The sequence below is a fragment of the Bombyx mori genome, chromosome 13 (genome assembly GCF_030269925.1).
Source record: "Bombyx mori chromosome 13, ASM3026992v2".
Classification (NCBI taxonomy): domain Eukaryota; kingdom Metazoa; phylum Arthropoda; class Insecta; order Lepidoptera; family Bombycidae; genus Bombyx; species Bombyx mori.
In genome coordinates, this window is record NC_085119.1 from 11,205,746 (window position 1) to 11,440,707 (window position 234,962).

The window sequence follows — 234,962 nt, forward strand, 5'->3', positions numbered from 1 at the left end:
AATATTTTTCCCGGGATTTTACTAACTGCCCCTCCGTCAAGACAATTAACCAAACGAGTGTTGGCTGATTTATTGGTGAGGTTGACTAAGCCGAATCGATACTGATACGGAATATTTTTATATAGGTTCCTGTTGCACTAACGCTCCAATAAATACTCCAATAAGAACTTGCAAGGAAATCTATCACAACCCTTCACGTTTCTGCATTGAATCATTTAAAACTTACCCCTAGACACTACTAACTATACCTTATACCTTCTATACCTTAGAACTTATATTTCAAGGTGTGTGGCGCATTTACGTTGTAGATGTCTATGGGCTCCAGTAACCACTTAACACCAGGTGGGCTGTGAGGTCGTCCACACAGCTAAGCTATAAAAAAAAAAAAATAAAAAAAAAAATTGAGTGTTCATTTTTTTATTTATTTCTTTGGACGAGCTTACGGCCACACGGTTTTAAGTGGTTACCGGAGCCCATAGACACTTACGACGTAAAAGCCGCCACCATGCGTTTCGGTTTCAAGGGTAGGGCAGGGTAGGGCAGCCGTTGTAACTATACTGAGATCTTAGAACTTATATCTCAAGATGGGTGACGCATTTACGTTGTAGATGTCTATGAGCTCCAGTAACCACTTAACACTAGGTCGCCTGTGAGATCGTCCAACCATTTAAGCAATAAAAAAATTAAAATAGAAAACCTACCTCGAGACATAAGTTCTATATCTCAGTTTTAACATTACAACGGCTGCCCTACCCTTCAAACCGAAACGCATTACTGCTTCACGGTAGAAATAGGCAGGGTGGTAGTACCTACCCGTGCGGACACAATGCGTCCTACCACCAGTAAGAGAGAGAGAGAGAGAGAGAGAATACACTTTATTGCACACCAACACAATTCACATTAAAAAAAAAACAGTCAAAAAGCACATATGTACAATAGGCGGTCTTATCGCTAAAAGCGATCTCTTCCAGACAACCGTTTAATTTACAGAAATTCTGTAAAATATAAAAAATATAGCAGGTATGTTGCGGTGTACCATATACAATACATTATTATAGAAAATATATACATATAATAAACAGATATATACCGTTTACATAATATAATATATACCAATATACATACTTACATACAATACATACTAATATACTTACACACACATAATAAATCAACAGTATGGAAATTATAAATGATAATGATGCAACAAACAGCACTAAGCAGATAAGTAGTGTTCCTTCACCATTCTTTTAAATTGGATATAATATATAATAAAATAAATAATAAAAAATAAAGTTGGAAGTAAGATATAATTTATACGTAATATTTCACAGATAGCTTCAAGATGAGAAACGTGTGTATCGAGCCGTGTTCTGCATTAGCGCTGCCGACGCGCGATAAACAAATTCAAACGTACAATCCTCTGTAATCCATCTGTTGTCCCCGGAATTTAATTAATGAACTTGTACCAATGACGTCATTATCCCGTTGACGCGAATTGTAATTGAGCACCGAATGATATCCGCGTACTAAAATCATCTTTATTTTAATTGAATGAGAATCGAATTTCCAAAGGCTTGTTTTGATGATTGTTAAAATAATTTATACTAGATAATTAACTACATATCTATTCTTAGAATAAATAATTTTATGATGTATTTTTTTCCCTACTTAATCTCTGGTAGCTTCGGGGGCCTGACTATTCCCACTTCGCTGGTTTGGTAGGCGACCTCATGCGGCTCGGCCTGAGAGAATTTACTGACACAATCATTAAGTCACTCTCATATTATTCGCTAGCTGGGATTATTTCTGTGCTAAAGATCAAGTTTTCAATTTCGAAACTTTATAAGTTCGCTAAAAATCAAAAATCATATGTGACAAAAATTTTTGAACCTTGTCACAAAATTCTTAAATTAAAAATAAATAAGCTGCTGTTTTACATACAATCCTTCGTGTTGAGCAAGTGAGTGCATTAAGGCGCCCTCTACAATGAAAGTTCATAGTGAAAGAGGAACTCCCAAAAAAATTTAATCTGCATCATTACGAATAGTCGGGCGCACCTAACAACATAATATTGGTACCTACCCGTGCGAACTCACAAGAGGTCCTACCCTCTTGTGAGTTCGCACGGGTAGGTACCACCACCCCGCCTATTTCTGCCGTGAAACAGTAATGCGTTTCGGTTTGAAGGGTGGGGCAGCCGTTGTAACTATACTGAGACCTTAGAACTCATATCTCGAAGTGGGTGACGCATTTACGTTGTAGATGTCGAGATGAGCTCGTCTACCCAACTAGGAAATAAAATAAAAATGAAAAAAAAAGCAGACTTCGAACTCATTCCAGATGACTGGCGGCATACACTCTAAACGTATCTATTCTCGGTGTTTCTCAATATATAGCCTCCAGTGAGTAATTAAATCCAGAATGTCCGTAAGCTCGCCTAACTAATGCTTCAAAAATCCTATGTACACTTCCGATCATATGAGCTTTAAACAATTGGACACAGATTCGAAATTAAATTACAACCGAATCGGACATTCAGATCAATCGCCCGTCGCAATCGCATTAAGTTGATTGTAGTGGCTCTCGAACTCCGGCATCTGTTATCAGTGATCACTGGCTAATTGTTCGTTAATCAGTCGTTAATTACCGCAAGCAGACCGCGCGTGACGTCATTATGCACTACTCTCTGCGTAAATCAATAACGCGTTCAGTATGTCCTGTAGCGAACAGTTAATATCATCAGGCGTGAATCAATCAAAACAAATATGTATAATCGAGGTCTTCTAAATTTGCTATATCTAGTGAAAATGAAATTCAGACTCAACATCTCCACAATAGTTAACTATAACTATACTTACTTATATCTCAAGGTGGGTGGCGCATTTACATTGTAGATGTCTATGGGCTCCAGTAACCACTTAACACCAGGTGGGCTGTGAGCTCGTCCATACATATAAGCAATAAAAATAAAATAAAAAACAATACAGCTTAGAGGACTAGACTAGGGAATTACCATGTAATTTTTCCATCTTAATATTCATTTGCTTTGATATGCTTTGATGTTCTTTATTTGGCTACATTCAATCTGCCGTTTCGTAACAAGATAGCTCAGTAGAATTTAAGGAACCGTAAGGAATACCGTATTCATGGTTGAAGCTACATACCATAAGAATATATACAATAATATACCTGAAAAAGTTTCCTAGACTCTGGGTTGGGAAAAACTGATAGGACGTAGGCAAAGGCTTAACGATTACTTTCCTCCATTTCCTAAGATAAAGTAAGGATTCAAAACAATCAGGGAGTTCCTCCATGATAGTTGCCAGATTGATCATAAATGAACTTAATCCACATTTAGGGTTTTTGAGCTCTTCATACCAAACATTCAACATTTTTATTAAACAACTAGCTGACCCGGCAGTCTTCGTAGTGCCTCAATCGATAAATAAAAGACCTAAACTTTTGTATAAAATGAACTTAAAACAAACAAAAGGAATCCGTCCGACGGGGGACACATCAAAGGGAAAACAAAATTGTTATTTTTATTTAATTCCGAGAATTTTCATATTTATCTACCTTTTAAACCTTCTCTGTTCTTCCACAAATAATTCAAGACCAAAATTAGCCAAATCCGTCCAGCCGTTCTCGAGTTTTAGCGAGATTAACGAACAGCAATTCATTTTTATATATTATTATATAGAAGATAACATATAGACAATTCAATATGGTGTCCCCAACAAAAGTAGAAAAATAATAAGTATTTATTATTATATAAAATAAAAAAGTAATTTCTTTTATTTATAATAAAAGAACTTAAAAGTAACAAATTAATAATTACAAAATAAAAATACTAACTAGGAAGCAAAAAACAAGCTATGTTCGTAAAAATATTGCGGACGGTCTAAGCAAAGAAATAAAACAATTTCTTAGTAATTTAAACATTTTCACATAGCACCATTTGAACCCCGTAATTAGCTTGCAGCCGTAACCTTCTCTAATATTACTTGTTTTTTGGTTACAATTAGTATTTTAATGATCTTCATTATTATTTTTTTCAATTACTAATTTTTTTTTTATAAGCTATCAGAATATATACGTACAAATGAGGTTTAAAAAATATGTTTCAAGCTTTGCATGACTCCAGTAGCGTAAATAGAGTTTACTGTAAAGCTCTATAAGTTTCTTCGCCGAATATAGGTTTCTCAAAAACACGCTTTCATTTTACGTAGATTATTCGGTGTTGCACATTAACAATCATATGTTCAAACATTGGATTGATGCGATCAATGCACAATCAGTGCTCGCTAATCACTCCGGAGTAATGGCCGACGCAAATGACCCGACACAATGTGACGCATGTCGCTCGACGGTAATGTATTAGTGCGGACGTTGCATCATTGTTTAGGGATGTGAATTGAAATCAACACCGCAGTTTCACGTGCGTCTTCTGCACAATCTTTACTAATGATATGGTATATTAGAGCTCACCGCCGCTTAGTGATGTGCTTAAGAAGAATGACAGCTGTTACAATACAACAGACACATGATCTCATATCGCAAGATCGATAAAACATAAGTTTTACCGTCGTTGGCATCGGCGTGCCACAAACTCCCGTTTTGGGATACCCTAATCTAACAGCACTTGGGAAGCTGCTTCGCGAATGCAGTTACTACCAGAGTTCGACAAGAGCACAGTTACCAGGATCCCTATGCCTGCCCTTAGTGTTAGAGTTAGTAGATCAAATGAATGTCCGAATGCTTTTCTTTCGACCTGTATATATATTATGTATGTAAACTTATCTCGAAAATACCGTTAGCGCGATCAATCAATCGATGTGTTAAATATCTGTCTTATGATAGTTACCGCTACAAATGCTTAGAAAAAACCTATTGTTCCTAGCTCGAATACCGGGAAATTTGATCAAAACTCTTCATGTTCTCCCCTAAAACATGCTAAAAGTTTGATGTAGAAGCTCACAGTAGATATGCTTTGTGATTAAATGGTCTGTTAATCTTTCAATACCATCAAAGCGTGAAATAGTGTCTACATAAAAAACTCGTAAAGTCGAAACAACAGTTTGTGCATAAACTGCACCTACCTATAAAACCGAACGACTGTGTTCAATGCTGTGAACTTATGTCATCATAAATAAGGCGCAAATTCGCAAACAAAGAATTACATATTTTGCGTTTTTATTCATTGACTTATGTATGTACTTTTTTATTGCATAGATGTCTGAACTGAGTTGGAGAAGGCCTTTGCCGAAAGGCACACCGAGACAAGAGACATTTTGTAGTATAAATGTAGATTTTATTGTTTATATTTTGTTTTAATTTGTTATATTGTTTTTAGTTATTTTTTAGTCTATTTAAAATTGTTAGTATAAAATGTAAAATTTTCGGGAAATAAAGGCTTTATTATTATTATTATATAGATGTCTAAACGAGGTCACTGCCTACCTGGTGTCACGTGGTTTCTAAAGCCCATAGACATCAGTACATGAATTCCGGCACTCACCTTTTAACCTGAGCTCTAAAACTAAATCGTAACTGTACTATCACGTCGCTTCTCAGCAGAAGTACACAGCTAGGTGGTTATACCTACCCGTCCAAACTCACCAGTCGCCCTTCCTTATACCCTAGTACTAATTATACAAATTATAGTTTGTACTGATTTTCGATTTTGATTATTATACGAAACTAGCTGACCCGGCAGACTCCGTAGTGCCTCAATCGATAAATAAAAGACCTAAACTTTTGTATGAAATAAACTTAAAAAAATCCATCCGACGAAAACAAACAATTTTGTTTTTACATAATTCCGAGTATTTTCATATTTTTTCACCTTTTAAACCTTCTCTGGACTTCCACGAATAATTCAAGACCATGATTAGCCAAATCGGCCCAGCCTTTCTCGAGTTTTAGCGTTATTATATAGATTAATCCTTTATCGTGAAAATCGTGAATGAACTTTTGTCAAGTATGTATTTCAATAGGAAAATTAGTAACTGTCAGTGTGATCTGAGCACCAGCATAATCGCATCGCTCGATACAAATACACCAAGTGTACTGTGTACACTATCTTAAAGCCACAATAATTTTTATATTTTTTTTTTCTTAGTTGGGTGGACGAACTCACAGCCTACCTGGTGTTAAGTGGTTACTGGAGCCCATAGACATCTACAACTTGAGATTAAGTTCAAAGGTCTCATTAATATTATAAATAAATAATTCATTTGTTTACTTTTCTATGAAAATGCTTATTATTATTTTTATTTATTTATTATTTTGTTTATTTTTGTATTACAGTTGTGCAAATAACCAAAAAGATGGGTTATTTTATATTAACAATTAGACAATATTATCTTTGTAATGTTCACTTCTTAACAGATTCTTTTCACAAACACCCCTTCGTCTTCCATTACTTTGTTCAAAATAAATTTCACAGTAAACTTTGAAACGCTTTTTTACACAACGAGTGCTTTCTAGCCCGCCTAAGCATGCCAGAGGATAGCAGGTGCGGACGAAAATCACGTAAGCATTAATAATGATAAATTTTCGTCATTAATTCGTCGGGATTAGTCGGGAGGCCGAGTGCGCGCCTCCGATAACCAAATATTAACTCAATTAGTGAGGAAACGCGTCGGCTTCGCATTCAAATATCTGCTAATCCTACCCACCCGGAAAGCTGGCCACACTCTAGGAATTAAGTGCGATCGTTGGACGGTTGCATCAAAGGGTTTTTGTTCAGATATACTTTGAAGTTGTGTTTGAAGATGATTTGCACATATTTATAGTTTGTTACGATGAAAATACGATTATTAAGCAATTGGTCTAATTTTTTTTATTGAGGCTTTATGTATTGTTTTTTGTTTATATGTTCATAATTATATTTATTTCTGCTTAATGTTTTACGCAGCCAGTAACGTATTTAGTACAAGTAACTGAAAAACTGACTTGGCAAATTCTGAGTATGCAGTCATTAATCAAAACGTCATATTAAATCCATTATTAATGTCATGTGACATGATGCTATGTCAGCGGCTAGCTTGTGTGTCGGGCGGAACTAAGACTAGGTAGTAAAAATTTTGGGGACTCCTAAATCAATAATACTCGTATAATCATCTAAATATTCGTTAACTAATCTTTGCAAAATTCATATTTGAACACTAATTTAATTAATCACTAAATAAGTTTGGGTTAAACTGAAGTAATAAATAAAAAAGAAAAACTAAAGCTTTAAAACGTGTAATCACATTCAAATCATATTTCATTCCAAATTCGACCAACGTAACATTTAAATGGCTTAATGTTGAAAAACAATAGCTAAATAATTTGCTATAGAACGAATACCCTTACAAAATTGTTTCCGACTGAACTGCTTTTCTTTGCAAAACAAACGTACCCGACCAAGAGTAAACTTAATCCAATCCGCGTCTAACCGAGTGAGTCGTCGTCTCAAACAAATTATTTGACATAATATCGTTAATTAGAAGCCCTCCTTTATACCTCGGGGTAGAGTAATTAGTTTCGGATGTTCTGAATGGAGCCTTTTTCTGCTCGTTACAACAGAAACAAAGCAGCAATGAAGTAAACAGTTCTTATTCAGTAAATTTGCATTTGTAGCGAATTGAAAAACTTTGATACGCTGCCTTTTGTTCAATGGTTTTGTTTCAGTAATCATTGACTGTAAAGGAAATTCAAATTATAATTTATTATATAATATCTGATTGTCACTGTTAACATTTTGTAACTAACGTATTATGATTGTCGAATTTTCTTAGTAAGAATTTTTGTGAAACTTGCTTTCAAGCAATTTCTATTTAAAATAGATTTCACCAATTTTAATATCAGTTCTTATTGAAAGTATTTCAAAGTCTTTTTCCCTATCTTTTCGCTGGCAGCCTAAGGGGTTATTCCAGGTTCTGGCGCAGGGGTAGGTGAGCTCACGGGCTCAACTTAAAAGAATTTGCTAACACTATCCCTAGCAAGATCAGCGCTTCGCAGAATCTATCACCGAATCGAAATCGTGACCCGCTGAAAAGAATCTATAAGAAACTCAGTGGGCGAGATTTTGTACGCAACGAAACTTGGATCATTTAAAATGTTACTTAAAATCAATATTAACACATTAGATAACAAAAGTATCTGTGTATTTTTTATCTTAGGGCAATTTAAAATAAATTTTATCGTGCTGTTTTATTTCGAAATCCGCGAAGAGGTTGCGTGTCGTTCACAAGACGTTTCTCCCCTCGCGGGTTTAATTGCACGACCATTGTTCCGGTTGATTTGATTTTGTATCTCTCTATAGAGCAGTCATAATAACAAGCTTAGCGACCAACTCGGTCCATGCACATAAACACCAAATCCTTTCTAAATATATTATTTCTGTAAATGTGTTTAAAATTTAAAACATAATGTTACAGCGTTATGGTAAAGAAATTACAATAAAATTTGAGGTTATGCCACCATGGCATTTGTAAGTAATGTTAATAAAAATAAGATATTCTTAACTCTTGTACACGCTACTACTGTGTTTGTACTCTACTTGCAATATTGGAAATTAATGTAAAACATTGAAACGTACATACATAATACTAAATTAACAATATACATTTTTTCTAAATACAATTTAATTGCTATCAAACTTTGCATAGAAATACAGTAGTACCGCCGTCGACTTTTGATTTATTTCCTCAAAAGTTTACATTTTACAGTTGCGTGTCAATGTGGAAAGGCCGACGTGTCATGCACACTCTTTCCCTGACAATTTCAACGAACAACAACTTGCTCCTAATTGTGTTTGCGATTCCTTTAGAAGGCTCTTTTGACTCGACTCCAATTGTGAAAACTCGTTTTGAAACGACATTAAATACGACCGAATTTCAGATAATTAACTCAGATTACGGCCTTTCAACGTAAAATTCGCTTTTGTTACAGATAATTTGAAGAAACGATTACTTTGATACAATATTATTGTTCTGACTGTTTGTAGCTGTGATTATCTTTGCTTATACTACTCGTGTAAAGTAAGACGAATATTGTTTCTAAAGTTTAGTACTTCTTGCTTTAAATTACCAGTAAATCGAATTACGTGATGCAACAAAAACATTTCTATAGAACGGTATTTTTTTAAATAACTGTAGCAAGCATCGGTTTCCATTCCAAACAACCGTGAAACGTCCCGTAAACAAAAGTCTGACCACCGTGCAAATGAAATATCCAGCAACTTAAAACGCATGCATATTCTGCCAAAAAACCCTATTATAATCTGCATCGCACACCAGCGGACGCTCTTTTCATTCGATGCCTTTTGTTGGCAGATTCAATTAAGTTTACATCGGCACCGAGGTCAGTTAATAAAAACCGAAGCCTACAAAAATTGGCGCGTAAATCAAATTCAATAAAGTGCAGTACAATAGAACGGTGTGGATCAACGGTAAATGACGCCGGTAAACAATCACGACTCACATGGCACACCAATCATATTGTTTGCATCGAAGTTTTTTATTACACTTTTAATATGAACTGGATTAATAAGATGTAACAATTATTGTACCTATTGTACCATTATGAATACATTTCAATACCAAGTTTTTTATTTCTTTATCTTGTGGTTGAATAGATGGATCGACAAAACCTCAGATAGTTCTGCCGTTTATGATATTTAGTGATAAGCCTAGGATCTTCAACACACTTCCTCAACGAATTTTATTGAAGATCAGACTAAAGTAGTTATTGTTGTTATTCAGATATACGCCAGTAAGTATCTGTCCCTAATATTATTATAGGAATGTATATTCGAAAGCCTCAATGATGTATGTGAATTAGCTGGTTTTTATGACACCATACTAACCATATTTAGAGACCATACTTTTCATTCATTCAAGACCATCGTTGATACCCGATCGTGTGTGTTGAGTTCCGGCATACTAACATTTAATAGATAAGTTAATTGTAGCTTATGGATAAGCTTGCTAACCTATGTTTGTATTATCTTATGCAGCGTTGTTGGTTTCAATACGTTTCCCATTGCGATCGGCGAAGTTGTCATAGAGGTTTCCATTACAATCACAAGAATCCGGCTCTGTCCAGTGTTCATGTATGTCTCTAGATGGTGACCTGGGATGTGGGACACCTGATGTAAAGTGGTTACTGAAGCCCGTAGACATCTACAACGTAAATGCGCCACCCACCTTGAGATATAAGTTCTAAAGGTCTCAGTATAGTTACAACGGCTACCCCCCTTCAAACCGAAACGCATTACTGCTTCACGGCAGAAATAGGCAGGGCGGTGGTACCTACCCGTGTGGACTCACAATAGGTCCTACCACCAGTGGTTACGCAAATTATAATTTTGCGGGTTTGATTTTTATTACACGATGTTATTCCTTCACCGTGGAAGTCAATCGTGAATATTTGTTAAGTACGTATTTCATTCGAAAAATTGGTACCCGCCTGCGGGATTCAAACACGGGTGCATCGCAACAACGAATGCACCAGACGTCTTATCCTTAAGGCCACGACGACTTATAACGAAGAATCCGGCTCTGTCCAGTGTTCATGTATGTCTCTAGATGGTGACCTGGGATGTGGGACACCTGATGTAAAGTGGGTACTGAAGCCCATAGACATCTACGACGTAAATGCGCCACCCACCTTGAGATATAAGTTTTAAGGTCTCAGTATAGTTACAACGGCTGCCCCACCCTTCAAACCGAAACGCATTACTGCTTCACGGCAGAAACAGACAGGGTGGTAGTACCTATTCGTGCCGACTCACAAGAGGTCCTACCACCAGTCATTACGCAAATTATAATTTTGCGGGTTTTTTGTTGCGGGGTTGATTTTTATTACACAATGTTATTCCTTCAACGTGAAAGTCAATCGTGAACATTTGCCAAGTACGTATTTCATTAGAAGAATTGGTACCCGCCAGAGGGATTCGAACACCGTTGCATCGCTAGATACGAATGCACCGGACGTCTTATCCTTTAGGCCACGACGACTTAAACCTATACCTACCTATACCTGTACCTATATATAAAACAGGGAATAATAATTTGGCGCCGGATGACGGTGAGTGGTTTATTCACAGTTTATTAATTATTATTATTGATCTTTATCCGAAACTTTTGTGACAGAGTAGTACAGACAGACTGATGCATTGCAATACGTCAATAAAGACAACGAATATCACAATGTAACAAATACCTTGCTTCGATAGGCACCTCACTGTCACCCTTTCACATTAAGAATTCTCGTCCGCCCTGCCACGTTTCCGAATTAATCGCCCAAGATCCTACTCTATTAAAGTTTCTTTTGTAAGTTGTTTAAGAAGCTCAACTCCCTTACAACTCCGTAGATAATGTTAAACATTCATTTAAGTGCCCGCCCAACTTCCGAATTGTCGTATAAATCTTATAATTCTTCAACCGTTTATTATTCATATCATCGTTCTGAACGTCACACTTCGTGAACTGCGCGTAAACTTTTGCTTTGGAATATATATCTAATAAGACTTTGCAACCCCTCATAAAATAATACGGTGGTGTGAAAAACCTCAGGTTCGATACTGAAATGCTAATGTTATATTGGTATTATATTTAAATATTGCTATATTATTTATTTACACTACTAATGGTGTAAGCGACGATCAGGAAAAACAAGCCAGTCTAAATGTTGATGTTGATATTTTTTTAGAATCTAACGCGCTAATGTTTGGTTTCTTATTTAACGGTTGGTTTAACGGCCGTCTGGTGTAGTGGTAAGTGACATGGTCACTACACAAGAGGGTCGCGGGTTCGAATCCCGCCAAGGGAAGATATTTGTTTGATAAATATAAATGTATTTTCCAGGGTTGTGGATGTATATTAAATATATAGGTATGTATGTGTATAATCAAAATCTTACATTTATTTCCGTTATCTGGTACCTTTAACACAAGTTCTTCACGAACTTAGCACGGGACCAGTTAACGTGGCGTGATTGTTAGTAAATATTTATTTATTATTTATTTAATATACATAATGTAATACAGATAATTTATTAGATAAAAATAAATCCAAAACATTTTTCAACTCGAACTGCGCAATGAACGACAAATTCTTGTTTCATTATAGCCATTAAATGTTCAGAAGAGTCAGTTTTCGTGCAGCGTAATATAAAATAAAATTTGAACAGCGGTGCAACTCCATTACCGTTCACGTTCGATGGATCCCCTGGGACGTTTTCCTGTAATGTCGATCGCTGCCGATCTGATAGCTCACTTAACAATGTTAGAAAATTATCTTAGCATGTGACTCTCGGAACGTTTGAATTTAAAGACCGAATAAAGAGTCAGAGTCTCACAATGTATGCTAGAACGGCCACAGTCGATCAAGATCTGAGTTATTTTACAACGTCTTCTTTGATACTATTAAACATGTCACGGATCAGTCGAACGTAAACTGAATTTAAAATTTCAAAAACCCATTGTATAGTCGAGTCGAATATAAGTCAATAGCAATTAATGCAGGCACGTTACGGGTAAAGTTCAGTTAACCAAATCCGGTATCATTTTATATTCGACGGAAAAAACAATAAAACCGGTGGCCGTAACGGATGGCCTTTAAATATTCGTTCGATTGTCCGTCGATAAAAACAATAAAACGAAGACAATAAAAACCATAACAAAATTAATGCTGCACAATTTTATACTGTGTTTTCAAACTTACTTAACGGGTACTCAGAGAAGCGTGCTAAGCAATAGCGGGAAGCCGCCAAAACACGTAGCTCGTTCATTCACGTCGTTATAACATCGCCAATCTGAGAAGATATCCGATTTCCGTAAGGCAACCCGGTGTCTACGAAACGTAAAGAGGGATCTTTTCAAACTGGAAATGTGTTAGTCGTCTGAGCGTATACCTACTACTGATGTCGCGACATCAGCGGTTTCCAAACGACTACTACACTCATTTGCGGGTTCTATCACAATCTTACTGTTTTTATGCTGCTCCCATAAATAGTGAACCAAATTCTAAATGGGCAAACAAAGTTTAATATTTTTTAAATAAGCAATATAATATTTAAGCTATAAAATATAACTACGTATTGAAACACTTACCAATTTGTAGCTTTTCAATTATTCAGCTATTGATTTTAAACTAAATACCTAAGACAAATGAAGCTTCAATCGGCTTGTTTCCACTCTAATCGTCTAAGAAGGCAGAGGTATTTTTTACTTATTCCGCATATTTTTCAAAGGCCGATAGCTTGGAGCTCTTTAATACGCGTACTTAAACACCCCTAACATGAATAATTAGGTGTTCCCCAGATTTATCATCCCGGGTTATCTGTAAAACACGGGCTTAAATCCGCTAAATCATTATTTCCACTTTATTGAGGATAATACGTCTTCCAGTGGATGTGAATCTGATTAATGCCTTCGGCATGAGACCGAGCAACTTTGTCAAAGATAGCGGAGAAAAATAAAGGGACGTGACTCGACTAATTCACATTTTACGACAAGAGTTAAGAATAATTGTGAAAATATTTACAAAAAGAGGTTTGAAATTTAAATAGTAACCTGTATGACACTTTTATTTTTAATCATCCTATTCTTCTTTTGAACTCCAAGTGTCAAATTAATTGGCTTGACATTTTCAGAATAGAACGTCAGAGATTTAATAAAGTGGTTTTTGGTGTTTATTCAAGGAGCAATTATATTAACATGATATATTTTGGTTTTGTATTCACTTTTGCGTTCGGTACCTAATCTACTTCTATTTAACTAAGATTTTCATAAAGTTTAAAGCACATTCATTAATTGCCATTTCTCTTACTTTCAGTCGTAATATTATCTCCACAAGCAATTGCTCAAGGAGAAAATGACATCAAACGAGGAACTTATCCTTATATGGTATGCTTTTGAAATTCATATGATGACAATTGTTTTAATAATAATCTATTCCGCTAAAAACGATTGTTTCTATACCTTACAGGCATTTGTTTACTATTTAGACAATACAATAGTGGATGAGTCTGGTGCCCGCTTCCTGCAAAGCGCGTTCCTCATTCGTCTTGATTGGTTGGTCACATCGTCGATTGACGTCAGCAGTCCAGATAACAATGTCGTGGGATTTCCAACTAAAACATTACTAGCCAGAGTTGGTGCTGTCACTATTGATACTAATTTCACCCTTAACGAAGATGAAGATGAACAGGAACAAGAGGTATATTGTTGCCTTCCCTGATACGTAATCTAATTCTAAAATAACAATTCGGAATCCCATTAAAATTATAAAAGTAACGTTTGATAAATTAATATTAAAAATTGGTCGCATGTAGGTATATTGTTTTATCAAAGCAAACATTAATGAATACGATGATTTATTCGTATATTTCCACAATTAGCTTTAATCGTTAATTATTACATCTTTTTTTTTTCATGGAAGATTATTCAAGTGGTTCGACCGTCCAATCACAATGCATCTGAATGGTGGCGCACTGATATTTCCCTGCTAAAGACGATATTTCCATTCAAGATCACTACTGCTGTTAATAGTGCGTATTTTCATTTGAAGATGGAAACCTTTGACAAGCCTTGTTTCATTCTAATTTTCATCGTAAGTAGTATATTTGTTTTTTTTTAATATATTTTTTTTTATTACCATTATGGGTGGACGAGCTCACATCCCACCTTGTGTAAAATGGTTACTGGAGCCCATAGACATCTACAACGTAAATGCGCCACTCACCTTGAGATATAAGCTCTAAAATCTAAGTATAGTTAGAACGACTGCCCCACCCTTCAAACCGAAACGTATTACTGTTTCACGGCAGAAATAGGCAGGGTGGTGGTACATACCCGTGCGGACTCACAAGAGGTCCTACCGTACCAGTAAAAATACTTCACTTGCTCTTTTTTAAACATTTTTACAACACAGAAGGAGTCTGGTAATTTTTCCGACGACAAAGTACTCAAACGGACTTCAGTCGAGCTTCAAATACCATCGACAAAAGAAATTTGCGGAGCACGATTTACTGAAAATTCTATGGTTTGCGCTGTTGAAAACGATGAATACAAAAACAACACTGTGCAAGATTTTTGCCTTGTAAGTAGAATAGTACTAGCGTTTTTCCAACAGTTTCAACAGCGAATGTTTACAATTGGAGAGCTATAATTTGTGCATGTAAACTATTTTAAACTCAACAAGTGCAACTTCTATTGGACCAGTTTCCTTTTAGCCTAGCTCTTTTTTAGCAAAATTGAGCCCTAACTGATCTTATTAGATACCGGAGGCCGTAAATGTTATTATTGCTCACCTAGAAACATAAGATTGAATAAATTAATTTTCAAATCCATCAAACCATAGTACGTTATATGCCATATGCCCTCTCATCATTATTAGAAAATGTAAAAAAGTATTATTTCCATCAGGGTAATAGTGGCGGACCGCTAATATGTCACAACGAAGTAGTAGGAGTGCAAACCTATGCTGAACTGAACTGTAACCCACCATACCTCTATCAATTATTAAACCAATGGGAAAACTTTATATCTTGTGGAACAGACGACAAATGTCATGAAAAAGAATGCAGTAAGCATTGTGTTTCATTTCATAAAGATGTGAAGACTGAACAAAATAAACCTACTTTAACGGCAAGAATCGATTATCCTAAGTCTACAGAAAAAACATTTGAGAATATAACAGCTACATCAGCTCTGCCGGAAACAGTCACCGAAGAAGGTGAAATTGAAATGACACCGACATTAACCACAGAAGCGACAACAACAGAAGTAAATACAACCACGAGGATTACTTTACCAACATCAGAAGCTAGAGCAACTACAAAAACAAGTAATCAGAAAGATGAAATTCGAGCAGACTCAACTGAAAATCTCAGAAATAGTCGAAAAAGGTTAGAGCATGTCGAGGAAGAGGCTAAAAGAAAAGTAAACGTGGAAGCTCAAAAAGAAGATAAAGATCACAAAGAGACAAAGATTGTTAAACTGAGTAGTGCAGCAGACAGGAACAGTGCTATTCATTGTTATCTGTTTGGATTAATGTTTTGGCATTTTATTTAGGAACCATTAGCATGTGTCATATATAGCTCTCTAAATTAACAATAAATTTTTGTTCAATTATGAATGTAATTAATTTAATCCAAGACTATATAAACCCAACAAATCTTTAACCAAATTTAATGAGTTCTTGGTAAGATTTATAAAATGAAGAAATTTAGTTAGAAGATGCACTTGCGAGGTGTCTGAGCCAAAGTTTGGAGAATAAGAAGAATTAAGTAGCGTTGAAGGCTTAACGCCTCCACAGCTTGCTCTAATAGCATTAACAAGTTTCCAGACAATATTGAAGGAATATTTGTACATTTACTTAAAAGTTATTTATACAAACCATAGGCACTGAACATTACTCTCAAAAGTTTTGTTGTTCATTGGAATTAACAACTAAGTGTATCAAGTTTTATTTTTAAGATTTATTAGACAAAGAATTGAACGTTATAATTTTTATATTACATTTTCTTATTCGATTAACCTATTCTTATAATACAATAAAAAAATTAACTTTCGAATTACTTAAACCTGAACAGTGTTCAAGAAAGGTAAATCTAATATTTCGCTGTATAGGTAAAGTGTAGTGGGCAAAACAATGACTAATTTGTGATGAGCCAGTATCTCTAATTAGCATATCGGGTGGCGGCAAATCCCTGGTCTCGACTTCGCGAAGGACCCAATTTACATTTTCACAAGTCGCGGTTAAGTACACTTAACTTCCAAGTCTACAAGCCTCCTGTAATTTGTTTCGAAAGCGTTAAAGCCTTGTTTAAATATACTTTGTGGCTTAGCAAGGAACTATCTTCGGCGGCTCGTTTCTTGTTCTGAACTTGCGTTTTGTCTGAGTTAAGCTTTTTTTAAGCTATATGCAAATTTATTTGTTTTTGATTGTTATGAAAATTAAGAATTAACTGAGAGAAATGGTGGGAAGACTATTGATGGACAAACCATTCTACTGAACTATTGGATTGTAGGATTACAGGACTAGCGTTTATTAGTGTCGAAATTGCAGTGTGTAGATTTTTTTTTAATTTGATGGGTGGACGAGCTCACAGCCCACCTGATGTTAAGTAGTTACTGGAACCCATAGACATCTACAACGCCACCCACCCTGAGGTATATAAGTTCTAAGGTATAGTTACAAAGGCTGCCCCACCCTTCAAACCGAAACGCATTACTACTTCACGGCAGAAATAGGCAGAGTGGTGGTACCTACTCGTGCGGACACACAAGATGCCTACCACTAGTAATTATGCAAATTATAATTTTGCGGGTTTGATTTTTATTGCACAATGGTATTCCTTCACCGTGGAAGTCAATCAAGAGCATTTGTCAAGTACGTATTTCATTAAAAAAGTTGGTACCCGCCTGCGGGATTCGAACACCGTTGCGTCGTTATATACGAATGCACCGGGACGTCTTAATCTAGGCCACGATGGCTTCTTATTTATTATATGTATATAGACCAGCTAAGAAAGAGAGCGAGAAAGGGAGTAGTTGGTATCTAGCCATGAATCTCATGGACAATTCTTTTTGCTAGTACAAAATGTACAGCCTCGGACATAGTCTTAAACTTTCACAAGTTCTATGTTAGGACAGCGGGCGCGTTACGGCTGATACGATAATAGTGATAAAATGTTAATATCGATACACCGATACAAGGATACGTGAAAAGATGAGAACAGAAAACAAAACATGTTAAAAAGCGCGATAAATAGGAAATTATTTGAAGCTAGAAAATGGAAGAGGTGAAAATTTTAAATTCTCAAAACGTTTGAATCGAAATGTATCTTAATACTCCTCAATGTGTTTAAATTCCGAATGGGGTTCGCATCGGAAAACTGTTATGCATATTTTAAAGTTAAATTTACTTACAACGGAGCTTCTGTACCGAATGAAGTTTCAATGTGAATATCTCTCCGTGAATTTAAAACTGTTTTATGATATTCCTGAGACGTGCCTTCGCTAACTGTAAATTTGAAAATAAATCGACTTGATCATTCGATTGAAATTTATTTTTCATTCACAAGATTCTCACATTGATCATATAAACGTAAGTTACGATATTTCTTAGTGTAGAGTTGTAGACTAAATACAAAAATAGACTTCTGAAAACAAAACAAAAAACTTAAACAAAAAAATCATTTTAACTTTAGGCAATTAACATTAACGCGAAATACAATGAGTTAACAAACAAAATAAATTAATTCAACAATCTCGTAAAAAGAAATAAGCAGTTCATAAACTTTTAATAATTAAAACTCAGATAAAATAAGTACAACGAGGGCCATGAACCAGTTTTATTAGAGCTCTCCTACCCCAAGTATTTGTATATAAAAACTCGAACCAGACTCGGTTTTCCAGAGATACAGGAGAATAGGTCCCGTGTAAAATATTTTTCCGAATGACTTCCCAGTAGGAATGCAAAACTGAAAACTGCCGTTAGCACAATCACGACCCGGAATTAAGCTGCTCGTCCACCAAAGCGAAGAATAAAATAATATGCTGTGCCAACAAGAGGCACTGTTACGTATCCTGTAACATTGCTGATTATTGTATATATAAGAAACCTAAGTATAAAACATAAATTATAATATATAAATTGTTTTCTAAAATGTAATTAATTAAGCCAAATACGACACGAATTTTTGTTGCATTATATGTTAAGAAATTTAACATAACCATAGTGCAGATTCACAAAACTAAAAATACAATATTTCAAGTACTACTAGTACACACGCTTATAAAGTGAAATAACTTTGTATTAAATGAAGATATATCTGAGTGTCTATATTTTTAATTTAGAAAATTAATGGAAATCTATGTAGTAGTTTTACGTGATGCGCGCACAAAGGCAGACCTCTATCGGTTTATTTATACAGACAAAAAGGATACGCACGAATGCCGAGCATAATATGATATTACAAATCGAAATAAATCATTGTAAGTAAACAAAAAAATGTTATTGAAAGTATAACTGTATCCGCTTCTACCGTCGACTGTAGGCAATTTTCAATCTCTTTCCTATTTGTGACAGTAATAAAGCGCCCGGGAAAAGTCAACAATCAATTTTGTATTTCAATTTATTCCCAACCATCTTAGTTCGTGCGGTGATAAGAAAAAGAAAAACGCGTTCATTGAAAACGGAAATTATTGCAAGAAGCCATCAGTGGTGTGCGCCGGCTTCCTACGCTGTTTTATTTCCATTTTTTGTTTGTCTAATGGTTTCGATTTGTGCCATTGCGATATTTACGCGTCTCATTATCGTGTTTGTCACGGGAAAGCCCAGTTCAGAATTCAAATTTTAGTTCTCAGATTTTTTAATGTAGCTGATATTTAAAACGATTCCGAAAATAAAGTCAGAGCTTGGGAAATACGAATATACCAAAATTAATTATTCGTGCATAATACAATTAATGAAGACAGTTTTACGTCAAGACATATATTAAGTGTATAATCTATGGTCAAGACTAAGGCAAGGATTCAATATAATTTCGACTTTGAGAACTATCATATTACAGCCTGTACGTTTACACGGCAATTCTGATAAAAACAACAATTATTTTTATAGTTTTAAATTATTATATAATATAGTAGCAGCATATTTGTGGACCGAATTTCGCGATTTTTTTTCTTTCAGATATAAGTTCTAAGGTCTCAAGTATAGTTACAACGGCTGCCCCACCCTTCAAACCGAAAATGCATTACTGCTTCACGGCAGAAACAGACAGGGTGGTGATACCTACCCGCGCGGACTCACAAGAGGTCCTACCATCAGCCATTCATTGTATGTTTAAATACATTTTACCGAGTAGTACATTAAGCTGGCATCAGTAGGTTATGGCTACCATTGGCGCGAAGCAAAGTAAGAGTCGGTCAGTCGTTATACAATATAATCAACCTCATGTTTCAAGGTATTCACGTATGATTATGTGACTTAGACGTCTATAGATTCTTGTGCTATTCCTTTAAATTAATCCAAACAGTTTAGGGTGAATATGGTTATGTTTGTGGAGCTGAAATTAAAGATGGCATCGATAACAATTCTATCAGGGCGTACTGGGCCGACAATGAGGGCGGCGAAGTGCCGGGAAATTGGGGTGATTTTTCTTGTATACACGTCCGCTCTGTACTGTTAGCATAAAACTCAAACTAATATATAAATATTAATTATTTTTTATTGCTAAGAACCTATCTTATTATATTGTTTGGGCAACCTGTTTACCATTTATTTATGGGCACGCAATAGAGTATCTTGAACTGCGTTAAGAACCAACAAAGATCAGGGTTTTTATTGCAATAGATGGGTGCACGAGCTCACGGCTTACCCGGTGTTAAGTGTTCACCGGAGCCCATAGACATCGACCATGCCATAATGCCGCCGCCCATCTTGACAAATGAATTCTAATTTTCAGTTTTTACAGTACAACGGCTGCCCCACCCTTAAAACAGAAATGGAAACCGTAATGCTTCACGGCAGAAATAAGCAAGCTGTTAGTATCTACCCGTGTGTGCTAAGGAGCCCACAAGTAATTACGCAAATTATTATTTTTTACAGGTTTGATTTTATTACACGATGCTATTCCTTCATCGCGGAGGTTATTGGTGAAGATTTTTACTTTTATATTTACTAAATGCTTAAAATATAATATTCATAAGTGTAAATTTTTTTAATTTCGTGTTTTTGAGGCTACGAGTACTGTGCGGTATTCAAAACATCAGAAATTGTAAAATTAAATTAAATTAAAAGTTAAACCCGAGAAGAAAAAAAGTCGAGGTCATCTCGTTTGTTTAAAACAACACTGAAACAACCTATTTTAATATTTCTAATATTTTCTTGTGTTGGTCTAGAATAGCCATCTCTTCTCGGAGATGTAAAAGCTACTGAGGAATTCCCAGGATATTGCGCATCAGCGATCTCTGACTTTATTGTACCACCATACCATAAAACAGATTACCGTCATTTATCGGACAGATTTTGATTTAATTTATCTTAAATAGCGCAGATAAAATTAAATTCACCCATTATTCACTTAGTTCAAGTTATTCAAAGTTTTTATTCAAAATACGTAGAGCTTCAGGAAACGTCTAGTTGTGAATAAAACTAAAAATTAACGGATTTATTTTGAATTTACTGTGCAATCTGTACTCTGTAGACGATTTCGTACTCCTTTAGTGGTTGATATCAGAGAGCGTGGCGGCGTAGCTACTAGCGGTCGCGTAATGCTCCGATATGAGATCGCTTCATTGTCGATTTTCACCCACTAAAATAGTATCTTTTCAAATTTCCGCTCACCTCTGCCCCCTGTTGCGAAATAACATTCATTGTCTGTTTACATTTTATGTGTGTTACAGTTGGGAAACCTATCAAGGAATTTTTGTGAGATTTTTTTGTCTAAAAAAAGCTACAGTTTATGATTTTTAATGTTATTCTGTATCTTTGTCGATTTAACAGCGACAAAATGACAATACAAATTATGTATATGTATTTTTTAATTCGTTTTAATATATATATGTATCTATATAAATAAATAAATATAAATTCGTTTTAATAATTAGATAAATGTTATTGGGAGAACTTTTTTGATAATTATTACTAAACGTTTTTTTAATCGTAATCTTAATATGTTTGATGATACTTTGGTCTACTGTTGTAGTAAACGGTATCGTACATGCTATTGACAATGTTAGTTTCCGACTAGCGAGAAAACTATTAGAAACCACTGAATTTACCCTAAATACTAGATAGTAAAATTTTAGAAACGGTATTATTCATTTTGTACACCTGCTTATGTGAGATTTTCAGGAATTGAAATATCGGAAATGAAATCACAAATTATTTTAAACAAGGTTTTAATGAGCTACATCTTTGGTCGTATCATTGGTTAAAGACCTGTCACATTCATATTTATACAAACGTGTGAAGGATTGTCTGCATTTACGAGTGCAGGAGGATGTATAGCCGCCAACGTATTATTATTTAGGATTCTAAGATTATTAGCATCATTGAAATTGAAATTATCGAATAGTTTGCTGGCAGCTGCATCTAGATGAAATGCAAAATAAACGTAATATAATTACAATATTATATCTAAAAAAAACTAATTTGAACTATTTAATATTGAATATTATTTTATACATTTAAAACATCAGCTATACAGTTCGAACATTTCTTATTTACCGAAATACAATAATAGGCTATGGAAATTTATTTACATAAATAATACAAACGTTTCAACAATATTGTTAATAAAACTTAACAGTTTTTACAATTTACATAAAAAGAAACAACAAATTATTATCAAAGAAAATCGTTTTAAATCAATTTACTATTTTACCGAAATTATTTGATAATAACATGCAAAAGTTTGTCTTCGACCGCATTCTTGGACAGTAAAATCATAATGTTGAAAACTAAAATATAAAATTAAAATGGCTTAGCCCAAATTACACGTTATTCGATCCAGAAATTGAGACAAAAAAATCTTGTACTATTTCATATTTTACATTAAACTACAATAAACGATACTATTTACATCAACGCCAATTATTTCATAAATTTTATATTTTTCACTAAAACCTGCCAGTCTTTAAGCCCGCACTTCTTAGAGCTTGTCACACGTACAATCATCTTCGATACTAACTAGCTAATGCGAACTTTTCTTTTTGTTAGCAAACTCCAAATAGTTTACAAGATCGTTCAGGCTTCCACGATAAACATTATGCTATTTTAATTAATTGAAATCGTTCATTGAGATCAAACAATTATATTACTAAAAAAAATTGTTTTTATTCGATCTAAATTACGTCATCAAATAATTACGAACTAGTAACAATGACAACTAACTACGGTTTGGCATTTACTTTGCTTTTATTACATAATAAATATAACACTGACACAAATTACCCACTTTTGTTTTAACACACTGACGCTCTAGTCTTTGGGTCGCTTACTTAGTTTAGTACGACTGTTCAGTTTTGATACTTGGCATACGGGTGGGCCGCGTCTCATACGCGGTAATCTCAGCTAGTCGCCGAGAGGCCCAGGGGCTTGAGGTGCGGGGGGGCAGCAAACGGAGCCGGAGACGAACCGGACATGTTGTTGTTCATGTCGCCGGAACGACCTGACCCGTTCATGAGGCCGCCCATCGCACCGCTCGTCTATTCAAAATGTTCAGCATTAAGTAAATGTTCAGCATTAAGTAAATATTTAGCATTAAGTAAATGTTCAGCATAAAATCAATTGTAATTTTAATAAGCTTTTATTAGCTTCAGACGTATGTATGTTAATATGTAACGGAATCTTTGAACATGATTTTCACCCTCTTCAAAACGTCGGATTAATTCGAAATTTGGCATACTTATGACCGATGACAATTCAATAATTAAAAAAAATGATTGAAAAATTGAAATTCACCTAAAAAATGAAAAATAAATAATAGTTAAAAAAAACAAAAAAATACGCTTTTATAGAAAATCCAACTAAAAGATAGAATATAAATTTTAATAAACTTGAATTAAAAATAATGTAAGAAAAAAATATTTTATTGTAAGAAAGCGTGGGGTGCTTTTCAGGATATTATCAAAATAACCCTTCTACTCATATCTGTTCATAAAATATTTATAACTGCTGATACCATGCACCCAATTTATTAAAATTTATTTTTAAACGTAAATAAGCTTGAGTTAAGCGTTTGCCGCATCCCTTTGATTAGAACATGATTGTCGCCTCCAGACTTGAAAAAATATAAATTCATTCTTAACTGGAATGCGTGATTTCCTTGCAGCAGACTAAATAGGATAGTACCCATTCAATATAGTAAGTTACATCTAGTACATTTATTTATTTACAATGAACTAAATGTTTTTAAATATTTACACACTGATAAATAAGGAAAATTTAAAATAAACCTTGGAGGATTCAAATTTCTTCTAATTTTATAATTGGCTTATTTGACGAGAACTTAGATTTTGAAATTCTTTTATAGTAAAAACCTTTAATCTATGATACCATTTTATACCGATATTTGTATAAAAAATAACATTGAATACAAAAGTGATATTTACCGGAGGTGGAGGCAAATGCGTAGTCTGTCGCTTGAGATGTGCCAGCGGTGGTGGATTGTACGCCATGTTTGCGAAAACCAGCCTCTCTTCGTAATCGTACTCGCAGAGAATCTTATTTTCGCATAAATAGAATCGATCGCCCACACAAAATCTGCCAACAAAAATATTGTTAAAAACACTAACCAGGATTTAACCTAAAAGATATACATGAGAAAATGTGAGCGTTATAAGAAACTATGATTACATTAAATCCACTAGCATTTCTAAGGCTACTTAAGAATATCGTTTAAAATTCATTTTATTTCACGTTTAATCTGTTACAAACGGCTTTAGACGTTAGATTTTATCAGGACTATCATTACTTTGATGAGGAGTACGGAAGGAAACCACCATAAAACGTCCAAAAAAGAAAATTTACTGTCATGAGTGGAAAGGTCAACGTGAAGCAAGTAGGCGCGATAACGTCACGCAAGCGAGCATCCCTCAATGTGGCTAAACAAAAGGTATCGCCTTCGACTCGCCAGTGGTCGCCGCCGTCCGGAGCCGTAGCTGATAACACTGTCCTTATCTCCCCTCCTTCCCTCCCCTTCCCTTCCGCGCCCCGCTTCTCAAGCCACCCTGCCAACTCTTTTGTTTCGCTTGTCTCAAAAATTAAGCGCAATAGCTCCGCTACAAATGTCTCTTTTTTAAGGGGCCAATTTCCACCGCAACTCAGTCGATTTCACCGCTCTTAATTAACTTTATTTCCTGTTCTCTTCGTTCCAGACTTTTGTTTCGAGCTTGTCGCTTTTTATTTTATGTTTTTTTTTTATCTGCGTCCGCGTAATGGAAAAGATGGAAAACGAAATTTTAATGACTGGGTGCAAGTTAAGCTTTGTACGGTACGTGATTGTTTCGCGTCGCGTTGGCACGGACGCCAAGTTTGACATTTTAAACGGATGCGTCTGTTCGCTGCTTCCCCTTCCTCGTAAGACAATGGATTTCAGATAGCTGTTGAATCGCGAACACGTAACGAATATGAAGAGGATCGAGTAGCTGTCACATAGTCTTTATCAGTAGTTCGTCATAACACAGCAAGACAATGATAGTAGGTTACATGTTAAGTTAATTTTGGTATTGCTTAATTTCGTTTTATATGGCCGCTCCAACAAATTCTAGCAAATATATTTCAATGTAGAACGTTCCAACACTAAACGTCACAGAGCAGCGAAAGCAAATTTTGATTTGATATCAAAATAGTGGCGGGAAGATGCGACAGTTTCACCGCTGGCGGCGGACGGAGTGCGATCCGTACGCACGGTTTCCGCCGCGGGCGAGTCTGCCGTGCACCAGCAGATTGCTACTAAATTATTTAGCCGTTTAGCGATATTTGTCCGTGATATCTGCTGTCCAGTCCGATCGGACAGTCCGCAAATTGGATTCAGATTTCCACCGTCGTGGAAATTGATTTCTACGTGATATTTAGTGTGTTGCACGTATTGTTCGGCAAACACGATGTACCGTAATAACGTTATGTTAATAATTGTATTGATTTTTTGTAAAGCTAGTTAATATTTCTTTTTGCTTTCTACAGTGTAGCTTTAATTTAATATGTTTACTGATAAACATATTTTAAATTTAATTAATTGAAAAAAGCTATAATCGCCATTAAACCAATGCAATTGTGATATAAGGCTCATGAATCATAGTGAATGAAGGTTATGGTGAATAAACTCGTTAATTTTTTTTACTTTACACAATTTTTTTACATTACACTTGGCTCATATCAGTATATGTGCGACTAGACGTTTTCATTCTCTAAAAACATTCCGAAAACGGTTGAATACAGATTCAAAAAGCGCTCGAATAAATATATAATTCGTTGAGACGTCGCCAGAGATCTTCTAACACGGAAAAGGTCCACAAGTAACGTATAAAGCAGTATAAACCATTCATAGTGGGACCAATCTTCGCGACCTTTGTATTATTTAAAAGGACGCAGTCCAAGGAAGATTGCCGATCCCGCGTCTCCAACTACTACGCTATTTACGTGCAAAACAAAATGGGAATTGAAAATTAAATTATAACCTTCAAATAGTTTATTTAAATCGTGTGAGTAATGAAACAAAAAGCATTGCAATTAAATTTTAGTTTTGTTTGCTTGGTTTATGTTAATGGAGTCAATTGATTTAATTTAAATTTAAATATTGATATGCCGTAATAAGGTGTATTTAATAGATAGTTTATCGTATTTTGGAACGAAGTTTCTTATGGGACGATGTGGAGGGGTACCCTAACCGGGAAAAAACGTCCGTAACGTAAGATTTTTATTAGTAATGCACACAGTGTACGACTTAACTTTGTAATAACGTACAAATTAGTAATGCACACAGTATACGACTTAACTTTGTAATAACGTACAAAAAATTACATATTTTTTATCATTCATTGACCACGATCTCAGAGCGTTCGTTTGCGCAATACACTAACTCTTATGCCAACAACCGTGAATGAAGTGTACCACAATAAGTTCGCACGTTACCGAATGACCGTGGGTCGTTGTGAAACCTCCAGTTTTATTTTCTTTATACCTCGAATAGAACTTAAAATTAATATTTTTATAATAAGGAGCTTCGTTCCTATCCGGTGTCCCACGACACCACACATCTTTTTTTTAGTTTAGTCCAAACACATAAATGGATTAAAATTTATGGCGCTACATTAAAAAGTTATATTGAACTATTTGTGAATCTTTAATCTCAAATTAATCTGCTTCTTGTTTAAATTGAAAATCCATATTACTTTCTTGTTCCTTGTATTTGTTTTCACTTATAAATGTTCATCGTTCAATTTTATTTGCAAGCTGAAGTGCTTGATAAACATCACTGGATAGTATTATAGGTTAGCGCCGAGGGTATTCAAGGGCTCAACGTATTTGCGAACTGTACCTGCTAAATTAACCTATGAAGATACGAAAGTGCACGATTTGAAAATGCAAAACTTCTGCTTTTTTTTGGTTAATCACTTGTGTACGAAAACTATGAGGTATTCGATTCGACACGTCGGAAATACTAAACTCGATAATAAGAATTAAAGGCTGTTTATAATCACATATATCTAATTTATTTTATTTTATTGCTTAGATGGGTGGACAAGCTCACAGCCCACCTGATGTTAAGTGGTTACTGGAGCCCATAGACATATCTACAACGTAAATGCGCCACCCACCTTGAGATATAAGTTGTAAGTACTCAGTATAGTTACAACGGCTGCCCCACCCTTCAAACCGAAACGCATTACTGCTTCACGGAAGAAATAGGCAGGGTGGTGGTACCTACCCGCACGGACTCACAAGAGGTCCTATCACCAATAAAAAATACTTGTGAAGACCGAAGAAAATTTTATAAGATGTAATTTTGCTATTCAAAATGTTCTAAGAGTTCTCTTGGTCAAATTATCAGTTAGGTGTTTGGTAGTCTTTGACACCACAAAAGTACCAATAAAAACTTTATATTCAATTGTATTTGCACGTTGTAAGTAGAAAGAAGACATAATGTTACAATTGTTGTCGTGAGGAATTATGAATTCCTGTTCACGGCTTAAGTAACATTGCAAACAAAAAAAAGCAATCGTAGTAACAAAATTCTTAACTTTGTATGCGATACAATGTAATTCGCATAAACCTAAATACTTTTCGTTGTACTATTAGACATTTCTTATCGAGTGAGGGTTGTATTATGTAGCGGAAAATTTAATCTCACTCGTTTTTCGATCGTGAGACGAATGAACAATTACGCTGCTCCCTACACGAATCAGTTTTGTACCGTCGTGATTGAGTGAAAAAAAAGAAACTACTTAAAATTTAAATTTATTCATTTTTAAATAAGTAATTCGATTACATGTCTCTTCATTTCTAAAATTAAGAGTATTAAAAATGCGTTCAAAAATGATAAATTGTGATACCCCTAAAATCCGATAATGATAGTACACAGATAAAAATAAGTAGGAATAAAATAGCATACAACGTTATCGTCATGATGATGGGCTGTAAAAGAGATAGGGTCATCACTTAGCTACGCTTAAATTCTCCATTACACATATAGGTACTTTTCACAATTAATTTCGTTTATTTTTTTTTACACACAAAAAAATGTTTTTTATTGATTTTACACACGAAATTATGAAATAAAAACGGAAATATTTTTTTAATCATCAAAGAAATACTTTGACTTAATTGTTGGTGGATGAAAACAATAGATTATAACTTTCAGGCTGTATCTTAATTGCTTGTTATCGTGAAAGTAATTAGTAAAGTACAAACAAGTAAAGAGCAGTTGCAGTTTCTACAACAATCTTCTAAACTTATCTATGTATAACATTAAAAGTTGTTCGTTGATTAGCCATCCTATTATTTTAGAACAATTTGATTGATGATAATTCGATAGTTAGAATTTTACTTTTACGTAATGAAAACTTATAAGTCCTCCGGAATATTCATTAAGCGATAAAAAACGAAGTTAAATTTTCGAACAGAATAACTTTATCGTTTCTAGCTTGCCTTGAATGAAGTTGATACATATATGTATACACTTATATACCTTTTATTGCTTATATAGATGGACGAGCTCACGGCCCACCTGGTGTTAAGTGTTTATCGGAGCCCATAGACATCTACAACGTAAATGCCGCCTTGAGACATGAGTTCTAAGGTCTCAATTTGACAGTACAACGGCTGCCCCGCCCTTCAAACTGAAACCCATTACTGCTTCAGGGCAGAAACAGGCAGGCTGGTGGTACCTACTCGTGCGGACTCACAAGATGTCCTACCACTGGTAATTACGCAAATTATAATTTTGCGAGTTTGATTTTTATTACACGATGTTATTCCTTCAGCGTGGAAGTTAATCGTGAATATTTGTTAAGTACGTATTTTATTGGAAAAATTGGTACCCGCCGACGGGATTCGAACACCGTTGCATCGCTACATACGAACGAATGCAGCGGACGTCTTATCCTTTAGGCCACGACGACTTCAAAAGACTTCAGACAGTTATAATGATTACAAACCTGTGGTTGCACTGTTGGCAAGCGAAACATTCCAGATGATAGACGTTACTGCGAGCCCTCATCACCATTTCGAACGCGGGGATCACTTTATTACAAGCAGCACAGTATCCAGTATTGCCGAATAACCTGATTGATATATAGAGATTATTAATAAAAACATACATTTTATTGTCTAAGCCGGCAGTCGAGTTCACGGCTGATTTGATGCCAAGTTATCAGTAGTAGTCACCTGAATCCATAGATATCGTTAGACGGTTCTATTGGAGTAGTAGATAGTTATAACAAAAAACAATCATCTTTTATAACATTTAAATAAACATTCCGATATTCGAAAACTGCCACTTCACATGTGACAAGTGTTGCCTGCCATTACTTACACATTCAAACTCCAACAGATATGTATCAAAACCACTACTATTCCAGATATCAAGACACCGCTATAGCTTAAATGTATTAAACATCTTACGGCCAACTTGATTAGTGGTGTTCAGAAGCAATAGACATATTGTCTTGACATATTATGCTTCAAACTGAAACGCGTGATTGTCCCGCGGCTTAAATTGGCATGTCGATGTCGATACCAGAACTTATAGTAACTTATAGTAACGCAATACGTAATAGTAGTGGATTTTTTACGTTTTGGTTTATATGTATTACACGATTTTATTATTCTCTAATCCTGGAGGTAGCTCGACAACATGCGTTAAGTATACCTGAGGAATTTGAACACCGACATAGTCACAGCGCTTGATGCGAATACATTGGACGTCGTATACAAGAATTGCTCGTTTAAAGGTATAAGATAATCTGAATCTCGGAAACGGCTCAAACGATTTTCATAAAATTTAGTATACAGGGGTTTTCGGGGGCGATAAATCGATCTAGCTACGATTTATTTTTAGAAAATGTTGTTTTATTCGTGTTTTCAATAATCAGCTTTATCAATAATCAACTTTATGACTCTTCCCGACATCTATTGGCGAATAATAATACTATTTTTATTAATTGAGAGCAACTAACTGCTTTTAAGACACAACAAGATGGCGTTATAAAAAAAAACGGTCATCATCTAGTAAAGCTTGAAGAAGTCCGAATAAAAAATATACCTCAAATAATCTCTCTTGCAGAGAATTAGGTTGGCGCGCGTGTACAGAGTGTGGCCAACCTCCCCGAGTCGGCAGTCGCAGCAGCCGCACTTCAAACAGTCCTCGTGCCACAGTTGATCCAAAGCCTTCAAGAGATACCGCTCGGTGATCACTTTGCTGCACCCAGCGCATATCTGCCGAGATTATATGACATCAGTAAAAAGCCGCTACTGAGTGAGCGCTAATTATTATCGGACGGAGGAGTATGAAATTTCCCACACTAGGACCTCTTTTTACTGGTGGTAGGACCTCTTGTGAGTCCGCACGGGTACGTACCTTCATCCTGCCTATTTCTGCCGTAAAGCAGTAATGCGTTTCAGTTTGTAGGGTGGGGCAGCGGTTGTAATTATACTTGAGACCTTAGAACTTATATCTCAAGGTGGGTGGCGCATTTACGTTGTAGATGTCTATGGGCTCCATTTATTTGACATACACACGTTGATATACCTATATACTCTATATACTCTTTTGCTTATTGTTAAAGTGTGTGGTCAAATTGAGAATAGATTAATGTCTATAGCGTAGCTTTGGCGAAATCTGTGATTATAGAAATATAATATAATAGTATCTTTGGCAATAGAACCATAATAATGTTCAAACTTATAAATTTCGACAACTGGGGGACCACTACTATAGGATAGATATCTCTTGTGTTTTACCTGTGGTTGAGGAGGATTCTGTGCAGATGTTACAGTCGTTGCCTGCGATGTAGCTGGTAGGGGAGACGAACGTGCTTCCTTCGTAACGTCCATGGCCAGCATTTGCGAGCTTAACACTGGACTGCCGCTCGGCTGATGCGGCACTCGCCTCTCGCACTGCAAACAAAATAAGATCTCATTTAGAATCACAATTGCTACATTGTTTTTGGAACGAAGTTCCTTATGGGACGATGCGGAGGGGTACCCTATCCCTAACGGAAAAAACGTCCGTAACGTAAGATTTTATTAGTAATACGCACAGTGTACGACTTAACTTTGTAATAACGTACAAAAAATAACATATTTTTTGATGATATATTTTTTATAAATAATTGTGAATAAAATAAAGTTGATAACTTTGTAAAATAGTTTTTATTTTATTTTTATCAATAAAAAAATCACAATAAAAAATGTGTACCCGAATAATTATTTTCTTTATACGATATACGAATAGAACTTAAAATTAATATTTTTATAATAAGGAACTACATTCCTATCCGGTGTCCCACGACACCACACATCTTTTTATTTTATTGCTCTTGTAAGCAGACGAGCATACGGCCCATCTGATGGTGTGTGGTTACCATCGCTCGTGGACGTCAGCAATGCCAGGAGCAGAACCAAGCCGCTGCCAATATGGTAATATTAAGAGAGAGATTTATCAAGACTACGATAAATAAATAAAATTCAGAATATTCAGCAAACAGAAATTGCAATTCAATATTAACGATCTAGGTTCTTTATAATGAGCATCAATTACTAGAGGAATTGAGTACCATAAGAATTTTATTTTTCAATAAAAATTGCACAAGTCATAAAATAATAATAAAATTAAATAAAAACTATTTTGTGTTACAGCATTACACGCTGAGCTGTTAATGTTATCGCCGGTAATAACGACTACACTAAAAAAAAATTAGCACAACTACTCAAGCGATTAATGAGAACGTGAAACACGATTCGTCGTTTCTGAACAAATTATGGGCTTTAAAATACTTATAAACAACAACAAAAACTTATGCCGCTATTGAGATTGTGAACGAAAAAAAAAAGTAGGTAAGTAATCGCGTCAAGCACGGCTCGCGGCTGCGTTACGGTTAATTAACATTTTTAAATAAGATTCAATTAAATTTGGCAACCGCTGTAACCTCGCACTATTTATACGCCGCCAATTTTAACTCTTGTATCTGCGACCTCTGGATTAGTAAAAAAAAAAAAAAAACAAAAAAAAAAACTCTGAAATCGTTTTCTAGTCCAACGGAAACGTGTATAAGAGGCAGCGTGGCTGAAACAATACCGACCATTGTAAGGCCCGTGACGAATGGCTCGCCTCTCTTATTTTTGTGTTTTGGAGAGTGCGTCCGATCGCCGCCGGCACGTAAATAATGGGATACTGATATTGGCCGGAAACATGCACACTGAACCAAAAATTCGTGTCAGCGACTGTTTGTTTAAGTAAGCTAATTAACTATTCTTATTAAAATCACGGACGATCGAGTGTAATTCTTCAATTTCAAAGGCAAAACCGTAACAATGTTTCATGCTGTGTAATGCTTTACACTCAATAATTGATCGCGTCAGAGCTCATGTTTCAGTGCAACACATGCATTAAACAACTAATTAGCGGTACACGCTACTTTAAATGAAACATAATAAATCATTCCGAACGTACCTCACATTATTATTATCTTTTATAAAATCAAAATGTTCAATAGTTTCATTGCAACATAATTTGTTTATACATATCATTTTGTTTTTTGTTATCGTTGTGCTGATCAATGTTGATTTTTAATGTCATATCGCAATATAAAGAAAGTACGTAATAGAATTTCAAATTAAGAATTTTTTTACGAAATATTTCTAATGTAAAATCTGGTACAGACATTATTTTTTTAAACAGTAAACAACAGTCGCTAACGCAGAGTAAACCTGCTTAGTTTATATCCGGTTAAATCCGAGCGACCGGTAATGTACTTACGTCGGTGCTTTCAATGCGACATTTTTTACAGAACCGGGCCGTCAACGGAAGCTTCGTGAATAATTACCGATCGACGACAGCAACACGCCACGCCACTCGGAAAACAACCCGTGCCGAATGCATCCAACCGAGATTAGACGCAGTCCAAGCAAAAAAGCTCACGCCTTCCATTAGCTCTGACTTTCAAAACGTCAATACGCACGAATTAGGATTTAACGAACGCCAGCCGTGAAGCGGGAAACGAAACTATGCAAAAGTAATTTCGCGTGACTGTCAGTGGCTAATTGGTTGGTTATTAAGCGAGATAAAACAGCGGCGTGCTGGGAGCGGTGTTGCAGGCATCGCTAAATTGAAGGATGCGCTTAAACAGCGGCGTGCTGGGACCGGTGTTGCAGGCATCGCTAAATTGAAGGATGCGCTTTGGATTCGCGAGGGAGCCCGCGTCCGCATATCCAACGTGTCCCGCACCGCGTTAATGATTAACACCGACGCGGTCCGAGACCAATTATACGCTGCCACCATACTCAAATTAGAAACTATTTTCGCCCATTAGCAACCAACTTCATAATCAATTACACGTTAAAATTTCATAGCGCTGATTCGGGAGCTCTATGTTTGGATAATCGGAGTTTGTGGTCCCTCGGCGAGCTATTACGCGGCTCTGAACGGACTATAGAGGTTTTTGTTGGGCTTACGTTGAATTTCATGCATATTTCGTGTGCAATTGCACTTAATGCATGTGTAATTTTGTAAATTAAATACTTTATACGTTTACGTACGCTCGTCACAAGTTATAAGCAAAGTTCGTTTGGTTTTTCCCTCAAAATCCTTCATAAAAATGTTTCGTTTTAATTATATCGGCATTGAAATATAAACTAGGCTATTATACGGCGTTGAGAGGATTGAGTGCACTTCGCTAATCATAATTCATCAGCGAGATTAAAGAATAAACGTCGCGATGAGGGAGATTTGTTGAACACGCGCCCCTGTCTCGCACTGATACATAAGTAAATTACTACAGACACCGCACTATTTCACAGGTCTATATTTATAAATAAATCATTATAATATACACCTTCAGACAAACGAAAACAATCTGGTAGACCTTTTAGATCTAGAAACTCGAGCTCCCATAGGAATAAAAATTATTATAGTTAGTTCATGAGCACGTTTAAAAAATGTTAATAGAAAACATTACGTATAAAATATTTTCAAGTTAGGATTTTATATGCCGATAAGCTATACACGTTGGTGGAGACTAGAACAGTTATGTTATTCTTCTCATTCGTTTGCACTCTAGGCAGAGTAGTCGCGGTCGTCAGTTGAGGTGGTGGTGCGCTTCACAAGACGTCACCATTCCTCGCGGACCGTGGCCTTTCTTGTGCACTTGTTGACAGGATTGTTTAGCTGCCTTTATTTGGTCGATCCATCGTAACGGTAATCTACCGCGTGGTCTTGTACCCTGTATATAGTTATATACCTATATGCAAATTCCAAATGTAATTGAAACCTAATACCATCCAACTTAAGTGTCAAAAAGAAATATACTGACTCTGACTAGGAGTCGAACGCGGATATTATACAACTATAATTAATATCACTAACAAATAGACCGATGAGATAAACGCTGACTAAACTATAATAGCAGTTCAATGAAGAACCGAAAATAATTTAAAAAAAAGCCGAAACAAACGAAAAGAGAACAGTAAATTTAACTTACAAACCTTTTAAATAGGTTTTAAAATATTTTATTATACAAGTCGATGTCAATAAACAATTACTTTTGTGTTGTACATAAGATAGTAGCCATTGCAATAAAAATATGCACATTTTACATTTACAGATATGAGCGAGGTGTGAGTGAGGCTTCTGCGTAGATTATGGATTGTGACAGTGTGGGAGAGACTGAGACACAATATGATCGCCACACCTGCGGAAACGACGGCAAAGTAACGAGACGAGAAGCTAAATAATTCAACCAACTTGCAACGCTTGCAACGGTGCTCTATTTAAGATTTCTTCAGACAAATAACCAACTTTATACTTTCACTTATGTTATTACGGATATATAGTGAATTTAAAAATCGAATAAATTATGACGGAATTACTAACTATTACTTAACTTACTTCATTATTACTTAACTTAACTCTTGCTCGAAAACTCTTTGCTTCTTGTTTATATCCAATAGCAATTGTAACAAATCTCAATAAGGCTATTTGAAATAGCAAAGTTAAGTTAAGATTAAAAAAATATGTATCCTGTAGATTCTGGTTAGCATATTAAGACAACGTGATAAAAATTTTATATTTATTTCGGACTTTGAAGCGTGTGTTAATTTACAAGTTAATCGGACGTCTTGAAGTTGTAGAGCAACAGGTAAAATGAATAAAAGCAGGTTAGAAAAACGCATATCATAATGCGTTATTTACCATTACCAAATACATGCTTCAATTATGAACTTATTACATTACGATCTCTGACTTGCCTTATCTCTGCATTCGTTACTCGTTAATTCATAATTTAATTAAGCAATATACCTAATGCTATAAATAAATTAAATTGATTAATTTAGTAAATTGAATTGAATAGAAATAGAGTGGTTTTGTGCCAAATTGTATTTTATTATTATTATATTTACTATTTTCAATCATTCTGGTGTTAAGTGGTCATCGAAAACCATAGATATCACAATGAAAATATACTCACCCAACTTGAGACATGACACTCAAATATATTAATCGCATGAAAGCTTCGCGGCATCTGCCCATCTGCCTATCTGCCTATATATATAAAGTATCTGCCTATGCGGGCTTAAAATAAAACCTCTAAGTTCCACCACCATCACCACTAAGCTTAACCAATACATACCAAATATCTTTTGAATAGCTAGTTTGTATGAATCTATCGCTTCATATAATGTATTTTTATTGAGCATAACAAAACTGTACTGCTATAAAATACATTTAAATGACGTAGAGCATACTCCTAAGCGTAACAACTCCAACGGCACTTATTTAGCAGATTGCTTTCCTTTAAGTTGTTCTTTAATATAGGTATAGATGGCACGATTCGCCTACACTTCACACCCTTTGCCATCAGCAAACATATTTTCGGCGTTTGCCATTACACCGTTTCTGTTCAAACACGGTTCGCTAATTAAAATAACTTTAATTCGTGCATGCGTTTTAAATTGACACGCATACAACGTCTTTACGACATGTGTATTAAAGTCGAAATCGGAAAGCCAGTACTGTGGACGAGGCTAATTAGAACGCAAATGTCACTAGCATTATCACTCGGCCGCCGCAGAACGGAAACCGCGAACTCGACGTGAAATTTCGTTAATACCAACCAGCCCATATTAGATTACCGGCGCTCGCCCGCCGCAATAATATAACGAAATTCAAACATTAATAGGCTCAAACACAATCACGGATGGCCGCATAATCGAGTTAGGTGCTATTCGGTTAAACCCCTATCGCGTAATCTGCTCCATTGTCTGACAGTCGTTGCTCTGATCATGAGGGCCGATTATTGTGGCAATTTCGTGTTTATTGTTTTCAGGTGTCTCCTGTCGTCCGTCGTTCTAAAGAAACAAAGCTATCTGAGTACGGAGCCGATCTCGTAAAACACGGAACCACGGCAATTTTAAATGAACACGCATCTTTGAGTTTGAGCTAAGATTTAGATTCAGACGTTCAAAACAAAAGAGGTAAATAAGAGAATTCTAGAAAAACGAACTGCTCGCGGATAGTAAACAAGCTCCGTCGTGGTCGAAGTAAGTGATACTCACGTGGAATATACGTCAGTAAAGTTAAAAAGTTTCACGGCAGTTAGATGCACTAGAAGGAACAAATAAGTAGATAGAATGGAGGCAACGTCAAAACTGCCAAAAACAAAACTATAAAGTTTCGTCTATAACGGATAGATACCGCTCGACGCTTTATCTATTTCAAATGTCTGACTCAATTTAGATCAGGAGAGACTTTTCTCTCTCTCTCTGTAGAATTAACAATTCTAGTTTAACGTTTCACAATCTTACCGCAATTCAATTTAATTGCATTTTTTTTTTATTTCATTAAGGATATAGATTTTAATTGAAACCGGTCAGTTAATGGAACCGCAATTACTTAAACATTTATTGACGTGTTCATTATAGTTGTCACATTAATAGCTCCGGCCAGCCAACATTTTCAAGTTAATGTTTCATTCTATTAGCGAGTAAGTAGATTAAAACGAACCAGTCGTGACTACACAGAGCATGAATGTAATAAAATCGAAAGCGTTTTACGATTACTAAAAAAACATAGGGCGTATTGATACCGTGACGCGTACAGTAACGACGGCTATGTAATGTTACACCGATATTATAGCTGATTCTGCTGACGTTTTATAACATTATAAAACAAACGTCTCGTATTAATTATGAGAGACGATGCATTCACATCCCTATTGATCGTAAAGAATCTTTGATGACAGTTGTAAAATGTTCAGAATCGTTGTCGTGATAATTTATGAACCATGTTTATGGATAAATTTATGGACAATTTGTTTCATCGCTATCGAAAATTCGCTTAATGCGTAAGTTTTTTAATTAATCGCGTTATCAACGACTACATCTACGATCTTATAAGGTAGCGTACAAAAAGTTTTTAGTAAATGACTCGCACTAGAGAAGGCCGTAACGAATTAAACCCGGAGCCTATTACGTGAAGTGAGTTATAAAATAAAGCTGCGGCGAACAACTTCATACATTACAAGCCGATAACCAGACGAGACTTCTGAGACACAAACCAGTCCCTTTTAGTGAAATTGAAAACTTTTTCTGTTACTCATACCGCGACCACGACACCGCACCTTTTAAATCAATTGCCTTTTATAATTAACTTATTCCGTTATTGGAGTGCACTTGCTCGTTCGCTCAATTAAAACTCAATCGAGATGTAAATCTATTGATTACAGAACGAGTTTTTCTGACACATAATATAAAGCAAATGAAATTGTTTTCTGGATAAGTGCTACTTACATCGGTTTCCGATATTGCTTTTGAAATTAATTTATAATTGCATCCTCGTGGCTATAGGAGTCGCTCGCACTGGGTCCTAATTATGAAAACATATTTTACTTCGAAAAAACGTGAGGACATTTGTGTGTACAAGTCTTAATTGTATTTCAGTTGTTTGAAAATGTTGTAGTCTCACTTAAAACTCAGCCCCTAAACTGTTTTTTGTACCTACCTATGCTGATAGCCTTGAGAGGCTATTTCAGCTTCTCCTTGACGTGTAGGTGAGCTCACGGGGCTCAAACCGGAAGTGTTGCTAACACTGGCCCTAGCAAGAGCAGTAGGTACTTCGCAAAATCTACCACCGGATCGGAAACGCGACCCACTGAGAAGATCCGTCGAGAAACTCAGTGGGCGACTGCTTCGTTAAGCTGCTTAATAATGCAACCATTACAGTTAATGGAATATAGACATAGACTGCAATATTTTACTCATGACTAATAGTCAATTCTGAAAAAATGCAGCCCTCGCTAATGCAATTACGATCCCCACTCAGGTAGCGACTTCTAATTCCTATTGAACATTAAATCAATTAGATAAAAGCTATCGGTAGTTATCGATCAAATGTTTTATTTATAAATATTTGAAATTACTACTTTCGTTAAAACACTTTAGGTAAATTTTTAATGATTGATATTGTTTCATTAAAACGAGTCATAGCATAATTGTCATTTTCAATGTAAAAATGATTAGCATAATGTGTCCCTATAATCTTATTTGTTAATTCGGTGTGCTTATAAACACAATCCAAATGTTAATGAGTTATTTATTTATTTATTTACACTTTATGCACAAACAAAACGTGTACACAGGCGGACTTAATGCAATGGGCATTCTCTTCCAGTCGACCATAGGGTGGTGCAGAGACAATGCATGGTAGGTGCATTAACAAAAGAATAAAAAACAACAATAACAAAACAAAAAAAGAACATCGTTTTACAACATATATACTAATCATATGGTTTCTTATTTATGTTTGAATACCTTTAGCTTATGTTGTATTAACGTTTGTTCTGCTAAAGCAATTCACAATTACTTTATAAACATTTCGACGGTTTTGTCGAAAACGAAGCTAGCACAACTAAGTATTCTTGAAACATGTTTGAAATAGAATACAATTTCAGGCAAGTGCCACCGCGGGACGCTAAGCTGTTTATAGAAATGCCGGCTTGAAATAAATATATGATCTGTCATGGGTCTTATCTGGTGAAACATTAGCTAATAAAAATATATATGAAATGTATTTGAATTATGAATGTGTATTTAATTCAAGTCCTTTATAGCCACCACCTACATCGGAATGCCATCCGAATTTCTATCACTTAAACATAGAAAGTAGAAAAACAATCTGTGGTCCATTGAACAATATTTTTAACTAAATAAGTTCCCTATATGACTTTATGAATGATTTCGCTAATCAATCTATATACAGGTATCAAAATGAATTGCTGTTCGTTAGTCTCGCTAAAACTCGAGAACGGCTGAACCGATTTGGCTAATTTTGGTCTTGAATTATTTGCGGAAGTCCAGAGAAGGTTTAAAAGGTAGATAAATATGAAAATGCTCGGATTTAAATAAAAATAACAATTTTGTTTTTCCTTTGATGTGTCCCCCGTCGGAAGTATTGCTTTTGTTTGTTTTAAGTTTATTTGATACAAAAGTTTAGGTCTTTTATTTATCGATTGAGGCATTACGAAGTCTGCCGGGTCAACTAGTTTACAAATAAAAGTTTACGAACAAAATTTACAAATAATTGTCGGCAATGACAAAATAATTATAACAATCATATATTATAATTCTGCGTTCGTATTCGAAGGCACAGCTGTTATACGATATAATTGAATCTTCAACTTCTTGTTTCGAAGTGGGCGGCATTCACGTTGTGTGAGGTCCAGGCAGTCCGATAACCACTCAGGAAACCGTGAACTTATCTACAGCGATTAAAAAAGAACTAAACAATCAACAATTCATTATGGTATCGCTGAAAATACAATGACTCGATATTATTACGCACGCTTGCATTTATTTGAATTTCATACTGTGTTTCAATGTCAACAATTCGAAGATGAAATTTAATCAATGTTGGTCTTTAGGCTTTAAACAATTTGCGGTAGACAGCGGCTTGGCTCTGACCCTGGCATTGCTGAAGTCCATGGACGACGGTAACCTGTCACCATCAGGTGAGCCGGTGGGCGGGTATGCTCGTCTGCCTACAAGGGCAATAAAAAAAAATCTAAAGAAGGAATATTTTTTTTTACCTATTCTAGTAACGTCGAGGGCTTATTCTAGATTCGCCGAACTAGTAGGTGAGCTCACGGGACTCAAAACGGAGAAGAAAGGGGATTCGCCTTGAGTACTTAATCGATCTAATATTTTTAAAGGCGATTTGATTCAAATACATAAAGATGTTTCAGGGTATTTATGTACTCGTCTATTGTCTTGTTACATACATATGTGGGTTTCCGATACTAATAACACAGGAGAAAATCTTAGCTTCAGATCGAATGTAGAGCGCTATATCTTTTCAATATCTCCTTCGCGTTCACGATTTTCGTCAAGGCTTTATTTTCTTTTAGTGAGATTTCAAATCATCAAATTTACCATCAAAACGTTAAGCAAACAGATCGAATGTAAAGATGCCGAATCGAGTTTAACACAGGCCTATTGTTCAGACTGAGTTATGCGATCAATTAATTAAATTACGCTCTGCTGTGGACGGGGCCATAAGAAAATTGCTTTTATTTGTAGGCAGTCATTCAATTAAACATTCATTCATTTGCAGGAATCGAGTGGCGTCCATTACCCATAATTATAACATACGTCTATGTTACTGTTTTTTACGGTCAATTTAATCTCTATATCGAAACAAATCGGTTTATGAAACGCGTTATTATTATTTCTTACTGCCTTTCTAGGCAGACAGGCTTACAGCGCACCTGATGGTAAGTGATTACCGTCGCATATGGACGACAATGACAGGGGCATAAATTTGCAACTACTTTTCTGTTTAACTTAAGTGAGCTTGTTAAAGTTTTTTTATTAAAATGATGGTAGATGGTTGGTAATGGGCTCACTGCCTTTCTAATATTGAGCTTCAGTGTATCTGAGAAATGAAGTCAATATTTATCTTCGTTTAAATTTTATGGTTATTGGTCAAAATTCGAGAGATGTTATGTGATTATTTATTTATTATACAAATGGATGCTTCCGGAACCAATAAGTATCACATTGTAAGTGCCTCGACGCGCTTTATGACAGGTTGAAGTTTCAATTGAATTGGATAACGGTTGTACATCCTTCGAACCAAGACCTTTGATTGCTTCGCGGCCCAAGCTTGAAGAACCTTCCCATGCGGACACAATATGGGAACATGACAACACGTACTACCCGTTACAAATTCTACAGTATTCTAGTTTTCTTACATTTTTATTCTCTGGTAAAAATCATAGTTCAGATATTTCTCATTATGGTTTATTTGCCGCCTCATTGTTTGATGCCTTAAAACAGAAACAGCAACTAAATATGTATTAAACATATTTGTTTTTTTTTTTAAAGTTAATTTTAAACTGAGTTTTTTTTAATTTCAATTCATCTTGTCTAAAATAAGTATGTTAGTTTAGTTAAATAATTTAAATTACTAAAATAAAAATTTACATTTAAAAAAATCTCGTTCTGCCTCAAATTGAATTCATCATGGCGGCTTTTTAAAGAAAAAACTAATTGTGCTTATGAAATTTAATAATGTTACGTATGATTATTAATGAATACGTTTTAAGACAACTAGTTTATTGTACAGACGTGTGCGACGTTTGGAACAGCTAATTATTACAACAACAAAAAAAACTTTAAAACATTATTCGCCGCCTAATTACAATGTGTGAATGGAATTGTAATTAAAGTTGGCGATTAGTAAGCACACACATAAGTATTGCACAATGGCTCATTGTCTTAATACATTGAAGGAGCTAATGATTGTTATAACGTCATTAATTAAGTGAAAGTATAAATTAATAGTTATTGGTAAATTCAACTAAAAAACACTACGATTCATAAAAGTGATCAAGATTAGATTGACCATAAACTACAACAACAAACAACTTACAACAAAGTTAATATTAATAAACAAAAAAGTCATGTCCGATATGTACGATCTAGGTGTGTCTCATATTTTTTAGTGTACATAATTTTAAACGCAACTAATACCATCAAAAGAAAGCCTTTATGAAAATACCATCATGCTACATCTCTCTCGCATTATGAACAGTAGCATTTTTCGATATTTGCAAATTTTCTCCGGCATACGAGTTAAATGGTTTCTAAGTTGGCTATTTACTATTAAAAATATATTCTGTTTATAGCAAATAATACTTCTTCTTGAGTAATATATTTTGCATAAGTTAATAATCTGCTTAAATAATAACGAAGTTTAAATCCCCATTGGGATCCATCAGTTTATTACCATTACAATATAACTTTAAAAATCGTATTTACATTACATTTTATTTAAGCGAATGACAACGGAATAATACTCTACATAATAATAAGATGAAAACTAAACGGAAACTTTTTTTTTGAGTTTTGTTGAATATTACGTTCCTCGAACTGTGTTCGTTTAGTTTTCAAATAACAATTAGATCTATTATTATTTAATGGCAGTCACGCTACGTTGTGACTGACTATCACTTAATGTATGAAATTGATACACTTTTGAAACGCCCCCGCGCGTCACCAATCATCATTCGTAGATGATGGTAACACGACATAAACATTTAGTTTATTCTTCTATTCAGATACCTTTACCCCGATCACTTAGGATTTATTAATTTTCGAATTATTATTGTTTATTTCGATAATTAGTCTTCTCCATCTACATTTTTCTATTTTGGCCTAAAAAAATGTGTGACATAAAATCTAGATTTTTTTCCCCCACCAAATTGCTGGTAGCTTAAGAGTTTATTCTAACTGCGCGCGGACGGGTAGATGAAGGGGCTCAGCCTGAGGGAATTTGATGATACCAACAAGAACAGTGCTTCGCTGAATCGACCACTACATCGAAATCGCGAACTACTGAAAAGATCCGGCAAGAAACTCAGTGGATTTTATCTTTGGGCCTCGCAATAAAATTTGATGAGTTCAACAAGACGCTTCTATGTGAATATTGGTAAAATGGATGATCAAGCTCATAGTCCACCTGGTGTTCAGTGGATAACGGAACCCGTGGACATCAACAATGTAAATGCCTGCCTTAAGACGTGAGTTTTAAGTCTCAGTTTTTTATGGCATTACTACTTGACGACAGAAATAGTCTGGATGGTGGAGCCTTTCCGTGCGGGCTCACAAAAAGAAAACAGAAAATTGAGTAAATGGATTTCATCACCACGCCCTAACTGTATTCAATGCGCGCTACTACCAGTAATACCTCTCATGGCATTAATTATATAATATAATAATAGAATATATCACTATAGATCACAAAAAAATGGATTTAATTAATAAAATACATGAGATACAGAGTACCATTAAAATTAACTCACTTTAATTAATTACAAGCGGTTGCCTTACAAAAGTCAAAAAGTAATCTAGTGATCTTAATTGAATTAGTATTTTTTTAACATACGTAATGATCAATTACACAAATTAATTCGTAGAAAGAAAATAATTGTTGTTTAATTATACGGTTTTTAAGAAACATTTTTTTTTCTGGTATTACATAATCTGCAAAAGTTTTATAGGAAAAGTGTCAAAGAAAAATATAAAATAACAACACTAAGTACACATGTAAATATTTCCAGTACTAAATAATTTCAGTAAAAATAGATTAATATTGTACTAAAATTTAGTTTGCTAAGAAATATATTTTTCAAACAGTTTCATACTTTCGAATAATCACTAATTAATTGGCGAAAAATGGTCCCTTAAATAAATAAATAATCCTTAAATAAATAATTTAAAAAATTTGGTTTTTGAATAAAAAACATTGACGTTAATAAAATAAAACTAGCACCTGATCAACCAGAAATAATTCGTTTGTATAATTTGTAATTTGAATGTCTGGTATTTTTTTTGTGTTTATACAGTGAAAAAATGCAAACAATTGATAAAATAATATAAAAAAACCACTTGATAAAATAAGTATGCGGTTTCCATTTTAAGTAGGTACATAATTATTGTTATCGCACTCCTTTCATTGGACACCCTTTTTTGTTTTGAACCTCAGTACTTATTCCGAACCATATAAATCTAAGTAATTATTATTTTTGTAACTGAATAAGCTTTTACTACTACGAGTACATACTGAAAATGTTGAGGATCCTACGATCATTAAGTATTGTCTGCTTAACTTGTCGAAGTAATTCAATTACTATTAAAATGTAATGTTTCGATAAATATATTTAAATAGAAGCTTTCAACCCAGAAAGTCTTATAATATTGAACTGTCATATTAATGACACTTTTGACAAAAAAAACCATAAAATTAAAACGAACTTACCAAATATTGACCCTGTAAATCTAAAATTCACAACTGAAAATACAGATCATATTAATTAATTCAGTTAGTAAAGTAATTGAATCCTTATTGTGTGAAAGTTTCGATTTAATTTTGCTCGTTATAAATCCAAGCGCACGTAATGCGTGAACACAAAACGCAGTACTTTTAAAAACTGAACGAATGTCGGTGGTATCGCTTCCTGTTGGATTTGATAAGACCCTCTCCGCTAGTTAATGAGATGTCTGCTTTTGTAACTGTTATTGTAGTTCATTATTATTAACGGATTATATTTAATTAGAATTTGGCTCTAAATTATTGTTGGTTAACGTATAGGTAATGACGCAATTTTTATTTTTGCTTTCGTCGAAACGTACTGTTTAAATGTAATATGGTGTCGCATGTATATACATATTTTGGGTTTTATACTTTATGTAATTTTTTTTTTTTTAATTTATTGCTTATATTGGTGGACGAGCTCACAGCCCACCTGGTGTTAAGTGGTTACTGGAGCCCATAGACATCTACGACGTAAATGCGCCACCCATCTTGAGATATAACTTCTAAGGTCTCAAGTATAGTTACAACGGCTGCCCCACCCATCAAACCGAAACGGATTACTGCTTCACGGCAGAAATAGGCAGGGTGGTGGTACCTACCCGCGCGGACTCATTATAGGTTATACCACCAGTAAATTTATAAAGTATATTATATATTTTATGCATATTTTGTGTAAATGTACATGTAAAATAATATTTATTACAATGTTACTGTATTCAATTTCCATGAGCAGTCTATGCTATTGACATTACTATAAATAATTTGAATTCCCTTTTAATTTTTTTTTTTTTCGTTGTGTTGTACGAGTATATTAAGTATTTGAGCTAGTGCTTGATCCTATAGATCAATGCTCGATAAATACGTCGTTGACAGTGAAAATAATATCATCTGTAAACGTTTCACGAATCAAAAACCTACCAAATAGTCCAGTCAGGAAAAACATTTTTATCTTTAACTTCAAAAACATGTTTGTTTGTCAAATACTTTTAAGATTAAGTGTTGACCGAACAAATATTTTATGTCTTCCTCTAAAATGTATTACAACTTTAACTCTGAATTTGTGTACACGTGCACTGCTAGAAAAAAGTAATATTATTTTTCAATTCCGATACAAAGATGGTCGATGCGCACGGCAAATTGGTTGTATTGTCAATTTGGGCAGTGCGTGCCGGGGCGCAGATGAAATGTTTATTTTCAATTTCCGCTATTTCCTCGCCGCGTCCGCCGCAGGATTAGGCATTGATAAAACTACGTATATTGGTTACGTCCATAGTTTTTAAAGTATTCAAAATGTATATTATTATCAGCTTTAGAATCGACAGTTTCAATATATTTACGAGAGGAGTTAATAGGCTCTCATACAGAACAAATAAATCATGTACCCGGTAATAATTCGCTATTGTTTAAATATATTGAATCATTTAGTTACGTAAACACCAATAATTGTTGATTTCTGATTAAGAGTAATTGCTAAATCAAGCTTGTTAAAGATGCATGTAACAATTGAGTCGTTATCACCAACAAAAATGAACAATGTTATTAATTATTGAAATTGTATGTCAGTATATTTAATTGGCTTGTTTGGTTTTTACTTCAATAACTTGCAATTAATAGTTTGTGGTTAGTTTCCGTTGGTTTCAATCAGTTTTATTCGTTGGTTACAAAGCTAGGCTATGTTTTTTTAGCACAAAAGTATTAATTCTAAATTTTAAATTAACTAGTATTTTTATTTGAACGAAGGCCTGTGGGTTGACCTAGATATAGCTTATATGCTTTAAAGGTAAGACGAACATTATAGAAAACAAGTGAGATTTCAATGTCGTTTCTCAAGCGATGGATAGCTACATTCAGATCGTAAACTTTCTGTTCGCCCGTAGCCAGCCGTAGACTAAGTGGAATATGAGATTGTTCATCCTCAACAGAACATAAAGCTTACCTTTTTATGTTACTCGAACTTCAAATCAACGACTAACACTAAACAAGATGTAGGGTAATAATGAAATTTAAGGGACTAAGATCCAGACAAGATGTAGGGTAATAATGAAATATAATTTAAGGGACTAAGATCCAGTTAAGGTCTGTAGTGTCAGAATTGTAACTAAGTAAGTCCCAGCTACTATCTACTACTACTTGATAGATAGCGAAACCACGTTACAGAAGTATCTATTACGTTTTATGAATTAAATTAAAAGTTGAATGAAATTAACGACCCGTCCCTAACTCAAAACGTGTTTTGTGTACTATTTGGAGATTTTAAATACATTATTTCCTCCTTTTTTGTACAAAATATTGATGTATGGTGAAAACCGCATTGTTGCCGTCTATTGTATTTTTTTTGGACGTACATTTTTTTTATTATTTAGATTGGTGGATGAGCTCACAGCCCACCTGATGGTAAGTGGTTACCGGAGCCCATAGACACCTACAACGTAAATACCGCCACCCACCTTGAGATATGAGTTCTAAGGTCTCAGTATAGTTACAACGGCTGCCCCACCCTTCAAACCGAAACGAAATGTGATTCAATATATATAATGTTTTTCATATAATTAGCAAAATTCATAACGGAGCTTGACAGAGCTTCACTGGTGTAAGCTTTAAGATATGGGTATCGATTTTTTATTGTTTATTCCCCTACTCAATCGATAGTAGCTTAAGGGGCTATTCCAGCTACGCACGACATAATAGGTTAGCTCACGGGGCTTAACCTGGGTGGGCTTTCTAACACTAGCCCTAGCTAAATTCCGATCCACTGAGAAGATCGAACGAGAAACTGACAGGATTGTATTCGAAGAGTTCAATAAGAACAATGACAAATCCTTGGACTGCCTAAAAGCACCCAGAGGGGATCGGGAGGGTCCGATAGGCCATGGTTAGGGCAACGGCGGTTTTGCGTTGCCCCGTCGCCTAGATCGGAGAAGTGGTTTGAGGCGGCCACGGTAAGAAGGTTATCGTGACGCGCCCTCACTGTCACCGTTTCTCAAAGTTTTTTTTATTCATTGCTTACATGGGTGGACGAGCTCACAGCCCACCTGGTGTTAAGTGATTACTGAATCCCATAGACATTTACAACGTAAATGCGCCACCTACCTTGAGATATAAGTTCTAAGGTCTCAGTATAGTTACAACGGCTGGCCCGCCCTTCAAACCGAAACGCATTACTGCTTCACGGCAGAAATAGGTAGGTTGGTGATACCTACCCGCGCGAACTCACAAGAGGTCCTACCACCAATAAAACTTGTAACTATATATAACTTGTAACTTCTTGTAACTATACATAAGGTATAAATCTTAACGGATATAGTTTGTTAAGTAAGCAAATCCTTAAACTATCCAATCTTACCGTACGGTAGGCTCATTTCTTAATTACCGTCGTTGGTGGCAAGGAACTTAAATATTAGCACATTTTATTAGACAATGTTTGCGTAGTGCTTCCTTTGAGCCGGTTTGACGGCGCCGGCAGCGATTTAAAGGGTGCCGGTGTCATACGCTACGTTATCTGCTCATTTTGTCCGATACGTAATGAGACAATATTATGAACGATAAATTCAGATTAAGTAAATTTATAAGTTAAACGATTTCTCGGAAGACACGGGAAATTGGTATCGAACTTTTGTCCTTTGCCGTTTATTTAATACTAGCGGCCCGCTCCGGCTCCGCTCGGGTCTTTAACAAAAATTTCAACGATATTTGACGTTGTTTTATTTTTTTAAATAAAGGAACACTTATTGTGGCATAACTGTAATAGTTAGACATATGCTGCCGCGACACTTTTTGTAATTAATAATGTCAAATTCAAATTCAATTCAAATTCAAAATCATTTATTTCAACTTGGATGTCATCAAAAACACACTTGTTGAATGTCAAAATGTAAAAGAAAATGTTAACTCTACCACCTGTGTTCTACAAAGTCCTAGTACATTATTTTATTCTATCATCAATAGTTTTCGCAGGGCACGCGATGTAGAGAATATTTTAAGTAATTTTTTTACACCTTGGGTTACATTATTGGAGTTTCATTAAAGATCCCTAATTTTTTTCAAAAAAGATTATAGCCTATGTCACTCGACAATAGTGTAGCTTCCAAACAGTGAAAGAATTTTTCAAATCGGTTCAGTAGTTTCGGAGCCTATTCAATACAAACAAACAAACAAATCTTTTCTCTTTATAATATTAGCATAGATTTTATCTATCTATATATTTTATAAATCTAATCTATCTAATATATTTTTCTTTTTTCACCGAAAGGATATTCCAAAGCCTATAAAACGATTTATAGTATAGCTTGTATCGTTATAGCTTTATTATGAGGTAGCAACAATGGGTATATTATTATCTTATATGAACTAAACGTAATTTTTTCTATCGCGAAGTATTCTAGCGTTCTGGTTTGTAGGATGTACTGCTTTTTTTGTCAATATACGGATAGACTAGCTTACAGCTCACCCGAAATAAAATGGTCATTAATGCCCATCACAAGGTTGTTGAAACTTCCGCCTCTGGTGTAAAGGTAGAATTGAATTTGTGATGTCTGTGAGCTTATCACCTTATAGCAGATGCATCTTGAGCCTGGTCATGTATTGTGATTAAATCGAAAGAACTCAGCTTATAGATTATCTCTGTTTCATGTTTGTATATTTCAAATTATAGAATATCCAACTATAATATATCAAATAAAATTGCATGACTCTTCTCGAACCTAAATAAGCGCTTTCAAGTCACCAAACAAATTATCTTCGTAAACAAAAGAAATACAACACAAATCGATAAGTAGTATGGATAGTCTCATATCATATTAACAAAGGTTACGTAACAAATGTCAGTAATTTACTTAAAATTGTTTTCTGAAAGGGCTCCTCGACAATTGCAAGTAATTTACAAACGTAAAAGACCCAGTCATAAATAGTGGTCGCATTACGCTAATGGTGTACAATTTACCAGTGGCAGGAAATTTGATGGAACGATCCTCTACGATGCGATATACCTATATAGAAGTGTAGTCATATTTCGTTTTCTTCAAAAATTTAATTTACTTGAACCATTATTGTAGAGCATATATACATAACTTCTAATAATTCCAACAATATTGATAAAAGTGACATATTTTTTGGAATAGATTTCAAGGAACGATGTTCGATTTTTGACAGAACCACATAAAGATCGCCAAAACGTCAAACTCATTTTCATTTAGTATTTTCATCGTTTATTATTTCGTTATTTTATATATCATATTTTTGTGTTTTGTTTCCTTATAAATTTTGTGAAAAAAGCAAATCTATTACACAAACGCATTGAAACAAAAGACAATCGTTTGACAAACAAACCAGCCTATTTATATATAGATTACTATTTATTATTAGCATACTGTTTGAATCGATATTTTTAACGTTAAAATTTCGTTAGTATTCAGTAATCCGTGTAACATAAGCCCATGGCATACGATTGATTATCTACGGCAGGACTAAATAAATTGAATTGTCTCCGTGGCGGTGACATGAGCGAATGCCAACGCGTTACACGAATACCGGCAGGTCGGACGCGAGCTTATTAACTCCGACCATTAATTAAATTATTAGAAATCTCGAGCCGGACTAATTAATGAAGAATTCCAAATTTTCGGCTCACCTATCGAGCTTTAATTAAAATTGACAAAGCCGCGGACCGAATGAGAGCGCTCGCCAAATATCGCCTCTATTAATGAAATGATCACTCGAAACTAATTAAATTATGGAGGTAATGGTGCGTGCAAGTGATACCGAGCTACGACCGGTCAGCTACACGTTCTGAATTACGTCACTATTATATTCTATTACGAATTGTTTTAATTTAGGGGTTCTTTTACTGTTACTTCAGTCTACATATATAGATATCAACTTATCAACGCTACACAATTATACTCAGTATTGCGTTTCGGCTTGAAGGGTGGGGCAGCCGTTGTAACTATACTGAGATCTTAGAACTTATAATTATCTCAAGGTGGGTGGCGCATTTACGTTGTAGATGTCTATGGGCTCCAGTAACCCCTTAACACCAGGTGGACTGTGAGCTCGTCCACCTATTTCAGCAATAAAAAAAAATAAAAAAAAAAAAATAAAAAAAAAACTGTACTCAAAACAGAATCTTACATAACATTAGTTAAAAAATAAAAACGTAAGGTATTAGTTACTAGATTACTGGCGGTAGGATCTCTTGTGAGTCCGTACGGGTAGGTACCACCACCCTGCCTATTTCTGCCGTGAAGCAGTGATGCGTTTCGGTTTGAAGGGTGGGGCAGCCGTTGTAACTATACTGAGACCTTAGAACTTATATCTCAAGGTGTGTGGCGCATTTACGTTGTAGATGTCTATGGCATCCAGTAATCACTTAAAACCAGGTGAGCTGTGAACTCGTCCACCCATCTAAGCAATTAAATATGTTGTAAGGTTTAGAGTTCGTTCCTACCGCAACGTGATATTTTAATTATTTTAATTAACGTGGCATTATAAGCAAATGAGCATACGATCAATGTGATGTTAATTAGTTACTATCGATCATAGAAATCCCAAGGAGACAGTCAAGCCGCTGTCTGTTGGTAATGCCACCGGTACACCTTGCAACTTAAAATTGAAAATACCAAATATAATTACTGACTAGACGATGACCGAGCTTTGTTCGGTTTTTTTTGATAACGCCATCTTGTTGTGTCTTTAAAGCGGTTAGTTGCCCTCAATTAAGAAAAATAGTATTATTATTCGCCAATAGATGTCGGGAAGAGCTGATTATTGGAAACACGAATAAAACAACATTTTCTGAAAATAAATCCTAGCAAGATCGATTTATCACCCGCGAAATCCCCTGTATACTAAATTTTATGAAAATCGTTGGAGCCGTCTCCGAGATTCAGATTATATATATATTAATATACAAGAATTGCTCGTTTAAAGGTATAAGATAGGGATGTAGAGGTTTCGATTAAGCTAATAAATATCTTTGAATCTTTGTGCAACATTCATTAGGACTTATTAAGGCACGGCATCAGTAGGCGCAGCGACATTAAAATGAGTAATTATAATAAACCTGATATGTTCTCATAATTAACTAAGCCTGATGAAGAGTGCTTTGACGAGACGCGACGCTTTTAAGCCGCTGACGCGCTTTTTAATAACATTCAAAAACATAATAACCTTATCAAATTAGTGCTCTCAAAATATATTGCTAGTTTTTTTTTTTTAATCAAAGAAACTGATGATTAATTATCTTGTTATTTACCTACTGCTTGAGTAAGATAAAAAATCAAAGATTGTGACCTCATTAAACTTCGAAACTTTATACTGTATAATTGAGAAATAAATTTCGAGATAATAATGTTTTTGCTCGTTTAAATTTAACTACTTATTTGTGCAGCGAAAGAATTGTTGCCAAAACAATATTTAATTGCATTTTATTAATATGTAGAATTGGAGGTGTTGGGTCAGCAGATTATATTTCACTTCGTATTTCATAACAAACAATCTTATTGCATAATATGACGAATCAAAAAACAAACGGACTTTTTTAATCAAATAAACGACCTAATAGTAACTTTTGAATTAAAAGAAGTCTTATTTCGTGGGAACAAATCAAATCAAATCAAATTAAAAAAAATATATTCAACAGAAATGAAAGTACATACTTGTTGAACGTCAAAAAGAACTACCACCAATTCACAAAAACTACCCTCCGTCCTGAGAAGAACTGGCAAGAAACTCAGCGGGCATATTGTCTTTTTTCTTTTTTTAATATTAGATTTTTTTTTGTGGCGGGAATTTTAAAATTTTTGCATCATTTAAAACACAGAATTAAGCGCTAAAAAACTTGATGCTCCGTAACGCAGCACCACTAGCACTAATTAGACGGAGTGACAACCCACTCGTGCCATAAAGCGCTGCAGATTTATCGCCACAGATTATTTATATTATGTTTATTAGGCGCCGCCCAGCGCGCCCTCCCAGCTTTCCTGTTAATTGAATTGCTGGGATTTTTATACGTTACAACACCTGAAGAGCTTATTAAAATTGTATCGTAACAGCCATAAGAGATGGAGAATGTATTTTGTAAAATTGTACACCCTTTACCCGATTTTCAATCTAACCTTTAATTATTATTATTTCTAACTCTTAACTGTGATGTAACTGTTAGAAACTTTTAAAAATCAATTTCTATTTCTTCAGTTTCTCCTCAATGCCGAACGGCTTTGTTGCTATGCCACTTTAAAATATCATTGTTGGATGAGGCGTTTTGGATCAGCACAGATTGGTTTTACAGCGCTGCAGCGACGTTGTCATGTATTCCGGTTCCAAATGTAAAATAACTGCTGGTGAATTGGAGACTTCAACTACATGTCACAAAGTCAAGATAGCGTGGAACCAGTACCCTCTCGCGTGATAGTCAGGTAAGTTTTTTTTTCTTTTAATGATGACAGAAATTTCTAGAACTTTTTAAAAATTCAAATAATCGAACTGCTTCCGTGTGTGATGAAAAGAATGCTGCCGGAACCAAACATAGCGGCTATTAACAGAAAATAATTGACGAAAATACGACACAAGCATGACTGTAATTAGCGTACAACAAAACTATAAATCACTGTTCACAAGGAATACAAGTTATTTTGGCAATCGCCACACGTATGATTAACAGCATATCCTCCCTCTCGGTCCGATGATATATCGGCTTCGAAAATAGCTGGGATTTTATAACAGCTCCAATTTACACTACAGATAAATATTTACTTAGTTTAAAAATGATTTAATTGGTTTTTTTAAACTTTTTCGTTAATATCTCGTAGGACCGTACCATTTAAATGAGAAAATCTTTGATTACTTTGTATCAGAAAAGTATTTATTCGTAATATCGAAATAAGATAACGAATTCATTACACATACAAAGGCAAATGCAAGTGCTTTTACTAGTAGTTATCTACGCTTGAGACGTACCTAAGTCAGTGCATAAGATTTTTTTTCCAGAGATTCGAATTAAAATTTAAAATAAAACATCAATATTTTAGCTGGAATAGCCTCTTAGGATACTAGTGAAAAGGTAGCGAAAATAAAAAGAAAAAGAAATTATAGTCCTTTAAACATACATGTGCGTATCGATGTTTCTAGATCAAAATCGATAACATTAAAATTGAAAATAATCCACTACTGTTTTTATAATATTCATGTATCCCTTCGTTATTTTCACGGAATTATCTGTTGTATAATCTTCGTTGATTTTCTACACGACTGTACCGTGTTTCGAAGCTAATTAATTTTAATTGGTCTAAATAACGTTGTGTTCGTTTTATCAAATTTGACTTGAACTCTACATTGTTCATTATGGTGAACAATACGCACAGAAAACAATTACTTTTCATTTAATGTCCCTCATTAAAATCGTTGAGCTAAGCATGTAGGTACATGACGCAGTTTGAGTATGTATGTACTGCTTAGTATTTATTAACTTGTACGATCAAAAACCAAAATTGCTTTGTTCTGATGAGGTAGTGGTTTTGTGTCGTATGTGTTATATTAAATCCAACAACAGACTTAGTAAATTATGAAATATGTAAAATGCATTTCGTTTGTTGTAAAAATAATTTGTAGCGGCTACTACAGTTTTGAGATTTAAGCAGTTTAATGATTTCGGGTGACCAGGGGGATGTTTTATCTCTTTCCCTCGAACTGAGTAGAGAGAGAGAACGGCTAGGCCGTACTCGAGCTTTGACTTCATTACTCGCCGGTGCACTCCAACCCATTGCGTTTCTCGCCGGAGCCTCTCAATGAATCGTGATTCCGATTCAGTGGTAGATTCTGCGAAGCACTGCTCTTGCTAGGGCTAGTGTAAGCAATTTCTCTCAGGTTGAGCCCGTGAGCTCACTCACTCGTCCGTGAGAAGTTAAATTACCCCCTTAGGCTAACAGCGAATAGGTAAGCGAAAAAAAGCATACTATGTAACATGAAATTAAATCATTTGCTTATTTCTTAACTTAATTTTTTTTAATATGTAAACAGTTAACATCGTTATCGGTAAAATTTTACAAAATTTTTTTTTAATGTCCGATAAAATGGTGTCTATAGATATAACATTGACAGTTTGGGGCATAAACGACAAAGGGAAGATCTTCCACCGAGCGGGTGATATTGCTCGGTAGACCGACGGTCCGGATGTTGTTGTTCGGAACTTGTATATATGCGCTTTATCTTGAAAATGTCGTAAGCGAGATTCAGGCATCTGTCAATTATCTTGCGTTGTATGATGGCTACCCGCCACATCACTCCCCTCCGAGACCGGAGGTCGTGTCATTTCGTTAGCGTTGTCCGTGCTGAGATTAGCTTGCAAGTGCCAGTGCTGCTCGAAGTTTGCGGTGAGTCGAAACTGAGCTTGAATGCTGCGTGATTGTCGCCAGTGCTGCTTGAAGTCTGCGGTGAGTCGAGACTGAGCTTGAATGCTGCGCGATGAGGCAGTGTAGGTGCGTGCCGTAGGGCCAGGAAGCGCGGTGAGTCGGCTGCGATGGTCCTGTTGAGGCTGCGATGCTGGCTTGCTGTGGGACGACTGTCGATGACTTGCTTTTATCTGCGAGAATGCGGGGATTGTGTTAGCCGAAGTTCTTGATGCGCTGATGATGAATCAGAAGGTTGCGTGTTCTCATCTCGTCGCAGGTCACCAGTTTTGAGGATGTATACGACAAAGGGAAGATCTTCCACCGAGCGGGTGATATTGCTCGGTAGACCGACGGTCCGAATGTTGTTGTTCGGAACTTGTATATATGCGCTTTATCTTGAAAATGTCGTAAGCGAGATTCAGGCATCTGTCAATTATCTTGCGTTGTATGATGGCTACCCGCCACAACAGTACACTTTTTTTTTAATCTCGGCCACCCGGTCTTTTTAGTCAAACGTTCCACATTTTACTCCCAATAACATTTTAGTGTATTATCAGTATCGGAAACGTACAATGAAAACAAGTATCTAGAAACTGAATACCAAATAGTCCTAAAATAAGATACCGATTTCGATCGAACCTTGACCGCCTGGTACAGTCCGAGTCACCAACACCAGCATATCTTACTTGATATCTCGAAAGATCATTATTTACAGACGTTTTCGGTAATAAATTCATAATAACAGACTTTTATAATAATTTATTGGTCGTTCGCAGTTGTTTAGCTTAAAGAAAAAACTAGTTTAATCTAGTTCAGCAAGTTCATCGATCGATGGAACACACAATTTATTATTCAAATTTCGAATTCTAATTTCAAACTTCACATAACCTTTACAATAGTTTTAGCCCTCGACTTTTCTTTAAAACATTGACAATGAAACAAAATAATAGAGTGACTTTTTTTTTTAATCTTATCAATGACTGAGTAACTCCGCCTCGCACAGATTACTAACACTTGCAACAATTGGGTTTAATTTTCCGGTCGTGCGCCTTTGCTTTATCGCCATTCTAAGTCAATGAGTTACGAAATGCTGTCCGATATTTACGTATTTTCAGTTAAAGGGGATACAGAGTAACGCGATTTAATTAATTATAAAATGATTAATCAGGATAAAAGTCACATTGTGTATATTTTAGTGAAAAAATTAGATTGATTTTGTCTTAAAGCACTATCTCCCCGTGTTTAATAGTAAAAAGCATGGCTCTCGTTTATATGAAAAGTTTTTATACGTCGTTCGTTATTTATTCCGTAAGTAAGTAGTCCTTGTTGTTACGTTCCCGTTAAATTGAATGATTCGTCGTAAAACGAAATGATTCATAGTTTGCAAGCTCGTGTGTGTGGTATGACTTAATGCGAAAGCGAACATAATAACAACAAACTTTGCATTGTCATCGGTATTGACATTTTGAAAAAAGAAGATTCTCGAGTACAAAAAAAAGTAACAATAATGACGGCAAAAAAGTTAATGTTACATTAAACATCATCATGAATAAAACACACAAAAGATATAAAAAAAAAACAAATAGTACTGCTCAGTATTGATGGGAAATTCATCGAAACGAAGTACTCGTGCACTCATCCATCACGGATCTATTCAGACATATTTGAATAAGGAACACGCTCCGGGGACCTCGAATAAAAATCCAACTACATGCACTCAACTTGTTTAATCTCATGAGCAAGCTAATTGTCCACGGCAGTGATGATGACAGTTTGCACGGGACGCTCGGGAGGGGAGCACGTGACCCGTCACTCGCAGGGAAATTAAAACATTCCGTTATTATTTTCATTTCGCGAAATAGAATAGAACGTTAGGGTTGCCAATTGAGATAATTGTAAATTTTTGTTATGGTTCTCAGAATGCAAAAACTTATTTTTGCTGTTGAGTCTAGACTAAAACTATTTGTGGGTTTTTTATTACATGATTCATGATGAAAGTTTTTTTTTTAAATGGATGAAAAGGTTCTAAAATCATTTTAAATCCAACAAAATGTTGTAATAATCACCATAGATTATTTTGAAGGAGTATCTTCATAGGGAACTGTAATACTATTTTATAATTTACAACTCAAAATATATGGGTGTACCGGTACCGTGATGTGTGCAACTAATAGGCATTAATATCGTGTCAGATCCGACATCAAGGCAATATCGGCAGACGCCGCGGGCATAGCATTTTAATAATTAAAAATCACCCCCATGGCATGCCACAAAACAAGGCAGTACACCGAGCTGTCAAATTAACTTTGACAAAAATACCGATAAATTTTAAAACATTGCTATATTTTTAATAATTATCTTAAAATAGAAAAGAAAAAACATATTATTTGATACATTTGTAAGAATTTAAGAGATTTGTTTTTTTGTTGTCGAATTCAATAATAAATAATTATAAGCCTTAAACATTTGTGAATAGGGCTTACAATACAATTAGAGCTTCGACCTTATTTCTCAAGAAATGTTAAAGTATTTACGAAACATATACTTATAACATTCAAATCCTGTACAGTCTGTTCGCTAACCTTGATTGTATTCTAGAGAGAATAGGGGAATTTTAATTATAGGACACACCCGTTATCTTTTTTAATTAAATTTTTAAAGTTACCACTGTTACCAGCATTAAAATGATAAATATTTGAACTTTCTTATCTATAGATGTTATTGTGTTATTGATTTAATACTCTTCGTTTCTTAATTAATTGGAAACATACCGAAACACTAAAAATTAAAATATAATCTTATCTTCATTTTATCAAGCTACAGGTTACATATTAAATTGATTGTAGTCATCTGATTAACAAATAAAATCAAGAATTCGTGTCTTAGTCGTTTTTGATTTCATCAAAAAAGAAAAATACATGAAAATACTTATAGTTTTGATAGAAATATAAAGTTGTAAAGTAAACAACTATTACAGAATAGACGTTGTTGATAAAACCTGTCAATGAAACGGTAGGCATTTAGGGTAGTTTCCGTTGACTTTTGGGAAGAGCCCGAAAAGACAGAACAAGTAATATAATATGTATTATTTTCCAATGTTTGCACACTTTCACAGACGCAAAACGGTTCAGGTTTAAACGTATAATAATTAATGCTTATTGGTTAATAATTAATACGCATTAATAAATTAATAAATAAAAACTTAAAAAAACAAAACAATTCACACAATTTGACAACTCGCATTCCCGCCAAAACGTCACAGAATATGTATTGTAAACATCGTCCCACCGACAAAACATTCAACAGTAATAAAGTAAAGTAATGTATGTATTTGTTATTTTAGTTATGTGTTATTTGTTCTACACACACTTATCACATTTTATTATTATTCTCATTATCCTCTCGCAGGTCTGCTGGAAGAGATTTCTCAAAGAAATAAGCAGTGCCTTTGTACATAATTTTCCTATTACTCTGTACTGTGTCTTGTTTTCTGTGTGTACAAAAATAAATAAATAAATAAATAAATAAATAAAGTAATATTTTTCGAACTTAACTCAGAACGTACGCTTAAAAATTTCATAACTACAGAACAATTTTTAATTTCCATTCTCAATTAAAGGCGAACATCCGTGTAAGCGATATAGAAAAAATAGCAAACATTCACAACGATTCCAATAGGCTAATCGTGAGTTATTAAACCCCTCGGTCGAGCCACCTGATCGCCTCCCAGCTATAATAGAAATACCAGGACTTATTATTAAAATTGCTGGTAAATTGTTCCCCGCACCCCTCGGATTTCGTGGCTAAGGTGACTTATTCACATTATGTTATTATGCTACCGTTGTTTTGTACGAGAAAAGTCGGAAAAAATACTAATTCTACCAACATCTACTTCGGTTTTCCAACAGAAACAGAGAGTACCATTACTCAATTATCAAAGTAATAACTCAATTATTCATTCGAGATGTGTATTTTTGAAATATGTTAAGCTATATAAATAATAATATATTTCTTTCTTCACATTTATCTACCAATAGACTAATATTCAAAAAGTTAACAAACATTCAAAGTGATCTAACCTAGGATTTTCTCCTGTCCTGTCGAAAATATACATACGAGACAAGACTAATTATGTTCTAATTAATTTTATAATACCGACCGTAGACCGAACCACATTCAAGTGCAATTCAAATCCAAGTTTCAATTAAATTTAACATAGCCGGAATATGTGACGAGGATATCATTACTGCAAACGGAAGATGAGGAAACAATACGACAGTGGTTATGGTCATATACCCGCATCTACGAGTATATAAGAGATATTCTAATGAAATCAACACCAAACGAGATTTAATTTTGCAGTCTTTTTCTTTAATATTATCAAGAATAGCAGACAACACTGATCACAGTATCTAACCTAAACTTAAAGGCCTATATCCCCTATAATATCGCTCATCATCCGAGAAATATCGATCTGGCACTGCTTAGGAACGTAACTCTGCGCTTACTTTCTATTGAAGTAATGTCAGAGCTCAACTACGACCACTGACTTGTCGTCATGCAGCTCGGCCGTCCTTATACCCCAGACCAAGTCACGAGGAACATGGTGGATTGGCAGAAACTGAGTACCAACTTGGCAGAAGCCTTCCCGCCAATCCTCCCTTACAGCCCGGATTCTTCCCCGTCCCCGCAGGACACCGTCGAATCCATAGAAACCCTGACAAGTCACTTGTCTACTACGACCGGCAATCCGTCTCATCAAGTCCACGTCTCACTACAGGAAGAAATCGCGAACTTACAACCACGTAAAGCCCCCGATCCCGACAGAATCTATAACCGTGTTTTAAAAATTTTACCTGCGCAACTAATAATGATATTGGTAATTATTTTAAATGCCGCTACGACGAACTGCATCTTTCCCGCGGTGTGGAAAGAAGCGGACGTTATCGGCATACACAAGCCTGGAAAATCTAAAAATGATCCCGCTAGCTACCGCCCGATCAGCCTCCTCCCAGTGTTAGGCAAATTATACAAGCGACTATTACGCCTCTGAGACTCACCTCGAGATGCATTCTGATGGACAAGCTCGTATTCATCGGATCCCTCGAAACTCTCACTTGCAAACTCGCACTTACACTTGCGAACTCCGCAGAAGTAAATTGTCCCTTCATAATAAAGTGACACTCTACAAAACTTACATACGTTCTGTCATGACCTATGTAAGTGTAGTGTTCGTGTGGCCTGTATACACATTAACTCTCTTCAAATCATCCAATCTCGTTTCTGCAGGATAGCTGTCGGAGCACTGTGGTATGTAAGGAATCTAGATCTTCACGACGACCTAAATCTAGCACCGATATGTAAGTATCTTAAGGAAGTGTCAGAACACTACTTCGACAAAGCGGCGCGACCATGAAAACTTCTCAGATTGCGCCCATGAGCTCACCTATCCGTCCGGGCGTAGCTGAAATTGTCTCTTAGGCTACTAGCGAATAGGTAGGAGAAAAAAGGCCTATATTCTAATACCTCGTTTAGATACTCCCCAAACGCAAATGAACAAGTACAAATACGAGTAAGTAAGTAGTCGAGCCATAAATTCTGTTACAAATAAAAATGCTTTTTAATGAAGTAATGTAATATTATTAAAATTTATACCTACATATTTATTAGTCTTAGCAAAAAATAAAAATATTCTATACGAAATGGCCACCTTTGGCTTTTATACAGGCCTTTAAGCTGTTTGACCACGAATCTATGGATTTTCTTACGCACTGTTTCGTTTCGTTTCGCTTATAAAAGGCCATGACCTCTAAAACTGACCATAATTTGAAGTCTAGAGAGTTGAAGTCTGGGCTAGATGAGGGCCAGTCTTCAGCTCTTATAAAGTCCGAGACGTTGGTTTCAAGCCAGGCTTGATTGGTTCGTGCCTTGTGACCAGGTGCAGAGTCCTGCTGGAAAGTCCACGGTATATATTTAAAAAGTATATTTCTGAGAAGTTTCACAACATGATCGCAGACTGACCCACTTTGGCTTAAGTTGTCACTCCTTTTTCACAAAAATGTAGTTTTGTAACTCCTTGATAAGACCCGCCCCACCAAAACCAAACCATCACTAATGCAGGATGATGACCAGGTTGTACCTTTCCGACCACTTGAGCAGCTTCTTTAGAGCTGGGAGCGTACACTTTATCATTTCGCTTATTGTAGTGTTCTTCAATCGTGAAATTTTTTTCATCAGTAAAGAAAATATTTCTGTGCCTTTCAACCGCGTATCGTGACAGAAGGCGTTTTGATCGATCCACTCTCTTTAATTGTAAAGATTTCTAAATCAATCTGTCATGTCCTGTATATCGACGATAAGCACCGAGGTTCAGGTCTTGTTTTATAATACGCGACAGAATCCTAGCGGGAATCTTCAATTCTCGCGATAAGATTTTTTGCTTCCTAATGGGGTTTCGACGAATTCTGGCGTTAACAGCATTAACAGCCTTTGTAGTTCTAAAAGCACGCGGCCGCCCCGATCTTTTCTGGTCTTCGACAGATGAAGTGTTGTTGTATCTGTTGATAGTACGACGAACATACGGCTGAAACCAAGCTTTTGAAGTGTCTGGAATACCTATGACCGATGGCTTCATACCCATTTTGTGCAAGGCGATCACTGCAATCCTATTTTCTTTAATACCCCATTCCATATTGTAATTTGAAAATGAACAGGAAAAAATATGTGAAATGGCACAAAATCGTTAGAAGTTTTTAAAACAATGTACATATACGTGTTCCAAATTCAAAATAATTAATAAGTTGAAAAAAAGAAAAGTTTTTATGTAACAATATTTATGGCCGGACTAGTTACAACTTAGTCGGGTGCTCCCAGTACTCACGAGGAATACTCGTCAGCTCTCCTCGCGTTTTCAGTTTTTTGACAGGTCCGAAAAAGTACTGGTCTGTATTATTTCGTAGTGTTCACATATCTGTAACCGTTCAGTTCAAATGGAATGTAAATTAATCCATAACTGGGCATCGTGCTCCAGCTATTTGGCTAGTTATTCGGTGAATTGTTCGCCGGTAATCTAAGGGAGGTATTAGGCTCAAAGAAGCAGCTCACGTGAGCTAAATCAATGATATATATTATAGTAATAGCGGATCTTGGTATCCGTTGAAGGGCATTGATTAGGTAAGTTGAGGACGACATTCGCTACGCTAATTAATTGAGTGCATTGTTGGTACATTGCTCGAGCAATGCGGTTGTAATGATTAAATATTGAAAGTTGAATCATGTATGCATACTATAAATGTAATTGAAACATACACGTTCAAGACAAAAGCAATTCACTGCAATGCCAGAAACTTGGAGAATGATACTACATACTAACTACGACCCAGAATTGAAGCCGGTTCCTAGGCATACTCTACAGTTATTAACCAATAGACTAGTCTGTTTGGCCATAAAATATAAACCAGCTTATGCTTATTGTATTACATAAAACTTTGTTCTCAAGTTAAATGGGTGTTTGAATGACAAATGACAACGACAAAAAAATGTTTTTATTGTAAAAAAGCGTGCGGTGCTTTTCAGGATATTATCAAAATAACCCTTCTACTCATATATGTTCATAACATATTTATAACTACTGATGCCACGCTTTTTTACAATAAAATATTTTTTTCTTACACTATTTTTTATTAAAATTTATTAAAATCTATTTTCCATTTTTTTGTTGGATTTTCTATAAAAGCGTATTTTGTTAGTTTTTTTAAACTATTATTTATTTTTCCTTTTTTTAGTTGAATTTCAATTTATTCAATTATTTTTTTAAATATTGATTTGTCATCGGCCCTTAATAAGTATACCAAATTTCGAGTTAATACGACGTTTTGAAGAGGGTCAAAATCATGTTCAAAGATTCCGTTACATACTAACATACATACGTCTGAAGCTAATAAAAACGTATTAAAAATACCGATAGTTCAATGTAAATAAACCATTTCTCTAAATGTATTACCAATTGATTTGATTAAATAAACTATGAATAATGACCTACAGTTTTTTTTTAAAGTACTAACACAGCGGAAATAGAGTCGCATATTTATATGTACATAAATGAGTAAGTGCAAGTCATTCACCGTTTCGAACAAAAGAAGTACTAATTAAAAATGGCATATTGATTAATTAAAATATTGTTGCTTTATTACACGATAAAGATTTAAAGATCGATTCTTGGAAAATGATTTAATGAAAATATAACTATATTTTATATTTTATGATGATAAAAAAATTGAATCTGAATTATTTAAATCTGTTTAACCGGCTGAAATTTCAAAAAAGCGTTACGCAAGATAGTGATGTTACACCATTGTTACACTATGTACAGATCACAACACATAAGACGATTTTTTCACTAGCTTCATCATACTAGGTCTTGTAATCTCTTAACGCTGGGTTTATCACCTTACAGTACACTAGGCATAATTGATAGATGTTTTTTTGTTTTTACTATTTAAGTACGTTATTGAATTGTTAATACTTTATGATTATGATTAATGTTTCGTAGATAACATCATAATCTCTTTAAAATAATCACCTGGGTTGAAACCGGTTATCTCGCATTGCTGACTAATTGAGTGCATAGCGAGAATTGCTACGGACACGGCTAATTAGCCACTAATCTAGACGTTACGTATATGAAGCTTAGATCTAACTACCTCTCAGTACAGCTTCAGATTTCTGCTAATTACGAAATTAAATATAGTAACATTATTCCGTTGAATTTGGAACGCTTGTTTTGTCTCTTTCTTTCATTGTGTGAATAGAATAAGTTTTAATACTTATTAATAAAAATATAGATGGTAAAAGTTTAATGTCCCTGATGTTCGATGGTTTAATATTTTTAAATGAAAAGAGCGAGTTGTTATTTACTGTTTATTTTACGAATCAAAATAAGCTAGAGCAGAAAATTATTTAGGCATTGTATTGCCAACTTTGAGAGGCGATATTCCTTGTTTAACATTAAATTGTCAGTCCTGTGGCCTAAAATGTAAACCTTTCAGAAAACCACCATCTAATTATGACTAAAACCAATTAATTAATATTGAAACCAATTTAGTTCACTAAGCATTTGCTTCGAATTTGAAGCGTGATTCTGCATTAGTGGTTAACTATATTAAACTGTCAAATATTGGTATTTTATATAATTCTAGTTAAAAATAATTGACTTTTCTTTATTTTTAGATTAACCTCATTTTCTGAACAATGTAGTAACTAAGATTAAAGAAAATAAGGATAATGCACAGTTTTAATATCAAACATTTTACTACGACTCTGTTGAACCTAGTCTGAGTTTATTTGTGAATTCATTCCTCCTATTTCTGCCGTGCAGCAGTAATGCGTTTCGGTTTGAAGGATGGGGCAGCCGTTGTAACTATACTGAGACCTTAGAACTTATATCTCAAGGTAGGTGGCGCATTTACGTTGTAGATGTCTATGGGCTCCCGTCAGGTGGGCTGTGAGCTCGTCCACGCATCTAAGCAATAAAAAATAAATAAATAAAATTATTTATCGCGACCCTGTACCGTGCATCGCAACTTAGTGGATTTATCAAAGAACATTTACAAGAAAGTAGGTCGTTATTTCATTTAGGACATTAGTTTTTTTTAACGTAGTTTCCGTTATTTAACCATCATGTTGTAATAAGTGATAGATAAAGAAGACACGTGTATGGATTCAATCAAATCAATCTCATATTAATTAAAAAATATCCTTTTTAAATTAAAACGATCACTAAAGTGTATTTTTTACTGTTGGTAGGACCTCTTGTGGGTCCGCACGGGTAGTTATCACCACCCTGCCTAGTTCAGCCGTGAAGCAGTAATGCGTTTCAGTAACCACTTAACACCGGGTGGACTGTAAGCTCGTCCACCCATCTACGCAATAAATAAATAAAAAAGTAAGCACTACAGTTTTCGATCATGCTACAACCTTTTACTCTTTTTATATACAACGAATAAATAGATTATAATTATCGAATAGAGTTTTAAAAATAAATACGTACAATTAAACAATCTTAAGTTCTCAAAATCCAAAAAGGACCACTTTTTTTTTCTTTCTTACATCATTAAACGCCTTACTCAGTATGTTTTAATTAAATGCTTATTTTGAAGAGGGCATGATTCACACAATGGCTCATTGTGCGACAATTCCGATGTATTATTGACGTTTTACGGCTGCTTGAATGGGTGTTGATCACGTGAAAACTTTCAATGAAAAAGACACTCAAAGCACTCGTTCTTAACGGCTTTATTCGCTTAAAAGAAATCCGACACGCTCAGAGTGTACACAATGATTTTCAAGTACTTCATAATGGGAACGAACGCAGAAAGGAAATTGTCATAATGGGTTCAAGTGCGAGTGAATAGTCAATAAATTCAATCAATAATTTCATATGTATAGGTACTGAGTTGAGTAAATAACAACAACACAAAAAATGGCACAAAATAGAACTAATTTATTGTACGTAAACAGTTTGTGTTATAAAATACCGAACCGCTGTCAATTACATTTACAATCTCATCATATTTAAACTTTTAATATTTGTGCTAATCCGGTGATGTAAATAGTGTCTAGTAAATACTAGATAACGTCCACTAGACTAGTATTACCATACAACCTAATATAAACCCGATAATGGTGAAGAGGGAAGCTAGAGGCATCCGATTTCAAAGCGCCCCACACTGCTCTTCCTAAGTGGATTAATTACGAGGATGATCTTCCAAGTAAATTAGTCTAACAGCCGTATTCTGTTACACAACGGCAGTGTTTTGGATACCAGAATGAGAGATACCTATGTTACAAGTTGACTAAAATTGTATTATTGTGCACTCATTTTAAAACAGTATGTAGGTGTAATATGGTAGCTTATAGATTTGCTAAAGTCGCCTTGTTAATCTAATGGTAAGTGACGATAATTGTTGTATCGTGTACTCAGAATACGTATCGATTATGCTACTATATCAAGATTCAAATCTCATTGACAAACAACTTAAGCAATGACTGAAAATCGTGTGTGCAGCATCATGTAAGTTTTTTTTTATTTATTGCTTAGATGAGTAGACGAGCTCACAGCCCACCTGATGTTAAGTGGTTACTGGAGCCCATAGACATCTACAACGTAAATGCGCCCCCCACCTTGAGATATAAGTTCTAAGGGCTCAAGTATAGTTACAACGGCTGCCCCACCCTTCAAACCGAAACGCATTACTGCTTCACGGCAGAAACAGGCAGGGTGGTGGTACCTACCCGTGCGGACTCACAAGAGGTCCTACCACCAGTAAAAATTCATAGCATTGTCTTTTAATTCTGGTAAGGAAAGCGTAAGTTTTTTTCATTTCTGGTAAGTACAAGGGACAGCCGCTATAATAAGCAATTGAGAGTTCAGTACCAGTAACTATCAAACCGAATGGAGACATTCACGTTACGATATTCCAACTCCAATAATCACTTGACACCAGGTGGGCAGTGAACTCTTCTGCAAATGTAATGCCATTGCACCATTATATAAGTAAATACATATGTTGTCATCACATGTCAACGAACTGTTAAACAAATAACGTCACACTCTGACAAATAACTATCGAAAATCATCATAATGATAACATTAAGAACCGATTTAAATATCCTACACCAAAATATGCTTAGTAATTATTAATCTATCTCACTTTTTTATAGTAGGTATCAGAATGTAGCAAATTGTCCTTGGATTAGCTTAATACTATTTAAAAATGTAGATTCAAAAATGAGAAAACATTGTTATCAATCCGGTTACTAAGCCAGAAATTTTGTCACTCATTTTATCAATACTATGAAATTGATTTTGCAATCTATATATGTATGTATAAATGATTAAGCTACCTTGCCACGATATTTAATCATTTTTTATTATAATTAATTTTGTATGATCATAGACGGTCAAATGACATACCTAATTAGTAGATATCGGTTTAATCTTACAAAACAAAGAAATAAATATAAAACATATAATTTGTTATCTGACTCGTATCTAATATATAATTAATAATACTGAAATAATGAATTATTTTACAAGTTATTAAAATTACTGATAACATCGGATTAAGGTTTATTAAATATTTTTGTCACCTCATTCCCGTTGGCAAGTACTTTATTTTTTATTATGTACATTATAAAAGTTACAAACGACTTTTGATATACAATATACATAATAATATATTTGATTACCTACTTTCAGATTTGACAAACACAAATACAACAAAAAAAAATGGTTCAGTACGCTTTAAAATACACTTTTAAAAACGCTCTTTTTACTCTTTAAAATAAATAAAAACTGGAAAAAACATTATTATACTTACATCGTTACTCAATTTTATAAATAACTTTATTTTCTAATATAATAGTCTAATAAAAAGTGGAATCATTATTCACTGTTCAACTTCTATTATTTTAAGTAATAAAATTGCATTTTTACCAAAAATTAATAATTTAAGCAACTGCAGTCTCTTTATTTGTTGAATCAATTGAAGAGATATGCCTGCTGTTTTTTTTCCAAAGATTCAAGTAACATTTGGTCAATGAACGAACCATCGTAATAAAAAGCATATTTTTAAAAGACCAATAATGTACCTACATTACATTCACAGTAATATAAAAGTAATATTTAATATTCACAATTTATCTATATCAATTTTTCTATCCGTATCCACAAATTATAATGATTAAACTAATCGTTGGTCCATAAAAAAAAATTATTAACAATATATTTCAGACTATGGTTTATCATGCCGATAGCAAACACAAATGATGATGTATCGCTAGAAATATGATGTCTGAAAATGATAACGACATTGAAGACCCACCGACCCAGTGCCGTCATTACAGCCAAGACCATTTTAACCTGAGTCTCGAACTAGGAAGAATGCTTCAGGCTTTTGTACTTGTTAAGCTGGTTCAAAATATGTGATATTAGGTGGATCTGTTGTATTATTTAGTTTAAGTAGATTAATAAACAGATTCAAGAACCGTTTGGTTTTTTTTACCTAAATTGCCACTATGCAACTATCCAACAGTACTCAACAATATTTACCGACCATGAGCACGTGCTCGTGATCTGAATTCGATTTGAATCTGAAGTAATTTTAGACTACCTAATCAACAATTACCTAATAATAAATATAATTTCCTAATTAAAAAAAAAAACTAATCTAAAATTGCTTATCTAATTCAGATCATTAGTAATGAACAAGTTTCGAGTCCAAATCACAATGGATCCGCAAACTAAATTGGCTACTAAATATTCAAAACCAATACGTACGAAACATGGGTGATCCGACAATGGGGCGGCTAATTCAATTTGAATCACACACAATATTCTATTAATCGTGACGGACAGGTGTAATCAATCCGCGCGATGCGACCCGCATTGTGAGCTGCGCGCCGCGGCCGCTCGCCCTGTCAGTGACAGTTTGGGCCCGCAACAAATTCTATGTAATCAAACGATCCGTCATTTATGACTAATTATTAAGCGTGTATCGTCTACGAATGCAGCAATTTTGTTACTATATAATTTTAAATGAAACGTGCACAGATAAGCTATATTTTGTTATCAAATAATGTTATACCGCCATTTATCTATATATTAATACGTGAACCAAAAACTTTGTACCGCTTTTTACGAAAATTGCGCGGACGAAGGAGTATAAAATTTCCCACACTTATAAAGAATATAGAGAAGGGGTACAGAATGCTATTTTTTTTTAATCATTCATTAAAAATACATTAAATCAATAAAAAAAATATTACACACACTACGATGTATTTGACACAAACACATATTGTATACTCTTTGTTTATTGTCAAACTTTTGTTATTGCTTAAGTCAAATTGAGAATAGGTTATTATTGTTTTTATCTTTAATATTATTTATCTATAGTGTAGTCTTGGCGAAATCTGTGATTATAGAAATATAATAAATAGTCTTTGACAATAGAATCATAATAATGATAATGAATAATAAATAAATAAATCATAATAAATAACTTATAAGTTTAATTAACTATAGTCGAATTTTGACTACCAAGGAACCACTAGTTTTAATAAAAACACATCCATCCCTCTACTAAACTTTGCAGTCGTCAAGATTTTGCTGTTGTTCAATTTTAATCTGCAGTCCTCATAAAATAAAGTGTTATTCCCTTAAAATTTCAATGACCTGAATTCTATTTTCAGATAAGATCGGCTATTAAATAACGATACAAGTTTATTAGTACAACTTCTGTGAGGCACAAGTAACACGATCCATCTTAACCGTCCGGCGTAACAGCAGCTGTCACAAACACCACTAATGAATAAATAAACGAAGCAAACAGATAACAAGAGATGCCAATTAAACAATACACTAATTAATTCCAAACATTGGTGTAGTGGCCTTAATTAGAGTGGGCAATATTATCAAACGAACTGTACACACAGGTATACACTAACGATACAAGCAGACCGAAAAGGACAGAATTAATATTTCATTAAACATTAATAATCATTTTATTGCATCCGTTTCGCTGTTTTTTCTATTGTAAATAGTCATTATAGACACTTATACCACTATCATGGAAGTGATATCAATAAAATAAGGTCTATTTTGCAATAGATATTAGTGAAAAAGCACATCGCGCCTGTCCTCTCAAACATAAACTCCTTTACGACAATCTCATAAAAGAAGCCGCACTAAGTCGACTGTAGCTTTTTTTTTTAATATCGGAGGCGAGAGCTGGCCGCACTGTCCCACGAAACATTTTCCATTAATAAAACGCGAAAAAGGAATATTACATATGAAAAAGACATATATCCGTATCGCCGGACCCGCCGCTATCTCCTCGGAAGGTAATAACTTCTTTACAAGTCCAAAGTCCGAGGGATTGAAAAGCAATTTCAGTAGGACACCCCCGTCCTCACGCGGGGCCGGACTCGCCATATTTCTTTTTCGCCGCTACTGTAATTCGCCTTTGATTTAATCTTGAGAAACAAATCTTTGAATGTGAAAGTTTAGTGATAGGCATCAGTAGAACTAGTTTCGCTGATTGGATTCCATCCCCGGCGTGTGCGGGAGCCCGATCGTTCCTACAATTTGAATTGGTCACTGCAGATATACCGCTATTTGTCTGATTCTACTAAAAGATTGCATTTTCTTATTTTCTTGGCCGAATTCTTGTTTCGTTGTATTGTGTAAAAGGAAGCCTGTTTTAAGAAAGTTTTAAATTTCATTGTATGAAATTAATATTCCAAATCGAACTTAACAGACGTTGATTTAAGATTTAGTCAATAAATAGTAATTAAGCGTTAGGTTCAGTCAAAAAATACTTTTAAGGCCCATAAGCGACGCGCAAGAACAAATAAAAACCATTCGCTTGAATAAACTCAATTGCACTAACACCTACACGACTATCATGTGCCAGGGTATCAATAAACAAACGTAACAAGAGCTGACCGCAGGCGACAGGCACTATCAGCTTACCGACTCTAACCACAAAATATATATAATATAAAACTAAAAAACAGCAACCACAAGCATTTTACAGCCCATATCATTCGAAACTAGCGCTATCAATCGAACGAAACCTCTATTAACCAAACAGTCCGGATAAATTAAAATGATAAGTTATATTCAAAGGCGTAAGATTTACGTAGAGGGTTTAGGTACAGTAAAAAAATCTTGTTAAACCCACTCAATTTGAGCGGAGGTGGTTCGTCCGAGACCGGGCCGGCGGCCGATAGCAATCGGCCACACTATTCCGGCCGCCTTATTTATGTAATCTAGCTGTTTGCGAGGGACAAACACTCCTCACAAATTTATTCTTTCATTCGAATTTATTTGCATATTATTGTTGAACGTTTGGTTTTTTTTTATTGTCTTTGTAAGCAGACGAGCATACGGCCCACCTGATGGTAAGTGGTCACTGACGCTCATGGACGTCAGCAATGCCAGGAGCAGAGCCAAGTCGCTGCCTACCATTAAGTACTCTCGGCAAGCCTCGTTTGAAGAACGTTCGTTTTTCGAAAAGTTTATTTATTTAATTTTAAAACAATTTCAACAAAGGTTCTTTTTAAAAGAGTATTGTAACGTGACTATTGTTATTAATCGTTTCTTAGTTATTTAAGCATTTTTCTTCTAATTGCAAATAACTATCTAAATATAAAATACTTTCCTGAAGACAAAATGTTAAATATTGCAGTGAAACTAATTTGTATTGCAAAAAAATACTGCTCAATTCGACTGTTTTTTTCTCTCTCTGTGTGTTCCTCAGAACTTTTTTCTAAGTGAACCGATTTTGATTCTTTTCGACTTCGACTATATTGATGATGCCTCATTTCTTGTGATAAATTAGGTTCTCGTTTTGGTTAAACAAAATACTGTCAATTGTAAGTATCGTCATGTTCACAAAAGTTAAAAATTAATCTCAGCTTTTAAAATTACTCTTTGGTAAACATTACATTGTGGGTGAAAATCGGGGTGTGCGAAGCCGACAGGGTCGCAGCTCACACGGCTCGCAATCATTTTCTGCGCGAACGAAACTCTATATTGAATACAATCCTAATAGAAAATGCCATCTACATTGACCACAAAATATATTAGTCCTTTTTATATTTACAAATTTTGAGTACCAATAATTTAATACTATAAATACAGATAAACACAAATTTATTTCAACCCAAAGGTGGTGTAACTTTTAAATTTTGAATCAAAATTTTAAGATGCATTTAATGTTTTCTAAGTTTATATGAAACTGACAAAAAAAATTGTAACAAGAAATGGGTATTATGAAAAAAGAGGCTTGATTAAAGAAACCCAAATCTCTAGGAGTATGTACGTAAAATAATAGATGAGCTAATAATTTGTTTGAAACTATTCGATTCAAAAATCGAAAATATAAATATTAAACGAAATGCGTCCATTGTAGCGAGCCCGCCCGTCCGCGATCGGGCCATTTGCTACTGTTTTCAATTTGTCGGCAGCGGCCATACATCAGCCACGCAGCGGTAACTGAGCCCCAACTTTAATACACTTACGGTTGACATTTTTCCGCCCATTATGCATTCCGTTAAACCAATACTTTCTGTAAATACTTACCAGGAAAAACGGTACACCAACTGATTTCTTTGAAATTTTACCAATTGAATCTTATTCCAATTTGATTTGTCTATACTAATATTATAAAGAAGAGTTGTTTGGGTGTTTGTATTGAATAGGCTCCGAAACTATTTGTACCAATTTGAAAAATTCTTTCACTGTTTGGAAGCTACACTATTCCCGAGTGACATAGGATATAATCTTTTTTGAAAAAATTAAGGATCTTTACTAAAATTCCAATAACGAAACCCAAGGTGTAACAAAATTATCTAAAATATTCTTTACATCGCGTGCCCGGCGAAAACTATTGACGATAGAATAAAATAATGTATTACGACTTTGTAGAACACATTATTATTTACAAAAAGTGTCGCAACAGCATAATATGTCTAACTATTATAGTTGTGCCACAATAAGCGTTCTTATATTTAAATAAATAAAACAACGTCAAACATCGTTGAAATTTTTGTTAAAGACCCGAGCGGAGCCAGTGCGGGCCACTAGTTTACTATAATTACTTTATTTTCTTTCGAACGCCTCTAGATGGTTCGGATCTTAATAGTCTTAGACAGTTGCTCCTAATTTCCTAACATGCTGTCTTAGCCCTTTAATTCTCATCTTAACTACTGGTGTTACAAGTCCGCGAAAGTGGATACTCCATTCTTGGTTTTACTAAGGTGAAGAAATCGTGTGCCCTGTTTCGAAGGATAGGATAATCGTTGTACTAATGTATTCTAAGCTACAATCTTATGTGTCAAGCTAAGCAGTGGCATTCGTTGTGATCTCTATGATCTAGAAGTCACTTAACAGCAGATAGGCGATGAGTTCCCAAATAAATAAATAAATTACTAAAAACGAACTGTTCTTATTTCTGTCAAATTTGAATGGCTTTTATGTGTACGTATTTAGGAACAAGCAACTGTTTTAAGATCACATATAAAATAAAAATAATATTGTTTTCTTTGTCTGTACATCTTCGTATATAAAAATATAATTATCAAAGTAGCTTTATATTGAACGTTTTCAACTAATACCTTCAAGCATCTATCTCTCTTGTTAGTTCGTAATAAGCCTTTCAAGTGGGCAACAATTAATTTGAATTATATTTATTTTCATAAAATAATATGAAAATGTTATATTTAATAAGTATTACGAGAGCTGATGTTTACTACTAATTGGTTCCGAGAAGTCCTTCATCTACGCTAACAGGATATTTGCCATATTTGATTCAATGAATGAATTCGAAATGCAATATCAGAATATATATACCTAAGATACAAAAATTATATATTTTATTTATTTATTGCTTAGATGGGTGGACGAGTTCACGCCCCACCTGATGTTAGGTGGTCAACGGAGCCCATAGACATCAACCACGTAAAGACACCGCCTTGAGACATGAGTTCTAAATCTCAGCTCTTTACAGTAGTACTGAGGATCAACAAAATAAATAATATAACACAATACGACGTAACTACTCCTAAATTGTTCCAGGTGTATTCATTAGTCAGTACATAATTAACGTTATAGTTAATAAACGTAATGATTATTCGTACATCACTGGATTAATACAAAATAAACTCCAATAAATGTGTTTTAATTAACACCCTGCTAATATTACAGAGACACCTTGCAATACAGTATCTCAAACATAACGTAAAGCGCCGATCTTGTATAAATAATAAATAATTAGAAGTGCTTTTAGTCGACACAAGTCAGTAGTGAGCCACGCTCAGCTTAGCACTCTAATTGGGCACTGAGTCGGTTCGCGGTGTTTGACGAATGGACCAAGAACTGACAAACAACACAGTATATTACCTACTCAGGACGTACTCAGAATTGGCCACCAGGGGTCTGCTATTTTTTATTAGACTAATAACATTATCGACATAATAACTACACGACGCGTACAATCTTATTTGAGACTAGCGACCCGCCCTCGCTTCGCTTCGGAAACATTAAATTTTATTATTGATAGCTGAGTCCCGCGATGTTACCCGCGGTTATTGTCGTACCGCGGGTGAAGCCGCGGGGCGAAGCTGGTCTTAAAAAAGCCTAAGTTACTTATATCATCAGCTACCTATCAGTGAAAGTCTAGTCAAAATGAGTCCAGCCGTTCCAGAGAATAGCCGGAACAAACAGACAGACAGACAGACAGACAAAAATTGTAAAAAATGTCATTTTGGTGTATATACCGTATATATTACAAACAGACACTCCAATTTTATTTATATGTATAGGTTTAGCGACGTCGTTCTTCCGTGTCAGGTCTGCTTTATATTAACAATATGAGATTTGGGACTGAAATAGTTTTACTGCATCCGGTACTGTTATTTTACTATAGAATTGCGCACGGAAATAACCTTTGATAATCAGTGACGTAGTAGTGCAATGCAATTAATTGACATCAATACCTTTCTCGGCAGAATAATTCCGAGAATATATCCATGGAAAAGATGTTATTGGAAGTATTCCCCGTACACTTGTTTGAATAATCGAACTCATATACGTTACAAATATCACATGGCATACGTTTCACATGATAGTTTACATAATATTGTAAGTAGTCCTATGTATTGTAATACGCGGGTAATATTAGTGGTACCTAAGGTAAAACTCAAAACTCGAATCCATTGGGATTTCCTACTTTCTCTCGCGCTTACTCGAGACAAAATAAACGTATTTAGAATTAATATATCGTAATTAATTACTGAAAGACTTCGTAGACAAAGCCGCAATAAACATTGTCGAGAAGACACGTTGACTTCAAATGTACAATATTAATGAAAACAAAATCGCTCAAATCTTCGTGCTGAAAACATTGAGAAACAAGTCGAAATCCTAACTTTTACTTCAAAATGATAATAGGTAAAGAGCCTAAGAAAGTAAATGGCCGCTAAATTCGAAATTATATTACAAGGGAAGCTCTAACATTTAATTAATTACACAAAAGAAATGATCTTCCTCATACGATAAGTGACAGAATTTTTGCGAACACACACAGGTAAATATGATTCCGCTACGATTGATTAAACGCAATTATTTTTCATTATTGCGAACAGAGAATGAACCCAGTGTAGTCATAACAACTAATTAAAAGCATTCGTTCAACCCTTGAATAATAATACACTGTGCTGCAATATTGCAATCTGATCCGGCACGAACGACAACGATAGCTAAATCGGGCACTGTATTTAATATTCAAACTCAATTATGAAAATTTTAAGACCTAAAATGTATAATTACATTACTTGGAAAAACGAGCACATAAATTTTGTTTCTTTGTTAAAAAATGGGGCAATATTTCCTCCATTCCATCCATCCGTATGTCGCAGACATTTTTCTCGGACACATTACTATTATTATTATGTGTATTAAGCACTGCCTTGCCTGAGAAGACGGCAGGACACACTCCGGCGAGGTGGGCAACAATCGGCCGGAGCGTTAGGGACTATTGGGAGAGAAACCGGCGAACTATACCGGCATTGTCCAGCAAGACTGCTTTTTGCATTTGGTCTACCACCGACTTTTTGTCGAGACCAGGCCTCTCGAGATGTTTTGAGAGGCTTTTAGGGACCAAGCCCTTATTATTATTATTATTATTGACTGTTAGTTGTATAGTTTTCTATACCGATATGTCTTCGAATCCGAAGTTGAGATACATACATAAACTTTTCCAAATCGAAAATAAATGTTAACGACGCGGTAATTGAACAAATCGGGCGCAAATATAAGTCGAAGCCCTGTCGGATGCTATCTAGAATACCTGTATTCTATAAACCACTATTTTGCGGAAAATTACGCAAAACAATTGACACAATATCTACATAGTACGTTGTTTGGGTTACCGGTTATTTGAACTACTTTGTAATAACATTTCAGTACACCCTAAAGTCGTTTCAGAATATTACTTCAAAACTTTAACTTGGAGGTTTAATTAATAAAATATGTTTAAATCTAATCCTAAAAAAAAGTTTAGTCGATATTTAAACACGGACTAATTCCGCTGTAACACAAAGCTAACTAACAAATACATCAGAAGTCCACTCGGGTGATTAGTAAGTGCCGCACCAGCTCTGCACCGTACAGTATTTGTGCTGTTATTAATTCGGCGTAATTGAAAGCCGATCCATCCACAGCAGCGGGCTGCGATTGCGGCCCCAACCAAACGATTCACTCCAATTAAACTCTCTAACCTTTGAAATTCTGCCCGAAAACATATTCTTTTGCTTTGTTTAACGTGCAACAGGAAACATTGTGTAATTATAAATACAGTTTTGAACAGTTCCATTCCGTTATGTTTTTTTTTTGTCCTGGCTTCAACCACTCAATACTATGGAATTTTTTGTTATTTATTTTATTTTTCCATTTTTATGTTTAATTAAAATATAAGAACTGTCGTGCATGTCTGTTTTTAAGTGGTCTTTTACTAGAAATATTTCCTAACAATTGTATAATAAGACACGGGCGATATACATAGTTTAATGTATACAGGCCGGATCAGAAGTTGTAAGGCATTATTATGTAGAAAGATGCGGCTTCATACGGCACGCAGAATACAGACTTCTCTTTGTTTTAGTCAGGAATTTGTTGTGATGACAGACCAAGTATCACTATAAGAGAGACGACACCTTTGAGACTGGTGTTGCCATAGTCATCATCATTATCCTGCCCTTCTCCCAGTCACCTGGGGTCGGCGCAACATGTTTTCTCCTTCCATACTCTTCTATCATATACCATTTCTTCGCTCACTTCCCTCCTACCCATATCGTCTTTCACACAATCCATCCATTTCTTCTTAGGTCTACCTCTTCCTCTAAATCCTTCCACATTCATAGTTAACACTCTCTTAACAACCTCATTTTCATTCCGTCTCATCACATGTCCATACCATCCCAAACGTGCACTCCTCAGCTTCTCTGTCATAGGTGCCACTTTCAGACTTCCTCTAACATATTCATTCCGTATTCTATCCATTCTCGTTACTCCACACATCCATCGCAACATTCGCATCTCTGCTGCATTTTCTGGTGTTGCCATAGTGTTGGAATAATTTTATAGCTTTATTTCGTATTGTCTGTGTTTGCTATTAAAATGCTATTTACATAGACGAAGCCATAAATGAAACTTTTTTACAAATAAATTTTCAGTCAGTCTATAATTTATTGAACAAACTTTCGACTAGCTAAATATCTAATCTTTATCTAAGTTATTCTATGAATGCTAAAGGCCGAGACGAAAGAAGTAGAAATTCATGTTATTACTAATTATTATTAATTATTATTATTAATTCATATTTACGTATTGATTTTTATTACGAAGACAAGCTGAAGAAGAATTAGTCAGCTGTGCGAAAAGCTGTAACATTAGATATATTATGTTACAATAATAAGGAAAATATTGACCATTGAACTCTTTGCAACAAACAACGCGTGTACATGAAGACGGTCGCCTACCATTATAGATACGTATTAAATATTGCCATCGATTCTACAATCGAACTAACATTAGACCTATTAACTTTAAGCAGTATTTAGCCAATCACAGAACGCAATGTATCTGTGTCATTGAAATTGACAATTCGTGACGCAGTTCAGAGCCGCGTCGTCTGCACCTCAGCGCACGCCCACACTGTTCCATCCAGTCTTTCATGGAAACAGCTCAATAGGTTTCTTGATTTGCTGGCAAATTGCTAATCAAGACCGTAATCAAAACACGGCAGGTACGCATTGAGTATTGAGTGGTAATTCCGAGGAGTGGTGGTCCGCGCCGGGCCACTGAGCGTTCAAATTGCCGTGGCGATGTACACCGTTCATTACCGCGCACCCGTTGTTTGTTACTCCGTGAACTGAACTACACAAGGAAATTAACGTTTCCACGAAACGGCCAATGAACCTTGATATTGTTGATTTATGATAGATTTTCAATTTTGCGAGATCGAAAATTGAGTCGTATCGCGAATCGATGTACTTAAATATCGATACTAAATTGTTTTACTCGATTAAGATTACGGCACAAAACGGTTTTGCTTCAAAGCGTTTCAAAGCCTTTCAAAGCGTTGTATGGCACAAAATTTATACAGACGATTTTTAAAAAAACTGTTCAAATCAAATGTCTTTTAATCTTCATTTGATTTCTTAAAAAAACATATCATTTCATAAATGTATTTCACATTAAACTATTATATTATATATTATTATAAACATTATTTTTTGTTCAGAAAAATCACACTGTTTTTGCATCACCTTATGGTGGGCTAGGAGAAAATTGCCGTGACATTAATTTTGTACAGCTTTTGTTTTGTGCGCAAAATATATCAATTAAAAAGTCAATTAATTGCAAGAAAGCCTACGAAATGTTGGAAATAGCATAATGACAATAAAAAACACGAGATTAAACTGTAAAAGCACTTTTAATTAATTAAACTATAAAAAATCTTCACATTAAATTTTACTGTAAAATCTTTAAGAATAAAAAAAATTACAACAATCAAACATTCAAATCATACATATCGACGCTTGGAAGGCAAACGTGACTAAGCGACAATGCGTGAACTTTACAGTAGACTAATTTAAAGTTGAAATACCTGAAAAAAATTCAATTTTAACAAATCTAGCTGTAGGATTGAAATTATTTTAATAGACCTAGAAATATAGATTTTTTGCGCATCGAATATGGTTATTGCCTATCATTTATGTATAAAGCAGTTATTGTCGCTTAGTCACGTTTGCCTTTCAAGCGTCGATATATTCATAGTTTACCCAGAAAAGTCTGATTGTTCTTTACCAAGGTCATGTGAGCAAAATTGCCTAATTGTCAACATAAATCTTCACTTAACTATCGGTCACGGGCACTCCGATTTGTTATAAGGATGTATCTGTGCGGATCTAATTTGTGCTTTGTATCAGTACACGCAGACTGGTTTCAGATTGTAGGTGAATTGAATTTGATCAGATAGTATCGATTAGTCCTCTAACCAGTGCAATGATTAATGGATTGTTCTATGCAATCAGCTAATTGTAAGTTGATACGTAGCCGGACGTTAATTAATGCTTTATTCGATTTTGAAATGTTTTTCTGTTATAAAATATTTAGTAAGCAGAGCCTTAAAAATTTTAATTGACCTTTAAACATCATAACTTTTGCATAAAAACTCAAAGTATTTTGCCGAACAAAAAATAACGATGCAAAAGTAGTAAAGTGGACACAGTTTGGTTGAGTGGTTAATGTCATTGAACGATTTGCATAAAAACGTCGCTACGAGCCCTTCGTTCCAAACTTTTAGGCACGTATTAAAAAGTACTAAAATCGAAATGGGACACGAAGGGGCGTTCCATACTTTTATTAAAATATGGCCAAAAAAAGTTTTAATACACGTAAATTATTACTGGCCATAGTGATGTTTATTTAACTATAAAAAAAAAGTACGAGTATCAATCAACCCGAACCTTTTATCAGCTCCGAAATAAACGTTGAACTTTTTTCATTTCAGGGACAAATTCAAAGAGACCGTGCGTGCATTCGAGAAACACTTGAAAGTTGACAGAGATCAATATTGGGTTTGCGGCTTACTGCGCCCTGTCGTTAATGGATTTATAGATCAGATATTCTTAGGGCATATCTAATTTTATTTCCTTGGCAGTGCAACAAAATAAATTTACTACAACCGCAACGACAATTCTTATTTCTTAAATGTGGTAGATTACATCAGTATAAGGCATAGATTACACGTTTTCAGTACTTTTATCGGCACTAATTGACTTGCCAACAACCCAATTGAGACATAAACGACTTATTGCTCACTTGAAAGCTAAGTAAATTGTAACAATTTTTTTTTCGCATGTATATATACATCGAACGCATTGATTCACTGGCACTGGCACTTGCATTAATACTAAACTAATACCACTAATACTTGTGACAAGTAAATAACCAAATTTATCCTATCTAAACTCGCCTTCTAATTTAGACCACTTGACGGAATATGGTTCAATGCGATAACAAACGTCTAAAGCCGTCGCTAGAAACAGATTAAAAGAAATATTGTGATCCGTACTGTGATTCATCAATACACTACATCAACCTTTTTTACCCAATGTCGCACTAACAAATTATTAACAAATTTGCGACCCACTTACGCAAAATTTTTGACACTTGAAATAAAGTACATTCATTAAATGCATACAAATCAATACATCATTAATCTATTAAGCCTAGTTGTTCAGTTAACATATAGTAAACAGTTGTATATTTACCCTATAGATGTAATTCTCGCGGAACATTTGACAAATGTGTCTTTAAGAACCGCTGCACCAGACACAAGACCCTTGTTTTAAAGTGTCTAAAACCCAGCGGCTATAACGCCTAGTCCACTCGTACCAAATGTTGCGGCTATGAAGTTGTTAAAATCTTCCACAAAATACTATTTTTTTCTATTTAAATACATTATTTATAACATTTACGTACGTACATTACCCTTAATTATCTATCTATGAATACTTTGGACAGTAACGGAATTTCGTCACATGTACCTACAGAAATCCGCAAAAATACCAATTTCCGTAACTCGAGACATATTATTGTGTATTTTTCTAAAGCAAAGCGGTCCGCTTTGATTGAAGACTGGAAAATATTATATAATGAAGTATAACTTATAACACTTTCTAAAATATATATAAATCATCTGATATCTTATCATGAACGTCAAATTCGGTAAAAAATTAAGTGGAGTTCATGAGACTGTTTTCATTGAACAATTTGATAAAGAACGAGTGCCTTTACAATGATAACCTTTCAAGCGGGTCGCAACTTCCTATCGCATTTCTTCGATTAGGCCTTCTTTCTCAACGTATCCTTACAAGTTGCTTGTGGTAAATACAATGTTGACCGTTAACATTTGATAGTGGAAATAAAGATAATTTATCTGCAACAAGATATTGTTGTTTTCGTTCAGAAACATTGTAAGCGTCACCGTCATCGGGTTTATTTATTACATTTTTATCTCGACACGACACTAATTAGATGCAAAAACAAAATACAAATTAAGATATCGAGAAATAGTTGCATTAAACAATTTTAATACTTTTTTTTGTCTAAATGAGAGTTCAAGTTCACGTTACCGAAGCCCGTAGACATAGCAATGTGAGTGCCACCACCGGCCTTGAGACATGAGGTCGACGTCTCAATTGCATTATACAACACATTTTAATTATAATGCTCATGCAATTTGATGTGAATCGACCAGATTATCAGTGTTAGTCTAAGGGATCAATTTCCGGTTGGAATCACTATCAGCTTTGTTAAAGATATTTGATATTCGGATTTGGACCACCAAATTCTTATCTCTTATGTTTTTAGTACCCAAAGCGCAGGAGGAAAGCCTTGCTTGCGACTATTGAGTATGCAACTTTTTTATTTTATCATTCAAAGAAGCGTTAAGGTATTTTCCCTTTTTGCCCTTATATGATTGCCTAAATGGAAGTAGACCATATTTTAATTTGGTAAGCTTAATCCGAGAATCCCACTCATTACCATATTAGTGGGGAAGTTAGGTTAGGATCTGTTACTAATAACTGACAGGAAAGAAGTAACAATAGAAGTTTCAGTCTTATCATCTCATAAGCCTGTTTTCGTCTAAGCTACTCTGATATGGGAACATAGATTATATTTTAAATTTAATTGACGTAAATATATCGAAAGCAATTTACAAGTCGAATTAATTAACCTCCCTGCATGACCTTAAATTAAAGATAAAGATGTTTTTATTCATGTTAAGTTAAATAATTAATGTTCATAAGCAACTGTGATTACCGACCGATTGATGGTATGTCTTCTGTCTTTAATATTGTTTTTGAATTTAGAATGCATACAAATATACCTGGTGGTAACTGTTCACCATCGTTTATCAACATCAGTAAAGAAAAGCGGCTGCCTATCACGAAGAATAATCAAAAATAGGACTAAAACCTTAAAACTTGGGTTAAAAGAACAAAATGCAATGATGAGTAATCATTTGAAATCTGTATTTATTTTGACAATTCACGTCATCGTGACCTTAAAGATAAAACACTCGGTGTAATCGTATCAGCCGATGCGACATGCCCCTATTCAAATCCCACTCGTGTTTCTAATGAAATACGGAATTAATACATATACAGACGGGATGTCATTCGCCGATGAAGAAATAACATCGTGTTACAAAAATCAAACTAACAACATTTTTAAATTTGCGTAATTACCGGTAACAATTATATATTGTAAGCCCGCATGGATAGGTACCACCATCCTCTTTGTTTCCGCCGCGAAACAGTAATGCGTTGCGCTTTGAAGGGGGGACGGCCACTAAACAATACAATTGACACATCGAACTCATATCTCAAGATGGATGACAGCATACCTCTTTTGACCATTGGCTTCCAACCGCTTAAGGCAAGGTTTTTTCTTTCTTAGATATATGAACGAGCTAATGCCAGCAGCGTAGATGACGCCACCCACCTTGAAACATCAGTTCTAAGTCTCAGTTTTTACAGCACGACGGCTTCCCTATTATTCACATCGAAACGCATTACTGCTTCACGGCAGAAATAAATTGTCCACCTGGTTAGGTCTCTCCCACCTAAATAATAAAACAAACAAGCTTTAGAGTATGTTATGACCTCGCTTCAACAACCCTCCAATACCTCAGTCCACGATGTCTTCCACGCAGCCGAGGAGAGATGAGGCTGACGCAAGATAGTCCAAGAGAAATTTACTCAAATAGGCCACTATCCTCGGCAATGAGGATTATCAACGCAAGGATGACCTCGCAAATTCTTAAATCACGTGAGAGATTTTAAGCTATAAGTCCGGCTATTAATAAGAAGATATGGTTATGCGCCGGGGCTCTAGTTACTAGTTTGGACTACTTATTTATTATCGATTTATATCCTCCCGCTCGAGTCTTCATCCATCCCCATCCTGAAGCTGGAAAGGCCTCCGAGTTAACAACAATCACTTCCATTCCAAAAAAGCCTTATATGGTACTAAGGTTCAAATATATTTTCTGTCCCAATACATAATCACGTAATTCCTATGTTAAGTCAACACTAGGACTGTTGTAAGACACGGCTGGGCACAATCGACTTGCGTATCTCTGCTACATAGAAACAGTTTCAAAATTATTATTAAAGTCTTAAGCTTAAAGCCTTGAATACATCAATACACAGATGTATTGTAATATCTGATGTGAATAAATCTAATTGAACTAATGAAGGAGGAATTTCTTAATTAGTAGTGTTCGAAACGAGTCGTAGGCATACGTATTGTACCGAAACGGGTTAATTACGACCGATAACTCTTTAATTAACCTACCTAATAACAGAGCATTTGCATTGAAGCCAATTAGGAAGACGGCGGAATTATTACAAAGTATAGGTTATTTCTCGATTCTAGACTTTCCCAAAATTAATTAGATTACTAATATTAATTAAAATGTTACATATGTGTTGCGAAAAATTTAGTTCTAAAACCATTTGTGACAGAGTTCATTCATAGAAATTGTGCGTTGCAATTGCATTTAATTATTTTGTTTTGTAATCGGAAAGTCAATATTGGCTGTATACTAATGACTTCCGACGTCAATTTCCAATGTCTGCAATCAAATCGTGTGTCAACGCGCGTCATTCATCACGCCACCTATGGTTATCGAAGACCATAATGTTGTCGCAGGATGCCCTAATGAGAGATCAGTTATAACTTTCTAATTAGCTACGCATATTAAAATAAGGATGGATGTTGTTGAGTAAAACATGAACCATTTATGTGTTATTTAGAGATATATCTATAGTAGGATATTTTAAAGTTTAATAGGATTTTCCCTTTTTCGTACTACATACACATTTTTAAAAATCTTAACTGAAATAATTATTATACTTTTTGTTCAATCGATACAATAAAAATAGTTGATTTTTTTTAACTGAACCACATGGCGCTGATTAATAAAAACCTTTGCTGTCATATACCTACATATCATGTAGTCGATCAAAGTATAAGACAATAACAAAAGATCAGATTATACACTGGACGCTTTTGCGAGGATAGGGGGGAGGGGGTGTCATTATTATAAATCAGCTATATTTTTTTGGGTTCAGTAAACATTGTTAGTAAGTCAGCGTGGCCTGAAAGCCAAGACGCCCGAGCCATTGGTATCGAGCGATGCAACTGTGCCGGTGTTCGAATCCCGCAGGCCGCAGGCAAAATTATAATTTGTGTAATCACTGGTTGTAGGACCTCTTGGGAGTCCGCACGGGTAGGTGCTACCACCCCGTCTATTTCCGCCGTGAAGCAGTAATGAATTTCGGTTCGAAAGATGGGGTAGCCGTTGTAACTATACTGAGACCTTAGAACTTATATCTCGAGGTGGGTGGCGCATTTACGTTGTAGATGTCTATGGGCTCCAGTAACCACTTAACACCAGGTGGGCTGTGAGCTCGTCCACCCATCTAAGCAATAAAAAAATAAAAAAGGGCGGTACCAATTTTTCTTATAATTTGCGCAATCACTGGTGGTAGGGCGTGTTGTGAGCTTGCACGTGTAGATATAACCACCCTGCCTATTGTTGCCGTGAAACAGTAATGCGTTTCGGTTTGGAGGATGGAGCAGCCGTTGTACTACTATAAAACTGAGACTTAGAACTCATGTCTCAAGTTGGATGGCGCCATTTACGTTTTTTATGTCTATTGGTTACGGGAACGATATAACACCAGGAAGGCCGTGAACTCAATCGTCCATCTGAGAAATAAAAAAAAACAAGCAATCCTGTAATGGAACTATACTTAAACGTTTGTTTTCTATATCTTTGGGTACATTACGCCAAATTTCGGGACCTCGAACTAAATAAAAGATTCAAACCTTGCTAATACTTTAACGTTGTAAAATAATTTTAAATTGTTACTTAAGTCTTATAACTACTTTATGACGTGACTTATACGAGTATAACAATTAATGTGGTTATATCTATAAAGCATTGTAACATGGCAAAATACATTGAAGAGCCTCTAATTGACGATATTGTGAGAAATGAAAATTGAAAAAATACAACTTAATTATAAAAATTAAACAACAGTTACTCAGAAAAATTGGAATATGCCTGCCATAGAATTCGAACTTAGGCATAGAACCCGCATTCGATACGAGTCAACCGAGCGTCTTATCTATATATTAATACGTGAAGCAAAAACTTTATATCCCTTTTTAAGAAAATTGCGCCGACGGAGGAGTATGAAATTTTCCACACTTATAGAGAATATAGAGAAGAAATGCACAATGCTATTTTTTTTTTAAATAATGCATAAAAGATACATTAAATCAATAAAGAAAACATTACACACACTACATACCATGCATTTGACGCACACACGCATGCATACTATTTATTGTCAAACTTTTGTTCTTGACGTCTGTGGTCAAATTAAGAATAGATTAAATATTGTTTGTCTTTATTAATATTTTTTATAGTGTAGCCTTGGCGAAATTTGTGATTATAGTATGTGTACAAACTTACAATTCGAATTAATTATAGTCGAATTTCGACTACTGCGGGAACTCTAGTCTATTAAGTTACGGATGCATCAAAAAGTCCTTAAATATGCTGCTACATTAAGTTCGAAATTTTGGTTTCAAGATAACCAATACAATTACGATAATTAACGTTCACTCTAGCAGCGGGTGTACCACAAAATGCTAATGTAGTTCTACACGAGACAGTGCGGCCCTAATTAAATAAGCAAGGAGAGGAAGCACCGCAGCGCACGGCTGCTGAAAAACATAAGCCTCGCCAACAAGCTAATTACTGATGACCTTCGTAAGGCAGGGCTACCATCCTCTTGTTTAGCAAGCATAGTAATTACGCAACCACAATTCCCTATACGAGACATAAATCAATTTTGATATATATTTTAGAGGGCAATAGAATTGGTATTTTTTTTTGCTCTTGTATGCAGACGAGCATACGGCCCACCTGATGGTGAGTGGTTACCGTCGCCCATGGACTTCAGCGATGCCAGGGGCAGAGCCAAGCCGCTGCCTACCGCTTAATACTCTCCACAAGCCTCGTTTGAAGAAGGACATGTCATAGCGCTCGGGAAACACCGTGGAGGGGAGCTCATTCCATAGCCGGATGGTACATGGCAAAAAAGACCTCTGGAAACGCACTGTGAATGACCGCAGTGGCTCCAGGTATAGTATGGTATTTCATTGACAAGTGAACAAGCTCACGGCCCATCTAGTGTTAAATGGTTATCAAATTCCATAGACATTACAAAATTAATAGTATCTTGAGATTTGAACTCGAAGTAAGCACACACAGAGCAATAAGTTCCGTGAAAACTGCTAGACACGGATAAAGATCATGAAATGGTTTGTTGCAATTTTTAGTTTATTTCCCAATAGGGTTGTCAAGCCGATAGCTAAAATTTTGAATCTTAATCTTTTCCTTGTTATTGAGGATTGTAAATCATTTGGTAGATACTGTTTGCAGTCTTTCCAACACTTATAGTTTTTCTGATACCGCGATTATCACTTGGGATTTCGTCATCTTGGTCTTCGACCCCTTTTATTAAATTTAAATACAATGATAAAAATATCATGTTTCCATTCTATCAAGTCCATCTATCTAGTCAATTTAATTTAAGATTTAGTTAGACTAATATAGCGAAGCATTGATACAACCATCGACCAATGCGAAACAGAATTCAATTAGGTCTTGTCAATTTTATGTAGGTCGCTTTTAAATTTTATTATTGCATATATACTTTTTAATTAAGAAATACAATGTAATACAATGAAAATCTAGAAAAATAACTTATTTTAACAGTGCGATAACCCTGGAATGTTATAGATTAAATTTATTTGCTTGAAGACAATAGTGCTGCATATCAATAATTATTCCTCGGTACTGCGTGCAGTTCCTAACGACAACTTGGCAACCCTCCGCGGTTCACGCACATGTCACTTTTAATTAGTTTTAATCGAAACAAAAAAAAAGTCTTACAAACGCTTACACGTGGAAATGTGAGTCAGAATGCCGATATCAAATTAATTAAAACAGTATGTTAAAAATTTTTACATAACAACTGCGTGCGTCAATTATATTTTTCATTATTTAAAGAAATTAAGTAGTCTTAATTCCAATCAATATCATAACGATATTTCTTTCGTTTACTGAAAAGATCCAATTTATTGACACAAAATTACCCCGTGAATTGTAGGTATCAAAAAATAACTGTACGATAATAAGTGAAAAACTGTAATTGAATCATCATTTTTTTGGAATTCCTATCAGAAGGCTGTTTTAATGATTAGATTTAAAAAAAAACGGTGCAAACGATGTGCTTTTTCAACACAAAACACTACCGATGTTCTTATAGACATTGTTCATGTTAATTAAACCTAATACTTTATAATACTTTGATGTCTCTAATTGAGACAGTTAGCTCAGCATAAGGAAATTAAAAGTTTCGTTTAATATTAAAAATATCAGTCATTAAGCTAATTAGTCATAAAATAATAACATCATAATGAAATCTAATATGATTTTAGGCGCGTCCCGACCAACGGATGGACCAATCACAGCTGATTAATTTCTCGTAACACCCATGTTAAAGCTTGTTTATTAATTAGTCGAAAGTTAATTAATTGAAATGCATTATCCACGAGCCATGTTGAAAATAATGATTGTAATGTGTCTTTATTGAAATTTTAATTATACTATTCCATTGAATTTGATTTTATTAAATTGGGGTAGCTTTATTAGGGGCGCGCATTAAAGTTGAAATATCAATAAAAATCTACATTAACGAAATATGCCATTGATTTTATATGACAAGTGTTCGCTTGGTGTTCGTAATTCAACCACAATTACTAAAACATACCTTAAGATTTAGTTTGATTTTACATAATTTTATGTTTGTTTTTTGTTTTGTTATTGTGATTTTTTCTAGTAAAAGTGTATATAGGTTATTTTTATTTTTTTGCTACCCCTCAAAATCTCGTCACTAACTACACTGGTAGCTAGCTAAACAAAAAGTAATATTTTTGCCATTCCCTATATATTTATGGAAGATAATTCTGACTTTTCAGTTTTAAAATAAATTATTATCAAGAAACACCGGAAGACCCGGTAGGCGGTCGAATAAAATTACATTCATAGACTAATTGTATCATTCGTCTTTGTTTTTTCTATTTCCTACGTTGTAGATTATAATCTTTATTTATTATAAGCCTTGATAAGTCGCAAAACGTCAAGATAACAACGCAGATAATTATTAACAAAAAATAAATAAAGAATAGCGTGAAACAAACTGTTATGAAGCTATTAAAAAAAAATAAGAAAATGTCACAAGAAAAAAAATCATCGCGATTAGTAAAATGATGTCAATTAAACTGTGTACGTTAATTATTCGTACATCGTAGCCAATGTTTATAATTAAAACGAATCGGGTACCACGTTCTAGAGTTGTAGCTCTAATGAGATACTTGCTAATTAGAGAATAAACAAGACGGATATGGGAATCTAATTGGCTTTTGGGACAAGCATGTTTCCTCTGATACTTTTTTCTTTTGTTATATAAAAAGGTGGCTTTATTTCTGTACCGTTGCAGTGAGGTAATTATGCATATACATTAAAATTTATTACGCATATTTATTATATTGCATGATCGGCTATCCGATTTAATTTTGATATTCCACCTCAAGTCAAATCAAGTGTTTCGTTTTTGTTTTTAATTTTGCGATTAATATTATATATACCAATGTGAGTAATATACACTATATATTACTATTTCATGTAAATCTACTAGTTTAAAAGAGTTTAATAAAAATTTAATTTAATTTAATTTAATTAATATTCAAAAACACAAGTCGCTAATCGATAACCTTCCTTTTTTAAATTAGTTTTCTTTTGTTTTTTCGCAATAATTTGAGACAAATCGTTAAATTTCTTTTTGATGTCAAAACCAAATGAGAAAGACATTCTCTAACATGCTGGAATATAATAGTTAGGTAGAGTGGGAGAGTCTGAGAGTCAAACTAATTGAGACTACATTAGGTCCCAATATGGTATTCGCATTGTGATGTCTGGATCTGGTAATCACTCAGAACAAGGAGGAGTGTGTGCCCGTTCGTCTTTCACTCTTATATATAAATAAATCAATGAGAACCATCAAAAACGATTAATGAAAATTCCATTACACTTGTTATCTTTACTTTCTCTATGTTTCAGTTTTACGCGTTCAATTAGCGTTAATGAGGAAAACTGTACAAGTCCGAGAGCAACAAGACTATGACGTCCGTTTGTTACTTCATTAAATTTGTTGATTTTCCACGTGTTTAATAGTAAATATTTAGTTTTATTAAATATGCATCAAGAAAACTTATTAGCTATTTTAAATTGAACATGAACATGAAATACAGACAAACAAACGTATTTTTTTACAAATTTTGGCGCGTAGTATGAATAAATACCGTGACAATTACTTCGAAACAGCAACGGCTATGGCTAAACGTTTTCTGTTATGTTATTTAAAAGAGTACAAAAATCCAATGAGGTGAAGATCATTAAGCGACTCTTCGAACCTGTCGCCGCATTACACTAATTGACGCAATTAGAGGGATTGCCGAACGGAAATAAAAGTGGGCTCACCTTCATGAAACGCCGGCCCAGCCAATTAGCCTAGCGACTCGTAATTAGCCTCTTCAAGTACCCCACGCTGGATCAGTCTTGACACATACGAGCAAAGATCACGGCACCAAAAATATAGTTCATTTTCTTGTTAATATTTTTTTTAATACACGACACAAAAGTTTTTCGCGATCGGACGATGTTTAAATATAGAGCGCGCGGACACGTATGATCGCCTTGGAACACGGCAAGCGAGTGAGCGCGCTAGGCCGCTGACGGATAGACGCGGGAGGAGGTTAGCCGAATGCTTCCCTTCCTTTTCACGTACAAAAGCTCTGCGACTACGATGCTTTTCGCTCAGCACGGGCGGGCACTTGCGACCTTCTACGTATAGAGCGACACTTAACTCTGTAAGTGGGCAGATTTCACGCGGTATTGCATTTAGGCCTAAACAAAATGTGGAAATAATAAATTGACTTTTTATCAATTATTGCTTTTAAATCTAGAGACTTAGAATAAGAGTGAGTCTAGTAAAGCAAGTTCGCCGCAATCTTGTAACGTTTAAACATTTAGCTTGGCGTTATTTTTATTTATTTTTGTCCGCTAACAACGACAGATATTACCGAGATAGCCCAATAGCAACTTGAATCATTCAATGATCACTCAATAAATGTTTTTTATGAATACCTAACAGGTTATTTTGCAACGTATTCGAACTTGTATGATGTATGAAAAGGGACCCGTACATTGTATGACTGCTTTAATGAAAATAGCGATCCCCTATTCATCATTGATAAAGCAACGACACCTCGTTCATTGTGTCGCGTTTCGAAGCCGGCCGTCGGCGAATCAACTGAACTCATTCTTCATTCATTTTGCCTTTTTAAACACGGCAGCACGCTATCCGTAAGCTGTTCGTGAAATTATAAAGCTATACTTCGCGGATTGTAAGGCTGAATAATTTAAAATCAATACATTTAAAAATAATGGATAAATGGATAAACTTAAAAATAACCACATTTAAATTGATTTTTATGCTTCTTTTAAATTTTTACGTACCTTCAATTGACGTATTACATTACGTACCATTTTAATTAAAACCACTTTTACGGTTTAATCTCGCATTTCCTGACGTCATTATATAAGAATCGTCCGTGACAACGAAAACTGTAAGACGATCGGAAAGGTCGGGAATAATGTTTGTTTAATGACAATTAAAAAACACGCAAAACTAAACCGTAAAAATCGTTTTAATTATGTCTAAAAGTCGCGAAGACCTAACTGAAGAAAATACTATTTAACTTTTTTATTATGCAGGCTACTTGTACGATCGAGATTCTAAACATTAACACAAACAGCCAGTTGCACAAGCAAGACGTCCTCTAGTTTATTTAAGTAACGTGGAATATCAGGTTTTGTATAAAAAGAATGATCCGAGTTCTTCACCACTTAGCCTGTTTGCCTTGTTATCTTTTTTATGGTGGCATTTCTCCATTGAATCAATTAAAGCAACGTAAAGGGGTGTAATAAAAGATGATTTATTACCGAGGACTATAATAGTTTTTAATTATATTTCAAGAGGGTACCCTAGTCGATTATATTAGATGGATAATGTAAACGTGCAATGGAAAACTGGATGTCGGATTCGAAATTACTACTTCGACACCGCGATAGTTGCTAAACTTTTAGTATTTTTTAGGATTTTAAGAATCGTAGACCTAATTAAAGCTACTTTTACAAATTAATTTCGCCTACATTATTTCCGATGAACTGTAAATTAGTTATAGTAATATAACCCAGATAAAAAACCTATTACTTATTACATCTTAAATTGAATACATTCAACAAAAAACGAACTCAAATGTGGCTGTTAAAAAATAAACAACCTATAAATTGATTTGTATGTCAAATATGTGTACATATATAGTTGTTATATTATTGTATATTGCAAAACAACCGAGCAGTTATATGAATACGTTTAAATTACGAGCTAAACAAATCTAAAAGCGCGCCTTGCGTTCTGTATCAATTTGCGATCCATTCAATGTCGACCCGCAAAAATCAAGGTTGTGACACGGTTCAGTGCTGTTCTAAAAACTATATCGATAATAATATATTAATAGGATCAAGATAATAGTATGATAATCTATATCTTAAATACAAATAGCTATGAATGAATCTGAGGCTTGAAGTTAAATAAACTGCTTAAAAAAAAAGACAAACAATTCTGATTTTAACACCCGCAATTTAATTTTCATAGCCTATGACTGATTTTTTTTTTATTGCCCTTGTAGGCATACCTGCATGCGGCCCACCTGATGGTGAGTGGTTACCGTCGCCCATGGACTTCAGCAATGCCAGGGGCAGAGCCAAGCCGCTGCCTACCGTTTAATACTCTCCACAAGCCTCGTTTAAAGAAGGACATGTCATAGCGCTCGGGAAACACCGTGGAGGGGAGCTCATTCCATAGCCGGATGGTACGTGGCAAAAAATACCTCTGGAAACGCACTGTGGATGACCGCAGTGGCTCCAGGTAGTATGGATGAACTCTACTCCGGTGGCGGGCGGTGCGATGGTAAAAACGAGATGCCGGTATCATCTCGAACAATTCCTCAGAGCACTCCCCATGGAACATACGGTACAAAATACAAAGGGAACCGAAGTCCCTCCGCAGACCCAGAGGTTCCAAACGATCCGTGAGAATGGGATTATCGACTATCCGAACGAAAAGTTAAATGAGAAAATATCCATTTTACTATAACGTTTTAGATTGTTTAGCATTGACCAAAATAGATCACAAGAAACCGAGTAAAAGCTGAGACAATAATAGAACTATAACTTTCACAATAATCCACGGCCCTGTGCCACTTTAAACAAACGACAAAAAACTTGAAAATTAAATTTAGTGCGAAGGCTGTTCTTAAGACCTTCATTAATACTAAATAAACAACCAATATTGGTTTCGTAATGAATAAAAAGTATTTCAATATTGAAATATTTATTGATAAAATCGTGAATAGGTCAAAAGTTCAGTTCAGTTCACCAGTCGACAGCCTGGGACTGATAGAAATTTTAATCATATAATCACATAAATTCCATTTAGATTACATTTAGGAACATCTTTCAGGGTGCAATAAAATCGTAAGGCTCTAAAAATTTGGAATTTTTTGCTTGTACTTTTAAAATCATAGGATAACCGTTATTCCAATGCAAACGAGATTATAAACGCGCGATCTGTACTTAACAATCCTCATGACGTATTTTCGTGAAGCATTTAATACTAGATAGGCTTAAATCAGTTTTTTGACAGCAACAAAAAACTCTATTTGTATTTGAGAATTTGCTTACAACCATAACAAGGTTCAAAATAAATTGAAAATAAAATACCTAGTGGCTGTAAACGCATCGTTATCCTCGTAACAGGTACACCGCGCGCACGTCAATTAAATCTTGTGTGCATCTAACTAACAAGTAACAGAACACGATATACGGTGATACCGAATTCATCGATAAATCATGCGGACATCACTACACGTAGGGTAGGGCGGCCTGTATTGACGCATTCATTTTCTATACGCGTTTAATTTATTGCCGGGTAACTCGAGACATGTACGCTCACAAATCAAGCGTGCTTTTGCGTATTTTCAGCGGCGTTTTGTCAACCGCTCAATCGGAAGCGTATTCTAGAAGGGTTACTTTGAATGGTGTCTCTTTGATAGACAAGACTTAATTTGCATAGTCCGCACAAATCGTGTAATAATATAAAAAGGTTGCTTTAAAATAAGAATTAAAACTAGTTTTTAGGTCAAGCACCGTTTCAGATGTATTCTTTATTATTGTTTTTTTGTTGGTTAGTTTTTTGTAAACGCTATTTGCTGAAAATTATTTAATTCTTTATTATTGTTTTTTTTTGTTGGTTAGTTTTTTGCAAACGCTGAAAATTATTCAATTTGTTTCTTTCGAATGACTACAGACTTAATTTTGTGGATTTTGACCTATAGAAGGTTACGTAATGAATTTCATTAATTCTTAGAACGCAATTGGAGTTCATATTTTTCAATACATTTTTGCATTTACCATTTCCTTGTTTAAATCAAAGGCCGCTATAACTTATTAATGAACGTCAAGTTTTTTTTAATAACAGACATAACGTAGCCGTGTACATGTTTTCATGTTGGTACACTGGTAGCTTCCTTAAAAGAATATTTGATAAATATCTCGAAGTCTTTATACTTTTGCACAGCGACAAGTGCAATTCTTCAATGTATGTTAATTATTATTTAGAAGGTGCTCGTATGCTTACTGTGGGGCTGCCGATGTAACTTTATGATCAACCGCCGCTATAAGCAGCATTTTCACTTACTTAGCTAAAATCATTGTCTCAGACCTTAGTTCTGATCTAAAATTCCCGTTGTTTTTTCGAATGTACGGATAAGTTCACAGTCTTGGAATTAAATGATTACCGGAGTTCATGAACTTCGCAACGTAAATTACTCACGCTGGCCTCTAAATACGTATTCTCATCGATAAATACGCAAATCGAAAGTTTTTTTTTTTTTTTTTTGCTTAGATGGTTGGACGAGCTCACAGCCCACCTGGTGTTAAGTGGTTACTGGAGCCCATAGACATCTACAACGTAAATGCGCCACCCACCTTGAGATATAAGTTGTAAGGTCTCAGTATAGTTACAACGGCTGCCCCACCCTTCAAACCGAAACGCATTACTGCTTCACGGCAGAAATAGGCAGGGCGGTGGTACCTACCCGCGCGGACTCACAACAGGTCCTACCACCAGTAATTACGCAAATTATAATATTGCGGGTTTCACTTTTATTACACGATGTTATTCCTTCACCTTGGAAGTCAATCGTGAACATTTGTTGAGTACGTATTTCAATAGAAAAATTGGTACCCGCCTGTGAGATTCGAATACCGGTGCATCGCTTCAACACGAGTGCACCGGACGTCTTATCTTTTAGGCCACGACGACTTCACACAAGTTGGTAATTAGTAATTTGTGAGAATATCTTACGTATGGTTCACTACAAAACTCGGCATAATATGGCTCGACACGAATACACAGTCTTATCATTTAAACCGTGGCGATCTCTTACTGATTATTGGGATTGTTACGAGTATTTACAACGGCAGGACAGCTGTTGCATCAATACAATTTAACGGCAGCGGTATTTGCATTGTGACTATGAATTCCAACAACATCGAAAGCTCGAGATCCTTTTGAGCATTATAGATGATAAAAAATTAAAATCATTATAATTATACAAAAGGGAATTCCAACAAAAATAGAATTAAAGTATTAAACCCATTTAAAGTGGCTTATCCGGGAGCCGAGAAAAAAAAGCGCCTCGGCTTTAACGACGCCTTTCATTGAATTCGACTTAAACCAATTAATCACTCTTATCAGACCGTTTCCCTTGGAGTTTTTCAACGGAGGGACCGAAGGCTGACCATTCAGCCGTTGTGAGGTAAACGGAGCTATTGTGAGCCGTTTGCGGGCATTGTTGCCGGTCATTGTGCCGTAAACTGATGATGTTCGCGACCGCTTGTAGCAATCTCACGATATTTCTTTCCGGACGTTCGTCTTAAGGCTGACGATACGCGGCACATTTCGTAGACTTTTTTAGATTTGCGATCCTACGGGAAAACGGAAATATTTTCAATATTTCGTACGTTATTAGTTCATGCATTAGAAAACACTACATTATTATTATAACAATATATAATTGCGCAATTTTTTTTATTGCTTAGTTTGGTGGACGACCTCACAGCCCACCTGGTGTTAAGTGGTTACTGAAGCCCATAGACATCTAAAACGTAAATGCGCCATCCACCTTGAGATAAGTTCTAAGGTCTCAGTATAGGTACAACGGCTGCCCCGCCCTTCAAACCGAAACGCATTACTGCTTCACGGCAGAAATAGGCAGGGTGATGGTACCAACCCGTGCGGACTCACAAGAGGTCCTACCACCAGTGAAAATGCACGATTCGCGGCAGACATAAGTACAATGATGGTACTATATTTTCCGTGCTCACCGTTTCCTATTACTAATAATATACAGGCTAGAAAAGAAGAAAGATTCATGGAGATATATCCGTAATATAAAATTTGTGAGGAACCAAATAATTTCACAAATAACTCCGTTTAATTCCTCGTTTGGGAGTCCCCGCTCCGGCGTTTCATAAGACTTTGCAAAGAAAACAACGAAACAGGTATTAGCATAAATTATACGAAACACATTTCGGCAGTTCACGGCGCGGTAATGAGTACTTAAGGTTTTCATGTGAACGGATTTAAATCACGTGAGGGCTATGAGTATATATATTCACTTTAGACAGAGGCTTGCTGACGGGTAGGTACCTACCACCATCCCGCCTATTTCTGCCGTGAAACAGTGATGCGTTTCGGTTTGAAAGGTGGGGTAGCCGTTGTAACTATACTGAGACCTTAGAACTTATGTTTCAAGGTAGGTGGCGCATTTACGTTGTAGATATCTATGGGCTACAGTAACCACTTAACACCAGGTGGGCCGTGGGCTCGTCCACCCATTTAAGCAATAAAAAATAAAATTGTAATTTTCAATTTACTCCTTCTTTATATTATCAAAATAATAATAATTCAGTGATAATAATTCGATTCAATTTATAAAATTAAGCAAATTTTCATCAATATTTCTTAATGACGTTATCACGTAAAACTATCGTCCGTAATCCGACTTTACAGACAATAATTTTTTTCTTTTGCCAAACGATTACAATGAAACACTTAACGATGCCCCAAAGTTCGTCTCGATTCGTCACTGTCAGCCTTATGGAGATCAGCGCGCACAAACGCAAAGACAAACACACAAAAAACTGTATACGATTTTCTTAAATGAATAAATCTATTAAACCAACCAACACACGTGATGAAGTGTTGTTTAGTCAACCTGTTTACCATTTGCTACGAACAACAACAAACACGAAACAGAGTATTTTGAACTGTGTTAAAGACCAAGGTAGATCAGGATTATTTATTGCAATAGATGAGTACACGAGCTCTCAACCAACCCGATGTCGAGTGGTACCGAAACATCAGAAATGTCGCATGCAAAAGCAATTACAAAAATCGGTTGTCTGTAAAGTCGGTTTACTGACGATAGTTGAACGTGACAACGTCATAAGAAAATACTGATGGAATGGTGTCATTTTTCAAAAGAAAATTTTAAGTTTATTTGTTTGATAGATATTTTGTATGAACAATTGACACCACATGCACTTTTCACTGAACTTCATACTTGACGAAAACATGTAAATGTATTATTGTATAGCAGCTGTCCACGCGGATGCATCGCAGAGAGACAGATGTCGAACGCTGTCGAACGCTGCCGAACGCGGAGGCCGATTGTGCCTCTTTATTACTCGTTGCACACTCTCGCTTGCACTATAAGCCTTAAATGGAACGCCTCAGAGCGAGGCAACGCCGCATGAGTCATGTTTTTTCGTGCGTCCAGCCGGCTCCATCGAATTATAAGACGTTGTCACATCAAAAATAAACGTCAATCAAATACAAAATTTGTATTTGTGATTAAATCACGTAACATAAACCCAATCCAATAAACTATATCTTTTTTGTGGGTGAGTTTACAGCTAACACCCAACTTATAGATCTCAATCGACTATTTATAAGAAAATGTACAATAAAGTCAAACACCGTAAAATTAAAAAAGAACCTTAAAATTGATAAAGCGGTTCATTTGAGTGTAAAATAAGTAATTGTAGTTAGTGTATTGCGTTAGTTAGGAAAAAATAGATTACGTTGAGGTGCTAGCAACTACCATGAAATATTGACGAATATTACCGTTTCTTTTTCATTATGCCTAGCCATGAAATTAAAGTAACGATTTGAGGTAAACAAAGTTACAAACATAATTAAAACAACATTCTGATATACAAATGAAGTTGTGTATTATATTTTCTAAAACACACAGAGGTATAAAGATTGTAACATGAATTGAAAAAAATTAAATTCATTTTCTTTTATTGCTATGAACGGGCCCACAAGACTGGTGAACTATCGGAAAGCACAACGTGCATTAAAATGTTAACAAAAAAGAACGAAAAACTTTAACAAAAATAAAGTTAAAAAAATACATTTTGTATTTGAGAACAATAGCTTCTACTTTGATCCACAAAAAAAAACGTCGTAACAATTTCTGTAGTCAAAAATGCTCCAATATAAATTTCGTGCGGATCAAATCGGTGCAACCATTATGTCGCCAACGTGACAAATCTAAATATCGTACGAAGATTTAAATAATAAGTACCCCGCCGCCGTGAGCATCATGGGAAATGTAAATAGCGGGGTCCAACGCAATATAGTCAGTCTATTTGTGCTTTTAACTAATCTATAAATTAATTGATAGATGCCTCGCTGTGGGGTTGGAGTAGCCAGTTCAAAACTGTTTAAATGCGACTAAAAATTCGTAGTGATTTAATGAGGAGATATAAAACTAGTTTTTACTACGAATATAGTTTTGTTTAAACTCTTTTCGGAAATTGTACAAATGTATTATTGTTTTTGAAGTTTTACTTCTTTAGGCGCGTTATGAAAAATTGATGAGAGTGAAATTTTAGGATGCGCGCGCACCGTGATACAAAATTATCAGAAATGAAGTTGCCCACTAAATCGCTCATTACAATACAACCGACGTAACTTGGCGAGTCTGAATATAGCCGCAGGTGAACTTTCGCGCATGTACACTCGTAAAAAAGTGTTATTAGCATTCATTTTTAACGTTAAATATTTATTATTAAGTATTTAATATTAAAAAAAAAAAAGTGTGTGTGTCCGCTCCGACGCACGACTGGAGTTTACTGGATATAAAAAATTAAACGAAACAATACGAGAAATAGTTCTATATTACGACAACACGATACACTACAGATTATTAACAAATTAACGAGACACAAAACAAACGACTAACAAATATATGAAAATACAATAATGAGAGAAACGCGCGATCAGTACGAGGCTTTGTGGCGGACTGCCGGCGCAGCAGCCCGGCGTCACCTGCGATAACGCATTTCGTGTGACATGCGCAATCAGGCGCATAACGCATTTCGTGTGACATGCTAGTACGATTTTGGTCCCCATAATTTTCATACCCCGGGCCTATATATGTAAATCGATTCTAAAGGAGTAAACTCCAAAAAGTGTGTGTGTCCGCTCCGACGCACGACTGGAGTTTACTGGATATAAAAAATTAAACGAAACAATACGAGAAATAGTTCTATATTACGACAACACGATACACTACAGATTATTAACAAATTAACGAGACACAAAACAAACGACTAACAAATATATGAAAATACAATAATGAGAGAAACGCGCGATCAGTACGAGGCTTTGTGGCGGACTGCCGGCGCAGCAGCCCGGCGTCACCTGCGATAACGCATTTCGTGTGACATGCGCAATCAGGCGCATAACGCATTTCGTGTGACATGCTAGTACGATTTTGGTCCCCATAATTTTCATACCCCGGGCCTATATATGTAAATCGATTCTAAAGGAGTAAACTCCAATAATAAAAAAAAAAGTGTGTGTGTCCGCTCCGACGCACAACTGGAGTTTACTGGATATAAAAAATTAAACGAAACAATACGAGAAATAGTTCTATATTACGACAACACGATACACTACAGATTATTAACAAATTAACGAGACACAAAACAAACGACTAACAAATATATGAAAATACAATAATGAGAGAAACGCGCGATCAGTACGAGGCTTTGTGGCGGACTGCCGGCGCAGCAGCCCGGCGTCACCTGCGATAACGCATTTCGTGTGACATGCGCAATCAGGCGCATAACGCATTTCGTGTGACATGCTAGTACGATTTTGGTCCCCATAATTTTCATACCCCGGGCCTATATATGTAAATCGATTCTAAAGGAGTAAACTCCAATAATAAAAATAAAGTATAACTTCTTACGCGCGTACATAAGTACACGCACCCTTTTTATTTTTATTAAATATATCTTATGACATCTATGCATCATTTAAACCACTTTAAGAATTCAAACAAATAAAATACAATCTTAATACGCCTACATATACGTGAGGTCTGCGTCATAACAATTATTTAAACATCACACATCAATACGAAACAGATTTGAAAGCAATCGTAGTTTGCTTACTGAGTTGTGACATGGCCACAGAAACAAACCACTTAATGTTGAGTGTTCACGATCGCTCATGGACATTAACAAAGTCTGGAGCATAAATCATTCGCAGTCCACTCCAGAGAGTGCAAGAGTCCAGTCCAAGCCAGAACTTTTTTTCAGACCTCGTTTGACGAGGCACCATGACTGGGAGTTTAACAACAGACCATCCAAATAACAACTGGTGGTAGGACCTCTTGAGAGTCCGCACGGGTAGGTACCACCGCCCTACCTATTTCTGCCGTGAAGAAGTATTGCGTTTCGGTTTGAAGGGTGGGGCAGCCGTGTACTGAGACTTAGAACTGATGATATCTCAAGGTGGGTGGTGCATTTACGTTGTAGATGTCTATGGGGTCCAGTAACCACTTAACACCAGGTGGGCTGTGAGCTCGTCCACCCATCTAAGCAATAAAAATAACAATTCCTGAAAGCATTCTCCGTTCAACATCCGTATGCCCGTACTATTAACTAATAAGAACTTAAAATTGTATTCTTAGCGTCATCTTGTATAAATCTAAATGTCCGAAAGAACAACCGCCGACAACCCCCCGGCACCGGGGCCCAATCGTCCATTCAGCACGCAGCGTGGCCATAAAATTAAATAAATCCGTTATTTTTCAGGGTGAGAAATGTACGGATCCGTCCTGGCCGGTCAATCGGGCGGCACGATAACGGCACACATTTGTAAAGATTTCGCCGGCCCACGCCGGAGACCATTCTCCGGAGTTCGTGGCCATACGTTTACGTAGACTTATAATGTTTTAGAATAGTCATTAAGAAGTGACCCGACCCGATGAATCCGTCCTGAACTAAAATATATACATTATCATGTGCCAAAAAAGACTGGGCTGGACTGGGCTGGACTGGACTGAGGAGGAGGTGTCCTCAAAATACTCGTGGACTGTGTGAATGAGTTTATGCAACAAAAGGGTATGTGTGCAAAGAAGAAGCATAATAGGCCTGAATGGAAAAAGAGGACATCGACCTCGCACTGTGGGATAAAAGAAGAAGCAAGAAGACTTATGAATTTGCCTTAATCAGTACACGTGATAATCGACCTATAGATAATTTTAATATGAAATATTTCGTTGCTCAAATGGTCGGGAGACTAATCTACAATTAATATTATAAACAATATTACTGACGGACAACTATTGGTAATTAACAAATTAAAGAGCAGGCGGCTAGCGTGGTATGGACATGTGATGCGTAGAGAGAAGATGCATGTGACTAGGAGATGTATGGAAATGAGGTAGAGGGGGAAGAGATCGACCGAAGAAGACATGGATGGAGTGTGTGAATGACGATATAAGAGAGAGAAGAGTGAGTTTTGAGATGACGGCTGATAGAAGAAAATGGAAGAGAAAAATTAGCTGTGACGACACCACCTAGTGGGATAAGGTGGAGAAAAAGAGAAGACTACTCACCGACAACAAACTCTCAGCCACGATCGTCAAAAACACCATACTTCACGCCGGCGACTAACTGATCGAAGCTGTAATCCGTAAAGTAATATTAAAAATAATTTTAGGTCATTTATTTAAAATAACAGGATGTTGGTATCATTTTATGATACGATACAGACGCAGGAGTATAAAAACAAGGAGTTCGCTTGAAATCGAATGTTCCAGTAAATCTGAGTACGTCCATAAACCGCTGTAATTCCCAATAAAACTAATTTTATCAGATTTCGGTTTCATTAGTAGAGCATATTTTAACATCTTGTCCTGTCTTCGCGTTCAAAAGGATGTGGCTTAAAGCACACCTAAGCTAGTGAGGCTAAGCTGCGAATAAATGAAAATTGATTTTAAGATTGCGACGCCACAGTACGACTGGTTGACAAATAATATGGGCTTAGCCGAAACCCACATATAAACTGCCGTCATCATATACAGTTTACCAATTTAGTCCAACGATTTTTTCTTGTCTCTCTCTTTGTAGAAGAAAAAGAAAGAGATTTGCAATCGTAATCAAACATCGTTTATGGTATAGCAGCATCCGTTCTATTTTCTTTTATGTTGTTTGTTATATTAGGTTCGGGAAATTTCTAAAATATTTTCGTCGAAATGCGGTACCTACTTTGATTTGACCCTTTTTAATTTGTATTGTAAGTAATGCTTTTATTACGTATTGGTTGTACAGGATGTTGTGTAGTAGATATGTATGATGTAGTAAAATATGTATTTGGACCGTGTTGCATGTCTGAAATATGCGGGAAATAAGCAGTTTTAACCTTTTTATTCCTAATTTGTTATCAACTTGCAAACAAACAGCAAAATATCAAAATTTCCCCAGTGCTTTTGCATAACAGTGGAAACGGACATGGAAAATTTTGCATATTTCAGACAAAAAATCTGATACCGTATTCTCTTTTTTAAAAGAAATTAACTTCAGTGTACACAGAGAAAACATATATATTTTTATATTAAAATATTATGCTACAGTATTATTTAAAGACGAGAGTGCACGTTGTTTTTTTAAATTACCAAAAGATTTGTGTTTCTAGACAGGGGGAAGACAATTAAAATCTCAGATGTACGTATGTATGAGTCACATAAGTTGTTTCTAATAAGGTTGCATACATGATTCATCTAAGAACTTTTAAGGCACTTTCGAGCTTTAGCTATATTATTTTTAGACTCCGATAAAAACAAACGAGAATTTTTCGATAAGCTACGATTTAATCTAAGTTATTTTTAAACTGCGCAGGACTTATATCGACCGCTCAAAACAATAGCACTTTTAATCGAAAATTTTCAGCTGCTTACTATTATAATGTATTAAAGACAATTTAATTAGTTACGCTTGATGTTCACCAAAAAAAAACTATTGTTGCCGAACGAAGAATAAAATTTAAACAAAAAAAAACACTGATGCCATTCGAACACAACGAAAAAAATTAAAAAATTATGCAGCGTGAACGCATTCTACGTAACTAATTGTCATAATAATGCAAAAAAAAACATAAAAATTCGTGGGAATTTAACGGTATGTAATGAGTTCAATAAAGAAGCGTCTGTTTAATATTGTAAGAGGGACGTGATTAAGTTTGGGGCTTAATATCCGGCGGGGATGCGCAAGACATAATGCACTTTTGGTTCGTGCCTAGGGCCGCCACGAGATACGTTTTATTATTTTCAATTAATCAGTTCCGTTACTATTCAAGAAAACGCGGGGAAGCATATTGCATCGAGTTTCAAACTAGACACGACCTTCAGCAATGAAGAGACCGACTCAGATGAAGAAGTTTTTTTTTTTACCACAGGAGAAAATCGCCGGATCCCCACCCGCACGGCAGGTGGGGTATGTGGGAGTCGAACCTCACTAAAAACTCCTGCCGCTCACAGCCGACGCCCTACCCCGGACCGGGCGGAAACCCAGTCGGAGCTATTGAGACGGCGGGAGAGGGTTTACGCAGAGCACATTACATCCATCCCGCCGTCCCCCAGACGCCGGACCGGCGGCCGCCAGCAACATGACCGCCGGTTCCCTCGGTCGACGGGCCAAGAGCCCGATTGATAGTGCCGCGCTACACCTTCCCTCGGAGCGGTCGGGGGAACGCGACCTACCACGCCGCCCTACGCCTAGGTTCCTCCCCGCACAAAGCGGGTGGAGCCCGAAGCTCTTAGGGGGCCGGGTTACGGACGGGACCCCGATCCCGACCCCAGATGAAGAAGTTAGGTACTATTCAAGAAATACAAAGGCCATAACCCAAATTTGTATTTAGCACTTATTTGTACCATTAGAACTTAGTATTAATTCCTTAGGTATAATAGTGCTAATCTGGTTTAAACAATTACCGTTATTAAATCAACAACACTAACAATACAACAACAATATCATAAATATAAAATGTTTATGAAGTAAACAGAAATAAACGAAATGTTCATTAAAAAGCTTAATTTTTTTTATTGCCCTGAGCACTTATCCGCATAATCCGTACTTAATCTCTGGAAGCCCGAAATCCGTTTTACTACGAATCCTCAAAATACATCTCAATCATAGTACTCATTTTATTTTCCTACCATAACCATCTACAGTAAAAGCGTCCTTCATTCGCGTTTTCTCTATTCGCGGATTAAAAAAAGGCGACCCAATACCTATGTTAGCGGCTAATCTTATACCTTTAAAAGAGCAATTCTTGTATATTAATATATATTTAATCTGAATCTCGGAAACGACTTCAACGATTTTCATAAAATTTAGTATACAAGGGATTTCGGAGGCGATAAATCGATCTAGCTAAGATTTATTTTCAGAAAATGTTGTTTTATTCGTGTTTTCAATAATCAACTCTTCCCGACATCTATTGGCGAATAATAATGCTATTTTTCTTAATTGAGGGCAACTAACCGCCTTAAAGACACAACAATATGGCGTTATCAAAAAAAATCATCTCGTCATCATCATCATCTAGTGATTTCTTTATTCGCGGATCTAGCGCTTTTCCATATTCACATTCGCGGCGGATTCACGGAACGTATACCTTGCAAATAAAGAGCCTTTACTGTATAATCCTAAACGAGTATATTTTTTAAATATTCCACATCGGAAAAATAGTACAGCGGTAGCCCTGTTAATTTGCCATATCAAACTGGCCAGTAGCAAATAGGATGCGACCAACGTAACAGTAGGGACGCACCACCCATTGAACTATTCAACTCGCTACGTACAACATTGCACAATTGCCTTGCACCTTATCTCAATGCAAGAAAGAACTTTTTTAAATAACAAACTAATCCATAACGGCAAATATTATAAAACTGAGTATTTAGCAGGGAGAAACGTGTGTATGACGTTATAAAATAAAATTGAAGCCGCAAGGGCACTCCACGCGGATCTAATTAAATGATAAGTGATATCTGAGATTAATGTCCTCTAAAGAAATCAAGACAGAACGAATGTAAGCGGTCTCTCATTCAATCTAGGTTCAAACTTTAATTAGAAACTGAACAAAGTTGTTATATGAATATAATATGGTTATGTGAAGGCTATTAGCTTGTACTTGCCGAATCAATTGTGTAAATGTTGGCATTTTTTATTCTATAAATAATTTACAAAATGATATAGAATTAAATCATAATGTCTGTTTCTAAATATTCACATAAAAAAAATTGCAGTGTCATATCTTTCTCACAGTACTTCCCAATGAGTATTCAAAATAATCTTTATTTACGCCGCCATTGTGCGCCACACGACAAAGTTAATGGAGTGTAGGCTCGTACTCATATTAACACCAAATACGGATTAGGGGCTCAATACCACATCCCGTCATATTAGCCAAAACCATTAAAATGATCCTAATTTACATTACAATGAATTTACCAAATCCCTAAACGCGCTAATTCTTAGTTTTCTCATATAGGTATTTAAAACAACTAGTGGTCCCGCAGTAGTCGAAATACGACTATAATTAATTGAAATTATAAGTGTCAACATTATTAAGGTCCTATTGTTAAATATTTCGCCAAGACTACAGTATAGACAAATACTCGTAATATTAAAGATAAAAAATACTAACCTATTCTCAATTTGACTACAGACTTTAAGCAATAACAAAAGTTTGACAATAAACAAAGAGTATATGTGTGTATGTCAATTACATGGTAGTGTGTGTAATGTTTTCTTTATTGATTTAATGTACCTCTTATGCATTATTTAAAAAAAATATTAGCATTGTGCACTTCTTCTCTATATTCTCTATAAGTATGGAAAAATTCATACTTCTCCGTCCGCGTAATTTTCGTAAAAAGGGATACAAAGTTTTTGCTTCACGTATTAATATATAGATATTTCATTTGCGCAGCTAGAGATTGACGAACTGTCACGTTCTTGTCAAACACAAACAATATTATGTTTTCCGATTCAGTAATAACTGTTTATTACCAAATTTAACCTAACAATAGCACTGGATAAGAGTTGCTTACCTGCAATATACTTTAATTTAAGGAAAGACAAGAAAACTAAGTATGTAGCTTAATAAAGATTACACGTTTGAAACACTGTTTCACTTAAAAGGCACGTCAACAAACTGTATTCATCTCGCGCTCAATAGAATCAGCAGGTCATTAAATCAACACATTAAGCTTGTTTGTGTTGCTTTCGAGTGTTCTCAAAACCGTTCCCGGTCGTCGTACGTACATTATCCGGATTTGTGCCGGTTTGTGGCCGTTCATTTGGCGATTGTGCGGCGTTCGAAACGTGCACCCGCAGATTGTCAGATAATGTGACGCGTGCTAAATGATCCCGTTCCGATATTCGCGGCCATACCAATAAACGCTATCATAGTAGAGCTATAACTGATACAGAAATGACACGAACATTTTAAATCAAACATTTAGGTAAATAATAATATATTTTTTTTAATTCAAACTTTATAGATACATTATAGCTTAGCTTACGTCACAAAAAGTTAGTCCGGAAAATCGATCAAGTTTGAATGACCTGAAGTGACCTGGACATTTTAAAATGTAGCCTATTCTATATATTCTTACGTGGTACCAATGAAATGGGTACACGCGTCGCACACGTGTCTCCGTGGTTTATCTTAACTTACTCCGTCGCATGAGGGCGCGCGTGCGTGTGACACTTTCAGTTGCAATGACCGTCATACTAGCAAAATGTAATTTATTATGAAACTATGCGTAATTCGAAATAGAAAACCTAATAATTATATTTTATATAGACTAGGATAGATAGATATAGAATATAATTATTTATAGATAATTACAATAAAGACGTATTGAACTGACAAGGAAAATCTCAATAGTCGATACCAAACTTTTTAAATTGAAATAAACAATCACTCAAATATAATAATATGCATACTTAAAAATCGTTACTATTATTTGTAATTTACTTAACTGACCTTAAAATCATAATTTCTTTTGATAATTCGAATCGATTAAAAACTATACGAAAATAAGACCACATTTCTTCTTCACAAATGTTTCGAATTTAGTGGCATTTAGTTACGAGATATACATATTTATGCAAACCGAATGAAACCGAAAAATACGGATATACGGACGCTGACAAGTCACAGTTCAGTCGCCTATAATTTTTTTTCTCTTTTAAATTCGATTTATACTTGATTTATTATTAAAAAAAAAACACAATATTCCTAACCTAAAAGTACATGTTATTATCCGCAACATGCTTCGTCAAAAAGTACAATACTTACTTTCAGCTGCAAGCGTCGTCATAAGTAATATAAATAGGTCCACGCTAACAGCAATGCGCGCGTAGGCATCGGCTAGTCAAACAATATCTTTCCTGGGCCTCGAATCTATACGGAAATACATGAAGTCAGTGTCGGAACGGTACTTCGATAAGGCTATGCGTCATGATAATCGCCTTATCGTAGCCGCCGCTGACTACTCCCCGAATCCTGATCATGCAGGAGCCAGTCACCGTCGACGCCCTAGACACGTCCTTACGGATCCATCAGATCCAATAACCTTTGCACTAGACGCCTTCAGCTCTAGGAGCAGACTTAGGGACCTCGGTAACCGTACTCGTCGAACTCGACAAAGAGTTCGCCGTGCAACCTAACCCATGAATCAGCTCGCTGAGTTTCTCGCCGGATCTTCTCAGCGGGTCGCGATTCCGATCCGGTAGTAGATTCATTCGCGAAGCAATTGCTCTTGAGTTGTTAGGTCTCCTTCGGAGGCGCTCAGGCAGTTGTTAGCAAATCCCACCCCTCCTGGCTGAGCCTTTGCTCGCCCACCTGTTCTGGTGAAACTGGAAAGGCCTCCGGGCCACCAGTAATCCTTCAATCATAAAAAAAAAAAAACAATATCTATACTAATATTATAAAGAGGAAAGATTTGTTTGTTTGTTTGTTTCGAATAGGCTCCGAAACTACTGGACCGATTTGAAAAATTCTTTTTCCATTAGAAGCCGACATTGTCCCTGATGAACATAGGCAACTTTTTTTTTTTTTGTTTGGTTTTATGTGTGTTTTAATGTTTCCGAAGCGAAGCGAGGGCGGGTCGCTAGTCTTTCTATATATTAATACGTGAAGCAAAAACTTTGTATCCCTTTTTACGAAAATTGCGCGGACGGAGGAGTATGAAATTTCCCACACTTATAGAGAATATAGAGAAGGAGTGCACAATGCTAATATTTTTTTAAATAACGCATAAAAGATACATTAAATCAATAAAGAAAACATTACACACACTACATACCATGTGTTTGACGCACACACGCATGCATACTATTTATTGTCAAACTTTTGTTCTTGACGTCTGTGGTCAAATTGAGAATAGATTAAATATGGTTTGTCTTTATTAACATTTTTTATAGTGTAGCCTTGGCGAAATTTGTGATTATAGAAGTATAAAATACAATCATAATAGTGTACATTCCAATTAATTATAGTCGAATTTCGACTACTGCGGGACCTCTAGTATGAAAAATTACATGAAAAGAACACAAGTAGGTACTCGAAAGGGAGAAGAGAGACATAATTCCGTTCAGATCTCCAATAACCCGTACCGTAAATATCTGAATAGCTCGCGCTCCACACCGCTCATTTGTACTGCCGACATTTTAATAATCGCATATTTTTACAAATGCTGCTGTTACAGTAAAAATTAAATAACTTTAGATATTTCCTATCAAGAATACGAAACGATTAATTATTTCAAATTAAATAACTTGACGGCGTTGATTGCTTTAATAAAAACTAAAACATTTAAGTGAAATAATTAACGAATTGACTTGAATGAATTGCGCGAAATTTAAAAGTATTTTGCAAATTAATTGCCAAGCCAATTGACACTAATCACTAAAGCAAAAGCAATAAAAAGGCAATACATAAATATTCTCTAATTTCGGTATTAATGTATAAAATGCTCCAGGTAAAAAATAATGATCTCTACGCGATTCAATGCTTATCGTAGGCTACGTGAAGAATCTCTGACAATGAATACTTAATTTATAAACATTTCCAGTAACACCAGTTCTTCTTTAAAAGTATGTATTTCATTATTGGGTAAGGTAAAGTAAGATCAGGTAAGGTAGTGACTACCTTATACTTGTAAAAATAATACAAGGCTGAAACATCATTTGAAAACCATCCAAAATGTAAAATGGCCGTGAGCGCGCTATTACTGCAACACCATCGCACCGCATCCCACGGGCTGTGCGCCGTGTCTTTAGAATTTTAATTAAATTGTTCATTGGCTCAATTAAATCGATTATTAAAAACGGTGCTCGAGAAGCAGGGGTGAAATGTTGCAATTGACGTCCTATATTACAATACTTCACGTTCCATGTGAGTGCTTCATTAATTTTCACATTTTAGCCACTTATAACTACGTTTTTTTAACATTTAATGTATTGTGATAAATAGAGCAGCAATGTATCATCATAGCCTTTGTATCAACTTACTTACCCCTCAGACTCAGTGAACCAATATGAAACTGGTCCTCTGAAACTAATATTGTTTCCTATTGCACACTTTCTCCTGTCTGCGACTTTGTTGCGTTGATATTTTTAAAGTTTTTGAGTGAGTCAAAATCTTTTTAAATATTAACTTTTAAAGATTAATCATGAACATTTTTATTGGCATTGATAAATTTGGAAAAATATCCAAAAACAAATACAAATAGCATAAAATTTATATATTATATTTTTTAATATTCAGGAAATTCGGAAATGGCACAAGTTGCAAAAACGAAACAATGTTAAACTAACTTAGGTACCTGGCCACATTCATATTAATGTCAATAGCCTGAGAAATTAGCTACCACAAAATAGTAGATACTCATATGACCTGAAACATATACAAGAATCCCAATCAGTCCACATCGAACGGTGATTCAAATTGGGTTTTTGCTATACATTAGGAACGTGCTATATATTTATATATACAGATAAAAAAAGCATGCTTATTAAAAAGTTAAATCAGATCTAAGCAGTTCGATAAGCAACTTTTAACACATGTTCCGTAGAGAAGTTTAAGTGTACAGGAAATGTACGATCAATCACCAACAATGGCAGAAGAAGGTGCCCCTCGGGGGAAAAAAGTTGAACGGAGTGTAGGTGATTTATCGGGGTAGTTAGAATTATCGCCATTTGCAATTCTTGCCGCGGCGAGTTTTAGCAAACAAGTTGGCGCGAACGACTTGTGGGAGGCACATTTTAAGCGACGTTTCGAAACCCACTCCTGCGTTTTATTCGGGTTATTAATTTTAAAAAAAAGGGGGCGTATACTTATGTACGCGCGTAAGAAGTCATCTTTTTTTTTTTTTGAAATTTTATTCAATTTGAAAAATAATCGATTAAACAACATCCTCAAACACGCATATTGGACATCCCTTTTCTTGACATCGTATAAATTCGGTAATTCTCGGTACGGTTCGGAAAGTTCACCTGCGGCTATATTCAGACTCGCCAAGCTACGTCGATCGTATTGTAATGAGCGATTTAGTGGGCAACTTCATTCTGTTAATTTTGTGTCACGGTGCGCGCGCACCGTAAAATTTCACTCTCATCAATTTTTCAAAACGCGCCTTAAGAAGTATAACTTCAAAAATATATGTGTGCAATTCACACGTGGTAGAAGTGAAACCTCCAAAAATGTTGGCTTCAAGATATTGAGCTATTGAGATATTGAGATTATATAAAATTTCGGGGAAGAGGATAATTGTAGGTTTTAGACATGATTATTTTATATTTTTTTCGTATATATTACGTGGATTTATTCAGAATGTATTAAGCACGAATATGAGGTACGAAGCACAAAGAGCGAACACGAATATAAGACACACTGTATAATGCTTCCTATCTCATTTTCTCCCACATTAAATCTTATGAATTTATGTGTCTGTCTCCTTTTACAGTCCCTTTTTCGTTTCATCGACTTTCGAATAACAACGACGGTAAACAAGTTTTCACAAAAAAAAACTTAGAAAATTTTATAACAATAGACACAGCCAGAAATAGTCTTTTGGCAGGAACCAATTTTCAAAGTTTCTCTGGGAGTTTTTTTTTTTGCATACATACATAAACTGCCCATAATCCTATTTTCAGCGGACGTTTAGATACTCTGGGTGTATGAATGAATTTGGATTGGATATATACATGTTTTACCATTTTTAATGTAGGACAAACGCTGTCCCACCTTATGTAATATTTTAGCCATTTGTATCTGAAAATGTGTACAGTTGCGACGATTGTCGAAAGTCGCACAAGTAAAGAGTCCGATTTATCGCTTGAGGCGACGACAGATGACACCCGTGGGACGATTCAACGACCTGACTTCAGCTTTAAGTCGACGGTTTTCCCAATCCAGAAAACTTCGAAAAGATAGGAAGGTAAATCGATCCTTACGACTTAAGAAACATTTCTTTAATATTAAATGTTTTAAATAATGACGTGCATTATTGTTAAGAACCATTAAAAAAGAATTTTACCAATATCAAATTTAACAGTCATAGAAAATATTTTACTTGTGTATTACAACCAAGACTCTTATTACTACGTTTTTTTGGCGTTAATCAATTGTTAGGTTGATTACAACCGTGATTAATTCCGAAAGTACTAAAAAATAATCTAGAAGATTCATGTGTTAACGTGTGATTTTGTTTATTTACCAACCAATCATTAAGAAATATTCAGTCGCGCTGCTCGCGTGTGAATATAAGTAGCCTTCAAATTAACACCAACATAACAAAGTCAACACCAACGTAATCACAAACAGTTTCCGTGTAATAAACGGTTCTGGCATTGACGTAATCACCGGTCTTGATCCCCAACCCTTAACACGGCCGGTCGTCAAGACCGAAAGACATTAAACTGGATGTAACGGCCCGTATGGTCGCTCAGCGATTATCTTAAAGTTAACCCTGTCGTTGCGATCCTTATTTGCGGTTCTGTCGAGCCCGAATGTCCCATGTTAAGTTATGTTGGCCGTAAGTTTGTGTGGAATAGAATTGGCCATCAACAATTTGTGTTTTACTTTATAAAATTTTTCTTCTTTAAGTTGAAAAAACACTATTATGAAACTTAGTAAAAAATGATCGATTTGTTTCATGTTTGTGTCCCATAGCATTAATTATCCATAATATTATTCTAAAAATAACCACTATCATAAGAACCAATCATGTCGTAAACAACAGAAGCTATTAGGTACTAGCCTATGCTAGCTATAAGGGGTCGGACGCAAGCCTATATTGCAATTGAGTTTGAATTTTAAATATATTTAAAAAAAATCCAGTCCTCTCACCTTACAAAGTTGTTATGCACATGCTTCTTAAGCCAAGAACGTAACAATACTTATCGTTGGCGACAGTTACAGCTGTGGAATGAGATGCGAACCCTGATGGCCGCTCTGCGTCGCATCCAGCCATTCGCCAGATATTGGGTCGTTACTGCACCTCTAACGTCAGCTTCAATTACTTTGAAGACAATGGCCCTGTTCGGTTCCTAGTTGGGATGTTTTTCTTGGATATAAAACTAAAGAATAAAATGTAACTGCAACATAACTATTATAAATAGTCTTTCTACAATATATTTAGTAGCTTTTGACAAAATATTTTCTTAATCGTCTCATATTTTAACTTAGAAAGCTATATAGGTATAGCTTAAAGCTAAACTGAACTGAACTAGTTATTAAATATACTTTAACAAGTAAAGGAAAACAACTTCAAATGCAGAGTATTGTTCATTTCATAGATTTTAAATTATGACAACAGAAGGATGTAAAAAAATCGTTTCAAGTATCAAATGATTGTAAGTCAAATTTAACCTTTAACATTTTCCATAAATTCTACGTATTTCTCTCCTTCTAGCACTTCACGACTTAAAATTGGTATACAGCGATTTAACAGGTAGCTTTCAAATTCACTCATAGGAAAGTGACAACATGCTTGAATGATTCCGTGCGGTCCAACACTAGTGGGTCCGGCAAAAAATTTAGTACCAAAATTTGAATTTGCAGTATAACAGTTGACTACCACTCTATATCCAAGTATTGCATCCAAGATAATATCAATAAATTCATTTATAGACCATGCCATTGCCAGCGTCGAAGATTCCGCTCCATGTTTGTGCATAACTACTTCTGTGCCGGCTTTCCTCACCAGTCTCGTTAACATATCAGCTTGGCATGGTTCAATACGATAATTTCGAGGAGTTAAATTCGAAAACAGCGGTATGATAGTCTTGTCAGAATGACCTCCTATTACCGGTACTTGTATCTCTTGTGCGTTAATTTTCAACGCTTTAGCAACAAATGATCGACTTCTTGACGTGTCTATATGCGTGATTCCAAACATTTTGGACGGATTGTAACACCCGTATTTATACATTACAGTACTTGCAAAAGGTATCAGATAATTTATGGGGTTGGTAGATATAGCTACAAACGCTTCCTGATTTTGAGCTGCAATGGCTTTGCAAAGTCTTTGAATCAATGGTGCATTAGCCCCGAGCATTTGTTCTCTTGTATTACCAGGCTTACGTGGCATTCGCGAGACCATTACAACCAAATTTGATGAATGGATGGCTTGTTCTAAATTAGTATCTCCAATAAAAGCAGAAACTGAAGGCCCACCTGGTAGATTGCTTAGTTCCAATTCTGTGCCTTTAATTCTATCATCGTCGTCATACAAATGTAGTTTGCTTACTTTAGAATTTCGCTTCAGAAAGAGAGACACATATGAACCAATATCACTTGCTGCTCCAATAACAGATACTTGTACATTTCTTTTTTGTAAGATCAGTGTGTTTTTCTTTAGCTGCGTTGCAAATAAACAACAAAATATTTTTTGGGCCATTTTTTTTCAATACTTTTGTAAAATATGTTTTTTAACATCACATTTTACTATTTTTGTGACTTTTTTATTGCGTGGTCATGATATTTGCTGTAGGTACTAATTGGTGTTAAGTTCACTGATAAAGCATAGTGATTTTATTCTCTTTGTTCACTGTAGGTACTTCCGTCAAAAATATCAAAAATACTGTCAAATATTTTTTTTTATATAAAAATTAAATCCTTCGCGGTTTAACACAGTAATCTTACTACTTTTTTTTTCTACCTAAGCTGATAGCCTTGAGAGGCTATTTCAGCGTAACCTTAACTAGTAGGTGAGCTCACGGGGCTCAAACCGGAGTGATGCTAACACTGACCCTAGCAAGAGCAGTGCTTCGCAGAATCTACCACCGGATCGGAAACGCGACCGACTGAGAAGATCCGGCGAGAAACTCAGTAGGCTATCTCTATGGGTCTTATACTACTAATACATACTAATACTACTTGTACTCGTATGCATGGGGTTTTTCATTAAGTGCGCTCGAACTTAAGCATAAAATTAAAAAAACCTGTTAAAGTGATATTGTCACCATTTTTAGTTTATTTTAAAGGCTTATTCCATGACATTATGAACCTATCTATACTAATATACTAATATTATAAAGAGGAAAGTTTTGTTTGTTTGTTTGTTTCGAATAGGCTCTGAAACTACTGGACCGATTTGAAAAATTCTTTTTCCATTAGAAGCCGACATTGTCCCTGATGAACATAGGCTACTTTTTTAAAGAATTTTTTTATTAATTTTTTTTGGTTTCGTTTGTGTTTTAATGTTTCCGAAGCGAAGCGAGGGCGGGTCGCTAGTGGAATATAATTTCAGCCAAATGGCCGCCGCGACTCCGCTTTAGGTGGTGTATCCTGGTGGACCAGTTTTCACCATTGACAGCGAGACTCGGGACGCCCGACCGGCGGTCGTCGGCGCCACGACCACAAGCCCTCTCGATCGGCAGGCTATCCGAAGCCCGCCTAGATGGAAAAATTGTTAGAACGGGTTATCCTATGGAATACCCCGCTGGGCCAGAAGTAGCGTGGGTCGAGGATAGCCGGCCTTCCATCACCCGGATGCTATTGCGTAAAACGCGTGCAGAGTAGCTTGCACGTCGTCTTCCCAGGCCCCCCTCGCCGGTCTCCAGACTGACATGTGAGAGGGACCTGAAACACTTAGAGGGCCAGGGCTTGGGCGAGACCTCCCTTCCCTGGCCCCCGCTCGACGGCGGCACCTTGTGCATCTCTCACGCGTCCCGCCGCCTCCTACGAGATGCAATCGCAGAAGTCGAGCATAGCCTTCCACGACTCATCACAACACTCGGCAAGGACAAGTGGTCTTCTACTTTTGCGACGAGGTCATGGCGCCACCCCTCCTATGCGGGGCAGACGACGAGCGTGTGCTCCGCCGTGTCCAAGTCGCAAACACAATGGTGGCACCCTGCCGTCGGCTCGGCTCTGATCCGGTGCAGGAACTCATCTAAGCAACCATGCCCAGTGAGCATGGTTGAGCAACACTAGCCCTAGGAAGAGTAGTGCTTCGCAGAATCTACCACCGGATCGGAAACGCGACCCAAGATCCGCCGAGAAACTCAGTGGGCGAAACTTCGACCTTGCGTCCTGAATAGCACCCTTATGATATGAAGTTTACAGGTTGAAATAGCATAGTTGGAATACCGGAGTAGTATTCTAATTTGTAGCCGGATAGAATAATAAATCATTTGATCATCGGCATGATTTTATTCTCGTTAATTATGTCTCAGCTTATAGTCTAAGGTTGTCAAAATTGTAAAACTAAGCTCTTTGCTGTCACTTGTCTGCAAAAAACATAGAGCACTACGATTATCTATTCCATACCAATAAAATTACCCAAGTAAAATAATACACAATATTCTTTTAAATTCGAAAAATTCAAAGTAAGTTTTCCCGCGTATCATAGCATTATGATAGTGAATCGAAGAATAATCTCGTCGTTGTTCACCACAACAAGAAGTTACCAAGTTACGGTAGTTGGCGCAACAAGCGAAGTCGGTCAAGTCCTGAGTCTATTACTGAGATCTTTACCTTTAATAACTAAATTAGTTGTTCACGATAACAAGGAATTTACTCCAGGTGTTACATTAGATTTATCACAAATACCCAGTCCCTCGCGAATATTAGGATTGACTGGCGAAGATACCTTAGAACGAGCTCTTAAAAACTCTGATTTGATCATAGCAGCTGGCGGACTTTCACAACGTCCAGATATAAGTGAAAAAGCTCTGTTGACAGCGAATAGCCAGTTCATTAAGTCTATCATCTCGAAATTGGGAAGATCGTGTCCTATACCTTTTGTAGGAATAGTTACTGAACCTATAAACTATTTAATTCCCATGACTGCTGAAATTATGAGGAATCACGGTGTTTATGATGAAAAAAAGTTATTTGGAATAACCGAAATTGACGCCATACGATCGCAGTGTCTTTACGCCACGGAGAATAATTTGAAAGCAAACGATTGTTATGTACCTGTTATTGGAGGCCATTCAGATAAAACGATTGTCCCATTGTTGTCTCAAGCTAAACCCACTGTGGAAATGAAAGAAAAAGATTTAGAAGAATTTACCATTAAATTGCGAAATTGCGATGGTATGATAACAAAGGCTAAAAGAGGGTGTATTCCTAATTTGTCAGTTGCATATAGTAGTTTTCTTTTCACTAAAAGCATTCTCGACGCTTTAGAAGGCAGCCCTGCAAAAATTCACGCTTTTGTAGATAACAATGACTTTGGTACATCATATTTCTCTAGCCTGGTGAATCTGGATAAAAATGGCGTCAAGGAAATGGTAAGATATTCAGAGTTCTCAAAATTTGAGTGTGATTTAATTGAAAAAAGTTTGCAGCAGTTGCGAAAAGACGTATCTAAAGGAAGGAAAATATTGGAACTGGCGTAAATGCTCATCTTTTGGTAAAAATGAAAATCAAAGCCTTTTCGAGTTTATTATTTTACTTTATTTACAAATCATCTCGGTTAATTTGTACAAATCACTTAATAATAATTAACTATCAACAACCTAGGAAAACCTAACCATATCACAGAGAACAATTATTAAGAATTAATTCAACTTCTGAATTAACGGTTTCAGGTCGATTTCTTGTAATAATTTTAATATCACAAAACAATTTAAACTCCACAGATATTTTAACGTTTTGTACTTTCTAGGAAAATTGATTAAAATGTTTTTTACAAAAAAAAAATTGTTTTTAATGAAACTTGTTCTTGTATAAACTTTTACAGAAAATATATTCACTATTTATTGAAATCATTCACTTTCCTTCTTCCGCCAATATTCGTATAGTCAAATACATATTTTAAATAAAAACAAAAATTAATAAAAGTTGACATAACGAAATAACAAAACTCATAATTTTTTTTTCAAAATCAAATTTGGCCCCACCCCAGTGTAACTAACTCCACAATCCAGTTTCAAGGAAACTCTCACTCGTGGGTTCCAGAGTGGAAATTCTTGTCGTGCAATCTGCATCTTAAGATACGACGACCCTGTGGAGTTACTTTAATCCAGACAAATACTCATCACTTGAACAAAAACAAATTACAAAATTAAATTATTTATAGTTGATTCCTCGTTGTCGACAAAATTCAATGAATAAATCTCGACCTAAAGAAATATATAGCTATTCCAAAACGTTTAATATAAAGCGGACTTACATTTACAATCTCATATTTGTAGACCGTAAAATCAAATACATTTATCCCTCATCTCATCCAGATGGACGGAAGATCAATTTCATTTCATTTTACAGTTATCTAAAAACTATCAATACCTTAAAACAAAATGCTAAAACGCGTATTAATCAATTGAAATACTGAACACTTCACTTTTGGCTATAAAATTTTAAATATAAAAGTATTTTCGAAAATCAGTGATATTTTTTTCATCAACAATTTATGTAACACATTTATTTAAAGGTGTTATATAATTAATTTAGTTTCTTAAATTTTCTAAACAATTTTAATATTTAAAAATATTCAATTAATAAAGCTAACAATTAAAAATAATAATTAAACACTAACGAAACAACGGTATAAGGATATGAAATGTTTTTCACGAAATTCATTCTATTGATCTTGTAACAACGGTAAACAGATTTTCACAACATAGAGACGCTTCAGATGTTCTAAGCTGAAAAGAAAACAAACATTTATAAATATATATATTTTTCTAACCGCTATAATACACATATACGTACGAAAAAGTATCAAGTTTATGGTTGTTTATATTAGTTGAAAAAAGTAACAACAAGCCGCATATTTTCACACCGTAGTGTTTTTTTACTTTTTTATAACTTAGATGGTTGAACGAGCTCACAGCCCACCTGGTGTTAAGGGGTTACTGGAGCCCATAGACATCTACAACGTAAATGCCACCCACCTCGAAACGTGAGTTGTAAGGTCTCAGTTTTAACAGTTCAACGGCTGTCCCACCCTTCAAACCGAAACGCGTTACTGCTTCAAGGTAGAAATAGGTAGGGTGGTGCTACCTACCCGTGGGGACTCTCAAGATGTCCTATCACCAGTAATTATGAAAATTATAATTTTGTGAGTTTGATTTTTATTATATTTTATTATTTACTAGCTGACCCGGCAGACTTCGTAAGACCTTAATCGATAAATAAAATACGTAAACTTTTGTATAAAATAAACTTAAAACAAACAAAAGGAATCCGTCAGACGGGGGACACATCAAAGGAAAAACAAAATTGCTATTTTTATTTAATTCCGAGCATTTTCATATTTATCTACCTTTTAAACCTTCTCTGGACTTCCACAAATAATACAAGACCAAAATTAGCCAAATCGCTCCAGCCGTTCTCGAGTTTTACCGAGACTAACGAACAGCAATTCATTTTTATATATATAAATAATAAATAAATAAATATTTACTAACAATCACGCCACGTTAACTGGTCCCGTGGTAAGTTCGTAAAGAACTTGTGTTACAGGTACCAGATAACGGAAATAAATGTAATATTTTTATTATACACATACATATATTTAATATACATCCATAACCCTGGAAAAGACATTTTTATATTTATTATACAAATATCCTCCCTTGGCGGGGAGATCTATAGGTAGATAAAAGATAGATTATTTATGGGTTGCAGTAACTAATGTTGTAAGCATATAAGAATTAGTGGCATAGAAGCTGCGCTACACTTACGACTTCATTCCTCATTACTTTTGCTGACCTCGCTGCTGGAGTCGCTCGCGGAAGTCGAGCGCATGCTTATCGACGTCTCCTTGAACTGGCTGATGAAGTCCAGAAGCTTCTGGAGGTTTCTCTGCGTGTTGATCTGGTCCGCGAGCAGTTGCCGCTTTTCCGCGTTGTGCTCGTCGAGATTCGCCTTGAGCGTGGCAGCTCGGGTTTCCAGTTTCCGTAACTCGACGCACAGCTTTATGTTTCGCTCTTGAAGGCTCTTGCGTTCGGCTAATTTATCTGGTGTTAAATCGTGTAATAAATATCAAAACCCTTTTTTTTTGGACAATGACTAATAATTGACGGTTAGTGTGGTATGGACATGTGATGCGTAGAGAGAAGATGCACGTGACTAGGAGATGTATGGAAACATTAGTGCTAGGTAGAGGCGGAAGAGATCGACCGAAGAAGACATGGATAGAGTGTGTGAAACACGAAATGAGAGAGAAAGAGAGAGAGGAGTGTTGAGCTGACGGCTGATAGAAGAAAATGGAAGAAAAAAATTAGCTGTGCCCACCCCACCTAGTGGGATAGGTGGAGAAAAATAAGAAGACTGATAATTGGCATCACTATCCTAGTACTATCGTAAAGATGCCATCGGATCCGGATTGAAAAGTGCGACAGCCACTATGCCATACAGTTGCAACTTTAGCCTCGTGCCCCAAGACGGGGTTCATATTATGATGGTCCATTGAACATAGCGTATAGAACAGTGATTATCAAACTTATTTCTTTTACCGCCCCCTTTGAAAATCAATTATTTTTCAGCGCCCCCCATTTTTTATATACCCCTAAAACTTTAAAACCACAATTTCATTAATTTAATTAATAAATGTTGTATTAATTTTAGTAAATGTAGTACCACGTAGTACATAATAATATGTATTTGTAGATGCTATTATTGTTTCTTCATACTATTATATGTCCATACATTGCTACAGAGCGTGTATTTACAAATTTGCAAAGTAAAAATGAATTCCTCTCATCAATATGTTTGTTTAAATTCAGAATTACCAAAATAAATTGCTAGTTCACTGTACTATTACTATGCTAATATATTAGAACGAAACTATTTTTGTTGAATATCTTTCTCATTAAAATAAGATTCTCATGATAAGATAATTAAAATTTTTTATTTCGACTAGTAAATAATACTACTAACAATAATAACTTATTAAACTACGAATAAGCTAAACCTGGAAGTCGTAGAGGACTTCATTTATCTGGGCTCCGTCATAGCTAGTAATGGATCCTCCGAAAAGGACCTCAGAAGGCGAATCAGTATGGCAAAGATAGCTATGTCCCAAATGGACCGTGTTTGGGCGGACAGAAACATCTCGAGGAATACCAAAAAGCAGCTCGTCACCTCCCTTGTCTTTTCCATTTTTCTCTACGGCGCAGAGACTTGGACCCTCAAGAAAGCCGACCGCCAACGCATCGACGCGTTTGAGATGTGGTGCTGGAGGAAAATGCTCGGGATTCGTTGGACAGAACACAGAACCAACGAATCCATTCTTACCAAGCTCAAGATTCCAATGCGCCTCAGCACTACATGCGCGCGGAGGAGTTTCGAGATCTTTGGACATATCGCCAGAAAGAGAGGTGACAATCTGGAAAAGCTGCTGGTAACAGGCAAGGTATGCGGGAGAAGACATAGAGGCAGAAATCCAATGCGCTGGTCGGACCAAATACGCTCCACTCTCAATACCTCATTCCACGTTGCTATCCACACAGCCGAGGACAGGCAGGAATGGTGCAAGATGATGCAGGAGAAAGCTATTAGAGGAGGCCACGACCCTCAGCACTGAGGATTATCGACGCAAGAAGGATGGAAACTACGAAAAATAAATTAATATCATTTCATATTATAGATAAATATGGGTAATTTTTCATAGAATTTTAGTTTATAATTTAGAACTGGTTCAAATAAAAACCGCCGCCTAAGTCAGCGTTTTTATTATTTGTAATAATTAATATCTATACTAATATTATAAAGAGGAAAGATTTGTTTGTTTGTTTGTATTCAATAGGCTCCGAAACTACTAAACCAATTTGAAAAATTCTTTCACTGTTTGGAAGCTTCACTTTTCTCGAGTGACATAGGCTAAAATCTTTTTTGAAAAAAATTAGGTATCCTTACTAAAATTCAACCCAAGGTTAAATTATTGGATAGCGGTAGGCTGCGGCTTGGCTCTGCCCCTGGCATTGCTGAAGTCCATGGGCGACGATAACCACTCACCATCAGGTGGGCCGTATGCTCGTCTGCCTACAAGGGCAATAAAAAAAAGGTGTAAAAAAATTTACCTAAAATATTCTTTACGTCGCGCGCCCTACGAAAACTATTGATAAAATAATGTACTACGACTTTGTATTTACAAAAAGTGTCGCGATAGCATATGTCTCACTATTATAGTTATGACGCAATAAGTGTTCTTTTATTTAAAAAAATGCCCCTGGTAAGACACGGCGTGCCCCCCTACCTTCGCCGACTGGTGGCTTCCTACTTGGAGGACAGAGCGGTCACGTATACTGGACACGGTGGGATCGTGCACAGGTTCCCGGTCGTGCGTGGTGTTCCACAGGGGTCGGTGCTCGGCCCCCTTTTGTGGAATATCGGGTATGACTGGGTACTGAGAGGTTCCCTCCTCCCGGGCCTAAGCGTAATCTGTTATGCAGACGACACGCTGGTCGTGTCCCGGGGGGAGTTTTGCTGAGTTTGCTCGTCTTGCCACCGCTGAGGTGGCGCATGTCGCCGGCAAAATCAGGAGATTGGGCCTCGACGTGACACTCAGTAAATCCATAGCCGAGGCCATGTGGTTCCACAGGCCCTGGAGAGTGCCACATGTCGATGTCCATATCGTGGTTGGAGGCGTCCGTATCGGGTCGGGGTGCAGTTGAAGTACCTCGGCCTCATTCTGGACAGTCGTTGGACCTTCCGTGTTCACTTTCAGAACCTGGTCCCTCGTTTGTTGGGGGTGGCCGGCGCGTAAAGCCGGCTTCTTCCCAACATCGGGGGCCTGACCAGGTGACGCGCCGTCTATATACGGGGGTGGTGCGGTCAATGGCCTTATACGAGGCACCCGTGTGGGGCCAGTCACTGGCCGTGGGGGTAGCGAAGTTGCTGCAACGGCCGCAACGCACCATCGCGGTCAGGATCATCCGTGGTTATCGCGCCATCTCTTTCGAGGCGGCGTGTGTACTGGCTGGGACGCCGCCTTGGGTCCTGGAGGTGGAGGCGCTCGCCGCTGACTATCAGTGGCGGGCTAACTTTCGTACCCGGGGCGCGGCGTGTACCATCCCCAGTGCGGTCAGAGCGCGGAGGGCCCAATCTCGGCGGTCCGTGCTGGAGTCATGGTCCAGGCGGCTGGCCGATCCTTCGGCTGGTCGTAGGACCGTCGAGGTGATTCACCCGGTTTTTGTGAATTAGGTGAATCGTGACAGAGAACGCCTCACTTTCCGGCTCACGCAGGTACTCACTGGGCATGGTTGCTTCGGTGAGTTCGTGCACCGGATCGGAGCCGAGCCGACGGCAGAGTGCCACCATTGTGGTTGCGACTTGGACACGGCAGAGCATACGCTCGTCACCTGTCCCGCATGGGAGGGGTGGCAGCGTGTCCTCGTTGCAAAAATAAGAAACGACTTGTCGTTGCCGAGTGTTCTGGCATCGGTGCTTGGTGACGACGAGTCGTGGAAGGCGATGCTCGATTTATGCGAGTGCACCATCTCGCAAAAGGAGGCGACGGGGCGCGTGAGAGATGCACAGGCCCGCCGCCGTCGAGCGGGGTCCAGGGAGGCGGATCTCGCCCAAACCCTGACCCTCTGAGTGTTTCGGGTCTCCCTCACATGTCGGCCTGGGGACCGGCGAAGGGGGCTTAAGAAGACGACGTGCAAACTGCTCTGCACACGTTTTACGCATGAGCATCCGGGTGATGGAAGGCCGACTATCCTCAACCCACGCTGGTTCTGACCCAGCGGGGTATTCCGTAGGATAGATCATTCTAACCGGCGCCATCTAGGCGGGCTACGGAGAGCCTGGCGACCGAGAGGGCTGGTGGTCGTGGCGCCGACGACCACCAGTCCGGCGTCCCGAGGGGAAGGGTGATGGGAGAGATGTGCTCCGCACTAAACGCTTCACTTTCCCCCCTTTGCCTTTTCATGAGCTCTGTCTCATGCGAGGTTTGGATGCTGGTTGTTGAGCGACAGGAGGTTTTAGTCGGTTGGACTCTGACATGCCCCGCCCTCCATCCCCAGTGAAGGGCGGAAGTCCGGCGATTTCCTCCTGACAAAAAAAAAACGTGTGGCACTCGGGAACTGCGGCGGTAAAGCTATTGCATAACCTTTATTATCAACTTATGACATTATAATTAGACAATGATAATTTAATATTAAAACAATAATAAAACAAGACTACGCTATATTAAACCTTAATAAAGGCAAATCCTTAACTGTCCCCTTCACACTCATAAGCTAAACCGCGCGAGAGAGAGATGGGCAGACTTTTCATGATGCGCATGCAGTGTGACGTCACGCCACCCGCTTATTCACAAACACTAAACAAGCGCAACGTGTGAATGTGTTGAACGCGAGCTACATGGTAGGCGGAGTGAGGGATGTTAGGTTTTTTTCGTTACGGAATTTCATGATTCGATCGCCGCGCTCAAGGCCCGCGATAAAAGCTATGCGATAGCTTAAAAATGTATGAACTTGTAATAAAATCTCTTTGGCTATACTATTTGTATCTGGCTGGTTTTGGTATCATTAAAAGTTTAAATTCGAAAGAAGATAATTCCAAATTAAAATTAGGAAGATGTGTGATTTTTATTTATTTTTCGTACTGTCAAGATGAGTGAATCTAATGAAGATATTCCATACATTTTAAAATTTTACTACAAAAAAGGTAAAAAAGCAACGAAAGCGTTGAAAAAAAAATTTATGGACCTAGTGCAGTGTCTGTGAGTAGCACAAATTTGGTTTAAGCGTTTTCAATCCGGAAATTTCGATGTCGAAAATGCACGTCGCTCTGGTCGCCCTATTACGGATAAAATTGATGCCATTTTTGAAAAAGACCACAAAATAGTTATGGCGCATTTGAAAAAAACTGGGTACACAAAAAAAAGCTCACTGAAAGAAACCGAATGAACCGTGTACTCATTTGTGATTCTTTATTACGACGTAATGAAACCGAACCATTTTTGAAGAAGCTGATAACTGGTGATGAAAAGTGGATTACGTACGACAAGAACGTACGAGAAAGGTTGTGGTCAAAGGCCGGTCAGGCTTCACAGACTCTGGCGAAACCCGGGTTAACTTGCAACAAGGTGATGCTGTGTGTGTGGTGGTATTGGAAGGGCATTACTCATTATGAGCTGTTACCACCAGGCAGGACCATCGATTCTGAACTCTACTGCGAACAACTGATGAGATTAAAGCAAGAAGTTGAGAGAAAGCGGCCGAAATTAATCAACAGAAGGAGTATGGTTTTTCATCACGATAACGTTAGACCTCACACATCTTTCACCACTCAGCAAAAATTAAGAGAGCTTGGCTGGGAGGTGTTAATGCATCCGCCGTATAGTCCTGACCTTGCACCTTCAGATTTCTATCTGTTTCGGTCTCTTCAGAATTCTTTAGGCAGTGTCAGGTTAAGATCACGTGAGGACTGCCAAAACCAATTTTCGCGGTATTTTGATCAGAAGCCCCAAAATTTCTATAGCAATGGGATCATGTCCCTACCTACAAGATGGCAAAAAGTTATCGAACAAAATGGTACCGACACACTTCAGTTAAATGTGAATAAACTATATTAAAAAATGTTGTGAATTTTCTTAAAAAATGCGAAGAAACTTTTTCCCCAACCTATTATTATATTGAAATAAAATAGTAAACCATGTTTACAATAAGTGAGCTGTTTAGGCTTACTATACTATTTGACATTGGACGGTAATGGGTAAATTGTAAAAAAAAAATCTAAGACAAGTTTTTGAATAATAATTATATACGCATTTCCATTTTATACAAAAATTATGATTCTTACATCAGTAAAACCTCCATTTGTGTTAGTGTAATATTTTGGAACGCTGGATGGTAGTTTTTTTTCTAATGTTTAAAATAATTTCTGGTGCAATGTAATTAAGGTAAAATTGCTCTAATTTTTTAACTATCATCGATCATGTTCCGCAGAAACTTGTTACAACTTGATTGCGTACGGTGTGTGGGCTATCATACGAAATCTATGTTTATTTATTTTAAGTTTTTGTAACATCATACAGGGTAGAAATATAAACTAATTATTCGTTATTGTGTATTGTGTATTAGGCGAGTTTCAATTTTAGTGAAATTAAAAATACTATAAAGTAAATGAAATTACAAATTTTACAGCGCCCCCCTAACCCACATCAACGCCCCCCATTTTTCCCGGGGCCCCTTAACGCCCCCCTCTAGGTTTCAAACGCCCCCTAGGGGGCGTTATCGCCCACTTTGAGAAAGACTGGTATAGAATATAAACGAGTCCGATCGGGCGTAGCTGGAATAGAACTTTAGGCTGCAAACGAATAGGTAGGGGGAAGAAAACAAACACAGAAACATCGATTTTTGTATATATAAATATTATTTCACTAATGTTAATTTATAGAGACTAGCTGTAACTAGCGGCTTCGCCTTCGCGGTCAAAGAAAAGTGTTAGTATAAGTTTCCCGTGGAAATATTTCTTCGGGATAAATAACTTTTGTCTTTAAAAAAATCATTTCAATCCGTTGCTTCGTCTCGACGTGAAATAACGACAAATAAATACACAAACAAACAAACATTTACATTTAAAAATATCAGCGTGGACAGTATGGATCATCATACGTACTTACTTCTGTACAGAGAGTCGTCGAGTAGTTGTTCGGGTCTGTGCGCGGGGGGCAGGTGCGCGGGGTCGGGGAGCGGGGTGCGGCACGCCCCGCACCTCCCCTCCGCGCCGCACCCCGTGTGCATCCATATGTTGCAGCCCGCACACCACACAAGCAGCGACGGCACATCTGGGCAATAAATATCGTTCTAAAATATATGTACGGAATCTATTTTTGAAGTGAAACTTCTAATGCGACTTCCAAAATGGTTGCTTTTTTTTTTTCCTACCTAAACTGATAGCCCTAGGGGCTATTTCAGCGTAACCCTAACTTTAGTAGGGGTTCAAACCTGATGACGTTGCTAACACGAACCCTAGCAAGAGCCGTGCTTCGCAGAATCTACCACCGGATCGGAAACGCTACCCACTGAGAAGATCCGGCGAGAAACTCAGTGGGCTGTGTCTGAGAGTTAATTTACTCGTCGAGCCCTTCGTCGCAAGCAACGGGTTCGACGAGAACGGTGACCGGTGCTTGAAGTACCTAAAAGCACCGTTAGTGGATCGGGAGGATCCGAGATGACGTGTTTTGGGCGACGTCGACTGCTTTCCATTCTGTCCGCAGGATCGGGAATGACAAAATGGTTGCGTTAAACGTTTAACGCTACCATACTAGAAAGAGAAAGAGCGAGAATGAATGCGCGTAGTATACCTGTTACAGGCCAGCGCGAGCGTTAGCAACGAGTAGCGTCCTGTATTTTAATGAAGTGTTTAAAAAAATATATTGATGTGAAACATCTATAGTCGCACGTAAAACCGATTTCTGGCGTGGCGACGCATACCGTGGCGACGCGTCGCCATGAGCAATCGACTGGGCGATTCTCTCCCACTCGATCCGGCGTTAAGCCATCTCTCTCGCTACACTGAGCTCGGATACCTGTAGTGTATACTCCGTAGTGTATACAGTGTTGTTTACTACAGTACACATAACCTGTGTTTTACTTGAAAACAGGTTTTTTTTTCGTAATATTTTATTTTATCATTATGACATATTTAGTTCCTATCACAATCTGTTCTTTTCTGCATATTACTTATACAAAATAATGTCGATGTTTCACACCTGCCAGGCGTCCCGTAACGGCTCATATTTTTTATATATTTATTTTTCTATCTATACTTTAAAATATATATAACATAAATGTTAAGATGTAAGATTTCGCATCTCTTATACACAGCATTCCCTATTACCAGGGACGTCTTAAACTAGGCTGAGGCCCTTGGGCACACAAGAATTTGAGGCCCGTTTGGAAAGTAAAAAAAGCGAATTATAATAACATTTTTTACTGAGTATGACCATTTATTACCAAGACAATTGCTCTATGGCAAACCAGAGGGCCGCAGAAGTCGTGGCAGACCCAAACTTCGATGGTTGGATGGCGTGGAGCGCGACCTCAAAAATATCGGCGTCAAGAACTGGAAGGAGAAAGCCCTGAACAGAGCAGTCTGGAGAGACATACTGGACCAGGCTAAGGCCCACCCTGGGCTGTAAGGCCTAAGATGATGATGATGATGATGACCATTTATTATAGGTAATCAAATACAGTATGATATACTAATATTAATTATATCAGAATACTGCTGGTTTTTTGGTTACGATTACGTTAATGGTTTCTTTCGGGATTTCTGTTGAGCAAAATATTCCACTATATCTTTAGTCAATTTTTTGAAGGATATCACTTTCTATGCACATAATTGACAAATTACTCGGCCGTTCTTGTAACATTGTCGTTAGCAATTCATTTTTTATTCTCTTAAGCTGCGAAAATGCGACCGCTCTCGACTACAGTTGTCGGTCCTTTGGGCCCCCCTGAGAATGGGGGCCTTGGGCACGGGCCCCGTGTGCCCTTATGGTAAAGACGGTATTGCCTATTACAAGAGCAATCTGATTAAGGTTGAAAAATGAAGAAAACCACATTACCTACTACATAACGAAAAAGAAGTTTCACTTCATTCACGTGCACCAAGTTGCACGCGCACCCTTTTATTTTTGTTGCGTAGACAAGCTCGGAGCCCGTTTAAAGGGAACGCTATAAAATACGATTGCAACTTCGACGTAGTCTCAAAGCGAGTGACGTCATTCACACTGTGAAGTCTATGGCAATACAATTAAAAGGGAACATCGCGGGCCGCTCGACAGAAGTGATAACTTAAACTAAGTTGAACTACTTGATATTGAAATTGTTTAAGTTGAGAAAAGCTTAAGTTATTACTTAAATTTTATGTATGTATATTAATATGATAATGTAACGAAAATTGAAACATAAATTGAAAAAGATATATAAACAGTTAGGAGGTATATGCGTTTTCAGTACCGCTGCCGTGTGCGTGAGAGAAACTAAAGGGAAACCAGATAGACTGGCACCGTAACGCGTTACGTAACGAAGTCCTTTTACCCCTTTACCCTCCTATATAAGAAATTATCAAAACATGAAAAAAAAAACGCACCGTTCCTTCCGCAGCCGTGACAAACTTTCTTCGTCGAAGGATATACGGGCTCGACAGACAAACTTGGCGGCAAAGACGCAACCCACGCTGGCTTGTTGTTACTCCAACCCGCTGCAATCAATCAAAAATACGTCTAACCATATATTAGCAACTCTTTTAAATAACTCATAATACATAACCATTGAGGCAGCTTTTGATACCTTTGTTTTCGGTTGACGAACCTGACGGCGAGCCTTCTCTTGACGATTTGTTTTGTGAAGACTGAAATAATTTAAACAATACATACTATAATTACAACCATACAACGTATTAGTATTGTTAATTTAGTACAGGCCTGCCACTTTTATTAATTACACAGAGCACAGGTGTTCCTGCGCAGAAGTCTTAGTAAATACTGAAAGGCGCGAATTTTTTTTGCCGCACGCGTTAATGTCTGTTCCCACTCCAGCTGAGCGAGATATTTTGCTATCTAAACATCTTAAGGTAGAGCAATAAAGTTTATATTTGAATGACATTAGCATGCTCTCTTCTGTGCAAACTAATTTTACCATTGCTACTTATAAAAGTGATAGATCTGTACTGAAATTATTATAATATTATAGTTTAACGTTATCGATTTAAACAAGTTCAAATCGGAAGTACAATTTGAACGTATATATTTCATGCTAATGTTATAGCCGCATTAAATGGATTGATAAAATACAGATTAAATAAAAATGTGGTTTTTATCAAGTGACCTTTCAGTTAGCTCTGACATCTTGGACATAAATCCAAAGAAATTTACCTAAAGTTTCAAACTTGATTGACTTCATAATTTCTATAATCTACAAAGAATGGAGAAAACATAGATATTTATGGCAACTATTATATAATACGAAGTTTCAATTTCTTACCAGTTGCTTACGTAGTTTTGCTGAACGAGTTTGTGGTGGATCATTATTCGACTGAAGATATGAAAACTGATTGTATTTCTTACGCTTCTGCAATACAATGAAATCATAATAATTAATTTAAATAATAAAAGAATAATAAAAATTTTAGAAAGATTAAAATTAAAGAATAATTAATTTAAATCACTACCCCTAACGTTAAATATTATTTATAAATCTTAGATGCAAGTCTTTTGCTACGGGAGGCCTCGCTCTAAACCGTTTCCCAGGAAACGGAGCTCCATGCTGAAAGTGCGCACATAACCCTTCGCCGGTGTTTTTAGCCGGTGACTATAGTCACCCAACTTGTATAGGCGGCGTTTTCCGGCCAGTAACTATAGTCACCCATCGTGCACAGGCGGGGTTTTGTGGCAGACCACTATAGTCACCGATAGCAGCGATTGGCTTAAGGAACGCTAACTAATTCGTAATTGGACTGCGCGATACGCACTCACCGGCATCATTTCATAATTTGCGTACACAAAATCAGGTTTGTTTTCAGAAGCCCTCTTGCGTCGTTCTTCAATTTTGCGTTCCAAAAGCTCCTTATGGTACGGCGTCACCAAACCGAGGAGCCTGTAACAGATTACATCAAGAAATTTATAAGGTTGTTGTTGTTATAACGGGAACGGTATAAAGAGAAAGAATAGTCTTGTCCCTTAAGCGTTGTTAAAGGTGACCTAAGGGTTATCCATAAAGAAAAAAACAGCACCTTTCTGTTATACTGTAGCAGACAGATTGCCGATTCACGAGTCAAGTGTGGTAATTGTGGCAATATGTAGTATATTTTCCGAGCAGAGTGTAGAGAGAAATATATAATATAAAAAGCCATTTAAATTGTTTTAAGCCTTCGCTTATTCCTGTACTGTAAATGCTGTCATATTTTAGCCTTATTTCCTGATATTTCAACGTGGAATCGCTACAGCGACGGAGCTTGTATTCCATAATTACTCATATTTTAATTTATTTTAATTAAATTAACAAAACACTAACCAATCGATAAGTTATCGAATATGACAATAAAATTCCATATTTTTTAAATAAGATTTGAATTTAGAGTTTATTGCCAGCTATACATAAATTTCATTTCAAATGGCCAGTATTATAAAATGACAACTTCATAGGTAAAGACATATTATTAACTCACACAAAATGGTATAGTAGGCTGTATAGATTTCACAGTAAAATAATGATATGAGCATCTAATTAGGCACCTGTCATAAACTCATTATCATGTTAACAAAGAGAATATATGAAAAGGTTTCAATCCAAAAACACTTACATCATAAAGGTTTCCTGAGACACAGGCTCTAGGGGCGGAGGTGATGGACTTGGAGATTGCTCTGCGTTTGATGAATCAGTATCTGATCTTGGTTCATGCCATTCACTGTGATCTTTGCTATTTAAAAAAAAAAAACTTTTGTTAATTATTTTTAATATAAATCTTCTTTAATCTAAATCTTTTACTTCTTTATTGAAATTACTAAATATAAATTTTACCAACTATATTTTGTAGAAAATGCAGGTTTATAAGAGGCCATTCCCAAAGCCAAGTAATTTAAAAATTCCAAAAAAAAACATATTCTAAAAGATATTAACTGTCTAAGTTAGGCCTTAATACTTGAAGTAGCAGTCAATTAATGACTACACTCGTCTTTGATGGATGGGACAATACACCCATTCCCTTGAGATCTGATGAACCTATATGTCACTTTATATTTTATTGTTTTCAGTGCATCCATGCAGAAACTCTTCTTAATCATACCTCTTGTGCAGGTTCATCAATGGTCGTTGCAGGCCAGTGCAATGTTCCCTGAAATACTAACCTGTCTTTGGGAACAGTTCCAATTTTTTATAATTCTAATTTTACTTACACAAGTGTTTCCTTGACTTTCTTCAGAGCATTAACAAAATTACTCCTACTATCTTGTACAGAATTATGATACTGGGCAAAATTTCTGTGATATTTTTCTTTTTCATCACTTTCACTATTGTTGGAGTTATCCTTTTCTAAGGAAGATTTCAATTCATTTTCTGAATCAGATATGCTTCCTTTTATGGCATCATTGTGATTCTCAGTCTTTATATGTATTTCAGTAAGTACTGATGGTTTAAGAAGTGATATTTTTCTATTCTTTCCATTATATTGAAGTTGATGGTCCCTTAGCTGCTGAGCTACATATTGATTGTCATTGTCCATATTAATCTGCTTATTTCTAGATTTTAAGCATTGCTGATATAGTTCTAGTTCTCTCCTGAGTCTATCTACGACCAGCTTCTGTAAGTAAAATATTTCTTGGAGTAATGTAGTATTTTTATGAGTAAGAATTTTGATATGAGAAATACTTTTTTTATTAGTAATAATTTTTATAACTTTCAGATGTTGTAAATATTTCAGATATTTAGACATTTTTAATAGTTTAATTTAACACTTACTTGTGCATGTCCAATTGCAATGATTTCATTCTCAGCTTCTTTGACCTTTGTTTTAAAAAGAACATTCTGTAATGATAAAGAAACATTACTCTTGAAACTTTTTATAAACTTGTTTACAAAATAAATAATATATTCAATAAGAACTTAATAAATTTATGAAAATACAAATGATTCAATATATTATTATGCTTTAGACAGATACATCTCTATTATCGTTTACGTACGTTTTCATCTTCATGTAATCGTGAAACCCACACCTGAAAAGAACAAAAATTAAAATTTGGCGTAGTTCAATCATTGAATTTTTTTCAATTTCATTAAAATTCTAGAAGAAAAAGAATCACCAACCTGATGAACTCGTATCGCATTTTTTAAGTCCGTTTGAGTTTTACGGATATCTTCTTTTATTTCATTTGACACTTCCATTTTAACAACTATTAATTAAAGTTTTAAAACACAATAACTTTCAACAGCTTTATCTTTGATTATTTACAACAAAATTAAAAACATCGCAACAACTAAATTGAAGCACTGAGAAGGAAGCGCAATCTATTAATGAAATTACGGGAGTGATATTCAGGTTTAAAAATTCTTAATATAACTTTACTAAAAAATAGAACTTAACACACAGTTTTCTATTTTTCACGAGAATGTGTTGCTTTATGTATGAATATACTTTAACAGTGTGATGTGTTCAATTTTAATTATCGTTCTTGTATACATACTTAACTTATCCATACATAAATAGTTTTAAATTGAAAAGTAGCTCAGACTACAGTAAAAAGTAGGTAAAGTCACAAAGTGTACAGTGTATACTCTTTTAAAGTATTATGTACTGGACACTCGTGAACTTACAACCATAGAGTTACTGTTGTAGGTACTTATTAACTCCATGCTTACAACACACTAAATGCAGGCAAACTGAATTTGGCCCCCTTTTTTTTTACTGTTCGGTTTTTTTTATTTTCAATTATTTGTTCGTCGTTTGTTCAAATGTAAAAATTGTTTGTTCGTCTTTTATTTATTTATAACTAATTAAACAACTGATCAACCTTAAGTTAGCCCCCTTTACTAGATATCTTTATTTTTATCGCTCAGATTAATTAATTTTGATTAATTATCGCTTGATCGATGACTATTGGTGATTGTTCGATCATAAAAACAATTGGATTCCCAATTGTTAATTATTTTATATCTAATAAGCAAACCATCACCTCACGCCTACATTGCGCATGCGCCGGCTTTGTCAATCAGCTGGCAATGGCCGTATTTCTCGAATGTAATAGGTGTATAATCTATGGCCGTATTTACTAGCGTTTTGTTAACAAGTGCTTTTATACCACTGAAGTATGAAACCTATGGAAATGAAACGTCAACAAAAAATGCGTGCCACTGTGATGTCATATGGCCGCTAAACATGGCGGTTTTAGTGCTGCCCAGAAGATTTTAATGTTATTAGATTTATCGATAAACTTTCTTGGTTCATTTTATATTAAATATTGTTGAGCATTAATTATTTGTAAAATTTACACTTTAATAGGAAGTAAGTATATTGTTATGTGCAATGATGATGTGATTTAGATGTGTGAAATCTAAGACAAGTTAGTGCTTCAAATTTTAAGTACACGATATAACGATTTTTAAAAGTTGCTACATTGATCTTATATACCTAGTCAGGTCATAAATTCTGTCACATGTTTAATGTAAAATAATTGAAACAAGTTAATTCATTATGTAACCATTCATATACCAAAATAAACTTAACAAAACATAGATTCTTATGACACTAAATTTTATTCAAAATGACCTCTGTGATTTTGAATACAGGCCTTCAATCTGCGCGGCCAGTCGTCTATCGCAGCACGAACGAGGTCCATGTCAATATCGGCGGCTGCCTTAATCAAGGATGTCTTGAGTGACTCCAAATTGGGATGAGGCTTTGAGCACGCCTTTTTCTCCAAGTGTTGCCATATCTTGTCATCTACCGGATTCAAATCTGGACTGGAGGAGGGCCAGTCTTCGTGCCGGATGAAGTCGATTTCACGCGCCGCCAGCCAGTCTTGTGTGCTCTTCGCTCTATGAGCTGGCGCCGAATCTTGTTGGAATACCTAGTGCCTGTTATTGAACATGGTATGAGAAACAGGTTCCACAAGGTTCGTCAGGACTGTATTTTGATGCACAACTGCATTCGTTTTTACACCTTTCTCACAAAAATGTACCTCTGTTAAGCCCCAATAAGAAACTCCCAACCATACCATGAGCGAGGATGGAAAATGACCTCGTTGGACACGCGGAATACGGTTGCTCGCTTCTTCACTACTGTGTGCGTACATCTTATCATTTTGTTTGTTGTAGCTCTCTTCTACGGTAAAAAATATTTCATCTGAAAAAAGAATTTCCCGATATTTTTTTCCCGCGTACCGCTTCAACAAAGCGCGGCATCTCTTCAGTCTCAGGTCCATTAGACGAGCATTCAAACGATGTCCTGTTTTTCTTGGATATGCCCGAAGCCCTAAGTCTTCATTTAACACCCTTTTCACCGTGGTTCTGCTTAACCCCATCTGAAGGGCCAACAGTTTCTGCTTACGTTTGGGATTTCTTTGAATTCGCGCCTTCACAGCTTTTATCACTGCTGGAGTCCTAACAGACCGAGGGCGACCACTTCTTGACCTGTCATTTACACTAGAGTCTTCATTGTATCGTTTGATGGTACGATAAACGAATCTTTTGGTTATATTCAAAATTTTAAGTATGTTAAAAATTTGAATTGGCGCGTAACCGCAACGATGCAACGCAATAACTGCAACACGGTCTTCTTTAAGCGTCCACTCCATATTTAAAAATGAGTAAAATTCTAAAAGTATACATTTTTATTTTCATGAACATTTCGAGATTCCAATTCAATAAATTTTTTTGTGGTCAGCATTCTAAAAGAAAAGTTTTTACTGTGTGACAATACTTATGACCTGACTAGTTAGTTGTCGATTGACAACTCAGTCACCGCAAAACATAAACATATGACGTAGTACAGTGCTATCTGCCCATTTCTAGCGTGCTAAATTTTATCGTCATTTCGTATGTTGCCGTGTCGCTCGAACTTGCGTATATGCTGGAAAGAAATTATAAGGAAAGGGAGGGAAAGCTTTATGTCGGCGATAAAACGTTAGCATGTTAGTTAAGCTGTTTTGCATATCAAAACAATAGTACGTGTTTTTCTTAGACTACTTACTTCTCTATTACAATCTATTTTAATTGTGTTGCTGACTTTAAGGTCCGTAACACACTATTGCAACGCACCCCAAGGTAGGTACGCCGCACCATATTTTAAACTTATCAAGGGACCGTGTGATAAAAAAAACACCTTCAGAACATTTATTTAATTACAAACGTCATTGCTTGTGACTCCCTCTCTAAAATCACTTAATTATTACAAATTTAACGAATTTACAATAGTTTTTTACTTGCTACGGAATTAAACTATTTTATTTAAATAGTTCTGAAGAGAGATTTTGTCGGTAACCTTTTTCTCGAAATATCTAAACAGAATGTCTAAATATGTTTTGATGACACATTTTAATAGGTATTTATGATTAGTGTCATGATCAATAAATTCCGACCGAAAAATGGTGTCCGATTTTTCGGACGAGTGCTCCATAATGAATTTAAATAAATATAAATAATAGTTTTGGGGCATCGACTTTCTTGAGATCTATAAAATATGTTTTAATTAATAATAATAATAATAATAATAATTTATTCATTTCTCTCTTAAAGGTATACCTTATTTCTTATATTAATTTACCTTATATTTCTTACCTTATATTTGTATTTGTACTATAGTACAAATACAAATAGAAATAAATTAACCTTATAATTTATTTTGTAAGCCTTTGAAAGAGCTGAAGTCTGTACTAGGTTCAAAGACCTGTATTACTGATCTCCAGGATTTATTAGAAATTATTATTTTTGTATGTTTTAAGCGGGGTAGCATGATAAAATAAGAAATTTTATATAAGCAATCATATTAAATCGATATCAAACTCAATAAATAATGTACAACCCAAAACAGACAGCTGAACTGACGTGACAATGACATTTGGTGCGTTAAGCATGGCGGATTTTCGGCCTCATTAGACATTTACGTATGTTCATGTTTCATTTTATGTACGCACTGAAATTGTTATATTGTTTTCCTGTGAGTTACAGGGCTGAGTAAGAACGAGATAGATATATGTTTATGTGTGTGCCTTCAAAATGGGTGCTATTTGTATAAGCAATTGTACGTATAGAACAATATGTCGCCTCCCTACTTTAAAGGTCTATGGTTTATACTGTCTAATTCTAACACTGGTCACTCACATGCGCACGAATACGCAAACCCACAAGTGTAGGACGACATTTGCGAATGATTATGCAAAGTTTTCGCAGCATTCGTGGTTTTCCAAGCTGTGTCGGTTTTTTAACAGACATCAAAGCGCGCGAACCTCGAACCTTCGCGTAGTCTCCCACACATTCGCTTGCCCAGTTGCGCCGACGATTGCGAAGGTAACGGACGTATACTATACGCCATTTTCATAGTTCGTGACATCTACTGTGTAGCGTATCTTCATCAAAAGAAATCCCATAAAAACAACATAGCTGTTAATGATGTCTGGGAAAGAATTAAAAACTATTTTTCTCTTCAATGTTCTATTGACGAATTAAAAAGGAGGAGAAATTCGTGAGACATTCGTAAACAAGTGTAGGAGAAAGCGCAAACGGGTTCGCAAATTGAGTATGCGAACCCATTTGCACAGCCGCTAGGTTTGCGAATGAATGTTTGACGGCCCTTCACATGCGCGAAAACATTCGTACAATGTACGAATATTTGCACGCATGTCAGTGGCCGGCATAACTATTTCTTAAGTTGATCAAAAAAATATGTCGGTGAAGACAGCTAATTAGTCTTTAAGTATGATTAGCGCGGTTTTAATAAATTCAGTTATTTTTAATGATATTGAATATTAACAAGCATGTAGAAATTTCAAAGATTTCTAATTATGAATATTTTAGGAGTACAAATTTCGTGTTAAAATGATACTATTCATTACCATGCAATAGGAGATAGTTATGATACTTGTATTTTATGATAAAATTAATAATTGCTAAATTCATTACGTTACTCAAAAAACTAGCCGCGCTTTAACCGCGCTAAGCGTACTTTAACGACTAATTGGCCGTCTTCACTGATATTTTTTTGTTGAAGTATTGTTGAAGTTTTCAATATTTTTATGATCTACATACGAAATAATTAGATAGTATAAACGCACTTGTTAACAAAACGCTAGTAAATACGGCTATTGCCAGCTGTCTGACAAAACCGGCGCATGCGCAATGTAGGCGTGAGGTGATGGTTTGCTTAATTTTTTTTTTTAATTAATTATAAATAAGAGACGAACAAACAATTTTTACATACAAACATTAACGAACAAACGACGAACAAATAATTAAAAATAAATAAAATCCGAAAATAAAAAAAGAGGGGCCAAATTCAGTCTACGCTCGCGTGGCTTATTGTATATAATCTATACTTTCTAGTTAGTATATTCATTTCACTCCATATTATCATTTTTCATAAAATCAAGATTAAAAAGTAAAATAAGACATGACTTAAAGGTCTTAGTTACCAGGTCATAAAATCTCTTAAAAAAAAACAAAAACCCAGGGAGGACTTTTTGGCGGGAAAGCGAGAAGTGAAGTTGTGTTGTTGTTGGAGTGAAGAAAGCCGCTGGACGTAACTTCTCGGGATCCTCCAAAAAGTCCACTAAAAAAATCTTAGTAAATAACCACCATTTTACTGAGATTATATTTCATCCCATATCATCTCATTTCATTTTATTTAATTTCATCCCAGTTGAATAATGTGTGAAATTAATCATCTTCATTTCATTTCACTACATAATTTCATTTTTCATAAAAATATGAATATAAATTAAAATAAGATATGACTTAAAGGTCTCAGTTACCAGGTCATAAAATCTCTTAATAAACTAGATTCCAGGCCATAAACTCCATAAAAATAAAAAAATTAAGTTTGTTATGCCGGTTCATGGAGTTATTATGTTAGTAACTCTATGTGCCGGTCACTTACATTGTACGAATGTTTGCGCGCATGTGAAGGGCCGTCATACATTCATTCGCAAACTTAGAGGCTGTGCAAATGGGTTCGGTATTCAATTTGCGAATCCGTTTGCGCTTCCACCTACACTTGTTTACGAATGTCTCACGAATTTCTCTTCTTTTTTAATTCGTCAATAGAACACTGAAAAGAAAAAGAGTTTTTAATTCTTTTCCAGGCGTCATTAACGACCATTCTGTTTTTATGGGATTTCTTTTGAGGGTCCCATATGGTCGATTCATTTTGCAGGAGTTCAATGAACTCCATCACCTTGGTGTTGTTCCAAATCCATGATGAAGGTACGCTACACAGTAGATGTCACGAAAAATGAAAATGGCGAAACGTCCGTTACCTTCGCAATCGTGGGCACAACTGGTCACACGAATGTGTGGGAGACTACGCGAAGGATCGCGGTTCGCGCGCCTTGATGTCCGTTATAAAACCGACACAGCTTGGAAAACCACGAATGCAGCGAAAACTGCATAATCATTTGCAAATGTCGTCCTACACTTGTGTGTTTGCGTATTCGTGCGAATGTGAGTGACCGGTATTAGTGTTGTTCCAATCCATGATGAAGGTACGCTACACAGTAGATGTCACGAAAAATGAAAATAGCGAAACGTCCGTTACCTTCGCAATCGTGGGCACAACTGGTCACACGAATGTGTGGGAGACTACGCGAAGGATCGCGGTTCGCGCGCCTTGATGTCCGTTAAAAAACCGACACAGCTTGGAAAACCACGAATGCAGCGAAAACTTTGCATAATCATTTGCAAATGTCGTCCTACGCTTGCGGGTTTGCGTATTCGTGCGAATGTGAGTGACCGGTATTATAGTCTTACATCTTTTTCTTTTACATGGTGATACTACTGATGGCTCGGAGGGTAATGGAAGATGATTAAACGTTGCTAACTGCCTAAGCTCCACAAAAGAAGGCCTAAAAACTCAACTCAAATTTGGCGAGAAATTCAGCGGAGTGGTGCTTTAGACTATTTAATGTTGAACTCTTTATCGAATAGCATTACTCACATAAGGATGTACAAATTTCCCAAAAATAAAGACGTTGAAAATAATTTGAAGCCTGAAGATAACCCTGTTTGGAATATGTAAACGGCAGAGCCAGTAAAGGAGTATTGTTTTTTGAAAGACATGACACCAGTTCATAAGGTGCTTTTTGCGAAGTAGGCACAGTGAGAAACTAATTGATAAGATGAAGAATTCACTATATAGCCTAAACCTGTCTTTCAATAACCACTCCCTACTGGTAAATAAAAAAAGATTTTCGGTGGATAAAAAAAGATCTTGAGGATGATAGATATAATAATTTTATATTATATTTTAAAGGCTCTACAGATGCAATATCTTTTTACGGCTTAGAGGCAATTTATAATCGACGACAGTTTGTTGAAGTAAGGCAAGACTATGTTGAAAAATAAAATTTACTGTGATTTTATATGAATTTTAATACATTGGCCGCAAATATGTTCATCCTTTCCTCCATATAAGAGGCTGCTATATAAGCAGCATTCCATAGTAATACTTGTCTTGTGCCTGAAATATTTAATTAAGACTTAAGGACCCACGAGTAGATTATTAAATACGATCTTAAGTTCAAATTTAATGCTTCTTGGAATATTGTTGTTTGGAAATCATATTGGTATCGTCCCTCTTAACGAAATTGCTTATATGTAAACAAACGGAAAAACTAAAAAAAGGTTTTCATTAAAATTAAAAGAAGGCTTGACCTAAAAGGTCTTTGCAACCAGGTCACAAAATCCTATAAAAAAATTAAGTAAAGATTGTGTTTAGGCTAATCATATTTTTCATGATCGGATACAGATACATGCCGAAACCATCATTAAAGCAATTAATTTAAACTATCAATAAGCTATCAATTTAATTTAAGAAAATCGCGTTATTCTGAAATGTAATGCTCTATATGACTGGTGTCTTAGAAATTATAACGTGTTAATTGTTTGCTATCCCCGGTAATCATGTCTGTAAAACGGCAAGCCACGACGGATTTGAACCATGAAAATTGGGATCAAGAAGATCCTGAAGAAAATAAGGAGATGGGAACTTTTAAAGCTGCACCCAAGGATATACTGGAAAAGCGTGTTATTAAAACAGCAAAAAGACGAACGACGGCCCCTACTGATGAGGTTAGCTTGTTTACCATTATGAACATAATATCATATTCTATACCCGTCGTGAGTGTGTAACAATATTACACATTTTATTGCAATGTCATTTTCTCCAAAATGAAATCATTAAGCTCAGTGAAATTTTCAATTGTAATAATATTTGAGAACCGAGTACTAAATGAATGTGTATGCTTAATATTTTATATTTTCCTTTTTAATTTTCAGAATAAAAAGACTCAAGGGCTATTCAGTGGTTTTGGTGCATTTAATAAGGCTCCATCTTCATTTGATTTTCTGGCAAATTTGACTAAAGATAGTAAAAGTAATGCTACTACAACAAGCGCTGAATCCGGATCTGCAGGATTGTTTTCAAACAAATTGTCGAATGACTCTGGTAGCCTATTGAGTCCCTCTTCTGCACCAATTAACACACCCTTAGGAACATCAACATCTCAAACACCTACTCTATTCAGTAGTGCTACTAGCACAGTTACATTTTCTTCTGTGTTTACAACTACCAAAGCAGGTCCTTCAGCTACTGATTCTCTTTTCAAAGTACAACCTACTTTGAGTACAGCCACTACTGCAGTTCTAAATGCCACAAAAACTACAACAATACCAGTTCCAAATATACAGGCTACATCTAGTATTTTTGGTGTATCACAAAACAATACAGTCAGCAAATCCTTGTTTTCAACGACAAATAACAGTTCCTCAATTTTCCAAACACAATCTACACAAAGTCCCTTAAATGATGCTACCTTTGGAACAAATAAACAATTGAATACAAACATTACTCAAGGAACTGAAAAAAAAGAGGAACAAGGTGACAAAAAATTAAAATATTATGCTAAATTGAAAGGCTTGAATGAATCTGTATCAGATTGGATTAAAAAACATGTGGATGAAACACCTTTATGCATCTTAACACCTATATTTAGAGACTATGAAGCATATTTAAAAGAAATACAGGAAGAGTATCATGGACCAGATGGTGATTGCTCTGAAATTGAGACAAAAAATAATGTTAATTCAGAAACAAAAAATCCTGTTGAAAAATCAAAAAATGGCATTTTTTCTGAATCGAGCAGAGATCAAACAGTGTCAGGATCATCAATATTTAAATTAGATCCATCTAAACCATTTTCGACCACACCATTAAGCAGTTCTTGCAATATGCTTGGAGACAAACCAAAAGGATTTTCTTTTGGTATAAATACAGCTACAAGCACTATAAATAGCATTCCAGCAATAAGCACAGGGTTCTCTTTTGGGACTTCGTCCACAAATTCCAATAATATACAAACATCAAATACCTTTTCTTTTGGATTAAAGTCTAGTCCGTCTTCTGATGGCTCTCCTCTCAAATTTGGAGCCCCATCATTAACTTCTACCAATACAAATAATACAGAGCCCGCAAATCAGGAAGATGAAGATGTACCTCCAAAAGTAGAATTTACACCAATTGCTGAAGAAAACAGTGTTTTTGACAAGCGCTGTAAAGTATTTGTGAAGAAAGATGGTAATTTTGTGGATAAAGGTGTTGGAACACTTTACATAAAAAAAATCGAAAATAGTGACAAACATCAACTACTAGTCAGAGCAAATACTGCTTTAGGTAATATACTACTTAATTTGAGGTTGTCTGCTGGTATACCTACACAAAGAATGGGTAAAAATAATGTTATGATAATATGCATTCCTACACCTGACTCTAAGCCTCCTCCCACCTCTGTATTAATAAGAGTCAAGACTCCAGAAGAAGCAGATGAAGTCCTTGAAACTTTAAACAAATATAAAGCATAAAATTGTTCTAACGCTAAATAATCCATATTGATGTCATGTAAAGTTATTTATTTTTAAATTTCTGGTTAAGTATTATAATTAAATCAAAAGAAGCAATCTACTTTGTAATTGCCATATAAAATTTCTACATAAAGATTACATGGCCTATAATTTAAATTAGTATATTTAGTACACAGAAAGTATGGTTAACATACAAAACATCATTAACAGTATCTAGGATGTTCATTGGTAGATAATGTATTGGACTGTAAAAATAAATATAATCATGAATAGTGTTTGCTTATTGTAACTTTGGGTAAATGTTGATTTGAAGTGTATGAACTATGGCAGTCTACATTTATTACATGTTGATACATGACTTTGCTATTGTGAAGACTGTTCTGCTGGGTCTTGAGTTTATATATTCCACAGTGATTCATGTAGTGGTGTGTTAGAGATTGATACTAAATATACCCATACTTTATCACTATTCATCAATATAGCTAATCTAAAATACAAGTCAAATTGCTTGCAATATCTACAAATTAGTATTAATTAATTATCTTAAACCTAAAAATGGTTTTGTATATTTTTTTGTTTGAAATTGGTATATTTGCATATTCGAGTTCATTGATGATCAGTTTAAGTAGTAAGTTGAAATTTTGTAGCTGCCTGCCACTTCAGGGAGAATTATCATAAATTAGTATAATTGGTACCATTAATTACATATACGTATTATTATATAGATATATAAACCCAGACACAAAAAAAATGGGTTCATCACCAGAATCTGCTAGGAATTAAACTGCCACTCCCCCGTAGCACGCTATATATAAGGGGCGCTAATTACTGCGCAATCCAGTCAGTGATATAAAACTCTAATGATCAATAAAACAATGCTCTTAATATGATTCAAAATTTTCTGCTTTTTTTAAGGCTTAAAAGTCTTAAATTTTATATAATGTAAACTATAGTCTCACTCAATTGACAAATCCAGGGCTTATAACCGTTGAATACCTCTTCAAACTAAGTTTGAAGTTGGGCGCTAGCTTGGCTTAACCTTCAACATTTTTTATTGCTAAGGTGTGTGGACAATCTCAGGGCCGGCTATTGTTTACTGGTCATTGGAGCCCATAGACATCAACAACGTAAATGCCACCACACAGCTTAAAAGTTATAGTTTTAATTTTAAAGTGCAACGGCTGCCCACCTTTCAAACCGAAACAATGCATTGCTTGTATCACGGCATAAATAGGCAGGTTGGTGGTAAAAAATACCCGTGCGATCTCACAAGACACTACAACCAGTAATTATGCAATTTTAAATTTTTGTGTGGTCGATTTTATTACACAATGTTATTCCTTCACCGTGGAAATCTATCTTGAACATTTGTTAAGTACCTAGTTACGTATTTAATCAGAATTAATTGGTCCCTGCCATGGACTCGAACACCGGGGCAGTCGCATCGCTAAATACGAATGCACCGGGTGTCTTATCCCGCAAGACACGCCCTCCCAATGTTCACAACACTATTGTAAACATGAACTCGATATTCCAGAGCTTGCAGAAACTCTCGGATAATTCTAAATCTTATTCATAGCCAACCTAGAATTTCACCTTACACATAAATTTCAATAGCTTCTAAATTACATTACGAAGCGAATGCATTCCTCGTGCATGCACATAAGCTTACCGTCGCATGCTTATGCGAACCATGTGAAACGCCAGTGTTACTGGGTATTGTAATGAAGCAGTACTAGTTATCAACAACGGCTTTAATGCTTTGCCCTTCCGATTAACATATTTGTGATATTGGGAAACCATATGATAAATTAGGGCGTCAGCGCAAGTTTTTTTTTTTAATTTTTTTTATTGCCTTTGTAGGCAGACGATCATACGGCCCATCTGATGGTAAGTGGTCACCGTCGCTCATGGACGTCAGCAATGCCAGGGGCAGAGCCAAGCCGCTGCCTACCATAAAGTACTCTCCGCAAGCCTCGTTTGAAGAAGGACATGTCATAGCGCTCGGAAAACACCGTGGAGGGGAGTTCATTCCAAAGCCGGATGGTACGTGGCAAAAAAGATCTTTGGAAACGCACTGTCGATGAACGCAGCGGTTCCAGATAATATGGATGAACCCTGCTCCGATGGCGGGAGGTGCGATGATAATAAGGAGATGAGGGGATCATCTCGAATAATTCCTCAGAGCATGCCCCATGGACCATGCGGTATAAAACACAGAGATCCGAAGTCCCTCCGTAGACCCAGAAGTTCCAAGCAATCCGCGAGAGCAGGACTATCGACCATCCGAACAGCCGTTTCTGTATGGAGTCAAATGGAAGTAGCTGGTATTTGGGAGCCCCGGCCCAGAGGTGAGAGCAGTACTCCACGCGAGGTCTGACCTGCGCTTAATAAAGCGCAAGTCTCTGTCCAGGCGTGAAATACCGCTTCGCTCTGTTGAGGACTCCCAACATTTTAGAGGCCAATTTGGCTTTACCTTCCAAATGACTCCGAAACTGGACATCGCTCGAAATATCGACCTCCAGAATCCCGATACTCGCGGAAAGCTGCAAGGATACTCCTTGAAATTCCGGCGCCATGACAAAAGGGTCCTTCTTCGCAGTGAACCTGTGCAGTGACCTAAGCGACAATAATTAGTATGGAGATAATGAAGTTTGAATTTACTTTAACACTACTTCGTAGGCAAAAATAATAGGTGCCAAAATAATGTTTACAAAGCCATCTGTTATCTGTGAGTGAAACTAGGGATAGGCCGGTTTTGCATCAAAATTTATTAAATTTTAAATAAATTGCAATTAGCACGAATATGAAAAATTGTTGCGCTGATGGCCTCAATTAATTTAATAAAAATTTCCAAAAAACTCATGCAATTATATTATATTTACAATTCACGAAATTATATTTACAATTCACAATCTACATCATACATTTTATATTTTTCAAACTTACATATTTTATGTACCAGTTATCATTTAAAATATGATTAATTTTGTACAACAGTCTGATATACAGTGAAGTATGTTTTTGTTGCATATGATTTTTTTTTATATATTCATTAAATTACAAAATCAACAATAATAAATACTCTTTATATAAATTTATAATATAAATAATTTTATGTGCCTGCAGAATATTCAAAAATCATTTGCCCCAATCCCATCTGAATTTTATGCATATGTATTTCAACATTATTTTGAAACAATCTGTGATATTGTGGTTTTAATTTCATCTTGATCTGATCCATTGTACCTTGAAGTACACTCAGTTCATAGGCATTCTGATCTGAATCAGATAAACTTCTAACTTGCAACATGAGTGCAGTTAGATCTGTTATGAGATCTAAAACTGAAGGATCTTGAATAACTCCATTGTTATTCTTCTCAACAAGAACTGAAGCTTCTTCATGACATTTGTCTCGAAGTTGCGATGGTGCTAACATTGCAGCCAAACATGGCCCTGGTGCAATTTGTTGACAATGATGTTGAATCTCATTGATATATTCTTGTAAATCCATATTCATTCTTTCTAACTCAATCACAACAGCAGCATATTTTCGTTCAAAGTCTTCAGGCATCCTCTGTCCAAAGGACTTTCTTTTTTCTGCCATACAGTTATATTCTTTTAATTTATTTATCTTGCTCTTTTTAGCATTTAATAATCTTCTTAATTTTACAATGAGTTCTAAAAACCGGAATGGGTAACTACCAATTACAGAATTAGCTTGATTTGCAAGATCAGAACATCCAATCAAAGGATCTCCTTGCGAATTTTTCTGTATTGGTGAATACAAACTGAGTAGATCTTGAATTACTTTTCTTGGTCTAAAACGTTGCGTTATACTTGTCAGACAAATAGTATCAGGTGGTTCATTTGACAATACTTCATAATCAGGTACTGAATGTGTGCCCAATTTAGGTCTTTCAAAAGTTATCCTATATGTGTTATTAGATGTATCAACAGCATCGATGCATCCAGTGAACAATCCATCCTGTGGTCGACGTAGTCTAGCAGTAACTTTAGTACCAACTACTAATTGCATTGGTATTTCGGTTGGTAAATCTTTGACACACACATCAGCCGATTTTTGCTGTTGTACATATCGAATCAATTTCCTCTTTCTTTCCAATTCTTTCCGCTCCTCATCAAAAAATGCTTGAGAACATCGTCGAGGCTTTCCCATCATTCTTCTGATTTTTGACCATTGTGTTCTAGTTAACTTTCTGTTGGTCAATTGTGGAAATGATTCTTTTAAGCAAATCATAAAATCATTTTCACCATCAAATAATACTTTATCAATATTACTATAAAAGTATTCAAAACACACCCACTTGTGAGCCTTGGGTAGCTTCAATAAATTTCTAAGTCGCATGCCAATTCGATGACCTGATTTATTGTCTTGCATTTGGATGCCTACAGAATCTACCTTATCATTCCTCTCTGTAGCCTTTTGAACTTTTATTGGAGATTTTTGTTTTTTTGCACTTGGTGGTTTATTAGGCGTTTTGTTAAGTATTTTTGGAGTCTTTTTTGGAGACTGTCGTGGAGGTGACGTGTTCACAAAATCGTCAACAAAAATGAACCTATTTTTCTTTCTGATCCTAGCGGGCATTCCCCTTGCATTAAGTTTTTGAACTGGCTCACTTGGAGCTGGTTTTGGCGGCAATTTTGTACCAACTCTATGCAAGCCCAATGCTGCAGGTCCGAATGCTGGAGGTTCTTCTTCTTCTTCTTCCGGAAAATCCATTTCCATTGGCTCATCTTTAACCTTTTGGAGTGATCTTGGTGGAGTTGATAATTCGTCATACTCTCCTGAAAGTAACAATAGTAATATTTATGTATGTACTACAAAATAAATAAATTATACATTATTCAAAATACGTATCGATTGCAAAGTAGATTTTGATTAGAATTCTAAATTTCAAGTAACTTGCAATGACATTCTGTACAAAATTTGAATTTTTTCAAATTTTGAATCGAGCGAAACCTAAATTTAAAATAACAAATAAATGAACGCGATTCGCTGTCTTGCATGAAGCCCATCTCTTCAAGTATATCTTATACTCGAACTGTAAGTTTAATTTAGAGGGTTTTATTTACCAACTCTTTCAATAAAAACGAATTTATTAACTTACTTTCTGATTTATCCGCCATATTGATGTCGATTGTGATTTGTTACTTTGAGTGCTGAATGGCTAGAATTCAAGCGCCAACACTGTTACGTTCGGATATACCAGAAACGTGTGCATCGGTGAAAGCTGCAAAATTTCAAAATCAGATGCAATACCTAAAATTAAATTTCGTTTGTCACATCAAAATGTATGGCAAATGTTTTCTATGAAGCTTTCGACGTGGCCCTTTAATTAAATGAATGTATTATGTATTTTAGCGTCGTTTATTGAACCGCACATTTTCGCTGCTTCACCCTTCACCACATCATGTGTCTTTTAGACAGCTAATTGACTAATTGACTATGTCCCTGGTATTGATGACGTCCATGAGCCTCTGTGATCACTCACCATCAAGTGGTATAGTGATGTATGTTTCCAAACAAAGAGAAAATCTAACTCATAGTGTGTTCATCAGAACAGAGTTTTGGGCCGGAATTTATTTATTAAGTAAATTGGAATAAAATCATTGAATGTGACTTCTTGGGTTCTTCTAAAACTGCATTTAACTATCAGTAAATTAGCGACATTTTAATGACAGATTATTTCATTTCATCTCACTAACGGCTACACTTTTTTAATTTTTTAGCTATTTTTACTTTATCCAAATATAAAAAGCTTAGCTCGATTTTACTTTTTGTACAACAAAAATGGCCTTCATTATAAAAGATTTGGCAGCATATACCACGTTCCCTTCGATGACAAATCGAATAATGTAAAAACGTCAAATACCACTGTGCCATAGAGTTACTATTCTAACCTTATTAACTCCATGCACTGTGCTGTGACCATAGACCTATATAGTAGGGACACGACATATTGTTCTATACGTACAATTGCTTATATAAATAGCACCCATTTTGAAGGTACACACCATGGAGTTAATAAGTACCTACAACTGGAGTGCTGTCTAATGCCGAGAAATCGGTCTCGAAAGAGAATACTTTTTGGTCGCGGTGTCCTTGTCTAATGTGGTGACCATATAAAATTTATTTATAGGACAAAATTATACACATGCATCAGTTTTGAATTTACCTTAAGTAATTCTGTGTAGCCCTATGTAAATACAAAACACATGCTTGCAACAGTTTATTTATGTAAATTCAATTCTAAACATTGCTTCGTCGTCATGGTGACTTTTTCTCGACGTTTTTTTTTTGGAAATTGCTGCGTTGTCGAAAATCTAGCACTGAGTTTTATTACAAACATTATTACCTCAGTTCTATTACTTAAACTTCCTCAAACTCATGTTTAACGTCCGAATACTCAACCGCGACTTAAATATTATGTTGAACTTAATTACGCAATTCCTACTTTAATGTACTGGCTAAGTGGGCCGTGCAAATTAATATTTGACACTGCAACACACATGGTCTGCGCGTATCGGGTGCTCTTTTCCTACATTCACATCTTCAATTGATTTAAAATTGCTTGTATTTTTACTTCTGTGCTATTTTCATGACACGTGTATAATATTAAGTCTACTAGTTACATTTTAGGAAATAAAATACAATGGGTAATAAAATGAAATGAACTGAAATTCATTTATTTGTTATATGTAGACAATTAAATAACTCTTAAATGACAAGTCAATACACATAACACAATACACATAGTACTTGATCTCTATTTACAAAATATTGATTATATTATTATTATTAAGTTCAGTTAATTTTCTGTAGTCTTATAATATAATATTTCCTATATTTTATGCAAATTCTTTTTTTTCAACGAAATACATAATTTATTTTAATCAATATCTAAGTGGACCATGAGTATCATTAAAATTTCGCAATTTAAATTTCAATTCAATTAAAAATCGCCGTTTTTCTTTAATAAATCTAAAATCGACTTTATATTTACAATCACTATTTCGCGACTTTTAAGTTTTTGTTTCAAAACCTTAACATCTTGTCGTAATTTTGCTTTTCTCGGGGTATTTTTTATTTCTTGCGTTTGAATACTAGATTCCTCTTGTTTGACCTTTACATAGGACATTTTCCAGAAATTCCAACGTCATATTTACTAGAAGATCCTCCTCGTTCGCTTAACGTCAGGCAAATGATATACATGCTTGCGTGCGACGTTATTCAATACAATAAAAAAAGTTCAAAAAATACCACGTGATGGCTCTTGTAATATGAAAAATACATTGCAAAATTATAGTTTTTCACGATTGTTTTTTCAAATTTCGTATATGACATAGATTAAGTACAATTTACAAGACAAATGGTATTAAATATTATAATGAGAAAAAATATCTCACATTTTAAAAATATATGCTCACACTAGTAAAAATTTATCAATGAATGTGACATATGGAAGGATATTCCACAAACTGGAGATGATTCTCGCTTACAACCACTTACAATACAAGTGTTCACCATGATTACACGGAAACTTTCACGATTTTCGAAAAAAAACAAGCCACAAGCTGTATCAGTGCCCTTTTAACTTCGAACTACAAACGTAAATAGACGCCATTTTTCTTTTGATCCATTCATAGCTCTTTTTCGGTGATGCCAACAATTAATCTGGCTTCCCACCAAATTCAACATGTAAACCATTAGAAATCTACGTACCTACCGTTAAAATTTCCATTAAACAGAGTTCTTACTATTATAGAACAATAATTATTTTGTTAATGAGTTTTATTAATATATGATGTTCTATTAAAAATCAATATATATATATCATATAATCAATATTTCTTATATAATTTATTTTAATAAATTGTCATCATCAGAAACTAATTTCACCATAACTTTGTACGTTTCTTTTGAACCAATTTAATTTTTGACGTTGATGGAAATTCTAAATTGTCGCAACATTTTCTAGTTAAGTATAAGTCACATCGTTTAAATAATATTATTTATATATATTATTGTCCTAAAATGTTTAAAATCCTGTAAAGTGGATTGATTTTAACCTTTTCGATAATTTTCAACAACGCCCAAGCTACTAAAAAATCCACTAACCACTAAAAGCCATTTTTGATAAATAAGACAGGGGTCCAAATTACGAGATTTTGTGGAAAATCCTCTAAGCTAGCAACACTGCTTTTTGTTTGTAAAATGTACGAGAGGGACACCACCACTTAATAATCATTCTCTTTTCAGACCGTTTTTCCTTACATCTTTTGCTATTCAAAAATAAACTTTATGCCATAGAGATAAAGTATATTTTTAGTTTTTATGTCAAACGAAGTAAGCACTCCAGTTAGAATAGTAACTCCATGGTACACACATAAACATATATCTATCTCGTTCTTACTCAGCACTTTAACTCGCAGGAAAACAATATAACAGTATTTCAGTGCGTACATAAAATGAAACATGAATATACGTAAATGTCTCCGTCTCCGTCTAATGAGGCCGAAAATCCGCCATGTTCAGCGCGCCAAATGTCATTGTCACGTCAGTTCGGCCGTCTGTTTTGGGTTGTACATTATTTATTGACTTTGATATCGATTTAATATAATTGATTATATAAAATTTCATAATTTATCATGCTTAAAACATACAAAAATAATAATTAAAACGTATTTTATAGGATCTCAAGAAAGTCGATGTCCTAAAACTATTATCTATATGTATTTAAATTCATTATGAAGCCCTCATCCGAAAAATCCATTTTTCGGTCGGAATCTATTGATCATGACACTAATCATAAATACCACTTTAAAATATGTCATCAAAACATATTTAGACATTCTGTTTAGATATTTCGGGAAAAAGGCTACCGACAAAATCTCTTCGGAACTATTTAAATAAAATAGTTTTATTCCGCAGTGAGTAAAACACTATTGTAAATTTGTTAAATATTTAATAATTAAGTGATTTTAGAGAGGAAGTCACAAGGAATGACGTTTGTAATTAATGAATAAATGTTCTGTAGGTGTTTTTCTTTTCACGCGGTCCCTTGATAAGTTTAAAATTTGAATCACTCAAGCGAAAGTGATTCAAATGGTGCAGCGCACCTTCCTTGGGGTGGGCTGCGGTAGTGTGTTACGGACTTTAGAGTCAGCAAAACAATTAAAATAGATTGTAATAGTCTAAGAAAAACACGTACTCAAAATACGATAACATTCAGCATGCTAGAAATGGGCAGATGGCACTGTACTACGCCATATCTTTATGTTTTGCGACAAACGACAACTTTATAAAATCAGTGTAGCAACTTTTAAAAATCATCATATCGTTTACTTGGCAAATTCGAAGGACGAACTTGTCTTAGATTTCACCCATCTAAATCATATCATATTTGCACATAACAATATACCTACTTACTTCCCATTAAAGTATAAATTCTACAAATAAATAATACTCAACAATATTTAAAATAAAATGAGCCAAGAACGTTTATCGATAAAACCTGATAACATTGAAATCTTTTGTACAGCACTAAAGCCGCCATGTTTTGTGGCCAGATGACGTCACAGTGGCACGAAATTTTGTTTGACGTTTCATTTCCATAGGTTTCCTACTTCATTGGCTGTGACCACAAATCATAAAATATAAATACTGTCACAAAAAATGGAAATTTGAAAGTTCGTCGAGAAACATAATTATTAGTTACATGCATGTATTAATATAGTATTTACTTGCAATCAAACAATTGCTTGTACACAAAAATGAAACTCGAAGTATTGTTGACAACTGTGCTAGCGATAAGTTACCTTAAAGTTGAAATCAGCTGTAAGTTTCAATGTATTTTGTAACACGGATATGATTCAAGGTGAAGTGAGAGTTTATTAATGCTGAACTAAATAAAGTACTACGTATGAAATATCATATCGAGTTTATTTTGCGCAAATGAAAACTTAGCAACAGTATTCTAATATTATTAAAAATAATTGCCATTTGAAAAAGAAGCAAACAATCCCTTGCCAAATATTTATACCAAATTCTTTTCCTTGAAATCATAAAATTTTACGGTTTTTTTTTATACTTAACAGGTTTAAGTAGGAGATGTATACAGTGTAGATCTCGAGGAGAGCTTGGGTCATGTGGAGACCCTCTACCCTTTAATATAAGTGACCCTGAAGCAGAACATGGTGTGCATATTACTGCTTGTCCATCTGGATGGTGTGCCAAGAGAATTCAGGGAACCACTGGCACATTTAGAACTGATGGTATGTTTGAAATGAACCTGTAATAATAAAATATGATTAATTGGAAAAAAATAACAAAATCTATTTGTTTTAACTTTGTATTATAAAAAATAAATACACTAGTTTTAAGGTGTTTTTCATAAAATTAAGTAAAACACTTATTCAAGATTAGAATGAAGTACATATTAAATAACCTTAGACAAACTTTAAATAATGCAAATGCACTTTAAGAAGAAGATAACAAGACTACTTGGATTTTTTTAACAAACATTAAATGCTCATTATAGTCCATATTAGTTCTTCCATAGCTGTGGCATACATTAGGCTCATTTAGAATTTTTACCTCTGCTCTAATTATGTATTCAAAGAGTTGTCATACATTTCAATTTAAAAAAATAAAAATCTATTATTTTAACAAGATTAAGCCACTGAAATTTCTCTTTTGCTTAAAGCTGATTGATTATCTAGAATTTGTTGTCTCTTCGTATCACCTGTTGTGGGATGACTGGCAAAATTTTGTAAAGTTATAACTTCAGGGAGCTTCACCACATGAGGAGTGGGCATCAGTCTTCTCTATATAACTAAATTATAGAATTATTATGCTAGAAAAAAAAACAATTAAAAATAGCAGTAAATCTCATTCATAGGTGCTAAATAAAATAATACACAGGCAAAATTGAGTTATGATTTATCTATGTTGAGAAACGAAAACTTAAAACTGTAAATTTGTTTTAGATTATGGTGCGGTAACAGAAAGGTCCTGTCTTCAACAGCCTCCTAGTGATTATGAAGAAAGATGTGCGTATACCATGTGGAAATATAAAAGGGTATATGTATGTTTCTGTAATGGTGATTTGTGCAATTCAGCTCCAACAATGAAGATGTTTTCTCCTGTATTATTGCTCAGTATTTTTATCTTCATAAAGAATTATATTTATTAATCCACATTGATAACTTTATCTTCGATCTTATGTTATTGTTAATTTTTTCTTTTATTATCCACAATACTCAGTGTCCATGAGCTGATCCAAGAATGAATCTCTGTTGTAATTTTATTTAGTTTTCAGTTATGTGTGGTAGCTCACCTGGTATCAATTCTACTTGGGCATGGCCTAACATTGGCAAATCAGGGTCAGAATTACTTTAGTGCGAAGTTAAAATTAGTAAATAAGAGAAAGATAATACTGATAGACAGCTAATTGAAACTAGTAGTTGCTTAAGGTAACGTTCGATCCATTACTCTATATAATAATATTCAAGATAATTTTATTGCAATTTATTTTACTATTTTATATACAAATGTATTCAAATTTAAACTATATCAATCAATTTGTACTATTAGTCTTACGTCTACGTACACTAATATTATACATAAGATGTTTTTGATAAAATATAAACTTATTTTGATTGGAATTTACAGCAAAATCACAATATTAATTTTATAATTTTTTATTAGACAAATATAACTTGTTTATATTTATTAGGAATATTTGGAAATTTATCCGTTTTATATTTTAAGCCTGCTAAGGCTTCTTCCAATGACAGGTTTACCAGATTAGATTTATGTTTATGTGAAAATATATACTGTAACATTCCATTAAATTATATTTTGAAGAAAAAAAACACTAGAGATTAAAAAAATGTGCATCATTAATAATGATTCCGTCCATTGTTGTGTATTTTTAATTGATTTATGTGTTCTGCAACTGTGATTAGTTACTATTGTGACGTAATCTAGTATGTAATGAAATAAAATTCTCATGATATGCTACCTGTAATGGTTTAAATCTGATATATTGGTACTTAAATTATTAATGAACATGTTCATAATATAAATGACATTATGTACCTTAGATTTATATAATATGTACTTAAGAAGGATCAAAGTATCACTGCCTACGCGTTGCGCATAATAGTTTGTGTACTCAATGTAATATATTTTATCTATACTCCGATATACACTGCGAGCACTGTAAGATGTGACGTCAATTTAGTATACTGCCAAGCCGTTGCTTTATAGTCAGTTAGCTATACTGAGTGCTTAGTGCGAGCTTTTTAACGTTCTCGATAGGGTATAAGTTAACTCAAATTTGCTTGCAATTAAAACAGCGCTCCTAGCGGCAAACGTTCTAACTCCATACAAAATTGAGTTAACTTCTACGCTGTAGAGAACGTTAAAAAACTCGCACTAAGCATACTGGTTACTGTTTAAAAGGGAACGCAGTACGGTATACTGACATAGTTTACACTTCAACAAAAAAAAGGTTTAAATTTGGATTAATTTAAAAATTGAATAGTCAAGTTATTGTCAGTTGAATGAATCTCATAATAAAAGTATATATACTTTTTAGTATAAGAAAATATTGTTTTTGAAGCAACGTAACATATAATAACTTAATCACTAAATTATTGAAATGAGGTTATGCACGGTAAGGGTGATCACGTAATAAAAGCAGAGTACCTTACCTCAGAAACATCAGTGCTTACAGTAGAAAAATGGCCATTATCTATGACATCATATATTTCTCTAGGATAGGTACTGCCACTGTATACTATCAATCCATAATGGAACAAATTTCTCGCCAGTAAGATCAATGTACAGTGCTCGCAGTGTATATTGGAACATAGCCTATCATGGATTGGTTTGAGACCGCCTCATAAGTAATGTGGTCTCGAATTTTTTTATCCTCTTAATGGCATTCTGTTAATTCAAATACAGAATGTCCATGTTTTTTTTTTATCTATAAGAACATTTTTTACTAAAACGACAATGCGCGACACTACGGTAACATAACAGAAAAATAGCGATTTACTAGAATTAGTGTCCGTTCTGTGTTTGAAGTACGATCACAATCACTGATCTCACATCATCTTAGACTTAGACAACATCGAATATATAGATCCACTTTATGAATTCCATTTTTTATCTTGAACAAACAATGCGGTAAACACTAGTTTTAATAGCTACCCACATTTTTTTTTAAAAGTAGAGCGGTTATAGCCGACTTAACCTAAAAGGTGTATGGCTCTAATAAAGAATTTAAAAAAAGAGCGGTTATAACTAATTCATATTTTATGAACCACCAAGGTAGCTGACCAGATGGCACACACGTTTTCCAGAAATTCCTGTGCGTTTACAGATTTTGAATTATTTCATTATGTAAGAAACTTTAGTAAGTGAGTTCTGTTCTGTCCTGTCACCGGTTTCATCTTCGAGAACATTTCCAAATACACCACGTGTAAGGCCCTTAATTTTATATATTAATTAATTGCTGTGACAAACAATTTCAGCAATGTCCTTTTGATTTTTTAAATATTTTATTTTGGAAAATAAGGGTTAAGAGCTTACTATAAAAGTGGGTAGCTTTAGATTGTGAAATATATATACAATAAGAACACCATTTCATGAGAATTTAATTTATTTTTATTTTATATAATGTTTATATGGCTTTTGAGTATTTTTTACATTTTATACAATTAAATATTTTTATATTATAGAAATTGTTTTTGATTGCTAAGTTCGATTGAATGGCCAGGTGTGACGTATGCTCCCAACGATATGTGGTTTCAAATTATTTTTGACACGCAGTTCTTGATTTTCAAACAGAGACTGTATGTGTGGGATCTCGTGGAAATAAAGATTTCCATGGTCTTTAGCCTTTTGTACTGCAGCAACTGCTTCAGACCCCTCTAAAAGGTAAGGATCAAAAGTCTCAGATTCTGCAAAAAAAGGAAATGTTTTTAATTTAGAAAGAGTCAGTTCATTTGCATAAATTCTGATTTCCAATTTATTCCCTTCTAAAGATGGGTAGGTTTCATTAGGGCCTATTTCGTGTTAATTGCTTCCTGTAATCCATAGTTTCGCTGGGGGTTTTTTTATTGACCTTGTAGACCGGCAAGCATACGATGCATCTGATAGCGAGTCGCTCATGGACGTTAGTAATGCCAAGGGTACAGTCAAGCCACTGCCTGTCGTTGCGTACTTTCTGCAAACCTCGTTTGAAAAAGGATATGTCATAGCGCTTAGGGAACACTGGAGGGGAGGTCATTCCAAAGCCGATATGGTACGTGGCAAAAAAATCAGAAAACGAACTCTTGTTAAATGGAGTGGTTCTAGGTGGTATAAATAAACTCTGCGCCAGTGGCAGGCAGTGCGATGGTAAAATCGAGATGATGGGAACATCTGCAACAATACCTCAGAGCACTCCCCATGGAACATACGTCCCCCATACGAATATCGAAGGATCTAGTATCAACGCTATTTATTGTCAGATAGCGGAAACACAATACTAGAGATGTGTGGAATATTCTCGATATTTCTAGGGATGTGGTATCGGCTATAAAAGCGTTGCAGAGATGGCACGCAGTCGGTTAGTAATCGGAACTACTCGAAGCGAAATAGCGAACGGATCACCTGAAGCGAAAGCGAATTGAGAGTTTTAAAGTGTTTGTTGAGTGTTTTAAGTGTTCTAAGTGTTGAATACAGTTTTTAGTTGTACTTTGGTGGAATTTTATTTATCCCGAACCCCAGTGCGTAACAATAATATGTTATTTTAAAGAGATATTAAGTGTCATAAGGAGTAAACAACTGCGGTCCAGGCATTGCTGGTTGTTTATGAGCACCAGTGAATACTCAATATCAGCTGTCCGCATACTTGTTTGCAATCAAAGGGAATAAAAAAGTACTTAATCTTCTTTTTCACTTCGAGGATGTTTGCAGTGGGCCATGTAAGTACGAAACATGTACGCAACATTCTGTTTTATTTCAATATCTCACCGGCGTCGGAACGTCGTCCAATGGTGAAACGGGGTGGTGGAATTGGCGGTAGAAAAAGTCCTTCGGGCCATAAAGACTCCGGATCCGGCGAGTCGACTTTATAAGGAGACGGAGGTAATATCGGGATCGAGACTTCTGTTGAAAAACAATACATGGGTTAAATTTTACAATTAAGACTTTGGAATGTTTCAATCAGTTGTTTTTCATTTTCATCAATCATTTTTGGGGCTGACTCTTTAAATCGTGGATGGTGATGCGACTATAGTTAACTCAATGTGGTCTAATTTCAATTATTGGTAGTAATAGTAATTACAATTTTACCTCTGTACCCATTGGATTGCCAACGATTGGCGTTGATTGAGCTTCCGCGATCTACCTCTTCGTCACTGAATGGTATAATTGGTTTCGTGTAAGGGTATCCACTGCCACGCGCCGGTAAGATTTGACCTGTAATCGAAGTTAAAATTCCAAGTTATTATCAAAGATTTAAACAGGAGGTAACAACTGTGTACCTGTGGTACCTGCCGATACGGACTGAAAATACGCCCTACCACCAGTTTTAATGGAAAATAGTAAATAATAGTCTTATATAATAGTACAGTAGGAAAATAATAGTATTATTAAAAGTTTTTTTTATTACGTGGTACGAGTGAACGAAATCACGGCGGAACTGGTTTTAAGTTATCGGGATCAATAGGCATCACAAAGTGAATTCCGCCATCTTGAGCCTTGAGGTCTATTTTTTTTTTCATTTACTTCAGATTTTACATTCACATTATATTCATTAACAATAACATTTAGCATAGAATACCAAAATTAAAATGATTAGTGACGCAAATTACAATTATTGCGGTGTCCGTGTTTTATTTTCATTACACTGTGTGATTCTTTTATCGTGCAAGTCATTTGTGAACATAAATTAACCATGTATCTACTTCGTTACAAAAATTCCTACTTGCTTGCGGGATTTGAACACCGGCATAGTTGCATCGCTCGATACGAGTACACCGGGCGTCTTATCCTTTAGGCCACGACGACTTCAAAAACTTATCTGTGTAGGTTTCCCGCCAGTAGTTATTTCATGAGATAGTATGATTTTGCTGCTAGATTTTCTGTAATTTACTATTTTTTAAACAATTAATTAGGGTCCAAACAATTATAACCAATTTACACTTGATACCGACCTCTAGAATTCCCAACAGGAGGTTGATTGGGCCTACTGTCGTAGACGAACACAGGGTCACCGACCCCGTGCGTGAAGGTGAGTGCCGGAGTGCTTACGCTCACATGCGAGTTAAACTTTGTGCTTGCTGAAATTTGCCTTACAATTAGAAGTAAAATAAAGACGCTACAAAAACAAATCCAAGCAAATCCTTTCCCTGGAGCCTGAAAAAAATACCATAAAATAAATGTATACTTGTAAAATATCTTGTCTTGTAAGATCTCTCTATGGACAATTAGTTATTCTTATAATGGGAAATAATAAAAAAAAACTTGTCGAATTTACGTTATCAGTGCAAAGTAATACAAATGCCGTTCTTTAATATATTATTCTTTAATCTACTATTGTCTTGGAAAACTTATTTCAAAATGTGCGTTTATGTTTTAAACGTTAAAAAATTTATTACACAATAAGAAGGTGAAATATCTAAACGTATTTTACATACAAGGTACACATTACACATGCCTCTACACTAAATCCCATTATAAATAAAAGTAGGGCTCTAAGACAATAGAATTGACCACAAATTGCTTCACTCATTACAATCTACACAAGAATATCTGTAAAGTAAATGTAAGTCTTTTTTTACACTTGTACAATGAAATTGACTTTTTTTAATTTATTTTATTGCTTAGTTGAGTGGACGAGCTCACAGCCCACCTGGTGTAAAGTGGTTACTGGAGCTCCTCGACATCTACAACGTAATTGCACCACCCACCTTGAGATATAAGTTCTAAGGTCTCAGTATAGTTACAACGGCTGCCCCACCCTTCAAACCGAAACGCATTACTGCTTCACGGTAGAAATAGGCAGGGTGGTGGTACCAGGCCGCGCGGACTCACGAGAGGTCCTACCACCAGTAATTACGCAAATTATAATTTTGCGGGTTTGATTTTTATTACACGATGTTATTCCTTCACCGTGGAAGTCAATCGTGAACATTTGTTAAGTACGTATTTCATTATAAAAATTGGTACCCGCCTGCAGGATTCGAACACCGGTGCATCGCTACACATGAATGCATCGGACGTCTTATCCTTAGGCCATGACGACTTTGCCTGACTTTGAAAAAAAATCATGGAATTATATTAAATTTTACCCATTTCACCTTTGTTGTCATCCAATTACCAAAATTACCAAAAATGCGTACCTATTTCTGATGACAACATAATTATATCCTCCTATCGATCTAGATTGATGATTAATGTAGAAGAGTCTTATTGGATCTCTTGGTTGACTACTATTATAGTAAAATTCATCGAGTTAAGGTTGGCATGTCTTATTAGATTTGTCTGGCGTATTTAAATTCACAAAATGTTATTTGTTTTACAACTACATACCTTCTAATATTTAATTATGCTTTATGGAAGGATAAGAGAAGTCGTAGGAGCGCATATGATACAATTATTGACGCAATGTAGGTACGGCTTGTGTGTAATAAATAGAAGGTTCATCCTTGACGTAAAATTGGTAGAGATCCTCATCACAAAAAAGTATTGTTGGGTATCAGCATTTTTTTGTTCGATGCTTTTGGTATTGCCACTTTCTCAGTCAAGTGCTTTTTTTGGAAATATTTAGTCGTACTGTCGTTGTTGATACCATGACCGACATTTAGCATCAGTTGGGTCTTTAGCCCGTTTCGGAAGCGAAATTTGAAGTATTTATTTTGTTGATGAACCCATTTTGTTTCGTCTTGAATGCAATCACATCGGTAAGGAGTAGAAAGGATTATAAAATGGGTGAAGTGACAGGAGTTTGTGCGGGCAGATATAGTGTTGAATAAACAACGTTGTAAGTTAAAAGCTACTGTGTCCATTTATTTGTCGACGTTCTCTCGCGCAATCTCGAAACTTAATGTAGCCTCTCAACTCATTACAATTGGATGTATAATACTAAGCTCAGATATAATTCTAAGTTTATAGTCTTTTAAATTGATCACAAGAACGATCCTTGCATGATTAGTGCTTTTAGTACTTATTACAAAATAACTAACATCAAGATATAAATGGAAAGGGAAAAAAGATGAATCAGGATGGTGATTTTGCATTTCCATAGCTAACTGTTGAGCTGGAATATTGCATCTTTTATTCAATGTCATACATCACGCAGCAGCAGACACTTATTGAAAGACTCAAAAAAATATTAAATAGGTCAGATATTAATGTGTTAGGTTTTTAAGTTACTAACACAGATTATAAGTTATATCAACAAAATGTATGGTTTTTTACTGAAATAAAGATAAAAAATAACACTACTTCAGACATAGATATTCTTTTCTTACTGATATTGAAACCAAGAAAGTTTAGGTGGTTCGTAATGAGCAATATGGCACGCACTAAACTAAATGGTTACAGGATTTGTGTGTGCTTTCTAAGGAGCTTGCTCTTGAGAAACTTACAGTAACTTCACTTTGATTTCCCGGAATGAGTACTGGAGTAAAGGACTATTTTATTTAAGGCTTCGACTACGCAGTAAACACTAAAAACTTACTTTTTAAGCAAAGTACACAAAAACAAAAAATGTCGTATATAAACTGTTGTGTTAAATCTCTAAATGATAATTATGTATAAAGTCGCTGGTTGACTGTCTGGCCTGTATCAGCACATATTTCTTGTAAGACACGTTACCAATTTTTATACGATTTTCACTAATAAAAGAGCGATAAACTAGGAAGGAAGGTTTGTGTATTTAAATGTTCAAATATTTTGTCCAAAATATGACAGTATTATGTCATAAAAGGTTAAGTTTACGCTGGCGAAGTCTTTAAAAAAAAAGGTATTCCACGCGGGTGAAGATACGAAAAGTTTTCAACTTTATAACATAATGGTGTGGATATTAATCAATAAGGGCAATACAAGCAAAATTCTGCTCTTCCCGTATCGCAATTGAACACGTTTTTGCGCATTAATCTATATTCAATTCAATTGTGTAGTATACCTACCTATATTAAATTAGATTATCGGTCATTCCCTTGTTCTACTTTCTAAAGATGCAAAAAATTCAATGACAAGTGACGGCGGTTTCGAAACACGTACATATGTACCTGACCGTGGCCTTGTACATAACTAATGGATCTCATAACGATTTAAACTATAAAGAAGACTTGTGAAGGTGAAGTCGGACTCATTACAATACCTACTGTAATTTCGAAGACAATGCATAAGAAACACAGATCCGGAGCGTTGAATGAAATTGTTAGATTAAAATCGTTATAAAAACGGCGCAAGTATTCACGGTATGAGATCAAGAAAACATTAATTTATTTTTGTGTTTAATTATCGAATATAAATTTACGGCTATACTCAGTATCCGCTAAGCAGTGAATTGGCTGTGCCCGTCATAGTTAATGGCATTCGTTAACAACTTAAATAAAATAGTAAAACAGTTTCTTATAAACAAAATAGTATCTTTTATTACGTAAAAAAATACGTGATATAAATTCCTAGAAATAGCTTAGTGCTTTGTAATATGAACTTTTAGACATCGCGAGTCATTAACTGTGTACCTACTTACTGTCCGCAGACAGTGGATGCATCCGCAAGCAATCAATCTATCATGTCTTGTCAAAAACGTTACTTCTGTAAATAGAACGTGATTTAAGACAAAGAGTCGTTTGATTATTGATTCATCAGTTCATTTGACGTTTGTTTAGTGTTACAAAATTCAGTTCTCATTATCAAGTCATTCATTACCATTCAACTCTGCTTCGTCGGTGATGTTAAATCATTTCATTGCTTCAATAAAGCGGATCTGCCAACGAATTTGTCACGAGCTTATGACTGCTGTTAGAATGATCACATTTGTTCCGTTGACTTATCAAGGTCTGGTATGTTTGCCGCATCACGAACTCACGTTAAGTAAGAGCAAGTGAATAAATATATTCTGTACGATCTTGGTTGACTCATTAATAGAATGTATCAATCATGATATGTACAAACCCTTTGTGTATAGAATGAGTGTAAATAATACATTCGCAAAGTCGACGCCCTAGATACGCCTTGACGGATCCTTCTCATCGACTGTTTTCCCTATTTATTTGCTGGTAGTGTAAGGGGCTATTCCAGTTTCTCGCGGAAGGGTAGGTGAGTTTATGGACTCAACCTGAGAGAATTTACTAACCCTAGCCCTAGCAAGAGCAGTGCTTCGCAGGATCTACCACCGCATCGGATTCGTGACTCGCTGGGAAGATCCGGCGAGAAACTCAGTCTGCGCTGTGTGTATGGGATTGACTGTCAGTGCTATTAAAAGCTACTGGTGGCAGCAACCAAAGCCACCAAAGCACAGGTGTACGTCGAACCTTGCGGCGATTTGACGTATATATATACCTATATATATCTAACTATACTGAGACCTTAGAACTTATATCTCAAGGTGTGTGGCGCATTTACGTTGTAGATGTCTATGGGTTCCAGTAACCACTTAACACCAGGTGGGCTGTGAGCTCGTCCACATATCTAGACAATAAAAAAAATATATATATACTTTAGTCTATAACATTCACCCGCTGAGTTTTCGGATCCGGAGGGAGAGACTAACAAAGCAGTTCTCCTTGAGCTGTTAGGCTTCTTCTGGAGGCGCTTGGTCAGTTGATAGCAAACCTTTACCTGCTGGCTGAGCTCTCCAGTTCGTCTGTACGTCCTCGTTAAGCGGCAAGCTTTCTAGAGAAATAAAGATCCTTTCGTCTCAAAAACTAAATCAATATATGAATAAAGACCCAGTTGCAATAGACGCTAACAAAAGCGGCATCCTAAGCCGTTTTAGCCATACTAAAAAGCGAAAGAAAGAGAAGGATCTGTCTAGATGTACTTACGTAAAGCATGTTCGTATATCGTGACGTAATATAAGCGAACCAGCAGACACACTCCCCGTTATCCAATACTAGTAACACCCCTCACAGATGATTCTCAATTGTCTCACATTGCGTACAAACGAGAAAAAGATTATTATAACATTGTTATTCATTAGTTGCTGTTCATTAACACAAGCCAAGAATCATTTAAAATCATACATACCTACCTGTGAGATACTATCAACCCTAATTAGGATTCGGAAGCACTCAAACTAATCATACACGCCCATGACTAAGATAACATCCATGAAGTGCTTTGCGCCTTTAAATATTTATAAAATTATACGGAACGTTATGTTAATGGTATAATTTTATATACGCTTCGTTATTGTCGAGAGCGGGCCAAAAAAATATAAATTTCGAGTTAAATTTACTTCAGAATAACATTATAAAGACTGTATAACCGGGTGAAAGATGACCGGGTGATTAATGTTTACCGGGTCTCATAGTTATCATAAGCCGTCATACACATTGAGACTTAAAGTCTAAGTCTTGATTGTATAGCGATGGCTTTCCCAACTCTTGAAATCGGAATCCGTGATTGTTTTGTATTAAATTTAAACAGACAGAAACATAACGAAGAGGTATATTGGCTTTCAGATTTGCGGACTACAGTAACTGCTTAACGCCAGGGGTCGTCCAGCTTTTAGAACCAATTAAAAACTAGCAATAAAATTATCGAAGGTTTATAGATTAGATACAAAAAAAATATTAATTTGGAACGAGAAGGTTAAATTTTAATTCAGTGGACAGTACTTTAAAACTACTACGTACTTTTAGCGAGATTAAAAACTTAAAGTAAAAAAATATTATTAAAGCGCGGCCACACTCTGTTGTAAGTCTAAATATAGAAAGTGAGATTTTTATTAATTTGTAAAATTAATCGCACTCTACCTATTGTGCGTTATTAATTGATTCTCTTATCGATTGGCTGTTGTTATATCTTTACTGTACCTTGTAAGTAACAAATTGATGTAATTTTTTTGTGATTAAATTTCTAAGTTATAGCCCACGAGTATATTACCACTACCATAGTGGCGTTTCCATTTTTAGTAGCAGCCAAAGCCCGCGCAGTGACTCATGGCCCATGATCAAGGCTTTCTCACTTGCCTTACAAAATTATCATGGATTCACTAAACTTTGTTAACTACATAGCAATGACAACTGTACTTCTGGCCCACGCTTGTCCCACGCGTCATTTACAAGTTTGATGTATAAAATTTCAGCATATAGCATTTCTTAATCGTAAACGTATTGCTTTAGTATTGCTTTGATCGTATACAATACTTGCTTGTGTTTATGAACAATTGAAATAAAAGCTAATCGGCTCTGCACACTGAAAGCGCTTGAAAACCTGTATTACATAATTTTAAGTACACAACTTCAAGTTTCTACGCATTACGTTTCAAAAATATTCATCAGCTTAAAAAAAATATTTCGGCTTCGAGAGCCTTATATTAAAACGAAAAATTAGTTTAAGCTACGTCCGCAATTTAAATTGTTTTTACTCTTTAATCTCACATTTGTTAGTATTCTCATTTTTTTATTTTCCCGTTTAACAATTTAGTGATCATGACCGACTTGGGTACAAAATTAAAAATTTTATGCTTTTAATTAATTGTATTTAAAATAATAAAAAATTCAAAATATTAAACGGACACGATTCCAAAACAGGATGTTAATATATGTATATTTTTAAATAATCAATTAATCTTTATTTAATTTTTCAGCATCAAGCATCATTGACTCATACTTAAGATTGTCTTCAAACGTAAATATAACTAACTAGCGGACCCGACAGACGTTGTCCTGCAAAAATTCGTTCAAGTCGATCCAGCCGTTTAGTTGTAGTATAGATAAATAACCTAGATACCGACTGCAGCGCCATCTGCCGGACTGATTTGTGAATCTAAACCATCCAGGGTGTCACCCAAACGCATTTAAAAAAAAACATTAAAATCGGTCCAGGAGGAGTTGAGTGAAGTGTTACATAACGATACTGTTAGTAATTATGTGATTTGGGCTACTAGAATGTTTTCCAACAAGTTTCAAGGTTTCGAGGTACCGAAATATTTTCCAAAATTTTCATACATATTTTGTCATATTTTGCAATGTATCTAATGCATACGCTCGTTACATCAATCGATTAAAGTTTCCTCATCAAATCATAAATTTATAGATTCCATAAGCAATAAAATCATACTCTACGCGAGTTTAAAAGACCACATTACAAATGTTCGAATGTTACGAATGTTCCGAGTTCCGATGGGTAGCTTATTTAGGAACATTTACGACTTTCTTCCGACTATCTATTCTTGGTAGTAGTTTTATTTAATCCATATTTTATTTACTTATCGTTAACCACTGTAGGTTTGCGTCTAGGAAGAGGCGACGTGGGTTCTGCCATATTTTATTTCCCGAAGAATCACGACACAACAAAAAAATCGAACATCAACACTGTTAAAAATATTTTATGTAAGCTCTTTTCTTATTAATATTTTCTACCGAAGAGTTTTGTACAATACACTGAACAATTATTGGGTTGGCTATTATAACCGATGTCCGTGAGCCATGATTATCACTAACAAACAAGTCGCCTGCATTGGATAGCAATAAAATAGATAAGTCATTTCGTTTTCTTTTTTAAAGAACGAAAACGAAATGTCTTATCTATTTTATTAATATTATTAATTAATAAAATAGATAAGACATTTCGTTTTCGTAAAAAATATTAGAAAGAATTTCGAAACCCATTGGAGTTTTAAAAAAGGAGAAAAGCGTTGTTGCAGAATGCTTATAAAAAGTAGTTACATTTACCAGTTTAAAACATTATTTTAGACGACATTTCTTAAAAAGGAAACGAGTGAATTGTAATAATATGAATGCCAATACAGAGAACAAACCTCATTACAGATTCAATTGGGATACGCTTAGATAGGGAAAGTTACCTACTTTATAATAGTTACGACAATTCGATGCGAGGACGTGTGTTAAATAAAATAGCTCAAATGCAAATAAACGACGATATTATGATGTCATTTTTCGACTTCACCGAGTCTGTGTGTATTAACACCGTACTGTCACGTGATCAAGTTTATCGAACACGACGTAAATAGGCTATATTTTTTTTGTCTTAACTGCCTACTAATTTTTTTATTGCTTTTTTTTCCTACCTAAGCTGATAGCCTTGAGGGCTATTTCAGCGTAACCTTAACTAGTAGGTGAGCTCACGGGGCTCAAGCCGGCGTGATGTTAACACTGACCCTAGCAAGAGCAGTGCTTCGCAGAATCTACCACCGGATCGGAAAAGCGACCCAATGAGAAGATCCGGCGAGAAACTCAGTAGGCTGTGTCTATGGGGTTTTATTGCGATTATACAGGTTACCGTAGCTTATGTCAGCAATGTCATGGGTACAGTGAAGCTGCTGCCTACTAAGGCTGAGTGCTCTCCTCAAACCTCGTTTGAAAGACATGTCTTAGTGCTCAGGAAACAAAATTTGGTGATGTCCATTCCAAAGTCGCATGGTACGTGACAAAAAAGATCTTTGGAAACGCACTGTGGATGAACGCAGTGGTGCCAAATAGTATTTACTCAACTCAGATGGCGGGCGGTTCGCTGGTAAAAACGGAATGACGTGTTCACCTAAAACATTATCTCTAACATTAATTTAACATAATTTACTTACTGCTGTAATTATTACAAAAAAACTGATTTTTCAAATTAACATCTAAGACAAAACATATTAACATCCCACAGATAGATCCACACAATAGACTACAACTCACTAACAACTAACTTTACAATCGCAATTGTTAATTGGTTGTTAGCATATTTGTTTTCACTCAACAGTTAGTGGATATTCTAAGGCGATTGACAATCAGTGTAGAATATGTACTTTATTCATTGTTCAATCTCAGATCTTAAATTACTACAGGTACGAACAACAGAAGCTTTCTTAAAGTACTCCGATATCGTGAGTTACAATAACGTGATGTAGAGTTTGCTTGTACGGTAGGTAGTTATCTTGTTAATTCGATGTACTTCTGATAAATTAAAGTCTACAAGATGTGAAGGAAACTTTATGTTTACGTATTTTGTAATTGTAGATGCATTTGTCCGAAATTTGTTGTTACTGTTGAATATGGTGTAGGTACTAACCTGTCCCTACAACACTACAAATAAACCGACGTGATTATTGTTTTTTATAATAGCCACGATATGAAGTAGATTTTATCATGAATAACCGTTACCATTTTATGAGAGACTCGTGACTATGCAAAACATGTGAACCATGTCCATACTGGGTATTTCTAAGCCTAGTCTACAAAAGTAATTTTGTTCAAACCAGATTACGGATAAACTGTAACAAGGTTTCGTAAATGATTTATTTTTTATTTTTAACTAAACACAATGAATATTATTTAATCACGATTAACGAAAAGTATTTCTCTAAGTGGCATATATTATCCCGTCTTATTAATTGAACACTAGAAACTAATTTTTATTTTTTATGGCTGGGCAGGGTGGACGAGCTCACAGCCCACCTGGTGTTTAGTGGTTACTGGAGCCCACAGACATCTACAACGTAAATGCCGCCACCCACCTTGAGATATGAGTTTTAAGGTCTTAGTATAATTACAACAGCTGCCCCGCCCTTCAAACCGAAACGCATTATTGCTTCACGGCAGAAATAGGCGGGGTGGTGGTAGCTACCCGTGCGGACTCACTAGAGGTCCTACCACCAGTAATAAATCATGTTAAATTAATAAGACGGCTAGCTAAAGCTACAATTAACTCATAAATACAATCAAAAACGATTTATTGCGCCAATTACTACGAAATTCTTGAATTGTAAGGATAGTTTAGGTACTGGTAATGTAAGGAGGCAGAAATTTTACAGTCGTGCCTTGAAAAAGTACAAATCCATTATCAAGCTCATCATTTTTGAGAGACATCTTAAGTTACGATTACGTGTTATACACGCGGTCGTGACTACAATACTTCTGAAGATCAACGCGACGATGACGATGAGCCTAAAATATTATGTATTTAGTAAAATTTTGCACGTGAATAGAATTTGACCACGGATATTGAACAATATAATATGTATATGGTAAGCGGATTTCTGTAAAAGGCATTCCGTGACATATGTGTATCAATTTGAGTGCCCAGCGTATCCGAGGAAGTGGAGCAACGGAGAATCGTGATCCACGGCACAGACCGACAATGGGAACTATATTGCCAGATGCGATTCGATTCGTTGCGCAAACGCATCGACCTTCACACCGTCATCTAAACCCGTTCTAATTGTCTGAACATGCATTTCTTTAACCACCTAAATTAGTATGCAGCGATGCATTACGATTTGAATGAGAGTGATTTAACTAAACCTACGTCCCATTAAAATTAAGCAGGCAACGGTGTCTGCTTCTGGTACGTAGGTATTACTAAAACCTAGTTAGTAACAAAATTTAGAACGAAATCAAAACTGAAAAAAAATCGTCGCTAAAATTCATTCATTGAATATGTGCTAAAAATTGCAATCGTATGAAATTTCAGCTGGCCTATACTTTTCAGTATCAAATAACAGTGTTTTAAGCCAGCGAACATTTAGTTCGAGATGTAACATTGATTCATGAATTGTAGAAGGTGCATCGCGTTCGTTACGCTTCATATTGCAATCGAAGCGTAAATAAATGTAATATGAAGGTAGTCAGTGTTTACCGAAATTAATGAATTCATAAAAAAATATTTACGATCGATCAAAGCGATTGCTTTATAACGATTATCGATTTTTGAGTAAACGAGGAAGTTTTTTTAAGACGTGTACCTAAAAACACAGGAACCATAAAACAAATTTATTGTACCGATCGAAAACAAGAACGCGATTAATTAGAACGTAAATACGGCTGTCGACGAAGATTCCTCAATAAATACTATAAGTTAATGTTTGTAGTTGATCGAATGTTTGGTGGGCACCAAGGATAGTCACGTTGTGCGTGCTGCAAATATTCAGCAACCATACCTACCATAGTTATTACCAATAATTAGATGTTACGGTTTTTATGACGGATATTTAAAATTATATGATGGTCATGCTACAAGTATAATATCAGATGAAAACGGGCCGACAATTTAGTGGTTGCAATCCTTGAATGTATCTATATATTAAAAAGTGAAGCAAAAATGTTGTACCCCTTTTTACAAAAAATGTGCGGATGGAGGAGTATGAAATTTCCCACACTTGTAGAGAATATAGAGGAGTGCACAACGCTATTTTTTTTTAATTATGCGTAAAAAATACATTAAATCAATAAAAAAAACATTACACACACTATCATGTATTTGACACAACAAATATACCTACATTAAATATATATTATTATTTAAACGCTGTGTTTATTGACAAACGGTTGTTATTGCTTATAGTCTGTGGTTGAATTGAGAATAGATTATTATTGTTTGTCTTTAATATTATTTGTCTATAGTGTAGTCTTGGTAAAATCTGAGATTAGGAGTAGAAAAAAGTCTGACAATAGAACCGCAATAATGTTCAAACTTATAATTTCCATAATTTATCGTCGAATTTCGACTACTGCGGTACCACTAGTATTATAAAACATATATCATCCGGCTTACACTACGGGCGTCTAAAATTTTAAGATTATAATTTTTATTTGTCTGTGAAGTTATTTAAGCCTGAATCGTTTTTTGTCAAAATTTCCGTGTTTTGACGGTCATCAAATTTTCTGCTGTAAAATGCGCTTCGGAAACATATACGAGAAATATATACAGATCTCGAATAATAAAACAGATATATAATGATATTTATAATACTTTTATTATTTTATTTTTATGCCCCGATTATTTTATACCGTGTGCTTTATACAATTAGATCCATAGTAGAAATTAAATTATTCATTTTTATATAAATTCTGATTCCGGTTGGGAATCGAAAGAAGGTTCCAGTCAATCAGGATCATTAGCCACTATTTTGTCTTTCTTGTGGAGTCCAATCGACCACTTGACTATAGTTGTAGATAAATTGTATAAACGAGTTTTTGCAAAATGGTCGAAATCTCCCAATATTGACATACCTCAAGCTTAAGATTCAAATTATTTTTTACATTTCTCTTTTCGTTTGTTACTGATATTCGAAAAAAGGTTCCTTTTTATTACTATTAACGTTAATTTATAGATACATAAAAACAAAATAATAAATTTTTTTGACGGTAAATGGCATTTAAATGACGTTCTCATTTAATTTTGTTGAAATCGCTTTTTATGTTGTTAAAAATTTGCATTAAATTTTGCTAAACATACGTTCGAGAAAGTTCATAAACCCTTAAGAACATCATGGTCCATAATGGTCCTTTCAGAAATACTCAGCGGACACTCATCGTGAGACATGGAGCCAAATTCTCAATTGTTAAATAACGATGGGCCCGCCTTGGACAAGCCTAGGATGGTGGAACCAGCTCATATGGGCTAACAATATGTGTTACCAGTGAATGTCAGAGAACGCTGTTCCTCGTTACCCGGTGAATTATATACATATTTTTTTTGGTCAGTAGGAAATCGCCGGACTCCCACCCTCCATTGGGGATGGAGGGCGGGGTATGTCGGAGTCGAACCGACTAAAACCTCCTGTCGCTCAACAACCCACATCCGAGCCTCGAATGAGACAGAACTCATGAAAAGGCAAAGGGGGAGAGTGAATCGTTTAGTGCGGAGCACATCTCTCCCATCACCCTCCCCCTCGAATTATATACGTAGTCGCTTTTAAGATAAAGGTAGTAAGGTGGAGTTATTCTAGGTTGAGACAACACAGTCACATTTCACTAATGTAAAATTATGTTTGAGAAGAAATGCATATAAGGATTGCTTTCGAAGGTTACGTATTTGTAAATGTTTTCTACCTTAAATCATTCTGAATGAAACAGGAAAGGCACAAGTAGCATCTGGGATTGAAGATTCCTAAACCTTGGTTTCTACGTTATATAATATATAAGGTATAAATAATATATGTTTTGTATAGCATACAATACGTTCTCCAGATTCCATGGACAGGAGCGAAATAGGTTAAATACGTACCTGGACTAAGATGAATCGCAGCGAAAAAAAAACAAAAGACACATATACAAAACTACGATATGTTAAACAAATTATTTTTACTTACAAATTATTTAATTTGTAGTTAGAAGCTTAATGTCGCCCAGCTCTGAAAGAATGCACTTTGCGCACAAAATCTTTCGTAATGCTGTAATTCCATGATCTTAATTCTATGGCTTAATTTACCGTCCACGAAGACTTGCGTTAGTAGATTTATACATATTAATTTAATTGATGTTAAGACTAAAGGAGTTGCTTAAAAAATATTTTAGTTTAAAAAAGCGGTATAGCTCTATGAAATTAAATATATTGTATACTTACCATTCTAGAAGTAAATAATAATATTTTTAGGTAATGGTAGAATTGTCGATTTCAGTTTTCAAAAAACACCTTTACACTAAATTTACAGTTTAAAACTTTGACAAGATTTTAATGAAAAAATTTGCCGCCAAGTTTTGTATGCGTTCCGTACGCATGCGCAATGCGAGTGCACGTTTCGTCTTCTGACGCTGTTTTGCCTATGACAAGCGGAACCGTTCGCTAGGCTCTTTCTCCAGAGCCTCAGTGATTAAGGCCTGTGCGCAAGAAACGTTTTATGAAAGCATGCACTGTAGGTGTTTCTTTTTGCGTTTATTTAGATGCGTAGATGGACAATCGAATTCACGATCCATGTAGTTATAAGAGTTTTCTGCATAGACACCATAGCGTCATTGATTATATCACCTTAAAACTACGAAAAGAGGTTGAAATCTTAATTCTACGTATTGAATTCGTTGTCTTTTGTTCATTAAAAAGAGAGATCATTGTAAAGGAGGTACTTGTGTCGGAGTCTCAAAAAATGTGTGTAGTGGAATAGACTCCGAGCGACCGAAAACATGTGATTTTCCTTCACTACTGTTTCTGCAACTGATATAAATGTATAATTTTTCGCAGTCAGCTGACTCTGGATCTACTCGTATGAGATTCATATTAAAAAATAATTTTAAATTATACGTATGACAGAATCATTCATTCAATCAGTATTAACATGTTAGAGAATATGTTAAAATATCTACTACTCACCTGCCTGCCTACTATGTAATATAGTGATTCGTATTTAACAGTGTGCTTAGTGCGAGTTTCTTAACGTTCTCGATAGCGTAAAAGTTAAGTCAATTTTGTATGTAGTTGGAACAGCGTTCCTAGCGGCAAACACATGCAAACGATCCTATTCCATACAAATATGAACTAACTTTTACGCTATCGAGAACGTTAAAAAACTCGCACTAAGCACACAGTAGAGCCGTAGAAAGGTATTTTGTAACAGTGTCAACCAACATCGAATTGTTGAGTGAAAACTGCTCGTCACCTCAATCAATATTTGATCCACAATAGTGGATTCGGCGAAGACTCGCCAGGTTAAGTGCCAGGGCTGACAGGTGCCTCTGTTTATTTTTGCTTTTATTCAAACTACATAAATGAGAACTGCTAGCTCTTCAAATTTGTAAGTATAAGTGTCGAGTATCAATAAATAAATTGTTGTTACCTACCTAAAATTAAGTACCTACCTAAATACGAGAAGCAACAAACTTATTAACAAGATGAGAATTCATATTTTAAAGAATTACAAAGGTCCACTAAAATTTATTGAACTTTTTGAAATCTTTCAATTCATGAGAATGTTCTTAATGTCAAAGAGACAAAACATTGTCAAGTTTTTAGTAAAATGTGTTAAAACGAATTATTATTGTCCGCGTTTATTTTTATGCGTATTTATGTTATTAAATTTTGAGACTTATGTTTTACAAAAAAGCATTCGTAAGGAAATGTTTGCAGAATTTATTGATATACTCGATTTCATATTAATAGAAAGCAATAGCTTGTATGAAAAACTCACAGACAACCTTATAATTATACTAAGGAAAAATTTTAGAAAACCCAGATGCTGTGATAATTATCTTGTTTAAAACCGTATTACAAGTAATTCAGTTAAAATCTTGGTGTGTAATAATTTTATAATGGAAGAAGAGCCAGCATTACCTTCATCAGTCATTCCCACTTTATCTAATACAAGCCAAAAAGATAATAATATTGAAGGATCCCTAGAAGAAAAAAACACTGACCATCCTGACGAGAATAGTAAAGAGAATCGTGTCAGCATCAAGGAGCAACATACTGAAGAAGAATTAGCTGTAGACACAAAAGACGTAAACGGTGATGAAGAAAATGTTGATTTCAAATTAACAGGAGACAACGAAGAAGTTCTGGAAGCGACAGAGGCAGAAGGAAAAGGTGAAAAAGATGAGGAGCAAATTAAAGAAGAAAATAAGCCAGAGGAAGAGCCAATTGTGGAAGAAGATGTATTTATTGAAGAACCTCCACCTGATCCTGCAGCTCCTTTTGATTTTAGCGACTCAAAAGAGGCTCTAAAGGAGCCCTTTGAACTGAGACCTGATCAACTGGCCGAAGTCGAACAGCTTTGGGATGTTTACCAAAATTATACTCCAGCATATACTGACATTGACGGTTATATAACAGAAAAAGAATTAGTTTACATGTTAAAGAGCCTTCTTTTGATGACATACACTCCTGAACAGCTAGAAGAGTTGATTGCTTATTGTGTAAGACCATCTCATGCCGAGGGCCATATAACATTTGAACAGTTTCTGAAAATGGTGACAATCAGACAAAGAGATTTTGAAATAGAAGATGAATTGCGTTCGTCATTGCAAGTTTTCGATCCCGGCAGAACGGGTACCATTGATAGGGAGTATTTTAGAGAAGTGCTAGCGAAACAAGGCCATAAAATGCCTCAAAAGCAATTGGATAATCTCATAAAAGAGGTAGATATGTCTAACGACGGAACTATTGGCATAGAAGACGTTGTCGGTACCATGTGTATTGATCTGAATAAAGAAGACTTAATGATGCTTAGAGCATCAGTTTATCCGCCAGACGAACCTCCAGTGGAAGAAAACATTTGATTTCTGCCTACAAAATAATAACAATGTAAAACTTAATTAAATTATGAATGCGCGTTTACACCGATATATTTACTGTGTTATTGTGAATGTCAATTATTATTTTAACTTTTTAATTTCGTGCCAAAACCTAATACCTAGATAGTTTTCTCATAATATTTATTACAGACAAGTTAACGGATTACATACTGTGTACAGTATGTGGGTATTGTGAAGTTTTGTGAAGCTTGCCGACACTAATCTCAGTTCTGAGATATCCACCATAGCCACCTTATGAGCGACAACACTATTTCATTTTATTCAGTCTTAATACAAGACGATTGATAAATAACTTAATTTCATAGCTATAAAACTCAATTTGAAAGTAACACTGGGTATATATTCTAGATATGAAGAGCAGCCAAATGGTTTCCCTCTTACTCGCTTTAATTGTTGTTCAGTAAATTAATGAATTTACGCGCGAATTTGACTGTGCTTTCAATTCGTTAAATATACACGGTGAATTTAATCTTTTAACCCATAATGAAAGAGTTCAATGTTCCTTACGTATTAGGATGCGAAAGTAAAACAATTTTTTTTCTTACGCTTTTTAAAATATATTTATAGGGGTATATTTTAACTAAAACTATATTTAATCGGGCGTTTTTATTGTCATTTACGTAGGTATGTGTCTAAAACTAATATTAAAAATTGTATAATATTGTCCTCGAACGTGACATACTGTTGGTACCTATAATGGGGTGATTAGGGATTAAGAGGTGAATGGGAAAAAAACCAGGAAAATCTTTCGACGCTCAATATTAGTTTTTTAATCGTTGCAAAATCTTCCATTTTTGTAGTGTAATAGTAGAATGTTGAAAGTTCACAAAACAACTCTGAATATGCATGAAAATAGCTGCTAACTTATAAAAAATCGCATTTCAAATTAACTTCTTGTGATGGTAATTATTTTAGTGCTAGAAACTTTGCTCTCTTTTATCTATTTGATAATAATAGAAGACGACTGTGATTTATAAACGTTATTTAGTGTTTGAACCATCATATATATTAAAGGTAAGTCTCAGTTGTTATTGGTTTTAATGTTTTTTGATAATATAAAAATACATGTAAAAAACTGTTGTTTTTGGGGATAGTTGGGACGTCTCAGGTACAAATAACAACGAAAAAAGGGTCAATTGGGATGAAAATAAGTTAAATGGGAACGACCTAAGTATAAATAGTTACAGGTTTGTAGGGTTGTCTATGTAGTTATAACAATATTTTTTAAATGTGTTTGTAAGAATCTGATTTATTCATGATCAATGCAGTGTTATTTTATTGTTTGGCAAATATTTATATTATCAGTTACGTATTGTTTTCTATTTTTAGATATGTCTCGTGTGTATGTATCAAAGAGTGCAAAGCCTTATAAGAGATATTATCCCTTAATATTAAAAACAGCATTAGAAGCCTATGAAATTGGGAATAAGTCTTTACTTGAAATAGCTAAGCAATTTAACTTATGTAAGTCGACTTTGCACAGACATGAATAGAACAATGAAATCTCAAGGTAGACAAAAATGTCTAAGTAATAATAATAATAATAATAAGTATAATAAAATATATTCATATTTGTTCAGAGTGGGGGTATTCACTTGATTAATCCATGGAATAACCGACACACCTAATCTCTTAACCCAAATAAAAATATCAGCCCCTAAGTACTTACCAAGAACAAAGAAAATAAACCGTTTATAAGAAAGCCCGCTCGTTCGAACTTACCTATGCTTACTCTCACTTAAACAGAATCCTTTGGGACTACAATCATGTCCACGGTAGCGCGGTCTCCGTCAATGTTCATTCGGAATTGTCCGATTGCGCTGAACTAATTTTAAGTGATGAAATAGATGTTTTTTCTAATTGTCTCACAACTTATAGGAAAATCTGTCGCGGATAATTTCCCAAGTAAATATAAATTAATCATAAGTAAATAAATGTAATCAAGTTTTAGTTATATATTTTTTTGTTTTTGTTGTCAATGCACTGTCGATTGCACCTTTATTTGAGGTGACATCTGCCATGTACTTTTGTCAGTTTTCAATGCTTTTTATTGATGATCACTTTGTTGGTGCAACTAAATAAATAAATAAATTACAACGAAGTAATGCCAGCCCTAGCAAATTTATCTATTAACACTAATTTCGTCCCCATTAATCGCAATTACCGGCTAAATAGGGATAACATCTTTTTTTGCTTTTTTTGCATAAACTGGAATGCTAATTGCATAACTTTGATTTGGATAACAAAGATACCCCCAAGACTCAATCATTTTGATCCTCATATAGCATTTTAACATCAACAACTACCTTAAAATTGTTCATCGAGTTGAAATTTGTCCCTACTCAGTAATCACCCCGTTTTACCGGTACTAGAACTGTTTTGATTTCTATTTCTATGATTTGGTGACAGATGGCATTACTCGTACCAGCAAATTAATTTAAATTTTATAAAATATGAAAAATTACTACTAATTACACCTTTTATTAATGGTTGAAATATGAAATTAAATTGTCAAGTATGTACATATTTGAAAATTTTCGTTACATAGATTGAGACTGATAATTATATAAGCCAATTGCAGCTCACTGAATTTGGCCGGTCGGATTTTTTTTATTTTTAATTATTTGTCCGTCATTTGTTCGTTAATGTTCGTATGTAAAAATTGTTTGTTCATCTTTTATTTATTTCTAATTAATTAAACAAATGATCACCCTTAAGTGGGCCTCCTTTACTAGATATCTTTATTTTTATCGCTCAGATTAATTAATTTTTATCAATTATCGTTTGTTCGACAAATATTTGTGATTGTTCAATCATAAAAACAATGAAATTCCCAATTACTAATTATTTTATATCTAATAAGCAAACCATTATCTCACGCCACCTTTTTTTGATTTTCGGACTTTTTGGCGGGAACGCGAGGTGTCAAGTTGTGCGATTTGTTTTATTTTGTCTATTTAGTGTTTCTTCAAGTTTAAATGCGTAATAACGGTGGTTTATTAACTGTTTAGTATCTGTGAAAGTGCACAAATGTGGGAAAATGAAACAAAGCCGTTGGACGTAACTTTTCAGGATCCTCCAAAAAGTCCACTGAAAAAATCTCAGTAAACGACCACAATTTTACTGAGATTATATTTCACCCCATATAATCTCATCTCATTTCAATTAATTTCTTTTCATTTTATGCCATGCCATATTTCATATTAAATTAATCAGCTTCATTTTATTTCATGATATCTTAATATTTTATAAAAAAAATATATATAAAAGTGTGGCGTTTTATTATGCGTAAGCCGGAACGCACGAGATGTGGGAAAAAGAATATAGTCTGTGACACGAGACCTTTTTACCGCCAAATATGAAAAACATAAAAATAATTTATAATGTGATAATAACTAATTTAATGTAATTACTTTATGCCGCTACAACAATAAAATTTATATTGTTCCAACTGTGGTGTTAATTACATAAAACACAACCAGGCGAAATAAAGAAGGGACTCTATATGCACTCCCTCATTGGTGACCCCGACGTGATCGATCGTTACAAATAGAGATCGAGTAGAAACCATATACACCTGGCGCAGCATCCAGACAAGGTCGAGTACAAACTATATACACCTGGCACAGCATTCAGGCAAGATCGTCTACAAACCACATACACTTGGCGCAGCATCGCCGCGCACAGCAGAGTGATCAAGCACAAGCGGTTAAACACCTGGTGCGGCATTCCACAACACGGAACTTATTTTCTTTTTTTTGTGTGTTTTCTGATTAACTCAGTGAAGTGTTTTATATTTTTTATTTTATTTTAATCTTAATACTTCTTCATATTCTCCGCCTATACTGTAACTTTAATTTTGTTACATAATTGCATATATAACAGCTTTGACTTTGTCGACATAAAAAAACAAGAAAAACAAAATTTTAATTTAATTTTAAGGTTCCTTTTGTAACAATAGTTAATCATATTTTGTTAACGGGCCTTCATTGCTCCGTCAATTCACAACGATCACTTCTCCGTAGGGGGGTGGTGTGGCGTTTTATTATGCGTAAGCCGGAACGCACGAGATGTGGGAAAAAGAATATAGTCTGTGACACGAGACCTTTTTACCGCCAAATATGAAAAACATAAAAATAATTTATAATGTGATAATAACTAATTTAATGTAATTACTTTATGCCGCTACAACAATAAAATTTATATTGTTCCAACTGTGGTGTTAATTACATAAAACACAACCAGGCGAAATAAAGAAGGGACTCTATATGCACTCCCTCAAAAGATTAGGCTGTATGGTGTGATATCTTTGCCTTTTTAATTGGAAAAATAAAGCTACTACTATGATTATCGTTGAACGGCTATGGGCTTAGATCCCCTTGCCTTTCCTAATATGGAGAAATTGTACAAAAAAAATAATAATTGTTGAACGGAGAGAATTTTAAAATTGAACAAAACATCAACTAACTAATCTTTCTTTCGACCTCTTCTACACAATATAAGCCGAAATAATATATTTTTTTGGTGAAAATTTTTGAATATGAAGCACTACATTGTATTTTTGTTAATGTTAGGAGCTAATGAATGTAAGTCAAGTAAATTATAAGTAATAACTTAGCACTGGGTGTGGTTTTCAGCGTTTAAACTTTTCTGAATACAATTAGATCATTCACTTCATTGTGAACACCGCTGAAGTAGAATATTTATTTATACATTTATACTCGTAAAATATGTTTCAGTTTCCAACCACGTAATAGTAAAATGAAAATATTATATTTACTTCATTAATTATTATGGAAAATTTGTTCAATACGAGAAAAGCGCTGACTTAATGTGATATCGTTATTTGATTATAAATGAAGATCAGTCTTCAATATTTAAAGTACAAAATAATTCCAATAGGTTTGGCTACATGGTGCTACCAGTGTACAGCGGCTACTCCTGGTTGTAATGAGCCTTTTAATTGGCGTGGAATGGGATATCTTGGCAATCCATGTCCCGAAAGTGAGGATGTTTGTGTTAAACTTATTGAAAGGAAAGGAGGTGAGACTGAAATTATAAAGTATATAAAATAAGGTTTTTCTTATCATAATTTTTAGTATGTAATTGTAGTAAGTTCGTAACTTTGAATTAATAAAAATAAAAAATTTATATTTGTAGCACTGTAACATTATTTTGTATACAATATCTTTTTATCGCTTAGGTTGCTAGCTGGGCTCATGGGTCATCTGTTGTTGTGCTTACTGGAGCCAATATACACATTAATCATGTAAATGCCGTTACCCACATTGAGATATGAGTTCCAAGTCTTAGTATTTACTGTACAACAGCTGCCCCACCCTTTAGGCCGTGTAGTATGTGCTAATACAGTGGCAGTACCTACCTGTGTGGGCTCACAAGGCACCCTATGACCAGTCATAATACGAATTATAATTATTTTGGGCTTAATTTTTTACCGCTAAATGTTATTCTGTCACCATGGAACTCAATCGTAAACATTTGGTTAGTATGTATTTCATTGTAAAAAATTGGTCTATCCTGCTCTATTACTCTACTCACTAGGTGTAATATCTTTTAGACCACAATGACTTCAAATCGTTTCAACCATGGTAGTTTATTCCATTGAAAGATTATTTACACAAAATGATTAATACTTAAACTGAATAAATTTGTCATTTCAGCACAAGAAGTTATTACAAGGGATTGTTTAAGCAATTTTAGAGCTTTCCGAACCGATATTCCTGCTGATACATATGAAGGATGTCGTCCTGCTGCTAAAGATTTAAATCTTGCTCATTATGTCAATAATAGTATAAAAGAGATTGATGTTAAAAGGTAAATGTTATTGTTTTTTTTGCTTAGTCATATGCAAGGGGTGAAAGAAAGGCGATTTCGTTTACATTGCTTTCGACATTTTGCTATGCAACATTTATCTTTGTAACGAAAGGTCCGTTTTATTTGGTATTAGCATCAACAGTTAGATGTTTTTTTTAAAATTGAACTTCATTAAGTTTACTTAATTCGAATAGCTGAAGTTTTTTTTGTTGTGCTATATTTTCCAAATTTTAACCTTTAAATGGCTCTCCAGTAAAGTTGCGAAGATGTTGATTAAATCAAATAGCCTTCACCCATCGATATAATAATGCAGGTTTAAGCTGATGGCCATTGCATATTATTATACTATTAATGTCTTCATATTATGATCAGTATATTCCTAGTGTTAGTATTTTTAAAGTGTTCCCCAAATGCTGTGTAATACAGTTGATTTAACACTTGGAGAATGCTACTGCTCCTTTTTAAATGTCTTATTTGCTTTTTTAAATGTACGTGGGAAGAGATTAGGTAGAACTATTCTAGGAGGACATAAACTGCTAACGCGCTTTTCACATCTTGATTTTTTTTTTATTGATTAGATGGGTGAACAAGCTCACAGCCCACCTGGTGTTAGGTGGTTACTGGAGCCCATAGACATCTACAACGTAAATGCGCCACCCACCTTGAGATATAAGTTCTAAGATCTCAGTATAGTTACAACGACTGTAACCTAACCTAACCCACCCTTCAAACCGAAACGCATGACTGCTTCACGGCAGAAATAGGCAGGGTAGTGGTACCTATCCGCCCTGACTCACAAGAGGTCCTACCACCAGTAATTACGAAAATTATAATTTTGAAATTGAACACATTTTGAAATTGTATCACTATTATAATTTTGCCATATTAAGAGAATGTGTTCCAGATTGAACAACACAGAAGCTATTATCGCAATTTAGTTTTGGAAACTAGGTATTTCGTATTTCGTGATCTGTTCTGCTCCTTTACATTAATAACAACAATGTAATGACTGATATAAAAGCTGATTGGAATTTAATTATATTTTTTTTCTAGAAATTGGTACGATGAAACCATATGGTGCTTCTGTTTTCTGGACCACCGCTGTAACAATGCATCGAATACATTTGTTTCAATAGCGTTGCTAATGTTATCCGGTGCTACTATATTGTTCAACAAAATATTGTTCTGATATCCCTGATGTAGTGTTGACTACAAAATGCAGAGCAAGCACTAGCTGGATAGTAGGTACTTTTGAACACGAACACTTTTTTGTATATAATGTTTTGCTTTCACCGTTTTTTCTAGCAATGATTTTATGAAACTTTTGACTACTTAAGACATTGACATTTATTGTGGTGGTAGAAAGAGTAAAAAATATTGTGTATTTTAACATTATTAATGGAAATTTGATGATTATGTCACAATAAGGCATCTGTACTATAGATTGTGGATAGATACACCGTTCTCTATAATATGTCTTAGCTTGTGCGGGCCCCAAGTATAACTTGACTGTTGTTAAACATGCTTAATAAATGAAATAATCCTGAAAGGTTTTTAAAAGGTATTTCGTTAAACTTTTCAGAAAATCCGATTGGTCACAACCAAAAACGCTCTAGACGTTTTTTCGGCATAAGCTAAAAACTGAGTTCGTTGTGAACAGTCTGTGATTGCTCGTAGATTTGCATTAGTACATATTACATTGAAATATGAGACATCACATGATCTGTGAAGTAAACGTCGTTCTGATAATTTTGTATTGTATTTTATTGATACTTTTTTATAGTATTAACGAATTTTAAGTGCAAGTAAAATATGTATATAATGTTGAAGAACTCAGACTTTCAGTAAAAGACGGCAATACACTGCATCTTGCTCTACAAGAATTCTCCACGTTCAATCTCGCATGTACATTAATTGAGGCCTATAAAATCAAAGGCAGCTAGCTAAACGCCTTAAAATGTAGTAAAATTGATTAATTATGGCGCCATCTTGTTTAGTTGGACACGCTTTAGTATTTTCATGTTATAACAAATGCAGCTAAATCTCTAGCAAATTCAATTCAAAAATGTTATTTTTACTCTACTGAAATATAAACGAAGTTTTATCATTTAAAATTCAGATTATTAGTAATATTCTCATTCTTTATAAATCTGCTTTAAAATAAAGAATATCGTAGCTACCCGAACAAAGTTATTTCAGTTTCTCAAACCGGGAGTGTTGCTAACACTGGCCCTAGCAAGAGCAGTACTTCGATGGATCAGGAGGATCCGTAATGACGTGTTTAGGGCCGATTTTTGTAGTTTACCTGAATATTTGACAGAATTGGATTTAGCTGCCTTTGATTTTATAGGCTTCAATTGTACTATTCATGGATTGGTCATTAAGTTTATTACGTTCCATTACACGTAATAATTTCGTAAAATTTTGAATTTGGCCACGAATAGAAAAAAGGTTATACAAACTTAATTTGTAATTATCAATAATTATAAGTTATTTCAAATATTTCTGGTAGATAATGTATGTAAATCGTCGCTTAGCTAACAATTTCTCCCATGTTAAATTTGCTTAGTGTGTAAGAAAAAAAAGAATGTTTTTTAAGGTTTTTATTAGATTTATGTAATGCTTCCTTATATAGGTTTACAATACGCTAAATTAGCTACATACAGACGCAAAAAAGCATGAGTGTGAAGCGATGGCGTTAGCCTAACGTTGTCATGTTTTGTATGTACTGTAATTATCTTGTACTAGGTATACTTTTGTATGAAATGTTTACCAGCAGAAAAAAAACAAAGTAAAGATGTAATGAAAAAAAAAAATGTAACTAAATAAATTTTTAAACATTTTTTGATGAGAATCTTTGATGTAAATTGGTGTTGAAAATCTTGATGAAAACATTATTTGAGTCGTCTATTATCAAAGGTGGCAATCTGTGCATTTGGACAAAACATTTTTATTGATATGTCAATACAGATTTATTTGAATATAATCGTCTCCTTCAAAGAATACGGTTCAAAACCTGCATTATATAAAGGTTAATAGTTAACCTGTTATTTATCTAAGATGTCGTTCGGAAGAGTTTTGTGACTGCCAATGGAATACAAAGTCAATAATTCGTTTTTCTGATTTACCAATCATTGTCCAAAAGTCAGATTGCCGCCTTTGATAATAGTCGACTTATTTATGGGACATGGGATGCAAGCCGCTCGCGGGCCACTTTTTGATAGCTCTGGTTTGCTGGAATGAATTTTTACTGATGAATTCTTAGATTTATAAATGCTGTAATAATAAATTGCTAAGCAATAATACTATAGAACACAAATCCGTCCAGTTTATTAGATTTAATTGTGATAATGATAGATAAATAATAATTATATGACTGTATTTTTACAAATAACAAACTAGGATAATCGACAACATTTCGAAACTTTACCTTAAAAGCGTTCTATGTGATTTCAGTGATACTAGGACCTAAAACGTAAGTGATGTATACATGACGTCACTACCATTCGTTTTTTAGCTTGCAAGAGTTGCAAGTTTTAATTCAAGTTGAAGATTTAAAATGCGACTAAAAATAATTTTCAACTCTGGATAAGTTAGTTAACATAACATTTTTAATTTATGAAACTTATCGTTGTTGAAATGTTATTTTTTTCTCTAAGTCCGTCCAAATCTTGTATCTCTATTTAATTTATAAAAATATTTATTTTAACTTTTAATTTCTAATTCAGTGTTTGGATCCGTTTTATGTGAAACCTGAATTTCTAATTTAGAAATTTTGACAATTTTTAATTATATATTATATGCATGTAGTTTTTACTTATATTACAAGTTTGTAAAACTTTTTATCTTGAAATAAATCATTTTCAATATTCTTTTGTATATTTTTTACGTGGTCACAATTCTTCATAAGTAGGCATTGTAATGTTTAGTTGTGGCCTGCCTAAAAGATCCAATCCATACCGCGGTTGTTCCCGGGACTTTAACTTAGCGGGATGGAGTTATTGGCTGTATTTCTTTAACAAATCTATGCAAATTGCGATCTTTGAAATGACGCTGCCTATTTTTGTATACATACTGGATGTTAAGAGACCGCTTCCGAAAACGAAGACAGACGATAGACGCCTTTGATGATGGGACGGAAAAAAAAATCGACATTAAACACCCAAAGAGCAAATGACCCATGAAGCAGGAATGGGATCCGCGACCCTCGGCCTAACACTCAGGAGCTCTAACAACTACCTCATCAAGTCAGTCGAAGTTTATTATCTATCATTGCGAAAATAGTATTGATATATTATCTCATATATGTAATAGTATTGATATATTATCTCATATCTATTTCTACACAGCGTTCAATTTTATAAGTAAGCGAATTGTAATAAAGTCACAATGAGGTTTGTGACTAAACTGCAGATTCTTATGAAGATGTAGCCGTCCATATTCCACATGTCGTAAATGGAAAATTGGGGGGTTGACTCTTCTATAATTTTTAACATTCTTGTCGCCTTTTCTCTGAGGGGACCTGAAATTATTATTTTGTTAGCATAATTGCTAAAAAAATCTAAATTATATATATAACTAGTCAGGTCATAAGTATTGTCACACAGTAAAAACTTTTCTTTTAGAATGCTGGCCACAAAAAAGTTTATTGAATTCGAATTTCGAATTGTTCATGAAAATAAAAATGTATACTTTTAGAATTTTACTCATTTTTAAAATTTGGAGTGGACGCTTAAAGAAGACCGTGTTGCAGTTATTGCGTTGCATCGTTGCGGTTACGCGCCAATTCAAATTTTTAACATACTGAAAAATTTGAATATAACCAAAAGATTCGTTTATCGTACCATCCAACGATACAATGAAGACTCTAGTGTAGATGACAGGTCAAGAAGTGGTCGCCCTCGGTCTGTTAGGACTCCAGCAATGATAAAAGCTGTGAAGGCGTGAATTCAAAGAAATCCCAAACGTAAGCAGAAACTGTTGGCCCTTCAGATGGGGTTAAGCAGAACCACGGTGAAAAGGGTGTTAAATGAAGACTTAGGGCTTCGGGCATATCGAAGAAAAACAGGACATCGTTTGAATGCTCGTCTAATGGACCTGAGACTGAAGAGATGCCGCGCTTTGTTGAAGCGGTACGACGTCCTGACGAACCTTGTGGAACCTGTTTCTCATACCATGTTCAATAACAGGCACTGGGTATTCCAACAAGATTCGGCGCCAGCTCATAGAGCGAAGAGTACACAAGACTGGCTGGCGGCGCGTGAAATCGACTTCATCCGGCACGAAGACTGGCCCTCCTCCAGTCCAGATTTGAATCCGTTAGATTACAAGATATGGCAACACTTGGAGGAAAAGGCGTGCTCAAAGCCTCATCCCAATTTGGAGTCACTCAAGACATCCTTGATTAAGGCAGCCGCCGATATTGACATGGACCTCGTTCGTGCTGCGATAGACGACTGGCCGCGCAGATTGAAGGCCTGTATTCAAAATCACGGAGGTCATTTTGAATAAACTTTAGTGTCATAAGAATCTATGTTTTGTTAAGTTCATTTTGGTATATGAATGGTTACATAATGAATAAACTTGTTTCAATTATTTTACATTAAACATGTGACAGAATTTATGACCTGACTAGGTATATATATATATTATATCATGAGGTTTATAAAAGCATTATGGCTAATCCTGTAAAAATAAATGATTTGTGTATTATAATAATTACTGTATTATTATATACGTATTATAAAGTTCCAATATTATTGTTTTATACATTTTATGACGTCAACTTTGTTTTCTAATGACGACGTTCGTAAAGATGACTTGAACTATAGATATTACCTCGTTACAATCTGTTTCTCTCTTGATTGTTCGAATCGATATATCATCGTTCTATCAGTAATTATATCAGTTTACTACGATTCTAGTAATAAGGCCCATTGTAAGTGCGTTCGGGTAGGTACCGCCACCCTGCCTATTTCTGCTGCGAAGTAGTCGGGCTTTCCGGTTTGAAAGGTCGGACAGACGTTACACAATATAATAGAGATTTGGCTTCATATTCCATGGATGAACGCATTTTACGCTCCATCACGGCATCTATGATCATCAGTAAACCTTTTCCCCTAGGTAGACCTTCAAGCTCGTTCACTCATCTACACAAAAAAGTAACTGATTCTCAATTGGACTTAAAGGTTGAAAAAATCACGTATCCAGGTACATTGGACTATTGATACTCTCCTTAGGAGAGTTTGGGGAAATATGCTATCGTAAGTATGGTACCTTCTTGATATTTCAACAGGACAGCAACGGCCAAACGCTTAGTTTCTCGTATTTCTCTGAAGAAAAATTCACAGCGTCCGCTTATATACAACGCAGTGATAAATCCAATAACAGAATGTACTATAACATAATAGTTTGCTAAATTCTTTGATGCTAAAACCTGCGAAAACCATTTGATAATTTAGGCTAATGACTTAAAAATTGATTTACGGGCACTTAACGGGCACAAACACTTAAACGGTACATAATGTTATGTTCGGCTAGTGAGTTTCTGTAGCAATAATAGCAGTCAATTTCTCCAATTATACCCAATCCATGTATTTTTTACAGCCATCACGACCCGCATAGCTTCGATTTTAATGATTTGCACATTTCTGTTTCGCAACATTCATGGGGCACAGTTTGAAGATAATTTAGACTTCGACCGAAAGGTTGACATTTTGTTTTTACGTTGTGGATTCTATTAGGTTCGTTTAAGTCCAGTGCCCCTAGACGCTGTCAAATTCGAATAGCGTTAATGCTTGTAACGTGTACACAAATGTATGTAATCAACATAATCTAAGGCAAAGTCGCATTTCTCGGGGTGGGGTGGCGCTGGCGGTGTCTCTTGACATCGCCAACGCATTTAACACCCTGCCCTGGTCCGTGATAGGGGCACTAGAGAGGCATGGAGTGCCCCTCTACCTCCGCCGGCTGGTTGGCTCCTATTTGGAGGCCAGGTCGGTCGAATGTACCGGGTACGGTGGGACCCTTCACCGTTTTCCGGTCGTGCGGGGTGTTCCGCAGGGGTCGGTTCTCGGACCCCTCTTGTGGAATATCGGGTACGACTGGATGCTGAGGGTCGCCCTCCTCCCGGGCCTCCGCGTTATTTGTTACGCGGATGACACGTTGTTCGTGGCCCGGGGGCATGATTATAGAGAGTCTGCCCGTCTCGCCACAGCGAGAGTGGCCCTCGTCGTCGGAAGGATAAAGAGGCTGGGTCTCGACGTGGCGCTCAGTAAATCCGAGGCTCTGTGGTTCCACGGGCCGCGGAGGGCGCCACCCGTTGACGCCCACATCGTGGTTGGAGGCGTCCGGATAGGGGTCGGGGTGCAGTTGAGGTACCTCGGCCTCGTGTTGGACAGCCGGTGGGCTTTTCGTGCTCACTTTGCAGAGCTGGTCCCCCAATTAATGAGGACGGCCGGTTCTTTGAGCCGGCTGCTCCCGAATATTGGGGGACCGGATCAGGTTGTGCGCCGCCTCTACGCGGGGGTGGTGCGTTCGATGGCCTTGTACGGTGCGCCTGTATGGGCTGAGCCGCGCAACCGGGCCACTATGGCTCGGTTCTTGCGCCGGCCGCAGCGCACCGTTGCCATCAGGGTCATCCGCGGATATCGCACCGTCTCCTTCGAGGCGGCGTGTGTGTTGGCGGGGACGCCGCCATGGGAGCTGGAGGCGGAGTCGCTCGCTGCCGACTATCGGTGGCGCAGCGAGCTTCGTGCTCGGGGCGTGGCGCGTCACCCCGAAAGTGAGCTGCGGGCGCGGAGGGCCCATTCTCGGCGGTCCGTGCTCGAGTCTTGGTCGAGGCGATTGGCCAACCCCACGTGGGGGCTACGGACCGTCGAGGCGGTTTACCCAGTCTTTGATGACTGGGTGAATCGTGGCGAAGGACGTCTCACCTTTCGTCTGGTGCAGGTGCTGACCGGGCACGGATGCTTCGGGAAGTACCTGCACCGGATAGGGGCTGAGCCGACGACGAAGTGTCACCATTGTGGACACGACCTGGACACGGCGGAGCATACGCTCGCCGTCTGCCCCGCTTGGGAGGTGCGGCGCCGTGTCCTGGTCGCAAAGATAGGACCTGACTTGTCGCTGCCTGGCGTCGTGGCATCGATGCTTGGCGGCGATGAGTCCTGGAAGGCTATGCTCGACTTCTACGAGTGCACCATCTCGCAGAAGGAGGCGGTGGGGCGAGTGAGGCAAAGCTCTCCTCACTACGTAGAAACCCGCCGCCGCCGAGCAGGGGGTCGGGACCGGGGTCGTATCCGTGACCTGGCCCCCTAAGAGCTAGGGGTCCCACTCGTTTTGTGCGGGGAGAGACCCAGATGTGGGGTGGCGTGCTTTGCATGCTCACCCGCAGTAGGAAGCCGGGTGATGGTAGACCGCGTTCCCCCGACCGCTCTGGGGGAAGGTGTAACGCGGCGCCATCAAGGCGGGCTCTCGGCCCGCTAAACGAAGGAACCGGTGGTCGTGTCGCTGGCGGCTGCCGGTCCGGCGTCCGTGGGACGGTGGGATGGATGTAATGTGCTCTGCGTCAACTCTGTCCCGCCGTCTCAATAGCCCCGACTGGGCTCCGGCCCGGTCCGAGGTAGGGCGCCGGTTGTGAGCGGCAGGAGCTTTTAGTGAGATTCAACACCCACATACCCACCTGCCGTGCGGGTGGGGATCCGGCGATTTTCTCCTGTGAAAAAAAAAAGGCAAAGTCGCATGGACTGTTTATGAGTGACCCAAATTCTGTATGAAAAACTTGTCTTTAGAATAAGATTAGTTCTAGTCACTTTGTGCTTTGACTTACATTTTTTTGTATCCCAACCAAGCAGAATTCGAAGGTTAGCAGGCTCATTACAATTAGCTTTATGCAAAAGAGGCATACCTAAAAAAAGTAAAACATATATATACCAAAAATAAGTTTAGGTATGTTATCCTGATGAAATCTCAGAGCATGGCCAGTATTCCTTATTGAAAATTTTGAGTAATTAATAACATTTTACTTGCCTGAAATCTATAAATATCGATAAACATCGAAAATCCTTCGAATATTTGCTTCAAATAAACATCTGTGTCGTTTACGATGAAGTCATGTGTTTGTGCAGCGAGGTACCTCATAATTCTATTAGTTACAAAGTACCTTACAAGTTTCGGTGGTTGATTTTGATTTTCCGGATGAACATGATTTTTTATTATAGCATTCACAAAACGAACACGTATAAAGAAAAATATAATTAGATTTGAACAGTACGCCATTTCGACCAGAAGTATTAATTGACCGTGCACCAATCCAAACAAAGTAACCAGTGAGTATTTTTTCAATATTATCGTTGATATTACAAGGCTCATGTAAAGTAATATAATTAATGTAATCGTTAATATATTAGCTCGAATAACCGTTTTGTTGAAAATATTGTTGTGATCAATCTTCATTTTCCGATCAATTCTCTGCATCATGATGCAGAATCCAGTATTAGTTTCCCCATTAAGAAATCGCACATGAATTAAATTTGCAAAAAAAGATAACTGATCCAAGCCCGCCACAGTCAAAAAAAGAAAGTACACGATACTTTGTTCGTAATATAGAGATATATAAAGCTTCGTGATATTAAAATACAACAAAGAACAAATTATTATGCTCATTACTGTGTAAAGTTTTTGACCGAGCGTCGGTATAGTAATGAATCTGGCTTTCAAGTGGACTCTGCATGATCCTAGCACCATTTGCACCAAAAATGGAAAACGAAAAACCCGAACGAAGTCCTCATCTAAAATATCTTTTGATAGATACTCTGGAGACTTCATAGTTATCATTGCACTTTTTTTCAACATTCTAAAAAAATTTAATCGTAAGTATTTTAGTATATATAGGTATAATTAATATTTTTTAATGTATTTATAGATTGAGTTACAAAACCGCAAATTGTAGCAACACTATAGTGTAACTGGCCGTAACGCCGAGCAGATGGATCGGTAATCGAGTGCCAAGTGTGTAAATTTTGAAAACTGACAACGGTCGTTTTGCTTTAAGTAGTAGCACTATTTGCTTAGAGTTTCTCCGGGATATGTCTGTCAAAAAAAGATACATGTTAATTATTTATATCTATAACTTCCTATTAATACTTAAAATATTCATCTAAAACTAGTTCAGTTGTTATTATTATTAGTCGGTACAGTTTTTATAAAATACATTTTTTAGTTTATTTTATTTTAGTAAAATATAATGAATGTATTTCAACGGAATATCACTATGACAAAACACCATTTAAAAATAAAGTAAAATAGTTTTTAAACTTAATCACATTAATCTGTCATAAACAGTAATTATTATAGATTATAATTTTCATTTCTTAATTATATATTATTTATGAATAACAAAAAAAAAACATTAAAATGATAAAACAACGAACTAAACTTGAACCTAGTGAGGCTAGGCTAAGATTTGTTGTGACAGACGTTGTGAAATAAATCCGTTTTGTTGAAGTAATTCGTTCATTTATGGTAAGAAGCCACACTTCGATAAAGCGGCACGACACGAGAACCCTCTCATCGTGGCCGCCGGTAGCTGCATTCCCGATCCCTCGGACAGAATGGATTCTGATCCTCCCGATTCACTAACGGTGCTTTTAGGTACCTCAAGCACCGGTCATTAAATTAACCCTCAGACACAGCCCACTGAGTTTCTCGCCGGATCTTCTCAGTGGGTCGCGTTTCCGATGCGGTGGTAGATTCTGCGAAGCACTGCTCTTGCTAGGGTTCGTGTTAGCAACGTCGTCAGGTTTGAACCCCGCGAGCTCACCTACCCGTTAAGGTTACGCTGAAATAGCCTCTCAAGGCTCAGCTTAGGTAGGAGAAAAAAAATGGCAAAAAGTAATTAGTAGTAATTATCAGTAATTATATTATAAGCCTTGTTGAGGTTCCAACCAAACAACGCTGCTGTACAAAGATTCGCACGAGAGACGCGAACGTATTAATTTGGAACAAACAAACGCAGAGATAAATTAATTTTATATATTTCGTAATTGACGTGGTTTCGTTAACTACCATGGAATTATTAAGTTATCCTTCATACGCATTACTGTAATTGGAACACAACATTAAAGCATCAATATTCTAAATTAAAACGGACAATAAATACTTATGCTGCAATTAATAACTGATATGACGAATAATTACAGAACTTCAGTTAATCCCATTAAGTTCGAGTAACTTTAATTTGTATAAAAGTATTTATTTAAAGTGTTGATTAACTATCCTTTATTATGTTTTATTTTATTTTATTAAGTTATAAGAATAAGTTATAGAAACCAATGCGGCCAAATTAAGAAAACAAAATTAAAAGTTATAAGTTTTAATTAATGTTACACAAAAGAGCACGCTTCATTGAATAATGACGTTACCTTTCAAGTGTGTCATTGTTCAATGCAGTCAGTCAGTCATAAAATCTTGCTTACCATCAGTGAATGAGTGCATACCCATGGCGCATAGCTTTTTAGTAATATCTAATTTCGATGTTAAAGCTTCAGCAATAACACATAAGCTGAAGAATATCGTAAGCATGAGTAATAAAGCCGGTAGCATACACAGCATTGAATCAACCATGGTAGAAGTCTGAAAAAGTTTTTTTTTTACAGTTATACAATTAAAAAGAAACGAAAGTGAAAATGGCCTAATAAAAAAATAAGCATTTTATTTTTGTGCAAATTAATCTCAAAATTTCCACCCCGCGAATTTAATTTTAATTCAAGAACCAATATGTCACGGAATAGAATTTATCTATTCCGTGCAATATGTTAAAACAAGTAGTGTTTAGAAACTATTTGTTAAAACGGCAAATTCATTCGGTTCCTATTTCAATAATTTCACGGAAGATTTCTGTGAACTTTTTACAGGTGGTAGGACCTCTTGTGAGTCCGCATGGGTAGGTACCACGTATCTATTCCGTGGTAGGTACCACACCACCCTGCCTATTTCTGCCGTGAAGCAGTAATGCGTTTCGGTTTGAAGGGCGAGCCAGCCGTTGTAACTATACTGAGACCTTAGAACTTATATCTCAAGGTGGGTGGCGCATTTACATTGTAGATGTCTACGGGCTCCGGTAACCACTTAACACCAGGTGGCCCATATGGGCAATAAAAAAAAGAACTGATTTTTATTAATTATTAAAATATTAATTGAAGGGTCTGATTAAAAATTTTACAGTACCTCTGGGACACCAATTGGTAAAAGAAATGAGATAGAAATACAGGGACATACATTTATATTGCATGTGGAACCTAATTTACATTATATAATGCATTATATAATTAATCTAATTCGCATTATACTACACTTTTTACAGTTAGTGATGGTCTAATGTAGACAAGTAGGTACGCAGTAGTAACCCACGTAGTACTTAGGTGCTATGCTGATTTAAGACTGGTTGGTACACCAACCAGTATTTGAAGGTATCAAGGTAAAAGCTATCTAAAAACTTTGAAGTCGTCGTGGCCTAAAGGATAAGACGTCAATTTTTCTAATGAAATACGTACTTAACAAATGTTCACGATTGACTTCCACGGTGAAGGAATAACATCGTGTAATAAAAACCAAACCCGCAAAATTATAATTTGCGTAATCACTGGTGGTAGGACCTCTTGGGAGTCCGCACGGGTAGGTACCACCACCCCGCCTATTTCCGCCGTGAAGCAGTAATGCGTTTCGGTTCGAAGGGTGGGGTAGCCACTGTAACTATACTGAGACCTTAGAATTTTATCTCTAGGTGGGTGGCGCATTTACGTTGTAGATGTCTATGGGCTCCAGTAACCACTTAAAACCAGGTGGGCTGTGAGCTCGTCCACCCATCTAAGCAATCAAAAAAAAAATGTAACTAGCGATTTTTGTCCAGAACCAAGTTTATTAATAACGCCGTAGACGAATAAAGATTATATGATATTGTTACCTGCTCTTTAACAGATATGATGAGATTTTGCACTATTACAAGAATACAAAGCATCACTTGGCAAGTGGATAAAAATATCTGTGAAAATAATAAAAATAAAATGTTTGTAAATTTAAGGAATGTTATGAAACTTTGATTGAATGTTTTCTTAGAAAATATATTTTGCAAGATAGCAAATATTCGAGAAGCCAAAGTTATTGAAGAGACTAAATGAAAGTGCTCACTGGAAATTGATAAATGTCCTTAATGTTTCCAATTATTTCTAATAGAGATTGCATTCCACAGATAAATTCCCTTGAAACAGTATCTGACGGTTTCGCATTTTGAATCAGAAACACTCTGTCAGGGCATTCCGTTTGATTTAGCCTTCGTCGTAATAATTTATTAACATATTCTGCTCTCACATTTACAAAGTAAAATATGATGAATAATAAAACCATTTCTAGCCAGTTTCCAACATTGGCGCTCAATATTATTGTTAGTGGTACACAAAATGTATTCATAGCTATTGCATTGTAAACGAATAGCCATATTGTGCACCAAATAAAACCACAAATCATCAAAGCAATTGATAGTGCCGAAAGTTTCTTGTTCATGGTTACAGCGTCTTTCGTTTTGAGGTCTCTGTCTAAGTTTTGAAGTTTTACATAAATTTGGCTCTTAAGTGTATTTAGCTTGAAATTATTTCGCCAAACGATTAAAGCATTTGTTGTTACATTCACCGACATCACTAACTTTAGCATTGAGTCAGTTGCAACATCAAATGAAGTTCGATAATTTAATATGTAGTCTACTAAGCACAGCACATTCACCGTCCATAATGACATTACGAAGAGCTTGTACAATTTTGAAGTTTCTGTTATGTATTTGTAAGTTATATTCACTGATAATAAACCAAAAATGCGTTGAAAGATAAAGATTGATTTAAATACGTCGATAAAGTCTTCGTCTAGTATATCTCGTGACAAACGTTCTATCTTTTTTGTTTTGTTCATATTGTCACGGTGCCCGCTTCGTTTTGATCTACAAATGATTCAATGTCGATATGTAAACTTTATTCGTCCAAAATGGCCCAAGAGACACTTTTGATATTAGTCATTAATGGGAAATAAAAATCTAAAGCACTTTAGATTTGTTGATTTTAATTCTCGTCGGAATCCCTATTTTATAACTTTGAGGAATATGAATTTTGATCAGCATCGCATTTGATCCAGGAGTTGTACCAGTAATGATTATTTAGAGCTAAATTAAAAATAAAACATATTCTCTTTCATACGTACGGACAGGTACTAGCGTCCTGTCTATTTCTGCAGCAAAGCAGTCCTTCTTTCCGGCTTAAAGGATGACTGTGTTCATCCTGCGATGCCTATGGGTTGCGATAATCGCTTAACACCAGGTAAGGCGTAAGTTAATTCACTAATGAATTAAAAATTAAAACTGGACCTTATGAAAACATGAAAATAGTAAACAAGCTTATTCAACCATTTCGAAACGTAATTCCTGTGAATCAGATAAATCTTCGAGAGTCAAAATTTTAATGGGATTATTATGCTATTTTTGCCTGTGCTAAGAAAGTAGCGAGCCAATTTTTTTTGGAACGACGTTCCTTATGGCAGGCTTGGAGGAGATAGGGATTTTGCTGCGCGACCGAACTGAAAAAAATGTGATAGTAAAAACCGTAAAAAAAAGTCCGCCTTGTTTTCCGCACAGCGATATTTCACCGCGCGATTTTTGCTGCATGACCGAACTGAAAAAAATGTGATAGTAAAAACCGTAAGAAAAAGTCCGTGGAATAAGGCCTTGTTTTCCGCACAGCGATATATCACCGCGCGATTTTTTTCTCGTAATTCTTTTTTTTTTGTATGGAACTTTGTTCCTATCCGGTGTCCCACGACATCACACATCTTTTTTTTATTAAAAATAGACTTTTAGTAAGTTTATGTTACAACGTATTCATTATCCATAATAGTAAACCAATTCACGTTTTCATAGCTTTTAAAGCGTTTTTTAAACGCATGTAATCAAAGCGATGAGTGCTTTGATAAGAAATAGCTGATAAGCCAAATAGATATCGAAAATGTTTATTTCAATTCGTTATTTCTGATTCTATAAAAGAAGTGTGTGCTAACTTACGTGATATCGTATCTTGTTTCTAAGATTTTGGAAAAAATGAGTGAAAATTCTCTAGAAGAGTATATACATATGAGTTTTTCTCCAATATATAAATACCAAAAGTTTCTTGGTTCAAATCGTATTTCTTTAAAAGCTAAAAACAAAATTACTGTCGCAAACAACTGGGAAAAATTATATGCATTTTTATGGATGTTAGCAGCTTCATATTCAATACACCATTTCATTTCTTTTTTTTATTCGTATTACTATGAGAGATCTAACATAATATTTTTAGCGTGTTCTTTGGGGATTTCAATGCATTATTTAACATATATTCTAACTATAACATATGACAAGTTTTTAACGAGGGAAGCTGACATCGATCTCTTTATTGATATACAAAAAATAGATCGTTTGTTAAAATTGGATCGTTGTACGGTGTTGTTTAAGAAATTTCGTCTTATTAACATTTTTTTACTAATACTAGTCACTGTGCCTTTTATTTCTGGCTTTTTAATTCATGTTTTTGATTACATCGATAAACCATACAAAACATTCTTCCTGGGTTTGGGCGTTACAATAACTTATGTGGATGTTCTTGTGACTGCATTTTTTATAACAAAACTTACGCTACGATTGGCTTATATTAATGATCGGATCGCGATGTATAACAAAATAAACATACCGCATAAAAAGTATTCAGGTATTCGACGTTCAATATTGTGGATATTTGGATGGCGGATATTCAAAATTATGCCAAAAATAAAAAAGAATGGAACACGAGAGAAAAAATCTACATTTATAAAGTATCCGTCTATAATTTTTAATATTCTCAAATGTTACCGGTCGATCACCGAAATATATAGTTTACCGGTAAGATTCAAACAGTTACCCTTATTTAGAACTTGCCTCCTCTTACTCCCTGAGTCGCATTCCTCATGTCTTAGGGTCGTGACCATGTCCTCCCATTATCCTTCTCTGCATGATGTTTCGCCATCTTCCTCTCTTCTTAGTACTTGCCTAAAAATATCCCTAATCTTTAATCTCCAATTTATTTCGATTCCGATAATTACAGGTTATATTTTAAAATACTTTTATTAGCTTGACCTTTTCCCCTACCTATGCTAATAGCCTTGAGAGGCTATATCAGCATTATCCTAGCGTGTAGGTGAGCTCTCGGGGCTCAAACCGGAGGTGTTGCTAACACGGGCCCTAGCAAGAGCAGTGCTTCGCAGAGTCTACCACTGGATCGGAAACGCGACCCACTGAGAAGATCCGGCGAGAAACTCAGTGGGCTGTGTCTGAGGGCTAATTTACTCGTCGAGCCCTTGGTCGCAAGCGACGGGTTCGACGAGAACGGTGACCGGTGCTTGAGGTACCTAAAAGCACCGTTAGTGGATCGGGAGGATTCGAAATGCCGTGTTTGGGGCGACGTCGACTGCTTTCCATTCTTTCCGCAGGATCAGGAATGGCGACGTCGATTGTTTACCTTTCGGTCTACAGGATCGGGTATGTAATTTCCGGCATCCACGACAAGAGGGTTTTCGTGTCGTGCCGCCTTCTCAAAGTGGCGCTACGATGCCGATTGTATATAGGTACTTACTGATTGAGTCAAGCTCCAGGTCATCATGGAGTTCCACATTCCTTAGGAACAATGGTGCTCTGACGGCTATCCTGCAAAAACGGGATTGAATGACTTGAAGGGGTTTCAAGTTAGTGCGGGCCGCGTGAGCGAACACTACACTTGCATAGGTCATGACCGACCGTATGCAAGTTTTGCAGAGTGTAACCTTATTACGAAGGGACAATTTACTTCGCTTGCAAATCATAGGATAGAGGCGTCCTAGCATGAAGGCGGCACGGTGACGTATCGTTTTAATGTGGGGTCGGAATGTCATCCCTCTGTCGAGGGTGACGCCTAGTTATTTGACCTTTGAGGCCCACGGTATGGGCTGGCCAAAAAGAGTGATGGGACGAATGGCAGTGGTGTTAACGCGCCTACTAGGGAGTGGGCTGCTCGAAGTAGTATTCGGAGGGCGACCCCTTTTAAAGAGCACCGCTGTGCTTCTAGTGTGGTTGATGTCAATTGACCTGTATCGATCTATCTATCTATCTATGTAAAGGAATCTTTCAAAGCAATTCTCATAACTTTAAGGTATCCAATTTACTTATAAATTTGCACACACTTGAAAAACGAATGACGATTCACAATTCTTATTCTTTGACTTTTGATATAACCTAGGATTATATCACTAGGAAAAAAATAACAATTATTATTTCAGCTTATAATAATTATAATCTATTTCTTTACTTAAAGAATAAATTGACGCTTTTTTCAGGTTTTCCTTATCACTGCGACTGTTTCTATTTGGACTTTTTTAGTTATTGGATCACTTGTTGCCGGATCACGCTCTGAAATCAAAGTTAGTACATATCTTTTTTTTCCTACCTATGCTGATAGCCTTGAGAGACAATTTCAGCTTCTCCTTGACGTGTAGGTGAGCTCACAGGGCTCAAATCGGGAGTGTTGCTAACACTGGCCCTAGGAAGAGCAGTGCTTCGCAGAATCTACCACCGGATCGGAAACGCGACCCACTGAAAAGCTCCGGCGAGAAACTCAGTGGGCAAGTTAGTACCAATGGCCTTTGGACTCCAATAATTTCGTTGTTAATTACAACAGACTGATTTCGATCGGCAGATGTGCAGCGGCTACCTGAATTGATGATGTGAATCCTACTGCCCGCATTGAACACATCCGTTTTATCTACCTATAGGTACTTCTAAACAGCACGTGAATAACACGTAAATAGCACGTGATTGTTTCGCGGCGCAAGTGGGCTGGATACTTTGAAACTAATTCAAACCTATTATTTAATAGATTTAACCGATAACATTTTTTAGAACAAGAGACAAAAGATTCGGTCATAAAACATTTTTGTGTTTAATCATTAATTCTTGTATTCAATGTCTTTCAAACTATTGAATTTCATTTTTGGAAAATCCAGATTGCTTTTGTTTTGTATTATACCTAAATTAGTACGTGGATATGATACATCAATATAAATCTGTATTTTATCTGTATGGAAAATAATAATAATTTCAGATATTTCCCGTTGTCGCAATGATAACAGTTGGTTTATGGAATTTTTATTACATTATTCAGTTGACTAGCTTGGCGTTTGTAAATGATTTATTTCTAATGGAAGTGAAGAATACGAAACAACTGTGCATAAGTGTGCTATTATATACATGCGATGGTGAGTAGACATACAATATGATTATTATCAAACACAAATATCTACAAAGTTGAATATATGTACATCTGTTCGTTTGAAGACGCATATTAAAAGCGTTTTATTCAGTTCAAGTGATTTGATTAAGCCGGCATTTAAATTCAATTTATAAGGAAATACGTCCCTAACACGAATCTACGAGACTCACTGTGAAAGTATTAACATCGTGGAATAAATTTATTAAAGTTGAAAAACCGCCAAATCTTTAATTAAATCATATATTCTATAAATATAGATATCATATCATTGGGCCTCTCCAATTACACGCCACTCACCAAGATCCTCAGCTATTGCCAGCCGCCATACATAAATCTAAGATGTACTCTACATCCGCTTTATCAAAATTGTGATTACATAAATCTGAGATGTACCCTACACATCAGCTTTATCAAAATTGTGAAGTGCTTAGTATCCGGCAATTATTTATCTATAAAATAATCTTGAAACAACATTCCATTTGTATTTACAATCCTAATTTAGTACAGAGGCGACGTAATCATAATGTCGGTAGAACCATCCGATTTAAAACCCAATTTATCCATAGGTTCTTTTGCTTCTGAGGTCCCACTCTTTATGATAAAATTAATAAATACCTTAATATATATTCCCTAAACAGTAAGAAATGCAAAACTTCTATATTTAATTGGTTGCTTAATCTCAACAATGAGGACACTGAAATTTTGTTAAATAACTTTTAATATTTTTGACTACACCCACAGACACCCTCTTACACTCACTCATGCTCAGACTCATTACACACAGAGGGTACATTAATACATTCATTTCAATATTTTTTGTTAATTTTTATATTTTTAAGCTCACATATTGTCACTTTTATGCTTCGATCAACAATAGTAACTGTTGATCGAAGCTTTTGTGCAATCCATAAATTTCAGTTTAATTCTTGTCTATTAACTTTCTATTTTTGTGTATCTGAAGTAAAGCCGTTGTATTATTAGTACGAGGAGCACTGCTGCTTGAGATACAGGTTTTATCACCTAGTTCAAGCACAGATGCAAATTATGATCGTGTTTCTACTTCTATGTTAATAATAAATAAATAAATAAAAAATAGATCGCCACTCAACCTCAAACAAGTTGGGCATTACAATATTGTTTTTTTTTTTCAGATTCAATAAATAAAGCCGCTAATACAATACTCAAAAATATAGAATGTGTTCCACCTATATTTTCAGTCTACGGGATTTTCGTTTTTGACAAAAGTATAATTTTGTTTTTATTTGGTATTATCACGAGCAATGTTATGACCGTTATACAGTTTTCGTACTGAATTATTACTGTTATATGTGCGTGCAGTATGACTAGGTGTATATATAATAGGTTGGGAAAAAAGTTTCTTCGCATTTTTAAGAAAATTCACAATATTTTTTAATATACTTTATTTACATTTAACTAAAGTATGTAGGTACCATTTTGTTCGATAACTTTTTGCCATCTTTTAGGCAGGGACATGATCCCATTGCTATAGAAATTTTGGGGCTTCTGATCAAAATAACGCGACAATTGGTTTTGGCAGTCCTCTTGTGATGTTGACCTGATACTGCCTAAAGAATTTTGAAGAGACCGAAACAGTTGGAAATCTGAAGGTGCAAGGTCGGGACTATACGGCGGATACATTAACACCTCCCAGCCAAGCCCTCTTAATTTTTGCTGAGTGGCTAAAGATGTGTGAGGTCTAGTTATCATGATGAAAAACCACACCCCTTCTGTTGATTAATTCCGGCCGCTTTCGCTCAACTTCTTGCTTTAATCTCATCAGTTCTTCGCAGTAAAGTTCAGAATCGATGGTCCTGCCTGGTGGTAACAGCTCATAATGAATAATACCCTTCCAATCCTACCATACACACAGCATCACCTTGTTGCGAGTTAACCCGGGTTTCGCCACAGACTGTGAAGCCTGACCGGCCTTTGACCACGATTTTTTTCGCACGTTCTTGTCGTACGTGATCTATTGACTACACTTTTGTGCTACTCTCACAGACACTGCTCTAGGTCCATAATATCGCAAACTTTTTCACGTCTTACGTTGCATTTTTACCTTTTTTTTAGTAATTTTTTAAAATGTATCGAATTTCTTTATTAGATTCACTCATCTTGACAGTACGAAAAATAAATAAAAATCACACATTTTCCTAATTGGAATTTGGAATTATCTCCTTTTTTTTTAATTATCTTCTAAAATTTAAACTTTTAATGATACCAAAACCAGCCAGATACAAATAGTATAGCCAAAGAGATTTTATTACAAGTTCATACATATTATAATGCGAAAAGACTTTTTCCCCAACCTATTAATAATATAATATAAATTTCAATCAATGTTGGTTTGCAATGAAGCTACTAAGGTGAATTAGAGCTCTACTGGCAATTGCCTTCTCTGTAATATTTGTTTTCGCATAGATAAAAAATTATGGTCGAATTGATAACTTCCTCTTTTGAAGTCGGTTAAGAAGCGTGATTTTGGTACCTTAAATAGCTTCTTAACATTCTATTATTCAAAAATACTTTCACTTTCTACGTAAATGAAGAGGCTGGTAAAATTTAGCGTTATGCCAAAGTTACTCTTCCATGCGGACGAAGTCGCGGGCAAAAGCTATATAATATAAATCTGAATTAATGTTGCTTTGCAATGAAGCTATTATAATGAATTAGAGCTCTACTGGCAATGGCCTTCACTGTAATATAATATGTTTTCGTGTGCCACAGTTTATTATAGAATGCCTCTCTTTCTTCCCTGAGCAAAACCCAATCTACGAGCACATAGGGGTAGAGAGTGATTATTAGCTTTTATTACCGTATTGGTCGCGTCTCGCTCAAATGAGGAACTCTCTGATCCTTTAGATCTACATGCCGTTTTCAACTGTTTCTTATACAGCCGTATCTCAACTCAACCGTATCTCAAATCAAATTAATTCAAAGCTAATTCAAAATCAAAGAATCCCATATCATAAAATTTTATAACAGCTGTCTATGAATTCCAAACAAATTCCGTAGTTGCTGGACACGTAATATGCTGTAAATAATAGTATCTTGTGTACAATAAACAGGGAGTTCTTAAGTTACATACTTAGATTTAAATCATAAGTATAGCATATTTATTTATTTATTAGACTTCACGTAATATTTACATCGGCAGACTTAATGCCTAAGGGATTCTCTACTATTCAAACAAAGGTAGTGCAGAGTAAATAATGGCAGGTACATTGTACATATACAAAAAGAAATACGTTCATATATAAATATACCGTACTTTATACCGTATTCAGAGCATATTATTATTAATAACAACATTATGTTCGTAATTATTGATAATGCACTAAATTCGTAACAATGTCTCAATAAATTTAACGTACTTTTTACTAACCTGTTGAAATAAGCTTGGGTGAATATGTAACAGCATCAGTATTTCATTTGAATTTTTGTAGTTGTATTAGTTTAAGTACATTGTTTGTGAATTTGGGTAAATAAAAATAGTGTTTCAATAACTCAATTGTTTTATTACACAAAAAGTACATGTATGTTTAACATCGAAATATAAATTTGAAAAATATTGTATTCGCTATCCTTATCATCTATACCCATTTCTTGTTACGTTAATTATGGATAAATACTGTAAAAATAATTTTGAGCGACAAATGTTTTTTTACAAAACTATTTAAATTAATCCAAAAGCAAAAATTTTCATTTCATTATTGATATTAGAAACAGCTCACGAGACAGGCAACGGTCAAGTTTCAGGGACACAACCTTCAGCAATGAAGAAAGCGACGAAGAAGAATTGATATTAGATAAATTGTAATGATTTTTAATTAATGTGACAATTTAAATGACGCATATTGTTGTTTAAAGGTCTTATCGTGTATCTTTGTTCTATCCTGGTGGATTCGAATGAAGAAATCTTGATTATAACCCATAACACGCTCTACTACTAAATAATAGTTTTAATAAGCAAAGCGTTGGTCTGGTTTAAAGCCTAATTTATCTAAAGCTGGGTTGCAAGCGAAGTTGATCATCGGCGGCGGACCGCACATCAGTACTAGAACATCGTTGGACGGCGGAAACAAATGGTCGCGCATCATTTCATCGTTGATGAAACCGGAGCTGTATTTTCATCATGAGAAAAAAAAAAATTCATATTGTATGGCATTGTTTTGTTTTAAGGAAAGTGAATAGTCACCGTCAAGATGTGTCTTCTGGAACATCTCCTAAATTTTGATACGCTTCATATTCAAGCAAGGATTCTTTTTTACCATACCCATACTAAGGGCTGAATGTTATACTTACATATAATTTTCAACAAAGACATTGAGTTTGACCGAGAATCGAACGCGGACATCGGAATACAGTACTCACAGGGGCAATAATGCAAGTCTTGTTTTTTAGAATTTTTTATGTTAGTCATTAGTCATTAGAGGCCTTTCCAGTTTCGCAACGATAGGTGGGCGAGTAAGGGCTCAGATAGGAGGTGTGGGATTTGCTAACAGCTACCCGAGTGCCTCCAAGGGTGGCCTAACAACTCAAGAGTAGCTGCTTCGCGAATGAGTCTACTACCGGATCGGAATCGCGACCCGCTTAGAAGATCCGGTGAGAAACCCAGCGGGCTGATGTTTAGGTTAGGTTGCACGTCGAAATCTTTGCCGAGTACGACGAGTACGGTTACCGGAGTCTTTAAACCTTATCCTTGTATTAGAGCTAAAGGCGTTTAAAGCAAGGATTATTGTATCTGATGGATCCGTAAGGATGTGGAAAGTCTTGTTTTGCCGGTCTGTTGCTTCATTTTGCTATGCATGTAATTTATTGAGCACCTTAGTCGTTCTACACTCCCTACGACTATCTTACATTATTACTGGAGGTTGGTACGTTTAGGTTTCATGTTAAATTGTACCTCCGAGATAATTGAGCACGAGCAGTCAATATTTAAACATAAGATTCATTCACACACGATAGGTATATTGCAGAATGGTTATTTAGTAGAATTTTAAATTAACCATAAGCTTTCATTGCACATTTTCTCTCTCCTATTTCGATGGTGGACCCTTAATGAATGTAGAGTGAGAGTGAGATAATAGAAAGCATCTCGCGAACTACTCGACCGCGGAGAGAGGTCGTTTCTCTCATACACATCCATTTGAAATTTGATGATTATTTCAAATAAGGCATCTGTACTGTAGATTGTGGATAGATAGTTTTCCGTAATACGCCTTAACTCGTGTTAGCCCCGAGTATAACTTAACTGTTATTAAACATGCTTAATAAATGAAAGAATCCTGAAATGTTTTTAAAATGTATTTTATTCAATTTATCAAGTAAGCGTATTGGTCGCATAACCAAAAACGCTCTAGAGGTTCTTTCGTCACAAACTAAAAACTGAATTCGTAAAATATTAGACTGAAATATGAGACGTAGTGATTTGTAAGAAAAAAAAGAATGCATTTTAAGGTTTTTATTAGATTTATGTAACGCTTCCGTATATGGGTTTACAATACGCTAAATTAGCTACTTAAAGACGCATCATATACTTTTATTTGACAAATTGATAGATATAAAGTATATTGTTTTATTTAAAAAAAAAAACATGTTCGTGAAGCGATGGCGTTAGCCAAACGTTGTCATGTTTTGTATGTACTGTAATTATCTTGTACTATACTTGTGTATGAAATGCTTACGAGCAGAAAAAACCGAGGTAAAGATGTAATGAAAAAAAATGTAACTAAATAAATTTTCATACATTTTATGATAAAAATCTTTGATGCAAATTGTTGACACTTTGACAGCTCTGGTTTGCTGGAATGAATTTTTACTGATGAATTCTTAGATTTAGTAAAAGCTGTAATAATAAATTGCTAAGCAATAACATTATAATATATAACACAAATCCGTCCAGTTTATTTGATTTAATTGTGATAATGATAGATAAATAATAATTATATGACTGTATTTTTACAAATGACAAACTAGGATAATTGATAACATTTCGAAACTACCTTAAAAGCGTTCTATGTGATTTCAGTGATACTAGGACCTAAACGTAAGTGATTTAAACATGACATCACTACCATAAGTTTTATTGAAGTCGAAGATTTAAAATGCAACTAAAAATAATTTTCAACTCTGGATAAGTTAGTTAACCATAATATTTTTAATTTAGGAAATTTATCTTATCTACGAATTTATCTAAATTTATCTTTTATAGAATATATATAATTTATATTAACTTATAGACAGACGATCGTACTAATGATACCTTTGATGATGGGACGGAAAGAAAATATCGACATTAAACACCCAAAGAGCAAATGACCCATGAAGCAGCAATGAGATCCACGACCCTCGGCCTAACACTCAGGAGCTCTAACAACTACCCCATCAAGTCAGTCGAAGTTTATCATTATCTATCATTGCGAAAACAGCATTGATATATTTTATACATGTAATTCTTCACAGCGTTCAATTTTATAAGTAAGCGAATTGTAATAAAGTCACAATGAGGTTTGTGACTAAACTGCAGATTTTTATGAAGATGTAGCCGTCCATATTCCACATGTCGTAAACGGAAAATTGGGGGGTTGACTCTTCTATAATTTTTAACATTCTTGTTGCCTTTTCTCTGAGTGGACCTGAAATTATTATTTTGTTAGTATAATTGCTAAAATATATTTGCAAATATATTTGCATAAAATATAATTGCTATAATTATATATATAGGTATATATTAAATGGGGATATATATCATGAGGTTATAAAAGCATTAGGGCCAATTCTGTAAAAATAAATGAATTGTGTATTATAATAATTAATGTATTATTAAATACGTATTATAAAGTTCCAATATTATTGTTTTATACATTTTATGACGTCAACTTTGTTTTCTAATGACGGAGTTCGAAAAGGTGACTTGAACTATGGATATTACAATCGTTCGTTACAATCTGTTTCTCTCTTAATTTTTCGAATCGATATATCATCGTTCTATCAGTAATTATATCAGTTTACTACGATTACTAGTAATAAGGCCCATTGTAAGTGCGTTCGGGTAGGTACCGTCACCCTGCCTATTTCTGCTGCGAAGTAGTCGGGCTTTCCGGTTTGAAAGGTCGGACATACGTTATACAATATAATAGAGATTTGACCTCATGTTCCATGGATGAGCGCATTTTACGCTCCATCACGGCATCTATGATCTTCAGTAAACATTTTCACCTAGGTAGAGACCTTCAAGCTCGTTCATTACACAAAAAAGTAACTGACTCGCATATGGACTGAAAGGACGAACAAATCACGTATCCAGGTATAATTGATACTCTCCTTAGGGGAGTTTGGGGAAATATGCTATGTAAGTATGGTACCTTCTTGATATTGCAACAGGACAGCAACGGCCAAACGCTTAGTCTCTCGTATTTCTCTGAAGAACAATTCACAGCGTCCGCTTACATACAACGCAGTGAAAAATCCAATAACTGAATATGTCATAATATAATAGTTTGTTAAATTCTTTGTTTCTAAAAGCTGCGAAAACCGTTTCATACTTTAATAACTTAAAAATTGATGTACGGGCACTTAACGGGCACAAACACTTACATAATGTTATGTTCGGCTAGTGAGTTTCTGTAGCAATAATAGCAGTCAATTTGGAGAACCTAATCCATGTATTTTTTACTTGTATTAAGGCATCACGACCCGCATAGCTTCGATTTTAATGATATGCATATTTATGTTTCGCTACGTTCATTATTGCTTAGATGGGTGGACGAGCTCACAGCCCACCTGGTGTTAAGTGGTGACTGGAGCCCATAGACATTTACAACATAAATGCGCCACCCACCTTGAGATATAAGTTTTAAGGTCTCAGTATAGTTACAACGGTTGCCCCGCCCTTCAAACCGAAACGCATTACTGCTTCACGGCAGAAATAGGCAGGGTGGTGATAGATTCCTATCCGCGCGGACTCACAAGAGGTCCACCACCAGTAATTACGCAAATTATAATTTTGTGGGTTTGATTTTTATTACACAATGTTATTCCTTCACCGTGGAAATCAATCGTGAACATTTGTTGAGTACATATTTCATTAGAAAAATTGGTACCCGCCTGAGATTCGAACACCAGTGCATCGCTCAACACGAATGCACTGGACGTCTTATCCTTTAGGCCACGACGACTTCGTCAATTTGGACTTCAACCGAAAGGTTAACAATTAGGTTTGTTTAAGTCCAGTGCTCCTCCTTCTCCTCCTCGCGTTGTTTTCCTCATTACTGAGGGTCGAGACTCCCCCGCTGCATCAGTTTCTCCCGTACGATTTCCCTCCATCTGCTGCGATCCTTTGCATTGTGGAAATTGATGCTTAGAGAAGATCGTATTTGGTCCGACCATCTCGTGGGACTGCGTACTCTGGGGCGTTTGCCATCTACTTTCCTGTCACCATCAGCTGTTCAAGATTGTGACCCTCTATACGAGCAATATGTCCGAAGAATTCCAGCACCCCACGAAGGCATATAGTGGAAAGTCTGGCTTTGGTATGAAGCTCTCTCAGAATAGACACGTTGGTGCGAAAGGCGGTCCATTTGTCAAATTCGAATAGCGTCAATGCTTGTAACGTGTACACAAATGTAATTACATACATTGATACAAAAATTGATACACGGGCACTTAACGGGCACAAACACTTAAACGGTACATAATGTTATGTTCGGCTAGTGAGTTTCCGTAGCAATAATAGCAGCCAATTACCCCAATTTTACCCAATCCATGTATTTTTTACATCATCACGGCCCGCATAGCTTTGTCTTTAATGTTTTGCATATTTCTGTTTCGCAACATTCATGGGGCACAGTTTGAAGATAATTTGGACTTCGACCGAAAGGTTGACATTTTGTTTTTACGTTGTGAATTCTATTAGGTTTGTTTTAAGTCCAGTGCCCCTAGACGCTGTCAAATTCGAATAGCTTGTAACGTGTACACAAATGTATGTAATCAACATAATCTAAGGCAAAGTCGCATGGACTGTTTATGAGTGACCCAAATCCTGTCTGAAAAACTTGTCTTTAGAATATGATGAAATCTACTCACTTCGTGCTTTGACTTACATTTCTTTGTACCGCAACGAAGCAGAGTTCGAAGGTTAGCAGGCTCAATACAACTATCTTTATGCAAAAGAGGCATACCTAAAAAAATTAAAACATGTATATGGGTAAGGCCGCCAAAAAGTAACCATTTTGATGGATGACTCCGCGTCCGGCATATTTTTTAGAATAAATACAATAATACTATCATGTTTTATTGTTTTCCTGGCAAAAGGCATCCTTTCTACAACTGTTACAAATACGCAAACGTCTGTAAAACTACTTCTTTGTATTTAATTATGTAGTTTTTACTACGATAATACGAATTGCTAGAACAAATTCAAGTGTCCCAAATGATCCCCCATCATAGTTGGAATGAATTATATAAGTTTCAGTTTATTCCACCGGCAATAGAATTTTTTTTTTAAAGAATCATTTATGTTAGGCAATATTTAATTCCTTCATGAAAATCTAGCTATTGAAATATCAATTATTTGCGAATTTTAACATCACGTCCTAGTATTTTAAGCTTTTATGTTACAGATTTTAAGTTACCAAAATTTTTACAATAATTTAAGAATTGAGCAGTAAGAATATGTTTTATAATTGGGCACGCCAATATCTAACTTACTTATGGTATGTCACGTACTTATCGGCCATTAGTGAGATGATACGTGAGTTAGTTTGGTCCGCATCGTGTTTTTGTCCAACAGAAAAAAAGTTTTTACTGATTTTAAGGTAAGTTTGTATCGTTTTGCTTAAATCGAAGGATAATTTAGTAAGTTTAATGTTTAAATAAGAGCTCTAAGCTATAAACGTTGTTAATTATTCATCATAGTGCCCTAGGTTCGAGCATCTTTTGAAAAGAGGGTAAGTGTAAGTTACTTTTATGTTACTATTGTTGTTAATTTTTAGTTACGTAGCATAAAAGTGATGTAAAGCTTAGAACACATTTGGAATTGTAGAACAAAGCTTTAACAAAATGATAAAATGATAAAATTATAAATTATAAATTCAAACACATCAACAACTTTTAAGTTATCCGGTAACTTAAGCTTTTATGTTACATGAGTCCAATTTAACGGCCTTACCCATATATATACCAAAAATAAATTACGTCATCCTGATGAAATCTCAGAGCATGGCCAGTATTCTTTACTGAAAATTTTGAGTAATTAATAACATTTTACTTGCCTGAAATCTATAAATATCGGTAAACATCGAAAATCCTTCGAATATTTGCTTCAAATAAACATCTGTGTCGTTTACGATGAAGTCATGTGTTTGTGCAGCGAGGTACCTCGTAATTCTATTAGTTACAAAGTACCTTACAAGTTTCGGTGGTTGATTTTGATTTTCCGGATGAACATGATTTTTTATTATAGCATTCACAAAACGAACCCGTGTAAAGAAAAATAGAATTAGATTTGAACAGTGCGCCATTTCGACCATAAATATTAATTGACCGTACAACAATCCAAATAAAGTAACCAGTGAGTATTCATTCAACATTATCGTTGATATTACAAGGACAACGTAAATTAATATAATGAACGTAATCGTAAATATATTAGCTCGAATAACCGTTTTGTTCAAAATGTTGTTGTGATCAATCTTCATATTGCGATCAATTCTCTGCATCATGATGCAGAATGCAGTATTAGTTTCCCCATTAAGAAATCGCACATGAATTAAATTTGCAAAAAAAGATAATTGATCCAAACCAGTCACAGCCAAAAAAAGATAGTACACGATACTGTGTTGGTAATATAGAGGTAGATAAAGCTTCGTGATATTAAAATACAACAAAGAACAAATTATTATGCTCATTACAGTGTAAAGTTTTTGACCGAGCGTCGGTATAGTAATGAATCTGGCTTTCAAGTGGACTCTGCATGATCCTAGCGCCATTTGCACCAAAAATGGAAAACGAAAAACCCGAACGAAGTCCTCATCTAAAATATCTTTTGATAGATACTCTGGAGACTTCATAGTTATCATTGCACTATTTTCAACATTCTAAAAAAAAAATCGTAAGTATTTTAGTATATATAGGTATAATTAATATTTTTTAATATATTTATAGATTGAGTTACAAAACCGCAAATTGTAGCAACACTATAGTGTAACTGGCCGTAACGCCGAGCAGATGGATCGGTAATCGAGTGCCAAGTGTGTAAATGTTGAAAACTGACATCGATCGTTTTGCTTCGAGTAGTAGCACTATTTGCTTAGAGCTTCTCCGGGATATGTCTGTCAAAACAAGATACAATATGTTAAATAAAACTATATCTTCCTATTAATACTTGTTTTTTTTTTATCTAAAACTAGTATAGTTATTAGGTATTATTATTAGTCGGTATATTTTTTGTAAAATACATTTTATATGTTTGTTTTGTTTTGGTAAAATATAATTAATGTATTTCGACAGAACATCACTATGACAAAACATTAATTGAAATTAAATTATTATAGGTTATAATTTTCATTTCTTAATTATATATTATTTATGAATAACAAATAATAAAAAAATCATTAAAATGATAAAACAACGAACTAAACTTGAACCTAGTGAAGCTTGGCTAAGATTTGTTGTGACAGACGTTGTGAAATATATCCGTTTTGTTGAAGTAATTCGTTCATTTATGGTAAGAAGCCCCACTTCGATAAAGCGACACGACACGAGAACCCTCTTATCGTGGCCGCCGGTAGCTGCATTCCCGATCCCTCGGACAGAATGGAAAGCAGTCGACGCCGCCCCAAACACGTCATTTCGAATCCTCCCGATCCACTAACGGTGCATTTAGGTACCTCAAGCATCGGTCATCGTTCTCGTCGAACCCTTCGCTTGCGACGAAGGGCTCGACGAGTAAATTAACCCTCAGACACAGCCCACTGAGTTTATCGCCGGATCTTCTCAGTTGGTCGCGTTTCCGATGCGGTGGTAGATTCTGCGAAGCACTGCTCTTGGTAGGGTTCGTGTTAGCAACGTCGTCAGGTTTGAACCCCGCGAGCTCACCTACCAGTTAAGGTTACGCTGAAATAGCCTCTCAAGGCTCAGCTTAGGTGGGAGAAAAAAAAAGGCAAAAAGTAATTAGTAGTAATTATCAGTAATTATATTATAAGCTTTGTTGAGGTTCCAACCAAACAACGCTGCTGTACAAAAATTCGCACGAGAGACGCGAACGTATAAATTTGGAACAAACAAACGCAGAGATAAATTAATTTTATATATTTCGTAATTGACGTGGTTTCGTTAACTACCATGGAATTATTAAGTTATCCTTCATACGCATTACTGTAATTGGAACACAACATTAAAGCATCAATATTCTAAATTAATACGGAGAATAAATATTTATGCTGCAATTAATAACTGATATGACGAATAATTACAGTACTTCAGTTAATCTCATTAAATTCGAGTAACCTTAATTTGAATAAAAGTATTTGTTTAACGTGCTGACTTACTATCCTTTATTATATTAATAAAAAAGTAATAAGAACCAATAATGCGGCCAAATTAAGAAAACAAAATTGAAAGTTTTAATTAATGTTACACAAAAGAGCACGCTTCATTGAGCAATGACGTTACCTTTCAAGTGTGTCATTGTTCAATGCAGTCAGTGAGTCATAAAATCTTGCTTATCATCAGCGAATGAGTGCATGGACATGGCGCATAACTTTTTAGTCATATCTAATTTCGATGTTAAAGCTTCAGCAATAACACATAAGCTGAAGAATATCGTAAGCATGATTAGTAAAGCCGTTAGCATACACAGCATTGAATCAACAATGGTAGAGGTCTGAAAAAGTTTTTTTTAAATTATAGTTTAATTAAAAAGAACCATAAGTGAGAACAGGTTAATAAAAAATCAATAGGTATATTATTTTTGTGCAAATAAATACCGGATTTTTTCACCCCGCGAATATAATTTTAATTGAAGGAGCAATACCTACTACCTACGTAAAACACCTAGTGCTTAGAAACCATACGTTAAAACGGCTCCTCTTTTAATAGTTTCACGTAAGGTTCTGTGAAGTTTTTCTTATTAATTTCTTTCAATCACAATTGAATGATCTGATTCAAAAATTTACAGTACCTCAGCGACAAAAATTGGTAAAAGATTTGTATTGAATGATTGGTATTATTGAACAAAAAATTTACACTCCCATATAGATTCCATGGAACTTCACTTGAATATTTCTATCAAAACCTACTTCAGAGTCCAAGAATCGCATTTGAAAATTTTTTTTTGCGTTACGGACATAATATAATCTGATTTAGACAAGTACGCAGTAGAAACGCACGTAGTACTTGGGTGCTAGTCTGATTTAGGCCTGGTTGGTGTAAGCTAGTATCGCGTGTTTTGTCTATATCGTATTTGAAGGTATCAAGGTAAAAACTATGTAACTAGCGATTTTTGTGCAGAACCAAGTTTATTAATAACGCCGCTGCGCCGTAGACGAATAAAGATATGATATTGTTACCTACTGTTTAACAGATATGATGAGATTTTGCAATATTACAAGAATACAAAGCATCATTTGACATGTGGATAAAAATATCTGTGAAAATACAATATTCAATATTCGAGAAGCCAAATTTATTGAGGAGAGCAAATGAGAGTGCTCACTGGAAATTGATAGATGTCGATAAACCATACAAAGCATTCTTCCTGGGTTTGGGCACAATAAGTTGTGTGGATGTTCTTGTGACTGCCTTTTTTTTTAAAGAAACTTACGCTACGATTGGCTTATATTAATGATCGGATGGCGATGTATAACAAAATAAATATACCATAGATTATACACTTAATATATTCGTAAATATACCGCTTAAAAAATATTCAGGTATTTGACGTTCAAGATTGTCAATATTTGGAAGGCGAATATTCAAAATTATGCCAAAAATAAAAAAGAATGGAACACGAATGAAAAATTGTACATTTTTATAGTATCCGTCTTTAGTTTTTAATATTCTCAAATGTTACCGGTCGATTACCGAAATATATAGCTTACCGGTACGATTCAAACAATTACGCTTAGTTAATACTTGCCTCCTCTTACTCCCTGAGTCGCATTCCTCATGTCTGACGATTGTGACCATCTCCTCCTGGCTCCATACTTCTCTGGATGATGTTTGGCCATCTACCTCTCTTCTTAGTACTTGCCTAAACATATCCCTAATCTTTAATCTCCAATTTATTTCGATTCGGATAATTACAGGTTATATTTATATAAATTCTCCTTTCTCCTATCGACGCCGAAAGTTCGGTTTTCGTCCCGCTGTACAGGGAAGAAAGTGTAACTTTTCCTCCTGCTGTACAGGGAAGAAAGTGTAACTTTTTCTCCCTGGGTACAAGTGCGCATGCGCGTTAGTGTCTACGTCTGCTTTCACGCGCCTAAAATTCTCCGCCATTGTTGTGCTCGGGTAATTTGTAATATTGTGTTTAGCATAAAAGTGAAATAAACAAAAGGCAATAAAATTTAATAGTGAAGTATTAAACAAATATGAGTTCATCAATTCATCAGACAGTTCTTATTCAATTAGTAGTAGTTTATTTAAAAATTTAAAAAAACAGTTAAATTGTTTTTTTAGATTTTAGAAGATATAGATGAGGCAACATTTTATATCACAAACCTCATTCAAGTGGCTGCGTGGCATTGCACTCCAAAATTAAGCGATCATACTGTTAGTAATAATATACCTATGGAAATACGCCACAAACTTCAAGTAAAGAGAAAGCTAAGAAGGCAACTCCACATGACAAGATCCGATACAGACAAAAAAGAATTTAATAAAATCTCAAGAGAACTAAAAGAACTAATCAATGAATCTGTCAACTCAGCATTTTATCATAAAATATCAGGGCTCTCAGCATACAAGAAGGACAATTATTCTTTATGGAAAATCACCAAAAACTTCAAAAAACCTAAAAGCCATATTCCACCAATGAGGAAATCGCCAACCGACCCTTGGGCCAAGAGTACAACTGAAAAAGCTGAGCTATTTGCAAATTACTTATATGAAATATTTACCCCTAACCTATCACCAATGGAGGACTATGAAAAAGAAGTTGATGTCATGATTAATAGTGACCAGCAGCTATCCCTGCCACTCAAATCCGTCACCCCCAGGGAACTTACGCAATGTATACAGTCTCTTACAAATAAAAAAGCTCCTGGTTTTGATTTAATAACTGGTGAGGTACTTAAAAAATTGCCCAAAAAAGTAATAATATTTTTAACAATGTTATTCAATGCTATCCTCAGAGTACATTATTACCCAAAACTCTGGCAAATAGCACAAGTCTGCATGGTTATAAAGCCTGGAAAACCAGCGTCAGATCCAAGTTCATATAGGCCCATAAGTCTTCTACCTGTGTTGTCTAAGGTGTTTGAAACGGTATTTCTAAAAAGACTGAAGCCGCTTCTTGACCAGGAAAAGATTATACCTGATCATCAGTTTGGATTTCGGGCGAAGCATTCTACTGTCGAACAAGTACACAGAGTAGTTCATAAAATTCGACAATCTTTAGAAAAGAAGGAATACTGTTCTGCGGCATTTATTGACATCAAGCAAGCTTTCGATAAAGTCTGGCATAAGGGATTACTATATAAATTGAAAACCCTCCTACCGAATTCTTTTTTCATGCTCCTGAGATCCTACTTAAAACACAGAAAATTCCAAGTCAAATTTGGAGAGGACTGTTCGAAGCTGTATAATATTAACGCCTCCGTACCCCAGGGATCAGTGCTTGGTCCGGTCCTGTTTTCTATCTATACTGCAGACCTGCCTCAATCCCAAGATGTTGTAACTGCGACTTACGCTGACGATACAGCTTGTCTGGCAAGTGACATAGATCCACATAATGCATCATTACAACTACAAGTACAGCTTGACAAAGTGGATGCTTGGCTGCAGAGATGGCGATTAAAACCTAGTGTAACTAAGTCAACGCAGGTAACATTCACCCTTCGGAAAGGTGTCTGTGGCCCTGTTTACATGGAAGGTAAAGCTTTACCAAATGCCGACTCTGTGAAATACTTGGGATTACACCTAGACAGAAGATTAACCTGGGCGAACCATATAAAAGCAAAAAAACGAGAAGCGAACTTGCAATTTCTCTCTTTGAATTGGTTACTGGGACGCCAGTCTTCACTGTCACTAAGTAATAAACTCCTGGTCTACAAAGCGATTATAAAACCTGTCTGGACTTATGGAATAGAACTGTGGGGTTCCGCTAGCAACTCGAATATCGAGATCTTACAGAGATTCCAGAACATTGCTCTTAGAACTATCTCAAACGCGCATTGGTTTGTAAGAAATAGTGAGATTCACGAATACTTAGAAATGCCGACTGTTCGAGAGGAAGTCAACAAGAACAGCAAGAGATATAAGGAAAGACTAAATGAGCACTCAAATGAATTGGCAAGGTGCCTGCTAGACACAACTGGAGATGTGAAACGTTTAAAAAGATGGCAAATTTTAGACTTAGACCAAAGATACTAAATCTACTGCTGTAATTGATGACATTTAATGTAATGTCATCCACAACTCGAACTTCTTGGAACACATCTGATTATGGCTATAGAGCCGATTGCAGATAAATATAGAGAAAAAAAAAAAAAAAAAAAAAAATTGTTTTTTTATGAGTATGGGGGGGGGGGCTCCGCCCCACCTACCGCCGGCTAGGGCTTCGTCCCTGGACCCCGGCTCGGTACACCACGAACTTTCGGCCTGGTAGGAGAAAAAATAGTATGTGCACCGCGCACAATGTACTATTATTAGCTTGACCTGTTTTTTTTCCCTACCTATGCTGATAGCTTTGAGAGGCTATATCAACGTTACCCAAGCGTGTAGGTGAGTTCTCGGGGCTCAAACCAGAGGTGTTGCTAACACTGGCCCTAGCAAGAGCAGTGCTTCGCAGAATCTACCACCGGATCGGAAATCATCACTGAGAAGATTCGACGAGAAACTCAGTGGGCAAGTTAGTATCAATGACCTTTGGACTCCAATAATTTCGTTGTTAATGAAAACAGACTGATTTCGGTCGGCATATGTGCAGCGGCTTCTGTAGCATTCACATCATCAATTGAGGTAATTGATGATGTGAATGCTACTGCCCGCATTGAACTCATCTGTTTTATCTATAGTTAATAGTATCTGCATAAATAATAATGAATGTTTGCATGTTTGTTCTTTAATCGTTTCTCAGCTAGCTAAAATTCAATTATTCTTTCCTAAGCTAGCTAAAATTCTTGGCACTTCAAATTATCTGTTCTGTTCAAGATTTCTGTCATAGTACCTCGAAAGGACGACAGTGGGACGCGATATGTTAGAAAACACTTGTACACAAACAAGAAAGTACAGTAAAAAAAAACACGTGTGGCACTCGGGGACTGCCGCGGTAAAGCTATTGCATAGCATTTTTTATCAACTTATGCAATTATAATCAGACAATAATAATTTAATAATAAAACAGTAATAGAACAAGACCACGTTATATCTATAAAAGTTAACAACAGCAAGACATTAACTGTCCCTTTCACACTCATAAGCTAGACCGCGCCAGAGAGAAATGGGCAGACTTTTCATGATGCGCATGCAGTGCGACGTCACGTCGCGCGCTTATTCACAAACACTCCACAAGCCCAACGTGTGAATGTGTTGAACGCGAGCTACATGGTAGGCGGAGTGGGGTGTTAGGTTTTATTTTTGTTACGGAATTTCTTGATTCGGTCACCGTGCTCAAAGCAAGCGATTAAAACTATGCAATAGCTTAATATTTCTGGTTACACAACCGTTATCATTAATTTAATTAATGATTATGACGTCACAATAAGGCATCTGTACTGTAGATTGTGGATAGATAGTTTTCCGTAATACTCCTTAGCTCGTGTTGGCCCCGAGTATACCATGACTGTTGTTAAACATGCTTAATAAATGAAATAATCCTGAAAGGTTTTAAAGGTATTTTATTTAATTTCCTCCAATCCAAATCCTATTGGTCATTTTTTTTAATTTTTTTTTTTTATTTTATTTATTTATTTGGGAAACAAACAGTACAATACAAACATATAATATTTAAAAAAATATAGCTAAAACAATAACCAAATATGTTTCCACAATCAAAATCACATATAAGTAAAGAGTGAACAAGAAGAGAAATTTAGAAAATTAAATAACAAAAAAACAAACAAACAAAAGCAACACAATACGCACATATTATTTTATACATCAACTATACTACTTATCGGGCTAAATCACCTTATAACTGTTTTAAAATAGCTTTTCTATATGCTACAAGTGACAAGCAAAAGATGTCAGCATTAGAGAACTTAGCATCATACAACCTACAAGATCTACGGACAAAAGAGTTAGATGCATATTTCGTTCGAGCCGTGGACATGTGAAAGGTCTGTTTAGAACGCGCGGAAATATAACTACATTTAAATGAAATTTTGGAAAGAAGATAGCTAGAATCAATCTCATTATTTATTATTATCATATAACCAAAAATACTCTAGACGTTCTTTCGTCACAAACTGAAAACTGAGTTCGTAGTGAGCAGTCTACGATTGCTTGTAGATTTGCATTAGTACTTATTCGACTGAAATATGAGACATCACATAACACGGGTCAACACTAAATTTGACTTTGATTGCAAAGCATAAAATTTCGATATTTTATACCGTAATTAGACAAAAAAAAATTTAGCATGAAACAGTTTGCTTTTGAACTTTAAAAAATTCACCACATATGAAACAAAATGCATCAAAAACACCTGATCGTTGTTTATGACTCGAGTGCCATCTAGTGGCACTGTGTAAACGTAAACACCTCACTTTCATGGCGCGTTTTTTTTGAAAGTATTAAAATTAATCAAAATTTATAAAAAAATTGAAAAATGAGTATTATTACTATAACTATCACACAAGTAAACTTTATACCAAAAAAGGAATTTTATTTTCGTTTTTGTGAATAATTAACTTTTTTTTTTTTTTTTTTTTTTTTTTTATTGCCATTGTAGGCAGACGGGCATACGGCCCACCTGATGGTGAGTGGTTACCGTCGCCCATGGACTTCAGCAATGCCAGGGACAGAGCCAAGCCGCTGCCTACCGCTTAATACTCTCCACAAGCCTGTTTGAAGAAGTTTGAAGAAGGACATGTCATAGCGCTCGGGAAACACCGTGGAGGGGAGCTCATTCCATAGCCGGATGGTACGTGGCAAAAAAGATCTCTGGAAACGCACTGTGGATGATCGCAGTGGCTCCAGGTAGTATGGATGAACTCTACTCCGGTGGCGGGCGGTGCGATGGTAAAAACGAGATGCTGGTATCATCTCGAACAATTCCTCAGAGCACTCCCCATGGAACATACGGTACAAAATACAGAGGGAACCGAAGTCCCTCCGCAGACCCAGAGGCTCCAAACGATCCGAGGGAATGGGATTATCGACAATCCGAACGGCCCTCCTCTGTATGGAGTCAAATGGAAGAAGCTGGTATTTGGGAGCCCCAGCCCAGAGATGGGAGCAGTACTCCATGCGAGGCCGGACTTGTGCTTTATAAAGCAAAACTGGAAAAACATAGTATAAACGTTAGGGGAAAGAACGAATTTTTTTTTTTTAGAGTTGTGTAATTTGTTATGTAAGTGTCGTTTTGTATTTTATTGCTCTTTTTTTTTATAGTATAATGATTTTAAGAGCATGCAAAATATGTATATTTTATACGTATATATCCATTACATGAAGAACTCTTCATGTAATAGTTTCAATAAAAGACGGCAATACATTGTATATCTTGATCTACAAGAATTATCCATGTTCAATCTCGCTTTGTGCAATAATTATGCACCTACTATGCATGGATTGGTCATTAAGTTTTTTAGGTTCCATTACGCGTACCAATTTCGTAAAATTTTTCATTCGGCCACGAATAGAAAAAAGGCTACGTACGAACTTAATTTGTAATTATCAATAATTATAAGTTATTTAAACAGTTTCTGGTAAGCAATTTCTGTAAATCGTCGCTTAGCTAACAAGTCCTCCCATGTTAAATTTGCTTAGTGTGTAAGAAAAAAAAAATGCATTTTAAGGTTTTTGATAGATTTATGTAATGCTTCCTTATATAGGTTTAGAATACGCTAAATTAGCTACATATAGACGCATCATATACTTATATTATATTTGACAAACTGGTAGATATCCTTTTTTCTTGTTTTATTCCTTAGATGGGTGGACGAGCTCACAGCCAACCTGGTGTTAAGTGGTTACTGGAGCCCATAGACATCTACGACGTAAATGCGCCACCCACCTTGAGATATCCGTTCTAAGGTCTCAAGCATAGTTACAACGGCTGCCCTACCCTTCAAACCGAAACGCATTACTGCTTCACGGCAGAAATAGGCAGGGTGGTGGTACCTACCCGCGCGGACTCGCAAGAGGTCCTACCACCAGTTCAATATTTTGTTTTTGTATTTAAAAAAAAGCATGACTGTGAAGCGATGGCGTGAGTCAAACGTCATGTTTTGTATGTACTGTAATTACTTGTGTATGAAATGTTTACGAGCAGAAAAAAACGAGGTAAAGATGTAATGAAAAAAAATGTAACCAAATAAATTTTCATACATTTTTTGATGAGAATCTTTGATGCAAATTGTTGATGAAAATCTTGATGAAAACATTATTTATGGGACATGGGATGCAAGCCGCTCGCGGGCCATTTTTTGTCAGCTCTGGTTTGCTGGAATGAATTTTTACTGATGAATCCTTAGATTTCGTAAAAGCTGTAATAATAAATTGCGAAGCAATAATATAGAACAAAACAAAAGATATAATATAGGACAAAAATCCGTCCAGTTTATTAGATTTAATTATGGTAATGATAAATAAATAATAATTATATGTCTGTATGTTTACAAATAACAAACTAGGATAATTGACAACATTTCGAAACTGTACCTAAGCCTACCTGTAAAATGTGATTTTAGTGATACTAGGACCTAAAACATAGGTGAATTTAGCATGACGTTATTACCATACGTTTTTTAGTTTACAAGTCTTAATTCAAGTTGAAGACTTAAAATGCGATTAAAAATAATTTTCAACTCTGGATAACTTAGTTACATTACATTACAGTTACATTACATTTTTAATTTAGGAAACTTATCGTCTGTTGAAATGTTATTTTTTCTCTAAGTCCGTCCAAATCTTGTATCTCTATTTAATTTATAAAAATATTTATTTTAACTTTTAATTTCTAATTCAGTGTTTGGGTCCGTTTTATGTGAAACCTGAATTTCTAATTTTACAAATTTGGACAATTTTTAATTATATATTATATGCATGTAGTTTTTCCTTATATTACAAGTTTGTAAAACTTTTTATCTTGAAATAAATCAATAATTATTTTCAATATTTAATTTAATTTTCAATATTCTTTTGTATATTTTTTACGTGGTCACAATTCTTCATATGTAGGCATTGTGATGTTTAGTTGTGGCCTGCCTAAAAGATCCAATCCATACCGCGGTTATTCGCGGCACTTAAACTTAGCGGTATGGAGTTATTGGCTGACTATATTTCTTTATCTTGTGTCTTCTTCTTCTGAGTCGGTCTCTTCATTGCTGAAGGTCGTGTCTAATTTGAAATGTGGACCCCTCGATGCACATTGCTTCCCCACGTCTTCCTGTCCTCAACATTTCTTTAACAAGTCTATGCAAATTACGATCTTTGTAATGACGCTGCACAATTTTTAATTTTTTTATTCCTACTTAATCACTGGTAGCCTAAGGGGCTATTCCAGTCAAGTTCGCATTGGTAGGTCAGCTCACGGGCTCAATCTGAGAGTTGGTAACACTAGCCCCAGTAAGAGTAGTGCTTTGCTGAATCTACCACCGGATCGAAATCGTGATCGACTGAGAAGATTCGGCGAGAAACTGGGTTATATTTTCTATCAAACCAGTTAATTTGTTGACATTAAAATTAGAATTTGTGTATTTTAATTCCTGCACTATAACTTTTATGTTAGACCGAAGTATCGACATTAAACACCCAAAGAGCAAATGAACCTATGAAGCGGGAATGGGATCTGCGACCCTCGGCCTAACACTCAGGAGCTCTAACAACTACCCCATCAAGTCAGACGAAGTTTATCATTACCTATCATTGCGAAAACAGTTTTGATATATTTCATATATGTATTTCTACACAGCGTTCAATTTTATAAGTAAGCGAATTGTAATGAAGTCACAATGAGGTTTGTGACTAAACTGCAGATTTTTACGAAGGTGTAGCCGTCCATTTGCCACATGTCGTAAATGGAAAATTGGGGGGTTGACTCTTCTATAATTTTTAACATTCTTGTCGCCTTTTTTCTGAGGGGACCTGAAATTATTATTTTGTTAGTTAATTGCTAAAAAAAAATATAAGTTTACATAATGAGGCTATAAAAGCATTAGGGCCAATCCTATTTAAATGAATGTATTATTCTATATTATAGAGTTCCAATATTATTGTTTTATTTGTTTTATGAAGTCAACTTTATTTTCTAATGAAGGCATTTAAAAGGTGACTCGAGCTATAGATAAGTATTATTCATTCACAATCGATTGCTCTCTTGATTTGTCGAATCGGTATAGCATCGTTCTAAAGTTAATCTAAAGTTAAAGTCTAAAGTTAAATCGTTCTAAAAGTTATTATACCAGTGTACTGCGATTACTAGTACCATTGTAGGTAAGTACGTACGGGTAGGTACCGCCACCCTGCCTCTTTCTGCCGCGAAGAAGTCGGGCTTTCTGGTTTGAAAGGTCGGACAGACGTTATAGAACTTAATAGAGATTTGACCTCATATTGATTAGCACATTCACGCTCCATCACGGCATCTATGATCTTCAGTAAACATTTTCCCCTAGGTAGAGACCTTCCAGTTCGTTGACTCATCTACACAAAAAAAGTAACTGACCCGCAATTGGACTGAAGGACGTATCCAGGTATATTGGACAATTGATACTCGCCTTGGGGGAGTTTAGGGAAATATGCTATCAAAAGTATGGTACCTTCTTGATATTGTAACAGAACAGCAACGGACAAACGCTTGGTTTCCCGTATTTCTCTGAAGAACAATTCACAGCGTCCGCTTACATACAGCGCAGTGAAAAATCCCATAACTGAATTTACTATAATATAGTAGTTTCCTATATGATTTGCTCCTAAAACCTGCGAAAACCATTAGCTAATTTAATGACTTCAAAATTGATGTACGGGCACTTAACGGGCACGGACACTTAAACGGTACATAATGTTATGTTCGGCTAGTGAGTTTCTGTAGCAATAATAGCAGTCAATTTCTCCAATTATACCCAATCCATGTATTTTAACCATGGCCTCGATTTTAATGATTTGCACATTTCTGTTTCGCAACATTCATGGGGCACAGTTTGAAGATAATTTAGACTTCGACCGAAAGGTTGACATTTTGTTTTTACGTTGTGGATTCTATTAGGTTCGTTTAAGTCCAGTGCCCCTAGACGCTGTCAAATTCGATGCGTTGATGCTTGTAATGTGTACACAAATTTATGTAATCAACATAATCTAAGGCAAAATCGCATGGACTGTTTATGAGTGACCCAAATCCTGTCTGAAAAACTTGTCTTTAGAATAAGATTAATTCTAGTCACTTCGTGCTTTGACTTACATTTCTTTGTATCCCAACCAAGCAGAATTCGAAATTTAGCAGGCTCAATACAACTAGCTTTATGCAAAAGAGGCATACCTGAAAAAAGTAAAACATGCATTTATATACCAAAAATAAATTACGTCATCCTGATGAAATCTCCGAGCATGGCCAGTATTCCTTACTGAAAATTTTGAGTAATTAATAACATTTTACTTGCCTGAAATCTATAAATATCGATAAACATCGAAAATCCTTCGAATATTTGCTTCAAATAAACATCTGTGTCGTTTACGATGAAGTCATGTGTTTGTGCAGCGAGGTACCTCGTAATTCTATTAGTTACAAAGTACCTTACAAGTTTCGGAGGTTGATTTTGATTTTCCGGATGAACATGATTTTTTAAAATAGCATTCACAAAACGAACCCGCATAAAGAAAAATATAATTAGATTTGAACAGAGCGCCATTTCGACCATCAGCATTAATTGACCGTACAACAATCCAAACAAACTAAGTAGTGAGTATTCTTTCAATATTATCGTTGATATTACAAGGCCAACGTAATGTAATATAATTAATGTAATCGTTAATATATTAGCTAGTGTAACCGTTTTGTTGAAAATATTGTTGTGATCAATCTTCATATTCCGATCAATTCTCTGCATCATGATGTAGAATGCAGTATTAGTTTCCCCATTAAGAAATCGCAGATGAATTAAATTTGCAAAAAAAGATAACTGATCCAAACCAGTCACGGTCACAAAAATATAGTACACGATACTGTGTTCGTAATATAGAGGTAGATAAAGCTTCGTCATATTAAAATACAACAAAGAACAAATTATTATGCTCATTACTGTGTAAAGTTTTTGACCGAGCGTCGGTATAGTAATGAATCTGGCTTTCAAGTGGACTCTGCATGATCCTAGCGCCATTTGCACCAAAAATGGAAAACGAAAAACCCGAACGAAGTCCTCATCTAAAATATCTTTTGATAGATACTCTGGAGACTTCATAGTTATCATTGCACTTTTTTTCAACATTCTGAAAATTTTAAATCGATGTATTTTAATATGTGGGTATAATTAATATTTAATGTATTTATAGATTAAGTTACAAAACCGCAAATTGTAGCAACACTATAGTGTAACTGGCCGTAACGCCGAGCATATGGATCGGTAATCGAGTGCCAAGTGTGTAAATGTTGAAAACTGACATCGATCGTTTTGCTTCGAGTAGTAGCACTATTTGCTTAGAGTTTCTCCGGGATATGTCTGTCAAAAAATGTTACATGTTAAATATAACTATAACTTCCTATTAATATGTACTTGAAAATATTCATCTAAAACTAGTTTAGTTATTATTATTATTAGTCGGTATATTTTTTGTAAAATACATTTTAAGTATATCTTTTTTTTTTTAATAAAATTAATGAATGTATTTCAACGGAACATCACCATGACAAAACACTATTTAAAAATAAAGAATTTTTTTAAATTTAATCACATCAATCTGTCATAAATAGTAGGTAATTATTATAGACTAGCTGACCCGGCAGACTTCGTACTGCCTCAATCGTTAAATAAAAGACCTAAACTTTTATATAAAATAAACTTAAAACAAACAAAAGGAATCCGTCCAACAACATCAAAGGAAAAACAAAATTGTTATTTTTATTTAACTCGGAGCATTTTCATATATATCTACCTTTTAAACCTTCTCTGGACTTCCACAAATAATTCAAGACCAAAATTACCGAAATCGGTCCAGCCGTTCTCGAGTTTTAGCGAGACTAACGAACAGCAATTAATTTTTATATATATAGATTATAATTTTCATTTCTTAATTATATATAATTTATGAATAACAAATAATAAAAAATAATTAAAATGATAAAACAACGAACTAAATTTTTTTTTGTGACAGACGTTGTGAAAAGCATCCGCTTTGTTGGAGTAATTCGTTGATTTATGGTAAGAAGTAATTAGTAGTAATTATACTATAAACCTTGTGGAGGTTCCAACCAAACAGTGCTGCCGTACAAAGACTCACACGAGATACGTGAAAATATAAAATTGGAACAAACAAACGCACCTATAAATTAATTTTATATATTTCGTAATTAAGAATATTTCTTAGTTAACTAATATGGAATTATTAAGTTGTCGTTCATACGCATTACTTTAATTGGAGCACACAACATTAAAGCATCAATATTCTAAATTAATACGGAGAATAAATATTTATACTACAAATAATGATTGATACGACGAATAATTACAGAACTTCAGTTAATCCCATTAAATTCGAGTAACTTTAATTTGTATAAAAGTATTTATTTAACGTGTTGACTTACTATCCTTTATTATATTAATAAAAAAGTAATAAGAAGCAATAGTGCGGCCAAATTAAGAAAACAAAATTAGAAGTTTTAATTAATGAGCACGCTTCATTGAACAATGACGTTACCTTTCAAGTGTGTCATTGTTCAATGCAGTCAGTCAGTCATGAAATCTTGCTTACCATCAGCGAAAGAGTGCATGCCCATGGCGCATAGATTTTTAGTCATATCCAATTTCGATGTTAAAGCTTCAGCAATAACACATAAGCTGAAGAATATCATAAGCATGATTAGTAAAGCCGGTAGCATACGAAAAGTTTTTTTTAAATTATAGTTAAATTCAAAAGAACCGTATGTGAGAACAGGTTAATAAAAAATCAATAGGTATATTATCGACTGCTTCTCATTCTGTCCGCAGGATCGGGAATATAGTTACCGGCGGCCATGATGAGAGGGTTCTCGTGTCGTGCCGCTTTATCGAAGTGGGTAAAACACGTATATAGTGCTTAGAAACTATACGTTAAAACGTCAAATTCATGTTTTGGTTCCTAATTTTCCTAAATTTTAATAATTTCACGCAAGATTCTGTGATCTGATTCCAAAATTTACAGTCCTCTCTGCGACTTTGAAGTCGTCGTGGCCTAAAGGATAAGACGTCCGGTGCATACGTGTTGAGCGATGCACCGGTGTTCGAATTCCGCAGGCGGGTACTAATTTTTCTAATGAAATACGTACTCAACAAATGTTTACGATTGACTTCCACGGTGAAGGAATAACATCGTGTAATAGAAATCAAGTCCGCAAAATTATAATTTGCGTAATTACTGGTGGTAGGACCTCTTGTGAGTCCGAGCGGGTAGGTACCACCGCCCCGCCTATTTCTGCCGTGAAGCAGTTATGCGTTTCGGTTTGAAGGGTAGGGCAGCCGTTGTAACTATACTGAGATCTTAGAACTTATATCTCAAGGTGGGTGACGCATTTACGTTGTAGATGTCTATGGGCTCCAGTAACCACTTAACACCAGGTGGGCTGTGAGCTCGTTCGCCAATCTAAGCAATAAAAAAAAAGAAAAAAGAACTCAGCGACCAAATATGGTAAAAGATATGCATTGGTATTTTTGAACAAAATGTTACACTCCTATATAGATTCCATGGAACTTCTCTTGAATATTTCTATCAACCTACCTCAGAGCCCAAGAATCGCATTTGAAAAAACTTTTTTGCGTTACGGACATAATAGGTTGGGGAGAAAGTTCCTTCGCATTTTTTAAGAAAATTCACAACATTTTTTAATATAGTTTATTTACATTTAACTAAAGTACCTATGTAGGTACCATTTTGTTTTGTAGGTTCTTAATTTTTGCTGAGTGGCTAAAGATGTGTGAGGTCTAGCGTTATCATGATGAAAAACCACACCCCATCTGTTGATTAATTCTGGTCGCTTTCTCTCAACTTCTTGCTTTAATCTCATCAGTTGTTGCAGTAGAGTTCAGAATCGATGGTCCTGCCTGGTGGTAACAGCTCATAATGAATAATGCCCTTCCAATCCCACCACACACACAGCATCACCTTTTGGCGAGTTAACCCGGGTTTCGCCACAGTCTGTGAAGCCGGCCTTTGACCACGACCTTTTTCGCACGTTCTTGTCGTACGTGATCCACTTTTCATCACCAGCTATCAGCTTCTTCAAAAATGGTTAGGTTTCATTACGTCGTAATAAAGAATCACAAATGAGTACACGGTTCATTAGGTTTCTTTTAGTGAGCACGTGAGGTACCCAAATATCGAGCTTTTTTGTGTACCCATTTTTTTTCAAATGCGCCAAAACTATTTTGTGATTAATTCCCAGTTCTTCAGCTACGTCGTAAATACTGATATGCCGATCTTGCTCCACTTTTTCAAAAATGGCATCCGTTTTATCCGTAATAGGGCGACCAGAGCGACGTGCATCTTTGACATCAAAATTTCCGGATTGAAAACGCACTAGGTCCATATATATCGAAATTTTTTTTCGCGGCTTTCGTTGCATTTTTACCTTTTTTGTAATAAAATTTTAAAATGTATCAAATTTCTTCATTAGATTCACTCATCTTGACAGTATGAAAGAAGCAATCCTTTTTTCCGGTTTGAAGGATAACAGCATTCATGCTGCGATAACTACTTAACACCAGGTAAGCCGTGAGCTACTTCACTAATCTCAAGTATTAAAAATAAAAACTGCGCCTTAAAACCTGAAAAATGAAAATAGTAAACAAGCTTGCTCAGCCATCCCGAAACGAAATTACTGTAAATTAGATAATTCTTCGAGAGGCTAACATTCAATGGCATTATTATGCTAGTTTTGCCCGTGCTAAGAAAGCAGTGGGCGGTAAAAAAAAACTATAAAAAAAGGAATTTTAGTAGGTATATATTTTACATCAGTACGAGCGTAAGTCCCGGCCACTGTAGGTGGCGGCTTTCGCCCGGTGAAGGTTGAGATCGAGGCCGTGTGGGGCACCACCAGTATTCTAGCGCGCTGCCAAGGGCGGATCCAGGGGGGGGGGTTATGGGGGTCATGACCCCCCCCTGAGCTGGTTCCGGGACCTAGGTGGACCACATATTGAACATAATGATTTAAGGACACAATACTTAGTCTGGCCATAAATACTGTTACAATTAAAAATAAACAAAATATTACATTTGAATTTGGAATCTGTCATTTTTATATGATTGCTCATTGAGTTTTCTCATTTTGGCGCCAATACATTGTATAATATTTTGCGATATTAAAATGGAGTGGGGTGATAAAGAAAACCGAATCGCTGTGATTGCATTACGCAAAGTAGGTATAGAGCCAAAGGCAATTTTTAAAACTCTCCATACGCTTGGTATTAGTAAAGTGTTTGTGTACCGGGCTATTAATAGGTGCAATGAGACCTCCTCTGTTTGTGACAGCAAAATATCTACCCGTCCACGTAGTGTTCGTATGAAAAAGGTGGTCAAAGCAGTAAGGGAAAGAATTCGAAGAAATCCTGTCCAAAAGCAAAAGATTTTATCTCGGGAGATGAAGATAGCACCTAGAACCATGTCGCGTATTTTAAAAGATGACTTAAGACTTGCAGCCTATAAGAGACCTTTTTTTTTTTTTTCGCCGGATTGCCGGACTTCCGCCCTTCACTGGGGATGGAGGGCGGGGCATGTCGGAGTCGAACCGACTAAAACCTCCTGTCTCTCAACAACCAACGTCCAAACCTCGCATGAGACAAAACTCATGAAAAGGCAAAGGGGGGAAAGTGAAGCGTTTAGTGCGGAGCACATCTCTCCCATCACCCTCCCCCTCGGGACGCCGGACTGGCGGTCGTCGGCGCCACGACCACCAGCCCTCTCGGTCGACAGGCTATCCGAAGCCCGCCTAGATGGCGCCGGTTAGAATGGTCCTATAAGAGACCTAGTGGTCATTTCTTAACTGATAATTTAAAAGAAAATGGGGGGTAAAATCGAAACAACTACTGAAACGGTACGCAAAGGAAGGTCATAGAAAAAATTTGTTTACGGATGAGAATTTTTTTTTACAATTGAGCAACATTTTAACAATCAAAATGACCGTATTTATGCTCAAAGCTCAAGTGGATCAAGACACTATTCTTGAGAAGGTAGTGAAGCCTCTTAACAACACCATGTTCAATAATCAAGAATGGTCCTTCCAGCAAGACTCGGCGCCAGGTCATAAAGCTCGGTCTACGCAGTCTTGGTTGGAAACGAACGTTTCGGACTTCATCAGAGCTGAAGACTGACCGTCGTCTAGTCCCAATTTTAATCCGCTGGATTATGATTTATGGTCAGTTTTAGAGAGTACGGCTTGCTCTAAACGCCATGATAATTTGGAGTCCCTAAAACAATCCGCACGATTAGCAGTGAAAATTTTTTCCATGGAAAGAGTACGTGCTTCTATTGATAACTGGCCTCAACGTTTAAAGGACTGTATTGCAGCCTATGGAGACCACTTCGAATAAGCTTTTTATACTTTAAATTGTTTTATATTTATGTATTAAACTAACACACTGTAAAAGTAATAAATGTTATTTGCAATATAATTTTTTTTTCCTTTGTTTCAGTATTTATGGCAAGACTAGGTATATTGTTGCTCCTTATATTGCTCCTTAATTAATTTAATATAATATAATAACTTTGTATGATGGCAAATGTTTGGGAACGAACGCATCGAAAATTTGAATTTTACCGCGCCACACTCGCGCGCGTTTTTCGACTACGTAACGTCTAGCTAGGCCTAACCTCAAATTGAATCCTAACCTCAATCGGAATCGGAACGACTAAACTTCAACATATCATAACATAGTTCTAAGTTAAAAAACTAAAATTTATTTATACCTTTAATGTGCTTATAATAAAATACCTACTTTTTACTTGTATCTATTGTTATCAAAATTAAATTATAAGTTCTTGACTTGACCATGACTATGTGACCCCCTCCTGGCACCAAAGCTGGATCCGCCCTTGCGCGCTGCCATGTAGTAATATCTTCTAGATAAAAAGAGCAACCAGCAGTGTATCGCGTAGCGGGGTATTCCGGGACACCAGCGGCACCAACTGGGCGGCCCGACAGGCTGCCGTACCGAGACGGCTGACGTTTTAGAACCTTCGATTCGCCTCGAAGGCCTGTGCCGTCTGGTTGTAGTGTTGACCGCGATAGCCCCCTTACCTCATCTGGATTCTGACCTCAGAGAGGATCGAACGCTAGGGCGAAGAGTGCAGGGGGGTCGTGGGTAGGGTCTTGAAAACATCCTTGGGCCCGTGGTCTCGCATTCGCGGACCAGTCCCACATACCCCGCGCGCCCCCTAGGGGCGGGGACCTCGGCCTCGACGTCGGTGGAGGTTCGGCACCCGGCCCGAAAAAAAAAGTATATCTTACATCATAATCATTTTACAGCATATTATACCAATTCACGTTTTCATAGCTTTTAAAGCGATTTTTAAATGCTTATAATCAAAACGATGAGTGCTTTGATAAAAAATAACTGATAAGCCAAATAAATAACGAACATTTTAATTTCAATTCGTTATTTCTGATTCTGTAAGTGTGTACTAACATACGTGATATCGTATCTTGTTTCAAAGATATTGGAAAAAATGAGTGGAAATTATCTAGAAGAGTATATAAATATGAGTTTTTCTCCAATATATAAATACCAAAAGTTTCTTGGCTCTAATCGTATTTCTTTAAAAGCTAAAAACAAAATTACTGTCGCAAACAACTGGGAAAAATTGTATGCATTTTTATGGATGTTAGCAGCTTCATATTCAATACACCATTTCATTTCTTTTTTTTATTCGTATTACTATGAGAGATCTAAGATACTATTTTTAGGGTGTTCTTTGGGGACTTCATCGCAATATTTAACATATATTCTAACTATAACATATGACAAGTTTTTAACGAGAGAAGCTGACATCGATCTCTTTATTAATCTACAAAAAATAGATCGTTTGTTAAAACTGGACCGTTGTACGGTGTTGTTTAAGAAAATTCGTCTTATTTATATTTTTTTACTAATACTAGTCACTGTGCCTTTTATTTCTGGCTTTTTAATTCATGTTTTTGATTACATCGATCAACCATACAAAACATTCTTCCTGGGTTTGGGCCTTACAATAATTTATGTGGATGTTCTTGTGACTGCATTTTTTATAGCGAACTTAACGCTACGATTGGCTTATATTAATGATCGGATCGCGATGTATTACAAAAGAAGCCTACCGCTTAGGAAAGATTCAGGTATTCGACGTTCAAGATCGTGGATTTGTGGTTCGTGGATTTTCCAAATTATGCCAAAAATAAAGAATAATGGAACACGAATGAAAAATTATACATTTATAAAGTATCAGTCTTTGATTTTTAATATTCTCAAATGTTACCGTTTGATCACCGAAATATATAGCTTACCGGTAAGATTCAAATAATTACGTTTAGTTAGTACTTGCCTAAACATATCCTTAATTTTTATTATTATTATTATCCACGTTATATTTTAAAACGATTTTATTATCTTGACCTGTAGGTACTTATCTGTAAATGTAATAACTATCATCGTAACAATTAATAATATCTATGCAGGTAGTAACCTAAGATATCCGATTTGCTTAAAATTTGCACTTGAAAAACAAATGACGATGCAACAATCTTATACCTACTTTGATTTTTAATATAAGAAAAAAATGACAATTATCATTTCAGCTTATATAATATAATATTATAATGTATTTCCTTTACGTACAAAATAAATTTACACTTTTTTAGGTTTTCCTTATCACTGCGACTGTTTCTATTTGGACTTTTTTAGTTATTGGATCAATTGTTGCCGGATCACGCTCTGAAATCAAAGTTAGTATGAATTAATGACCTTTGGGCTCCTATAATTTCGTTGATAATGAAAACAGACTGATTTTTGGTCGGTAAAAGTGCAGCGGCTACCTGAATTTATGATGTGAATGCTACAATTAAGACATCGGTTTTATATAGAAAAATATGTAGTTATATAATAGTATGTGCATGGAAAATGTTTGCATGGTTGTTCTTTATTCGTTTCTAAGCCATTCAACCAGTTAAGATGAAAATTCTTGGCATTAATTTTTTTTTGTTATGTTTAAGTTTTCTGTCATAGTACCATCAAAGGACGACAGTGGAACGCGCGTAGGAGTTTCAAGAAATCAGTGTTACTCATACAATTAATTATTTGACGAAGCGTGTTGCGGATAATAATATGCTTAAAAAAAATGTTATTTCATTATTGCGAAAAATAAAGAACACAAGACTTCATTAATTATTTGGTAACAGTCATAGTCACAGTGGAGAATCGGACATGAACTTTCTTGTGTTTAATCATTAATTTTGTAATGTCTATCAAATTATTGTATTACCTTTTTGGAAAATTATTGTATTACCTTTTTACTGGTGGTGGGACCTCTTGTGAGTCCGCACGGGTAGGTACCACCGCCCCGCCTATTTCTGCCGTGAAGCAGTAATGCGTTTCGGTTTGAAGGGTGGGGCAGCCGTTGTAACTATAATTGAGACCTTAGAACTTATATCTCAAGGTGGGTGGCGCATTTACGTTGTAGATGTCTATGGGCTCCAGTAACCACTCAACACCAGGTGGGCTGTGAGCTCGTCCACTCATCTAAGCAATAAAAAAAAAAAAACTCCAGATTGCTTTTGTTTTGTATTATAAATTAGTACGGGGATATGAAACCTCAATAAACGTCAATATATATATATATATATATTATATTAGTTTATCATTATACTTTTAGTGGAAAAATAATAATTCTTTCAGCTATTTTCCATCGTCGCAATGATAACAGTTGGTTTATGGAATTTGTTTTTCATTATTCAATTGACTAGCTTGGCATTTGTAAATGATTTATTTCTAATGGAAGTGAAGAATACGAAACAACTATGCATACGTGTGCTATCATATACACGCGATGGTGAGTAAAGTTGAATATTTTACATCAGTTTATTATAAGTAGCGTTCTAAAGGCGCCTATTTCAGTTCAAGCGATGGTGCCGGTGTTGAAATTCATTTTATCAGGAAATACGCTCTTAATACGAGACTCACGGTTAAGTTATTAACAATTTAATTTGACAAATTAATTGGAAGTCGTCGTGGCCTAAAGGGTAAGACGTCCGGTGCATACCTACGTGTTCAGCGATGCACCGGTGTTCTAGCTCACGGCTTACGTGGTGTTAAGTAGTTATCGCATCATGAATGCTGTTATCCTTCAAACCGGAAAGAAGGACTGCTTCGCTGCAGAAATAGAATATTAAGTGTATTATCTATAGACCTGCCCGTAGCTATGAAGGAGAATGTGTTTTATTTTTAATTTTACACTAAGTAAGTACCTATTGTTTCATTACTGGTACAATTCCTAGATCAAATGCGATACTGATCAAAATTCATGCTCTTGAAGCGGTCGTGGCCTAACGGATAAGACGTCCGATGCATTCGTGTTGAGCGATGCACTGGTGTTCGAATCTCAGGCGGGTACCAATTTTTCTAATGAAATACGTCCTCAACAAATGTTCACGATTGACTTCCACGGTGAAGGAATAACATCGTGTAATAAAAATTAAACCCCCAAAATTATAATTTGCGTAATTACTGGTGGTACCTGGGTGGTACCTCTTGTGAGTGCGCACGGGTAGGTACCACCACCCCGCCTATTTCTGCCGTGAAGCAGTAATGCGTTTCGGTTTGAAGGGTGGGGCAGCCGTTGTAACTATACTTGAGACTTTAGAACTTATATCTCAAGGTAGGTGGCGCATTTACGTTGTAGATGATGGATTCCAGTAACCACTTAACACCAGGTGGGCTGTGAGCTCGTCCACCCATCTAAGCAATAAATGAAAAAAAATAACATCGTGGAATAAATTTGTTGAAGTTGAAAAACCGCAAAAGTTTTAATTATTGTTTATATAATGATTTATTGGATTGTCAGAGGCTTGTTTCGAAGTGGGTGGCGACATTCACGTTGCAATGCCTATGGGCTCCGGTATCAAATTAATACGAGATAGGCAGAGTGCTCTTTCACACATCTAAAAACAAAAATACAAGTTGCATATGTACATATTACAATGTTTTTTTTTTCAGATTCAATAAACAAAGCCGTTAACACAATACTCAAAGATATAGAATATGCTCCACCTATATTTTCGGTCTACGGGATTTTCGTTTTTGACAAAAGTATAATTTTGTTTTTAATTGGTATTATCACAGGCAATATTATGACCGTTATACAGTTTTCCTACTGAATTATTGCGTACGGTACGACTCGGTGTATAAATATAATGTCAATTTGAATCAATGTTGGTTTGCAATGAAGCTACTAACGTGTTTTAAAGCTTGCTTTAGCAATTGACTTCACTGTAACATTTGTTTTCGCATGGGCACAGTTTGTTACAGAATGCCTCTCCTTTTTCCTTGGGCTGACCCAATCTACGAGCACCTAGGGTAGATAGTGATCTTCGGTCGCATCTCACACTAACGAGGAACTCTCTGATCCTTTAGATAAATTTATAATCCCATTTAAAACTTTTATTATAAGACCGTACCGGATAAATAGAATCTCAAATCAAAGCCAATAAATATCCAATGTGACAAAATTCTACAACAGCTGTTTATGGATTCCAATCAAATTCCGTAGTTGCTAGACACGTAATATGCTGTAAATAATACATAGTATTTTGTGGATTTCTTTATTTTTTTGTAATGATTTTGATAGTTTCTTTTTGGTTTTGCTAAAATACTGATAATAAATTCTATATCTATAGTTTCAGCGTAACCTTAACTAGTAGGTGAGCTCACGGGGCTCAAAGCCGTGCTTCGCAGAATCTACCACCTGGTCGTAAACGCGACCCACTGAGAAGATCCGAGGAGAAACTCAGTAGGCCTGTGTGTGTGGGTTAATTTACTCGTCGAGCTCTTCGACGCAAGCTACGGACTCGACGAGAACGATGACCGGTGTTATTCCTATTATATGTGTTAACAGTATAGTGTTTAATATAAGCCCATGAAGAACTTTAGACAAGTGAAAAAACATTTAAATTTTTCCTGTTGTATTTATCGTAATACTGACCATAGACTTTTATTATAGTTGAAAACGTTTTGTTTAATTCGTTGCATGTACTGCCCTATTTATGGTACCTATTAGGTATGAATGACTTTTTGGCGGAAACGCGAGGAGTGAAGTTGTTTGATTTGTTTTATTTTGTCTATTTAGTGTTTCTTCGGGTTTAGATGTGTAATAACGGTGGTTTATGAACTGTTTAGTATCTGTGAAAGTGCACAAATGTGGAAAAAAAAAACAAAGCCGCTGGACGTAGCTTCTCGGGATTCTCCAAAAAGTCCAATGAAAAAGTCTCAGTAAATGACCACCATTTTACTGAGATTATATTTCGTCCCATATCATTTCATGCCATGTTTCATAATATTAATTAAGTTAATTTCATTTCACTTCATATTACCATTTGCAGAGTTTATTACTACATTAATCAAATTACTTTCTCAACCTAATTTATTTACCGTCCCACGCTGCTAATTCATACTTACACTGATATTAATAATGGTCAACATGGACAGTTTCCTTCGTTTTTTATTATTGATAAACTAAATAATTAAAACGGCGAATTATAAAAATCTTAATCTTAATAAAATATCTATCTATCTCTTAATAAAATAAAGAAGAATAAGCATGAATTCATAAAGCAAAAATAAATCAACATTGACAGATCTAAACGCCACTCAAATTGCTAGGGTTACCTTATTTGAAATTGTTCACAACTTATAAGTATCAAAATAAAAAAATAAAATACTGAATTATCAAGATGATGTAGGCAGCACCGCAGACCGAACACTACACGAGATTCTTAGGTTGCAGTTGCTTTATTTTGTACGCATTTTTTGTTTCTCTAAATTTTTCTACGATTATTACTAAAAATGAGGGTAAATAAAGAGGGAGTTCTTAAGTTTTCATTG

At 35.6% G+C, this 234,962-nt stretch overlaps 15 protein-coding genes and 2 long non-coding RNA genes across 23 annotated transcripts; 8 read left to right on the forward strand and 9 right to left on the reverse strand.

Moving 5' to 3' along the window:
• Window positions 1-13,606: 13,606 nt before the first annotated feature.
• Window positions 13,607-16,129, forward strand: LOC101747039 (mast cell protease 3). Of its 2 annotated transcripts, none has more exons than XM_004927760.5 (6): window positions 13,607-13,748; window positions 13,830-13,900; window positions 13,983-14,213; window positions 14,436-14,606; window positions 14,928-15,095; window positions 15,422-16,129. In XM_004927760.5, the coding sequence occupies exons 1-6, from the start codon at window positions 13,712-13,714 to the stop codon at window positions 16,067-16,069; spliced, it is 1,326 nt and encodes a 441-aa protein (XP_004927817.1). In that variant the 5' UTR covers window positions 13,607-13,711; the 3' UTR covers window positions 16,070-16,129. The 2 variants fall into 2 exon arrangements, with proteins under 2 accessions (XP_004927817.1, XP_021204914.1); XM_021349239.3 differs by having other exon boundaries at window positions 14,931-15,095.
• A 5,761-nt stretch (window positions 16,130-21,890) lies between these two features.
• LOC692949 (beadex/dLMO protein) lies at window positions 21,891-106,047 on the reverse strand. 3 transcript variants are annotated; one of them, XM_038014745.2, is made up of 7 exons: window positions 105,940-106,047; window positions 89,807-90,232; window positions 30,972-31,127; window positions 30,274-30,446; window positions 29,168-29,293; window positions 24,122-24,272; window positions 21,891-23,215 (listed from the first exon to the last, which is right to left on the reverse strand). In XM_038014745.2, the coding sequence occupies exons 2-7, from the start codon at window positions 89,810-89,812 to the stop codon at window positions 23,078-23,080; spliced, it is 750 nt and encodes a 249-aa protein (XP_037870673.1). In that variant the 5' UTR covers window positions 89,813-90,232; window positions 105,940-106,047; the 3' UTR covers window positions 21,891-23,077.
• LOC134200000 (uncharacterized) lies at window positions 30,938-35,089 on the forward strand. Its single transcript, XR_009974729.1, has 2 exons — window positions 30,938-32,465; window positions 33,020-35,089. It is a non-coding gene; the product is annotated as an uncharacterized LOC134200000 (long non-coding RNA).
• A 6,628-nt stretch (window positions 106,048-112,675) lies between the features above and the next one.
• Window positions 112,676-114,004, reverse strand: LOC101746906 (malate dehydrogenase). Its single transcript, XM_004927759.5, has one exon. The coding sequence runs from the start codon at window positions 113,800-113,802 to the stop codon at window positions 112,768-112,770; it is 1,035 nt and encodes a 344-aa protein (XP_004927816.1). The 5' UTR covers window positions 113,803-114,004; the 3' UTR covers window positions 112,676-112,767.
• Window positions 114,005-115,762: 1,758 nt separating this feature from the next.
• LOC101746766 (malate dehydrogenase) lies at window positions 115,763-116,752 on the forward strand. The gene has a single exon (XM_004927758.3). The coding sequence runs from the start codon at window positions 115,763-115,765 to the stop codon at window positions 116,750-116,752; it is 990 nt and encodes a 329-aa protein (XP_004927815.3).
• Window positions 116,753-116,787: 35 nt separating this feature from the next.
• Window positions 116,788-132,605, reverse strand: LOC101743404 (uncharacterized). 3 transcript variants are annotated; one of them, XR_009974591.1, is made up of 12 exons: window positions 132,128-132,605; window positions 132,004-132,036; window positions 131,780-131,845; window positions 131,218-131,621; window positions 130,626-130,742; window positions 129,799-129,919; window positions 129,308-129,394; window positions 128,615-128,675; window positions 128,415-128,525; window positions 125,934-126,102; window positions 119,045-119,320; window positions 116,788-118,003 (listed from the first exon to the last, which is right to left on the reverse strand). XR_009974591.1 is itself a non-coding variant. In XM_012691939.4 (12 exons), the coding sequence occupies exons 1-11, from the start codon at window positions 132,203-132,205 to the stop codon at window positions 119,049-119,051; spliced, it is 1,515 nt and encodes a 504-aa protein (XP_012547393.1). In that variant the 5' UTR covers window positions 132,206-132,604; the 3' UTR covers window positions 116,788-118,003; window positions 119,045-119,048. The 3 variants fall into 3 exon arrangements, 1 of the variants encoding a protein (XP_012547393.1); XM_012691939.4 differs by having other exon boundaries at window positions 125,938-126,102; window positions 132,128-132,604; XR_009974590.1 differs by lacking the exon at window positions 116,788-118,003 and adding an exon at window positions 120,789-120,915 and having other exon boundaries at window positions 119,184-119,320; window positions 125,938-126,102.
• Window positions 132,606-139,722: 7,117 nt separating this feature from the next.
• LOC101743265 (nuclear pore complex protein Nup50) lies at window positions 139,723-142,161 on the forward strand. The gene is made up of 2 exons (XM_012691949.4): window positions 139,723-140,098; window positions 140,306-142,161. The coding sequence occupies exons 1-2, from the start codon at window positions 139,931-139,933 to the stop codon at window positions 141,884-141,886; spliced, it is 1,749 nt and encodes a 582-aa protein (XP_012547403.1). The 5' UTR covers window positions 139,723-139,930; the 3' UTR covers window positions 141,887-142,161.
• A 2,841-nt stretch (window positions 142,162-145,002) lies between these two features.
• Aly (aly protein) lies at window positions 145,003-147,037 on the reverse strand (the record flags this gene model as incomplete). The annotated part of the gene is given in 2 exon segments (NM_001167713.1): window positions 145,003-146,695; window positions 147,019-147,037. Coding segments are annotated over 2 exon segments (1,712 nt in total), but the record flags the coding sequence as incomplete, so codon positions are not given.
• A 4,016-nt stretch (window positions 147,038-151,053) lies between these two features.
• Window positions 151,054-155,665, forward strand: LOC101746483 (uncharacterized). The gene is made up of 3 exons (XM_004927756.4): window positions 151,054-151,748; window positions 152,009-152,185; window positions 152,900-155,665. The coding sequence occupies exons 1-3, from the start codon at window positions 151,685-151,687 to the stop codon at window positions 153,103-153,105; spliced, it is 447 nt and encodes a 148-aa protein (XP_004927813.2). The 5' UTR covers window positions 151,054-151,684; the 3' UTR covers window positions 153,106-155,665.
• On the reverse strand, window positions 155,566-161,226 carry LOC101743120 (uncharacterized). Its single transcript, XM_062671955.1, has 6 exons — window positions 161,207-161,226; window positions 160,562-160,566; window positions 158,126-158,251; window positions 157,263-157,388; window positions 156,942-157,076; window positions 155,566-155,884 (listed from the first exon to the last, which is right to left on the reverse strand). The coding sequence occupies exons 1-6, from the start codon at window positions 161,224-161,226 to the stop codon at window positions 155,679-155,681; spliced, it is 618 nt and encodes a 205-aa protein (XP_062527939.1). The 3' UTR covers window positions 155,566-155,678.
• Window positions 161,227-161,790: 564 nt separating this feature from the next.
• LOC134199926 (uncharacterized) lies at window positions 161,791-164,694 on the forward strand. Of its 2 annotated transcripts, none has more exons than XR_009974597.1 (2): window positions 161,791-162,020; window positions 163,613-164,694. It is a non-coding gene; the product is annotated as an uncharacterized LOC134199926 (long non-coding RNA). The 2 variants fall into 2 exon arrangements; XR_009974598.1 differs by having other exon boundaries at window positions 161,791-161,984.
• Window positions 164,695-172,783: 8,089 nt separating this feature from the next.
• LOC101742981 (uncharacterized) lies at window positions 172,784-174,154 on the forward strand. The gene has a single exon (XM_038015009.2). It carries the CDS (start codon window positions 173,123-173,125, stop codon window positions 174,086-174,088), a length of 966 nt encoding a protein of 321 aa, XP_037870937.1. The 5' UTR covers window positions 172,784-173,122; the 3' UTR covers window positions 174,089-174,154.
• Window positions 174,155-178,517: 4,363 nt separating this feature from the next.
• On the forward strand, window positions 178,518-183,830 carry LOC101742838 (uncharacterized). The gene is made up of 4 exons (XM_038015089.2): window positions 178,518-178,710; window positions 179,027-179,167; window positions 179,806-179,959; window positions 181,013-183,830. The coding sequence occupies exons 1-4, from the start codon at window positions 178,665-178,667 to the stop codon at window positions 181,146-181,148; spliced, it is 477 nt and encodes a 158-aa protein (XP_037871017.1). The 5' UTR covers window positions 178,518-178,664; the 3' UTR covers window positions 181,149-183,830.
• Window positions 183,602-189,793, reverse strand: LOC119629395 (uncharacterized). The gene is made up of 4 exons (XM_038015080.2): window positions 188,990-189,793; window positions 188,790-188,867; window positions 186,236-186,395; window positions 183,602-184,481 (listed from the first exon to the last, which is right to left on the reverse strand). The coding sequence occupies exons 1-4, from the start codon at window positions 189,785-189,787 to the stop codon at window positions 184,318-184,320; spliced, it is 1,200 nt and encodes a 399-aa protein (XP_037871008.2). The 5' UTR covers window positions 189,788-189,793; the 3' UTR covers window positions 183,602-184,317.
• Window positions 189,794-189,890: 97 nt separating this feature from the next.
• LOC134200035 (uncharacterized) lies at window positions 189,891-193,651 on the reverse strand. The gene is made up of 3 exons (XM_062671956.1): window positions 193,328-193,651; window positions 191,437-191,593; window positions 189,891-190,051 (listed from the first exon to the last, which is right to left on the reverse strand). The coding sequence occupies exons 1-3, from the start codon at window positions 193,649-193,651 to the stop codon at window positions 189,891-189,893; spliced, it is 642 nt and encodes a 213-aa protein (XP_062527940.1).
• Window positions 193,652-203,624: 9,973 nt separating this feature from the next.
• On the reverse strand, window positions 203,625-209,412 carry LOC100174820 (uncharacterized). The gene is made up of 4 exons (XM_004927755.4): window positions 208,602-209,412; window positions 207,432-207,509; window positions 205,695-205,854; window positions 203,625-204,965 (listed from the first exon to the last, which is right to left on the reverse strand). Exons 1-4 carry the CDS (start codon window positions 209,406-209,408, stop codon window positions 204,802-204,804), a joined length of 1,209 nt encoding a protein of 402 aa, XP_004927812.3. The 5' UTR covers window positions 209,409-209,412; the 3' UTR covers window positions 203,625-204,801.
• Window positions 209,413-220,639: 11,227 nt separating this feature from the next.
• Gr45 (gustatory receptor 45) lies at window positions 220,640-223,109 on the reverse strand. Its single transcript, NM_001130874.1, is given in 4 exon segments — window positions 220,640-220,803; window positions 221,475-221,634; window positions 222,113-222,190; window positions 222,312-223,109. Coding segments are annotated over 4 exon segments (1,200 nt in total).
• Window positions 223,110-234,962: the final 11,853 nt, after the last annotated feature.

Excerpts from the sequence above, each read along its gene's own strand:
- LOC101742838 (XM_038015089.2), top strand. The coding sequence starts at position 178,665 with ATGAAGCACTACATTGTATTTTTGTTAATGTTAGGAGCTAATGAAT. Across the intron at positions 178,711-179,026 it reads AATGTTAGGAGCTAATGAAT|GTTTGGCTACATGGTGCTAC; the intron begins GTAAGTCAAGTA and ends TAATTCCAATAG. Across the intron at positions 179,168-179,805 it reads ACTTATTGAAAGGAAAGGAG|CACAAGAAGTTATTACAAGG; the intron begins GTGAGACTGAAA and ends TTGTCATTTCAG.
- LOC119629395 (XM_038015080.2), bottom strand. The coding sequence starts at position 189,787 with ATGAAGTCTCCAGAGTATCTATCAAAAGATATTTTAGATGAGGACTTC. Across the intron at positions 186,396-188,789 it reads TGGTTGGGATACAAAAAAAT|GTTTTAGCATCAAAGAATTT; the intron begins GTAAGTCAAAGC and ends TGGTTTTCGCAG. Across the intron at positions 184,482-186,235 it reads CCTGTTGAAATATCAAGAAG|GTCCCCTCAGAGAAAAGGCG; the intron begins GTACCATACTTA and ends TAATAATTTCAG.
- LOC692949 (XM_038014745.2), bottom strand. Across the intron at positions 30,447-30,971 it reads AGAATCCTCCTCAACCACAG|ATATGCGCTGGGTGCAGCAA; the intron begins GTAAAACACAAG and ends TAATCTCGGCAG. Across the intron at positions 23,216-24,121 it reads CGCATTTGCCTCCACCTCCG|ACGAGCGGTGCGATGGGCGG; the intron begins GTAAATATCACT and ends CATTTTGAATAG.
- LOC101746483 (XM_004927756.4), top strand. The coding sequence starts at position 151,685 with ATGAAACTCGAAGTATTGTTGACAACTGTGCTAGCGATAAGTTACCTT. Across the intron at positions 151,749-152,008 it reads CCTTAAAGTTGAAATCAGCT|GTTTAAGTAGGAGATGTATA; the intron begins GTAAGTTTCAAT and ends TATACTTAACAG. Across the intron at positions 152,186-152,899 it reads TGGCACATTTAGAACTGATG|ATTATGGTGCGGTAACAGAA; the intron begins GTATGTTTGAAA and ends AATTTGTTTTAG.
- LOC101747039 (XM_004927760.5), top strand. The coding sequence starts at position 13,712 with ATGATATATTTTGGTTTTGTATTCACTTTTGCGTTCG. Across the intron at positions 13,749-13,829 it reads TGTATTCACTTTTGCGTTCG|TCGTAATATTATCTCCACAA; the intron begins GTACCTAATCTA and ends TCTTACTTTCAG. Across the intron at positions 13,901-13,982 it reads GAGGAACTTATCCTTATATG|GCATTTGTTTACTATTTAGA; the intron begins GTATGCTTTTGA and ends TATACCTTACAG.
- LOC101746766 (XM_004927758.3), top strand. The coding sequence starts at position 115,763 with ATGATAGTGAATCGAAGAATAATCTCGTCGTTGTTCACCACAACAAGA.
- LOC101746906 (XM_004927759.5), bottom strand. The coding sequence starts at position 113,802 with ATGGCCCAAAAAATATTTTGTTGTTTATTTGCAACGCAGCTAAAGAAA.
- LOC101743404 (XM_012691939.4), bottom strand. The coding sequence starts at position 132,205 with ATGGAAGTGTCAAATGAAATAAAAGAAGATATCCGTAAAACTCAAACG. Across the intron at positions 132,037-132,127 it reads ATGCGATACGAGTTCATCAG|GTGTGGGTTTCACGATTACA; the intron begins GTTGGTGATTCT and ends TGTTCTTTTCAG. Across the intron at positions 128,526-128,614 it reads TTCGTCAACCGAAAACAAAG|CGGGTTGGAGTAACAACAAG; the intron begins GTATCAAAAGCT and ends GATTGATTGCAG.
- LOC100174820 (XM_004927755.4), bottom strand. The coding sequence starts at position 209,408 with ATGATAACTATGAAGTCTCCAGAGTATCTATCAAAAGATATTTTAGAT. Across the intron at positions 207,510-208,601 it reads CCGATATTTATAGATTTCAG|GTATGCCTCTTTTGCATAAA; the intron begins GCAAGTAAAATG and ends TAATTTTTTTAG. Across the intron at positions 205,855-207,431 it reads TCGTTGCGGTACAAAGAAAT|CTTTTAGAAACAAAGAATTT; the intron begins GTAAGTCAAAGC and ends CGGTTTTCGCAG.
- LOC134200035 (XM_062671956.1), bottom strand. The coding sequence starts at position 193,651 with ATGTCGGTGAATGTAACAACAAATGCTTTAATCGTTTGGCGAAATAAT. Across the intron at positions 191,594-193,327 it reads TCATATTTTACTTTGTAAAT|ACTTCTACCATGGTTGATTC; the intron begins GTGAGAGCAGAA and ends AAACTTTTTCAG. Across the intron at positions 190,052-191,436 it reads TATGCACTCATTCACTGATG|ACATATCCCGGAGAAACTCT; the intron begins GTAAGCAAGATT and ends TTTTTTTGACAG.
- LOC101743120 (XM_062671955.1), bottom strand. The coding sequence starts at position 161,226 with ATGTACAAGGCCACGGTCAG. Across the intron at positions 157,389-158,125 it reads TCCTGTTGGGAATTCTAGAG|GTCAAATCTTACCGGCGCGT; the intron begins GTCGGTATCAAG and ends CTTCGATTACAG. Across the intron at positions 155,885-156,941 it reads TGGACGACGTTCCGACGCCG|AATCTGAGACTTTTGATCCT; the intron begins GTGAGATATTGA and ends CTTTTTTTGCAG.
- LOC101742981 (XM_038015009.2), top strand. The coding sequence starts at position 173,123 with ATGGAAGAAGAGCCAGCATTACCTTCATCAGTCATTCCCACTTTATCT.
- LOC101743265 (XM_012691949.4), top strand. The coding sequence starts at position 139,931 with ATGTCTGTAAAACGGCAAGCCACGACGGATTTGAACCATGAAAATTGG. Across the intron at positions 140,099-140,305 it reads CGACGGCCCCTACTGATGAG|AATAAAAAGACTCAAGGGCT; the intron begins GTTAGCTTGTTT and ends TTTAATTTTCAG.